This window comes from Bos mutus, chromosome 21 (genome assembly GCF_027580195.1).
Source record: "Bos mutus isolate GX-2022 chromosome 21, NWIPB_WYAK_1.1, whole genome shotgun sequence".
Taxonomy (NCBI): Eukaryota; Metazoa; Chordata; class Mammalia; order Artiodactyla; family Bovidae; genus Bos; species Bos mutus.
The window spans coordinates 57,267,680-57,498,328 of NC_091637.1; the positions used below are offsets into that span (position 1 = coordinate 57,267,680).

At 39.6% G+C, this 230,649-nt stretch overlaps 1 protein-coding gene across 3 annotated transcripts; it reads left to right on the forward strand.

The window, feature by feature from the left end:
* Nucleotides 1-8,135: 8,135 nt before the first annotated feature.
* UNC79 (unc-79 homolog, NALCN channel complex subunit) lies at nucleotides 8,136-219,886 on the forward strand. Of its 3 annotated transcripts, XM_070358461.1 has the most exons (49): nucleotides 8,136-8,238; nucleotides 17,299-17,391; nucleotides 26,311-26,366; nucleotides 27,040-27,169; nucleotides 53,946-54,010; nucleotides 59,073-59,161; nucleotides 59,781-59,821; nucleotides 62,401-62,429; nucleotides 68,854-69,083; nucleotides 70,917-71,088; nucleotides 72,717-72,947; nucleotides 89,124-89,314; nucleotides 90,007-90,130; nucleotides 90,608-90,748; nucleotides 93,233-93,454; nucleotides 95,438-95,665; nucleotides 99,634-99,775; nucleotides 105,328-105,407; nucleotides 105,492-105,640; nucleotides 109,777-109,934; nucleotides 114,223-114,404; nucleotides 116,464-116,665; nucleotides 117,308-117,487; nucleotides 118,907-118,972; nucleotides 127,361-127,647; nucleotides 131,403-131,585; nucleotides 132,163-132,325; nucleotides 134,829-134,978; nucleotides 135,561-136,778; nucleotides 144,288-144,395; nucleotides 147,991-148,107; nucleotides 150,711-150,794; nucleotides 155,316-155,418; nucleotides 157,537-157,677; nucleotides 162,757-162,795; nucleotides 167,012-167,124; nucleotides 167,213-167,298; nucleotides 168,437-168,610; nucleotides 171,280-171,348; nucleotides 175,983-176,093; nucleotides 183,860-183,964; nucleotides 192,207-192,284; nucleotides 197,871-197,960; nucleotides 200,406-200,581; nucleotides 201,768-201,954; nucleotides 203,674-203,871; nucleotides 205,696-205,773; nucleotides 217,767-217,808; nucleotides 219,436-219,886. In XM_070358461.1, the coding sequence occupies exons 1-49, from the start codon at nucleotides 8,151-8,153 to the stop codon at nucleotides 219,634-219,636; spliced, it is 7,590 nt and encodes a 2,529-aa protein (XP_070214562.1). In that variant the 5' UTR covers nucleotides 8,136-8,150; the 3' UTR covers nucleotides 219,637-219,886. The 3 variants fall into 3 exon arrangements, with proteins under 3 accessions (XP_070214562.1, XP_070214564.1, XP_070214563.1); XM_070358463.1 differs by lacking the exon at nucleotides 118,907-118,972; XM_070358462.1 differs by lacking the exons at nucleotides 118,907-118,972; nucleotides 134,829-134,978 and having other exon boundaries at nucleotides 8,151-8,238.
* Nucleotides 219,887-230,649: the final 10,763 nt, after the last annotated feature.

Genomic DNA, 230,649 nt, shown 5'->3' on the forward strand with positions numbered 1-230,649 from the left:
ATTGCTGCTACTGCTAAGTCGCTTCAGTCGTGTCCGACTCTGTGCGACCCCACAGACGGCAGCCCACCAGGCTCCCCCGTCCCTGGGATTCTCCAGGCAAGAACACTGGAGTGGGTTGCCATTTCCTTCTCCAATGCATGAAAGTGAAAAGTGGAAGTGAAGTCACTCAGTCGTGTCCGACTCATTGCAACCCTATGGACTGCAGCCTACCAGGCTCCTCCGTCCATGGGCTTTTCCAGGCAAGAGTACTGGAGTGGGTTGCCATTGCCTTCTCCGAGGAACAACATATAGACCTTCAAATGAATGATTTATAATCCACAGAGTAGCTTTAGAGCATACATAGCATGATCCAGTAAATTTTGTGCCGTGAGTAGATCTGATTCAAATGTCAGAATTCATAGTCTTATAGAAAGTTTGGGTCTCCCTGATCGCTCAGTTGGTAAAGAATCGCCTGCAATGCAGGAGACCCCAGTTCAATTCCTGGGTCGTGAAGATCTGCTGGAGAAGAGATAGGCTACCCACTCCAGTATTCTTGGGCATAGAAAGTTTATTTATTTATTTTTTGTGCTATAAATACCTCAGGGCAACTTCACATCTTTCCCCAAACTACAGAGTTCTCCTCTTGGTTTCTCTTATATTAGAAGTATATGCTTGATAATGAGGATCTCATGAGTGAAGAGGAAAGGTGAAAAGTTGTCTGCTGGGTCAAACTCTTCTGAGCAGGGCATTCTTAATTCTTAATATTCTTTTGGTTGGGTGTACAGGCCTCTGGGAAAGAATCTCAGATGGGGAAGATGGTTTTATCATTCCCAAGTTAGACAGTTTGGTTGGGGAAATTTTTTTTTTTTTTTTCTGAGTAAACTTCACAAAATATCATGAAATCACAATGCATTGTACATTTATTCATAAGCCCTTCTTAAGTTTTTCCACAAATGAAAACATTTCCTTACATTGAAACATGAATGGTAATTTAAAACTGGTTTCATGGATAACTCATCTTCAGCCATTTTTTTCTCAACCTCACCAACTTATTAAATTTAAAGGCAGTGAGAGAGAAATTGACTGCTTCAGTGCTGACCTTTTCCCTCCCTGCATATTATGAAGTTAGTGCTGCTCTCATTTGGGAACCATGCATATACAGGAAGGGAAAAATATCAATGTAGAACATCCAAAGTTGATGTGACTAGTGTTTGTTAAATTATATCAAACTTTGGAAAAATACTACTGTACATTTGAAAAAAATAATGTGTTATATTTCCCCTACCAAGGAAAAGTTTGATGAGAACAAGGTACTTAATTTGAAGTAAAGCATTAATGTATGCTGTACAACTAATTTTATTCTCTAAGGCAAAATATTATTTTTTTATGCCACTTCTGTAAGAGCCACATCTTGTAATTTTGGAAGGATGCTGGTAGTAAGCTGATTTAGGGTTGAAGTTTGGTAAATAATATTTCTGACTTATTTCCATTGTGATTTTAAGGAAATTTTCAGTGGGAAAAATCCTATAGTGTTAAAACAGATTTTTGATGAGTGGGTTTATCAAGAATTTAACATTTAAAGGTGGTACTTTTAGGAGTAATTGAGTTTTATGACGAAAATATAAAATCTAATGGAAAATCTGATGGTATTTATGGTAGATGTAGGCAGACAGGGGTAACTGGAATGTTGATATTATCCCATTGTAAAGTGTAAGACTACAGAGTAAAATACATCACACACAAAAAAGGTATATTAAATCCCTTTAAAAATGAAAAAAAATTACTCTAAATCTTAAGCTACTTATTGCTAAGAATTATAACATAACTATTCTGAAATTATTTTTATTATTATTAATTGTTTTTCCCCTGGACATTGGGTAACAGAAGACAAAGGAAATCGAGGTAAATTAGGCACATGGAAAATAAAAAGCATGTAGTCATTTTTCTTACATTGTAACATATTTTGCACTAAGAGTAAATAAAAATAAATGTAAATTTGAAATAGCAAGCATGCTTGACACTAACCAATTCTTCACACTACTGTAAAACTGTAAATGTAATAGCATTAACTAAGAACTTAGTAATGTTTGATGCACATAGAATAAGTATAAAATATGTAATGAAATATTTTAAAATTGGTATCTATTTTGATTAACATAGAAGTGTACTCTATCAAAGCACTTTGTAAGTGCAGCAGATATTATCATTACAATGTATAGCTATTGTCGTTAATGATTAAAAAGTATAGCCTAATTTAAAAAAACCTAAACATTTGGCTAAGCAGTCATTTCTTCTATGTTTAAATTAACAACTTTTCTGCTTTATTGCTTTTCCTGAAAGGTTTTTATTTAAAAATTAATGCTAAAAGAAAGCCAATTTTTTCAAAGAATTTCTTTTTATTCCCATTAAACTTTTTTTAACTTTGTAAATTATCTTTCCTTTAGTTTTTAGTGAGTTTTGTTGAATAATAACGTAAGTAGAAGCAGAAACATACACGATCTTATTGTATGATGTGCAGCTATGTGGCAGATACTGCTTGCTTAGTCTTTAGAATTTTGAAGGTAACTATTTAATAAACCACTGTTCGTATTCATAAAATAAAATGTTTCCTCCCCAACATGCAAAATTTAAAAAACACACATAAATAACCATTATCATTAGTTCACAAACATATGCTACGGACCATCTACTCTATATTATTTTATAGCTTTTCCAATGTAGTTTAGCTAACATTTTAGAAATATGTATTATTTCTAAATTCATATGCCTGTTTAAACTTCATTATCTCAAATGATACTGACAGAATGTCATGAAACAGTATCATAATATACATATAGACATTATTTTGATGCAATAAACATGTGATTTTTAAGACTTTCTTAATAAACACACATGTTTATTCTTTGCTAAAACATGTTTCTGCAAGTGCCATACCTATATTTTGCAGGTTTTTACTTACCTGATTACGACAGTCTTGCTGAAAACTTCCTTTGCTTTGAAGGCTCCTTTTAATTAGGAATAAAAGCCCTAACTCATTAAAGCCATGATTTTTCCTTCCAGGAAACCCCCTCCTTCATCAAATCAATAAACTGTAAAACATGGGTTTGGCACTGAAACATGCATTTTTATATTTTTGCTCCTTACTAACCAGATAACACATGAGATGCAATGCAACTTCCACAAAATAAATCTTAATTATTGGTATCTCTGAGCATGAAGCTGTGTGACCTGTATTAGATTGGTAGATGCTGCTGGTGTGGCAATTGCATCTTATGTGGGACATATCTGGTGTTTTATTATTTGTTTTAGAGTGTCATTTCAATGTAATGTGCTGTTCTTTGTGTCTTTGTTGTCTCTTTTTTTTCTTTGTCCCCCCAACAGCATTTTGTCCCGCACAGGGAAGAAGGAAAACCAAGATGCCTCCAATTTGACAGTGCCCATGACCATGTGTCTTTTTCCTGTGCCATTCCCACTCACCCCATCTCTAAGACCGCAGGTCAGTTCCATCAACCCTACTGTTACTCGCTCCCTCCTTTACAGCGTCCTGCGAGATGCACCCTCTGAACGTGGCCTGCAAAGTCGTGATGCTCACTTGTCAGACTACCCTTCTTTGGACTATCAAGGCCTCTACGTGACTTTGGTGACTCTCCTGGATCTAGTTCCTTTACTACAGCATGGCCAACATGGTGAGCATTTAATCAAAACTTTTGAAAATATACGTGTACGCTTATGGATACTGGAGACCCTTGCAGTTACTATAATACATTGCCTGAAAGGTCTTTGTGTGGCTAAAGCCTTTCTTACACTGAAACTTAATTATGTTTTCTATCATTTGTTCTATCATTTTTTGCTGTTTTATAGGCAGAGGGATGTTACCCAAGTGGGTCTACACTGGGGGCAATGGGCTTGAGAAGGGAGGAAAAGTATAAAAGGAACTTTCTTATTCACCCTGACCTGCTTATCAGGAGACTGGTTGAAATTATGGTTTGGGGGTTGTTTTAAAAACTAGTCCACCCCCAGAAAAATGTAAGAGGTGGAGCTTGAAGGACACGTCAAGTCTACTAACTAATTCAGTAATTTTGGGGAGCAAATCACAGAATCTCCCTGGGACTCATTTTTCCTGTCTCCTAACCCAGGAGGCTAGATATGAAGAAATCTCTAGGAACTTTTCCAAATTTAACTATCAGTGGTTTTTAGAAAATGTTGACCACATGGTACAGTGTATAGTGGTGCTGTATGCTGTGTATAGTATATGCATGCTGTGTATGGTGTATATTATACATGTATTAATGATGCTTTATGACAGAAGCCCAAGAGCATGCTTCTTTGCTTAACTCTTCCCCTTTCTGCAGTCTTTAGTCAATTTCATTAGCTTGCATGCTTACCAGATTCTTCCAACCCATAAAAAGGAGCTCAGTAGTATCTACTGCTTAAGTATTAAATATAGTAAGTCCTCTACATATGAATGGGTTATGTTCTGAGAGCACATTTGTGAGTCCAGTGTGTTCATAAGTCCAACAGAGTTAACCTGGGTACCCAACTAACACAGTCATAGCTATATAGTGCTGTACTGTAATAGGTTTATAATACTTTTCACATAGATAATACATAAAAAGCAAACACAGATATAAAGAGAGCATTTTAAATCTTATTAAACAGTACCTTGAAAAGTACAGTAGTTCAGTACCACAGCTGGCATACAGGGGCACGTTCGCATATTTGAAAATTCGTAATGTGAGAGTTTGTATGTAGGGGACTTACTGTGTGGGAGAAAAAAGGATTTTTTTTTGCAGCAAGTGAGCTTTTAATGCGTCAGTTGTCTTAACTTTAAAAGCATTGATAATTTGGTCCATGGAGGTATGATAACCAAAGTTTCACTGCACAAAAAGTTGAAATTTGGGAAATGGGTTGGTGGTGGGGGGGTTATTTTGTCTTTTAGTTATGGCTAACTTTCCTAAGAGAATTCTCAATGGTTTATTTAGTAAGATGTGTTCTTAAACAAACATTTAAAGCCTGCTTTTAGAAAAATGATGACATAATGATTATTAATTTTTTATATTTGCGATTCTATATTACAGTGAATATACAAAAATGTAGAAACTTGTGAGTTTGTTTATTGTACAATTTTGCTGCTGTTTTAAGCCTAGTCACTTTTGTTGTGATCCTACCCCAGCTGAGAACTTAGAGGTGATGTCTCTCTGAATATAATGTTCCTGGAGCTGACTGCGGTGATGGACGTGCCTGTGCTTTTCCTTTGTGACTGCCTTTCTGACCCTGGGGTGGACCTCTTGTTAGGGATCGGTGACTGAGATAAAAGCATTCTGTTTGGTATCTTACAGCCCATCTAACGGCAATTCATGTGTAAATTGTGACAATTTCAGGGAAGATGATTTATATTTTTACTCTTATATGCACAGCTATTTTGTGACCTTCCTCTTTCCTATTATCTATGGGCTGTGTTCTTATTCTGCATAACAGATCTTAGAAGGTAGAAAAAACTCACTAGACCATCCCTTAGAAAGAAAGAAAGAAAAAGTGAAGTCACTCAGTCGTGTCTGACTCTTTGCGACCCCGTGGACTGTAGCCCACAGCGCTCCTCTGTCCGTGGGATTTTCCAGGCAAGAGTACTGGAGTGGGTTGCCATTTCCTTCTCCAGAGGATCTCCCAACCCAAGGATCGAACCCAGGTCTCCCACATTGTAAGCAAGACATTTTACCATCTGAGTCACCAGCTGCTAAGTCACTTCAGTCGTGTCCGACTCTGTGTGACCCCAGAGACGGCAGCCCACCAAGCTCCCCCGTCCCTGGGATTCTCCAGGCAAGAACACTGGAGTGGGTTGCCATTTCCTTCTCCAGTGCATGAAAGTGAAAAATGAAAGTGAAGTCGCTCAGTCGTGTCCGACTCCTAGTGACCCCATGGACTGCAGCCTTCCAGGCTCCTCCGTCCATGGGATTTTCCAGGCACCAGGGAGGTTCATAAAACAGTACAACACTGCTTTGGTTGATGTGAACAGCATCAGAATTTCCAAGGAAGCTGGAAGCAGGGAATTCTGGTTCCCGAGCTGTAACTTTTGAACAAGAATGACTGAGGGGTGGGTCCTGAGGATCTGAATTTTTAAGTAGCTCTCTGGGTGACTTTTCTATGCACTGAGTTGGAGAAGCCTTGCCTTCAGGGCTGGAGGCTGTGTCCTCACGTGGGGCAGTGTAGTGTACCCAGCAGAACTGCGTTTTGTTGTGGTTCAGCTGCTTACTCTCACGTGATCTTGGGCAAACACTTCCATTTTCAGGCCTCAGCCTCCTCATATGAAAATTACTCCGGGGGGCTTCAGGCTCCTTTCCGTGCCAGTGTTCTGTACCTAGACTAAAATGCAGCTGAGGTGTCTATTGTGCACAGCTGCAATCATTTCTTAGTAAAACACTTGTGACTTTTCTGTTTCATCGGTTTGAGCCCAAGGTCGACTGACCCTCACCTCCCAGTGTGCACTGTGTCTCTCTGCTGTCAGTCGAGGGGGCAAATTAATTCTAATGATGATCAGAAATAACATCAAAATAGCACTAAGAAGCTCAGTCTGCTACCAGACAAACAAATCTAATAATTTCTTTTATAAAGGATACGAAAATGATCCAAGTTTTCATTGTCAAGACTTGGCTGATGACGTGAGATGCAGAAATCTGAAAATATATACTCATATACTCAGAGTGATGTGGTTTGGTCTACTTGCGTTCTAAAGCTAGTTATGATTTTTGAATGTCTTCTATTTTTACTCCTTGTGCAGGTAATAATAATAGTAACAATATTCATATCTGATACTTGTGGAGCACACATTGTGTGCTATGCTAGGTACTTTACGTTTTGTTCATTTAAACCTCCTAACAATCCTAATAAAGTGAGGTAGGTATTGTTCCTATCACTTACAAACGTTGATAGAAACATTACTACCAGGGGACACGTCCTTCTGTGATATTTGTAACTAAATGCACAGGGTCGGGCAGTATCAGTTTACAGCTTCCTTTCGTTGGTGTATGCTGAATCTGCCACTGTGCTGGAAGATGCCAATTACCTCATTGCCTGAGACTTCAGATGTAGGAAGATTGTTCAGTTGATGGAGCAGAAATAGCCTGGTTTTATTTCCAGCCTTGCCCTTGAGTTTTCTGAAACTTCCCATGAGAAAATAATTTAACATCTTTGTGCCACGGTTATCTTGTATAAAATGTAATGGAGGTAAGAATGCTGGAGGGATTTCAGGATTCATTATCATGTGAAAGTGCTTTTGATTTATAAAATCAGGGAGTAATATGACTGAAGATGGATAAAGTGTTGAGGAAAAGCTCATGTCATAGATACGGGTGACCTTTAAATAACTCAAGGAGTTAGAGGCACTAACCACCTTCCCTCGCCCTCACCCTGCAAACAGTAAAAAATCAGGAATTTCTGCTGCTGTCTCTGCCTCAAAAACAAAGGATTTGATAAATGACTCACCCAAGGGCAGGGACCTGAAATGGTTTGGATAGAATCAAGACTCAAATCCTAGTTCTTTGGGTTCCATTTGTTGTGATCTCTAATTGACCACAAACTTCCTCCTACACTTAGTTTAAAGATCTGTAAAATGAAGATGAAAAAATAGTCAAAAGTGTTAGCTGCTCAGTTGTGTCTGACTCTTTGTGACCCCATGGAATTGTAGGCCTCCAGGCTCCTCTGTTCATGGAATTCTTTAGGCGAGAATACTGGAGTTGGTATCCATTCCCTCCTCCAGGGGATCTTCCCGACCCAGAGTTTAAACTCAAGTCTCCTACATTGCAGGTGGATTCTTTACCATCTGAGCTACAGATAATATAATTATTGAAAAAAATCCATGTACAAAAATGGACCTAATACAGTTCAAACCCGTGTTGTTCACAAGTCAACTGTATTTATATTTTTTAATTCTATCATTTATCAAATACTGTGCAGGTGCTATACAGAACTCTTAAAGAAGGGAGTGATAGTTGCTTGCAATTTAAACCATTTCATAAAAGCTTAAAATGTAAAGTTAGCTTTTTTGTTAAATGCAGGATATTCAATGACTGATGACTTGATTTTGTTTTGCAGACCTTGGACAGTCAATCTTTTATACAACTACATGTTTGCTCCCCTTTCTCAGTGATGATATTCTGAGTACTTTGCCCTACACGATGATATCAACCTTAGCTACCTTTCCTCCGTTTCTGCACAAGGATATTATTGAATATCTTAGCACATCTTTTCTACCAATGGCTATACGTAAGTTCAGTCTTACCTAATACTAGATTATTTTTATGTGTTGTATGATGTATGAATGGAAATTGCTTTTGCTGTTTTAGGTTTGTAGATTTTCAAGATTATAATCACTGCTGTATACATGTGCTTTGACTAAAATTCAGTCACTTAGCATGAATAGTACGGTGAACATCAAAGACATGAAAAGACAATAATACCTTAGAATTATTTTATGCACATAGTTTGATCTTACAGAATAGGAAGAGAGAACGAGTCAAAGCACAGTCTACATTTCCTACATATAAATTAGAGTATTTTTTGCAACTTTAGAAAAAAAGACGGAGAAAAATGTTGTCTGGGATGTAGAAATTCTTATCTTTTGCATCTGAAGGCAGCAGGGTGTGCTGGGAGGAACAATGGATAGAGTCAGGGTATCTAGATATTCTTTAGTCTCACTTCTGTCCGTAATCTGCTCTGTGAGATCAGCAGCTCATATAGTTAAACCTCGTCTCCAGGGTGATGATAGTATCAGCTTTCCCTCACAAGAGTGTTGTGATGACATAGTGAGTCAAAGTTTATGCGAACACTATGAAAAAAGCAAAAGCTTCCAACTCATGTGCCAGGTACTATTATAACATGGATTCAATTTGAATTCTGCTTCATTTTTATAAGCTTATTTCTGCAGGCTTGTTATCCAGATGTGGTAACAGAGAGAAAAAAAAGAAGTTGGGTTGTGATTTTTATGATCAAAATCCTTCTAAAGTATTTTTTTTAAAGAAATACATGATTAATTAATCTATGTTTCAGTAGATAATCTGAAAAGATTATGGGTTTAGGAATCAAACAGATATAGATTCAAATCACAGCTGTGCTACCAACTAGCTGTATGAGCTTAGGCAAGTCACCTAACCTTTCTGTTTGCAAAGTGAGAACAGTGATAATACTGCCTCATAAGGTTGCTGTGACAATTGAGATGATTGATTGGAGCATTGGTAGGGTGCTGGCATAATGCCTAGTGTTCAATAAGTGTTGGTTTACTTCTCTCCTTCTCTCAACTCTCATTCTATAATAATGCCTGTGTTGGTCACATTCAGTTCCTAGAGATCAGTTTTTACTGTTATGCACTTAACAATTGTATTAAAGTTGTCGCTTTGTAGTAACGATTGGTAAACAAATGTACCTTTGAGCCTCATTTACTTGTTTTACACTTGAGTTTAATTTTAGCTGTGGAATTGTAATTTTCATGTCTTTAAAATAGAGTCTGACTTCTGCCTAAATTACATAGCTATTAAAAATGAGCAGACTGATTATACTGTTCAAGTAATAGAATATTTAATTCTGTTTTAGAATATTTAATTTAGTTCTCTTTTTTCATTTTGTGTAACTCTGTTGACAAAGTACTCATGGATACAGCCTTAGAATTGTAAAGTTGTATTTTTTTTAGAAGTATGTTGACAGTTAAGCTTAAGCAGAGGCTTTAAAAAGAAAAGAGTAGCAGTTGGGTCTGTATCTTTCTGAGTGTAACTCACTATATCCATCCTTCTTAGAAATAGTACTTTTGGAAGAGGTACTACATATATCAGGCCCTTGGGGTTATACTTAGGAGTGACTGAGCATGTGACAACTGGCAACTTGTTTCTTCATCCTGGATTATTAGTTTCTACTTAGAAATGTACTCTAAAACATAGCCTGTAGTCACGTTGGAATCCTCACTTATTTAAATGTGTAAGCCTTGGCAACTGAGGGAAACAAAATTATAAGTTGAATTTATAAAATCTGTGTGAAAATTGCAATTGTTAGTGAATTAGCTTGGTATTTATTTAAAGGGTAGGGACAAATCATTTCATTCTTCTTTAACTGTGAAGGAGAGGTTTAGAAAAAATGTTCCATCTCTAAGGTTATTTCTAGCTTAATTATTCTAGGTTAAATAACATCAATCTTTTTTTATGTAACAGGCATATATTCTTTCAATGCAATCGCTGATCTGGTTCATTTATTTGGTTCCTCTGGTTTTAGTCTCTTAGTTTTGACTGTTTCATTTCTTGTCACTATTCCTGAGATTCGAATGTAGCCAATCTTTGTCATCTTTAAATCTTTGAGAATAAGTTGTGGTACTTACCTTTAAAGCCAATTCTGTTAAATGATTCAGGTGTTTCTTTTGTCCTTATTTTTTCCCAGAGTAGATAAAAAGGACACAGATCCAAAGATGGAGGGAATTGGGTTCCAAATTAATCGTATCAAACTGAATCGATGTGAGAATGTGTGTCTGTTGCTTGTATCCATGTTGGTTTTATTTTGGGAAGTTGTTTCCGTGTTCAAAATTTCTGACCAGAACTAGAGGGGAGCATTTAATTTCTATGGGAATATTTTTATTTAAGGCCTGAGATAAAGGACATTGCATTTTCTGAGTACTTGATAAAGTCTTTAAGACAAAAAAGCTTTTACCTCTTTGGTACAATATTTGCAAGGTCAAATGTAGTACACGACAGTTTTTCAGGTGTTAAATGATAATATCATTAAGGACTTAGGAGATGAAACTCTGAACTCTCAAGCAGACCTAATGAGGGATTGCAGCTCTTTCAGTTGAAAAGCCCTGTATGTATATCAGTTAAATCTATTACGCCATTTTTGTCAATAAACCAAGTACTGTGCTTTTATTTTAAATAATTCCTTTGAGGTGCTGCAAAGCAAAGTGTAATTTATTATAAAACTTTCTTTGATATAACCTTTTTGTTATTGCCTTGTATATATAAAGATATATATTGGTAAATATGTATCTTATATATATATATAGTATATACAAATGTATATACATTATTGTATATATATACAATATATTATATATATATTAAGATACACTTGTTTTTATTTTATATATATTAAGATTGTATATATATTAAGATATATATATATTGTATATATATTAAGATACACTTGTTTTAATTCCATATGTGTGCAATAGGCTTTGTGTAATATACATATACATAAATATAAAGGAATTATTAAGAATGAGAAAGTTATTTGCATTTCACCATGGAAATCTCTCTTTTTCCACGAAGGTTCTGTGATTGTGCACCAAACTGAAGTTTGGATGTTGGCAGAAAAAAGGAAAAGAGGTCCCAAATGAACATTATTTGATGTAGCATACGTTATTTTAAAGCAAATAATAAAGCTGAACAGTTATATCTGTGAAAGATCCTTCTAGTGGTATCTTGGCATCCTGAACTGTAGTCTCATCTAGTTTCTTTTCCAACTTTAATTTCCTCAAAAGTCACTTACCCTTAGACAACAAAGGTTCATTTAGATCTTTGCATGGAATTAAAAGCAACTGTATGATTTAATTGAATATCTGCTTCTAAGCCTTTGGCCCTGTATCATTTTTTTGTTCTACTGCTGCTACAGAGGATGCATATTATGTTCTATGATCTTCCAAACACTAATAAGTAAATATAATAGAAAAAAACACAGTAAAATACCAGTGTAAGATATTAATGAATTTAAGTAGTATTTTATATATAAAATGTTTTATTAGCTAATGACTGTTTTTGTAAGGTAGATATTACTATACTTTTTTGTTGTTCAGTCACTACGTCATGTCCCGCTCTCTGTGACCCCATGGACTGCAGCATGCCAGGCTTCCCTGTCCTCTGCTGTCTCTGGAATTTGCTCAGACTCATGTCCTTTGAGTTGGTGATGCTATCTAACCATCTCATTTTCTGCCGTCCCTTCTTTTGCCTTCAATCTTTCCTAGCCTCAAGGTCTTTTCTAGTGAGTTGGCTCTTCACATCAGGTGGCCAAAGTATTGGAGTTTCAGCTTCAGCATCAGTCCTTCCAATGAATATTCAGGGTTGATTTCCTTCAGGATTGACTGGTTTGATCTCCATGCAGTTCAAGGGACTCTCAAGAGTCTTCTCCAACCAAAATTCAAAAGCATCAATTCTATATAATAGTATACTTTAGGAGCTTTAATATTGAATTATGAGAAATATTTTGGAATAAGAATCCAGAAGCACTGAAATGAAGTCTTTTGATTGTTGGCAGATCTCACAATCTCATCTAACTTTAGTTTCTTTAGCTGTAAATTTGTGAATAATTGTAACGTTCCTGTCTACATCACAGTGTTTGTTCTGAAGGCCGTGGCATAACATATGATAATGGCCTTTGAATGTTGTCCGATGTTATACCAGTTTATAACAGACCAAAACACACAGTCAAAGGACAGATGTGTCAAATCTCATTGCAACCCTTTCCAATATTCTGCTCAAAATTACATGGTGACATGACATTTCATCATCTTAAATATTGCTTGAAATAAGGGGCCATCTGCTGGGGCTTGGGAATTTTTCCTGAGAGTGTGTCATATAATAACAGTAATTGTTATACCAGTTTTTGATCTCATAGAACCTGACAGAACACCTCTTGTGTTGATGGGCAATCCTGTCTCTATGACTTTTTATTTATCTACCAATCTTAGCATATATTTTAATGCTGCATAGACTTCAGGGTCATGGTATCTTTTGTTGAACCCATATGACCTGACAGCACAGGTATCTTATGCTCAAACCCTGTCTCAGGGAGCACAGTTACCTCTGCGTACACAAACAGAGGCCACTTGCTAATCCAGGCAGCACAGGAAATGATTCTGTCATATAGCAGAACTGGCATCAGAATGTTTTTTTTCTTCCCAGGTGATTCCCTTCTCTGTACCCCTTAAAAAGGTAGACAGCATCCAATAACTTCTGAGCTGGTCTCCCAGCCTCTACTCTTAGCCCTCCCAGAGCCTGCTCTCCACCAAAAAGCCAGAGCTGTCCTCCAAACATGGAAATCAAATTATGTCATTTCCTTCTTGAAAACAACTAGTAGCTTCCCATCACTCCTGCAAATCAAATTCAGCGCCTCTGCCTTGCTATCTGGCCCCAGCTTATCTTACTGCTTCATCCCCTGCCTCCGCTAGCGTTTGCTCTGCTGGGCTCATATTGGCCTTGCTGCAGTTTCATAAAGGCACCAGGTTTTGCTTTTGCTCCAGGCTTTTTTCCTCTGTCTCACAAGCCCTTCTTGCAGATGGTCACATGATTTGCTTGCTCACTCCCTTCAAGTCTCAGCTCCAGTAGTACGGCTTCCCAGAGGCCCTTCTTTACCTTCAAGCTCAAACAGGACCTTCCATCATTTTCTACCTATTCCCTTGCCCTGCTTTATATTTCTTCACAGGTATTTGTTTCCTGTTCCTCTAGAATAACACAACAGAACTGTCTGCAGTCATGGAAAGGTTATTTAAAATCCTGCGCTATTCAATAGAATAGCCACTAGCCACACGTGGGAACAGAACACTTGAAATATATCTAATGAGACAGAGGAACTGCATTTTTAACTTAGCTTACTTTTTAAGATTTATTTTTTATTTATGGCTGTGCTGGGTCTTTGTTGCTGCATGTGGGCCTTCTCTAGTTGCGAAGAGCGGGGGCTACTCTTCTCTGTGGTGCGCTGGCTTCTCTTATTGCAGGGCAAGGGCCCAGGAGTTGGGGCTTGTGGACTCCAGAGCACAGGCCCAGTTGTTGTGGCTCATGGGCTTAGTTGCTGCACGGCATGTGGAATCTTCCTGGACCAGGGATCAAACCCATGTCTGCTGCGTTGGCAGGTAGATTCTTACCACTATGCCTGATTTACTTTTGATTGGTTTAAATTTAACCACATGTGGCTACTATATTGTACAGCACAATTCTAGCATTTAAGCTTCATAAAGACAAAGACTTGCCTGTCTTATACACAGCTGTGTCCCAGCGTCTAGAATAATGCCTCGTATGTAGGAGATACTGAAAAAATACTGTGTGACTAAGTGACTAGAGCATTAACTATGAAGTCAAGTGACTTAGGCCATAGTCCTAATAATTAGGTTGGTATTCTTGTGCAAAATTTGATTTCTCTTTTATAAAATGGCTTTCCGCTATACTTTTTTTTTGCGGAGAATCATATAAGAGCTATTTCTGATAATGTATTAGGAATTATAAAATGCAGGAACAGATTAAGAAATTGTTGTTGTTCATAGAAGGAGGGGATGATATAGTAATTGTTTTGGTAGTGCTAAGAGGATCAGGTCTTAAGAGGAATTGGTCTTAAGACTTAATTGTATTTCCTGAGCACAATATTGCATGTAAAATTTCCTTATTTTGATTAATTCTCTGGTTCCTTCCATTGTATGCAGCTTTGACCTTATACATCCTCATGAGGACAAGCTGCATGTCTGTTTGCGTCATGCCTTTTTAACAAGATTCAATAAATGATGTGTGTCTCTGCATGTTTATTAAATTGGAATTGTGGTGACTTTGTTCAGTCCATTAGAAGACTAAGAAATTGCAAGGCACAGTCTACTTAAAGAAGTGCTGGAGTTGGTTTCGGAGGGCTTGAGTCAGGGGAACACTCTTGGCTTTGGTGCTGACCTTTCTTGAGGGAGAGCATGGATTTGTAGGGGTTAGGAGGGACATCCAAAAGTCACCAAGCCATTTGGACTGTTCTCCAAATGAACTTCACCTAAATCATCTGAGATATTTGGGCATCTCTCCCACTGTGTCTCCAGGCACAGTGATTCTCAGCCTCCCTTAATAGTAGTTCTCATTTTTAAGAAACACTTCTAATTTAAGTTTGAAATTAATTTAAACAAAGGTGAGACACTTGTCCCCAAAGGAATGGATATAGTATACACATAATTATTTTTCCTTGCCTATGTTGAAGGCTACACTTTCTTTTGCTTTTCTCCCCTTTAACCAAAGAACCCAAGGGTGTGCAATTATTCCTCGCACATCTGGACACCTTATTAAATATTTCCTTTCTTTTTTTCCCAAGTTTTATTTATTTAAAATTTTTGGCTGCACACTGCGACATATGGTATCTTAGTTCCCCAACCAAGGAACGAACCTGCATCCCCTGCATTGGAAGGCAGAGTCTTAACCACTGAGCTGCCCCAGAAGTATATCCTTTCTTATTCTCATCCCTCTAGTAGTACTTCTCAAATGTAGCTCCAAGGTCCACTTGGTCAGAATCATTTGATGTCTTTATTAAACACAGCTTTCCTGCTTCTCAACTGAGTTAGACTCTCTAGATATGGGTCCCCTGAAGCTGAATTTGAACAAGTATTAGTATCAGCCATTCAGTCATGTCCAACTCTTTGTGGCCCTATGGACTATAGCCCTCTAGGCTCCTCTGTCCGTGGGATTCTCCAGGCAAGAATACTGGAGTGGGTTGTCATGCCCTCCTCCAGGGAATCTTCCCCCAGGGATTGGACCTGAGTCTCCTGTGTTTCAGGCAGATTCTTTACTGTCTGAGCAGGGAAGCCCAATTTGAACAAGCTCCTTGGCTAAAGTCTGAATTTGGCCCAAAGATTTTTTCCCTTGATTACTTAGTTCATCAACTTTAACATCTAAGATCAGTGAACTGATCTTCATGTCTTTGTATAAGTATTAATATTTATTTATATTGTATAACCGAGCTAATTTTTGTTCCTGATTATCACTGGCTTGGTGGGTTAGCAGCATCCCAGAAGTAAGTGATTCATAAAAACCAACTCAGGTAAATGGGACTCAATTATAGATCCATTTTATTTGTTTGTGTGTTTCTGTAAACTATTGTAATGGCCACAGTGTCCCTTGTGGTGCTCATTTTTAAAATGTAAATTAAAAGAGAATCATGTTAAATTTTTTTTTGTCTTCTTCATTATATGATAAACCTCTTTTAGTGCTTTAATACTTCTTTTATACATGTGTTTTATTATGTTACCTTATTCTTTTTGGCTGTAGGTGAGATATTATTCCTACACATTGCACTTTAATGTTTTAAAATAAGACAGATTTTAGGGCTCTCTGCTTTTTTCTTGTTGGCTGTGTTGGTGGTCTTCTGCAGTCTGTGTTGGAAGTTGAGAGTTGACTTTATGAGCGTGTTTATTCACTATCTACTGTTCTGTTTGTGCTTTCCTGACAATTTGCCACAGCAGCCCAACTATAAGGCAAGATTTCTGCTATTTCTGCAATTATCCCAGAAAAGGAATTCTATTTTCTATTTGAGTCCTTGTAAAGTTTCTCTACTGTGGGCCCTCTCTGTTACTGTGCTTAGAATAATAAAGTACACTGGAGACAACATGTTACCTCAAGTGACCTCCGTCAGAGCTAGTTCTGGATGCTTATAGAGGTTACCTGATACACTCATTAAAAAAGAGAGATTTGAAACAGTGTTGGATGTCTTTGTAAACAGGCCACTTAAAGATGTCTTGAAAGCAATGTGTAAGTGGTTATCACATGGCATTCACAATTTTACTGCTATAAGATGAATTTTGAAGAATCCAACTGACCTTGTGATTGAATACTGTGGGACAGGATAAAATGTCCAGCAACAGCATTATTCACAGATTCAAAAAGTACTTTATTTCAAACAACTCAGGTGGATATGAAAATAGTAAGCTCTGGAAAAGTAAAAGAGTGATTGTCATGGCAATTAAGCTGCTGTTGCTGAAGTTACATGTGAAGGTTTGAATAAAATTGTTTAATGATAAGTGAGAGTTGAAAATAATTTTTAAATTAATATACTATTTTTTATTATGCATGATTTAAAATTTGTGTTTGTTACTAAGTGAATATAGTGCCCATTATAAGTAGACTCTTTCAGCTGCATCTCTTAATACATTCAAGTTGTGTTAAAAAACCTTTTATTTTTACTTTCTTATTGGGATAAACTTCAACATGCATTGTATTTGGATACACAGAGGATTTTGTTTTTTCTTTCTTTTCTACCTAGATAAAAACATATTGGAAACAGAGATCACATCTAAGTAAAATTCTGATGTAACTATTGCACTACATTCTGGCATTATTCCTGCTCCTTGAAGATTCTCACTAAATATGCCTATGATAAAGACTACGGTAGTGTTTGTGTGCCAGGACAAATTTTGTGATTTCATTTATGCAAAACTTCTATTGATTTTTTCAAGTTTCTTTTCAGCTCTCTTGCCCTATGCAAAGTAGTAACAAAATATATAAATAAATATAAATATACAAATACATATGTATAAATTGTGTCTAATCAAAATAATTTTGGTTTTAGTGGGTTCCTCAAGGAGAGAAGGCGTTCCTGCCCATGTTAATCTCTCTGCATCATCCATGCTAATGATTGCAATGCAGTACACATCCAACCCAGGTAAGTGGAAATTTGGATGGATTTATTAATTCCAAGACCAGTAATTGAATAAGATATCAAATAGGCAAACTAGAAATTCTTAGATTTTCTTTTGGTGAATAGACAACTGGAGTTGTGTTAGAAAACAGATTTTAAAATTGAAATAAGTTTTACTTGCCTCTGGATGTTAGTAGTAATCTTATTGGCTAGTGATATTTTTAGAATATTGGAGAACAGTTTTAGAACACTGACTGGAAATGGCTTGAATATAAGTATATAGAAATAATTCAATGATTGAAATAAAAATAAAATAATAATAATAAAAATAAAAACAATCACCTGCAGTTCTAAGAACTACAGATGACCACTGTGAATATTTTATGAATTTGCTACTCTAATACCACACGAATATCCTTGCACGTAAATCTTTTATTATATTTGTGACTGTTTCCTTAGAGTAAGTTCATAAAAGAGGGATTAATGGGTTGAAGGGCTTGAAAAAATTTTCAATATTCCCACTAATTATGTATGAAAATACACTGTACCCTGTTATAGAGTGCTATAACATTTGTGTAGAGATGACTAGATAAAAAACAATATCTCATTTTGATTTGTGTTTCTTTGATTACTAGTAATGTTAAGCAGATTTAATCTGATATACTTTGTTTGATTTCCGTTTATTAGGGTCACTGCAGATGAACTTCAGGAAACTAACCTAAAAGAGGCTGACTATTGGAGTCACATGCTAAGACATGATCTCAATGTTTATTTTCATTAGTAGACAAATTTGGGGGCCCTGTTTTTGACCTTCTACTTAATTACATAATGAGTAATAATTGAGTTTTTGACTCAGGATGAGGAAACCAATTTTTTCTTTTCATTTCAAAATCTTAATGTTTCTTAATCTGGAATATCATCCTTCAAATATGAAATCCCTTATGATTATTATATGAGTTTAATTAAAATATATATTTGGAGGAAGTTATATCTCATATCTCTATTTGGCTTAAAGGATCCTCATAATGTCATTTATATTTATTAGAATATAATGAATCTAGTTCGTTAAAGTCTCTAGTTAATTATCTAAGTCTCTGAGAATCTAGTTAGTTAACTAAACTCTGCATCAGGCTTCGGTCCTAATTTCCACGTTGGGAGGCAGTTTAGCAGGTCGGGTAGAATCATGTGCTTTGAGGTTAAGGGTATGTGAGTTCACATCTGAGTTCAGCACAAATTGCCAGCTAGCTTAACCATGAGCAAGTTCTTCAACTTCCCTAAAACTAAGTTTTCTCACTTCCGAAATGGAAATAATTCTTCCTGCAATAACTACAAATGTTGTTGTGAGGATTTAATGGCTTAGGTCTGTGTGATGTGCTTCGTCAGCATAATGACGTGGCACATCATGGACACTGCTCAGTAAATGGAAACACGGATCTCTACAATCTGCCATTGTCTTCTTGGAGTTGAATGTTTCATTGGGAAACCACTGCTATCAAATAGTGTTACTTCTGTTATTTCTAAATCCGTGTCTTCATCTGTTCATGGGGGGACGTGTATAGCCAGCTATTCTATACTAAGAATGACATGTGGGACAGCAAGTTAATCTGGTGATGGGGGAAACGGAAGAAGTGAGGTGCTGTCCACCAGGGGGCTCTCTGTGACTAAGTGGGTAGGACATTATTATCCTTTGAACTTTTATTGGGGGAGATAGCCAGTGGAAGCTTGATCCTTGTACCTGATTGTATATCAGGAATAGAGCCGAGTTCTTGCTCAGGTACCAGGAATTCATTGCGTAACTCCTGTGTACATTCCTCTGTGCTCAGCACTGTGAAAACCACCCTGAAATGTTAGACATGGTGCTTGCTATGGAGCTTATGTCTAATTGGGAAGATTAGGCTTATTCACATAAATGATTAATTTACAATGTAAAGTAGTATGTAAAAAGTACCGAATAAATTCTATGGATACTGTTAATTCATCAGAGGAGAGAACTGTATGGGTTGAAATGATCAGGAAAGGCTTTGTGCCACTTGATCATGGGTCTTAAAATCGTATAGAATTTTGATTGACGGGGTAAGTGGGGCATTCTGGGAGAGGAGGCAGTTTAAATAAAGGGACTCTCTGGGTCTGTTCATGGATAGTCAGTGGCCTCCTGTGAACAAGGTTCGTGTAGCAAATACAAGGAGAAGAGCAGACCCTGTGGAAGAGAAAGTACCCCAGACCAGAGAAAGCAGTCATGGCTTCACACAGTTCCCAATCTAGAGGACCATTTATAAACTCAACAAGCAGTTACTGAGTATCTGCTTGGTGCAACCCCTCCTCTCTCTTTGTGAAGCCTATCATGTGGTGGAGGGAGAATATATTAACCAAATAATTACACAAGCAAGTGTCCAGTTTCGATTGTGACAAGTGCTTTGAATGATGTACATTGTGCTATGATGAGACCCTATAAAAGGGGATTTTTCTTTTATTGAAGAGATTAGGGAAAGCTTTTCTGGGAGTAAAACCTTTGGTCTGAGGACTGATGGATGAGTAGCATTAACAAGGCCTATCAGGAGTGGAGCTTTCCAGGCAGAGGGCTCTTATGTGTCAGAAGGGAAACTTGCACGCAGGTGGGACTGACAGGTCACTGTAGCTGGAGCTCAGAGTGAGGGCTGCCTGGTGTGAGACGAGACTGTAGACACCCACAGGTTAGAACACGCAGGATGCTGTGGGCTCTGGGAGTCCTGCGCTCATCCTGAGTCTAATGGGGAGGTACTGAAAGACTGAGTGTTTGTGTGTGTGTCACTGGGATTTCCCAGGTGGCCCAGTGATAAAGAATCTGCCTGCCAATGCAGGAGACGCTGGTTAAATCCCTGGCTTGCGAAGACACCCTGGAGGAGGTGATGGCAACCCACTCCAGAATTCTTGTCTGGAGAATCCCATGGGCAGAGGTGCCTGGTGGGCTACGGTCCACAGGGTCACACAAAGTCAGACATGACTGAGCGACTGAGCGTGCACGCACGTATGTGTCACCCTAGCTGCAGCTTAGAATGGAATAAAAGGAGCCAGAGTGGATACAGATTGACCCATGAGGAGGCCATTGCATTTGTCTATACATGTAAAAGCCAGGGTTGATTGAGGCCAAGAAAAGTGGATATATCTGAGAGCTATTCAGGAAGTAAAAATTGTTAGGGTTTGGTGACATATTGGATATCCCTGAGAAAGAAGACACTGGAAGAGAAAGACCAGGCTTCTAAGGGAAGATCATGAGGTCTATTTTGGACATGTTATGTTCAAGGAGTCTTTAAAATATTTGAGAGAAGATGATATACCTTGGACTAATACATTGTTGTATGTCAGTTATATCTCAATAACACTGGGGGGAAAACCTACACATAACCTCAGTAGTAATTCTCTATGTCCTAAAAAATTGGAATTGGTCAAACAGGAGATGGCAAGAGTGAACATCAACAGTTTAGGAATCAATGAACTAAAGTAGACAGGAATAGGCGACTTAATTCAGATGGCTATTATATCTACTACTGTGGGCAAGAATCCCTTAGAAGAAATGGAGTACCCCTCATTGTCAACAAAAGAGTCTGAAATGCAGTATTTGGGTACAATCTCAAAAACTACAGAATGATCTCAGTTCACTTCCAAGGAAAACCATTCAATATCACAGTAATTGAAGTCTTTGCCTCAACCACTAATGCCGAAGAAGCTGAAGTTGAACGGTTCTATGAATACTTACAAGACTTTGTAGAACTAACACCAAAAAAAGACGTCCTTTTCATCATAGGGGACTGGAATGCAAAAGAAAGAAGTCAAGAGATATCTGGAATAACAGGCAAGTTTGGCCTTGGAGTACAAAATGAAGCAGGGCAAAGGATAACAGAGTTTTACAAAGAGAATGCACTGGTCATAGCAAAAACCCTCTTCCAACAACAGAAGAGACAACTCTACACAGGGACATCACCAGATGGTCAACACCGAAATCAGACTGATTATATTCTTTGCAGCTGAAGATGGAGAAACTCTATACAGTCAGCAAAAACAAGACTGGGAGCTGACTGTGGCTCAGATCATGAACCCCTTATTGCAAAATTCAGACTTAAATTGAAGAAAGTAGGGTAAACCACTAGATCATTCAGGTATGACCTAAATCAAATCCCTGATGACTATACAGTGGAAGTGACAAATAGATTCAAGGGTTTAGATCTGATAGACAGAGTGCCAAAAGAACTATGGACGGAGGTTCATGACATTGTATAGGAGGTGGTGATCAAAACCATCCCCAAGAAAGAGAAATGCAAAAAGGCAAAATGGTTGTCTGAGGAGACCTTACAAATAGTTGAGAAAAGAAGCGAAGAGAAAGGCAAAGGAGACAAGGAAAGATATACCCATTTGAATGCAGAGTTCCAGAGAATAGCAAAGAGAGATAAAAGCCTTCCTAAAGGAACATTGTAAAGAAATAGAAGAAAACAATAGAATGGGGAGAGATCTCGTCAAGATCTCTTCAAGAAAATTAGAGATACCAAGGGAAAATTTCATGCAAATGGGCACCATAAAGGACAAAAATGGTATGGACCTAACAGAGGCAGAAGAGATTAAGAAGAGGTGGCAAGAATACACAGAAGAACTGTACAAGAAAGATCTTAATGACCTGGATAACCACAGTGGTATGATCACTCACCTAGAGCCAGACATCCTGGAGTATGAATTCAAGTGGGCCTTAGGAAGCATTACTATGAAGAAAGCTAGTGGAGGTGATGGAAATCCTTCTGAGCTATTTCAAATCCTAAAAGATGCTGGTGCTAAAGTGTTGCACTCAATATGCCAGTGAATTTGGAAACCTCAGTAGTGACCACAGGACTGGAAAAGGTCAGTTTTTATTCCAATGCCAAAGAATATTCAAACTACTATACAATTGCACTCATTTCACATACCAGCAAGGTAATGCTGAAAATCCTTCAAGCTAGGCTTCAACAGTACATGAACTGAGAACTTCCAAATGTACAAACTGGATTTAGAAAAGACAGAAGAGTTCAGTTCAATCACTCTGCCGTGTCTGTTTGTGATCCCATGAACTGCAGCACACCAGGCTTTCCAGTCCATCACCAACTCTCGGAGCTTGCATCTTTAAATTTCATTTCATGAAATTCATTAAAAATAGTTTAATTTCATGGCTGCAGTTACCATCTACAGTGGTTTTGGAGCCCAAGTCTGTCACTGTTTTCATTGTTTCCCCATCTATTTGACATGAAGTGATGGGACTGGATGCCATGATCTTAGTTTTTTGAATGTTGACTTTTAAGTCAGCTTTTCCACTCTCTTCTTTCACTTTCATCAAGAGGCTCTTTAGTTCCTCTTCATTTTTTGCCATAAGGGTGGTGTCATCTGCATATCTGAAGTTCTTGGTTTTTCTCCCAGCAATCTTGATTCCAGCTTGTGCTTAATCCTGCCTGGCATTTCAGATGATGTACTCTGCATGGAAGTTAAATAAGCAGGTGACATATACAGCCTTGACATACTCCTTTCCCAATTTGGAACCAGTCTGTTGTTCCATGTCCAGTTCTACCTGTTGCTTCTTGACCTGCATACAGGTTTCTCAGGAGGCAGGTAAGGAGGTCTGGTATTCCTGTCTAGTTAAGAATTTGCCACAGTTTGTTGTGATCCAAATAGTCAAAGGCTTTAGCATAGCCAGTTAAGCAGACTTTTTTCTGGAACTCTCTTGCTTTTTCTATGATCCAACGGATGTTGGCAATTTGATCTCTGGTTTCTCTGCCTTTTCTAAATCCAGCTTGTACATTTGTAAGTTCTTGGTTCACGTTCTGTTGAAACCTTGCTTGGAGGATTTTGGCCATTACTTTGCTAGCATGTGAATTGAGTGCAATTGTGTGGTAGTTTGAATATTCTTTGGCATTGCCCTTCTTTGGTATTGGAATGAAAACTGACCTTTTCCAGTCTTGTGGCCCCTGTTGAGTTTTCCAAACTTGCTGGCATATTGAGTGCAGAGTACATCATATGAAACGCTACACTGGATGAAGCTGAAGCTGGAATTAAGATTGTTGGGAGAAATATCAATAACCTCAGATATGCAGATGACACCATCCTTATGGAAGAAAGTGAAGAGGAATCGAAGAACCTGTTGATTAAAGTGAGAGAGGAGAGTGAAAAATCTGCCTTAAAGCTCAACATTCAAAAAACTAAGATCATTGCATCCAGTCCCCTCAGTTCTTGGAAAATAGATGGGAAAAAAAATGGAAACAGTGACAGGCTTTATTTTCTTGGACTCCAAAATCACTGCGAATGCTGACTGCAGCCATGAAATTAAAAGATGTTTTTTCTTGGAAGAAAGGTTATGACAAACCTAGACAGCATATTAAAAAGCAGAGACATCACTTTGTTGACAAAGGTCCATCTAGTCAAAGCTATGGTTTTTCCAGTAGTCATGTCCAGATGTGAGAGTTGGACCATAAAGAAGGCTGAGTGCCAAAGAAATGATGCTTTTGAACTGTGGTATTGGAGAAAACTCTTGAGAGTCCCTTGGATAGCAAGGATATAAAACCAGTCAATCCCAAAGAAAATCAACCCTGAATTCCATTGGAAGGACTGATGTTGAAGTTCCAATACTTTGGCCACCTGATGCAAAGAACCAACTCCTTGGAAAAGACCTTGATGCTGGGAAAGATTGAGAGCAGGAGGGGAAGTGGGCAACAGAGGATGAGATGGTTGGATGGCATCACTGAGTCAATTAACATGAGTTTGAGCAAACTCCAGGATATAGTGAAGGACAGGAAAGTCTGACATCCTGCAGTTCCTGAGGTTACAATGATTCGGCCATGACTGAGCAACTGAACAACAGCAAAACACAAAAATGCAAATAAATCAGCTTCCTTCAGGAAAAAAGAGGTAATAGTAATTAAGAAGTTGTATTATGAGTCTTTAACCCGTTACAGAATTCTGGGCTAGAATTAATGAACTTTGAGCCCTCATGTTCAATGCTATTATACACTGAGTTGTATATAGATGATAAGTCAAGTTGTACAGTCATATCTTCTTTTACTATGTTTCACAGATCTTGTGTTTTTTTACGAAGTTTTGTAGCGTCTCTGCATTGTCAAATGATGGTTAGCATTTTTTAGCAATGAAATATTTTTCAATTGAGGTGTGTTCATTGTTTTATTTTAGATATAATGCTATTGCATCCTTAATAGACTATTGTATATTCCAACCATAACTTTTATATGCCTGAAGAAACCAAAAAATTTTTATGATTCACATTATTGCAGTATTTGGTATGGTCTGTAATGGAACTTGTAGTATTTCTGAAGCATTGCTGTATATGAGTGTGACATTGCTCATGAGAGACATAGAATGAAAAGTGGATTTTATTTATGATCAGACCTTCAGGAACTCCAGCAGATACTGGCCCAAATGGAAGAGGAGGAGCTTGCCAAGGAGACAGAGAGCTGTTTGGCTTTTAATATAGGCTTTAAGCTATAAAAATGTTTGTTGTTACTTAATAGGAAGTCTTGGAGATAGCTGTATCAGGGGTCTGAGATGCCATCTTTGGGTTTCTCTTGAATTTCTTCTCATGTTTGCAAGATATGCCACAGTGAATATTCTTACATGCATGCATGCTCAGTCACTAAGTCGTGTTGACTCTCTACGACCCCATGGACTATAGCCGGCCAGGCTCCTCTGTCCATGGAGTTCACCAGGCAAGAATACTGCAGTGGGTTGCCATTTCCTTCTCCAGGAGATCTCCCTGACTCAAGGATCAAACCCATGTCTCCTGTAGTGCAGGAGAATTCTTTACCACTAAGCCACCCGGGAAGCCCATATTCTTAAACAACCATATCTAAAAAATGGGTTTCAAAAATATATCCAATCAAATCCTATCAAAAATAAGATCAGTCAGGATGATTAGAGAAAAGTCTCCTGGTGTGCCTCTTTCCTTTTGTCAAAGAGGAAAAATGAGTCTCAGAAGCTCCCCAGCAGATTCCATTACGTCTTGCTTGTCAGCACTGAGTCATGTGGCTTTCCCAGCTGCAACAAAATCTGGCAAATTGTCCTGCTTTGCAGTCTGTGTACTGGGAGCTGAACAAGGAAGAAAGGGTTGCTTACAGCAGTTGAGTAGCAACAGCACTGCCTGCCACAGGTAATGGGAGAGGGGCAGTCGTTAAGTCAAGGAAAGAGGGTGTTCAGCAGTGCTGAATTGATGAAGGTCGAATGATAGGTGGACTGAAAAGTCTCCATGGAGCTGAACGACTCAGAGGTCATCGGTGACTAAAGGGAGACCAGCTTCAGCGCTGTGATAAGGTTGGAAGATAGGTTAGGGAAGATATCAAATATGTATCTAACTAGGGTGAAAATATCTTTCTTCCACAAGTAAACATTGGCAAATCAAAGAAGCTTGCCGTTGTATAGCTTTTAAGGATTCCTCAACTAGATGAATTGGTGCTAAAAGACCTCTTTTCTAATCCATCAGTCTGTTCTTGCTATCTATCCAAACTTGGGCAAGATAGAAAACCAAACCTTTGTTCTCTAGCTGCAACATGGTGGTTATGAAATACATAATGTTTAAAGCTCTTAAGCTCAATACCTGGCACAAAATGAACACTCAATTAATGTGAACTTTTACTATGATTAAGCAATTTTTTTTTCTGCATCATTCTTAATTACATTAATATGTTTATATTATAAAAGTATGATTCCTAGGGAGTTTTCTTAATATTTCCTATGCTAATAAGATAAATAAAATACTTTTCAGGGATCTTGAAATAAAACTTGATAAAGTCAAAGGTTTATATGATTTTTGATAGGTATGAATACATGAAAATAAGCAATTTCTAATTTAATGATTAGAGTGAAGAGTCCTACTAATATAGTTTATTACACAGGATCTTTTGTCTGGTATTTACATTTCATGTACCAATTATATTTTCTTCCTTTCAGTGTATCATTGTCAATTATTGGAATGCCTCATGAAATATAAACAGGAAGTATGGAAAGTAAGTTTGGGGCCACGTTAAACTCATAGTCACAAATTGAATTTATATAATAGAGTAAAAGTTGTTTGCATGTTAAAACTATTGTTTAGGTCAAATTTATTGATGTCTTATTATCTTGGTGTGGTACAAATTATAATTCTTTGCTTACTGGTTAATTACTTATCATTTAGAGGAGAAATGAGACTTGAAGAGCAGAGTGACTTGACAGAAGCAGTAATTGGATATCTCTCGTTTGTGGAATTTAGCAAATACTGTACTATGTGACAGTTTTATTTAATTTGAAAGGTTTCTTGGGAAACTTTCTTCTTTCAAATAGATGTGAATTATTAAAAAATATGTTTTACGGAAATGTTTTTAAAAATGTAGTGTTTGGCAAACTGGCTTTATGCCGTTCTAAAATCTTCCCCATTATTCTGAATAGAAAAGAATTTGTTAAAAGATAGTGTACATCTGAACACTACCAGGGCTGGCTTATTTACAACACCCATGAAAATAATAAAAAGAAGATTCTAATGTGACTTAATCTGCAAAGGCCACCTAGATGATGAAGTTCCAGGGAAATTAACCACTTCAATCCCTCCACTAGAATTTTCACTGCTTTGGTAATATTGAATGAGCTACCTTTATTTTTATTTGATGATGTTGGTGAAAACATGCTTCTTGTTTTCTTTAGGATCTTTTGTATGTGATAGCCTATGGGCCTTCACAAGTGAAACCTCCAGCTGTGCAAATGCTGTTCCATTACTGGCCCAATTTAAAACCTCCAGGGGCAATAAGCGAGTACAGGGGCTTGCAGTACACAGGTAAGGGAAGACAAGCTCTGTGTGCCCCGTCTTTATTTCTCTCATGCCATATTTGGCTCGCTTACTTATTTGTTTAAATACTGTTAGATTATGTTTACTGTACCCTTAGATGGTGTTATAAATCCTTTCTGAAACTAGGTGGTATAAAAATAAATTAATTAAAATTAATTTCAAATCTTTTATGACATCATAGCAAATTGCATTAAGTTTCAGCCCCATTTGCTATACACTGGCCTCTGGTGTTACCATTGCTAATCATATTGATCACCATCAAGGTGTCAGCAATTAGTAATGCTGCAGATTGGTGCAGATTTAGCAGGGTCCCTAGCGGCTGATTCTGCTCTAGTGAGAAGACTTGGAGTGCTTTCAGCATTACAAATTCAGGCACTAAATAAAAATTAAATGACCCTGAAAGCCTAGTTGGACATAAAGAGTCAACCACTGGTGAATACTGGTATAATTAATAAACAGCAAGTAAACACTGAGTTTATTGTAAAGACATACATTTACCAAAAATGAAATAAACTAGCCTCTGTGTCGTTAATGTTTGTGTTATAAAATCAAAGAAGCAGTATATGGCTAATAACATTTCTGATGCCCGTCTACCCTCTCACCCCCACTTTATTGTATACATATTCTTATGAAAATGTAAGAGGTAGATATTTTGGCATTGCTTTTATTCAAGGTATGGTAGGACTGTACACAGATGTTATAAGAATGTACTTCTTTCTTGGCATTTGGTGATTTGAGGTGGTTCAAAGGGGATTTAACTTAATACAGATGTCTGTTTTATGTTAAAGCCTAGTGTTGATTAAAGCCAAGTGTTAGAGATATTGATGGTCCTTGGTAAGCTTATTCTATACTCGGAACAAATATTAGCCTTAGTGATAACAATGGTATTAACGGAAATGATGAAGGTAGATAGTAAGAAATTTGAAAAAATGGAAATTGGTATTATTTATGTTTTATATCATTAATAGTAGAGGATGTTTAAGTGTTGCTAAGTGGATAATTTGAGTGTAAAGGCAAGAATTTGGAAACACTCATAAAAGGTGAAATGACTGAAAAATTTGATACCAATCAGTTCTCAATATATCCCAGAAATAAACATTTATGTGATATATGAATAGGTAACTAATATCAAATGAAGCTGATTTATTTGATAAATATTTGAGAATACTACATGAAAGAGAGAGCATGTGGCAGGAACTATATATTGACAATAGAAGAAATGACACAAAACCAGACCTCATGGAACTTAATGCAGTTTAAATATGGAAATTCATTCATTTATTCAGCAAATATTTGTGGGACATCTACTACTAACCAGACATTATTCTAGGCACTGGTGGTACAGTTATTTAAAAAAAACAGGCTGAAGCATTGGCCTGGGCATTCCAATTGTGGTGGAAAGACCAGGAAACCACCTTACAGTGTAAGAAGCACAGTGCTGTGTGTCTGACTCTTTGTGACCCCATGGACTGTAGCCCACACAGGCTCCTCTGTCCATGGGGATTCTCCAGGCAAGAATACTGGAGTGGGTTGCCATGCCCTCCTCCAGGGGATCTTCCCAACCCAGGGATCAAACCCAGGTCTCCCACATTACAGGTGTATTCTTTATCATCTAAGCCACCCGAGCAAATATAGAGAGCTGTGGGAACACACAGGAAGGGCCTCTGACCTCACCCCAGTGGTGGGTTAATTTGGAGAAGGTTAAATTGTCAAGGAAGGTTCTGGAGAGTGTGACATGTAAGGTGATACCTGAAAGTTATGCACACAATAGATAGAGTCATAAGGGGAGTGAATCATGAATGGATAAAATGTGAGTTTGAAGCAGAAGAAACTTCATGGATTCAGACTTGGAGGTCAGAAACTGCACAGTTGTATTTAGGAACTGAAAAAAGTCTTATGTAGCCAGGTAGTGGAGGGACAGGAGGAGACTAGCTGGGAGCGAAGCAGAAAGCCTGATGGCCTATGAAGGAGTTTGGATTTTATCCTAGCAGCAAAGTGAAACCACGGACAGATTTTAAATGGAGAAACCACATGATGAGATTTGCCTGTTCAGAGCATCTTAGAAGCCCACAGAGTGACTGCCAGTTCCATTTACCCTGTGACTACACCCTCTTGGAAGGGCCAAGACAGCCAAAGCTGTCTCCCCGGAATAGCTCAGCCTATGCTTACTGAGACCAAAGAGACTCTTTCATCTTTTCTTGGCATTTATGAACAAGACGTTTCTGTCTACAGGCATTCATTTTTCAATCCATTCTTGTGTTCATACCCCGACACATTTCCATCCTTGCCATGTGTCCTTATGTGCTTGCTACCTGCCACCAGGGAAGCAGCTGTCTTGGAACTCCCATGCTAGTGAGGCATGGCATTCTGTGCAGGAAACCAGAGATGATGGGAAAAGTTAAATCATTCTGTTCTATGTATTACAATTTATCCAGCGCTGGCTGTTTGTCAGACATTGGTCTAGCTGCTCAGTATTTCATTTCATATTTTAGCCTGCTCTTAGCTGAACAGAATATGTGGACCAAGCACCATGTTTAGCTTTACAGACAGTTTTTTTTCAATTTATTCTCACAAAAATCTTGGGAGGTATATTTTCTTATTTTAATGTTATAGATCAAAAGTGGGACAGAGTTTAAGTAATATCACTAAACTCACACAAATAATAAAAGAGCACAGCTTGAGTTGGATCCTAGATCATCTTAATTAAAAACCTATATTTTTCTGTTCAATTCAGTTCTGTAATTAAACTTTAGCTGGAGCACTGGAAATTTTCTGCAATTCTTCCTGCAATGAAATATGCACTAAACGGTATCATCAGTATTTAGATGGCTTTACAACCTTAAATATTCTCCATAATAAAAATTATGTGGAGATAGAATTTTATGGACTCAAAGATTAAATGCTTTCTTAGGGAGCAGCAACATCGTATGTCTTCCCAGTGATGTGTTTCCTTTTTAAGACATAAATTTTATTTTTTTGTAAAAGAAAGATTTGTTTTTAGAAAAATTATAGAAATATTAAAGAGAGAAAAAAATATTACCAAGAAATGGCCATTGTTAACATTTTGGTTTATTTCCCTCCAGTTTTTGTGATGTACCTTTTAAATAAAATAGATTATAGTGTATGTAATTACATAAAGTTACCTCTCTCCTTTCATTATGATGTTTTTCAAATACAGAAAAGTTTAAAGACTAATACTATGAGCACACATATAGCCATCTAGATTTAATCATTGTTACTAATTTTAACTATCCATATGTTTATATTTAATGTATTGATTGCTTTTAAAGGATAGTAATGTGGGAATATTACAGCTCATATGAAGACCAAATAGTGAGGATTTGGTAATCTACAATGTTTGCTTCTTTTGAGTTTATTAGTACTTATCATAAACAAAAAATTACCCCAATTATTTTGGTCGTTAAATACAAGTCTTAACGATGCAAAAATTACAGGTTTCTTGGCAATGAAATAGCCATTAGATTGTTCTATAAAGCTCTGCTTCTCTGGGGAGAAAGAAACTATTTAGCAATTTTCTTGCTACAATATGCCAACTAGTACGTAATTTAGCCTTTGTTAGCAAAGGTGAGCACCAGTTATTGTGTAGTTTCCACCTGAATTACAGGACAAAAATGTGGCACAAATACATTTCTAAGACCGAGATTGTGGCAAAAGTAGATAAAGTGCTACTAACTAAAGATAGTGCTACGAGGTTAGACTTTGGCCTAGCCTACCAAATGTCTATTCTACATTAGTACAGTTGGATTTTTGAGTGGTATATAAGCTTAAAATACAAGAAAGCCTCACCAATCCTTTTATGTCATAACTTCCTCCTCATCGAGTTCTTATTTATTTTCTTATTATATTGATTTTATCTCCACATAACTTAAAATGCTTTAAACCATTTTATTGGTGCCTTATACACATATAAAGTGATACAAATTTTAAATATATATGGAGCATCTCCCACCATGTTTACTACGATGATTGCCTTTCCTTCTGTCCCATAGTTAACCACTAGCCTTGTTTCCAACATCAGAGATTATTTTTGCCTATTTGTGAACTTTATATACATGGAATGTGCACACATTTGTGTACACACGTATGTGTGTGTGATTTGTTCATGGGTTGAGCATAACTGCACGTTGTTCATTTTTTTCTATATACATCTTTTACCAAGTGTATGTACCACAGTTTATGTATCGGTTTTCCTCTTGATGGGTATTTGGGTTGTTCCCACGTTTTGGCTCTTATAAATAATGCTGCTGTGAACATTCTTCCACATATCTTTTGAGTATACACACGCATACAACTCTGTTATATACGCCTAGAGTGCAAGTACTGGATCAGAGGGTGTAAATCTATCCAGTTTTAATGGATAATAATAAAATTTTATATCCTTTAGTGCAGATCTTCCTTGTTTCTACCTTCTCTTCCTCCTTCAAGTTTTGCTAAATCTATCCAGTTTTAATGGATAATAATAAAATTTTATATCCTTTAGTGCAGATCTTTCTGCCTCGTAATTGTTGGTCTCCTCCTTGTCTCCCCCTGCTTTCCTCTTCTTCCTTCTTCTCTTCCTCCTTCAAGTTTTGCTAAGTTGAAGAGTTTGTCAAGTTAAACATACACAAACACATACCTAAGCAACTAAGATTTTGATTGATAATTGCCTTGAATCCAGATCATTTTGGGAAACCGGCCCTTTTGTAGCACTGAATCTTCCAAACCAAAACATAATATCTTTCTTCCATTACTTAGGCTTTCTTTAGTTCCCCTCAATGCTGTTTTCTGGTTTTTGTATAGATGTCTTGCCTATGACTCATGTAGTCTGTCACTAGGCATTCATTTATCTTTTGATGTTATTATCAATGATAAATCTTTTAGAAATTACATTTTATAACCCTTTTTGCTAATATGTAGATGTGCAGTTAATTCTAGTATGAAAAGGAAAGTGTTAGTCGCTCAGTCGCGTCTGACTCTTTGGGACCCCATGGACTGTAGCCTGCCAGGCTCCTCTGCCCATGGGATTTCCCGGGCAAGAATACTGGAGTGGGTTGCCATTTCCTTCTCCAGGGCATCTTCCCAACCCAGGGATCAAACCTGGATCTCCTGCACTACAGAGAGATTCTTTACTGTCTGAGCCACCAGGGTATACTGATCTTATATTTGGCCACCTTGATAAATTCACTTTTTAATTCTAATAATATATTTACAGACACTTTTTAATAAGTGCAGACACGTATTAAAAATTTTTCATGTGTAAATCTGTATTATTGTTGAATGATAACAGTTTAGGGCTTCCCAGATGGCCCTAGTGGTAAAGAACCTGGCTGCCAATGCAGGAGACACAGGTTCGATCCCTTGAGGAAGGGATGACAACCCACTCCAATGTTCTTATCTGGGGAATCCACGGACAGGAGAGCCTGGCAGGTTACGGTCCATAGGGTTACAAAGAATTGGACATGAATGAAGTGACTTAGCACAAGCACAAGAACAGTTTAATGTCTCCTTTTCAATCCTTATGTCTTTTGTGTCTCTTGCCTTGTCCTGGCTAAAACCTCCTATGCTATGCTGAGTTCTAAGTTCCTTGAGGTTTCTTCTTTGACTCATGCATCATTTAGAAGGATGATAATTTCTAATCATAAGGAGATTTTTGTAGTGAAGTTTTGTATTGATTTACAGCTTGATTCCTCTATAGTCAGACAATATACTTCATATTATCTCATTACTTTGACAATTTTAACACTTTCTTTAGGGTAAGTTTATGGTCATTTTTGTAAATGTTCCTTTGTATTTAAAAAGAACTTATGTTTAGCTATTGTTTGGTACTGTGTTCTATGTATGTCAATTAAATAAATTTTTTTATTGTATAGTTCAAATGTTCTATATCCTTATTGCATTTTTGCATATTTTTTCCATCAGTTACCAAGAGTAGAATGTTAAACTCTCCCATGATGACTGTGGATTTGTATATTCCACCTTGTAGCTGTCAATATTTGCTGTATAAATTTGGGAGCTGTATTATTAGATGCATACAAATTTAGAATACAGTATTTTCCTGGTGGGGTTTCCCTGGCAGCTCAGAGGTTAAAAAAGATTGCCAGCAATGCAGAAGACACAGGAGATGGGGGTTCGATCCCTGGATTGGGAAGGTCTCCCGGAGGAAGGTATAGCAACCCACTCTAGTATTCTTGCCTGGAGAATCCCATGGACAAGGGAGCCTGGTGGGCTACAGTCCATAGGGTCACAACGAGTTGGACATGACTGAAGCAACTGAGCACACACACACATCTTCCTGGTGAACTGAAACTTACCATTATGAAGTGCATGTCTTTATTACTAATAATGCCTTTTTGTCTGTTAAAATGTACTTTGTTTTATTCTAATATATCTACACCAGCTTTCAAGAGTGCATGTGTGGTATTTTTCGATGTTTTGTTTTCAACTTTTTAATATTTTTGTATCTCATGTGTATCTCGTAAGTAGCATATAGTTCTAGTTTTTAAACTCAGTTTTCATGATCTTTGCCTTTTAATTGAAGCACTTTGTCCACATATATGTAATATAATTACTATTTGATTTGATTTTAAATCAAATTAAGCTCCTGTCAGTTGCTTCATTTACAAATAATTTCTCCCATTCTGTAGATTTGCTTTTCATTTTGTTTATGGCTTCCTTTGTTGTGCAAATGCTTGCACATTTGATTAGGTCCTGTTTGTTTATTTATTTATTTTCCTTTCTTTTGCCTTGGCAGACAATCTAAGAAAACACTGCTACGATTTGTGTCAGAGAATATTTTGCATATGTTCTCTTCTAGGAGTTTTATGGTGTTATGTCTTATATTTAAGTCTTTTTAAAAAATAGTTCTGTATTTATTTAGCTGCGTTGGGTTTAGTTGCAGTATGTGAAATCTTTTAGTCATAGCATGCAGGATCTGTTAGTTGCAACACGAAAAATCCTTAGTTGCGACATAGGAACTCTTCACTGAAGCATGTTTGATCTAGTTCCCTGATCAGGGATCAAACCTGGGCTCCCTGCATTGGGAGCGTGGAGTCTTAGTCTCTAGGGGGACCACCAGGGAAATCTCTATATTTAAGTATTTAAACCATTTTGAGTTTATTATTTTATATGGTGTAAGTGAGTGTTCTAACTTCATTGATTTACATATGACTGTCCAGCTTTTCCAACACAACTTGAAGAGACTGTCTTTTCTCCATGGTATATTCTTGCCTCCTTCATTGAAGATTCATTGACCATTGGTGTGTGGATTTATTTTTGGGCTATGTATTCCATTCCAGTGACCTGTATGTCTTTTGTGCCAAAGCCATGCTGTTTTGATTAATGTCACTTTGTAGTATTGTCTGAAGTCTGAAAGGGTTATACCTCCAGCTTTGTTCTCTTTCCTCAGGATTACTTTGGCAATTCTGGGTCTTTTGTGGTTCTGTATAAATTTTAGGATTATTTGTTCTAGTTCTGTGAAAAAAGTCATGAGTAATTTGATAGGATTCACATTATATCTGTAAATTGTTTGGGGTAGTGTGGCCATTTTAACTGCATTAATTCTTCCAATTCAAGAGCATGGGATATCTTTCCATTTCCTTAAATCATCTTCAGTTTCCTTTATCAATGTTTTATAGTTCTCAGTGTATACATCTTAAAACCTGCTTCAGTTCAGTTCAGTCACTCAGTCATGTCCGACTTTTTGCGACCCCATGAATCGCAGCACACCAGGCCTCCCTGTCCATCACCAACTCCCGGAGTTCACTCAGACTCACGTCCATCGAGTCAGTGATGCCATCCAGCCATCTCATCCTTTGTCGTCCCCTTCTCCTCCTGCCCCCAATCCCTCCCAGCATCAGAGTCTTTTCCAATGAGTCAACTCTTTGCATGAGGTGGCCAAAGTATTCGAGTTTCAGCTTTAGCATCATTCCTTCCAAAGAACACCCAGGACTGATCTCCTTTAGAATGGACTGGTTGGATCTCCTTGCAGTCCAAGGGACTCTCAAGAGTCTTCTCCAACACCACAGTTCAAAAGCATCAATTCTTCGGCGCTCAGCTTTCATCACAGTCCAGCTCACATCCATACATGACCACAGGAAAAACCATAGCCTTGACTAGACAGACCTTTGTTGGCAAAGTAATGTCTCTGCTTTTCAATATGCTATCTAGGTTGGTCCTATCTAGGTTACTCCTTCCAAGGAGTAAGCGTCTTTTAATCTCATGGCTGCAATCACCATCTGCAGTGGGGATGCCATGATCTTCGTTTTCTGAATGTTGAGCTTTAAGCCAACTTTTTCGGTCTCCTCTTTCACTTTCATCAAGAGGCTTTTGAGTTCCTCTTCACTTTCTGCCATAAGGGTGGTGTCATTGGCATATCTGAGGTTATTGATATTTCTCCCAGAAATCTTGATTCCAGCTTGTGCTTCTTCCAGCCCAGAGTTTCTCATGATGTACTCTGCATATAAGTTAAATAAGCAGAGTGACAATATACAGCCTTGACATACTCCTTTTCCTGTTTGGAACCAGTCTGTTGTTCCATGTCCAGTTCTAACTGTTGCTTCCTGACCTACATATAAGTTTCTCAAGAGGCAGGTCAGGTGGTCTGGTATTCCCATCTCTTTCAGAATTTTCCACAGTTTATTGTGATCCACACAGTCAAAGGCTTTGGCATAGTCAAAAAAGCAGATATAGACATTTTTCTGAAACTCTCTTGCTTTTTCCATGATCCAGCGGATGTTGACAATTTGATCTCTGGTTCCTCTGCCTTTTCTAAAACCAGCTTGAACATCTGGAAGTTCATGGTTCATGTATTGCTGAAGCCTGGCTTGGAGAATTTTGAGCATTACTTTACTAGCGTGTGAGATGAGTGCAATTGTGCAGTAGTTTGAGCATTCTTTGACATTGCCTTTCTTTGGGATTGGAAGTAAATCCCAAATAAATAAAAAATAAACCTGCTTGGTTAGGTTTATTCCTAGCTATTTTTTAAAATGTGATTTAATTTTTTTTTTTTACTTTCTCCTTCTGATAGTTCATTGTTAATGTAAAGAAAGGCAAAAACTTTCTGTATAATAATCATGTATCCTGCGGTATTGCTGAATTTTTCAGTTCTAATAGTTTTTATGTGGAGTTTTTAGGGTTTTCTTTATAGAATATCATGTCATATGTATATGAAACAATTTTACCTCTTCCCTTCTGATTTGGATACCTTTTACTTTTCTCTTGTCTGATTGCTGTGGCTAGAAATTTAAATACTATGTCAAATAAAAGTGATGAGAGAGAGCATTCTTGTCTTGTTTCAGAATTTAGGGAGAAGTCTTTTAGCTTTTTATTGATGAGTATTATGGCTGTGGATTTGTCATAAGTGACTTTTATTATGTTGAGATATGTTCTTTCTATACTCACTTTGGGAACAGGTTTTATCATGAATGGAAGTTGAACTTTATCAAATGCAGTTTCTGCATCTATTGCAATAATCATGTGCTGTTTTTCTTTTGTCAATGTGATGTATCACATTGATTGCCTTGAAAGTGCTGAACCACCCTTGAGACCCTGGAATGACTCCAACTTGATAATGGTGTATAATCCTTTTTATGTGTTCTTGCATTCAGTTTGCTAATATTTTGTTGAGGATTTTTGCATCTATATTCATCAAAGATATTGGCCTATAATTTTCTTTTTTTGTAGTGTCCTTGGTTTTGGCTTCATAGAGTGACTTTGGGAGTGTTCCCTCCTCTTCAGTCTTTTGAGAGTTTGAGAAGGATAGGTATAGTTCTTTGTATGTTTGATAGAATTCCCCAGTGAAACCACTTCATCCTGGACTTTTGTTTGCAGGGAGTTTTTTTCTAAAATTATGGATTCTGTTTTACTTCTGGTGGTGTTTATTCAAATTATATTTCTTCTTGATTCAGTTTTGGCAGGCTATGTGTTTTTAGAAACTTGTCCATTTCATCTGGGTTGTCTGTTATTGGCATAAAAGTGTTCATAGTGTTTTCTCGATTTTTTGTGTGTGTGTATTTCTGTGCAATTGGTTATTATTTCTCCTCTTTCATTTCTTATTTTGTTTAGTTGAGTCCTCTTTCTTTTCTTCTTGGTGAGCCTTGCCAGAGGGTTTTTTGATTTTGTTTATACTTTCAAAAAACTAGCTCTTTGATTTTTTTCTATTTTTAAATATCTCTTTATTTCCTCTCTGATCCTTATTATTTCCTTTCTTCTGCTTACTTCAGGTTTTGTTTGTTCTTCTTTTAATTTTTTAGGTGGTATTTTAGATTGTTTATTCAGGATTTTTCTTGTTTTTTTTTTTTTTTTTTTTGAGAAAGGGCTATAGCACTATGAAATTCCCTCTTAGGACTGCTTTTGCTGCATCCCATAGATTTTTCTTCTTAAGTTTAATATTTATTTTATTGACTTTTAAAAATTGATTGAAGTATAATCAATTGACTATGTTCTGTTAATTTTTACTGTGCAACAAAGTGATTCAGTTATATATATATATATTCTTTTGTTGTATCCCATCTATTTCATGGGGTCGCAAAGAGTCGGACACAACTGAGCGACTGAACTGGACTGAACTGATTTCATATGTTTCAGTTTTCATTGTTGTTTTCCTCAGGCATTTTTAAATTTCCTCTTTGATTTCATAGTTGACTCACTGGTTTTTGAGTAGCAGATTGTTTAGTCTCCATGTAATCATTTTTTGCCTTTTCATACTGTTCATGGGGTTCTCAAGGCAAGAATACTGAAGTTTGCTATTCCCTTCTCCAGTGGACCCCGTTTTGTCAGAACTCTTCACCATGACCTGTCCATCTTGGGTGGCCCTACATGGCATGGCTCATAGTTTCATTGAGTTAGACAAGGCTGTGATCCATGTGATCAGTTTGGTTGGTTTTCTGTGATTGTGATTTTCACTCTGATGGATAAGGATAAGAGTCTTATGGAAGCTTCCTGATGGGAGAGACTGACTGTGGGGGAAACTGGGTCTTGTTCTGATGGGCGGAGCCATGCTCAGTAAATCTTTAGTCCAATTTTCATTTGATGGGCGGGGCTGTGTTCCCTCCCTGTTGTTTGGTCTGAGGCCAACTATGGTAGGGGTAATGAAGGTAATGGCGACCTCCTTCAGAAGGACTTGTGCAGGCACTGTTGTATTCAGTGCCCTGACTGTGCCGCAGGCCACTGTTGACCCACTCCTCCACCCAAGACTCCTGGACACTCACAGGCAAGTCTGGATCAGTTCTTTCTCCTGGCTCCTGGTGTGCACAAGGTTTTGTTTGTGCCTTCTAAGAGTCTGTTTCCCCAGTCCTGTGGAAGTTCTGTGATCAAATTGCACTGGTCTCAGTATATCATGGGAAATGCCGAGCTGGATGGAGCAGAAGCTGGAATCAAGATTGTTGGGAGAAATATCAATAACCTCAGATATGCAGATGACATCACCCTTATGGTAGAAAGCAAAGAGGACCTAAAGAGCCTCTTGATGAAAGTGAAAGAGGAGAGTGAAAAACCTGGCTTAAAACTAAACATTCAAAAAACGAAGATCATGGCATCTGGTCCCATCACTTCATGGCAAAATAGATGGGGAAACAATGGAAACAGTGACAGACTTAATTTTTTTGGGCTCCAAAATCATTATAGATGGTGACTGCAACCATGAAATTAAAAGATGCTTGCTCTTTGGAAGAAAAGCTATGACAAACCCGGACAGTGTATTAAAAGGAGACACGTTACTTTGCCAACAACTTTGCATCCAGTCAAAGCTATGGTTTTTCCAGTAGTCATGTATGGATGTGAGAGTTGGACTATAAAGAAAGCTGAGCACCGAAGAACTGATGCTTTTGAACTGTGGTGTTGGAGAAGACTCTTGAGAGTCCCCTGGACTGCAAGATCAAACCAGTCAATCTTAAAGGAAATCAGTCCTGAAAATTCATTGGAAGGACTGATGCTAAAGCTGAAGCTGCAATATTTTGGCCACCTGATGTGAAGAACTGACTGATTGGAAGAGACCCTGATTTTGGGAAAGATTGAAGGCAGGAGGAGAAGGGGACAACAGAGGATGAGATGGTTGGATGGCATCACCAACTCAGTGGACATGAGTTTGAGCAAGCTCCGAGAGTTGGTGATGGACAAGGAACCCTGGCTTGCTGCATCCATGGGGTTGCAAAGAGTTGACTGAGCGACTGAACTGAACTGAACTGAGTTGTTTTTTCCCTCATTTCTCTTTCTGTGGTTGGTTTCTAGTTTCATGCCAAGTTGTTGCTGTTTTGAAGATTAAGCTGCCCCCCCTTTTTTTCTTTTGAAAAAGTTTTCATTTTCTTTAATATTTGATTGAAATTTTCCTTTTTTTCCAGTTTTATTGAGAAATAACATATGTCACTATATAAGTTTATGGTGTACAGCCTGATGATTTGATTTGCATACATTGTGAAATTATTATTTTTTTTTTTTATTCTTCCAATTTTATTTTATTTTTAAACTTTACATAATTGTATTAGTTTTGCCAAATATCAAAATGAATCCGCCACAGGTATACATGTGTTCCCCATCCCGAACCCTCCTCCCTCCTCCCTCCCCATACCATTGTGAAATTATTACTGCAATAAGTCTGGTCCCCATCATCCCATATATCAACACAAAGAAGAGAAAGGAAAAAAATTTTCTCCATGTGGTGAGAACTCAGGATTTACTCTCTTAATAACTTTCCTATATATCATACAGCTGTGTTAGTTGTAATCTTCATGTTGTACCTCAACTCCTAATAATTATTTATCTTTTAACTGGAAATTTGAAGTCACAACTTTTATCCATTGATGGACTCTTACATTGCTCACATGTCCTGGTTATCATAAGTAATGGTACTGTGAGCATGGGGGTGCAGATATCCTTTCAAGTTACTATTTTCATTTCCTTTGGACATATTTCCAGAAGTGGAAGTGGTAGTTCTATTTTTAATTTTTTGAGTATTCCTTTTACTGTTTTACATAATGGCTGTACTAATTTACAATAGTACAGAAAGTTTCTGCATTTCTTATCTCTTTTCTTTTGGATGATGGCCATTCTAACAAGTGTGAGGTAGTATTTCATTGCGGTTTTTAATTTGCATTTCCCTAATGACTAGTGGTGTTGAGAATCTTTTCATGTACCTGTTGGCTTTTTGCATATCTTCTTTGGAAAATATCTATTTAGGTCCTTTGCTTATTTTTATACTGTTTTCTTCTTTTTCTTTGCTATGGAGCTGTATGAATTCTTTATATATTTTGGATGTTAACTACTTATTGCATATATGTTTTAGAAATATTTATTGCCTTCCATAGGTTGCTTTTCACTTTGTTGGTTTCTTTGGCTATGTAAAAGCTTTTCAGTTTGGTGTAGTCCCACTTACTTATTTTTGATTTTGTTGTTTATGCTTAGGTGTCATATTAAAAAAATGATAATCAAACACATGTGAAGGAGCTTTATTCTTATGTTTTCATGACTTACATTTAAGTCTTTAGTTCATTTTGAGTTAATTTTTTGTAATACAAGATAGGGGTCCAGTTTTTTTTTTTTTTAACATGTGAATATCCAGTTACTGAAGAGATTGTCTTTTCTCCATTGAGATTCCTGGCTCCCTTGTCAAATCCTAATTGACTGAATATGCTTGGGTTTAGTTTTTGGCTTTCAGTTCTGTTCCATTGGTTGTAGATCTGTTTCTATGTTGGTATCATACTATTTTGATTATTATAGCTTAAAAGTATAGCTTCAAATCAAGGAATGTGATGCCTCATGCTTTGTTCTTTCTCAGAATTTCTACGATTATTTGAGGTCTTTTGTGGTTGCTTATAAATCTTAAGAGTGTTTTTTACATCTATAAAATATGTAATTTTAATATTGATAGGAATTGCATTGAATCTATGGATGGATTTTGGTAGTATTGAAATTTTAACACTATTAACTCTTCCTCTTCATTAACATGGGATACCTTTCCATTTATTTATGTTTTCTTTGATTTCTTTCAACAATGTCTTATAGTTTTCAGACTAGATAGAGGTCTTTCACTTGCTTGGTTAAGTTTATTCCTAAGTATTTTATAATTTTTGATGCTATTGTAAATGCAGTTGGTTTATTTCTTTTTCACAAAATGCATTGTTAGTGTACAGAAATACTACTAATTTATGTATCTGTATTTTGTATCTTTCAACTTAACAGAATTCATTGATGAGATGTAAGTTTTCTTGTGTCTTCAGGATTTTCTGTTTATATTATAATGTCATCTGGAAATAGAAACAAGCTTACATCTTCCTTTCCAATTCTCATACCTTTTATTTATTTTTCTTGCCTAATTGCTGTAGCTGGAACTTTCAGTACTATGTTGAATAGGGGTGGTGAGAGTGGGTACTTTGTCTTGATCCTGAACTTAGAGGAAAAGCTTTCAACCTTCCACCATGGAGTATGATGTTAGCTGTGGACTTGATATATATGTTCTTTATTAATGATGAGATATTTTCCTGCTATGCCTGATATGTTAAGATTTTTAAAATCAAGAACGGATATTGAATTTTGTCATATGCTTTTTCTGCTTCCGTTGAGGTAATCATATGATTTTTTCTTTCACTCTGCTAATGCAATGTATCATATTTATTGATTTGTGTTTGTTGAACTATTTTTTCATCCTAGTGATAAATCCCACGTGACTTTTGTAAATGATCCTTTTCATGTGCTGCTGAATTCAGTTTGCTGGTATTTTATTGAGAATTTTTATATCTATATTCATTAGAGATATTGGCTTTCACTTTTTTAGTAGTGACCTATCTGCGGGCTCCTAAATTCCTGGTGTGTTCACCAAAGTTACCTACTCTGGCTATATTGGAAATACAGTGCATCTCTAGCAGTATGTGACCTGTAAAATCACTGTTCAGCTTTTAGCCATTAAGCCATTAAGCTTGTGTTCTCTGCTAGTCCTTGTAGAGCTTTTCTGTGAGCCCATGAAGTTTAGGATTAAGCCAAGGACCTGAGGAGCATCCTTACACAGATTTATGGGACCTGTTCTCTGGCACTCCCTGTTGTTCTTACTTTACTCAGTTTCCAGTTGCCTTAGCAATTCTTCACTGTGATGTTTCCTCTACTCACCGAAAATGCTAATTACTTATTGGGCTCCACTTCTTTTTGCTACAGTCTGGGAATATTCCCAGGCAGAAAACCAAAGTGAATGTAGAACTTAATTTGTGTGCTCTTCCTTTTTCAAAAGATTGCAATCTTGTGTTAAAATCTATACCCAGTGTCAGAAATGAGTTGCTTTATACATTTTTTTTTTTGCAGTTGAAGGATAAGTCCATACATTATTAAAATATCATGGTTGTAATTGGAAGTTTCCTTATTTCTTCAACAATGGCTTATACCATATTCTCATCTTTCTTTCTGGAATTTCAATGACGCATATGTTAGATCTTCTCTCCCATGTCGTCTATGGATATTTCTTGCATTCTCCTTTCCTATTTCATCTTTCTATGCTTCATTTGGAATCTCTTTGTCTGATATTTCTTCCTCCTCATTAGTTGTTTAGCTTCCCAAATGTAGTCTTCATTTTGTTAATTATGTTTTTAAGTTCTACAATTTTCATTTGGTGCTTTAAAAGTTCCAATTATTTGATTATAATCTCTAATTTGTCTTTCTTTATAGCATATATTAAGCATATTTATTTTAAAGTCTATTTCTGATAACTCAGTATTCTAGATCTCTGGAGGCTCTGATTCTGTTGAATTTCTTTTGCTTTCTTATCTTTTTATTTTTTGTTCTTTAAAAAATAATTGTGTGCAAGATATTAGATAGAAAAACTATAGAGTTAATTTGAGGTTTAGGATTAAATTGTATTTCTTCAGAAAGTATTTATGTTTGCTTCTGGAAGGAAACTGTAGACATTGGTAACCCAGGTCACTTTAATGAAGCTAAAAAAAAAAAAATCTACAGTAAATTCTTGAGATAATTTGAAGCTGATCTTCAGTCCCTGTGAGGGTTGGTCTATTTCTGTTTCCCTTTTACTACTAGGGTGTGACCTTTTGGGACCTCTACCCACAGCCCAGGGTGATTTTTAGGTTTCCCATTCTTTGGTGGTCAACTAGTTCCAAATTTAGTTCTCTTGTGTCAGAGAGTCTGTTGAAATTGGCTCATGTTGCAGAATTGGCAGAAAGAGAAATAGGCAAAGGAGAAAGAGTGGACTCAGATGCCAGGTCCACCTTTTGGCAATCCCTTCTTCTTTTGGATCGTGGCCCCACAATTCTCCCATAAAATTCTCTGGGTTCATTTGTTTTTGCATTTAACGGTGTCTGGTTTTCTAAGTATTCTTAGTAGGAGAGTTGGCTTAAATTGTCTATCATTTCTGGGGAAATAGAACTCAGAATTTTTTTTTCTGTATTATTTTCAGTGGTGGAATGTATATATATATTCAAGGTCAGGTATATTTAAGAGTCTTTCTATTTCATCATGAAAAAAAAACCTCTGCTTCACTGTGAAAGATATGTAAAAATTACTTCACTGTTTTCTGGCATTCACAGTTATAAGATAAGACTTAAACCAGTGATTTTGTCTGTTAGAGGAGTTACTTTTGTTGTTCTTAATTCATGGAGCCTTATCTATCTTTTTAAAAAATAGCTTTTTAAAAATATTGCTATATAAATATTTTTTAATTAATTTGTCATAGCTTTTTTCCCAAGGAGCAAGCATCTTTTAATTTCATTGCTCAGTCACCATCTGCAGTGACTGTTGAGCCCAAGAAAATAAAGCCTGTCACTGTTTCCATTTTATCCCCATCTATTCGCCATGAAGTGAGGGGACTGGATGGCATGATCTTAGTTTTTTAAATATTGTGTTTTAAGCCATGTTTTTCATTCTCCTCATTTATCTTCATCAAGAGGCTCTTTAGTTCCCCCTTGCTTTCTCCCATTAGAGTGGTGTCATCTGTATTTTTGAGGTTATTGATATGTCACCTGGCAATCTTAATTCTAGCTTGTGATTCATCCAGCCCAGCATTTTGCATGATATACTCTGCATATAAGTTAAATAAGCAAAGTGATAACATACAGCCTTGACATACTCTTATCCCAATTTTGAACCAGTCTGCTGTTCCATGTAGGTTCTAACTGTTGCTTCTTGACCTGCTTACAGGTCTCTTAGGAGGCAGGTCGGGTGGTCTGGTATTCCCATCGCTTTCAGAATGTTTCACAGTTTGCTGTGATCCACAGAGTCAAAAGTTATAGCGTAGTCAGTGAAGCAGAATAGATGTTTTTCTGGAGTTCCCTTGCTTTTTCTATGATCCAGTGGATGTCTGCAATTTGATTCCTGATTCCTCTGCATTTTCTAAATCCAGCTTGTACATCTGGAATTTCTCAGTTCACACACTGTTGAAGCCTAGTTTGAAGGATTCTGAGCATTACCTTGCTAGTATGTGAAATGAGCACAATTGTATGGTAGTTTGAACATTCTCTGGCATTGCCTTTCTTTGGGATTGGAATGAAAACTGACCTTTTCCAGTCCTGTGGCCACTGCTAACTTTTCCAAATTTGCTGGCATATTGACTGCAGCAGTTTCACAGCATCATCTCTTAGGATCTGAAATAGTTCAGCTGGAATTCCATCACCTCTACTAGCTTTGTTCATAGTAATGCTTCTTAAGGCCCACTTGACTTCACACCCCAGGATGTCTGGCTCTAGGTGAGTGACCACACCATTGTGGCTGTCTGGGTTATTAAGACCTTTTTTCTGGTGCATTTCTTCTGTGTATTTTTGCTACATCTTCTTAATCTCATTTGCTTATTTTAGGTCCTTACTGTTTCTCTTACTACTCTTCTTTATTGTGCCCATCTTTGCATGAAATATTCCCTTTGTATCTCTAATTTTCTTGAAGACATCTCTAGTCTTTCCCATTCTGTTTTTTCCCTTTATTTCTTTGCATTGTTCACTTAGGAAGGCTGTCTTATCTCTCCTTGCTATTCTTTGGAACTCTGCATTCAGATGGGTGTATCTTTCCCTCTTTGCTTTTTGTTTCTCTTTTTTTCTCAGCAATCTGTAAAGCCTCCACAAACAACCGTTTTGCCTTTTTGCATTTCTTTTTCTTGGGGTTAGTTTTGATCACTGCCTCCTGTACAATGTTACAGACCTCCATTGTTCTTCATGTACTCTATCAGATCTTGAATCTGTCACTTCCTCTGTATAATCATAAAGGATTTGATTTAGGTCATACCTGAATGGCCTAGTGATTTTTCCCTGCTTTCTTCAATTTAAGTCTGAAGTTTGCAATAAGGAGCTCTTGATCTAAGCTACAGGTCTTGTTTTTGCTGAATGCATAGGTTGGTATAGCTTCTTAGGTTAATTTTCTTTATAACCTAGTTGACTTTTACCCTGCTGCTGCTGCTGCTAAGTCGTGTCAGTTGTGTTTGACTCTGTGTGACCCCGTAGACGGAAGCCCACCAGGCTCCTTTGTGCCTGGGATTCTCCAGGCAAGAACACTGGAGTGGGTTGCCATTTCCTTCTCCAATGTATGAAAGTGAAAAGTGAAAGTGAAGTCGCTCAGTCGTGTCTGACTCTTAGCGGCCCCAAGGACTGTAGCCTAGCAGGCTCCTCCGTCCATGGGAATTTCCAGGCCAGAGTACTGGAGTGACTTTTACCCTAACTGAGCACTATTTATTGCATTGAATGAGTATTTCTAATTTTGCTATTTCATTTTTAGTTTAATTACATTTATCATATCTTTTATCTAAATAGGTTTTTGTTTCATTCTGTTAGTATCCTTAGTATCCTTAGGAAGATAGCCTTCCTAAGTGAACAATGCAAAGAAATAAAGGGAAAAAATAGAATGGGAAAGACTAGAGATATCTTCAAGAAAATTAGAGATACAAAGGGAATATTTCATGCAAATTATTTTGACTTTCTATTCCTGTTTTTATAGAGCTTTTGTGTTCTTGCTTCATGTTCGAGATGCCACACACTTTCCTAATTTGATTCAATGACTAGATGATGATCAGATAAATGTTTTCTCTCATGTTTCAGTACGCTGCTTCTTTTCCTTTGAAGTATACATTTGATTGATCCTTCATTTCTTAAAAACAATTTTATTGAGTTATAATTTTCCTTCAGTAAAATAACACATTTTAAGCATAGTTTGATAACTTTTGACAAGTGTATATACTAATGTAACCAAAGCTATAATCAACACACAGAACATTTCCATCATCCCCAGAATATCTTCAGCTTTCTTTTCAGTAAGTTCACCATAGACAACCACTGATCTGCGTTCTGTCATTGTATACTAGTTTTGCCTGTCCTAGGATTTCATATGAATGGAATCACATAGTATATACTATTTTTGTGTCTGCTTATTTCATTTAGCACAATGTTTTTATTTTATTTTTTTAATTTTATTTTTATTAATTTTATTTTATTTATTTTATTTTTAAACTTTACAATATTGTATTAGTTTTGCCAAATATTGAAATGAATCCACCACAGGTATACATGTGTTCCCCATCCTGAACCCTCCTCCCACCTCCCTCCCCATACCCTCCCTCTGGTTCGTCCCAGTGCACCAGCCCCAAGCATCCAGTATCGTGCATCGAACCTGGACTGGCGACTCGTTTCATACATAATATTATACATGTTTCAATGCAGTCTTATGGACTCTGTGGGAGAGGGAGAGGGTGGGGAGATTTGGGAGAAGCACAATGTTTTTAAAGTTTATTCATGTTGGTATATCAGTAATTCATTTTACAAAATATTGATAGTAATGCATTGTATGGCTATATCACAGTTTATCCATTGGTTTCTTGATGAACACTTTTACCTATTATGAGTAAAGCTATAAACATTCACATAAAAAAGTATTTTTTATGAAGATACATATTTATTTCTCTTGATAAATACTGGACAGTGAAAACACTGGATTGTTTGGTAAGTATATACTTAATTTTATAAGAAAAGTCCAAATCGTTTTTCAGAAGTAATTGTACCATTTTATTGGAGAAGGACATGGCAACCCACTCCAGTATTCTTGCCTGGAGAATCCCAGGGACGGGGGAGCCTGGTGGCCTGCCATCTATGGGGTCACACAGAGTTGGACATGACTGAAGCGACTTAGCAGCAGCATACTCCCTCCAGAAGTATATTGAGAGTTCTAATGCTATATTGTTATCAATACTTGGGATTGTTGGTCTTTTTGATGTTAGACATTCTGATAGCCAGGTGGTAATAACAAATTGTTGTTTCATTTCTCTGATGACTAGTGATAATGAACATCTTATTGTTCATTGGTGCTTATGGCCATTTGTATATATTTTTGTAAAGTTCTCACTGAAATCTTTTGTTCATTTTAAAATTGGATTTCCAGTCTATTAGATGTTCAAAATAGAAGACTTTTTTCAGATATATATATTATGGATGTGGTCTTTCAGTCAGGGGATTTCCTTTTCAGGTATTTCAAAGAGGAAAATTTTCAATTTAATAAATTTCAATTTATTGATTTTTCTTTTATAGTTTTTCTTTAGTTTCCCTTAAGGTTATAAGGAAATTCTCCAATGTTTTATTCTAGAAGCTTTATAGTTAAAGCCTTTATATTTAAGTACATGACCCATTTGGAATTAATTTTTGTATATGGTGGGACATAAGGGTTGACTTTTTTGTTTCAGTTCAATTTATTGAAAAACTTACTCTTTCCATATTGGATTGCAGTGACTATTTTGTTAAAAACTAATTTTGTTTAAAACTAATATGCATGAATCTATTTCATTGTTTATCTTCACACCATTATCACACTATCTTGACTAATGTAGTTTTATAGTAAATCTTGAAATTATGTAGTTTAAATCCTCTAGATTTGTTCCTTTTCAAAATTGTTTTGACTATTATAGGACCTTTACATTTTAATAGAAATATTACTCTCAGTTTGTCAATTTCTACAAAGCAATCTGGTTTGACTGGGATTACATTGAATATATTGTTTAATCTGGGGGAGAATTAACTCAGTATTGAGTCTTCTGATTCATAAATGTGGCAATTCTGGCCATTTATTTAGGTGAATAAATTAAATTAAATAAAAATTTAAATAAATAAAGAAATCTTTAATTTCTTTCAGTGATATTTACTAGTTTTCAGTGTACAGGTCCTACTGATATTTTGTTAAAGGTATTCCTCAATATTTTATATTTTGGGTGCTATTATAAGTAGTATTTTAAAATTTAATATTCTACTTGTTTATTGCCATTATATAGAGACATAATTTACTTTTGTGTATTGACTTTACATTCTTCAATCTTGCTAAATTCACTTATTTTTTGTATCTTATTTTTAAGTTTCTTAAGATTTTTTCTGTATATATGATTTGTTTTCTTGCAAATAAAGATTTTTGTTTGTTTGTTTCTAATTTGTATGTTTGCCTGCCTGCCTACCTGCCTGGTTCCCTCCTTCTCTCTCTTTCCCTTCCTTCCTTTCTTTCCCCACTTCCTTATTTTCTTTTTCTCATTACACTGGCTCTTATCTCCTGTTTAGTATTGAATAGAAGTGCTGAGCATGGATTTCTTTGTTTTTCCCCTTCATTTGTGGCAGGAAAGTGTTCAGGCTTTCACTGTTAAACATGATGTTAGCTGTAGGTTTTTCACAGATGTTTTTTATCATGTTGAGGAAGTCCCCATCTATTCGTAGTTTGTGGAGAATTTTTATTGTGAATGAATGTTAGTTTTTGTCAAATGTGATTTCTTCTATTAAATGATCATATGACTTCCCTACTTAATTCCATTAATAAGGTGAATTACATTGATTTACTTGCAGCGTTAAGCCAACCTTGCATTCCTGGGATACGTTCCACTTTTCAGCTATATTATCCTGCCAGACATACTTGCTGATTTTTTTGCTAAGTGTTCTTGCTCCTACATTTATGAGGGATATTGATCTACTTTTCTTTTGTTGTAATGTTTTCATCTAGTTTTGTTTACACAGTAATGCTGGCTTCATAAAGTAAGTTGGAAATTGTTTCCTCTTTTATTTTCTGAGTTTATGTAAGATTTGTATTATTTATTCCTTTAATAGTAAATAGTGAATCCATCTGGTAAATCCATCTGGTCTTGTGGTTTTCTTTGTGGGCAAGTTTAACATTATGAATTCAATTGAATAGAATGGGGCATTTAACTCTACTTTTTATTGAGTTGAATTTTGTAATTTCGTAACTGTGCTTTTTGTTGAATGTGAGCATTTCATCCAACTTATGTAATTTATTGGCATGTGTCTAGTATCTGCAGTGATGTCCTACCTTTCATTCCTAACATTGATAGTTTGCTTCTTTATATTTCTTAATTCATCAGTCTACCTAGGGGCTTATCAATTTTATTGAACTTTCCAAAAAAACCCCACAGCATTTGTTTTATGATTTTCTGTTGGTTTTTTGTTCTCAGTCTTATTGATATGTACTTCTATCTTTATTATTTTCTTCCTTCTACTAACATTGGATTGACTTTGTTCTTTTTGTATATTATTAAAGTATCAATTGTTTATTTTGGACATTTAAAATTTTTCAGTGCAAGAATTTAAAGGTAAAAATTTCCCTTTAAGCATTGTTTTAATTGCAGCCTACAAATTCAAAATGCTGTGGTTTCATTGTATTTCAGAAACGAATATTGTCTAATATTCCTTGTAATTTCTCTTTGATATATGGATTGATTAGAAGTAAGCTTTTTTAAGTGTACAAATATTTGGTTATATTCTAGATATCTTTTGTTATTTATTTCTAGTTTAATTCTATTGAGATCAGAGAACATAGTTTATTCTATCACTCCATTTAAATTGTTGAGGCTTACTTTATGGGTGCGAATACTGTCTTAGTAAATGCTGCCTGTGCCCTTAGTACATATCTCCTAGACACTGTGTCTGTTCCAGTTGTTGAGTGGAGAATTCTATCATTATCCATTAAGTCAGGTTGTTGAGAATGTTGTTCAAGTCTTCTATTTTTATTGATTTTTTTGGTCTGCTTGTTATGTGAATTACCGAGAGAGGATTGTTGAAATTTACAGCACTAATTATGGACTTATTTCTCCTCTAAGTTCTGTCAGTTTTGCTTGATATAATTCGAAACTCTGTCATTAGATACACTCATTTTTATGGTTGTTTTGTTATCTTGATGAATTGACATTTCCATCATTCTGAAATATCCTTCTTTGCTCCCAGTAATATTCTTTGTCTTGGAGTCTACTTGTCTGATATTTATATAGACATTCCAGCTTTATTATGATTAGCATTTGAATCATAACAGTTTTTCTCTCATCTACTTTTTTCTTTCTTTCTTTTTTTTCTTAATTCCTTATTCCTTCAAACTCAGGGGTGGCAGTTGCATCTTGCAGTTACTATTTCTATGATACCTCAGAATTCTTTTTGTTTTTTCACTAGCTACTTAACAACTTTTATTGAATTAACATTTTTTTTGTTGCTGTATAGTTGCTGTTCAATATATATATACATTTTTTGCTTCAACTACTTTTAACTTATCTCTTTTTATATTTCAAGTGTGATTCTCTTAGGCAGCGTATATTTGGGTCATGCTTTTTGAGAAATTTAAATCCTATTTGGCAATCTTTGTCTTTTAATGTGTTTATTGTTTAGGCTATTTATACTTAATGTGATTACAGATATTATTAGGCTTATGTCTGTTATCTTCTGCTAGTTTTCTATTTGCGACGTCTATTCTTTGTTCCTTTTGGATACCCTGCCTTCTTTTGGATTAGTTTTTACTGTGCCATTTTTCTCTCTTTGAATTGTTAGCTACAGCTTTTTTAAAAAAAGAATTACTCTACAATTCTTCAATTGCAATATGCACCTTTAACTTCATAGTCTACCTTCAAATAATGTTATACTAGTTTACATGTCGGAGAAGGCAATGGCACCCCACTCCAGTACTCTTGCCTGGAAAATCCCATGGATGGAGAAGCCTGGTAGGCTGCAGTCCATGGGGTCGCTGAGTCAGACACGACTGAGCAACTTCACTTTCACTTTTCACTTTCATGCATTGGAGAAGGAAATGGCAACCCACTCCAGTGTTCTTGCCTGGAGAATCCCAGGGACGGAGGAGCCTGGTGGGCTGCTGTCTATGGGGTCCCACAGAGTCGGACACGACTGAAGTGACTTAGCAGTTTACATGTAATATAAAAACCCTGTGCACTTTCATTTTCTCCTTCCTATCCTTTTAATTTCTTATCAAATATTTTGTTTTTCAGTTGTTAAGTTGTGTCCAACTCTTTGCAACCCCATGGACTGCAGCATGCCAGGCTTCTCTGTGCTTTGCTATCACCCAGAGGTTGCTCAAACTCATGTCCATTGAGTTGGTGATGCCATCCGGACATATCATCCTCTGTCACCCCCTTCTCCTCCTGCCCTCAGTTTTTCCCAGCATCAGGGTCTTTCTTAATGAGTTGGCTCTTCACATCATGTGGTCAAAGTATTGGAGCTTCAGCTTCAGCATCAGTCTTTCCAATGAATATTCGGTTTTGATTTCCTTTAAGATTGACTGGTTTGATCTCCTTGTTGTCCAAGGGACTCTCAAGAGTCTTCTCCAGTACCACAATTTGAAAGTATCAATTCTTCAGTGCTCAGCCTTCTTTATGGTCCAACTCTCACATCCATACATGACTACTGGAAAAAACATAGCTTTGCCTATACAGACTTTGTCAGCAAAGTGATGTGTCTGCATTTTAGTCCACTGTCTAGGTTTGCCATAGCTTTTCTTCCATGGAGCAAGTCTTTTAATTTCATGGCTGCAGTCACCATCTGCAATGATTTTGGAGCTGAAGAAAATAAAATATTCCACTGTTTCCACTTTTCCTCCATCTATTTGCCATGAAATGATGGGACCAGATGCCATGATCTTATTTTTTGAATGTTGAATTTTAGGCCAGCTTTTTCACTCTCCTCTTTCACTCTCATCAAGAGGCTCTTTAGTTCCTCTTCGCTTTCTGCCATTCAGTTCAGTTCAGTTGCTCAGTTGTGTTCAACTCTTTGAAACCCATGGACTGCAGCATGCCATGCTTCCCTGTCCATCACCAACTCCCGGGGCTTACTCAAACTCATGTCCATTGAGTCAGTGATGCCATCCAACCATCTCATCTTCTGCTGTCCCCTTCTCCCGCCTTCAATCTTTCCCAGCATCAGGGTCTTTTCTAATGAGCCAGTTCTTCACATCAGGTGGCCAAAGTATTGCAGCTTCAGCTTCCACATTAGTCCTTCCAATGAATATTCAGGACTGATTACCTTTATGACTGACTGGTTTGATCTCCTTGCAGTCCAAGGGACTCTCAAGAGTCTTCTCCAATGCCACAGTTCAAAAGCATCAATTCTTTGGCACTCAGCTTTCTTTATAGTCCAACTCTCACACCCATACATGACTACTGGAGAAACCGTAGCTTTGACTAGATAGACCTTTGTTGGCAAAGTAATGTCTCTGCTTTTTAATATGCTGTCTAGGTTGGTCATAGCTTTTCTTCCAAGGAGCATGGGTGAAGTCACCATCTTCATTGATTTTGGAGCCCAAGAAAATAAAGTCTGACACCGTTTCCATTGTTTCCCCATCTATTTTGCCATGAAGTGATGGGACCAGATGCCATGATCTTACTTGTCTGAATGTTGAGTTTTAAACCAGATTTTTCACTCTCCTCTTTTACCTTCATCAAGAAGCTCTTTAGTTCCTCATTGATTTCCACCATTAGAGTAGTATCATCTGTATATCTGAGGTTTAAAATATGGCAATGTAGAAAAATGTCCTACTTTCAAACATATAATCCTATTACTTTTTTATGGTGTAATATTGTTAACTAAGTGCTTTGGGCTATGGAGTATTCTGGATGAAGATAAGTAATTGTAATTCTCGTTCTGATCTGTCTCAGTTCACTTCGTTCTTGTCTTCACTCTGTGTGTATACTGTGTTGAGGAGTTGGGTATTAACAAATTAGCAGAGGTTTAGACTGTGGGTAATGTGTGAAAGTCAGTTCAATCCCTGGGTTGGGAAGATCCCCTGGAAGGCATGACAACCCACTCCGTATTCTTGCCTGGAGAATCCCATAAGACAGAGGGACCTGGTGGGCTATGGTCCATAGTGTCGCAAAGAGCTGGGCATGACTAAAGTGATTTAGCAAGTACAACATGTGAAAGAGATGCATTGCATGGGGGCAAGAAACTCATCTTTTCAGTCTCCACATTTGATGGGGATGGGGTGGGAAATGGAATGGTGACATAACCACTTATAGCAGTTATTATGAATCTGAAAACTTCTTGGCACCAAAAATCTAGGCTGTTTGGCCTAGATGCTATAGGGAAAAGAACAGGGTTTTGAGAACCAAGAGATATATGTTCTAGTTGCAGCTTGTCACTTCCTAACTCTGTGACCATAGGAACCTAACCTTTAAGATTTTAACTTACACATAAAGTGAGGTTAATAATCTGCTTTATCTATCCCACAGAGTTATTTGGAGGATCAAGTGAAGCCATAAATGTAAAAACTTCTAAAAATTTACTAGGCATATCATCATGAAATAGTATTATGGTTTTTGGGTATGCCACCTTACACTAGCTTATCTTCCCCATGGGAAAATGGATGGAGCTGTGATGTTTTTACTAAATTAGAAAATACTTCATAGATTAAAAAAAAATAATTATTTTAGAAAACCTGGTGATGGTTCTATTTAGGAAAAGGAAAAGTAGTGAAAAAAATTTTTTTAACTCATTTTTACAGGGCCCAAACACTTTCAGTGAGAAATACTCATCAGTTATGCTTTGCCTTACAGCTTGGAACCCCATCCACTGCCAGCACATCGAATGCCACAATGCAATTAACAAACCAGCTGTGAAGGTACTGTTTTATTAGACTGGGGCAATATTGTATTGTCAGTGGTCAAATTATCAGGAGCAAATTCTTAGATGAAAGGGAGATTGCATCCTTCTCTGTAAAGCAGAAGCCTGTTCTCTGTGGTAGTCTCAGATTAGTGTACTCTGCTTTGATCTGACTGTATGTTGGTGGGTTGGTTCAAGACAGAGCAATGGATAGTGGTGTCTGCAAATTTGTCTCTGAGTTCATAGCCAAGTGCCGTCGGAAACTGGCATAGTTACCAGAATAGTCCTGGTGAGACACATAGTCCTTGACTGGTTTCTATTTGGGCTAATAGACTCAAAGAGATGTACTTTGCCCTGTTTTCATGTGTTTGCTACAAATTATGAGTGGCCTAGTGTATTATTATGTGAATTCAAAGTCATAGGACAAACATAGATAAATTTGTGAAGTCTGAGCTCAATTCACAAATGCGACTTTCGTTGAAATGACTGAGAGATTGTTGGATAGCAAACACATAGAAAATTACAGTAGAAGTAAGGGAACAGTGGTTTAGAAAGGTCAAGTAACTCTCCTAAGGTCACACAGCCTGAACCAGGTACCTTGACTCTCAGCCTTATTCTTTTTCTACCACATCAAATTGGTTCTGTCCTGTTATGACCCTGAATCTTTGAAGTTGAATATTGAGAAAAATGATCACATCACTTAACAAAATTATTTATGGTATATTTGTCAGATACAACACTTGGATAGAGAGACCTATGTCTGGATTTGCAAAGGTTAATTTTTCTATTACGACAAGTGGGAATTAGGCCAAGTGACTAAAGTTCAAGTTACTTTTTAGAACCTATTGTCATTGGGGTTTGCCCCCCTTGTTCTATAGACAGGTAGATAGGTAGACTGTGAAGATTACCAAATGATAGAAAAATAATATTATCATTTTATAGAAACAGTAGAAAAGGTAAATGAGATATAAAAAGTACAAATGGAACCACAGAAATATAAATGAAATAAAATATGTTTCATATACCAAAAGTGGAGAAGGAGTGCCAGTCATCACATTATCATCTAGACATATTTTACCAACAAAGAACATCTTTGTGTTATTATGCTTTATCTTTTCCTTTGATGAAAGCAAATTGGATGAATTTATGCTTCCTGGTGTGGTAAAGAATCTGCCTGCAGTGCAGGAGACTCGGATTTGAGTCCTGCGTTGGGAAGATCCCCTGGAGAAGGGAATGGCAACCCACTCCAGTATTCTTGCCTGGAGAATCCCATGGACAGAGAACCTGGCAGGCCAAAGTCCCTGGGGTTGCAAAGAGTCGGACACGACTGAGCAACTAACACTTTCATGCTGAGAAAGAGCAGGTGAGGGTAACCCAACAAGGGCAGCACAGTCCTCTCCCAGTCTACTATGTACACCCTTCCGTGAACGTCCGTAGACGTTTGCGGTTCACAGGTACTTTCTGGTGTGAGGACATTTTGAGCTAAACCAGGTGAGTTCGAATGTTATTCACAGAGTTCAGCTTAATTCTTCACAATAATGAAACTTTCACGCTTCCCCTGGTTTCTATATCTGTCTTTTCTTCTTTCTGCCTGAGTCACAATGCTCTCTTTTGATTTACCCAGACATCAACAGAAAATCTGTCTAATTTTCCAGTTATTTTTACTTGATTTTATGTCAGGCTGCATTCTGATTAGAAATGGTTTTTGGCTTCCTTCCCACAGAAATCATCATGAATTAGAAATTCTCCCTCTCTTCTAGGCAAACAGTCCAGTCCTCTCCTCTGGACCAGCTTCACTTTTCTCACAGGCCGCTCCCTATAGCCAGTCCTCCAAAATAAGCCAAACCATTCTACCTTCTGTCATTTTCTAAATGGGGGTAAAATCCACATAGCATAATACTAACTGTTTTAAAGTGGACAGTTCAGTGGCATTTATCACATTCACAATATTATGCAACTACCACCTCTATCTAGTTCTAAGAAGTTTTTCTCATCCCCAGAAGTTTACTTTCTCAACCCCCGTTTTCCTAAAGAACTTCCTTTTGCATTTTTGCTCTACACTTCCCAGAGAGGTAATATTCTTACTGACACTTCCTGTGCTGGGGCTGGTTTTACCACAGGTCTGGCTCAGGGTTGCTCTTTCTTTATGATATGAGCGCTCCCCAAATACATGGAGATGTGAGCATAGGACAGTAGATCAAGGTACCCCAAATTCAGATGCTTATAGAATAATGTTAAATGATAAGGAAATTATGAAATTATACAGTATGATGCCTATTTAGCTTAAAAATTAGGTATAAAGATTTTATATTCACATTCACAGTCAAAACCAACTGATAATGCTCATTAAAATGTTGCTAGCAACTGCATTGAGATGGCGGATTAATGAGCTGTTTAGATTTTCTTCCTTCCTTGTCTCCATTTTCTGAAGCCTCTGCCTTGGGCATGTATTATATTTATAGACAGAAAATATCTATTTTAAAATGTAACAGATCAGTCAGATATGAACATGTTAATATGGTTGTAAACTGATCTGTTCAGAGTAGAATGGGATTGACAGTACTAGCCACAAATCTAGTTATGGGTCATGTTAATTCATTTAACATGTCAGAGGTCAACTAGCTAATCACTATTAACTATTTATAGTTATAACATCCTAGGAGTTTTTTGGGGGAAGTGGAATGAAAAAACATCTTTACCTAACAGAAGTATCAATGACACAGTAGAAATGACAGTAAATTAACTATACTGAAGAACAGGTTCATATAGGGTGCATGGGAAAACCTCAGGGAAAACGGGTTTATCTTCACAAAAAACCCAGTATCTCTATAACAGAGAGGCATGACACTAGGCAGTAATTGTTACCTAACTAAGCTTGGGTTGCCCCACCTGCATGCTGTAAAGATAAAACTACTGATACTGGGTTGTGGTGAAGGCAAGTGCAGCATTTATTGTAATGTGCTGTACAAATAGTCTGGGACAGGTAGTGCTGAAACAGCAAAGCATTTTCAAAGGCCAAGCGAGGTGAGGGAGCCGGAGGCGGTCTCAGGTTGGTCTGTGGTCTGTGGTCAGCTCGGGCAAAATTCTCCGACTGGTTGAAGGTGAGGCAACACAGTGGTGTCACAGGGGTTAACATTATCAGTCCTTAGGCACAGTATGTCTCGGGCTACATACTCATGATCATCAAATAAATTTCTTCCATTTGGTGGTGGTTTTAGTGTCTATAAAGTGTTCATCAGATACTGTTATCTGGGTAACTTCAGAGAGGAGCTACAGCAGAAGCTTGGGGGAGGTGTCTGTCTCTGGAAGGCCCCATCAGGTCCTGCTTGGTTACATAACAGTGAAAGTTGTTCAGTCATGTCCAACTCTTTGTGACCCCATGGACTATACAGTCCATGGAATTCTCCAGGCCAGAATACTGGAGTGGGGATCTTCCTTTCTCTTCTCCAGGGGATATTCTCAACCCAGGGATCAAACCCAGATTTCTCACATTGCAGGTGGATTCTTTACCAGCTGAGCCTGTAACCAGGGAAGCTTGGTTACATAATAATTTGCCAAATAGAAAAATATTATCTATTTTTTTTTTGCAATAGGTTGCAAAAAAGTAAGAACAAGAGCCGAAAGTTATGATAGATTCTAAAATGAAAGTATGTTGGAAATATAGTCTATTATATCATACTCTGCTTTTTGGTTTTACTTGGTCCCACTTGAAATATCACCTTGTGAAATATTTGGATCCCAGGTAATTACCTTACACAGGAGTCAGCAACGGCTATGGCTATGGCTCTCAGCCAAATTTGGCCTGTTTTTGCAAATAAAGTTTTATTGGAACACAGCTATGCTCATTTGCTTATTCATTGTCTCTGGCTGCTTTTATGCTACAACAGCAGGGTTGAGTAGTTGTGACAGAGAATATATGACCCACAAAACCTGAAATATTTACCCTTTGGCCATTTGCAGAAAGTTTGCCAGTCCCTGATTTGACTTGCCAAAAAGTGGTTATTCAAACGAAGCATGAATCTTACTAAGGAAAATTTTCACACTGGGCCTTTAGCACCAGGGAATATATAATTTACAGATTTTCATGGTATAATTATTTAAATTTAGAAATTCTAACTCTTGCTTCCCCAACCATTGAAACCCCTAAGTTCAGTTCACTTGTCCCTTCAAATTGGTAAAAAAAAAAGCAACAAAAACTAAAGAAAAGGCAGAGTGAACTTTTAGAATTTGTGTCCTAGGCATGTTAACTACATACTTAGCTATAGCATGGATTGATTATTTCTTGAAGGGCAGGAACAGAATTCAAAATTTCTTTGGAAAGTCATAAACATTTAGACTGATGCAAAGTACAAAATCCAGTTAGTCATCGACTATTTTGTCCATTTGATTTAAAACATCCAAGTATTTGAAATATCCTAGTGATCACTTTTAACACTTTTCATCTTTGTACTTAGGCTAATGGAAACAGCCGTAAATAATTGAACAGAATACTGCACAGTTAAACAAACTACAGATCATATGTGGACAAAAAAAAAAAAAAACAACAACACCTGAAAGTGAAAGTTGGATATCTAGATTTTAGATTCCCGAGTAAGAAAAGGGAATCACTCAATGTTAGATTTAATGCTCAATTTTCTGAATGAGGTCTATTGAGAAGCGAAATTCTCTACTGCCAGCATTTTGCTAACAGTTATGATTTTTACATCTTAATAATGCATTTTCCTTTTCCCAAAGACAGATTACTGTGTTTACCACATTAAAGAAGGAATTACTGTGTGAGTAATACAGAAGCAATTTGAACAGCCACCAAATGAGATGATATTTTTATCTTTATAGAATGAGGGTGGATTTCTTGACACTACTTGTTACTTGCATTGCAAATAACAAGAGAAATGAAAAACCACACTAGTCACATTTAAATCACCGTATTGGAAAAACAGTTTTAGGTTGAATGGGTTTTACTAAAAAATGTTTATTCTGCTTTGCTTTAGAAAATCTGTTACTGAAACATTTTTGTCCTTGATATAGGGGACGTGATAAACAGGGCAAGAGAGTTCATTCTGTCTTTTCCTGTGTTTCAGATGTGTATAGACCCCTCCTTGTCTGTAGCTTTGGGTGATAAACCACCCCCGTTGTATCTCTGTGAAGAATGCAGCCAGCGGATTGCAGGGTAGGTGCAAGAAAAGACAATCTAATAGGGCGACGCTGAGAAGAATAATCACTTCGTCTTATATTGATTATGTTACCCTCATTTCCCATTAGCCTCTTTGTTTTTTAAAGGTTAGCTTGTCAGATATTTAATATATAGCAAACCTTCATTTGAAAAGACATCAGCTTTGAAATGTTTCAGTATTTCTCTGCATGTGACAAAAGACAGCAATTCCACTTAATAAACAGCTCCAATTTTCAAATGACCCTGTTAAAAAGGCCACAGTGAAAAAGAAAAGAAAGCTGTGGTTTTCAAACGTGACGTAAAATTCATATGCTTTTTCTGTGCTTGTTAGTTTCACAGAATCACACTCAGCTTTCTACAAATCATGCTGTATTTTGGCTGACTTAATTAGCATCTGGAGAATATCATTTAAAGATAACTGAATATGATGAAATGCCTATAATTTAAAATTTAACTGGAATGCATTAAACATTTAAAAAGTTTATTAAGATAGTGCTCTTAATTACATGTCCTTTCTATTAGAAGTGTTTTAACAATAGCGTGCAGCTTATAAGCATTCATGTGGAAGGGTAACATTGCAGAAAGGCTCAAAAATGGATTTTGTTGTTCTTTATAGGGACCACAGTGAATGGCTGATTGATGTTCTTCTGCCGCAAGGTATGGTTTTCAGGAAGGATGAATAATAAGTAAATTGTGACAGATGGTACAGGTGATTTGTCTCCTTTTGTACTGTTTTTACTTTACAAAGACAGCAACCAAAGTATTATTTACTATGAATATTCATTTATATGAAGCCTTGTATCAATGTCTTGGTTGTAATATACCCATACATGAATATTAAGGGAAGAAGTATCACTTCTACCAAAATTAAGGGTAGGTGTTGGAATTGGGATTCTGTATGACCAAAGCTGAATTCTGTCTTAAGGGATTTTCTGTGTATGTAACAGGTGTTGCCAAGGATATGCTTGCTGTGCCAGGCCAGAAGGAGAATAAAGAACATCAGTGAGGAGAGCATTGAATAATGGGTCTTTCTTCTGCCACTGTTACTAGCTCTGTGTTTTAAGGGAAAATCATTCAATGATCATGAGTGTCAGTTTCTCCTTCAGTAAAATGGGGATAAATAAATACATCTGGCCCATCTCAGTGAAAAGATGAGATTGTAATGCTTGCAGTTTGTTAGAGTTCTGAAAGCTATGCTGGCAAGCTGGCAGGTCAAAGAACATTTCTCTATGTATGGGGAGGCAGATATTCCAGTCACCTAACTGCAGGCTGAAATGACCAGGAAGAAAACTCTCAGGAAAGCAGAGGAAAGATGAAAGCTGGAAAAAGCTGGGGGTATACTGAGTAGACTGAGTGACTGATCTGATCTGATCTGATACTGAGTATAGATCAGGCACACAGGAGGAGCTTGATCTATAATTCAGTGGTAGATAATAGAAGAACTTACATGAAAGAATTTATGTGTAAACACCTTATGTTAACTAAATTCAGGGTTTTTTTAAAAAACTAAAGTACTTTGCTTGATGATAATTATACACCATTTCCTTATAGTTTAACTCAATATTAGATTATCTCAACCTTAAGAAATAAATTATTTAATGAATGCTCTGCATTTGTAAAATGGATCAATAATGTCAGCTCTATATCCTTCAAAGAGATATTTAAAAAATTATATAAGAATATCTGTAAAAAGATTTGGGTTTACATAGGTAAAGATAACTTTTCCCCTCTTAAATGAGGCTACCTTGCAAGTGAACTTCCAGTGCTCTGAGGTAAAACCCATAGTCAGGTTCTAAATTATATTTTAAATACAGTTAAGTCCCCTACATACAACCCTTCCAGTTGTGAACTTTCAGAGATGCAAACATGTGTTCGCATGTTCGATCTCATAAGTTGGTTCACATGTCTGGAATGTCTGGGGTGCGTGCATCCTCCACAGGTGATTGTATTTTTGTGTACTTCATTGTATAGTACTGTATTGTATAGAGTACAGTAGTCCAGTATCTTTATTTCAAGCCCAGAATGTCTGGAAGCAAGCATGAAAGCAATGGTTATGTAGCTGATTGTGTTAGTTGGGTACCTAGGCTAACTTTGTTACACGTGATGAACAAATTGGACTTACAAATGCACTCTCAGACTGAAACGTGCTTGTATGTAGGGGACTTACTGTATAGATATGTTGCTGAATTCTGGTCATCTCCAGATGATATTCATGGGTTGAAGAAAATTGATAATAACTTTTTATTACTTATCCAGAGAGATGACCCACTAACCTCAGCTTAAGATAAATGCCAGGATATCAAACTATTAAATAACCATTAATTAAACAAAATCTGTTTTAAAAACTGAGTTGTTAATCTCATTGATTTGACATTCACTAATTCATAATTTCCAGATGGAGTTTGGGAGACATTTACTTTCGATTTTGTTAGTAAGTTGTGATATAGACTATTAACAACGGTTTAATTTATTTTTGAGCACTTACTATTTCAGGGGAAATGTTAACAGATTCTTAGAAAAATTATTTTCAAGTTTTATCAACCACTAATTTTCTTGGAGATAATTGGTATGCCTACCACAAAGAGTTTTATCCATTTATTAAACTTAATCCTGAAGTACTAAGGTAGTTTGACAGCCTTACTCCAACTGACCTATCCATGGGTTTGAAAGATATTTTCTCTTAATAAGCCTGCAGCTGGTTTTGCACTAGTTAAGGACTGATGTTAGTTGAGAGTTTGAGTCTAATTCATTTAAGTTATTAAGTTTTTTTCTATAGTTCTGATATAGCAAATCATCTCCATGGCGAAACTCTAAGTATATCACATCAACTCAGTGTCATAGCATAATGGAACAGCAGTAGACAGGGAATCCAGAGACATTTCTGGATTGATTGGTCTCTACCATTGATAGCTTGTATGATCCTGAAGAACTCCTCTAACCCTCAATTTTGTTCTCTGTCAAATGACTGGGTGAGATTAAAATTATTTGATCTGAATTCTAAGTCATATCTGAGAAGGTTGAATTATTTCTAGGAATAGGTAAAGTATTTGCGGCACACAAGCATTTTAAATCTCATTAAGAATGAGTAGATGACAATTCATGAGACAAAGGAGAAAGATGTTTTGGCCAAATCTAGAGGTTGTGTTACTAAGCTTGTTTTACTCCTCTTCGTGGCTGCCCTTATTTAAAATGGGCTCTCATTTTTTGTTGATATTTTGTGTACCTTCCCCTTACAGCTGAAATATCTGCTATATGTCAGAAGAAGGTAAGAGCAAACCATCTGTGTGGTGCGGCATGATTTGCTGTGTTTGTATGTAAATTCATTCATTGACATCTGTCTCATTTCTGCACCATGGTTTCCCAGTATGTACATGTCACTGTATTTGTGAAGGGGGAAAGGAAATTATTCAGCATGCAAGATTGCTATGTCTCGATGGCCTCTATTTCCATTTCTGCTTTTGCTTACCCATCATATGCACAGTGTTTCTGAAAAATAATATGAAATAAAAGCATATGTGTAACTCTGGGGTAGAAACCTGAATACAAAAGTGAGTGACAATGCAACTTAATTTCGGTAAATGATGATCTTGTTTGCTAAAAAATCTTTATTGTTTGCAAGTGGAGTGCAAGTGATCCAACACTTGTGTGTCAAAAACATAACCAGACCAAATATATATGGAAAATACATATTTATATGTGAGGTGAATGGTATCTCTACTTAAAGATTCTTCCTTCAAATAGCCACTGTTCGTGACACTTTCCCTGAACTATTTCCATCTTCTTTTCTTGTTCTAGTTGTTTGAGAAATACAAGAGAAGGTAGTATGATGTCATACAAAGAACTCTGGACTGGTTGATTGAGATACTTGGATTCTGGTCAGCTGTCTTCCCATCTAGCTATGAGACCATGTACATGTCATTTAAACGTTTTAGGAGTTGATTATGAGTGGATACCTTTGGAGGGCTGTTTCAGTTTTCTATTGCCATGTAATAAACTATCCTAAAGTGTATTAACTTATAACAGCAAACATTTGTTTGATCACAATTTTGTGGATCAGCAGCCCTGCCTATGCTCACCTAGATAGTTCTCTTCATAAACTCCTCTAGGCTCACTCAGGTATTTGCAGTCAGTTCGTGGGTTTGCTGGCAATTGGCTGGTCCCAGATGACTTTACTCACATGTCTAGAGCCTCAACTGGGATGGCTGGAATGGTTGGGATGACTGGGGTGTCTGGCCCTCTCTCTTTCCATTAGGTGTCTCATCTTCCAGGAGGCTAGGCTGGATTTGTTCTCAAGGTATGAGTGTTCTGAAAAAGAGAGGAGGCTGCAAGGACTTTTGAGACTGAAGCTCAGTGGTAGCACAGCATCACCTCTGCTGCATTCCATTGATCAACGCAAGTCCAGAGCACAGCCCAGTTTAAACAAGTAGGCAAATAGACTCCTCCTCTTTTAGAGAAGGAGCAGCAAGAATTTTGTGACCATATTTAATCTACCACAATTCACCTTCTGCACATAATTACTTACATTCTTTCTGTATGACAAATATTCTTACCACCTTACGAGACCTGCAGAAGTCTAACCCACTTATGGCTTCAGGCTTAACGTCCTGTGATCTGCATCTGGTCTGCTCACTGATGAAACCCTTCAGGTACAAATTTTCTTGAACCAGAGACTGGTGAATTAAAAAGCAAGTTATGTGCCCTCTACATACCCAACACAAAATGGTGAGACAGGGATAGGATGACAGCAATAGACCTCTGTTCAAAAAGAGCAAGAGCAAGCAGATAGCTGTCACTAGTCTATAGCAACTCCAGCCATGAACATGTCAGCAGTTCTTCTGTCTCCAGGGATAGCAAATGTGCCTTGATTAGGGTCTGATTTTGCTTCCTGGGAGTAGTTTCCTAATTCATTTTTGTCCTGGGATCTTGCCTCCACTCTCTAAGACATGTTTACTTTTCAATAAGAAATAGCCCATGTTGCTGAGTGACTCTCCCAGCTTGCCTCCTGCGTGCAGAAATGGGGTCTGTAGACCTCTTCTTGTGTCACACTGTGTCCCTTTTAGTCTGCGGGTGGTGCTTTTACTCGTTTGCCTTTCTTTCAAAGTTTGCGGATTTTCAGTGAATCTCATTGGAGTTCAGTGCCCTCCAAGCCACATCTGTAATTCTTTTTGAGACAGTTCCTTTTATATTGTGGGCATTTCAGTCTGCCTTAACATTATTAGAAGCTATGTTCTAGCAGAGACGCTCAACTGGGCATTACCTTATATCTTTCGGAAGTCTTAACAAAGGATCATAGTCATTCACCATACTTTTGATTTCATTTTTATCCTGAGGCTATTTACTACTTTGAGGATCTTTTACAAGCTGGAGAGACTAGGATGAGAAACAGTTTTATTTCCTAAATTGACATATCCTTGCTCTGGTGGTATACCTAACATATTTGACACCCACAATGGATCATTTTTTAACACTCTCCTCATTTATGTGACAAAATTATTTTTGGTAAAAGCTTAAAATTAGCACATTTTATTACTTATTCTTTAATAAATGTATTTTATATGAAAGTTCATTTTGAGAACTTTTATTTGGTTCATAATAGATCCGAATGTTTCAAGCTTGCTTTGGGCAAAGCTTGTGTCTTTACCTCTTTCAGTACTAGATATTTCTACATTTGAACTGTAGGTTTGAAATAAATGGCAAGATTGTATCAAATACATTGTAAATCAACTATATTACAGTAAAAAAAAAAGATTATGTCAAATAAGCATCAAGAGACAGACTTTTCTTAATTTTGTTTTTGTTATTCGATGATACCACTTGGAATTATTTATTTATGTTTAAAATTCTAAGCAGTGAGGATTTCTCTGGTGGTGCAGTGGATAAGAATGCACCTGCCAATTCAGGGGACATGGGTTTGATCCCTGGTCTGGGAAGATTCCACATGCCATGGGCAACTAAGTCCGTGTACCATAATTACTGAGCCCACATGCTGCAAGTACTGAAGCTTCTCAACAGGAGAAGCCCCTACAATGAGAAGCCCACACACTGCAACTAGAGAAAGCCTGCACAAAGCAACGAAGACCCAGTGTAGCCAATAAATAAATAAATTTATGAAAAAAAATTCCAAGCAGTGAAACAGCGTGGTTTGAGTGAACATATGAAAACATACCCAGCTGAATCTGAACTCAAGAGAAATCTCTCTGGTTTACTTTTGAAATGAATGCATGTAGCTGAGTTCACAGGGTTGAGGACTGTCTGTGGCTTGGAAATCTATTATCCCGGGTTTCCCACATTGCAGGCAGATTCTGAGCCACCTGCAAAGCCTTATTTAAACTTAGTAGGTGCTGTAGAGAAATTAACACAACGTTGTAAATCGACTATTATTGTTCAGTCGTTCAGTTGTGTCCGACTCTTTGCGACCCCATGGACTGCAGCATGCCAGGCTTCCCTGTCCTTCACCATTTCCTGGAGCTTGCTCAAACTCAGTGATGCCATTCAACCATCTCATTCTTTGTCATCCCCTTCTCCTCTTGCCTTCTGTCTTTCCCAGCATCAGGGTCTTTTCCAGTGAGTCGACTCTTTGCATCAGGTGGCCGAAGTATTGGAGCTTCAGCTTCAGCATTAGTCCTTCTAATGAATATTCAAGATTTGTTTCCTTTAGGATTGACTGGTTGGATCTCCTTGCAGTCCAAGGGACTCTCAAGAGTCTTCTCCAACACCACAGCTCAAAAGCATCCATTCTTTGGTGTTGGCCTTCTTTATTGTCCAACTCTCACTTCAACTAAAAAAAAAAATTGAAAAAACTTAGTAGGAACCATAGCAATTGTTTAGAACTTTGACCAACCAAAGGTTATTTAGGGGCAAAGTATTTTATCACTGATATTATTTAGAATTGATGGCACGTGGTATTAAAGCATGTTAGGCTGACTTTCAGTTTATATTCCAGATACTAATGTATGCAGTATATCCAGATACTACCTAAGGAATCACTCAAAATGTAGCAGCATGAAGCAACAACTGTTTAATTATGCTTTTAGATTCTGAGGGTCAGGGATTTGGGCAGGGCACAGTCCACAGCCTATCTCTGCTTGATGATATTTGGGGCCTCATCTGGGAAAACTAACAGCCTCCCAGGTGGCTCATTGGTAAAAAATCCACCTGCCAATGCGGGAGACGTGGTTTGGAAGGTCTCCTGGAGGAGGAAATGGCAACCCACTCCAGTATTTTTGCCTGGGGAATTCCCATGGACAGAGGAGCCTGGTGGACTAGAGTCCATGGAGTCACAAAGAGTGAGACACGACTTAGTGACTGAGCATGCATGCACGCGCTGGGGAGACTTGAATAGCTAGGGGCTGAAATTATCTAGTGGCATCTAGATCATATGTTAGGGCTCTGGGATGGGGTGACTTGAAGGCTGGGCTTAGCCAGCCCTGTTGAGTAGAGACTTACTGCCTCTCCATATGCCTGGGCCATGACAGAATCCTGAGAAGAGTATCCTGATGAGGAAGCTTCTGAAGAGAGAACTTTCTCAGACTGCAAGATGTCTTTTTAGAGGCAGCATGTCTTTTTAGAAATTGTCTTGGGAGTCATATGAGTATTACTCAGCCGTGTTTTCTCAGTTCAAGCTGGCACAGCTCATTTGGGTTCAAGGCACATGGAAGCCTATCTGAGGAACCAAATCCAAAGAGCCTCAACCACCACTGGACTTCATTTAATGAGACCACCTTGAACCTCCAGCCAGGAATTTGCATGTGGAAAGAATGTAAATAATTTGTGACCAGGAAATAGGATAGGAGATTGTAGGCCTTAAACATCAGGACTTTATTATAGCTAATAACTACCCACTAAACCCATCTGTTCTGTCTGTTAGTTGCTCAGTCATGTCTGATTCTTTGTGACCCCAAGGACTGTAGCCCTCCAGGCTCTTTTGTTCATGGGATTTTCCAGGCAAGAATACTGGAGTGGGTTGCCATTTCTTTCTCCACACTAAGCCCATATCCACATTCCATTGTTTATGTAACAGTGGGAATCCCAGAGGAACAAAGACTAATTACAGTCAAAAGGAAGAAATAAGCACTAACAGTGTGCTCTGACATCAACCATGTTGCTAGTGATGTGGTTTGGTTTGGTTTGGAGAAGTCCCAAACTGGTAAAGATTCATGTGCTTCCAGAATGAAACTTAGTATGTGAAAGAGAAAGAAAGAGCACAAAGCAAGAAATATACCTCACTTGGAGAAGTCAGGACTGACTTGGATATTGAAGAAGACATAGGTCTCGGTGCAGAAGAAAGACATTGTATTTTAACAAATAATTTAAAAAACATTAATAAAAGGGAAAAAAGATCATAAAAATTTAAACTTGTTTTTATGATTTATTGACCCGAGTCCTGTTCAGAAAATGAGATTTCCCAGCACTTGTATCCAAAGCCTTGTGCTAAAATCGAAGTGGAACAAGCCTTACTTTGAAATGATTTTTCCGATAAGCAATTCAACACACAGTCAATGTCTGGATGTAGGTTTTGTGCTTGCTTTCTTCTTTCTTCTGTTTCCCCAAGATATCTGTCATGGAAGGTTCTCCAATCTTCTCCAAGCCCTGAGTTCATCATGGCTTAGGGTATTATTTCTCTGGTTCCATATTTTAAAAATAATGTTATTGGATAATAGTTGATTTACAATGTTCTGTTAGTTTCATGTGGACACCCAAGTGATTCAGTTATGCATATACATATAATCATATTCTTTTTCAGTGTTTGCCATCTTAATAAGCTCTATCAAAAGGGTGAAATGCTTTCTGACACAAGCTATTGAGTATGTGGTGGTGGCATCTCTAACAGGCTTGGGCACACTTTTATGGAGAGGTCAGGGATATTTCCTGACTGCTCCTCAAGTTGCTTGATGTGGGCGTGGGCGCTGCCTTGCCCCTCTGCTTCCTGTCAGGGCAGCTCTGATAATAAACTCCCCTGAACTCTGGATCTCTCTTTTTCACTGCACCATTTTTCACACTTCATCTGTTGATTCTTTTTCTGTAGCTGATGTTCAACAGCTGCATCTGTGAATGGTTATTACTGTGCTTTGATGTCCCCGTGTTATCAACTGACACATTCTTTAGGTCTTGATAGAAAGAACGCTGGTGGGGATGGGCAGGCCAGCTTCTGGGCCATCAGCTGAGCACAGCACAGCTCCCTACCTGTCCTTGAATGCATCAAGGACAGATGAGCTGCAATAGAAATGTGGTCTTTAGGAGATGGATAAAATAATTTTGAAAGTTTATTTTAGGGTTTAAAATTGTTTGTTTCCTACCCTGATGTGCTGTGCTAGGCTTTCTCTGGACCACAGTTTTCATTTTTTTTTTCATATTTCTGCTGAAAACTGTTGAAACACTAACTTGAAATAATCTAGGAAGCCCCCCACACCCCATGCCAGATAGCTGAGGTCACTTTATAGAGGACTTTTTAACACAGTTTCATTCATATTTAGAGAGTTTCTACTACTCAACAAACAGAAACCACTTCTCACCTTAATTTTTAACTATGACTGAAATCTAATTGGCTAGAGATGAGCTGCGTTTTGGAAACTAGTGACGCTTCAGGAAAGTCCTGCCTCTTCTAGTGGCCCTAGAAATTTCTGTTCGTTCCGATGGTTAGCCCAGTTTACCTCAGTGGTGAATTTTAATTGATTTCACTCTTTTCCTAGAACTGCAGTTCCCATGTTAGAAGAGCTGTGGTCACGTGCTTTTCAGCAGGATGCTGTGGTCGTCACGGAAACAGGCCTGTTCGGTACTGCAAAAGATGCCACTCAAATCACCACAGTAACGAAGTGGGGGCCGCCTCAGAGACCCACCTCTATCAAACCTCCCCTCCACCCATCAACACCCGGGAATGTGGCGCTGAGGAGCTTGTCTGTGCCGTGGAGGCCGTGATTAGGTAACAGGGTTGTTAGTAGCTTTCCCTGAAAACTCTGCCTTCTCTCTGAGCCACCCTTTCCCCATTGAGATGTGTACATTTAATTCAACTCCAAGAGCCCTCAGCCAGACAGCTCACTTTCTACAATGCTGCAGTGATGATGTTTTAATTCACTCATTCAACAAATATTTTTATGGAATGCCAGTTATGTGCCAGGCATGTGGTAGGCACAGGAAGACAGAAGAAAGTGAAATATGGTCTCTGCCTTCAAGTTACCCATGGTGGGGGGGGTCTGTAAAAATAGAAGCACGAATTTGCCAGCCAAAGTGGTGAGCACAGTGACAACACAGAGATGGGACTCTCAGGGAATGGAGAGGAGGCGCCCGTCAGAGGGAAGGGGTGGGAGAGAGGTGTCCCAGACTTGACTGCAGCAGCGAAGGATGGGAGAACTCTAGATAATTCGGTATTGGAGTAAACCAGAAGGCTGTGGAGTCAGATGGACCAGATCCTGCAGGCAGCTGGCTTTTTCTATCACATGAAAAAAAGCGAGCTTTACAAGCGATAACTCTAGACTTGTTCTCTTTTTGCATACTATTCACTGAGACAAGATTTTTAAAGATAAAGAAACAATATTAGAATGTATGTTTTAAAGATAAGGACTAAGTCTTCTGTTTCTCTTATCCCAGTGGCCAACACATGTGGAAGTGCAATAAATGTTTGCTAAATAAAACAATGCAGAAAGTTTGGAAAGAGAAAAAAACAACCATACTCCTGTCATCACCATCAGTTTTTTTTTTTTTTTTGCATATGGTCTAGTTTTATTCAAATGCTTATTTTACTTATATAATTGCAATCACAGTGTATCCACATTCTTTTTGATATAACATTATACCATTAGCTCCTCTCCACGTTGTGTAGTTTCCACATTTATCATTTTTAGTGGGTACACTAGATTGTTTTCCTCCACCATTAGACACTTCAATTTCTTCCAGTATTTTTACTGTTATTTTTGTGTATAGTGCCAGTCCTGTATTTTTTATTTATTTAGGGTACATGACCAGATGTGGCTGACTGGATCAAAGGGTATGAATATTTTAAGGACACTTGATACATTACCAATCTGATTTTCAAAGAGTGTATGTGAATTTCATACATCATGATAGTTTTTGCTACACCCTTGCCAACATTGTGTATTATTTTTTTAATTGTCATCTTCTTAGAAAATTGAAAAAGGAATCTTTTTTGTTCACTGTCAGGTCTTTGAATTCTATTAAATGTTTTTCCATTTGAGTATCAGTTCCTCAAACTGTCCTTGATCATGCATTTGATGTCCACGTAGCTTCATATGGGACTTCCCTTGTGGCTTAGCTGGTCAAGAATCCACCTGAAACGCAGGAGACCTGGGTTCAATCCCTGGGTTGGGAAGATCCCCTGGAGAAGGAAAAGGCTACTCACTCCAATATTCTGGCCTGGAGAATTCTGTGGACTGTATAGTCCATCGGGTTGCCAAGAATCTGGCATGATGGAGTGACTTTCGCTTTCACTTTTTTCTTTCATAGCTTCATATTAGATATAGGAGAAGCATTGGCTTCTAGTGGGATGATTGTTGAACTTAAAGCAGAAGGCATCAGTTCTGGTTGATTCTTACTGATTGGAGGAAGTAGTCTCTTTGTGCCTCAGTTTATAGATCTCTGAGATGGGGATGGAGTAGAAAATAACAAGGACATGAGGTCCTTCCAATTTAAAGGAGAAATGAGTGATGCTTGAAAACTTGTGAAGTAACTGCTCTGAATAGGGTCATTATCTTGAGTGTGCTTTTGGGTAGTCTTACCTGAAATTTCTCCTCTTCCGCAGCTTGTTGAAAGAAGCCGAGTTCCATGCTGAGCAGCGGGAACATGAGCTGAATCGCCGGCGGCAGCTGGGCCTCTCCTCTTCGCATCATTCCCTGGATAATGCTGACTTTGACAATAAGGATGATGATAAGCACGACCAGCGGCTACTCAGTCAATTTGGAATATGGTTCTTAGTAAGAAAAGAAGTTAATTAATCTCTAACATCTTATGTTTTATTCCAACATTGCCCTGGTGATGAGTTTCTTCTGTTCTTTTTAGGGGAAGTAAATAGTAAACGGTGAAAAATTAACCTTTGCATTCACCACCACCAGTGTGTGTGCTCAGTCATGACCCCCAGGGACTGTAGCCCACCACTTTCTTCTATCTGTAGAATTTTCCTGGCAAGAATACTGGAGTGGATTACTGTTTCCTCCTCCAGGGAATCTTCCCGAGTCAGGGATCGAACCCCATGTCTCTCGCGTCTCCTGCACTGGCAGGCAGATTCTTTACCACTGCACCCTCTGAGAAGCCAACCTTAGCATAGGAAGTCTATACTGTAGGACAGTGACTGCACATTGGATTTACCCATGAAGGCTTTCAAAAAATGTCATTGCCCAGATTCCATCCCAGAATCTTGGGAACTTTTTAAAAAGATCCCTTGTTGATTCTAATAAATAGCCAGGTGTCAGAACCTTTTGTGCCAGATTCTAAACTGTTGGAAATGCACATTTTGACAAGAAACAAGTGGGTAAGTTGCTAGAGTATATTGTGAAATATTGGATTCAATATAATTTATAGATCATTCACCTCCCACTGATGTAATATTTTGTTTGCAAGTTCAGTTACTGTGGATCTTTTTGTTTATTTATGGCAAGTCTGTAACACAGCCAGAAAAATTATTGCCAAACCAGTGCAGGGAAGTTTGACTTCTATTGACTGAGTCAGCTGAAGTATTCACTCAAGAAAGATCAAACATATAGATGCAAAGTTCCAAGAATGCTGAAGTTGACAGTTCTGCAGAGAAGCAGACTTTTGTTTTTGCCCATTGGAGAAATAGATTAAATCTCCTTAGTGATACATCTCTTTTATGCTTTCATATATTTTTTTGCTTTGTTTTGCTTTATCAAATTTGAGTTTAATTATTGATTTTGCATGTCTCACTCCTAGAACTTATTATCTAATGACAAACTGACTACTATTATGAACTCATTGAGGCAAAGATAATGTGTTATTTATTTTTTATATTCCTGAATCCTATTTCAGTGCTTAATAAAAGATTAATGAATAAATGGTGAACAGTTTTGAAAAGTCTATAATGTGGTGAACTGAGGGGTGGTGCTCTAAGGTTTCAGAATTATTACTGCTAGAAAATTTTTAGTGAATCTGATCATTTTGGAACTGAAATATATAGAGATTATTTTTGCACTGAAGATTTATGAAATTTCACTTTGTAGACTTAACTTCAGGATGGGGAACACATGTATACCTGTGGCGGATTCATTTTGATATTTGGCAAAACTAATACAATTATGTAAAGTTTAAAAATAAAATAAAATTAAAAAAAAAGTATTTACCTGGTACAGAATATGTAATTGATTTCTTTTAGGTGAAAAAGCTTATTGGGAGGTGCAGTCTTGAGGGGAAGTTGTTGCAGTTCGTCTCTCTGTAGAGAAGAACACAGTTTCCAGGATAAGTGGTCCTCCATCATTTATATAGGACTGTCTATTTCAAATGGATTATCCGGGACATCTCTTTTTTTTTTTTTGTCTTTAAACAAACATATTATGTACTGAGGCTGAAGGAGAATCTAATCTATTTCCAGGTGAGCCTCTGCACGCCCAGTGAGAACACGCCTACGGAAAGCTTGGCCAGGCTCGTGGCCATGGTGTTCCAGTGGTTCCACTCCACAGCCTATATGATGGATGATGAAGTTGGAAGTTTGGTTGAAAAGCTGAAGCCTCAGTTTGTCACCAAGTGGTTGAAGACAGTATGTGATGTTCGCTTTGATGTCATGGTCATGTGCCTTCTTCCCAAACCAATGGAATTTGCCCGGGTAAGTGGAGGCTGTCAATTAAAAAAAAAAAAAAATTAATCAATAATTGATCTAGGAAAGAAATGGAGGGGAGAATGGATACGTGTCTATGTATGAATAAGTCCCTTTGCTGGTCACCTGAAACTATCTAACTAACTAAATTAACAACATTGTTAATTAGCTATACCCCAATAAAAAAATGAAAAGTTTATAAAAAAAAAAAAGGGGAAATATTATTTGAGCCAACCTGAGGATTATAACCCAAGAGATAGTCTTTCAGAAAGCTCTGAGGATTGTTCTGCCCTTTGGAGGCCAAAGCACAGATATGTAAAATTTTGAGACAAAGGGTTTTATGTCAAGTGATATATTATTGACAGTTAACACAATCCAGATCTACACATACTAAGTGAGTAATGCTGCTGTTGATGGGGTTGCAAAGAGTCAGACACGACTGAGCGACTGAACTGAACTGAACTGAGTGGGTCACGGGTCATCATGGCCTCTCACAAGATAAGAAGGAAAGTTATTTCCCAAGCAGTTATGACGCTTGATGCGATTAAGAAGGAACGTTATCTCCTAAGAAAGTCTGGTTAATGCAATTGCATAACATGTACTAAAGGGGAAGGAGGAGGCCTAAATGGGCAGAGAAGAATTTTTATGTTTAAAATTTTCTTGCCCTGCTATAAAATACTCATCTTTTTATCAAGACCTACAGCTTGGACCTTGTTGGAGAGGAGGACTTGGGGAGAAGCACTATTGTTACTGAAAACCTGGGTTTACTTCTCAGTGGGTGTTGAGCTGAAAGATACAACAAGGCAAAGATCAGGAGAAGGAAGGACTTCTTAATACTTGCAGCAAGTAAGGAGAACACCAGGCATCTTTCCAAGGCAGTGTCTCTCAACAGCAAAATTGGAGACCTTTTAGGCTAAGGATACATGCATATTCATGAAGGGGCTTGAGCAGAGGAGAATTCAGCATAGAACTGGGGCAAAGATGGACAGAGTCCAAGCTTTAGTTGATTAAAGTCAAGAGGGTCAGAAAAAGTCAACACCATCTTTCCTTCTGACCAGTCGGGGGTCTCGGCATGTCGTCACCATCCTCCACCTGGGTGGGGGCCCTGCTTCCTGCAGAACTCAAAAGTGTGAGGTAGATTCCCTGAGGAGGAACTAGGACTCTTTTATTGCTAGACTATTGTTTCTTGACTGATCTTCTTTATTACTGTCCTTAAAATTGTTGATTACTGAGACCTGTTCAAGGGCAAGCATTGTGAACATGCTTAGATCACAAAATGGCTTAGGTGAAAGTGGCTTCTCTTCTGTCAGGAAAACCATGCCTGGTTCTTTCTCTGGAGCCCTACCCTGTCTGCTGACACCACCTTACATACTAGTGTTATCAGTGTCTGTAGAAGAGGAATACCTCTCTTTAATTTAGTCAATAGAGCTAAATGAGTTTAGTTACTACATTTTAGCTGATATGCTGTTTTGATGTTAGTTTGAGATGGGGAAGAATGGCAAGATGAATATGTGACATATCTTTAAAAAATTTAAGGGACTATTCTTTCCTGACATTGCTGAATATTTTAACTAAGAAACAAGAAATAAAAAAAGCTTTTCCATGAGGTTGTTAGAGCTCAGCCTTTTTCTGGTTTGGGGAAAGGCTAACATTTGACTAGGAGCAGTTTCTGTGGTTTCACATATATATCTAGGGATGAATGGTCCCTGCCCTCTCATGTGGAATGCCCAAAGGACTTAAGGTGAAAGTGAAACTTGCTCAATCATGTCCAACTGTTTGCAATCTCATGGACTATACAGTCCATGGAATTTTCCAGACCCTTCTCCAGGGGATCTTTCCAACCCAGGGATCGAACCCAGGTCTCCTGCATTGCCGGCAGATTCTTTACCAGCTGAGCCAGAAAGGAACTTCCCAAATGCTCCTTTTCTTCTGGCTCTAGGACAAATTTCTCTTTGCTTGATCTCTTGCTTCTGCCTTATTGGATCACAGGTTTCAGATGCACAGCTGCTAAGACTTCGTACTATCATTCATGTCTAACCCAGCAAGATGGATATCTAGAATCAGTTTCTGCCAGTAATACATGAAATTTATTTCAAGGTATTTTCTAAGTTTTATTTTTATTTGTGACTTTTGGGTTTGCTTTCAATGAAATTTTGAGGCAGTTTTCAGTTTAAATAAGAATTTTAAGAAGAAAACATAACACATACCTTCTAGAGAGTAGGTTTTATTAGATTTCCAGAAGTCAGAGCATTCTGTGCATTTATCAAGATACACTTCTTTCTTCTTTGGTGCCACCTACTGACTTATATATAAAATCAGATTTTTGCATAATGGAAATTCCCCATTTCCTGGCATTCTTTGACTGTGTTGATATGTTTTCAATTATTGTTTCTTTTGGAATAGTAAAGAATTAGTGTGATATGATTCTGAAAAGAGCTTCCCAAGCAGCGCTAGTGGTAAAGAATGCCTGCCAGTGCAGCAGACACGGGTTTGATCCCTGGGTCAGGAAAATCGCCTGAAGAAGGAAATGGCAACCCACTCCAGTATTCTTGCCTGGAACCCCACGAATTCTGAAAAATAAGAGGAAATGATTATATTGGGAGGAAAACTTTTCCTCTTCCAACTTGGCTCCAGCAGTTGGGAGCCTGCATGTAATTGTCAAGAGACACGTTAACAAGAATTTCCAGACGTTCAAACTGGATTTAGAAAAGGCAGAGGAACCAGAGATCAAATTGCCAACATCCACTGGATCATACAAAAAGCAAGAGAGTTCCAGAAAAACATCTACTTCTTCATTGACTATGCCAAAGCCTTTGACTATGTGGATCACAACAAACTATGGAAAATTCTTAAAGAGATGGGAATACCAGACCACCTTACCTGCCTCCTGAGAAATCTGTATGCTGGTCAAAAAGCAACAGTTAGAACTAGACGTGGAACAACAGACTGGTTCCAAATTGGGAAAGGAGTAAGTCAAAGCTGTGTGTTGTCACCCTGTTTATTTAACTTATATGCAGAGTACATCATGTGAAATGCTAGACTGGATGAAGCACAAGCTGGAATCAAGATTGCCAGGAGAAATATCAATAATATCAGATATGCAAATGACACCACCCTTATGGTAGAAAGCAAAGACGACTGAAGAGCCTCTCGATGAAAGTGAAAGAGGGAAGTGAAAAAGCTGGCTTAAAAATCAACATTCAATAAACTAAGATTGTGGCATCTGGCCCCATCACTTCATGGCAAATAGATTGGGAAACAATGGAAATGGTAACAGACTTTATTTTCTTGGGCTCCAAAATCACTGCAGATGGTAGTGCAGCCATGACATTAAAAGACACTTGCTCCTTGGAATAAAAGCTATGACAAACCTAGACAGCATATTAAAAAGCAGAGACACTACTTTGCCAACAAAGGTCCATCTAGTCACAGCTATGGTTTTTCCAGTGGTCGTGTATGGATGTGAGAGTTGAAGTGTAAGGAAAGCTGAGTGCCAAAGAACTGATGCTTTTCAACTGTGGTGTTGGAGAAGACTCTCGAGAGTCCATTGGACTGCAAGGAGATCAAACCAGTCAATCATAAAGGAAATCAGTCCTGAATATTCACTGGAAGGACTGATGCTGAAGCTGAAGCTGCACTTTGGCCACCTGAATGTGAGGAACTGACTCATTGGAAAATACACCAATACTGGGAAAGATTGAAGGTAGGGGGAGAAGGGGACGACAGAGGATAAGATGGTTGGATGGCATCATTGACTTGATGGACATGAGTTTGAGCAAGCTTTGGGAGTTGGTAATGGATAGGGAAGCCTGGGATGCTGCAGTCCATGGGGTCACAAAGAATCAGACACGACTAATTGACAGAACTGACTTGTTATTAATAAGAGGAGAGACAAAGTTTATTTACATTTACACACAGAAGTACTCATTGATGGGAAACTTTTTTCAATAACCAGAGATAAAAAGTTTATATGCCAAACTTCTAGAGTGTGAGGAGCATTTGTGAGGAGGCTTGAAGGGGAAGATAGGGAAAGTTCTTTTGGGTGTTTTGATGCTAATGGAAATGGGCAGCCTTTCTCCAAGACAGCTGAATTCACAAGAACTCCTTTTGGAGGGGCTTAATAGAAGCCATATTTTCTGGAGGCTCCAGTTTAGTCACATAAAGGAAGTTCAGATGAGATTTCTCTCTGCGTCTTCTTTAGTGCAAATGTTTCCATTTAATATACTCTTTATACCAACTCTGGGGGTCTGAGTGCCTCCCCACATTTCTCCCATCTGTAACTTCCTTAGAAGTTTCGCACAAAAAGGAATCTAGGTTGACTGACTTGGAGAGAAGATTTGGGTTAGGAACTGCTAGGTAAGAGATACACAAAAGAGGAAAATAACATAAATTGGAATAAGGAAGTAGAAAACAAAGATTAGTGGTTAGAGTAGACTATAAACCTAGTTTCTACGGCCTAAGGAAAACAGTGAAGATTTCTAGATGCTGGGCTTGAAGCATCTCCAGATGATGATGAATTCATCAGTGTCACTCATGGTTATTTTCTGAAGCAGAGCCTGGAAGATGTGGGTGTTTGGTGAACGTCCCAAGTGGCCTAAACTGCTGAAGCAAGAAGTCTTTTGAAGTTTATATCAAGTTGCCTGCTTTAGCTTGCTGGGCTTTGGGACAAGACTGCCTAGAGTCTCAGTAAGGATCTGGGCAGGCAGGTTTTAGTTCTCAGAGACACCAAGTCAGAAAGGTAGGCAAAACAATTGGGAACATTAATTACTCACAAAGTGTGCAAGACAGCAGGATCCAGTTTATAAAGAGGTGAAAAATAGCTCAGTGAACAGGACTAGATCTGATAACCCGCAAGTGTGAGTATAGTTTTCTGTTGAAACAATTTCTGAATTTTCCAGTTTTGACCAAAGATAATTAAAAGTAAGATATTCTGTTCACAAAGTAAGTCTAGTCTCATTAAATTTGGCCTGATTATTTACATACAACGAAAGTGGTATTTGACCACATGGACCTTCAAGAGTTTGTTTTGCTGCAAGTTTTTTCTAGAATCTCAGATTGGACATTTAAAGGCCTTTCCACGCTGGGAAGCCAAACCAAGAATTTCTCATATTTATCTGCAGTATTTGTAGATTTGGGTGAATTTTTCTTTTTGAGATCCCTTGAATGCTCTAAGGTTTCTGGGTCTGTCAGGAAGTGACTTTTCTTATTTGCTTATAGACTGGGGACATCAAAAGTCAAGTAGCAGGCTGGTTTTTCCAAGAGGGCTTTATAAGCATGGGCTTCATAATGTCCACCACAGTTCTTTAAAGCTGTCTGGTCATATTTGATTCTTTGCCTATCTTTCTCGAGTATGACATTTTAGTCAAAGCCTTGATAGCATAACCAGTTTTTCCTATTATGTCCAGTTACAAGGAGAACAGATTTTTATTAAGCTTGTGTAAATAACTATGCATGCATGCTAAGTCTCTTCAGTCATGTTCGACTCTGTGTGATGCCAGGACTGTAGCCACCCAGGTTCCTTTGTCCATGGGATTCTCCAGACAAGAATACTGGAGTAGGGCTTCCCTAGTGGCTCAGATGGTAAAGAATCTGCCGGCAATGCAGGAGACCCAGGTTCGATCCCTGCATCAGGAAGATCCCCTGGAAGAGGAAATGGCAACCCACTCCAGTATTCTTGCCTGGAGAATCCCTTGGACAGAGGAGTCTGGCAGGCTGTGGTCAACAGGGTTGCAAAGAGTTAGAAACGACTTAGCACAGTGCATATGTATAATTGATTCACTTTGCTATACAGCAGAAACTAATACAACATTTTAAATCAACTATACTCTAATAAAAATTAATTAAAAAAGTAAAATGGCTGTGATTAAAGATCTGATGAGAGTAACTGGAATTATGATGTTAAAATTATTCCATTATTGTCTACTATCAGGCAAAGCAGCATAAAAATATAATCATGAACACAAAGGGCATATAATTTTTACAAATTGCATATAATTTCTGAAATATTTATGTTAAAAATACTTACCTATATAGATATAAACTAGAGAGGGTTAAGCATCTCTTCTTATTTGCCAATGCTTTTCATGTAGTTCAACATATCAAACAGACCTAATTAGTTTAACATCTCTTTCTACTAGGAGTGAAGAATCCTTTGAGATTTTCTGAAAGCTACCTCAGAAGCCTCAAAGTCAATTTGAGATCAAGATTTTATTTAGGATTTGATTTTGGAAAGCAAAATATCTAAAGCTGTCAAAAAATCAAAAGGTTTGGATACTCAATTAATCAGGTTGATACGTTGCTATGAAATAATACTTAGTTATCCATTCAACCAAAATGGCAATTCAAATTTCAAAAATAAATATAGAATCTAATGTGATAATTTTAAAAATTAGCTTTTTTAACATTGAAAAGACTTGGTTCTCCTAAATAATTGAGGACATGATGAAGATGTGTGCCCATCTCCCCCCTCCCTGCCTCCAACAGATCCTATACAATTTTCTATTTTCAGTCATATTTCTGCCCTTCACTTTCCTCTTTCTCACCTGGATAACCTTTATACAATCTCTAAACAACTACTTTAGGACAGAATTACTCTTTCTTTCCTTGACAAAAAACACATCCTACATTCCTCGAATATTCTGCATACAGAGGTTTTTTTCTTCATCCTTATTATTTCTAGAAGTTTCATTTATATATTGATTATAATTTTCAACACTTAATGATCTCTGTTTTTCAAAGACCAGGAGGTAAACAATTGTGAATTGCTCGTCACATACCAGCATTTTGTAGCAAAGTTTATGATTATTCTATTTTTGTTTTATACTAGTATATTTTTATGATTATACTATTATACTCAGTGCTGATAACTTCTATCATAACTTCTACTGGATATGCTTCTTCATAGTGTAATTTCTCAGCATGGCAAAATGAACATATTTATTAGCAGATCCAAATAATTTTAGCATCTCTGTAAAAATAAGAAGCCAAAAGTAGATAAAATTAAACTTATGTAGAAATGATCTGGATATTCAATGAATATCACTCATGTAACTTAATATAAATTTAATTTCAGGTTATGAAAAAGATTTTGGAAACTACTTCTAAGAAGATATGTCATAAAACACAATTACTGTTGAAATAAAGCTTGTCATAGTAATTTAATTTGATGAAAATGAAATCCGTCTTATAATTTAAACATCTAGTAAATATAATATTCCCTTATTTGACTAGTAAACCCATATAGAATAAAAACTGTGTTCATATCATACTCAGTGCTGGTAACTCAGAAGATGCAGCTGTTTTTATCAAACCAACAGTATTAAAATAGTCTTATTTATCAAAGATTTACACAAACTGTTACAGAATTCAGATTTGGCAGATCGCCATTTGTTTTTTTTTAATATAAATTTATTTATTTTAATTGGAGGTTAATTACTTCACAATATTGTATTGGTTTTGCCATACATCAACATGAATCCACCACGGGTGTACACGTGTTCCCCATCCTGAACCCCTCTCCCACCTCCCTCCCTGTACCATCCCTCTGGGTCATCTCAGTGCACCAGCAACCTGTATCACGCATCAAGCCTGGTCTCGCGATTCGTTTCACATATGATATTATACATGTTTCAGTGCCATTCTCCCAAATCATCCCACCCTGGCCCTCTCCCACAGAGTCCAAAAGACTGTTCTATACATCAGTGTCTCTTTTGCTGTCTCGCATACAGGGTTATTGTTACCATCTTTCTAAATTCCGTATATATGCGTTAGTATACTGTATTGGTGTTTTTCTTTCTGGCTTACGTCACTCTGTATAACAGGTTCCAGTTTCATCCACCTCATTAGAACTGATTCAAATTATTCTTTTTAATGGCTGAGTAATACTCCATTGTGTATATGTACCACAGCTTTCTTATCCATTTATCTGCTGATGGACATCTAGGTTGTTTCCATGTCCTGGCTATTATAAACAATGCTGCGATGAACATTGGAGTACATGTGTCTCTTTCCCTTCTGGTTTCCTCAGTGTGTATGCCCAGCAGTGGGATTGCTGGATCATAAGGCAGTTCTATTTCCAGTTTTTTAAGGAGTCTCCACACTGTTCTCCGTAGTGGCTGTACTACTTTGCATTCCCACCAACAGTGTAAGAGGGTTCCCTTTTCTCCACACCCTCTCCAGCATTTATTGCTTGTAGACTTTTGGATAGCAGCCATTCTGACTGGTGTGAAATGGTACCTCATAGTGTTTTTGATTTGCATTTCTCTGATAATGAGTGATGTTGAGCATCTTTTCATGTGTTTGTTAGCCATCTGTATGTCTTCTTTGGAGAAATGTCTGTTTAGTTCTTTGGCCCGTTTTTTGATTGGGTCATTTATTTTTCTGGAATTGAGCTGCAGGAGTTGCTTATATATTTTTGAGACTAGTTCTTTGTCAGTTGCTTCATTTGCTATTATTTTCTCCCATTCTGAAGGCTGCCTTTTCACCTTGCTAATAGTTTCCTTTGATGTGCAGAAGCTTTTAAGTTTAATTAGGTCCCATTTTTTATTTTTGCTTTTATTTCCAATATTCTGGGAGGTGGATCATAGAGGATCCTGCTGTGATGTATGTCGGAGAGTGTTTTGCCTATGTTCTCCTCTAGGAGTTTTATAGTTTCTGGTCTTACATTTAGATCTTTAATCCATTTTGAGTTTATTTTTGTGTGTGGTGTTAGAAAGTGTTCTAGTTTCATTCTCTTACAAGTGGTTGACCAGTTTTCCCAGCACCACTTGTTAAAGAGATTGTCTTTTCTCCATTGTATATTCTTGCCTCATTTGTCGAAGAAAAGGTGTCCATAGGTGTGTGGATTTATCTCTGGGCTTTCTATTTTGTTCCATTGATCTATATTTCTGTCTTTGTGCCAGTACCATACTGTCTTGATGATTGTAGCTTTGTAGTAGAGCCTGAAGTCAGGCTGGTTGATTCCTCCAGTTCCATTCTTCTTTCATTTAAAAACCAACACTAGAGAGGCAAGTGTTGGTGGAAAGGAAAAGCTGCTTTAATCAGAAAAGCCAGCAGTCTGGGGAGAAAGCAAATTCATTTCCCAATACCAAATTAGAAGATTCTGCTCAGGCATGACAGTTTTTTAAATTTAATTTTTTAATTGAAGTATAGTTGATTTATAATGTCATGCCAATCTCTGCTCTACAGCAAAGTGACTCAGTTATATACATGTGAACATTCTTTTTTTCATATTCTTTTCCATTATGGCTTATTATAAGATATTGAATATAGTTCCCTGTGTCTTAGAGTAGGACCTTGTGGTTTTTCCACCCTGTATACAGTACTTTACATCTACTATTCCCAAACCCCCTGTCCTTCTCTTCCCCACCTCCCTCTCCCTGGCAACCACAAGCCTGTTCTCTATATCTGTGAGTCCATTTCGGATTTGTAGGTAGGGTCATTTGTGCCATATTTCCACATTTGAGATTTCAGACGTGTGATGTCATATGGCGTTTGTCTTTCACTTTCTGATTTACTTCACTTAGCATGATAATCTGTAGTTGCATCCATGTTGCTGCAAATGGTCTTATTTCCTTTTTATGGCTGATTAGTATTCCATTGTGGGCTTCCCCGGTGACTCAGTCGGTAAAGAATCTTCCTGCAATGCAGGAGACCCTGATTCAATCCCTGGGTCTGAAAGATCGCCTGGAGAATGAAATGGCAACCCACTCCAGTACTGTTGCCTGGGAAATCCCATGGACAGAGGAGCCTGGCAGAGTTGGACACGACTTAGCAAGTAAACCACCACCACCAGTATTCCTTTGTATATATGTACCGCATCTTCTTTATCACCTATTGATGAATGTTTGGTTGTTTTCATGTTTTGACTATTGTGAGTAGTGCTGTTGTGAATATAGGGGTGCATATATCTTCTTGAATTACAGTTTTGTCTGAGTATATGTCCAGGAATAGGATTGCTGGACCATATGGTAATTTTATTTTTAGGTTTTTGAAAAACCTCCATACTGTTTTCCACAGTGGTTGAACCATCTTACATTCCCCCCAGCAGTGTAGGAGGGTTCCCTTTTCTTCACACCCACTCCAGCACTTGTTATTTGTAGACTTTGGATGATGGCTGTTCCGACGTGTTAGGTGGGACCAGCCATGACAGTTTTTAAAGGGAAAAAGGGGAGAGAATCTCAGTGAATGATCAAGGCAGGAGGTTGGGTTCTGCATCATTCTCCATTGGGTGCTGACTGGCTGACTTTCTCTTCAGATGGTATATTGCTTATGTGATCTGCCTGCAGGATCTGCCTTGGGGGCTGCTGGCAGTAGAAAGCTAGTCATTTTTTAACTACTTAACTCTTCATTCTTACTTCTTTTAATCTGGGAAAAGAATCAACAGGTTAGGCAAAGCACGATGTATCTTCAGGAAAGCATTAGGCCAGGAATTATGTTAAATTGCTGCGTGATCTCATTCATAAAACAAATAAGCAAACAGGAAAGGGCCAAAAAGCTGCTTACAAATCCCCACTTGTCCAACATCATTTCATATCTATGGCATTAGGGGGAAAAGTCCGTCTTCTATAACTTCTTCCTGCTAACATAGGGTTTTAGGAATATTTAATTTTATAAGCTGTTAGTTTTCCTGAATGGAGAAGGCAATGGCACCCCACTCCAGTACTCTTGCCTGTAAAATCCCATGGATGGAGGAGCCTGGTAGGCTGCAGTCCATGGGATCGCTAAGAGTCGGACATGACTGAGCGACTTCACTTTTGCTTTTCACTTTCATGCACTGGAAAAGGAAATGGCAGCCCACTCCAGTGTTCTTGCCTGGAGAATCCCAGGGATGGGGGAGCCTGGTGGGCTGCTGTCTATGGGGTCACACAGAGTCGGACACGACCGAGGCGACTTAGCAGCAGCAGCAGCAGCAGAAGCAGCAGCAGCAGCAAGAGGAGTGTTAATTGATGCATATCAGGAGGAGAAACAAATTTTTCCTATTTTATGACAAGAGGCAATAGTACAAGTTAAAGCAAGGCGTCTCTTGGGCTGAGAGCCACATTCATGTCCTTGAATGTTTGCATTTATAGAGATGATTCTCAGATCCTTGAGAAGATAGTGCTGAATGGGAGAAGGTTTAAGTCTCAGAGAGGGAGAGAAAAGATGCAAGTTTGTAAAATAACAATCTAAGGACATTTCAAGGACATGTTTGTCTATTAAAAGGTTTTGGATGGGACAAACAGATTCTTTTGGGAGCACTGAGATTTTACATGTATTTTGAGGGAGGAGATTTATGGGAGGGGGAAAAATTATTCATGTTGAGAATCTGAAATTTTTAACAGGTCCAAGTTGAGGCCTCAGTTGAGAAGAGGGCTCAAAGGAGCTTGTCTGAAGAAGCTGAGGCCTAAGGCAATTACTATTTAAGTGTTTCTTCTTAAGGGCAGGACAGTCCCTTTTCCTCGTTCTGACTTTTTATAATATCTGTAAGCATCTTGAGATGAATAGGGGAGGCTTTGGGACTGGTAAGAAAGATAGATGAGCTTTGGGATTCTTCTAGAATCACAGTTATGTTTTTTTTTAAATACTCAATAAGGCAAGGCCATTTATTTTTCATTCTTCAAAGCATTAGATGACAGCCTCAATAATAACATTAAGGAGCTGGCCTGCCCACCCAACCCCGTTACTTTGAATTAATTTCTTTTATATCAGAGACAAGATTTTCAGCTTAATTGGAAAAGACTCCTATGAACTGAGATTTGCAAATTTAGAGCTGTGTGCCTTTGTAATAGTTTTTATAAATTGTGTGACAAAGGTTTTAGACTGTATTCCCCTGAGTAGATTGTTCTATTTTAGCCAATTAAACTTCTGAGGGAAGGCCTTTATAACATCTCCTACCAGGCTCTGAATGTCAAGCTCCAACTGGGTCATTTGTAGGAGGGACATGGTAGAGGGGGATTTATGGTGGGTGTGGGTTTTAATTTTCTTTCTAAATCTGATTTCTGTTCTTGAATTATGTTAAAGGAGTCTTTTAGCTAGCTGTGACTTTTTGTGTGTGTGTGCTTCTGTCAGATTGGTCCTCCCATAGTTGATAAGAGAACATTTATTTAGGGTGAGAGCTCTCTAAAATCTTCTTAATTATAAAAACTTTTCCAAATCAAAGGATCCATTGTCTGATCACTGACAACTTAGGATCTTCATAGGTATATCTGTTTCAAAATGTGATTCAAAATCAAAAGGCCTTTGTATGACTTAAGCATAAATTAAACAGCCAAAGGGACCTCAGGAATGATGCATCCAACAATCTCAGCATTATCAGTGTTAGCTGTTCTGAGTCTAGGTACCTAACAACAACAACAATCTCAGAAATGGAGTCACTTCCTGAAAATATCTAGTCGGTCATCTAGGATGTTGGCCAATATGATGCTAAATAGATATTTGAAATTTAAATGGAATTGATTTGTTTTAATGATGTGGAATTCTAGATATGAAAATTAAATACTGAAAATTGAATTCATTTAAAGTAAGATAGTTTTGGGACAATAAATCTATGACCAAGGAGGCAAGAATATACAGTGGGGAAGAGACAGCCTGTTCAATAAATGATATTGGGAACACTGGGCAGGTACGTGCAAAAGCATCAAATTGGACTACTTTCTCATACTATATACAAAGATAAATTCACAACGGATTAAAGACTTAAATGTAAAAGCTGAAACCATAAAATGTCTAAAAGAAATCATAGGTAGTATGCTCTTTGATATCAGTCTTAGTACTAATTTTTAGATATGTCCCTGTAAGCAAGGGAAACAAAAGCAAAAATAAGCACATGGGGCTACATCAAGCTAAAAAGCTTTTGCACAGCAAAGGAAACTTTTGCAAAAGGAAGAGGCCACATACTGAATGGGAGGAGATATTTGTAAATGATATATCTGATAGAGGGTTAATATCCAAAATATACAAAGAACTCATACAACTCAACATAAGAAAATCTAATTAAAATTAACCAGAGAACTTGAATAGACATTTTTTCAAAGAAGACATACAAATGGCCAGCAGACACATGGAAAGATGCTCAAGATCACTAATGATCAGTTCAGTTCAGTTCAGTCGCTCAGTCATGTCCGACTCTTTGAGACCCCATGAATCGCAGCGTGCCAGGCCTCCCTGTTCATCACCAACTCCCGGAGTTCACTCAGACTCACATCCATCGAGTCAGTGATGCCATCCAGGCATCTCATCCTCTGTCGTCCCCTTCTCCTCCTGCCCCCAATCCCTCCCAGCATCAGAGTCTTTTCCAATGAGTCAACTCTTCAAATGAGGTGGCCAAAGTACTGGAGTTTCAGCTTTAGCATCTTTCCTTCCAAAGAAATCCCAGGGCTGATCTACTTCAGAATGGACTGGCTGGATCTCCTTGCAGTCCAAGGGACTCTCAAGAGTCTTCTCCAACACCACAGTTCAAAAGCATCAATTCTTCAGCGCTCAGCCTTCTTCACAGTCCAACTCTCACATCCATACATGACCACAGGAAAAACCATAGCCTTGACTAGATGGACCTTTGTTGGCAAAGTAATGTCTCTGCTTTTGAATATGCTATCTAGGTTGGTCATAACTTTCCTTCCAAGGAGTAAGCGTCTTTTAATTTCATCTGCAGTGATTTTGGGGTCCCCCAAAATAAAGTCTGACACTGTTTCCACTGTTTCCCCATCTATTTCCCATGAAGTGATGGGACCGGATGCCATGATCTTCGTTTTCTGAATGTTGAGCTTTAAGCCAACTTTTTCAGTCTCCACTTTCACTTTCATCAAGAGGCTTTTGAGTTCCTCTTCACTTTCTGCCATAAGGGTGGTGTCATCTGCATATCTGAGGTTATTGATATTTCTCCCGGCAATCTTGATTCCAGCTTGTGTTTCTTCCAGCCCAGCGTTTCTCATGATGTACTCAGGGAAGTACAAATCAAAAGTACAATGAGCTATCACCTTATACCTGTCAGAATGGCTGTTACCAAAAAGATGACGAATAGCAAGCACTGATGAGGGTGTGGAGAAAAGGAAACTTTTGTGCCCTGTCTATGGGAATGTGATGCATCTGCTATGGAAAACAGTATGGGGATTCCTCAAAAAACTTAAAAACAGAACTATCATATGATTCAGCAACTCCACTGTTGGCCATTTTGCCCAAAGAAAGCAAAAACACTAATTAGAATAGATATATGCACCCCTATATTAACTGCAGCATTATTTACAATATACAAGACCTGGAAGCAACCTAAGTGTCCATGGATAGATGAATGTATAAAAATGTGGTACATATGTGATGGAATATTGCTCAACCATAAAAAAGAATGAAAAAGAATGTTGCCTTTATGACAACATGGATAAGCCTACAGAGCATTATGCTAACTGAAATAAGTCAAAGAAAGACAAATACTGAATGATTTCACTTATATGTGGAGCCTAAAAAAACAAATGAATAAACATAACAAAACAGAGACAGAGTTGTAGATACAAAGAAGAAACGGTGTTTCCCAGAGGGGAGGAGGTTTGGGAGAAGAGAGAAATAGGTGAGAAGTTTAAGAGGCATAAACTTCCAGTTGCAAAATAAATGAATCACAGATATGAAATGTACAGTGTAGGGGGAATAGAGTCAGTAACTAAGTAATATCTTTATATGGTGACATGATAACTAGATTTATTGTGGTGATCATTTTGAAATGTATAGAAATATCAAATCACTATGGAAAGATGGAGGGCAGGAGGGGAAGGGGACGACGGAGGATGAGATGGTTGGATGGCATCACTGACTCAATGGACATGAGTTTGGGTGGGCTCTGGGAGTTGGTGATGGACAGGGAGGCCTTGCATGCTGCAATTCAAGGGATTGCAAAGAGTCGGACATGACTGAGCGACTGAACTGAACTGAAGTTGTATAACAGGAACTAACATGGTGCTATTGGTCAATCATCCTTCAAAAAGGAACAAACCAACTCATGGAAAAAGAGATCATATTTATGGTTACCAGAGGTGGGGGTGGTGGAAAGGGGAATTAGATAAAGGCAGTCAAAAGGTACAAAATTTCAGTTATAATACCAGGATATAATGTAAAAGCATGATAAATATAATTAACATTGCTGTTTATGTCAAAGTTAAGAGAGTACATTTTAAGAGTTCTCATCACAAGGGAAAAATACCTTTCTATTTCTTTTATTTTGTATCTACATGGGATGATGTACTTAATCACTCAGTCATGTCCAATTCTTTGTGACCCCATGGACTGTAGCCTGCCAGGCTCCTCTGTTCATGGGGATTCTCCAGCCAAGAATACTGAAGTGGGTTGCCATGCCTTCCTCCAGGGACGGAAGTTCACTATATCTACTGTAGTAATTGTTTCATGATGTATGTAAGTCAAATCAGTATGTTACAGACTTTAAACTTATACACTGCTGTATGTCAATCATAACTCAGTAAAACTGCAAGGGAAAAATAATGAAGTTTCCCCCCAAATTTGTGTTACATGGTAAAGATCTAGGACCAGTCAACCCTTTGTTACTTTGATACATGTAATAGTAATATATATTTATCTAAAATCAGAATTACAAACAGAACCTCAAGTTGTGATTTTAAGATTTTATGCCTTAGAAAATTAATATCCTATCTTAATTAGTTAAAAAAAATACCATTTTTTAAAAATTCATGGATTCAACCAGCTTTAGAACATTCTTAGGAAAAAAATTGTGACAGAATATGCAGTGTAGGAAAAAAAGAGTACTCTCTGCCACTTCATTTTCCATGAAGAAAAGTCTCCAGTACAAAGTGTACAGTAGTAGAAATCTATGTTCCTTTGAAATGCAGGTATAACTGCACATATTTGCAGGGGATTTGTCACACCTTAGAAATAAAGCTTCATTGTTCTAGGAATAAATTTTTGGAATTTTAATGCACATACGATTTGGAAAATCTGCAGTAAAATAGTTCAAGTTCAGTCTCTGGTCAGTGTTTGGATCTATTTGCAACTGTTTTCTTTTTGGAAACTAAGGGATCCTGGTGGTTTGTAGTTTTTTCACAAACCTCACTCAATATACTTGGCACAGGTTTCAGATGTAATGGATTGTGGTCTTTCTCTGTACCCATTTCATTCAGTATTTCCTTGGGTATAAATGTAACGAGTGCATTTTGTTCTTTTCCCCTGTGGCTGTGGAAATCCCATCAGGTTGGTGGATACTGGGATAAATCCTGTAGCACAGTGACTCAGCTGAAGGAAGGTCTCAACCGAATCCTCTGCCTGATCCCCTACAATGTGATCAGTCAGTCCGTGTGGGAATGCATCATGCCGGAGTGGCTGGAAGCCATCAGAACAGAAGTCCCAGATAATCAGTTAAAAGAATTCAGGGAAGTATTAAGGTGGGTAAGTAGTTTAATGAAGTCACTGTAATTATAATGATATCTAGCATTTATGAAGCATGTACTGTGTGCCAGGCACTGTGCTAAGTGTTTTATATAACCTTATAGAATTTTTACAAACCTACTGAGAAATTTGAATGTTCAAATAGAAGCTTTTGTTGTTTTTATTGTTATTCAGTCGCTCAGTTGCGTCTGATTCGGCGACCCCATGGGATTGGACATGACTGAGCGACTGAACAATAATTGCTGTAAATTGTGCCAAGATGATCTGTAATTGTTCAGAAAGGATTTTGTTCTGATGGGATAATAAATAGATATTGTTTGTTTACAAATAAAGTATATAATAAAAACATTGTTTATCTTCAAATATAATTATGATTTGGATAAAGTTGGAAAAGTACAAAGGGACATGTTTTAAGATGCTGAGAAGCAACTCTAGTTTCTTAGAAAATGCAATTCCTTCTATTAAATGCAGTGTGAATATGAACACTAATGTTATCAACAACCATAAGGATTATTCATATCTGTTCTAAGGACATAAGCTATTACAATAAAATGAAACATGCTAATAACTGTTCAGAACTCAGACTAATCTAAAATGTTTGGTTCCCCAAATAAGATATAGTTGGGAAGACAACAGTAAACCCCAATATATACCTTTGATCATTTACTTTTGTTGCTTTGCTTTCCAGCAAAATGTTTGACATTGAGCTTTGCCCTCTACCTTTTTCAATGGAAGAGATGTTTGGCTTTATTAGTTGTCGGTTCACAGGATACCCTTCCTCTGTGCAGGAACAAGCTTTACTGTGGCTTCATGTAAGTGAATCATACTTTTGATCATTTTGGGCAATAGCTTTTAGCTTATGAACTTTAGCTCCTCAGGTAGGGCAGCAGGGAGTTACTGCAAAGAATCTGTAAATCTGTATGTTTGTTAATTGCAGATTGGTTGCAGATTATACCAGTTCAGGAGAAAAGCAATGAACCAAGGCAACAAGAATGACATGGAAAGAAGGGGACAGGAGATACTTTGTTAGAAGTTTTGTTAGAAAGAACATGGCAATTTATCCAATGTGGAGGGTGGAGGAGTCGGAATATTTGATGATAGCTTTGAATTTTTAGTATGAAAAATTGAGGACAACTGCAGATAGAATAAAATTGAGGACAACTGCAGATAGAATATGTGAGGCTAATGTCCTTATGTTCAATAGGTCACTTTAGGAAAAAGTGTTAAATGTAGTTTTTTGGAGTTTTAAAGTTTATGTTTTGGGGGGACATATGCCTTTTTTTCCCCAGGTATTATCGGAGTTAGACATCATGGTTCCACTTCAGCTATTAATCAGTATGTTTTCTGATGGAGTTAATTCTGTCAAAGAACTGGCAAATCAAAGAAAATCAAGAGTCAGTGAACTGGCAGGGAACCTTGCAGCTCGAAGGGTAATTATTGCCATAATTGTCTTTGTCTTACTTGTTAAGATTTTGAAAACTCTTGTCAATTATAGTGGGCCTTAAAGTGGCATCATCATAAACTGCTCTGGAAATGCCTTTTCATCCTATCCCATCCACTCTATTAACCTTTTAAGCACATTGAATAACAGAAAACATCGATCTAAGATATATTTGATATATTCTATAATCAGTTATTGAGTTTTAATTTTCCTTTGAGTTTTTCTCCTACACATCTCTGTTAGCTACCTCTCCCCTTGATAAACCAGAACAAAGTAGCTTGTGGGGTACTACTCCTTTTTTTTTTTTTTTTTTTTCTGGTGAAGAAGAATTCTTTCCAGGTGCTGGGCAGATCAGTGCTTTACTTTGGGAATGAGGAGTTTGGATATTGTTGTTTGTGTGTTTTTTTCTACTGTGTTTTGGGAGAAAATGATCAGCTAGTGGTGACCGTGAGTGATACTGTCACTGTTAACTAACAGCCCATCTTACTGATCCCTTTGTGCCTCTGAGGATGAGAAAAGTCAGGATAGTCTGGTCTAAAGCATATGGAAGCTGTTGGATGTTTATGATAACTTTTCTATGGAGGACCTGATAAAGTTTCTGCTCTTGTACTGACAAGACCATGATCAGCTTTGGAGAGGCTGACTGTCATCTGGTGGTGGGTGAGGACTGTTCTGGGCTTCTAGTCCTGTCTAGCCTCTCCAAAACATCTTCCCTGCTGTATACCACAATCCTCTAGTCATTCTACCTGCTATCTAGGATTAGAGAACATAACAAAATCATGGGATCATAGATTGTATTTAGTGCTTTTTAAAAATTTTTACAAGTTTTTAAAAATTTAAATTTACTTTTATTTCTAAAAAGTTGTTTTAGTCTCTAATAGTCAATGACCAAGGAAAGTCATGATGCTCACAAGAGCCATTCAGAGAATTTACATCTATATGTGACATTTATGTGCGTGTCTACCCAAGTTGCTTCAGTTGTATCTCACTCTTAGTGACCCTATTGGACTGTAGCCTGTCAGGCTCCTCTGTCCATGGGATTCTCCAGGCAAGAATCAATGATATTTTATAATACCGTCATACTCATAGGATTCATGCTTTTAAAATGCTTTAAAAAAAATCATTATTTGCTCATGTACCTCATAGAAACCAGCTGCCCAATATTTATATTTTATTTCTTTCTTTGGTTACCTTTAATATTACAGTACATGATTAACACTTTATACTGTGTAGAGTATTCACATGTAATGACATCACATGTGAAGATGTGTGAGGCCTGTGTGAGGCAGTTGGAAAGAACTCATTATCCTCATTTTACAACTACTTAACCTGAGGTTCTGTGAACTGAAGCGATTTGCCATAGATAACACTATCATGATCCAGGTATTCTGATTCTTAATGGGATACTCTTTTTTTTTTTTTTTTTTACTTTTTTTTACTTTAAATATGGTGTTCAAGGAGCTTTCTGATTATTAGAGAGATTTTAAAGAGAGAAAATATGACTTGAGACTGATGTACAGGTATGTCAGTCAGGGTCCTGCTACAGAATTTATCCCAGATGTTTAACAAAGAGTCTTTTATGGATTCTTGGCCTATAGAGTTATGGGAAAGGTTAAGGGGGCAATAGGGTTGGTGAGACACCCAGAGGCCAGCAGTAGTTCACTAGGAAGCCTTTATATACCTATGGCTGAAGGAACAAGTGTTCCTGGGCCTTTTGGCAGCTGAAGTTATAGGGAAAGGCTGGCTAGAGGAACTGGAGAGGATGGAGATACTGCAGAAATGTAGCATCAGAGGAGCCAGATGGGGAGAGAAATACTCCTGCCTCTCTCTCTGCCAACTTCAGGTCTTCTGCTGGTACCTCTCATTGACTGAATCATCTGGAAGCCATCCAGCAAGAGGGCCAGAAGAGGCTCAGTTCTTGGCATCCTTGGGCATAGAACAGGGCAGAAAAGGGCAGTGAGGGCCTTTTGTGGGGGAAGAGTTGGTTCGCAAATGAAAAATAACTAGTACAATAGGCTTGATGTACTGTTGTCTCATGATAGTGTAATAATTATTATTGTCAGAGACCATTCTTCTTTTACCAGTCAATCTGAGATTCTGTGCTAATGGTTCTAAAATTGATTTGCAATGCTTTACTCTGGAAGTTGTCATTGTTCAGGTTATGGTTTTAGATAGATGCAGACAATGTAGTTGGACATGTTGGTGGGATGAAAAATATAATGGCAAAGAGGCTGCCTTCATTCTTCAGGGTGATGATGTGTCATTTACCTGACAAATAGAAAGTTTGGATGATTTTATTTCTTATTTTTATGTTTTGAGAAGATGCATGGGATTTGGAGGTAGTAATTCCATTGGCTAAGGAAGGAAATCCGTGTGACAGCTGGAAACACCTTCCACAGCATCCTCAAGTATTTTGTACAGCCATTTGAGCTTCTGTGAGCTCACTTATATGTGCTGATTTTCTTTTTTCTAGGTGAGTGTTGCCTCTGATCCTGGTCGACGAGTTCAGCACAATATGCTGAGTCCATTTCATAGTCCTTTTCAGAGTCCATTTCGGAGTCCTGTGCGTAGTCCATTTCGTAGTCCTTTCAAGAATTTTGGACACCAAGGAGGAAGGACTATTGACTTTGATTGTGAAGATGATGATATGAATCTAAATTGTTTCATCCTCATGTTTGATCTTCTCCTGAAGCAGGTAGCTGAAGCATGAACTTCCTTTAGTTCAGAGGTGAAGAATGAGGGGAAGCTCTGTATAGTGATTCTTTCTTTGTGTTGGGCATCTTCACACTTACTGAAATGATGCAGTATTACTCAGGACATTTCATAAACTTCTGTGGGGATTTTCTAAAGAGCCTGAAAAATACTTGCAATCATTGAATATCTGCAATGATGTTGACATATGAGAGTGGATATGAGTTTTAGCACTGTTAGAATTGATTCTGTTGAAAAAACTTGGTGAACAAACTGGGTAATTCTGTTTTGGGGAAGGGCAAGGTATAACTCTATAGTGATGGGCTGATTTTAATGTAAATTGATTTTTGAAGCTAATTTTAACAGAGAAGTTTAGAAAAGGCTTTGTTCATGGAACATTTCTTCTTAATTTTTTATTTTGAAATAATTTGAGACTTGCAGAAAAGTTGAAAGAATAGTACAAAAAATTCCCAATTACTTCCCCCCCAAATTCTCTGAATGTTAACACTGATCATATTTATTTCTCTTCTCTCTCTCTTAGCCTATATATGTATGTGTTAATTATAGAATTTTTAATGAACCATTTGAAAGTAAGTTGCACACAGGATATCCCTTTATCCTTAAATCCTTTAGAGTGTATTTTCTAAAAAATGGCATTCTTTTACAGAACCGCATACAGTTGTCAAAATCAGGAAATTAATATTGTTATAACACTATTATCTATTATCAAGCTTACAGAAATTATTCATTAAAATTGATATAATCATCATATCATCTTTATAGCAAAAAAAAAAAAAATGATTTTTGATTGAGGACTTAATCTAGCATCATTCATTGCAATGATTTGTCCTGGCCCTTTAGTCTTCTTTATTTCAGGACAGTTCTTCAGCCTTTATCTGTCATATTCTTGACATTTCTGAAGAGTACAGTCCAGTTATTTTATAGAATATTTCTCAACACGAGTTTGACATTTCCTTATGAATCAGTTTGGGTTCAGCACTTCTGCCAGTCATGCTACAGATTTGATTTTATGTTGTTTTCAGCGTCTGATATCAGGAGGCACATGACATGATAATGTCCCATTTCAGGTGGTAATAACTTGGTTAAAGTGATTTCTGCCAGATTTCTCTACTACAAAGTCACTACTTACCCCTTTGTAATTAGTACTAACTTAGAGAGAGCTACTTTAAGACTGATTTCCCATTTCTCATCAGGCTTTCACCTAGTTTTAGCATCCATGGGTGACTTATTTCTGAATCAATTTTTATTATGATGGTTACCAAATGATAATTTTCCAATTCCATCATTTCTTCTAATTGATTAGCTGGAATTCTACTGAAGAGGCAGGTTCTCCCTCTCTCCTATTTATATATTGATATTTATTTGTTTAATCTACTTCTGCCCAAGTATACTCATGAATTCTTATTTTGTTCAGTGAGCTAAAATCCATGACTATAATTATTTATTTTGAGACTCAAATTTGGCCAATGGGAGGCCCTTCAAATTGGCTTCTTTTGACATACACCCATCATTCTGTGAACACGTCCTTAATGTCTTGCATGTTAAAATGTTCCAGGCTCATTTTACATTTTTCCTGGAATCAGCCATTTCTCCCAGGAGTTCTGGTTCCTTTAGTGGATAAAGGTATTTAGAAACCAAGATCTGGACATTGGGTGAGGAGCAACATTTTTTAAATGTTTAACATCTCACAAAGTGATGGGTTTAAAAAAGAACCCTCTTTTAAATGTCTTACATGAATTAAAACTTAATTTCCATTACTTTGTATTGTGTATATATTCTTTTTAGGAGAGTCCATGGAAAGCAATGTATATTCATGGTCTGCAAGGTGTATTATCTTTAAATAATTTAATATTGTCAGCAATTAGTGAAAATTATCCCCAGTTAGAGTGCCAATAGAATATTGAACAAAAGGATCAAACTCCTCCTTCTTTTTTTTTTTTTTTTGGCCTTTTTTTGATATCTTCAGATGGAGTTGCAAGATGATGGGATCACAATGGGTTTTGAGCACAGCTTATCAAAGGACATTATTTCCATTATAAACAATGTCTTCCAAGCCCCCTGGGGGGGCTCCCACACCTGCCAGAAGGAAGAAAAAGCAATTGAGTGTAATTTATGTCAATCTAGTATTCTCTGCTATCAGCTTGCTTGTGAACTCCTGGAGAGACTGGCTCCCAAAGAAGAAAGCCGACTGGTGGTAAGCAGTTGAAGAAATGAGATGATCCACGAATAATAGTAGTCAAGACTACCGTAGGTGGTGGAATGAGTCTTCTCCAGTATTACCTTATGTTCCATGCTGGGTAACATGTGCAATTGTGTTAAAAGAAAGTTTCCCTGTTCCTTTCACCAACTCAGGCTCCTGGTAATTGATATGAAGTGAGGCTATCTTAAACAGAAATCTTGAGTTAGAATTCTTGAATCTTGAGTTATGGTTGTAACATTTATTCATACAGTTTTCATAAATACAATGCATTACTGGTATTCTTAATTTTCATCCTGGAAACAATTTAATATTTTAAATTAATTTTCATTGGACTAAAGTTGCTTTACAATGTTGTATTAGTTTCTACTATATAGTAAAATGAATTTTACTGGTATTCTTGAAACAATTTTATCACAATGTTTTGTTACGAAGTTTAGAGAACAGTGAATACTACAAAATGTACATATCAAATATTGAGTAGGTAGATTGGATGTAGACATGAAAATTCCTGATTTAACCTCAGTGTGTAAAACTCATTGACTCTATCAGCAACCAATAAAGCTTTCACTTCATTTTCTGCTTTTTAAGAAAATTGTTTAAATAGGGAATAGCTAATATATGCCATAAATTAGCCGCTTCATATATTAGTTATTCCCTGTTTGGGCTATTTACCATCTTAAACACACACATCACCACCCTCATACATCATAGGTAGATGAACCCGAATCATTCGAGCCAGTGTTCCACATCTTCTCTTTTTCTTCCTCTAGTGTTTGTCTAGGTAGAAAGTGACTTCATTAAAAAAAAATCTTTTGAAGTCTAGTATACATGCAGTAAAGTGTTTCTTCAGTTTTTAAATACCTTTCAGCCCACGTAACTCATTAGTCTTACTTGTCACAACGTACTATTCCTGCGATATGGTCTTATAAACTCATTGGGAATATAGTTTACATCTATTACCTACAACAGTCACAGTAATAGATGGTTTGAGAACATCATCTAACTTAATGTCTAGTCAGGAAGATGTCTAAGTAAATGAAACACCATAAGACAGAGTGATGAGCATAATGAGAGAGAGATGAATGAGGTAGTTATGAGAGAACAGAAAAGGGACGAGTCCAGGTTGGACGTGTTAGAGGTGGGCAAGGTCTTCCCAGAGGAGACGGCTTCTGAGTGCCTCTATGAAGGAAGACTGGAGTTAATGAAATGAAGGTGATAGGAAAGAAGGCCTTTGAGACCTAGGAAGCTCTCTGCTTAAATGATACAGAGGAAAGAGGATGATGATTTACTCAGAAAAGTGTGTAGGTCATTGTTGATAGAGCAGAGAGAAGGAGAGAAAAGGAGAGAAAGGCAGGGTCCATTTTATAATCACATTTATTAAAGGCTCTGTCTGCTAGACTAAGAAGTATGGATTTTATCTCAGTGATAATGGGGGAATCCTGAAGAATTTTAATTAGGGTGCTGCTATAATTTGATGAATTTGAGAAATTCTGCCAGTGGAGGAGAGAGATAAGAGGATTTGGATACCTGGAACAGGATTCTAGTCAGAAGATTAATTGGTCACTCAGGGAAGAAACAGGGCAGCCTGAACTAAGGTAGTGATGGTGGTGATGAAGAGAAGTCACGGGACTGATGGATTTTTAGAAAAGAGAATTGACAGCACTTGGTGTTTAGTTAGTGGTTTTTTTTTTTTTTTTTTTGATCTGTGCTGTGCAGCATGTAGGGTTTAGTTCCCTGACTAGGAATTGAACCTGTGTGCGCTGTGGTGAAAGTGCCGAGTCCTGACCACTGGACTGCCAGGGAAGTCCCTAGCTAGTGTTTAGAGTTGGAAAAATTGAGGATAAATCCATGTTTTGTGGTCTGGGAACAGATGATATTGCCATTAACAGAGAATTATAGGTGAGTTACTGGGTATATGCAGAAGAGTCAGTATGCACTGTATCGAATTTTATGGAAATCAGTTTGTAATTTGACTTAACATCTTGTTCATGGGTGACCTAGGAACAGGGCCCGTCTCATCAAAACTGAAGCTGGCAAGGATATTTTCAGAACCTTCCCAGACACCAATTCAGCGCTGAATTTTTTCTTCTTTTGTATCCCATCAGTATCCCTTTGTGTATCCCATCAGTCTTCACCTGCTTGCTTTGAGCTGGCAATCAAGTAATTCTTCAAATTTTTACTGGTTAAAGTGTTAAATAAAGAAGATACTTTAAAATTTTATTTATTTTTTAAAAGTTTTAAGTTTTATTTTATATTGGAGTGTAGTTGATTTACAGCATTGTTTAGTTTCAAGTGTACAGCAAAGTGGTTAAATTATGCGTATACATATAACCATTCTTCTTCAGATCCTTTCCCCACACAGGCTGTTATAGAATACTGAGTAGAGTTCCCTGTGCTATACAGTAGGTCCTTATTGATTATCTACTTTATATATATTAGTGTGTATATATTAATCCCAAACTCCCCCCAACCTTTCCCCTAAAACAGGATGATTTTAAAAGAGGATATTTGAAGGTGGAACTTCAAAGAAAGAATAAAACTGAAATAGGAGGATAATTAGAGATGGATATTTTGAATAGTAGCCATACCCAGCATGTACACTCTCTCTCTTTCTTTTCAAATCTCTCCCACTCATTTTTCAGCTTGTTATATATAGATATACAGATGTGGTGTTAGGTATATTCACATTGTTGTATAGCCAATCTTTATATTTTCATCTTACAAAACAGAAACTCTGTACCCATCAAATCAAACAATAATGCTCATTCCTCCCTCCCCTTAACTCTGGAGAATACCATTTTACTTTCTGTTTCTATGACTTTGACTCCTATAGATACCTCATATAAGTGGAATCATACAATATTTATCCTTTTATGACCAGCTTATGTCACTTAGCATAATGTCTTTGTGCCCAAGTGCTCGGTTGCATCCCACTCTCTGTGATCCCATGGACTGTAGCCCGTCAGGCTCCTCCATCCATGGGATTTCCCAGGCAAGAATACTGGAGTGGGTTGGCATTTCCTACCCCAGGGGAATCTTCCCAACCTATGCATCAAATCCGCGTCTCTTGTGTCTCCTGCATTGGCAGGTGGATTCTTTACCACTAGTGCCACCTGGGAAGCCGGGCATAATGTCCTCAAGGTCCATTCATATTGTATCGTGTGTCAGAATTTCTTTCCTTTATAAGAGTGAATAATATTCCATTGTATGTATTTGCTACATTTTGTCTATTTGTTCATCTGTTGATGAACACTTGGGTTGCTGTACCTAGCTCTCTTTAACTTGCATGTTATAGAAATGTCTTGCTCTGAAAAATGTGACTTCCCCTAGCCACCAGTATTTGTATCCAAATATGTTGATGTGAGGGTTTCCCAGGTGCTGCAGTGGTAAAGAATTTTTCTGTCAATGCAGGAGACACAAGAAATGCAGGTTCAACTGCTGAATTGACAAGATCCCCTGGAGAAGGAAATGGCAACCCACTCCAGTATTCTTGCCTGGGAAATCCCATGGACAGAGAGAGGAGCCTGGCTGGCTACAGTCCATGGGGTCACAGAGAATCAGACACGACTGAGCACACACACACATATTGATGTGAACCCCTTATTATTCTCTGCTAATTAAGTACTGTTAGTGAACAAAATGAGCATGGGTTGGAATTACTAGGTAACTGAGACAATCACAGGAATTAAAGCAGAGGTGAGAAAGCTAGCCTAGGAAGTTTAACAATGTTTTTAAGATTTTTTTTCCATACGTATTTTAAGCTAATGAAAATGTTTCGGAAAATAGCTGATCTAAATGTCTTTGAACCATTATGCCAATAACCGTTATGGAGGCAGTGCCTTTGCTCCCCCGGGGTTCAGCACAGGACCTGGGACCAGCAGGTGCTCACCTATCTTTGTTGAACTAAGAGGGACTTCACATCCCTGAAGGGCTGCTCATCCAGCTGTTTGTGTTTGTTTCAGGAGCCCACAGACAGCCTTGAAGATAGCCTCCTTTCCTCCAGACCAGAGTTTATTATAGGCCCTGAAGGTGAGGAGGAGGAGAATCCAGCGAACAAGCGTGAGGAGAACCCTGGCAACTGCCCCGAGCCCATGGAACATGCTGGTAGGTGGACTGTGGCTTACTGGGAGTGGTGGGCACATCCCACCCAGTCTGCACGAACATTCAGGACCTGGGTTGCTTAGCCTACTCTAGGCTTGGGCAAGTTCAGACTGATGCACATGAACCATTTCTCTCAAGATTATGAAGTGAACAGATCCAGGGCGTGCTTCTAGTAGAGCAGAAGTCCCTGAGCATGTTCCTGGCAACTGGAGCTTGTGAGCAACAAAACCCACCCTGTCAGGGAAGGCAGCATCTCCACACTGAATCGTGTTCTCTATGGAGAAGCAGCTGTGAACTAAGGTTGAAGAGCCAAACTCGGGGAGACAGTGAAGGACAGGGAAGCCTGGCATGCTGCAGTCCGTGGGGTCACAGTCAGACACGACTGAGTGACTAAACAACAGCAACCAAGTGGAGGGGGCCAGCGCTCTTGAGAGCTACTCAGGTCATTTGGCCAAAGCATGGTGCTTTTGGATAGAGGTGGCCAAAGCTGCGCCCCCAGGGCTTTGGCTGGGACCTTGGATGGGCTCATCATGAGCAGCTGTACAAGTCATACTCTAAGGCTACTTGGTTGGCTCTGCTCAGAGCTGGGAAGAGGGATGCCCTCATTCTAGTTTGCTTAAAGGCTCTGTGTAGGCTAATTGGGAGCAGCAAGATGGCAGGAACCAGCCCCCATGAAATCATCTCCAGCTCTTCAAACTCTGAAGGGGTTTCAGGAATTTAGGGTGTGACCTCACATCTCTCTGGCAAAGCCTGGTTTCTGGATCTGCACTGTGGCACTCTCTGAATTTATATCTTCCTGCTTCCACAATCCTGAACTGGCCCCTGGGGGACCCGCTCCCCAGAACCAAAGTTTGGGAAGCACAGGCTTTCCATCACCCCTTCAGTGAGCAGCAAACATTAAATAACTATTTTGGGGGCTCGTTTTCAGCTCATGGCGCATCTGGTCAGACCAGGGTAACTACATTGTTAGTACAGACTGCTTGGTTGGAACTCACTGCTTCAGCAGGAACTGTATAAATAGTTAGTTGAGGGGTGAATATATTGACTTCCCAGGTGGCTAAAGTGGTAGAGAATCCGCCTGCCAATGCATGAGACGTGGGCTTGATCCCTGGGTTGGAAAGATCCCCTGGAGGATGAAATGGTAACCCACGCCAGTATTCTTGCTTGGAGAATCCCAGGAACAGAGGAGCCTGGCAGGCTACAGTCCATGGGATTGCAAAGAGTCAGACAGGACTGGCACACACACAAACAAACAAAATGCTGACTCTCACTATTTAGAACCATTGACACTTAGAAAAGGGAACACCTGAGATCACCTGCTTCATTGGTTCTTAGTGTGTACTGCTGCTACTGCTAAGTTGCTTCAGTCGTGTCCAACTCTGTGTGACCCCATAGACGGCAGCCCACCAGGCTCCCCCGTCCCTGGGATTCTCCAGGCAAGAACGCTGGAGTGGGTTGCCATTTCCTTCTCCAGTGCATGAAAGTGAAGAGTGAAAGTGAAGTCGCTCAGTCGGTTCTGACTCTTAGCGACCTCATGGACTGCAGCCCACCAGGCTCCTCTGTCCATGGGATTTTCCAGGCAAGAGTACTGGAGTGGAGTGCCATTGCCTTCTCTGCTTAGCGTGTACTAGAGGTTGTAAATCTCTGTGTTTTCTTTTGACCATCCTTAATTGGGTGGCAGTTGGTGAGAAGATGTGGGCAAAGGATGAGCAGACCCAGGCTCCCACCCTGCTTCAGCCAGGGTGCTCTGTCTTGTGCTATTTCATATGTTGGAGTTCTAAGTAAGATTCTGTTTCAACAAAGGACTTCATGGAAAGAGATTTGAAACCTGCCGATCTAGGTCAGCCTTCTCACTGTGTGGATGAGGGAAGTACATCCGGGATGGTTGAGCATCTTGCTCGTGGTCATGTAGCTCGTGTTGTTCACTCCTGATTTATACTTTATGCTCAACATGATTCCAAAATGTAATGGAGCATCAGGGTCATCTGAGGAGTTGAAACACAAACACAGTGAAATGAGCTCCGCCTGCTCACCCTTGATCCTGGGTGTACCTGGGGTGGGAGACTGGAAATTGGTAACCCGAACATTGTGCAACTAGTTAGTGGCAGGGATGAGACTAGAACCTACGTCTCTGGGTTTATTTAGATTTACTAATTATTTGCCAAGGCTGAGGCCCAAGCCATGTTTCTATCAGGAATTAATGCCTAAGGAAAGCATGGATTTCACTTATTATTTTTTTCTCTGAAAGCCACATGGTGGATTTAGTCTTTTAAAAAAAAATAATTATTTTAATTGGAGGGTAGTTACTTTACAATATCGTGGTGGTTTTTGCCATACATCGACATGAATCAGCCATGGGTATCCATGTGTCCCACCACCCTGAACCCTGCTCCCATCACCCTCCCTATGCCATCCGGTGTCCCAGAGCATCAGCTTTGAGTGCTCTGCATCATGCATCAAACTTGTACTGGTCATCTATTTTACATATGGTAATATTCATGTTTCAGTGCTATTCTCTCATATAGTCCCACCCTTGCCTTCTTCCGCATAGGCTAAAAGTCTGTTCTTTACATCTGTATCTCTTTTGTTGGGTTGCCTATAGGGTCGTCGTTACCATCTTTCTAAATTCCATGTATGTGCATTAATATGCTGTATTGATGTTTCTCTTTCTGACTTATTTCACTCTGTATAATAGGCTCCAGTTTCATCCACCTCATTAGAACTAACTCAAATGTGTTCTTTTTTTAAAATAGCTGAGTAATATTCCATTGTGTATATGTACCACAACTTCCTTATCCATTTGTCTGCTGATGGACATCTAGGTTGCTTCCATGTCCTAACTGTTGTAAACAGTGCTGTGATGAACACTGGGGTACATGTGTCTCTTTCAACTCTGTTTTCCTTGGTGTGTGTGCCCAGCAGTGGGATTCTTGGGTAGTATGGGCAGTTCTATTTCTACTTCCAGTTTTTAAAAGAATCTCCACACTGTTCTCCATAGTGGCTGTACTAGTTTGCATTCCCACCAACAGTGTAAGAAGGTTCCTTTTTCTCCACACCCTCTCCGGCATTTATTGTTTGTAGACTTTGTGATGGCAGCCATTTTGACCGGCATGAGATGGTACCTCATTGTGATTTTGATTTGCATTTCTCTGATAATGAGTGATGTTGAGCATCTTTTCATGTGTTTGTTAGCCATTTGTATGTCTTATTTGGAGAAATGTCTGTTTAGTTCTTTGGCCCATTTTTTTATTGGGTCATTTATTTTTCTACAGTTGAGCTGCAGGAGCTGCTTGTATATTTTGGAGATTAATTCTTTGTCAGTTGCTTCATTTGCTATTATGTTCTCCCATTCTGAAGGCTGCCTTTTCACCTTGCTTATAGTTTCCTTCATTGTACAAAAGCTTTTAAGTTTAATTAGGTCCCATTTGTTTATTTTTGTTTTTATTTCCATTACTCTGGGAAGTGTAATCTTGCTGTGATTTATGTCCAAGTATTCTGCCTATGTTTTCCTCTAAGAGTTTTATAGTTTCTGGTCTTACATTTAGATCTTTAATCCATTTTGAGTTTATTTTTGTGTATGGTGTTAGATAGTGTTCTAGTTTCATTCTTTTACAGGTAGTTGACCAGTTTTCCCAGCACCACTTGCTAAAGATACTGTCTTTTCTTCATTGTATATTTTTGCCTCCTTTGTCAAAGATAAGGTGTCCATAGGTGTGTGGATTTATCTCTGAGCTTTCTGTTTTGTTCCATTGATCTATATTTCTGTCTTTGTGCCAGTACCACACTGTCTTGATGATTGTTAGTACAGTCTTAAGTCTGGTAGGTTGATGGATTTCACTTACGATCTAATAACCTGTGCTCTTTCTGTGTAAATAGATTTTTTTAACTCAACATAGTGCACAAATCAATTAATTGCCATTTGAATAATGGTTAAAATCAAGCAATTGATTTTTATAAATTATACTTCCCCTTGTGCTTAATTGTTTATAAGCTCCACTTACCTAAACATTTGCTCTATTCACCTCCCCTAAACACTGCTTCAGGCTCTGGTCACAGTTTCTGGTCTATTTTTCCTCTCTTACTCTCTGCTGTTTGCAGGACACAGTTATAACTTGTCTCCTCAGGGAGGAGGAATTGTTTCCCAAGACCCGCCTTCCCTGCTGCCGAGCACCCTGGTCCTGCTTCTGCTTTGTGGGTCTTCAGATGGGGTTCTTGAGCTCTTCTGTCAGAGATTAGCGGAACGCTCTATTGATATATGTTCAGTGGTTTCCTCCTCTTTCTAGAATATTTCCTGTTTCCTGTTTTGTGGCCTGGCACCTATTTCTTACAGTAGTCAGATATGTTCTCCATTAAAAATACTAAAAAAAATTTTTATGCTAGACAAAGATGGTTTGACTCCCAGTGGCTATCCTAGGAATTGCCAAAACTTATAATAGTGATTTGAAAACATTTTACACTAGTTTCTACATTTGAGAATTAACTTGTGAATTCTTTTCTCTGACATGCCTCACTTACAATATACCTTCCTCAAGTCACCCCCCTACCCCCAACTATAGAGGCAAAGGTCTTTTTAGAGATCTTCACAAGAAGATAAAACCATGAATAGTTCTCACTTAAATATTCTCAAGTCTTTAAAAGTATCCTTTTTTTTTTGGTGCAAGAGTAAGTCCTGTGCATGTGTGAAAAGGATACATGTGAATCCTGGGGTAAATCCTTAGGTGTTAATACAACTTGCGTATGTCTCTTTGAAAGTGAAAAAGAAAGTAAAAGTGTTAGTTGCTCAGTCGCTCAGTCATGTCTGACTGTTTCTGACCCCAAGGACTGTGTAGCCCATCAGGTCCTCTGTCCATGAAATTCTGCAGGAAGAATTCCAGAATGGGTAGCCATTCCCTTCTCCAGGGGATCTTCCTGACCCAGGAATCAAACCCTGCCTGCACTACAAGCAGATTCTTTACCATCTGAGCTACCAGGGAAGCCCACATCTCTCTTTAATACCTGCATTCCCTAGTGGCTCAGATGGTAAAGAATCTGCCTTCAATGCAGGAGACCCAGGTTTGATCCCTGGGTTAGGAAGATCTCCTGGAGAAGGAAATGGCAATCCACTCCAGTGTTCTTGCCTGGGAAATTCCATGGAGAGGAGCCTGGCGGGCTACAGTCCATGGGGTTGTAAAGAGTCAGACATGACTGAACAATTAACATTTTCACACTATACTATCTCCCTTTCAAATAGGAAGGCAAACCTAGCCAAGCCCTAGGCCCCTCCAGGTATCAGTGGAACTAGGTGCCCACAGGAGCATAGGGCTGGGCTGGGGTTGCTTCAGGGAATGAAAGATATCTGAATACACAGTGGGAGTTGGAAGCTGAGGATCCTAAATCTAGCTTTCCCTCACTTGCATTATGGAAAGGATATACGCTTACTTGGAGAGCAAAGAAACACTTTACATGAATATTTTTAATATATTCTATATTTACTTCTCTTCATTTTATGGTCTTGATAATTCATGAATGATGGGGAAAAGAGTTGTGCTAACTTGTGTGTAATTATTTCTTCCTAGCAATAAAGAATGATACTGAAAGAAAGTTTTGCCACCAGCAGCTTCCAGTAACGTTGAGACTAATATACACCATTTTCCAGGTATGTTTTTTGAGATATTTGAATATTTTATTTGGTAGCATTGCCATTTGCGATAACTCAGTAAACATGTGATTCTTTGCATAGGAAATGGCTAAGTTTGAAGAGCCAGACATTCTTTTTAATATGCTCAATTGCCTGAAGATCCTCTGTCTACATGGAGAGTGTTTATACATTGCTAGAAAAGATCATCCTCAATTTTTAGCCTATATTCAGGATCATATGCTGATTGCAAGGTATGTCTTTCCTAATAGTGTTTTTGTCTGTTTCTATTTTAGATTTCATCTGTGAAAATCAGTGTTAGAATAAGACTTATCAATTCATTGGGTTCTTTCTCTTAGTCAGGACAGACTAATTTGCCTATAGGAACTACTTACATTTCTTTTATAGAGTCTAATTTTTTAAGTATATCAACATGAGGAATAGTAATTTGCTAGATACTGTAGAAGTAGAAAAGGCAAAATAAGGATTATTTTATGCCTTTTAATTGTTAGATGACTTAAGAATACAGTGTATGCTAGAAAAATGTCAATTGGTATAAGTTAATAGATACCAAGTACAACTAAGACTCAACATCTTACTTGAAGTAGTACTGCTAATAAGCATCTAAATCTCTCCATATATTGTCTGAAAAGTTATTTTTTAGACATTCCTGAAGCATTTTGAGAAAAATAATAAAATATTGTCCTAGATTTACTAATTATTTTCTTCCTGACAACCTTAAAATAACTGTTACAGTGTTCTTGGAAATAAGTCAAAAAATATAATTCTCATTTAATATGTAAGCAAATGAGATAATTGAAAAACAAAAGTGTGGTTCAGGTTAACTTGGCTTCCCAGATGGCTCAGTGGTAAGGAATCCACCTGCCAGTGCAGGAGACGCAGGTTGGATCCCTGGATCGAGAAGATCCCCTGGAGAAGGAAATGGCAGCCTACTCCAGTATTTCTGCCTGGAGAATCTCATGGGCAGAGAAGCCTGGAGGGCTACAGTCCAGAGGGTCGCACAGAGTTGGACATGACTTAAGTGACTTAGAATGGAAAGCAAAGCTGGAGGTTGGGACGCAAGAGTGAAAGGCCTTTGAAAATAGAGGCTTTGTTGTTGTTTGAAGTCATGTCTGACTCTTTTGCGACCGCATGGACTGTAGCCTGCCAGGCTCCTTTGCCTATGAAATTTTCCAGGCAAGAATACTCAAGTGGGTTGCCATTCCCTTCTCCAGGGGATCTTCCTGCACTGTGTCTCCTGCACTGGTAGCTGGATTCTTTGCCACTGATCCACCAGGGAAGCCCAATGTTTACATTTGTTGATCTAGTTATAATAATATAGACATGTCACAGTGGCTCAAAGAATCTGCCTGTAATGTGGGAGACCGTGTTCAATCCCTGAGTCGGGAAGAAGGGAATGGCAACCCACTCCAGTATTCTTGCCTGGTGAATCCCCATGGACTGAGGAGCCTGGCAGGGGGTTGCAAAGAGTCGGACATGACTGACTACACTACTACTACTTACTTAATGGTATTTGGAGATCTTTGGAAGATTTTGAAACAATGAACAGGGTCAGAATTGTACTTTCATAGCATGAGTATGAAGAAAAGGGGCTTCCCTGGTAGCTCAGCTCATAAAGAATCCACCTGTAATGCAGGACACCCTGGTTTAACTTCTGGGTCAGGAAGATCCCCTGGAGAAGGGACAGGCTATTCTTGGGCTTCCCTGGTGGCTCAGACGGTAAAGAATCCACCTGCAATGCAGGAGACCTGGGTTCGATCTCTGGGTTGCGATGATCCCTTGGAGGAGGGCATGGCAACCCACTCCAGTATACTTGCCTGTAGAATCCCATGGACAGAGGAGCCTGGTAGGCTACAGTCCATGGGGTCACAAAGAGTCAGATGTGACTGAGTGACTAAGCACAGCACAGCACATGAAGAAAAGAGATCACTGGGGACCATCTGCATTTGAGGGTGTGCAAAGAGCTTGCAAAGGCTTTGGGAATGTTAAGATATAATACAGAACTTCCTACTGAAAAGTTTGTTTGAAGAGGAGGGAATGATCAGACATTTAGAGGGGAAAAGAAGTGGATGTCAAGTGTGTTTTGAATAAAGACATTTGGAACATTTATGGTCCATAGAAAGAAGTAGAGGAAAGGGAGTAGTTGGTGGAGCCAAGTCCTGGAAGGCAGGCACATGAGATCAAGAACAAGGGTGGGGAGAAAGAGGAGGGATGCCTTTTCCTTTGAAAGGAGATGCATTTGCAGGAAAAGGAAAAGTGTCAAGGGGATCATAACAAGTAACTAGAACCTTAAGAATAGTACATGCTGATGTCTTCCTCTGAGAGGGAAGGGGCGATAAAGATTGAGTTGGGAGTTTGAAGAATATGGAAAAAGTGTGGAACAGGTTACATAAGGGAAGCAGTAAGGCATCAGCAAGAAATCATCAAAGAAACACTAGCCTTGGGGCCTTGCCGAGGTGAGCTGGCACCTAACTGTGATGCGCCAGGCATGTAGGAATTTGTGGATTTTTTTCACCAGTACTCTGGGGCCTGAAAGTGGATAAAAGTAGGCAATGGGTTTATTCAGGAGTGGGAATTAGTGCTTTGATTATGGTGGAAGGTCAGAGGGATGAGGAATTCCAGAGGATCAAAATGGTTGACTCTGGGATCCCGTCTAAAACTGGAGGCAAGCGAAGCCAAAAGAGGTTTGACATTTGGGGGAAGAGTATAGAAAAGAGGGAAAAATAGCCTAAGTCAGGATCAGAGGTGGGAACTGAATGTTCTCAGCCTTCCTGAGGGGAGGTCAGTGACTCACCCAATAGAGTAAGATAAAGGCCACCGTGACTGAGGAAGAGGTGGACCTGTGAGACCATGGCTGGATTCACTAGAGACATTGGCAGAGGCTTGGATGAGGAGGAAGTCTAGCAGGGACCACATTCAGCAGGGAAGGGAGAGGGGACAGGGCCCTGTAAGTAGATGGCATGGGTTTCAATAGAAAGAGGTTGGTAAGAGAAGGCCTGGAGGAAGCCATGGGAACCAAGGATTGTGTGGAGCTAGTGAAGACTAGGATGAAGACTCATAGAGAGGTTAAGGGGAAATTGTGTTACCAGCAAGATGTCAGGTTTCAGCTAAGATGGAGGGGGAAATATACTAGTTTCCTAGGCTGCCCTAAGAAATGACTACGAACTGAGTGGCAAAAAACTTTATAGTCTTGCTTGGAAGTCAAATGTCATGTTGATTCTGGTATTAACTTTAGAGCCAAAGAGGAAACAAAACAGAATAAACCAAAGTGAAAACAAACAAAAGCCATACTTCAGATAACTGAATAAAAAATTTGAAAATATTATTACTAAAAATATGCATTCAGAATTATTCTGGCATGTATTGTTAGGGACTTTGCTTTAACTTACTAAGGTGTGTTTTTGAGCAGTATTGGTCTGATTTTAGGAATGGCAAGTATTCCTAAGGTGTTACCAGGGATGCCTCCCCCTTTCTGTTTATTTTCCCTCTCTCGTCTCCCACCCCTCTCTCCCTCCCTGCACATTGCTTAGCCTTGTTCCCTCTGTGCTGGCTTTCAGCAGGCTGCCCCTGTGAGGTGGGACAGGGTGGCCAGCAGCTCTAGAGCCACATCTCACTTTATTCTTGAGATTTCAGAGTACATACCAAAGCCTGGAAAAGGATGCCAGCATTCCCGTGCTTGGTCACATGCCCACCCCTGGACTAATCACTCTATTCATTACATTGAAGTATTCTGATCAGTCTGGGCTTTGTGTTCACTCTTGGGATAGAGAAGATGGGGGAACTTGATTAACAACCCTGCCAGTTGGTACAGAGGCTGTTCTTAATAGGAAGAGAGTTGTTTGCTAGAATAAGAATAAAAGGATGCTAGGCAAACAAAACCAATAAAATTCTCCAGATGTTCACTATAAGAGCATTTTCAAAAATCACTTATCACCTCATCATCTTAACATAACTAATATCAGTTATTATTTAACAGTTATTGTCCATTTATGTACCTGGATTTATAATATACAGTTTAAAACTTTATGTTAACATACAATGTTAACCGGTAGCGTTTTTCTGTGTTCTTATATATAAGTAATTTCTTTAAAAAAAATTAACATAGGAAAGGGCTTCCCTGGCAGTTCAGTGATTAAGGCTCCACCTTAATGCGGGGGGTTGAGGGTTCGATCCCTGGTTGGGGAATTAAGGTCCTACATGCCACAGAATGCAGCCAAACATTTAAAAAGAATTAACATAGAAAAAGAGTGTATCAGAGCATCCCTACCAGCCATCTGTTAACGACACTTCCCATAAATTAAGATAATAAGATTTATTTCTAGAAAGTTTGTTGTAACTGTAACCACTTTGCTTTTTCTTGATTCCCCAGCCTGTGGAGAGTCGTCAAATCTGAATTCTCCCAGCTGTCTTCGTTGGCAGTTCCTCTCCTTCTTCACGCTTTGTCACTTCCTCATGGTGCTGACATCTTTTGGACAATCATAAATGGCAATTTCAACAGCAAAGACTGGAAGATGAGGTTTGAAGCAGGTACCTCTGTATTAGCTTAAAAATTCTCTCTGGTTCACCAGGTAAACCAGATGTCCAGTCATGATATCTCTTTCCGGCCCTTCCTTTTCCTCCCTTCTTTTTAGAAGGTGTTGTCCTGCTTGCTAATGTTCTTTGTTGGCTCTACTTAATTGAGCTTCCTTGATAATAGAATTTTTCAGGATGGTCCTTAGGTAGGTTGACCCTGTCTAGGTTTGTCTAAGATAGTCCCAGTGAATGCCTGTTGTCCAGAAGTGCTTATTAATTGTACCCCTGTTTACTCTCAAAGGGGTTCTGGTGTGAATGGTAGTCAGCCTAATGGGTTACTTGCAGTGGAATACCTGGAAATGTTCGCTTAAAATGCAGATTACTGGGCCTCATCCTAGACCTACTGCATCAGAATTTTAGGAGGTGAGGCCAGAAATCTATATTTCTAACAAGTTCTCTCCAGGTAATTCAGTGAAGTTTGAGAAGCTCTGCTGTTGTACTCTTGCCATTGAAACATCAGGGACCAAGTCTGCAGTGATGCTTGTAATTCCTAGTGCTTAGAATGGCAGGTTCCTAGAGGAACAGGGTATGGAACGAACCTGAGTGTGTCTTAGTCTTATATCTGCTGGCCTCATTGTCACTCTAATCTGCTGGTACTCCCACTCTCAAGGGGTAGCAAGCAGGGTTGGCACACCACAGTGTGCCTGATCAGAATGGTTCGGTATATTTTCAGTTCAGTTCAGTTCAGTCGCTCAGTCGTGTCTGACTCTTTGCTACCCCATGAATCGCAGCACACCAGGCCTGCCTGTCCATCACCAGCTCCCGGAGTTCACTCAGACTCACGTCCATCGAGTCAGTGATGCCATCCAGCCATCTCATCCTCCGTTGTCCCCTTCTCCTCCTGCCCCCAATCCCTCCCAGCATCAGAGTCTTTTCCAATGAGTCAACTCTTCACATGAGGTGGCCAAAGTACTGGAGTTTCAGCTTCAGCATCATTCCTTCCAAAGAAATCCCAGGGCTGATCTCCTTCAGAATGGACTGGTTGGATCTCCTTGCAGTCCAAGGGACTCTCAAGAGTCTTCTCCAACACCACAGTTCAAAAGCATCAATTCTTTGGCACTCAGCTTTCTTCACAGTCCAACTCTCACATCCATACATGACCACTGGAAAAACCATAGCCTTAACTAGATGGACCTTTGTTGGCAAAGTAATGTCTCTGCTTTTGAATATGCTATCTAGGTTGGTCATAACTTTCCTTCCAAGGAGTAAGCGTCTTTTAATTTCACGGCTGCAGTCACCATCTGCAGTATATTTTAGTGTCTCAGAAATTTTGCAGAGAAATGGAAGCTCCATCAGGTGAGTTAATTATTATACCTTGAGTTTAGTTCCCTAACATCTGATCCCCTCAAGGAGTTCTTGCTTTTAATGTCCCATGAATCCCAGGGCTGGTTTATTTATGTGACAGCACAGGATGTTGTATGAAATTAGAGTAAAACTTTCTAGCAAAAGACTACATGGTATTGACAACATTTATAGACATTTGAATACAAATAAAGCAGATAAATATCTGATTATATTGCTTTTCTACTCAAAAAGTTTTAATAGGTCTTTAGATGCCTAGAGAATAAATTTCAGAGTCCTTAAACAGACATTCAAAGATTCCCATGGTCTAACTGCAAGTGTTTGCAGCCTTATTTCTCACTTTTCTTTCTACATATACCATTGCTATTTCTCCATTGCTTTTTGCTTTTCTTCATCCATGTGTTGACCATTCTGTGCTCTCCTTCTGAAGTCCTCTTCCATTCAAGTTCAGTTCAGTTCAGTCACTCAGTTGCGTCTGACTCTTTGTGACCTGATGACTGCAGCATGCCAGGCTTCTCTGTGCATTGCCAATTCCTGAAGCTTGCTCAAACTTGTGTCCATAGAGTCGGTGATGCCATCCAACCACCTATCTCATCCTCTGTCATTCTCTTTTCTTCCTGCCATCAATCTTTCCCAACATCAGGGTCTTTTCTAATGAATCTTTCTTCCATTCCAGGTCCCATTCAAATGCCACCTCCATTTCATGAGTCTTCAAATGCCCCCATTGAGTTTCACTTTCTCTATTCGTTCAGTGGAAAGTCATTTCTTTATCCTCTAATCTCCTGTAGCGTTTTATTTCTACCTCGTTAATGGCAGTTCTAGCCTTTTACATTACATTTCTGTTATAATTGTACTTGTGTTATCTCTTTTAGTTGACTTGACTTTGAAGTCGAGATCTGAGACTCATTCACATAATTAGTCTACTTGAGAAACCATAACAGAATACCATAGACTGGGTGGCTTAAACAACAGAAATTTATTTCTCATCATTCTGGAGGCTGGGAAGTTCAAGATCAAGGCTCCAGCTTATTGGGTTCCTTTGTGAGGGTTCTGTTCTTGTCTTGTAGATGACTGCCTTCTTGCTATATCTTTACATGGTGGAGAGAGAGAGAACTCTGGTCTCCCTTCTTTTTATTATAAGTTCACCAGTCCCATAATAGGGAGCCTACCCTCATGATGTCATCTAAACCTAATTACCTCCCAAGGTCCCACCTCCAAATGCCACTACATTGGGAATTAAGACTCCAATATCAATTTTTGGAGGGGACACAAACATTCAGTCCGAAACAGTTCATTTTTCCATTTACTTCCATCTCCCCCAAGTACTTAGAATGATCTCTTTTGTCTTAGAATGAGCTCTTCAGTCGCTCAGTTATGTCTGACTCTTTGCAACCCCATGGACTGCAGTACACCAGGCTTCCCTGTCCATCACCAACTCCCAGAGCCTACTCAAACTCGTGTCCATTGAGTTGGTGATGCTATCTAACCATCTCATCCTCTGTCATCCCCTTCTCCTCCTGCCTTCAAGCTTTCCCAGTTTTAGAGTCTTTTCTAATGAGTTGGCTCTTTGCAGGTGGCCAAAGTATTGGAGCTTCAGCTTCAGCATCAGTCCTTCCAATGAATATTCAAGACTGATTTCCTTTAGGATGGACTGGTTTGTTCTCCTTGCCGTCCAAGGGACTCTGAAGAGTTTTCTCCAATACCACAATTCAAAAGTATCAATTCTTTGGCGCTCAGCCTTCTTTATGGTCCAACTTTCAGATCTGTACATGACTACTGGAAAAACCATAGCTTTGGCTATGTGGACCTTTGTCTACAAAGTAATGTCTCTGCTTTTTATATATAAAATATTTATAGGTATATTTTATATAACAAACGTAGAATGATCTTAGTTTTATATATACATATATATATAAAATAAATGAATTTATGAATTTATTGAATAAGTACTATATGTACTAGGTACTATGGGAGTAACAAAAATAGTATGTGAACAGATTCCTGCTCTTAAGAGGCTCCTAATTTAATTGATGTGACCAAATATAAACATGTAAGAGGTTAAGAAACTATAAAGGTACAGATATAATTCAAGATCACAACAAGAAATATGTCATATAGCTATATATGAACACACAAATGCCATAGGTAAGTGAGTTGTAATTTTGCAGGTGTTCATGGGATGCAAAGGACATTCTAGAAAGTCAGAGTGACTTTACAGATCAGTAGAATTTCAGCAGCAAACTCTTTAAGGATGATAGAGTGTCAAAAAGTGGAAAAGAATAGAAGGAATATTCTTTCTAGGCTGCTGGAACAGCTTAAATAAAGACCTGAAATGTCTTTGCATGGAACTATATTGCTTTACTAGCTACTATAACTTTTATAAAGCTATGTTTAAAGAGTGGCTGGAATAATTCAACATAGATTTGCAGAATAATTAGAACGCTATCAAGTAAGGGTGCATCTATTTCATGGAAGAAATATGTGGCTTCTGTAGCCCCAGGAAGTGGTTGTCATATCACTTCATGACATGCTAAGAACCTAGAGCTAGCCCTGGCGGGCACGTCCCGCCTCCCTGTGTGGTCTGCAGAGCCTCTGTAGAACATGTCTGCAGAATCTCTGTAGAATGGACAAGGAAATGAACATAGAGGCATTTTGAAGAGTTTGAAATATGATTGGAAGTTCAACAAAAGTAGAGAGCATTAAAGAAAAAACACCCAGAACTAAATCAAGGCTGCCTGGCAGAAAACCACTGCACTGAGTAGAAATGCTCTCTGCCACACAGATAAAGCAGAACACTCAAGAAGGGTGGCATTGAAATTTCCTCTTGGTGTTTAAGATCTGTATGAGGGCACCCCGAACTAACTTTATCCTCTGTGGATTCATTTCTCAGACTGTCTAAATAAATGTCATTTTTTGTTGTTGTGTGCCTTTGATATTGCAGTGGAAAAAGTGGCTGTAATTTGTAGATTTCTGGATATTCACTCAGTGACCAAAAACCACCTACTGAAATACTCCCTGGCACACGCCTTCTGCTGCTTCCTGACAGCTGTGGAGGACGTCAACCCAGCTGTGGCTACGAGGGCCGGTCTCCTGCTTGACACCATAAAGAGGCCAGCACTGCAGGTGATGTTCCTGCCCTGTGATGGGCATTGTCTGCTCCGCATATGGCACTCTGCTCTTCTGTACCAACTCACTGAGTCATTTGTCACATAACACACACAAAATGCTGCTGCTGCTGATAACACCAGAAATTTTTTTTTCTGCTCAGAGAAGGACTTTGAGAGATATTTACTCATTGGTGACAACTTTACTTCTCAATATAATATCAATACAACTTCATAATAACTACTTTATTCCATCCTTGTATAGCACATTATCCTTTCTTAAGTGATATCCTGCATTTTTCCCTTTGATTCTTATAAACCCCTGTGATAACTGAAAGATAAACTAGTCATTATCATGGCCATTGAATCCAGGGAATGAACCTGAGGTCACTGTCCTGGGTCATAACTGTAGACTTCTTGATTGTCATGAAGCTTTGCAACTTAACATTTCACATTTTGTGTGCTAACATTCTGTGCACTGTATATTTTTCCACATTCTGTAGTATTAAAAGTTTCAGTGCTGTATTCCTGCATGTCCCTCTCCAAATTCTCAAAGAACATGTGTCTAAGGAAGTCTTTACTAGTCTCAGCTTCCAGTTTCGACACTGGAAATTTTTTAATTGGGAACAACATCCTAGAACCACAACATGTTAACAGACCTCTTGTTTTCTTTGTTGATTCTTTCTTTTCAGTTTTTGTCCCCATGCTGCTATCATTTCTGCCAGATGCAGTATTGTATAATTTTTTGTATGTGGCAGACTTTTAAGCTAGGTTGGTTTATTTTCTACCATTCAACTGACTCCAGAGTGGGAAGAAGTGAAAAGTGAAAGTGTTAGTTGCTCAGTCATGTCTGACTTTTTGCAACCCCATGAACTGCAGATTGCTAGGCTCCTCTGTCCATGGGATTTTCCAGACAAGAATACTGGAGTGGGTTGCCATTTCCTTCCCCAGGAGTCTTCCTGGTCCAGGGATCGAACCCAGGTTCCTGCATTGCAGGGAGACTCTTTACCACCTGAACTGCCTGGGAAGCCCCAGGGTGGGAAGTTCTTGTCATTAAAGCTAGATGCTAAGAGAAATCAGATGAATGATAATATAGATCAGAGCAAAATAAGAGAAGGTAAATATGCTGCTGAAACAAAATGCCACAAATTAACATCTGAGAGACATGAAATGTGAGACCTGGAGAGAATTGTTTATCCTGTTTGGTACCTTTATTTTATACTTGAAGAAATGAAGTCTCAGAGAGATAATGTGGCTTTTCAAAGAACACAGAGTGAATTCAGGGGAGAACCAAGTTTAGACCCTCCAAAGTCCTGTTCTGCTGTTTTTCCACATTAGCATATTGTTATTATTAAAAGTAACAATAATGGGAAGAACCAAAATTTGTGAAACATATATTGTATTTCCAGGGCAATGTATTATAAGTGTTCCATCATGTATTACCTCATTTAATCCTCACAATAACCTCTTGTGTGTTCCAAATTTACAGATAGAGAAGTTGAGAGTTAGAAAGGTTAAGTAACTTTTTCAGAGTTACATGGCTAGTAAGTGGAAGTGCATCTTCTTTTTGGTAGGAAAAAAAGTGTGGGAGAGCAATTTCTCCTAATCATTGAATATTCCTTAAATTTTGACTTAGAAATTTGAGCTACATGTATATTATTGATTTTTCCTGATACATTGTATAATAACCACTTAATCCATATATCCTCAAACCAATTTTTTTTTAATGCCCATAGTGTCTACTAAGAGAATCATACTTCCAAAACTACATTTTAGAATACACATAGACAGTAGACGGTGAAAGTCGTTTATAGTATTGAGTATTCGGAGTAAGTGGTCATTATACAATGTATCAGAAAAATCAGTAATATACATGTAGCTCAGATTTCTGAGTCAAAATTCAAGAGATATTCAATGATTAGATGAACCTTCTCTCCCACATTTTCCCCCTACCAAAAACCCAATCCAAGAAGATTTCAACTGAATCATTCCCCGTTGTAAGTGTGTATTGAGGAGGCTGCCTTATTTCACTGTGCTTAGTGTATGTACATCTGACTTTTTTTTAACCTTTTCTCCAGGGTCTGTGTCTTTGTCTTGACTTCCAGTTTGATACTGTGGTTAAAGATCGACCCACAATATTGAGCAAGCTTTTACTCTTACATTTTCTCAAGCAAGATATTCCTGCTTTGAGTTGGGAGTTCTTTGTCAACAGATTTGAAACGCTTTCTTTGGAAGCTCAGCTACATTTGGATTGTAACAAAGAATTTCCTTTTCCTACAAGTAAGCAAAACAAAGAACTTGCTTTAAAAGTCAGTTCCTATTCCTGTGCTTGCTGGATAAGCTGGATTCTCTGCATGTAGTTTCATTTCCCATTATGGAAACTACCTTGACTTCATATACTCAGTTCATCAAATGTTTATCGAATATCTACTGTTGTAGTCTGCAGGTTAATTATTTTCTGGCACTTCAACATCAAAATTCTCATTTATTTGAGGACCAATGAGAACCATTTGTGACTCTGTGTTCCTTAAATATTATTCAATCATCTGTTTATGTTTGTGAACAACTTTGTGAGATTTATTTGTACTTTGTAAATTTACACTTCCTTGCTTAGTAATTAGTTACCTGCAGCTCTAAATAGATGGAGGAAAGACTTTGGTCACTCGACTATTTATCCAGTGATAAAATTAGATAGTTTAACCCTACAATTTAAACAGAAAAATGATAAGTGATAGTTGAAACAGGTAATAGTTACATTTTTTAAAATATAAATCTTATCATAGAGGGAGACAGATGAATGAGAAGTGTATCCATGGAAATGATTTTTAATATTGAAAATATATGCATATGGATTGTTTCAGAATAGTTGTATATAACTTAGCTAGTTAAGGAAAATGATCGCCTCTAATTCCTTTTGCAAAGCTATCACTGCTGTGAGGACCAATGTCGCTAACCTCAGTGATGCCGCGTTGTGGAAGATCAAGAGGGCTCGTTTTGCAAGGAACCGCCAGAAAAGCGTGCGTTCCCTCCGAGACAGCGTGAAAGGACCCGCGGAATCCAAGAGGGCGCTCTCCCTCCCCGAGACCCTAACCTCCAAAATCCGTTGAGTATCTTCTTCCATCCTCCCTTTAAATCTGTTTGATGTCTTTCTGAGGCTGACCTGTCTTGTTGAATGTTCAGAGAGTAATGTACTTAGCAAACTGAGCTCCTTCAGTTGCATTGACCTTCACGTTCCCTAGAGGGTCCCCCCAGGTGTATCGGTGCCCTGGATGGCTTTTCCCGGCTGCTGGTGAAGCAAAGCCCTGATCCAGCAGTGGGTTGTTTTGAGACTTAGAAGGCAGCAAATCCACTGATGCATGGCATGAAATGCAGAAGAAGCATTTGTTCCTGAGCCCTAGAATATGAAGGTTTCCACCACTAGTATTGTAACCTAAGAGCTTCCTGGATGAAACTCTGACAAGACCCAGGGCAACTAAGAGGGGAGAGTGGAAATTTGGAATGCATGACAAAGGCAGCCAGCAGACTCCCAGAAACCAATAACAATGGTGTTTTCAAAAAAAGAAAAAATCAGGCTGAGGAGAAGTTGAATTTCTGCCCTACTTCACTAGATAATTTATAAATAAAAATAAACATCATTGCCATCTAAAAAAAAAAAAGCCATATATTATTGTTTTCCAAAGGTCTTTCTTTATAGAGCAGTTTTAAAGAAGACAAAAAATTATCAAATAACTAGATGAACTGTAACGATTAGCAATGGCTCACGAATGACAAATAATTAAAAATCATAACTGTCATCATATTAGTGAATGAGTGCATTAAATGTAACATTTATGAAATGATTTAATTTTTAAATAACTGTCGTGAAGTTAATAGCACCATAAAACATATTTTTTTATCCTGTCAGAAGCTGAAATGTTTGCTTTTTCATTGGCATTTCTTAGAAGACAGCTTTATGTGACATAACCATTTTTAATCATAAATATGATTTTATTTTGTTTATTGCATTTTCTCTATTTTATGACAAGCTATGGAAATGTGGTATTTTGAACTTTGGAAGAGTCATTGAAAGCCCTTTAAGCAATCAATAACTCAGCTTTTCAGGGAGCAAAGATAATAAGAGATGGCCATTTAAGAATAACCTCTAGCAGTATCAGGACCAGGTGAAACTGCATCAGATCCTAGAAAACAGTACTTAAGTAAATTACAATTTCTATATGAATTTCCCAGCTCTTTTATTTAACTAATCAGTTTGGGACCTAAAGTTTATTTATTGATATTTCTTGTTCATTGATTCACATGACGATTTTTGAAGGATAAGAATTGAAGCCACATTGAAGGATGTTCTTTAGATTCAAAGAAAACCACAAAACTTTTAGGACTAAACCTCTTGTCTGTGATGTTAATTACAAATAAGAAAGCACAACTTGCTCCTGCTATCCAATGCAGTTAGCGCTGAGTATGTTTTCTAGGCTCAAGTTGTTTTTAATGCTTATTTAAATAGAGTTGTTGTTGATTTTTAAGCTGTGAGGTTGACCAGGCATGAGCAGTCTGCTCCAGCTCTCGGTGGGACACCCGAACAGACGCCAGGTGGGTACTTCTGACGTTGAAGGGCCGTGTGCAAGTGTCTATCACAGGTGGACAAGGTAAAAAATGAGGTGTCTCTAACTGGACCTGATTGATGTAATTATGATTGGAAAGCTCCAAGGGTTTCACCCCAGACACTCAAGTGTGTGAGTCCCTGACATGGCAATTCTTTCAATTTTCAAATTGGCAGATGACTTTTAATCCTGTTAACTTATGGTCCAGTAAGAAGCATCCTGTTACCCAAGGGGTGTGCACTTTTTCCCCCGAGAGCCAATATGAATAGAATGATGCATAGCACTTATATTTGTATGTGTTTTTACACATAGAAATATTACTTTCATATATATCTGCTCTAGGAAAAACATTTCATTTACATTTTAAAAGGTTATACATTTAAGCCACCATCATTCACTCATCCCCTTAGCCATTTCTGATTCTTTGCAACTCTCACATGCATTTCTATCTCTCAGAGAAAGGAGGATTTCCATTCTTTAGAGGATCATATTCAGCTTGGTAGAGGGTAACTAACTATCTTTTGATATTTTGATAGATAGTTTATCATAAAGTATCTTTAGGGTTGAAGGGATGCTGGCAAAGCTACTACAGACCGAATGTTATCTACACACTTAATTCTGTGCTTGTTGGGAAAATTGTGGAGATTCTGAGTACCTGCCTGTTTGTCCAAAACAAACCTGGTTAACTGCCACCTATGTATCATGCTATACAATGTCTGGTTTTTCATCTAAGAATAGTTTTAAAATAAACTTTTCAGAATGGTACCGATACTCTCAGAAGGAAAATTTCAAGTAAGAAGACATTCAAGAATGTGTTCTAAAGGGACTTCCCTGGTGATCTAGTGGTTAAGAAACCACCTGCCAGTGCAGGGGACATGGGTTTGATCTCTGGTCTGGAGAGATCCCACATGTGGCGGGGTAGCTCACCCTGTGTGCCGCAACTCCTGAAGCCCGTGCATTCTAGAGCCGGGGCTAACGCAGCACGAGGAGCCACCACGGCGAGAAGCCTGCCCGTCACAGTGAAGAGTAGCTCCCGCTCACTGCAACTAGAGAAAGCCCTTGCCTAGCAATGAAGACCCATTGCAGCCAGAAAATAAATAAATAAATTTATTTAAAAAATAATCTGCTAGAAAGAGAACCAGTGAGGGGTGGGAGAGGAGGAGAAGAGAGAGAGCCCCTAATATTAGGAATGCAAATGGCAGATGTTCGTCAAAGTGTATTTTCTCTTGTAAAACTCATGAGATAAAAGGGACAGCAGACATGTCTCAGAGTCCCTCTACTTTGTTTTTTTGTTTTGTTTTGGGCTGTGGTGGGTCTTCATTGCAGTGCATGGGCTGTTCGTTGTGGAGCACGGGCTTTAGAGCGCACAGGCTCTTTAGCTGAGGTGCTCCGGCTCAATTGCCCCACATCATGTGGAATCTTTCTTCCCTGACCATGGATGGAACCTTCATCCCCTGCATTGGAAGGCAAATTCTTAATCACTGGATCACCAGGAAGTCCCCCTCTCTCTACTTTGTTTTAGCATCACTCAGGCCTCAACTGTTCGGAGGTTTTTGTTTTTTTTATTTAAAGAATAAAAATAAGAATTTCTGACCCTGTGTGTCATTAAAAATATGAAAATCACTCCTTTCCTCTTCAGTTAACTCTTTTTGAGATTGGTTCTTATGGAATTTCATAAATTATCTTTATCTCACCATATCTTTTCATCTTAAGGCTTAGTTGAAAAGCTAGTCTTTATTATTACCCATTTAAACAATCCTATCTGGAGAAGGAAATGGCAACCCACTCCAGTGTTCTTGCCTAGAGAATCCCGTGGACAGAGGAGCCTGGGGGCTGCTGTCCATAGGGTCGCACAGAGTCGGACATGACTAAAGTGACTTAGCATGCATGCATGCAAACAATCCTATCATAGGAGTCCTCTCACATGTCTTTGGAAAAGCATATACATATGTATCTTGAAGTTAAGCTTTTAGGTGTCTAATTGTCCCACCAAAAGTGATCAGATGGAAAAAGGGCAGATGACAGCATTGTTTAAATTAAATAAAAAGCTGAGGCTTCTAGAGAGGTAATTATATGACACCACCATAAGCAAAACTTGCTTAGATTTGGAAACAGATGGCTCAGCTTTTAAGGCAATTTGAAACTAGTTTTTCATTTTTGCATTATTATTTACTGAACACTGAGTGTTTTACCCTGGAAGCAAAAACACGCCAGGATAATCATAAGATTGTACAGGGTGGTTTAAGATAGTAATTAAATAGAAACCAAAGACCTTGCTGTTTAAGGAAGATACTTTTGTTTGGAATAAGTAATGAGCGCCTCTGTGCAAGACCTCTTATTGATTAGGCCCGAAATAAGGCAGATGTCCTTTAATTATGCAGCAAGACTTAATTTTAGTTGATATTTAGGTCGAAACTTTTGGCACTGGATATACAGTTTATGACTCTCTAATCTTAGCCTTTATATATTGCCCAGAGCAAATTTTTCAACAGAAACATGCTTGTAAAGAGGGGAAACTCTGCAAGGCTACCAAAGAGTTGTGTTATTCTGTTGACTTTTTTTATGAGTTAATAATTTTATTTTATTTTTAATTGGAGGATAATTGCTTTACAAATTTGTATTGTTTTTTGCTGTACAGTAACATGAGTCAGTCATAAGTATATATATATTTATCTCAAAGACCTCTGTGCATATAAGTAAAATTCATAGACTGTCATAGCTGAAACATTAGAGATATGTTAACATTCTCATTTTCCAGAAGAGGAAACTGAGGCTTCCAGAAAGGAACAGGTTTCACAAACTTGTTGATGACAGATCTGGATCTCAAGCCCGCATGTCTTGATCTGTCTTGCAAGACACGTATGGTAGTGCTAGCAGGAAGGAGCTCAGCACCTTCATTTAATCCTAACTGATGAAATACACAATTTCACCTGCTAATCCGAAGTTGGTGTAATTATAAATTATATATAAGCTGTTTTTTCACTGATGCTTTGAGAATTGGGAATTCTTTGTTTTTGGTGATTCAGAACACCTTTTGAATAGTAATTGAATATAATGCAGCAGTTACATAATTGGACAATACTGAAATGGTATCAACCCCATGGGAAACTTAATCATATCTTGTTCCCATCCCCTGGAATGAGTAATTAAATAATAGTAGGTATATAATGTTAATAATAAAAACAGCAAGAATGTTTATATATGTAGCGTACCTCTTTATAAAGAGTGTTTTTAATGCAAATTATCTAATTTCAATTTCACAACAATTCTGCATATGCATAAAGTATTTTTTCCACTTTATATACAGACAGGAAAACTGAGGGCATGAAGGGCTAAGTAATTCTGCTTGCCTAATTTGCTCAAGGTCACATGTAACTAATTAGTTAGAGACTTGAGTCCAGGAGACTTGATCTGCTTTTCTTTCCACTAAAGCTACCTCTCAATGAGTTCGTCTACGGGTATTCCTGTCTTAGGGGACGCGAGGACACCAGTCTTGTCAGGGAGCTGACCTGGGCATTCAAGCCCGCTACAGTGTGATGTAAGCCCATGGGTGTCCAGACCAAAGGATCTTCCTGAATAAGAGTCACAAATCGGTCTGAAGAGCCAATCTAATCCCTAAAGGGACATGGATACTTGCAATTCTACTCCAACCTAAAGAGAAATCTTAAGCTCTCTTGGTCTGAATTTATATCAACAAGAGAATGTACTTAATACTGGGAATAATAAGTAAAGCTCTCGTGCATTCCTGCCTCCCTCTTAGTGTTCAGCCTAGAATTCCAATGAACTTCTCTTGAGGCTCTTTCTTTTTTTTCTAGAGGTGGCTAACAGTTCATGTTTTCACTAACTTGCAAAATTGGAATCTTCTCGACCCAGGGATCAAACCCGGGTCTCTTGCATTAGAATTTAATTGTTTATATAGGAATTCCCTTGTCTGAAATGATAGTTTTGGAAATGAGAGTTTCTATTGAACAAAGCATTACTGGGCACTTGCTGTACTAGGAGGAATGTAGAGATACATCAGAAATTTTTATACTGTCCACTTGCTTATAGTCAAGTAAGAGAGATGAAGTGTGACCATAAGTGAGCTCTCATCTCCAGAGAAAGTGATTGTACTACAGGTTCATTCATGTCAACTGCGGTGGGAGGAGAGCTGGACGTAACAGGGAAGGTCTCGTGGGCAGGTGACTTCTCAGTCAGGCTGAGACAGGTGGGTAGGAGGTAAATCATAGTGATAGATGTGGGAGAGAGGCAGGGATGGGAAGCATATGCGGCTTTGCAGTCAGCATCTGGCCCCATCTTTCCAGCCCTTCTGTGGCTTTGTGCATACACAACAGAACTGCTGTGAATGAAGCCTCAAGTCGAATGAATGAGCTAGGGAGATCAGTGAGGTAGTGTCGTTAGAACTGCCAACACGGTGCAGACTCATTTATAGCGCTCGCTCGTTGGTTTCTCTGGACCGAATGCAGAATAAGCTCGTGGAAGCCTCCTTCCACCACCTAATTGCCATTTGTTGGTTTGTCACTTGCTGGAGGGGTCAGTGAGTTGACCTCCACAGAGGAATGTTCTCTATTTCCTTACCTACTTCTTTGCTCTTTGGGGACTTCATCCATTTTTCTCCCGTGTAGAAAAGATCTGAAATATTTACTTAAATTCAGGGCACTTAAACATTTACAAGTAATGAACATCTACTATGTGTCAATCACTGCCCCCTATTCTGTGAGAGGCGTAAAATTTGGATAAGACATATTACTTACCTTTGAGGAGTCTTTATTCTTCCCTCCTTTCTTGTTTTTAGAGATTTATAGAATTTAGGGGTCACAGTTGCTGAGAGGAGGGTGGGCATATTAATAAGAATGGCTCCTGGGGGCCACATTCATGGGATAACGTTGGGGGTGGGGGTGGAGGGCCACCTTGCAAGGTGAATAGAGCACCATGAGAGAGGGCACCAAGGTGCCAGAGGCTGGCTCCATTCTGAGGTCCAGAAGCAGCCCAGTGTTTATGTAAGGATGCCGAGCTTCTGGGATGGAGCAGCAGGAGATGTCTGGAAAAGCAGATCCTGATCCTGCCTGGTTTCAGATCTTCTAAGTAAATAAAATTGTATTCTACTGTGGCATTTCAATCAGTTGCGCCTCTCTGTGGACAGATTGTGATGGACCCAGTCCATGTTAAAGTTAGGCTAGGAATCATTCTGCCTCTACGGCAGTAAAGATGTTTACATTTTTCTTTGCAAAAAGGAGAAAATCAAATCTCTTAACATGTTCAATGTCTATAGTTAAAACAGATTTAAGAACTTCATAGACTAGAATTCAAAAGTAAACATGTTCATCGTCACACTTTGGAGAAAATATTATAGGCTTTTAGTTTTAAAATGGAAATTTTATATCCTTTATAGATAACTAAACCAGTAATTTTATCTTTATCAATAAAGAAAGTTTCAGCTTTCCTAACCTCATTTTTCTTAGGGGTTTGATTAAGGTAACTTTTCTTAATGAAGAGTGGTGGCAATCACATTCTTACAGTCCTTTAAAAGAAAGACAGTATGCAAAGTGCAGACTTTCGAAGCCCTCACTTGGAGGAGTGAGTTATTGGAACTAAAAGAGATTTTTTTTCACTTTATGAGAAAGGTTCCATTAACCAGTTCTTTTGTCAATACAGTTAATGGTTTGTTAAAGATCACTCACTGCTCAGGGAAAGCAAAAAGCCACAACCTTAAAGCTGAGCACTGCAGATCAATGAAGATCAATCTAAAATGAAGATAGGGCCTTTGTGAAATGATACTTAGTCACTGGGAAAATATGGTTTGATTTGAAACGCTAAGGTGACACACTTTGAAAATGATTATCTACTTGCAGTGGGGCGAAGAGATTTGAAATATTTAAAGTTGAAGTCTGATGGTTTATTTTCTATACTCAAGGTGATAGAAGGAAATGGGGAGCCCATGTCCTAGCTGAGCCTTGTCTGGAGCTCCCTTTCTTCTGTTTGAATTCCCTGGACTCTCAGGGCTAGACAGCAAAGGTGCATCTCCTTCTTGAATGCTCCTCAGTTCTGTTTTTAACTTTGGGGCTTTGGAGTCTAGCCAGTCTGGACTTGGAGGTGGCCGAGCAGAACTGAGTGATATCATACTCTCCTAAACCTTGCCCCCCAGAGCTACGATGAATTGAGGAATGAACTTATAGCATCATAACAGCCATCACCTGCTGCTACAATGGCATTGAACCCTGCAGGGCGCCTAGAGTCTCACACTTGTCAGGTTTTGGCCCAAACTTGCCCAAAGCAATAACCTCCTTCTAGTTATAAAGTAATAATACTCTGAAGAAAAAGAAAATCAAGATTGAATATTTTTCAATGCTGAAAAGATAGTTCTCTAAACTTTTAAAATGAGAATTTGGTCTGATCTTCTATTTCAAACATTTAATTATAATATACATCAGTGCTTTATATTCATGACCTTTCATGAAATAGGATGTTCCACGTGAATTGATTTTTTTTTTTCTGGTGGCTCATGCCTGCCTAATGAATAATGATATTAACAACTGACTATTCCTGCATGTGAAACAGCATCATAAACAAATCTTTAGGTTTTATTTGAATAATTTTTTGATAAAAAAGTCTCTAAAGTACACTGCACATATTTATTCCTTCATGAACAGACTATGAGACAGAAAATGTTGTTAATGTTCAAGGGTTATAGTGAAGTTTGTTAGGTGATTTCCCCTATATTAGACGTTCTTAGACTTGGCTGATTCTGTGACCTTTTCACTCACTGCCAAGATCCCATCTTAGGGCATCACTTTTGAGCAGATCAACATTCTGATCATCTGGGGAAGACTAGACAACCAAGCACATAAACTGTAGTATGTGCAGTTTCAAACTAGTAAATTTGGAATTTGACAGAGAAAGTGTTTAGGCTCCAGACAACTAATTTCTGTGGTCCCCAGAAAACATTCCTTCTATCTTGTTTCTCTTGGTTGGTCCTGGAAGACAGATTTTTGACAGATCAGTTGAGGAATTAAAGAATATGACTGACTATCTAGCTGTTTGTTGTATCCTGCATGCTGTAATTTAAATGGATAAAATCAGTTTGCTGTATAATGATTTGTAACCAAAGCTTGTCATCATTTAGAATGTTTTCTCTCAGAATGAGAGATGAGAATGATGTGTGCTCGTCTAACCCACCAGGCAAAAGCTTTGTTTCCAATTCAGAAATTCTCATGTCAAAGGAAGGAGAAGGATGCAGAGAGTATTTTGAATAAGGCCCCAAATATAAATATAGGAAAGCAGATCTCATTTTTCCTTCCCTCAAAGTCCTAAACTAAAGGGCAGAAAACAAGGGGAGACAGGGTATAATTTCTGACTTTAAGAAATAACTGAGAAAGTCCATGTCAGGGACCTGTTCAGACGTGATTATTTGTTAGGTTAAAAGTAAGTTAGGGGCTGAGGTATTTTTTCTTTGCATGTGAATTTCAGCTCACCTTCATGTGGCGTGTTTCTGTTTTTAAAAGTTCATGCTTCTTTCTTTCTGTCTGTGCCCTCCCACCCCTTGTGTGCTTCTCATTACATACAGCAGGAATTATCATTTGCTATTTCTAATTTTGAATGTATAATTCAAAGAGTACACACTGCTGTTATCTCAGAATTTGGAGAAGGAAACTTTTTTTTTTTGCCTCAGCTGATTTTTGAACATAACTGAATGGAGATAATAATTTAAACAAGGTAACCCAATGGATGTTTTAGTTGCTCAGCAGATTTAATGAATATTATTTTGTGGTTATTCTTACCTATTTATTTTACAAAGCTGGAAGGAAAATGTCTCTTTATTAAGGTAAAACTTTGCCAAGGTATTTAAAAGTTCTCTAAATGTAAATTGCGTGTAGGTATTTGTCTTGCTGTCAGAAGATAACTTTGCTTTCTACTGCCATGTTTTTATTTGCATTCCCTTATTCTTCCCAGGTAGCACTGGTGATAAAGAACCTGCCTGCCAAAGCAGGAGATATTAAGAGACCCAGGTTCGATCCCCGGGTGGGGAAGATCCCCACGAGGAGGGCATGGCAACCCACTCCAGCATTCTTGCCTGGAGAATCCCATGGACAGAGGAGCCTGGTGGGCTACAGTCCATGGGATCGCACAGAGTCCAACACGACTGAAGCGACTTAGCACACATGCATTCTTCCCAAATTGGTTGTTGATACAACAACATAACTTCCATCCTGGGAGCAGTGCTTTGCTTAGTAGGCCATATTATGTCTGAGTTTGTCTAGAACAGACCTTTAAATATTTAGAGGCAGCAGACAAAGTGGTGCTTGATCGATAAGTGAAATTTGACTGTAAACTTACTTGTGGGGGAGCCACCCACTGATGGCCTTTCTTGTACCGACAGGACAACAGTCCCCTGAGAATGACAACACCATCAAGGACCTGCTCCCCGAAGACGCTGGAATCGACCACCAGACAGTGCACCAGCTGATCACAGTGCTCATGAAGTTCATGGCCAAGGACGAGAGCAGCGCCGAGTCGGACATCAGCAGCGCCAAGGCCTTCAACACGGTCAAGCGGCACCTCTACGTCTTACTCGGCTACGACCAGCAGGAAGGCTGCTTCATGATCGCGCCTCAGAAAATGCGCCTGTCAACTTGCTTTAATGCATTTATTGCAGGGATTGCCCAGGTAAGTGGAAGCTTTCACGAGTCATGCCGTTAGGCTTTTAGTCCAAACGCGTCATTAAATTCCATTTAGCCAACACTGGTTGAGCGTAAAGCTTTGCGCAAGTTACTTTACTGTGTCAGTCATTCAGTTGTGTCTGACTCTTTTGTGACCTGTGGGCTGCAGCCCAGCCAGGCTCCTCTGTCTATAGTAGCCATTTACTTCTCCAGGGGAATCTTCCCAACCCAGGGATTGAACCTGTGTCTCCTGCATTGCAGATGGATTCTTTACCTTCTGAGCCACCAGGGAAGCCAGGGGTGTATAGAAGACATCAGCAGCCTGATAACATAAAGGGAGTTGGGGATTTACGGGGGTGGGGAGGGGAGTATACATAAAACCTAGCACTTAAGAATTAAAAAAAAAAATTATTTATTTATTCTTGGCTGCATTGCTGTACGCAGGACCTCTCAAAAAAAATTATTTATTTATTCTTGGCTGCATTGCTGTACGCAGGACCTCTCTAGTTGTGGTGAGCCAGGCTGCTGTTTGTTGCAGTGCACGGCTTTCTCATGTTGGTGGCCTCTCTTGTTGCGGGCACAGGCTTGAGTGTAGGCTCAGTAGTTGTGGCACACAGGCTTAGCCACTCCATGACACGTGAGATCATCCTGGGCCAGGGATCGAACCTGTGTCCCCTGAATTGGCAGACAGAGTCTTAACCACTAGACCACCAGGGAAGTCCAAAACTTAGCATTTCAGTCATTTTTCAACTGTAGTATTCAGTTGCAGTAAGTATATTCACATTCTTATGTAACCATCACCACTTTCATCTCTAAAACTTTTTCATCATCCTAAACTGAAACTCTATTAAATAGTAAAGGAGTGTGGAATTTTTGTTTGTAGGTTTTTTTTTTCCAATCCTTTCCTTTTTTTGGTTTCAAGTGGAGACTTGAGTTAATCATTCAATTTACTTCATATCATATTATCATCATTGGCATTTTTCATGTTTCTTTGCTACTCCTAACTGCTGTGTTATATACCATGATGTATATTTCTCATGAGTTAACTATCCATTCCCTCAGTAATGGACACTCATATTGCTCCCGACTCCTCACCCTTTCACACAGATCAGCAGTAACCATTCTGTACAGTCAAGTGTTAGTTGCTCAGTTGTGTCCAACTCTGCAACCCCATGGACTGTAGCCCACCAGGCTCCTCTGTCCATGGAATTCTCCAGGCAAGAATACTGGAGTGGGTAGCCATTCCCTTCCCGACCCAGGGATCGAACTGGGGTCTCCTGCATTGCAGGCAGATTCTTTACTGTCTGAGCCATCAGGGAAACCCCAACCATTCTGTACATGCAGCCTTATTCAACAATGTGAGAATTCTTTTGGGATATGGATCCAGGAGCAGAATTAATAGACCATCGATGTACATGGACTTCCCGGGGTGGCTCAGAAGGTAAAGAATCTGTCTGCAATGCAGGAGACCCAGGCTCAATGCCTGGGCATCCCTCAGATGCTCTGGAGAAGGGAATGGCTACCCATTCCAGTAGTGTTTCCTGGAGAATCCCATGGACAGAGGAATCTGGAGGGCTCTAGTCCATGGGTCACAAAGAGTCAGACATGACTGAGTGCCTTTCACACTTTAGGTGTATATATATGCCTAATTTGACCAGTGCTACAAATCTAAATTTCCAAAATGGCTGCCCTAATCTGCAAAGAGTGTAGAACTTGGGGCTAGAGAGAAATGGATATGAATTTCAGCTCTGCCACTGTTATTAAAACTGTTACGGCCTTAAGCATCCTTGCTTCTTTGCTCATTGTAATAGATTTTTGGGGAAAGACTAGAGACAACATACTGAAAATCACCTTCATCAGTGCCTGTCGCATGGAAAGAACTCATGATCATAGCTGTTACCATTTAGCTCAAACAGATCGTTGATATAGTGAACACGGAGAAGCAATGTGGGAGCAATTTGCATGTCTCCTGCTGGTGCTGATAACTAGATGAATCATCACTAATACTCACCTGTCTGTGATAGAGACAGAAGATGCCACTTCAGATAGCAAACTTCACTACCCTTCCTCCCTCACTTCTCTCTTTCTATGTTCACATTATGTATATTTATTTTCAAACTATAAGCAAAAAAATTAAAATGTAAATCTCCAGGAAACCCATCACAAAATCAGTTACTGACATTTTGGTATATGTTGATGGCTCTAGGTTTACATACATTCCTATATACACGCATACATACATAGGTATGTACATGTATGGTTAGCTTTCAGTTTACCATCTGTGTGATAAGTAGGATAAAAATCTAGGCTGCCCTCCCCTAGCACATTCTGTAACTCATGTTTCAAGGTCATTAGTAGTGGCAGTGTTAGTCACTAAGTCATGTCTGACTCTTTGTGACCCCATGGACTGTAGCCTGTTGGGTTCCTTGTCCATGAAATTCTCCAGGTAAGAATACTAGAGAGGCTAGCCATTCCCTTCTCCAAGGGAACTTCCCAATCCAAGGATTGAGCCCAGGTCTCCTGCTTCGCAGGCAGATTCTTTACCATGTGAGCTACAGAGAAGCTCTAATAAAAGCTGTGTGCTTTTTCCTGCTTCTGAATACATGTTGCTGTATTGCTCTTGTCCTCAACTATGTGTATATGTGCACATATTTTTTATAATAATGGGATCATTTATACATACTGATATATATATATATATATGTGCCTGAATGTGTGCATGTATATGCATATATATGTATATACATACTTATGTCTGGGCTTCCCTGGTGGCTCAGTTGGTAAAGAATCTCCTGCAATGCAGGAGACCTGGGTTTGATCCCTGGGTCAAAAAGATCCCCTGGAGAAGGAAATTGCAACCCACTCCAGTATACTTGCCTGGGAAGTTCCATGTCTCTTTTAAGCCTAAAATTTGTTATGAAGCTCATATCATGTAAATAAATTTGTACGGTATTCCATTTAATGTCTATAGAGTATTCTGTTGTTATATAAACAATCTTTTGTTTTACTAATTCCATATTGTTGAATATGGAGGTCATTTGCAATTTGGAGTGGCTATAATGCTGGGTATCTTTATGCATACATCTGGAAATGCCTGTCTGATTTATTTCCTTAGGATATGTTTAATTGCTATTTAAAGGCTATGTGCTTTTTCCTGCTTCTGAATACATGTTGCTAAACTGCTCTCCTGAAAAATTTGAGAAATACTCTAGCCAGTGGTGTCTGAGAATGCCTGTTTCCTCACATAATTACCAACTCTACATGCTTTCATTGATTCTAGGTAATAGTTTAATATGACTTCCCAGGTGGCCTAGTGGTAAAGAATCCACCTGTGCGCTGGGTTGGGAAGATCCCCTGCAGGAGAGCACGGCAACCTGCTCCAGTATTCTTGCCTGGAAAATCCCATGGATGGAGGAGCCTGACTGGCTACAGTTCATGGACTCTCAAAGAGTTGGACACGACTGAAGCGACTTAGCATGCACACAACATAGGACATTTTCAAAGAGGAAGTTTATTTTCAGCATATAATTAAGTAGATAAATAATTAGACAATTAAGTAGATAAAATGAAGTTACAAGTTTTTAAATTTCTTGTGAGGTTGGACTTTTGTCCCTTTATGGGTACTGGCCATTATTAATAATATTTTGTGAGATACATGGTAAATATTTTGCTCATGTTTTGATGGTTCAGTTTTCCTTTTGGCTTATAAATGTTCTTTGTAGTTGTCTTTTCTTCAGTTGTTACCTTTCTTTCCTGTTTCAGGTCATGGACTATAACATTAATTTGGGAAAACACCTTCTTCCCTTGGTGGTTCAGGTGCTCAAATACTGCTCTTGTCCTCAACTCCGGCATTATTTCCAACAGCCACCTCGTTGTTCCCTCTGGTCTCTAAAGCCTCACATCCGGCAGATGTGGCTGAAGGCCTTGCTTGTCATTCTTTACAAGGTGAGTTGCTGTAGTCAATCTTTTTTTGGGTGGAACAATTCTTTTAGAGAGAACATTTAAGAGATCTAAGCTCAAAATTTTGTAAGATAGTAATTTGACCTTCAGTAATTTGACCTTTGGAAGATTCACGATATACAATTAGTATTCAGAAGTGAAGAACTTTTGGAAGGAAAATAGAAATGTAGACCATGCCAGTATATACTCTAAAACGTTTAAAGCCAAATACGATGAACATGGATCCATAATCTCTGTCTATGCTCAGAACCTCATATTTTATCTATGTATTAAGTACTACATCAGAAAACAAGAAAACTATTTAAAATTGTACTCCTACATTATGTTTATGCCAGCTCATTTTCTTAAAATAAATTAAAACTTACAAACTGGCATGCATTGCCATCCATAATTTGGTGGAAGAGGGTGGGGATACAATCCCTTGTTCAAATAAGACCATGGTAAGAATTGACGTTTCTGCTTACCCAGAAGAGACTGAGAAAAATAGCTAGCAAGATCAAGTGGAAAAACTTACCCTTGAAAATAACTGTTTATATTTTTCTCCCTCCATTTCATTGAGCAGTATCCATACCGAGACTGTGATATCAGCAAGGTCCTTCTGCATCTGATTCACATAACAGTCAATACACTCAATGCACAGTATCATAGCTGCAAGCCCCATGCCACGGCAGGACCTCTGTACAGTGACAACAGTAACATAAGCAGATACAGCGAAAAGGAAAAAGGTACTTTACATATCTCAATCCTATCCCAAACTCAGCTTGCATACGTAATACATTTCTGGACAATGTTTTCCTTAGACCGTAGAGGAGCACCCCAGGTACTATTCTGGAGTTAAAAAAAAAAATGACCTACTGCTTCATTAATTCTCCACATTTCCCATGAATGTTGTTGCTTTCCTTTTTAAAATGAGCACTCAAGAGAAATAATCGATATGCTTCTAAATCTCCTTTCATGAGAAATCATGTTTTGCAAAAAAAAAAAAAAAAAAATTGTCTGCTGTCTGGTTAAGGAGACTTTGTAAGCCTTTTCCTTCATGTTGGAAACATCTTGCTTTGGGCTGTGGAATGATTCTTGGTTGGTACTCAGTGGTGCCATGATCCTGTCCAACTCTGGTTTGCTTCTGACCTTGAGATGAGATTTGAATGGAGTCTAAATGTGTTGAAGTGGTCTTTCTTAGCCTCCTTATTCAATAAGAATTAAAGGCAAATGAAATCAAATATTTTGCATAGGTTTAAATTATTTCTAGTATCAATACTTTTTTGTATTGATAGCTTTTCTACAAAGGAGGCAGCAGAATGAAACTTTAGCTAGAGTAAACTTCCAGCCTGGATATTTTCAGGTGAGAACTGCAGAGCCAAGATGTGTGTTTTTTGTGTCTGTTTCAGGGTGACTAGACTCATGAACGATGACATCATCTCATCCAGTCCTGCGAGAAAGCCAAGTGCCCCATGACTCTTAGTAGTGTTCATAGATTCCTTTTTGGTAGAACTGCTCTGCAGATGTCTGAATAGGATGGATTGGAGCCAGTGTTCTATTGTTCATTTATTACCAAAAAGTTCAAGACTCTAGGTTGGCCAGAGATGGGACTGAGAGAAAGTTCTTTAAGTTCTGATACCATTCAGATCCTTCCTGAAGAATATCTTGTCTACCATCTTAGGTCCTAGTTTCTGGGAAATTGGACAGACTCAGTTAAACTATAAATGTCATCAGTGTGGGCTCAGTACCTGGACCAATCCCAGATGAACATTTCTGGGTGAGAGGAGCCATGCTGAAGTCTTCCTGTCACTCTCATTCAATTCATTTTGAGAATTATCATTGATACAAAGTTATGTAAGGGAAGTTGCATAACTCTTGCTCCAAAAAAGCTGTATTTTTCAAAGGAGAGTATTTTAAAAAACGAAATAAATAAAACAGAATGTTGTATTGACAGGCTTCCTCATCATTGCAGAAGTTCACTGGGAGTTTTGTATCCATTTTGATCATTAACGCTTTTTTTTTTTTTCATTTGACCCAAAAGATTATTTTGATTACTTTGTCCAGCATCTGCTGTTCAAATTTCATTTACTTATAGAATCTTGTGTTTTAAGACAGAATCGGTCCTTAAAACTTAACTCTAAGCTTGTACTCCCCTTATACTCAGAGAATTAAATAATCACAATCACACCTGAACCTCATTTTCTCATACATGTAGATGTAAATATAGGCCAAACACCGTGATTTCAATGATGTTGAACTTGAATAGTAGGTTAATTCCATTCCCTGTGGTGTTAACGCGTTTTTGCAGCCTTTTCTCTTGCTATTTTGTACATGGCTTTGACCTTTTCAAAGGATGAAAGAAGAAAATTTATTAAGGGAATTTTGTGGGTTGCAATATAACAACATTTTCCTCATTAATGTGTTTTGGGGTTTCTCTTTGATTTAAAAGTGGCCAAAAGCGGGTAGAAAAGGACACAGATACAAGCTTGCTAGGACTCCAAGTGACCAGTTTGTTTATGGAGCCTCAGGACCGTAACAGTCAAAGATTCTTTCTGGGATTCATAAAAGCGCCCACGGCAAACTCGAGAAGAGTCTTACTTTAGTGGGGAGATGTTATTTTCTGTTTTCTTTTTCCTTTGTTTACTCTTTCAGTCCATAATCATTTGTGGAGCTTTTGAGATGACCAGCGGCTTTTCTAAGCTTTTTCTGTGTGTCATGTGTTTCATTTTCAAGTGTAGAGTACAGTATTTTGCATTCACAAAGTATAAGGTGCATGTACTGTTAGGCTGTGTCTATGCCAGTTCTCAGATCCCAGGAAGGCATGTATTTGTGGAAGGGGCAAGATCTACTCATTGTGTTTAATTTTCTTTTGCCAAATTAGCCTGAAAATTCACCCAAAGCAGGCACGTTTCAGGAGTGTCCCAGATTCCTGACATGTATTGGTTATCTGGTTGTTAAGTGCATTGAAAAAGCTCCCCATGAAGGCTCTATCGGAATATTGAGATGCCTCTTTTGAAAATGCTGCCCTTTGTGACATGGAAATTGAGGGGCAAACTTATAACAGTTTGTTCTGCTCAACTTCTGAATAATTTGACACCTGAATTAAATGCCCAGCTGGGCTAGACTTGGGCTGGTGTAGGAACCACCCCAGACTGTGTTCCATGATGCTTTCGTTGAAATGCTTGTGTAGACACAGCCTAAGAGAGAATAACCTCTTAAGTGTAATTTTGACTTTCTCTCCCCAATTAGAAGAAGATAGTGTTTTTGATGAATCTGATATTCATGATACACCTACTGGACCCTGCAATAAAGAGTCTCAAACTTTTTTTGCAAGATTGAAAAGGATAGGCGGCAGCAAAATGGTGAAATATCAGCCGGTTGAGATGAATGTTCAGAGAAGTATGAATTTTTTCCTCTTAGTAATTTTATGCAGAAATGTTGTACTCTACCATTTGTTTGGGGTGAAATCTTAATTTTATTATGTTACTACACATTTTAATACTGTTGATTTTATATATATGTATGCATAACCAGTATATATATATACACACTTATATATATACGTGAATTGACAGATACATCATTAACGTCATGATTGTCTTAGAGGGCCATTGCTTGATTTGATTTGTTGCGAAATGTTTGCTTCCCTTCCACACAATTTGAATACAGTTTTCTAGACTGACCTCAGCCAAAAGCGATCCCCTCTCCAGCACACAAATGAATAGAGCTGAGGGATTATCCTGAAGCCTGATTTTGGAAATAAGATCTTAAACTGCCATTTGGGGGTTCTCTCATTCCAAAGTTTTCTGGTTTTTGAAATTAGAATGAACCTGATGAAAACTTGGCCAGAAAGTCAGTTTTCCCTTTTGGTGGAGCTGGGGTTCTGATTATTATTGATGCCAATTGTATGCCCAAGTATGAGGGGAAAAGAAAGTTGAAATCTCCAAGTAAAATAGTACTAGCTTTTTCTGTTTTAATCAGGTGAAATAGAGCTTGCTGAATATAGAGACACGAGTGCATTACAAGACAACATCCTACACTGTGTGAGAGAAGAAAGCATTCAGAAAAAAAAGCTGCGCTCTCTAAAACAAAAATCTCTTGATATAGGAAATGCAGACTCCCTCTTATTTACGTTAGACGAGCACCGTAGGAAGTCCTGCATAGACCGCTGTGACATAGACAAGCCTTCTGCCCACGCTGCTTATTTTATGCAAAGACAGCACGACCACGGACGATCTAGACAGAATTCTGCCACGAGGCCCGACAGTGCCGACATCCCCGAGAACCTAGCTGTGGAAGGTTTCCAAGAATCTCGGAGGCCGGTGATACCAGAAGTTAGGTTAAATTGCATGGAGGCATTTGAGGTGAAAGTTGATTCCCCAATAAAGCCTGCCCCCAAAGAGGATTTAGATCTGATTGACTTGTCCTCAGATTCAACATCTGGGCCTGAGAAACGCTCTATGCTCTCAACGTCGGATAGCGACTCTCTTGTGTTTGAACCTCTTCCCCCTCTGCGAATAGTAGAGAGTGATGAAGAGGAGACCATGGACCAAGGGAATGAGGGTGCCTCTGGTCAGAATGCTGCCTCTTCTCCCTCTGTCCCCAGACACCCCTCTGTCCTCAGCCTCAGTACAACGCCCCTCGTGCAAGTAAGCGTGGAGGATTGTTCCAAAGACTTTTCTTCTAAGGACTCAGGAAATAACCAGTCCGCGGGTGACAAGGACGCCTCTCTCATAGCTCTGGAAGACCCCACAGACTCTGAAGAGTTAGTCAAGTCTGAGGAGCTGCAAGAGTTTTCCTGTGGCAGCCCACTCACGCTGAAGCAAAAACGAGACCTCCTTCAGAAGTCATTTGCCCTCCCCGAGACGTCTCTGGATGATAACGCTGAGCCCAGCACTGAGGAGGAGAAGCCTGGTGGGCTGATGCCAAGTTCAGGGGCAAAAACTGTCCTCCTCAAGGTCCCTGAAGATTCGGAGAACCCAATGGAGGGTGAGAAGCCCGACGCCATCGCTGAATCAGACACAGAACAGAACCCCGAGAGGAAGGCAGAGGAGGAGGGAGCTGAGGAGTCGGAATTTAAGATTCAGATTGTCCCCCGGCAGAGGAAACAGAGGAAGATTGCGGTCAGTGCCATCCAGAGAGAGTACCTTGACATTTCCTTCAACATTCTAGACAAACTGGGTGATCAGAAAGATCCAGGTGAGCTCCTCCTTCTTTCTCCCAGCCTATGTTCAAGTGTGTGCTTCTTACTTGTGAGGGTCTTGGCACTGAGTATGCATCAGACTCTCAGCCTTAAAATGTCAGGGGATGACGGTATCATTGCTTCATTATCACTCTGAACCCTTCCTGCTTACTGCAGTGTGTTAGATTCAGATGTGGTTCTGTTGGCTCCATAAATGTTTTGATATTGGTTGTTCCTCAACTCTACAATTAATTCTTGATCACCCTTGACAACAAGAGGCAATGAATTAATATTCATTAATATTAATGAATTAATATCAAGACATTCCAAATACCATTTTTGTTTTCCTCAAACAACAAAAGGCATTAATTGAACTCTTTTTGCTTTCTTTATTTCCTTGCTATATACTTCAGTGAATTATGATACAGACCAAAGGAGGAACAAACAGGAAGGGGTAAAATAAAGTAAAGAGTACTTGGGATGATTGAGAACTGATTGTATAATCATTTAGGGTCTATAGCTGATTACATATTCTAACCAAATATCAGCAGCCTGGCATGGTGTACCCTTGGGAACCAAAATGAGCCCAGTTACATACCAGTCTAATCCACGGTCACCAATTGATGGTGAAGCTGCCAGAGAACAAGAACTTCCTGCCTCAAATGCCATGACTTGTGTTTCCTTGGAGGCACTGATTCTAAGAGGGATTAACTTGAAAAAGTGACAAGCTGCTAGTCCACCTCATCCTAAAACACAGTCCTCTGCTCTGTTATCATAATACTGATCAGAATGTTTCTTAATTTCTCAGCTCATATCTTCAAAAAAAAATAGAATGGGAATCTTCAGAAAAAATAGGAATCAGGCTGGGATGATTATTTTAGTAGATTCATAGACTGAAAGACATTGGGCGCTGACAAAACTCTTGGGGACTTCTCATCACCCCACATTTCCTACAAGAGGACACTGACACTGAGGAGGTGATATGCCCTGCTCTGGGTCATACATCACTTCTCTCTCTACTCCACAGTAAAAGCAGCTCCCAAGAGAGTAGGCTCGGCCTTTTTATTTGCTCCAGGCATTTCCGGAGGTTTCCAGCAGTTCTCTGCCTCATAAGGCAGAGCTGTGTAATCTCAAAGGTGCCCTGTAAAAATCTGTTGAATGAACATGAATGTAGTTGGAAAAGGTCATGCTCCAGTAAGGCAGCAGGGGAAGATAAAGATTCTCATGATAACAAGAAAGTTTAAGAGTGTTGCTAAGGAAACTGGGACACCTTTTTATTATTTGGAGCCAAGAAAATTTTTGCATGTAGATGGAGGAAAGCATTGACCTATTATAGAAACTATGGAGGTCTATAGAGGGATATATAAGGAACCTTATAATCTCAGAGAAGGCAATGGCAACCCACTCCAGTACTCTTGCCTGGAAAATCCCATGGACGGAGGAGCCTGGTGGGCTGCCGTCTATGGGGTCACACAGAGTTGGACACGACTGAAGCGACTTAGCAGCAGTAGCAGCAGCAGCATAAGGTCTATGAGGGCATGGCAACCCACTCCAGTATTTTTGCCTGGAGAATCCCCAAGGACAGAGGAGCCTGGCGGGCTACAGTCCGTGGGGTCTCAAAGAGTTGGACACAACTGAGTGATTAAACACATAAGGTCTATAGATGGGTATATAAGAAACCATTTAAGGTCTATAGGGTGGGTATATAAGCAACTATATGAGGTCTCCCCGGTGGGTGTATATGATATATAGGTTGTATATAGGTTGCCTTATGTGTGTTTGTATATGTCTGTGTGTTGCCTTCTTTATTCATCCTTAGGTCAGATTGTTCCCCAGGCTGCCAGGGAGGAGATTGGTATTATATTAATATATTTGTCACCAGAATAAGAAGGAAAGTATCTGACAATTACGATGACATGTGTTTAGAGTTTTCATAGTATAGATTATACTATCATAATAATTTTATATCTGTATAGTGTCGCACGTGCCACAGACATACAGATCACCCCTTCCTTGCTGGGGGTTGGAAGGAGGCTCACGCGCTCAGAGTAAGACTCAGGCTCCCCCAGACCGTCTTGCGGCTATCAGTGGTAGCAAGGGAGACCAGACTCCACAGCCTTCCCGTTGCAAATCCCCTTGAGGCTATGGTTCTCATGGCATTGTGTACTTTCCGTCTCTTCGTGTCAGTCCCTGCAAGAAGCCCCAGATCTCCCTTTTCTCTCTCACTCCAGTTTCCACGAGGCCTTGCGCATGTCCTGTCCAGCACCTTTCTCCCATCTTATCCCAGCTCCTGAAACTTTTCCTCCATCAGAAATGCATCGTGCTTCATGAGCAAAATCCATTGTATGCTCTCTCCACTGTTTCCTTTACCTTCCTAGTCAAATGAAAGTCCAGCTCTTCCCTGAAGATACTATGTCCTTAGGCTAGGGCCAAGGTGTGGACACCTTCCTTGCTCATCGTTTCCCCTTTCAGACTATTTCCACGGGGTCTCTAAAAACACTCAGCTCTGAATCTTACATTATTTACCCCTGACTTTCTCATTGATTGACAATTTTAACACTGGGCTCATTTTTACTCTTTCCTAAACTCTTCCTGTCTTAATTCTTGTTGATTTCAGTATTAGTACAGATACTACAGAGTCTTAGTACAGTGTCTGCTGCCACTCTGGCTTCTCAGCTCCTTGAATTCATCTTCTCCAGAGACTGTTTTTCATCTCCCACTGTTGCTCATTCACTCATTCCCATGATCATATCACGGAACTTGTTATTATCAGTCGCTGCAGACTGTCCATGATGTCAGTCCAATGTCTCCCGTTCTCTGATTGTCATTTCCTCTCTCTGGATAGCACTGTATCGATCCTATTACCTTTCACTATCCCTCCCCTACTTCATGTCTTTTCTTCTCGAGTTGATTATTATAATCCCTTCCTGCCTCCATCATCCCTGACCTTTGCTTTTTTCAGACTTGCTTGGCTAAACACAACCCTTGTCAAATCTGTCTTTCCATCTACCAGCACCTATCAGATGAGTGTGACTGGAGAAAAGCATGGAACAGTATTGACTGATCTCATTTTAAATTCATGACTACAAGCATCAACTAGGTCCTTCAAGCTGCTCGGCAATCGCACCGTGTATCCCCCGTCCATTTGCCTTTCCATCCTCCTGACTATTTCATAGCTACTTTTCCTTTCAAGCTTTCCATGTCTCTTCCTATGACCTAATCAGGAGAGATTTCCACATCTTCCTCTGCCATTATCTGCCTCCCTTCTGTCGTCTGCACTCATACACCTGGCCTTCCTAGCTATAGGTGAACTGTGTTTTGGTCTGAAGTCAGCCTTTCCGCGTGTGGACGCAATTCCATCTCTCTTACTTACTCAAGAACGTAGGCCTGGAAAGTCTCCCCTGTTGCTCTTCCCCTAATTTTTTCTAAGATACATTTGACTTGAGAATTACAAACACCATTTAATTTATCTCTCTTAATAAAAACTCCTGATCCCAGTTCTCCCAATTGTTATTTCATTTTGCTTTCTCCCTTTTAGCAAAACTTTCCCCCTCTTTTTTACTGAAGTAAAATTGATACACAATATTATATTAATTTCAGGTGTACAACATAGCAATTTGACATTTACACAGTACTTTACAAAATGATCACCATGATAAGTTTAGTTACCATCTGTCACCATTTACAGTAAAACAATATTGTTGACTATATTCCCTATTCTGTATATTATCCAGTAACTCATTTTATCACTGAAGTCTGTGCCTCTTAATCCTCTTTACTTATTTTGTCCATACCTCCAACCCCTCCTCTCTGGCAACCACCAGTTTGTTCCCTGTATCTGTGAACCTGTTTCTGTTTTATTTGTTCATTTGTTTTGTTTTTAAGAGTCCATATACAGGTGAAATCATATAGTATTTGTCTTTCTCTGTCTGATTTACTTCACTTAGCATAATACTCTCTGAGTCAGCGAGAGTGAAAGTTGCTCAGTCGTGTCCGACTCTTTGCAACCCCATGGACTGTAGCCCTCCAGGCGCCTCTGTCCATGGAATTCTTCAGGCAAGAATACTGGAGTGCATTGCCATTTATTTCTCCAGGGGATCTGCCCCACCCAGGGATTGAACCCCAGTCTCCTGCATTGTAGGCAGACTGTTTACCATCTGAGCCCCCAGGGAAGTCCCATAATACCCTCTAGGTTTTAGCAATACTTTTAAAGGAGTTATCTATAATATCACTATCTCCAGTTTAATTCCTACGAAGCTTCCAGAGTTCAGTCACATGTCACTTGTCAAGGTCGCCTGTGGCCTCCACTGCTAAATCCAATGGTCGGTTCTTAGATTTTAACTTCTGACTCAGTAGTTCACAAAGTTTCTCACGCTCATTTCACTTGGCTTTTGGATACACATTCTCTTGGTTTTCTGCATATTCAGTGGTCGTTCCTTCTCAATCTGTTTTTTCGATTCCTCCTTATCACCCTGATGAGGGAATCGCCTAGGGTCTTTGTCCTTGGTCCTTTTCTCAGTTCTGTCTACACTGGTATTGGTGATCTCATCTAGTGGTGGCAATCTCATCTAGTCTTATGGTTTTCCATATTTTCTGTATGCTGAGACAACTCCATTAGATACCTGCTGCTGGAATAACGCTGCGCAACAAATAATCATACAAATACCGGCAACATTTAACAATAAGCATTTCTTCAATTCAAGGATCAGCTAACCTAAGCCGGACTGGGTGGCCAGCCTCCTCCTGGGACCCTTGAAGGCTGAAAATATTTTTCTTATGGTAATGCAAGAGGCTTGAGAGCAAGCCCAATTGCATAAGAGCTCTCTAAACCTTTGATTGTATTATCCCTGCACACATTCCATGAGTCAAAGAAAATCATCTGGAAGGACCAAAGTCAAGAGGAGAAATATATTCTGCCTCTTCAATGAGAGGAACTTCTAAGTTACAGGGCAGAGGTCATTGACTCAGAGAAGAGTGAAGAATTGGGGCCGTATCTGCCAAATATTGCATGAGACATACTCATACTCAAAAACTGATCTAAAATTAAATTTTAACTGGGTGTCCTCTCTTATCTGGCCACCTTAATCTACCTTGTAAAGTCTACCCAGAATCTAGCCCTTTCTCACTGTCTCCCCTGCTTCCGCCTTGGTCTGAGCCAGTAGCATCTCTTATCAGGATCAATTGCTATAGCTTCCTAACTGGGCTCCTGCCTTCTTCCCTTATTTCCTTCGTATCTTCTCAACACAGCAACCACAGCGATCCTTAAAAACATGAAATCTCATGTTTTCACTCTGTTTTTGCAGAGTAAAAAGTAATTTTTTTACCTTTACTCTGCTTAAAATCCTCCATTGGCTCTCATTTCTATCATAGTAGAAGTCCTTTAAATGGCTGGAATCTTGTGTGCCTAATTCTCATTAGTTCTCTGACTTCATTTTTGCATGATTCTCTCCATATTTCTTCTATTCAGCCCCAGTGGCTCCTGCCATTTATTGAACATTCCTTTTATTTTGCTGTGTGTGTATGTGCTCAATTGTGTCCAAATCTTTGTGAGCCCATGGACTGTAGCCTGCCAGGCTCCTCTGTGCATGGAATTTTCCAGGCAAGAATACTTGAGTGGGTTGCCATTTCCTTCTCCAGGGGATCTTCCTGATCCAGGGATTGAATCCGTATCTCTTATATCTTTGCATCAGCAGGCAGGTTCTTCACCCCTGTGCCACCTGGGAAGCTACTCTTACTATTATTATTTATGGCATGGTAGCAGCAAATATCGGAGAAGGCAATGGCACCCCACTCCAGTACTCCTGCCTGGAAAATCCCATGGATGGAGGAGCCTGGAAGGCTGCAGTCCATGGGGTCACTGAGGGTCAGACATGACTGAGCAACTTCACTTTCACTTTTCACTTTCATGCACTGGAGAAGGAAATGGCAACCCATTCCAGTGTTCTTGCTTGGAGAATCCCAGGGACGGGGGAGCCTGGTGGGCTGCCGTCTATGGGGTCACACAGAGTCGGACACGACTGAAGCGACTTAGCAGCAGCAGCAGCAGCAAATATAAAACAGAGATAAATAAAAGTAAGAGAGGTAATTGTGCTTGTTTTTAACTAGTGGTTTGTGGAGAATACCTAGGAGAAAAACCATAACCTAATCTTCAATATCTTAATGACTAAGGAATTTAAAATGAGTAGTAATTTTATACTTTATTAGGAGAGTTTGGGAAACATTGTAACAATTATACTTTTTTGTTATCAAGAAATTTCTTATCTGACAATCATATCTATTCAGAAAGACCTCTGAGAATGAAAAATAGAGGTTCCTAAATCAATGCTTAAAAGCCTTTCTCCTCAGCCCCACCTAGGATGTATTTTACTTTCATTTCCGACAGTTTAATACTCACCCAATTGAACAGCGTCTGCATGCTTACATTGTATGTGTGTGTGAATGTATGGTGACTTGCTCTGGGGCAAGAACAAACAATTGATAATATATTGCAGAGGAGGAGACAGTTGTCATGAAGCTTATGAATTTGAGGTCTTTTAGGGTGGACATGTTGTAATCATGGAAACCCTAGTGGTAATTCCAGACTGCTCATTGAGTTCAATATATAAAGAGTATTGCTTAAGATGGCAAGGAGGCTTATAAAGAATTTTAGGCATTTGCTGTCAAAAGCTATTGAACTTTTCAAAAACTCAAAGAATCATCTTCGCCTAGAATAATGTGGGGCAGCTTGTTTCTCATTATGCACAGATGAAAAAGACAGTATTATTTTGCAGAAAATATTTCAGGTTAGATGCATTTGTCAACAGCAGAAACAAATGATGCAGTCTGTTTCTTGCTCAACTAGTAAAATAGAATATAATAAAATTTTATTTTATTTGCTAACAAAATAGAAAAATCTGAGTTACTAGTAAGTAACTATTCCGACTTAGGTACAGTCCCTGTTCCTAAATTATGGTTTAGCAGAGGTTATGGACAGGTAGACACTTGCATTTTAGTGTGTTAATTTTGGTAAAGGTTAGGACAGGGTACTCTGGGATTACATAAGAGGGTCACATGATCCAGTTTTTTGTTTGAATGTGGGGGTGGGGATCCTGGTTGCCCTTTTGGAGGAGGAATTACTGTACAAATTGAGATGTAAGTGATAAGTAGGAAACTGCCAGACGAAGGTGAAGCGGTAGCATGAAACAGGTGGATTGCCTGTAAGTGTCTTTGGGATTTGTATGAAAAGAAATCCAGTTCTTGAAAGGTGCAGGAATATGTGATGTGAGCGTGCCAAGCCCTAGCTTTGTGACAGTGCTGTTGTTAATCTCTGAGAGGCGTATTGACACATGCAGAGTGTAACGTGGAAACGACTCTCCGTGGAACTTTGAAGCCAGTGTGTATGAGGTTCCAGAAAAATCATCAGTAGGGCCAGAAAGTGTGTAATGATTTCAGTGGGAGTATTGGGCAAGAGGGGAGAATATATGGAAAAGGTTCCCAACTTGCTTTTAATCAGTGTCCTGAATCCTAAATAATGTTTTTGTTGGTAGATCCTGCTACTAAAGGACTTTCAACTTTGGAAATGCCACGAGAATCCTCGTCTGCCCCTACCCTGGAAGCAGGTGTGCCAGAGACGGGCAGCCATTCCTCCATATCAAGTAAGGTTTCCTCTGATGATCGTTTTGCCTGTGCATCGATTGTAGACCATGATCTGCCGCCTTGCTTTCAATTTCACAGTCTTGGTGTTGTTTTTTCCTTTAATGTTCGTGTTAGCTTCCTAGGTAATGCCGTGTTGTGTGTTCTCAGAGACTATGAGACAGAGGCCCACTTTTGTCAGCATCTCAAGGGTTTGATAAATCAGTATAGTCAGTGATAGGCCGAGAATCCTAATTTGTTATGGAATAATCACTGCATGTCATAATTCAGTAGAATAAGTGTTATATATGACTGGATTAGACACAAAACATGGAACTGGTTTTGGGACAAGTGAAAAACACCATCTGTGACAGAATTTTTACATGAAACACCTTTGTTTAATTTGAATCACCTCCGTCATTGACAAAAATTTTCTCTGAGTTGTCATCAAATAAATGTATCCGATATATCATGATTCCAAAGTTATTTCTGAATGTAGCCCTCTAGGATCAGAAAATTAAATTGGCATGAAACCTTACTGGATCTATAGGAGGCAACTATTTTGAAGCTGCCCTGTGTTATTGGGTCCTAGATTTTCCCCATGAGGAGCTTGAATTCTATTGAAGTTTGAAAATAAGGGTGTCCACCTGGCTCAGTGGAGTCCATTAAGAGATTTCAGCACGAGAAATTCTCAGAGATACAAAGATACAAACAGACCTGAATTTCCATAGACCCTTGTCACATGCGCTGGTATATTTTATGTTCCATGTGGATGCTGCCTCAAGGCTGGTGAATTTTCATTTGACCATCTTTGGAAATAAAGATGATCTTGAAAACCAGATAAAGATCTTAAATGTGGGACTGGTAGTATGGAACAACATCATCTTCATCATTCATTTATTCATGCTTTCATTCATTCAGCAACTATTTATTAAGAGTTTGCTGAGTGCCAGGCATGATGCTTGCCACTGGTGATCAAAGGTGAATAAATAAGATATAACTTGTTCTTCAAGCATTTACAGATATAAATAGTAATAATAGCTACCAATTACCGTGTTCCAGGCACTGTGCTGAATGGTTTATACACATTGTTAGTCTATTAAGTCCTCCCTTTGGTACTGTATGACAGTATTGACCCAGTTTTATAGACTAGGAAACAGAGGTTCAGAGAGGCTAAGTGACTTGTCTAAATTTGCACAGCTATTAAGTGATAGAGATAAGAATTGATGCTAGATTTGTTTGATTTTTCAAGTTCATGGCATTTTTTAGTATGGAACACAGCTTAGAGCTTCCCTGATGGCTTAGTCAGTAAATAATCCGTCTGCAATGCAGGAGACCTGGTTTTTCCTGGGTCAGGAAGATCCCCTGGGGAAGGAAATGGCAACCCACTCCAGTATTCTTGCCTGGGAAATCCCATGGACAGAGGAGCCTGGTGGGCTACGGTCCATGGGGTCCTAAAGAGTTGGACACAACTTAGTGACTAAACCATCACCACCGCTGCCTTAGAATAATTTAAATTCAGTTATAATAGAGATTATAGAAATTCTAAGAAAGTGTTTCCAAGTACCATTTATTTTCCCTTTTGATAGCAAAGACAAATGGCTCATTCTGAACCTGATTGTTCTTATTTATCACAAAAAAATCTGTTTTAAAGCATCATAACATGCCCATTTTTAAGTCCACATACTAAAATCATGAACATGTATCTTCTCTTCCTAATTTTGAGAGTCATCTAAAAAGAGATAGTGAATTACATAGTTAGAATTCCAAGTTGAGTACGATTGAGCGGGATGACTAACTGAGTTTGACTTCAGTGCTAGCTAAATGTATCGCAAAATAAATGTGTCAAATAAGTCATGACCCAAAATCATGATTGAATCTAGCCCTTTGGGATTTAGCATAATGCATCATTAGATTTCCACCTTTGTCCTCCTCTCCATTAAAAGCGCGTGTTGGATACACACCAGCTTTTGATGGTGTGTTCTTAGAGGACAATGCCAGGTGCTTTACATACTGTGCTGAACATTAAGAATTTTTACTCTCAGGGAATTCTTCTGTCTTTAAAAACAACTGATAATTGGAGAAATTGTTCTATCACTAGAGGTTTTTAATCGTTCTTTGATTTTGTCTGATAGATGCTAATTTTTAAATTTGGTAAATCTTCTCAAAGATTTCCACTTTTGAATTTTACATGAAATTTGTTAAATTTTCTGAAACATTGCTGCCTTTGAATTTTACCTGAAGCTGCAGTTTCAAGTGAATCATGAAGCTGTAAAATTTACCAATCACAAGAATCAGATTTTTCATATTACTTTGCATAGTCATTTCCATGAATTCAGTTAACATGGAGTCCAAGACATGAGAATTCCCATCACACCTCTCTTTTGCTCAGTTTATCAGCTGATTATTTTGTAGCTAAACATGCCATAACCACCATTAATGAAGCAGCATGCTAATTACATTAAAAATGTCATAATTGAGTTCACATCACACCAAGTTGCTGTCTTGGTCCCATGACTGGGAAACCTGTATATAACATGTAAGGCTTTCTAAGGGCCATACAGACTTCTTGGTTTCTACCATCCTCTTCTAGACCATATACATGTTAGAGATTCCGTTTCTGAAATTGTCCTTATAAGAAAGTAAATAACCCCAAATTCTCAAATAGCTAGTTGTTTGGGATCATGTAGATAAGGCCTGTCAGATATACCCTTCCTTTCTCACTGGGTCGCTGACAGGTATTGGTGGGACCACTCGAAGAGGAAAAGAAGGGTAGGAGACAAATTGCTTTCTCAGTCAGCAGTCTATTGGCAGAAGTGCTTTTCACTGTTTTTCTGGTTAGAAAATGCTTAATGTACTTGACATATCAATCATGGGATACCTGCCAATGCCTAATTGCAAGATAAAAATGTTACCACTATTTCATTTAAAACAAAGACGCATACTAGACTATGCTTGTGGAATGTTATTGGATTCACATTTTTCAAACAGTAAGCAGAGGCTTATATAGAGATTGAAAACAGCATTGATTTTGGAGACGACACGTTTTGATTTTATGACCACTTCATTAACTTGTTGGTTCCAAATAACAATTTCATTTCCTTTTTTCTCTCTAAAAATTGGGGTTGATATGTGTCATCCTACTCCAAAATATACATGTACAAATACACACACACACACACACACACACACACACACTCACACAGGACCTCAGGGGGATATCAGGAGACTGAAACCATGTATGCACAAGTTCCATTAAAGAAAGTTAAGCTATAAATTATTTACAGAAGTAGTAGTATCTGTCTTGAATCTTTTGGGGAACAAGAAAGAGTATATAAATGAAGTAAATGAAAATATTACACTGTTGTAACTGGGGTAAATATTTACAGGCTACAGATGAGTGCTCATAGCCACTCTTTCTTTCTTTATTGAGTAAAGAAAGGCACCAAGAATAGCATAGTGCCTTAGTTTTTCATCTGAACTGAAGCATACAACTTACTAAATGATTATAAATAGCAGATGAAGGTTCAATTAAGATTCTGTATGGCTGTGTAGAGCCTTTGTGTGCTGTGCAAATTTATTCCCCTTAGTAATCATCTCCTAATTTCCTCCATATAGCTCAGTATAGGCAGATGAAAAGGGGATCCCTGGGAGCTCTGACAATGAGCCAGTTAATGAAGCGACAGCTGGAACATCAGTCTAGCGCCCCCCATAACATCAGCAACTGGGACACTGGTGGGTCAAGCTTTTCTTCTTGTTTTACCTCTCAGATTAGGGAATGCCACTTTCTCTGTGTCCCCTCTGCTTCCTTGGGAAGGAATAGATTTTCTCTTGTATTCTGTGGTTCAAACATTTTTTTTTTAAACCTAAGGTGATTAATAAGTCTATTTAAGCTTTCTGAGTGTTTAAGAGCCACAGGTTCTTCCATCTAAGCTGGTCCAACTCTTTTATTTTTTTCCTCTAAGACTCAGATTCCAGATAATTTTAGGCCATTTCTTTGGGGGTTAAATGATGTAAATGCATAAAGGAGGGTATGGAACTATGATTTCATGTTGCAAATTAGAAAACAAAACACGATTATCAATATTCTCTGTTTTATAAGTGATGATGTATCAAAAATAAGGGACTATTGATAGTAATGATAACAGTCATAACCAACGTCAGCTTAGTGACGTGATGATCTGCGGGTAGGTCTGGGAATATGAGCTCTGTGTTTTAGTTAGCAGGGTCACCATGTTGCAGCCGCACACCCTCATGCTCATACGATGGAACTGCCTCTAACCTCAATTTTAAAGTAAGAATTGACTGCCATGACATGTCTATTTTAAACATGATCACCTTGCATTTTCTAAACTTTGTTACCACGTCCTGCACATGTACTACTTCCTCGAGCCAGTAGTACTGCCGCAATTTTGCTCTTTTGAGTGCGTGCCTTTCCTTTTTTCCTTATTTTAATTAAATGGGTCATTTGATTACAAGATTATATTTGTGAAAGCTTATCACAAGATGCACACACTATGAAAATATCAGGATTTACTAGTGTGATATGCTCTGGGGGCCAACACTTGGATAGGACTATTTTCAAATCTTAGTATTTTCTGGCTACAGTTATGTGAAATTATTTTAATAGCCTTCCTTATGACCAAGAATTGCAATGTCCACAAGACCAAAATATTAAGATACTGTTAATTTCTCATAGCCATAATATCTACATAGAGATTTCATCTTATTTCCCCCCACTATTCTTTAAAAAAAAGAGAGAGAGGACTAATCTGGATTACTAACTCTTACACACCATACCCAATCTTATTTAACAGACAATTTCAACTCTCCTGGCCTTTCTAAGGTTCTTAACATTTGAAAGGTATAGTGTTTTATCTTCCTTTTAGTGATGAGTGGTAATGAATAATGAAATGACCAAAAGCCAGTGGTTTAAGGGAGACAAGGAGAAAGACACTGAATAACCAGCTTTGAAAGTTTCCTGGGTTTGGGTGAAGCTTTTTTTGTTCACACCAGAGAGGACCTTGTTTCTCTCTTTACTGAGCTGATGCTGTGTCAGGAGCTGACAATGGAAATATTTATTCTGTTCATTCTCTGATAACTAAACACCCATCTTTTGTTAGGTGCACCTGAGGCCCTGGAGATTTTTTTTTATTATGCTATTACTGTTCTCTGTAACAAGCTCAGCCTAAGCTAACCATTGTAGATTCTGACTACAATTACAGCCTGGAGTGGTCGACTCTGTAGAGTTATAAAAAGGCAAATAGATCTCAAATTCTGTTCCAAATTTTAATCTAGAAAAAAATCTACATGATGCCAAATAACCCATTTAACTGAATTTTTCACTTTTCAACAAAACTGCAGCCTTGTTCATATCATTCTGATTTCTCATTTAATATTTGCCATTGACATGCTGTATGAATTTCTTTCATCTGAGTTTTCCTGAGCTTGTTTTCCATCCTCCAAGTTGATTTGCTAGTCACCAAGTCCTCCTGGAGCTTCATCTCAATATTCTCGCTTTTATTAGTATCATAAAAAGTTCTCCCCAAATCCAAGACCAGAGGAGAGTCAATGAGTGTGGAGTTTCATGTTAGGTGGCATGTCACTGTATACCACATACAGTGTCATGTTGATTCAGTGACTTGCTAGTCTCCAAAAGAATGCATCTGGTCCTGCAGACACGCTGAGAAAGGCAGCCTAAAGCCTGGGTCATGATCAACTTACAGCAGCATGCACCTGCTCATTCACAGAGTACCTGCCACTTCTCCACCCATGCACATCTGATGGCTTGCTTCTTTGCCTCATCCTTCACCTCAAACAAATGTTCCTGGAGTGCTGCTCCTCCATCTGCCCCTGTCCCCTTATTCCTGTTCCTCAGCCCTCAGTCAGATGCCTCGCATTTCCTTGCTACCAGTTCCACATGTTTTCTGGATGATCTGTCTGGTCATTGTTGCAAATGATCATTATATTTTTATTGATTTGCATAAAACATTGTTTTCATGGCTGTGACATTGGCCTTTCATTTTTTTTTTTTCATTTCATATCAAGAGATATGGGACTTGAGCTTTTGGGGAGTGGAGATTAGAGAATCTGGACTTTGGAGGGATGGTTTCAGATGCTCTCCTGCTTTCAGCTCCATTTCATGCACCTGAATGGCAGGTTTATAGGGAAAGCCCAGGCAACCCTGTGCTAAGATGTAGAATGTTTCCTATAAATGTTAATAAGCAACATTATCAATCACCAAAGATGGCCCCAAGAGATTACTGGTTAAATTCATTGTATTGTGAATTGTGTGCAGTTGACCACATCGAAGACTGAAATGTTCTATTCATCCACAGAACAGATACAGCCCGGGAAGCGCCAATGTAATGTGCCGATGTGCCTAAATCCTGACCTGGAGGGACAGCCGTTGAGAATGAGAGGTGAGCTGTGTCACAAACCTGACTATAAGAGTGAAAGGAACTGTATATGTCAGTCATCTAGTCAGCCAGCAGGGGCTGAAATCTCTTCTTCAGCAGCTCCATGAAGAGGACTCAACCTTTGCTCAAAGTCTTCCACGACTTAGGAGTGTGTATGACATCCTATCGTTGAACATGACTGACAAAAATCTCTTCTTGATAGTGAAGTTTTAAACCTTGGGGCCACACAAAGCAAGTCTAGACTTTCTCATTTAACTTTTCAGACATTTGAAGAGAGCCTCCAGTTGCTTATTTCCTATCCTTTCTAGACCACACAGCTCTGGGTCCTTTGGCGTTCCTCCTAATACATATTAGTTTTCCATAGTATCCTGTATCTACTTCTCTGACCATGTTCATCTTATTTATATTCCTTCTAGATTATTGAGTTAATAGATGGACAGCTTCTTTTCATCTATCTGAAACCGAGCAAAATGAACACTTGACTTTATGCTAATTGGAGGAGCAAGCTGAGAATAAATCTATGCTAAGATAATCAGAATATTTAAAAAAAAACTTTTGGCCATGCTGCAAGGCATGTGGGATCTTAGTTCCTTGACTAGGGATCAAGCCTGTACTCCCTGTATTGGAAGCATGGCATCTTAACCACTAGATCGCCAGAGAAGTCCAGAATATGTATTTTTAAAATTCATCCTATGTCTAGTTAATTGTTACTTTTGCTCTTTTTTTCTTTAAATTTAGAAGGCAGGATAACCTATCATGGGTGAAAACCAGAAAGCAAAAAAGAATTATGACCACATGTCTTAATTAGTCCCATAAATCAAGCAGACCTATTGTTTTGGACCATATCCCTTTTGATTCTCCTTAGGAATGAATGAGGAGACACTTAACTCCAGCTTTGGATAAGATTTATTTGGCAATGGCACCCCACTCCAGTACTCTTGCCTGGAAAATCCCGTGGATGGAGGAGCCTGGTAGGCTTCAGTCCATGGGGTTGTGAAGAGTCAGACACAACTGAGCGACTTCACTTTTACTTTTCACTTTCATGCATTGGAGAAGGAAATGGCAACCCACTCCAGTGTTCTTGCCTGGAGAATCCCAGGGACAGCAGATCCTAGTGGGCTGCCGTCTATGGGGTCGCACAGAGTCGGACACGACTGAAGCTGCTTAGCAGCAGCAGCAGTTGTATCCCTTGTATCCAACGAGATGAGACTTCTCATTCATGGGCCTAGGGAAACCTTTAAAAATTTTTTTTTCAATTGGTGGAAAATTGCTTTACCATGTTGTGTTGGTTTCTGCCATACAACAACATGAATCACTCATAAATATGTGTATATATATATATATATACCCATATATCCCCTTCTTCTTGAGTCTCCCTCCCCTCCCCTCCCCTCATCCCCCCTCTCTAGGTCATCACACATCCCTGAGTTACACAGCAGGTTGCCACTAGCCATCTATTTACACGTGATAGTGTGTATATGGCAATGCTGCTTTCTCAGTTCACCCGCCACCTTCCCCTTCTGTGTCCACAAGTCTGTTCTCTGCCAGGTTCACTGGTACATTTTTCTAGATCCCATGTATATGTGTTACTGTATGATACTTGTTTTCCTCTTTCTGACTTACTTCACTCTGTATAAGAGGCTCTAGGTTCATCCTCCTCACTACAACGGACTCAAATTCGTCCTCTTTTATGGCTGAGTAATATTCCATAGTATATATGTGTCACATCTTCTTTATCCCTTCATCTGTCAACGGACATCTAGGTTGCTTCCATGTCCTGGCTGTATTGTAAATGTTGCTGCAAAGAACACTGGGGTACATGTGTCTCTTAGAATTATGATTTCCTTAGGGTATATGCCCAGTAGTGGGATTGCTGGGTCATATGGTAGATTTATTCCTGTGTTTTTTAAGGAATCTCCATACTGTTTTCCATAATGGGAAAAAATAATTGCAAATGAAGCAATTGACAAAGGATTAATCTCTAATATATATAAACAGCTCATGCAGCTCAGTATCAGAAATAATCTGATCAAAAAATGGGCAGAATACCTAAACAGACATTTCTCCAAAGATGACATCCAGCTGGCCAATAAACACATAAAAAGATGCCCAGTGTCACTAATTATTAGAAAAATGCAAATCAAAACTACAATGAAGTATTGCCTCATACCAGTCAGAATGGCCATCATTGAGAAAAATCTATGAACGATAAATGTTGGAGGGGATGTGGAGAAAAGGGAAAGCTTTTATGAGCAGAAGCCAGGGATGTTGAACAAACTCTCGTGCTTGGCCATGGCTTAGGGGCACAGTCAGTAGAAGCACAAGTGGAGTGAGGTAATGAGAACAAAGAAAGTCTGTTTCTTGGTGAACTGAAAAATCCGCTGATAAATAGGGGGCTGAGGTGTGCATGTGCTTTGAGACACACCAACACCTTTATACTTTCTCCAAGACTCCCAAAGGGACTTTTGTCAAAATGTCAACTTTGAAGCTAGGCTTTGGAGGAGGTCTCCTCTCTATCTCTCTCTCTTTTTTTGAGGTCTTTTTTAAAATGTTTTCTTTATTATGGTAAAAGTCACATAATATAAAACATACTATTTTAACCATATTTAACTGCATGCACTCACACTGTTGTACAGCCCTCACCATCACTCGTCTCCTGAAATGAGACTCTGTCCCCAGTAAACACTGACTCTCCATGCCTCTTACCCCAGCCCTGGTCCCTGGCATCTACTAATGTACTTTCTGACTCTATGAACTTGACGATTCTAGGTATCTTATATAAGTAGGACCAAACGGCACTTGTCTGCACCTAGTGTATATTGGAATGCATTTTTAATGCATGTCCTACAAACATATAGTAGGAGGTTTCCTCTTCATTCAAGTTTCTAACAACCTTCTATGTCTGTTCCTTAATTCCATGTAGGGTGCACTTTGGATATTGAGTAGATGGACAGTGGTGGTAGTATCAGAAGTGTTGCTAACAACTGGGGATAATGGGACTCCCTTTAATAATGCAGACTTCGTTGTGACTCGGTTATGACAAAAAGAAGCTGAGCTCAATGGCTTCATTTTTGCACTGCCCACCTGCAAACATTACTCTTTGCTGCCTTACCATAAGCAGTATTTAGAAATCCATTGATTCAGTTCATGTTGCCATATAGGGGCCAATATCTCATAACCTATCTGCCTTTATAAATGACTGTCATAAATATTGCATTGTACATTCGTTGTTGACATATGGAAAAATAAATTCACGATGCTATTGTCAAAAATATCTGTTCCTTGGCATTTGTATTGGGTAATGATTGGTGTGAAACCTCCCAAATGACTTTGCTTCCCTCTCTTTTTTTTGACTTGCATTGTGGTTTCTGTGTAAGTAATAGCAGTTGGCAAGAATCTTTTGAAACCCTTGACTCAGAGTTGTTTTTTCTTTTTTAAAATCAATTTCTTATGTTTCTAGTAAGACTGCATATATATCACCACGTATCTTGGGGGCTGAGTTTTCCCACTTTTAGCACAGACATTTTGGTACCTGGTAGATGCGGAGTGTCAGTGTTCAGGAAATGTGGAGTGCTGGATTTGAACCTTCTGTGTTTTGGTTTCTTGAAGCAACTTCATTCTATTTACCTAACTGTTTTAATAATCAATCACATCTTCTTTTATCTTGGCCCAGTTCTTGCCTTTTCTATCATTAATCAGTTTATACTTTTGCTAGTAATAACTATGTTGCTTTCATTCAAAGCATCATCCTTATGAAAAAACTGAAGACCTTTGTTAATGATACAATTGGGTACACTTAGGAAAGTCTGTTAGATCAGAGAGAGCTGATAAATACAGTAGCAAAATTCAGATTCCATTTTGGATCTTCAGAAGTGACATAAAGATATTTTCAGATAATTTCCTTTGCCACTGGGGTCCGAAGGTCTCCTTATGAACAGATTCTGTAGCCTTTGATCAGGCGAGGGAGTCTGTATGAAGCATCTTGACTCTTCAAAGGCTTTGATATTATTTTTTTTTCTCCCTCAGGTTCAAGCACCTTGCCCATTTGGTGAAGTTTCCAAAAAATTTTATGTTGCTTCCTTTAGATAACAATCCTCTGAATCATTTGTTGTTGTTCAGTTGCTCAGTCATGTCCGACCCTTTACGACCCCATGGACTGCAGCACACCAGGCTCCTCTGTCCATGGATTCTCCAGGAGAGAATACTGGAGTGGATTGCCATTTCCTCCTCCAGGGGATCTTCCTGCCCCAAAGATCAAACCCACGTCTCTTATGTCTCCTGCATTGGCAGGCAGGTTCTTTACCACCAGCACCACCTGGAAAACCCTTAAAATGATATAAGCCAAAACAAATCACAGTCTTTCTTGAATGTGTTTCACTCTTGATGGTTTTTCACAATGAAATTGGGCTGTGCCTGTTACATCCTGTGAAGGGGATCTTGGCAGGATTTCTAAGAGGGGAGTAGTGCTTTTCCAGGCTCTGAGCAACATGCATTTATTCACCAGTTGTCTTACTGTTTATCCAGGGGCCACGAAATCCAGCCTGCTGTCAGCACCCAGCATCGTGAGTATGTTCGTGCCTGCGCCTGAAGAATTCACAGATGAGCAGCCGACGGTGATGACAGACAAGTAAACTCACAGTTATTTTCTTCACTGTTTACAGGATTTGAGAGTTGGCTCTCCACGGGTGTGAGAAAATATCAGAGGAGCATACTATGCTTTTAAGTCATAATTTGTTCTTCAAATGGCTGTAGCCGTGAGTGTTGTTATTTTAGAAATGCAGCATTGTATGAGCAGCTTTCGTTTATGCCAAGGCATTTTTTTTTTTTTTTTTTTCTGTTTGGATTTATGCAAGTGATGTCCACTTACTGATTATTCCTAGCAACAACTTCACACCAATAAAATCCCCCAACCAGAGATTCTAAATTGTTAGGGTGGGACTAAGTTTGAGGCTTGATTCTTTTTCCCATCCTGCTGGCAAGATCCATTCTCTGAATCTCAGATTGGCTATGTTGCCTCTTGTTTGTCTGCCTTCACTATCCCAAGATTTCTTACGGAATCCAAATGCTTTAGCTTATTGTAAAAGGCCCTTCAGGTTATGAATGTATGGACTTAACCACCGGAACTCTTTCTCTCCTCCACAAATTCATGGGTGCCCTTCTCTCTGTACTTTCTCTGCCTGGTGAACTCCTGCTCATACATCAAAATCCAGCTTAAGGCAAAGTTTCTCTAATTTCACAAGGCAAAATGCATCATGCAATTCTCCAGGTTTCCATAGTATTTGATATATCTCTCTATTCTACCACTTGGCACACTATATTTTAATTGTTTAGTTGTTTGTACACATGTTTTGTAATAGACTGTGAGTTCCTTAGCGACTTGGACTCCTTCCTCTGTATTTTGTAGTCTGAGCTCCCTTTACATTGCCTGGCATATAAATGTTGTTCAGTAAGTATGATAAAGAATAAGACGTGTAGGATTTCAAGCTTGGAGAGATCTCTCTTGGGCTGAGGAGGCTTCCTGGTAAAGGTGAGCCAAGTGACAAATTGAGTAAGTTTGTGATAAAAAGGGAGGAAGGTGAGGTTGGAGGAGGTGCGTGAGGATCCTTGCGGCTGGTCATAGCTGGCTATCATTACAGTAGAAGGGAAAGGCCTATCTCGAACAGCTGCCTTAGAATGTCCACATGGGGAGCACCTACTTGGTTGTGGAGGGCTCTTCTTAGCTCCTTCTTTGGTATAATTTCCTCCGTTTTGTGTCCTCCTCCAAGTCTCAATCTTTCCTAGTTGTCTTCCCGGTTGCCTTTGTTGGGGGAACTCGATTCACTGGGTTCCATAATAGCTTATGGAAAAACGCGAACAAACTTTTGGGCCAATCTGATATCTATTTTTTAGTTACAAAAGTGAACTTTGTATTTTAAAAAAGTCACTTTGTAAGGATGACATATATATATTTATACACACACATTCATGCACATACACACGTATTTTAGAAAGTTTTCAGATAGAAAGTCACAGTAGCAATCGTAGTTCTGCTCCCTTTGCTTTTCCTAGTAGACTTCCCTTCACTTTATAAAGCTGCCCAGCCGCAGCTGAAAAAAAGAGCTCTGCTTTCATTGAGATGAAATTAACTGAACCTACCTTAGATAGTGTGAAGAGCAACAAGTTGGAAGTTCCTTAAGAGCAAGGGCCATTGTGTTTTTATAGACTATACTCAGTAGGTGGTGAGTTCATAAAACTGATCTGAGTGAGGTTTTCTATAGGGTTCTATTGACTATTCTTTCACTCACAAATAGGACATTTTTAGATCTGAAAGTTTAGGAAGGCTTCTATTTGTGTCTAGACATTTTTCACTTTTAATTTCAACCAATGAAAAAAAATCTGCTTATTGATTATCCCTGGAAATAATTTCACATATATAAAATCCCTCAACCAGAAACCTCAAATTATTAGTCCAATTGGTACTTCTTGTAAAATGAATCAATATTGCTTGTATAGACCAGATAGCTATGAGTTGAAAGACCATTTTCAGTGATCAGAGGAAACTTCACGGTCTCTTCTGTGTGTGCTACTTCTGTGTCTAAGGTGAGACTAGTGTTTGAGTGTCCTATTTATTATTAAAAAGGGACCACTGACCTCCTTTTGGGGATTTTTCCAACTCTCACCAAAAAAAAAAAAAAAAGGCTATACGCGCTTATATCTTGAAACCATTGTCAGCTCTCATGGAAAGCACTCCTCCGTTTCTTTGCAGATGCCATGACTGTGGGGCCATTCTTGAAGAGTACGATGAGGAAACCCTGGGGCTGGCCATTGTGGTCCTGTCCACGTTCATCCACTTAAGCCCAGACTTGGCAGCCCCCTTGTTGCTGGACATCATGCAGTCTGTGGGAAGGTGAATGTCAGCTTCTGTTTTGATTGGTAGAAAGGAGCCTTAGTCTATTAACCTTGTCAGTTCAAGGTGAAACATTCTGTAACCTTACAGATGCTTAATATCTGTGGGATCAACTCAGACTAATTTCACAAACCAAAGGGAGCAAATTTTTGGTTGAATTCTACAGCCATGCAGGGTCACAAGTCACAGTATCAGAGTGGAGCCAGAGGAAACTGCACTGAGAAGACTCTACTGGTTCCTTGTTCCCTGTTACTATGTGAGCCAGTGTGTGTCACAGCACTCACAACTGTGAATTCCTCACACTAAACACGTTGTAACTTTTAGATATTATTACCTCTCTCTGTCTGTTTTAAGATGGGTTTTCCAGGCACTTTGTAATCTGGGGGTGGCTCACTTCATTATGCAACTTGGGGCACTGTCCTATGAAGGGATAAATGGAAGTATAGCAGTTTTATACTTCTGACTCGGAAAAAGGAAGGAGGCACACATTTGGGGAATAGAGCCTTCAGCCTGACTGATTAAAACTTAGCTGCTCAGAGAATTTTCATATAAAGAAAATTCCATTTAGTACATAGGACATTAGAAGAAAAGTGTTATATTTCATGGAAGTAGAGTTCAAACTCAGTAACAAAGTGTAGTTCTAGCATACACAATGCACAGGAGAGGACTGTACTAGATTCCACGTGAATGTACTGGGGCTTCCTTGGTAGTTGAGCAGTAAGAACACCTGCTGTAATGCAGGACATGTGGCAGGAGTCAAGGGTTCAATCCCTGGCTTGGAAGATCCTCTGGAAAAGGAAATGGTAACCCACTTCAGTATTCTTGCCTGGAGAATCCCATGGACAGAGAAGCCTTTTGGGCTATAGTCCATGGGGTCAACAGGAGTCAGACATGACTTAGTGCCGAAACAGCAGCAAATGAATATCGTGTGCAGCCTGTGCTAGCAGAGAGCAAGGTCTCTAGGCTGCAGGCATCACACCCGCCTAACTCTTGCCTTTAAGCGCTTTGTGGCTTAGTTGTTGAAGAGGACCGTGATGTGTGGCAAAACTGAGTAGCCATAAAAGATGGGAGATCATTAAGAGCTGTGCTGAGTGTGTGTGCTGAGTGCTATGGGAGTTCAGGATGGAAATGATTTCTTAGGGAAAAGTCTCTATGAAGGAGGTTAGAGAAAAAACTGGATTCTACAGATTCCTGGTATTTTTTTAAATAAAAGCTTTTAAAAATGTCTGGGTCTTTGTTGCTGCATGCAGGCTTTCTCTGGTTGCAGCTTGAGGGCTTCTCATTGTGGTGGCTTCTCTGGTTGCAGAGCACAGACTCTAGGGCAGAGGCTCAGTATTTGTGGGACATGGGTGGAGTTGCCCCACGGCAGGTGGTTGTATTCTAAGACCACGAATCGAACCCATGTCTCCTGCATTGTAAGACAGACTCTCAACTACTGGACCACAAGGGAAACCTCAAATTCCTGGTATTTGATGGAGGAAAGAGAATAAATATTAATGGAGCTAAAATTTAATGTTTCTAATGAAAAAAAAAAAAAAGATGATTTCAAGTTAAACAGGGAAGCGTTAAAATCCCCTTAGATGTGTATATTTTGTGCTGTGCTTAGTCACTCAGTTGTGTCCAACTCTTTGCAACCCCATGGACTATAACCCACCAGGCTCCTCTGCCATGGGGGTTCTCTAGGCAAGAATAGTGGAGTGGGTTGCCATGCCCTCCAGGGGATCTTCCCAGCCAGGAACTGAACCATGAGCCACGAGGGAAGCCCAAGAATACTCAAGTGGGTAGCCTATCCCTTCTCCAGGGGATCTTCCCAACCCAGGAATCAAACCAGAGTCTCCTGCATTGCAGCGGAGTTTTTACTAGCTAAGCTACCAGGGAATACCTTAAGAGTATATAATCAGAGATGGGGTAACTATTCCACCTCTAATACTTAGAAATAGCCAATGTGTGAAGTAAGTGATGAACACAGAGAGATAAGAAAAGATGAATTATTTCATTTAAGCCCTTGACTTTACCTAATCATAATAAACATGGAATAAATGTTATACCAGCTATGAGTAAGACTTGTGAAATTGGAAGTTTTTATTAATGCAAATGCATAATTCCTATTATTAATACTTTTCAGTTTTAGAACAGACAGAATTATTGCTCTGGTCTTCTACTATCTCCTTGAAATAGATGATCTGTTATTATAATAGATACATAGAGGGGTTTTTATTTTGTTTTTGTTTGTTTTAACATAAGAGAGAATAAACTGTGTTCAAGCATTGGCAACTGTTAGGATAGAAACACACAAACTTTGAAGAAAACAGTGCAGATATATTTTTAGATACTTAAGTGTACAAATGGTGGTCCAGTGGTTAATCATGCACTTCACTGCAAGGGGCATGTCTTCCATCACTGTTTGGGGAACTAAGGTCCCACATGCTTCAGGGCACGGCCAAAAACACCCCAAGCCAAAACAAAAAAAGTAAATCTCTACCTCCTTTGGACAGACAAGCAAGAGACAGAGAGAGCGTTAAAGCAAGCTGCCATGATTCTTAGCAGCTAGAACTACTGATAAAGCAGATTGAGTAGTCACCTGGTTTAGGGGTTCCTCAGTTCAGTTCAGTTCAGTAGCTCAGTCATGTCCGACTCTTTGCGACCCCATGAATCGCAGCACGCCAGGCCTCCCTGTCCATCACCAACTCCCGGAGTTCACTCAGACTCACATCCTTCGAGTCAGTGATGACATCCAGCCGTCTCATCCTCTGTCGTCCCCTTCTCCTCCTGCCCCCAATCCCTCCCAGCATCAGACTGCTGCTGCTGTTGCTAAGTCACTTCAGTCGTGTCCGACTCTGTGCGACCCCATAGCCAGCAGCCCACAAGGCTCCCCCGTCCCTGGGATTCTCCAGGCAAGAACACTGGAGTGGGTTGCCATTTCCTTCTCCAATGCATGAAACTGAAAAGTGAAACTGAAGTCGCTCAGTCGTGTCCGACTCTTAGCGACCCCATGGACTGCAGTTTACTGAGCTCCTCTGTCCATGGGATTTTCCAGGCAAGAGTACTGAAGTGGGGTGCCATTGCCTTCTCCACATCAGACTAGCATGACTCAATTCCGAATGAGGTAATGTGGATTTATGAACACTTAATTTATTTATTTTAGTCCCACAGGAACTATTTCCAGCATGTTCTAAGAGTGTGTGTATTCAGCACATCCATTTTATTTTATTTTATTTTTAAACTTTACAATATTGTATTGGCACATCCATTTTATCACACAAGACTTTCTATATGATTTCATTTTTTTGCTCTCTACTTAGATCCCTCTTAATTTACTCACCCCTTTTTCTAGATGCAGCCTTCAAGATCACGTTGACTGCACCCTTCTTTACTATTTATTTCATTTGCCAGTGCTTACCTACTCACTGTAGTGTCATTAGTGTGAAAGAGCCAACTGGGAATGGTGTCTGGTGTTACTGGTGCTGGACCCTCTGTTCCTTTCCAAATGCAGTCTGAATGCGATTCATTGTTACGGTGTTAAATAAAATTTTAGCATTATCCATGTTTGTTTCTTCAATATCTTACTGATCAAGACATGTTTTACTAAACCCATCAATTTAGTACACTCTTTTTCTTTCTATACATCTAGAGTATTTCCATTTATATGGAACCATATAATTGGGACTTCCCAGGAGAAGGCAATGGCAACCCACTCCAGTACTCTTGCCTGGAAAATCCCATGGATGGAGGAGCCTGGTGGGCTGCAGTCCATGGGGTCGCTAGGAGTAGGACACGACTGAGTGACTTCACTTTCACTTTTCACTTTCATGCATTGGAGAAGGAAATGGCAACCCACTCCAGTGTTCTTGCCTGGAGAATCCCAGGGACGGGGGAGCCTTGTGGGCTGCCGTCTCTGGGGTCGCACAGAGTCAGACACGACTGAAGCGACTTAGCAGCAGCGCAGCAGGTGGTGCTAGTGGTAAAGAACCCATCTGCTAATACAGGAGACATAAAAGACTCAGGTTTGATCCCTGGGTGGGGAAGATCCCCTGGTGGAGGGCATGGCCACCCACTCCAGTATTCTTGCCTGGAGAATCCCACGGACAGAGGCAGGCTATTTATCTGTAGGGTCACAAAGAGTCGGACACAATTGAAGCAACTTAGCATATTGATTACTTAACCTAAAAAATTTCTCTTCCCAAGATGTCATTTCAACTTAACAGTTAGCTGACAAATTCCTTTATTACACATTTTACTATCTTCTAGAGGTTTTTACAGTTTGTGGCTTATTTGTGATTAGGTTTCAGAAGTTGTATACAAAGCAATGAATTGTTTCAATTAATTCTTATTAGAGAATAGTTGCTTTACAGTGTTGAGTTAGTTTCTGCTCTACAGCCAAGTGAATCAGTTATACAAAGAAATGAATTTTGAGTCGAGTTAAAATGGGGATAGGGCTTCCGTCATAGCCCAGTTGGTAAAGAGTCCACCTGCAAGCAGGAGACCCCAGTTGATTCGTGGGTCCGGAAGATCCACTGCCAAAAGGATAGGTACCCACTCCAGGATTCTTGTGCTTGCCCTGTGGCTCAGCGGGTAAAGAATCTGCCTGCAATGTGGGAGACCTGGGTTCAATCCCTGAGTTGGGAAGATCCCCTGGGGAAGGGAAAGGCTACCCACTCCAGTATTCTGGCCTGGAGAATTCCATGGACTGTATAATCCATGGGGTCCCAAAGAGTGGGACACGACTGAGCAACTTTCACTTTCAGTATAGGGGTGGACTAGGTCAAATACTGTTCTGACATCTGTTAGATTTGGTTGCAAAGAACATGCTTGTAGATTGGCTGGGTGATAGTCAACTAACTCAACTGTATGCCTCACCACGGAAATATCTAATTTGATGTAGAAAGCAGAGTTCAGAAACTGGAGTAAGCTGAACCTGGAGACTGACCCCTGAATGGGTCTTCTGTCCCTGCTCAAGGGAATTGTCAATGGTTTTACATGCCCCCCATCTAAGTGGGAGCTGCAGTGGGGCATACAGTACTCTTGCATTTCATCATGAAAGCATGACACTCATGTGACTCTGTTTACTTTACTCCCTAGATTGGCCTCCAGCATGACTTTTTCTAATCAAGCAGAAAGGTAAGCTCCTTCAGTGAGGCAAAGCTCACTTTCCTTTTGTCCCTGTGCACGTTCATCCATTTCTAAAACACAAGTGTGATTACCATGAGACGAATATTGTTACGTTCGGTTGCAACTCCAGAGAGCACACATTCATTTTGCATTCACACCTTCATTTATTCACTCATTTTAGTCAACAAATACTTTTAAGTCCACTCTGTATCAGGCAGCGTGCTAGATACTTAGGTTTCTACTGGGGGCAAAACTGACATGATTCCTGCCTTTGAGGGGCTTAAAGTCTGTCTGAGAGGCAAACATGAATTAAATATTTGCATGAGTTTGTGATTGTAAGCTGCTAAATGCTATGAACAGAAAGAATATTAAGGCTTGTATGTGCCTGTGTGCGTGCATGCTAAGTTGCTTCAGTCGTGCGTGTCCGACACTTTGCAACCCTATATCCATAAGGTAGCCCACCAGGCTCCTGTGTCCATGGGATTCTCCAGGCGAGAATACTGGAGTAAGTTGCCATGCCCTCCTCCAGGGGATCTTCCCACCCAGGGATCAAACCTGCTTCCTTGATATCACGTCTCCTGAATTGGCAGGCAGGTTCTTTACCACTAAAAGTGAAAGTTGCTCAGTCATGTCCAGCTCTTTGCAACTCCATGGACCATACAGTCCATGGAATTCTTCAGGCCAGAATACTGGAGTCAGTAGCCTATCCCTTCTCCAGCAGATCTTCCTGACCCAGGGATCGAACTGGTGTCTCCTGCATTGCAGGTGGATTCTTTACCGGCTGAGCTACCAGGGGAACCCAAATTCCTTACCATTAGTGCTACCTATGCTATGCTAAGTCGCTTCAGTCGTGTCCGACTCTGCGCGACCCCAGAGACGGCAGCCCACCAGGCTCCCCTGTCCCTGGGATTCTCCAGGCAAGAACACTGGAGTGGGCTGCCATTTCCTTCTCCAATGTATGAAAGTGAAAAGTGAAAGTGAAGTCGCTCAGTCGTGTCCGACTCTTAGCGACCCCATGGACTGCAGCCCACCAGGCTCCTCTGTCCATGGGATTTTCCAAGCCAGAGTGCTACCTATTCAGCAACTATTTATAGAGTGACTGCTGGCAACTGAGGATACCCTAGTGAACAAAAGAGCAAATCCTGGCTCTCGTGAAACTTAGATTCTAGTTGAGGAGGCAGACAATGAGCTAATTAACAACAACAAAAAACCCCTGATAATTTAATATCATTTAGTACTAAATTCTATGAAAAATAATCAAGAAAGCCCAGGAGATGGAGAGGGGTGGAGGTGGTATTTTAGCTATAGTAGCTTTTCTGAGCAAATGATATTTAAACAAAACATAAGATAGTAGGAGAGTGCTCCACACAGCAATTTATCAAAAAAATGTTCCTGGTGGAGGAAGCAGCACATGCATACGCCCACATATCCCAAGGGCTTCCCAGGTAGCTCAGTGGTAAAGAATTCTCCTGCCAATGCAGGCTGTTCAGGGGACGCATTTTTGATCCCTGGTTTGGGAAGATTCCCTGGAATAGGAAATGGCAACCCCACTCTAGTATTCTTGCCCAGAGAATCCCATGGACAGAGGAACCTGACAGGCTACAGTCCATGGGGTCGCAAAGAGCTGGACACGACTCAGCGACTGAACAACAGCAAAACTTCCAGGTTCTTGGTCTTTTTCACTGATCCGTACATTACACCGTCACCACGCTGTGCTGGTCACTGTAGCTGTAGAGTAAGTCGTGAAGTCAGATGGTGTGAATCTTCCAACTTTGGTCGTCCTTTTCAAGATTAGTTTGGATATTCTAGATTCTTTATGTTTCCATATAAATTTTAGAATAAGCTTTTCAATCCAGGGAGAAAAAGCCTGCTAGGACTGTCTTCAAACTATAAGTCAATCTGAGGATAAATGCCCCTATAAAAATATTATCTTTTAATTCATAAACATAGTATATACTTTCATTTCATTTAGTCTTTGTTTCTGTCAGCAGTGTTTTGTGGCTTTCACTGTAGAGATCTTGCATAACTTCTGTTAAATTTACTACCAGGAATATTTTTTTTAAAGCCAGTGTAAACAGAATTTAAAAAGTTTTCTTATTTTCTTACTTTCTGCTGCTGATATACAAATATACTATTTTTTTTAACATTGTACTGTAATAAACTAAATTCACTTAGTTGTAATAGCTGCTTTTTAGATTCCTTGAAATGTAAACATACTTGTATGTAAAAAATCATGTCATCTGTAAATAGCGACAGTTTTACCCCTTTCTGATTTTTTATACCTTTTTTTGTTATCCTATTGCAATGACTAGGACCTCCAGTACAATAATAAAGATGTGATTGAGCATCCTTGCCTTGTTCCTAATCTGACAAGAAAAACATTTGTTATCTCACAATTAATTGTGTTTACTATAGGTTTTCATAAGTGCTCTTACCCAGACAGGATGATTCCTCCTATTTCTAGTTATTTCTAGTTTTTTTCTGAGAATTTTTTTTATCATGAATTTATGTTGAATTTTGCCAAAGGCACTTAAATAATGGTATGTGTTTTGCACTTTTTTCTTTAAGATATTAAATTCCATTAACTGAGTTTTGAATATCAAGTCATTCTTACATTCTTGGGGTAAATTATTTGGTCATGGTCAATCGTTCTTCTTATGCATGTACAGTTGGATTCAATGTCCATGAAGACTATTGGTTTGTCCTTTTTCTTTTTATTTCTTTTATGTTCCTTCTTGGTTTTCGTTCTGTTTTATTTTGTTTTGTTTGTAATGCTTTATGTGATTTTAGCTTTAGGGCTTTGCTAGCCTCATAAAATAAACTGGGAAGGGTTCCTTCCTCTAATTTTTGAAAGAGTTTGTGAAAACTTGGTGTCATTTCTTCCTGAAGAATGTTTCTGACCTACAAGTTTGAACCAGCATATCAGGGTAGACAGGCAGAAAGAACAATTTAAGTAAGAGGGACTTTTTATGAGTTATCTGTCTGGGCTCTTTGATTTCCTCTTTCTTCCTTTCAGCCACTCAGCCAGAATCACCTCTGGAAATGTCCTTTCTGATACTTTGTGAGATTTTTAATGTTTTAATCTCATTTATTTATTTATTTTTGGTCACACCATACAGCATGTGGGGCTTCCCCAGTGGCTCAGATAGTAAAGAATCTGCCTGCAATGCAGGAGACAGGGGTTCGATTCCTGGGTCAGGGAGATCCCTTGGAGAAGGAAATGGCTACCCACTCCAGTATTTTTGCCTGGAGAATCCTATGGATGGAGGAACCTGGTGGACTACAGCCCATGGGATCGCAAAGAGTTGGACATGACCGAGCAATTAGCATGTGCAGCATGTGAAATCGGAGTTTCCTGGCCAGGGGTTGAACCCGTGCTCCCTGCAGTGGAAGAGAGGAGTCTTAACTCCTGGACTTTCAGGGAAGTCCCTTTTCTGATACTTTGGTCTAAAGGGAAAGGGCACATAATCATCTCTTGGCTCCCTGTTTTGACATGCAGAGGTGGTGTAGAGGGTAAAGGGGAAAACTGGATATATCAAAGTCCTAACCTTTTTACAAGTATCAGTTCAGAGGCCCCAAGAAAATGTGCCTGCTCTTCCAATAGGAATGAACATCTCTCTCCCTGCATTCTTCCTTGGAGGTGCTCACTCTCATAGCCAATGCCACTTTATGGGAGAATCTTACTGATAATCCTCATCCTGAATTCTAGTCCTGTCTCTGCGACCCTCTGGACTTGTAACCTTTGTTGTTGTTGTTTAGCCACCAAGTCATGTCCAGTTCTTTGTGACCCCATGGACTCCAGGCTCCTCTGTCCTCCACTCTCTCCTGGAGTTTGCTCAAATTGGTGTCCACTGAGTCAGTGATGCTAGCTAACCATCTCATCCTCTGCCACCCTTCCATCTTTTGCCTTCCATCTTTTCCAGCATCAGGGTCTTTGCAGGTCACCTTTTCTCTCTGGACCTGGGAACCCGCATCCAGCCATTCCAGCGGGGTGGCTGGAATTAGTCTGAGACCAACTCTGGCATTACCTGGTTCCTTCTTTCTAAAAGCTTATTGTTAATAGTGATTCCATGTGACTAGAATATTTCATTTCATTAATGCAAGTGACAATGAGTTATTCCATAAGAGGACGGTTGTGCATGTGAATAAATACGTAAATAAGTATCTGAACTCATGCTCGATGCTCCAAGATTCCTTGTTCTTTTCTCTCTCTGCTCAACCTCAGCATGATGGTCCCTGGCAATGCAGCTGGGGTGGCCAAGCAGTTCCTGCGCTGTATCTTCCATCAGCTGGCTCCCAATGGCATCTTCCCACAGCTGTTCCAGAGCACCATCAAAGGTAATTCATCCACGGGGGAGGCTGACACCACAGACATGGCTAGTTGCTGAAACGTGAACACTGCTAAATCTGACCATTGACTTTCCAGATGGGACTTTTTTACGGACCTTGGCCACATCTCTGATGGACTTCAACGAGCTGAGCTCTATTGCTGCTCTCAGCCAGCTCTTGGAGGTAGGTTTGCCTTGTCGACACTCTAAGCCCTTGTTGAAATCGCTTCTGAGAAAGAAATTCAAAGTCATTTAATTTAAATATTAAAAATTTAAATGTTAAATTAGATGCTGAATAATTTAATATGTAAAAGCTTAAAAGATAAAAATGACCAATGTATAGAAAGTCAGTTGGACACTGCTGTTTAGTGTGGATGTACTTAAAGCTTCTGGACCCCTCCACTAAGGGGTGGATGCCAGCCTCTGAGCACTCACTTTCAGCTTCCAAAATGTGTGGTGGATAAAGCCATGTGCACTACATTATGTGACTTTAGATTCATATTTCAGCTTCACAGCTTTGTTTATCTCAGGATCTGGGTTCAAAGTCTGCCTATTTTCTGTATCTCAAGACCTGAAGTCAGTTCTCACCTCCACAGCTTATTCATTGTATCACGTAACTTGGAGTCTGTCTCTCTTCCTCCACTTATTAACTCTTTTAGTTAACTTGGATGGTTGGCGGCTTGCCTTGGGGACTTTGCTGTTCCTATAATGTGTGTGTTACTTACTCAGTCATGTCCGACTCTTTGTGACCCCATGGACTATAGCTCTCCAAGCTCCTCTGTCCTGGGAACTTTCCAGGCAAGGATACTGGAGTGGGTTGCCATTCCCTTCTCCAGGGGATTTTCCCAACCCTGGGATTGAATCTGGGTCTCCTGCATTGCAGGCAGATTCTTTACTGTCTGAGCCACCAGGGAAGTTTTTTAAGAAAATGGGTAAGTTTCCTGAAATTCAAATTTGGAGTAAGAGGAACAGCCATGGAGAGTTTGTGTGTGTGTTAATTACTGCTGGTAGAGATACTAGCAAGCATCATTCACTCTGTCTTCTGAACACCTGACCATGCCAATTGTAGATCCTGGGAAGATATTTCCAGTTTCCTGCTCATGTTTTACCTTTCCTCACTGAGTCAAAAATCACAATTACCCCTACCCCCAAGTTTCTGTAGATTAGTCCATTTTTCTCTGTACTCCTGCCGGGTACAAAGCTTACACACAACACGTTTTTAACGTGAGTATATGATTTTTTAAAAACTGATCTTCCCCAAACAGCTGTCTGAATTCCCACACCATTTCAGCAGTTGATTGCCTATGCTTTTGTGTTTTTAGGGTCTAAATAACAAAAAGAATTTACCAGCAGGGGGTGCTATGATACGCTGTTTGGAAAACATTGCCACCTTCATGGAAGCTCTGCCCATGGATGCTCCCAGTAGCCTCTGGACCACGATCAGCAATCAGTTTCAGACATTTTTTGCCAAGCTGCCTTGTGTTTTACCTCTGAAGGTAAGCTGAACCCTGGATTTCATTTCAAATCACTTCCTTACTGTTTGCAGGCCACCTGGCCTAGGCAGATTTAATGTTTTGTAAAGGGCTAGAAGGAATCTTTGTTAGCCACAGAGTAGAAAGTGTTATTGAGATTTTCTCTCCAAATGTTGCAGTATTGACAGTAATATTCAGTCATTCTGACTTAGTGATTTCATGTTTCCAGTTGATGAAAAAATAAAAAGTTCAGGAAGACATTAGTAGATTGTGTTTATCTAGAAAACGTTCTCAAATGGATATTAAATAAATTTGTAAGTAAATAGTTTCATAAGAAAGGAGACCAGACATATAATGTCAAGCTTCAATTTTAGAGAATTGTCTAAAATTTTGTGTTTGTGAATAAAGTACTTGCAAGACCAAGATGACATTTCTGTTTGACGGCTTTATGCTCGTCCCCACCGTCACTCCCTACCCAAGGCCATGCCACCCTCCAAGAATACCACACAATTATCTAGCCGGAAATCTGGTAGCCTAAGGAACATTTTCAACATGAGCCCATTCAATGGAAACACAGAATTGTATACTGTTAAAACTGGAAGAGACCTATAAACACCATCCTGTTTAATACTCCCATTTTCCAGACGGAGAACTGCGAATTCAGAGAGATAGAGGCAGTGGAAAGATCAGAACTCAAGTCTCTGACTAGTGTCCTCTCCACTAGTGGGATCTTGGAGTCACTCTCAGACAAGAGTGATTTGAAGGCATTCAGGTCTCCATCGCAGGGAGAAAAGAGGCGGCTGGTGGTGACCACTGTTGTGTCTTTGAACCTCATGGGTTCCACAAGCTTTTTGTGCTTTATCCAGATCACAGAATGAAAATACTCAACTCACAACAAAATAAATCACTTGTTGATCTGCCAAGTGAAGTTACATGTTGGCAGCACCACTTTTGAAATGAGTATTACATACATGTAACATTTTTTTTTTTTTAAATCCAACCATCTCTGATAATACATTTTTCTTAACTGGCAGATTTGGAAAATATGACCTTCAATAATGTCTGTAGGGATGATAATTCAGGGACCCTTAGCTTGGTGTGTTCTGCTTTCTGAGTCTGAAATTACTGTGAAAAGCAGGATTACTGAGATCTTTAGCATCTCTCATGTTCTCTGATCCTCGTCTATCCAGAATCTGAAGTAGTTGAATAGATCCAGGCAAAGGATGTTTATAGCTACTGTACAGATACACTTAGGAATACAAGTGTATGCATTTTAACAAGACCACATGGATCCTCTCTAGGACTAGAGAGCCAGTCAGGGCCATTCATTGCTTAAGAGCCGCACACTAGTAGAGAAGGGGTGAGGGGCGGGCATGGCAAATTTGTAAGCCTAATTTATAGCAGTCAGCCCTGTCCAAAAGGAGCCTGACTACAAGGTAAACGAGTAGAGTGGAGTGAGATGAGAAGGAGAATTGAGATTCTTGAGAACTAGAAAGCACATCCTTTCTAACGGGATCAGCTGCTACTGGGTTCCGATCAGTTATTATTTGAGAATGCCTTCCTTGTGTTGCTCATCTGCCCACGTTTTCCAGGATATTTCCTGACTTCCTTCATAGGTCACGATGGGGACCTGATGAGCAGCTGGTTTTCAGCCCCTGGTCTAAAGTAATGTAAATGTCACATCAACTCCTATGGGTACTGAGAAGATTAAATAGAGCAATGGTTTTCTTAGAAGGTTCTTGTGAAAGGCTTTCAGAATTTATCTAAAAACTCACTCTGCTGGATTCTATCTGGGCACTTCCTCTGACCATCCTGTTTTGTATTTAATTTCTGGGGAAAAGATTAAGCCATTGAGAGACTTTCTGTAGTTTGTTCTCATCAATTTAGAGAAGTGGATTTCAAACTTCAGTGTGTATCATGGTCCCTGACAGACTTGCTAAAGTCTAATTCCTGGGCCTTATTCTGAGAACTTTCAGTTCAGTAGGGTTGTGACCTGAGCATTTGCATTCCAACTGGTTTCCAGGTAATACAGATGCTGCTAGTCCACACATCTCATTTGAAGAACCACTGACTTTGTTTATACTATCTTAAAGAGGTTAATATTCTACACAACTGCAGAGATCTGCTGTTGCAATATCATTAACCATGTTAAATAATATCATTGCTTATTCTTGCTGTAACATTTTCCCCCTAATCCAAAAACATATTATTTAAAAAGTACATTTTGATGTGAAATCATGCCAAAATACAATGCTACTTGATTTGTGAGGCATGGTTTTCCTTTGTAGAAATTTTACTGCTTTCCCCCAGGCTTTTGTTATGTCTTTTACTATCAGAGAAAGGACAGATTAAACATTCTTTATTTGGATTAATAACTCTAATGATTTTAAATTGATCTAAATAGGTTTTTTATTTCAACATGGCCTTTCACAAATTACTTCTTTAGAACTGGGCACATTTAATATCAATTAATATTATTTAATTGTTTAACTGTTTAATGAATGGCTTAATTAAATTTTTTAAAGCTAAGAATTCTTTTTTTTTCCAAACATGAATGTATGACATGGAAACCTGTAAGAAGGCAGATATATTTCAGATGTTTTTCCTAACATAAATTTGCTTGGAGAAAATATATGAAGCAGAAGATGTATTAAGAAGAGTACTGACTTTTGTTTTTTTGTATCGGTTCACAGTGTTCTTTAGACTCCAGTTTGAGAATTATGATTTGCCTCTTGAAGATACCCTCTACCAATGCCACAAGGGTATGTATGTTTCAGAAAAACATAGCTAGTTGGTTATGCAGTTATTTTTTTAATTGCTTTCTATTGGAGTATAGTTGCTTTACAAGATTGTGTTCGTTTCTGCTACACAGCAAAGTGAATCAGCTATGCGTATACGTATATCCCCTCTTTTCTGGATTTCCTTTCCAATTAGGTCACCATAGCGCATTGAGTCCTGGAGAAGGAAATGGCAGCCCACTCCAGTATTCTTGCCTGAAGAATCCTGTGGATGGAGGAGCCTGGTGGGCTGCTGTCCATAGGGCTGTACAGAGTCGGACACGACTGAGACGACTTAGCATGCATGCATGCATTGGAGAAGGAAATGGCAACCCACTCCAGTATTCTTGCCTGGAGAATCCCAGGGACGGAGGAGCCTGGTGGGCTGCCGCCTATGGGGTCGCACAGAGTCAGACACGACTGAAGCGACTTAGCAGCAGCAGCAGCACATTGAGTCCAGTTCCCTGAGCTATGCAGTAGGTTCTCATTAGTTATCTATTTTATACATAGTATCAAAGGTATCAATATCCCAATCTCCCAATTCATCCCCACTCTCCATTCCCCCTTGGTATTCAGTTGTTTTTTAACCCCACAACCACAGGCATGTAATGATACTGAAGAGATAGTTATCACATACTAAATGCTTCACTTTCAACCTTTTGAAAGTGCCTAATATGAAAAAACTCGAATAGATCACAATATCATCGGTTCTCTTAGTCCTGGGCCACGTCCGGCTGTTCATCCCCAGTACCATGATCTAGATGATCCTTCCAAACACAGATCTCTTTGCATGGGTTCCTTGCTTAAAATCCTTGATAGCTTCTCCCTTCTTTTACGATAATGTCCTGATTCCTTAATGGAGCATGCAAAAAGGCACTTCATTAACTTGCAAGCCCACCTTTCCAGTTTAGTCTTTGGCTAAAGGAGATCAGTCCTGGGTGTTCATTGGAAGGACTGATGTTGAAGCTGAAACTCCAATACTTTGGCCACCTAATGCAAAGAGCTGATTCATTTGAAAAGACCCTGATGCTGGGAAAGATTGAGGGCAGGAGGAGAAGGGGATGACAGAGGATGAGACGGTTGGATAGCATCACCGACTCAATGGACATGGGTTTGGGTGAACTCCAGGAGTTGGTGATGGACAGGGAAGCCTGGCGTGCTGTGGTTCATAGGGTTGCAGAGAGTCGGACACGACTGAGTGACGGAACTGAACTAAACTGAACTTGTCCCATCTGCGTGCTCCCTGTGTACTTTCAGAAGCACTATTATCATCACCATCAAAACAACAACTACTGTTGGTTGAGCACTGACCATATGGCAGACATTGTGCTAATTGCTATACATTTACCATCTTATTTAATTTCATACTTCCTTGCCTTTGCTTAGGCTATTTCCTTTGCCTGAAATGCTTTATACCCTTATTGGAGACTAAACTCCTTCTCATTCTTCAAGATGAGAATTTGAATTCCATTCCAATTTTAAAATGGAAAGCTCAGGGCTTCACTTATAGCTCAGTTGGTAAAGAATCCACCTACAATGCAGGAGATCCTGGGGTGGGAAGATCTGCTAAAGAAGGAATAGGCAACCCACTCCAGTATTCGTGGGCTTCCCTTGTGGTTCAGCTGGTAAAGAATCTGCGTGCAATGCAGGAGACCTGAGTTTGATCCCTGAGTTAGGAAGATCCCCTGGAGAAGGGAAAGGCTACCCACTCCAGTTGGCCTGGAGAATTCCATGGAGTATACAGTCCATGGGGTTGCAAAAAGTTGGACACAACTGAGCAACTTTTGCTTTCACCAGTTTTAAAAAGGCTCACATTCCCTATAGCAGCTTTGTTAGATCCACACTCTGTCAGATCCACAGTACCTGATAGAGCTCTCTGTATTAGCAGCTATCCTGTCGTCTCCTCGGTGAACCTGTGAGCTTTACAAAGTCCAGCACTATGTCTTATTCACTTTTGTATTCCTGACTACATTTCCAGGCTGCGTTATACGCAGTAATGCAATAGTTTGTATTGCAATGGATCGTAGTTACTAGAAGTACCAAGTAGTTACTGCTGCTGCTGCTGCTGCTGCTAAGTCACTTCAGTCGTGTCCGACTCTGTGCGACCCCATAGATGGCAGCCCACCAGGCTCCCCCATCCCTGGGATTCTCCAGGCAAGAACACTGGAGTGGGTTGCCATTTCCTTCTCCAATACATGAAAAGGAAAAGGGAAAGTGAAGTCGCTCAGTTGTGTCCGACTCTTAGCAGCCCCATGGACTGCAGCCTACCAGACTCCTCCGTCCATGGGATTTTCCAGGCAAGAGTACTGGAGTGGGTTGCCAGTGTGTACCAAGAAGACACATCCCTTGTAACTTTTTACCTTGACTTTGCTTGCATAGACTCATGGAAAACTGCAAAGATATTATTTAGTCTAGTCTGTTCATATAGAGATAAGGAAATAGGATCAGAGAAATGAAGTGTCTTGACCAAGGTCACATAGCTGGTTAATGGACGATTTGAGACTTGAATCTAGGTTCTTGATTTCAAGTTTTTTTGTCTGTAGTACTGTACTGCCCCATTACCATGCTGCTTTACTAGATAAAAGAGCAAGTTTCTATATAGGTTCAATCCAGGTTTCTTCTTTTGTTTTAACCAGTAAGGATGAATTATGTATCAACACAGACATATTTCTCTCCCCAGTCATCCATTATTAGTGTTTCAAGGCAACAACATTTATACAGAGCAAAGAATACTGAATCAATAGTACTATTTTAAAGAGTGTCTTTAAGATTTTCTGTATGGAACGTACTACATGGTTCCTTTGGGTAATATAGATAGCCAACATAATTCCTATCCTCAGGGGCAGCTAATATGTGATGAATTCATTTTTGTATCCATAAGGGAAAGGGCCCCAAAATGCACAAAATCTTTGATATGGTCATTCTTTTCCTCAGAATCTATTTTAAAGAAGCAAATGCAAATTTCATGCAAAATTGTATTTATTGAGATCTTTTTATATAATAAAATCTGACTTGTGGCCATTAAGATGGATCTATATGAAGAATTAAATAACATTGGAAATTTCAGATATTACTATCTTAACAAAATGTATTATTATGTCTGTGCAAGATTTCAACTGAGTAAACTGGTGTGTAAAGAAGAAGAGAAATATATCAAAATGTTATGATGGGAATATGGAGGACTTATTTCCTTATCTTTACTTTTCTACAAATGCCCCTTTTACACACTGAACATGTGTTACTTTTATAATCCAAACAGTTAGGACCATAGAGGTTGAGAATTAGCAGAAATCGCAGCATGAAGTCCTTTGGAGTCCAGTTAAAATCCTGTCTTCCCTATAGAGCAGTTCTCTCTCTGGAAGATTGCCCCCGAATTTGAGTTTGAATTCCATTCAATAGCTGTATGGCCTTAGGCAAGTTACTTGCCTACTTAACTGTCTCAGCAGCAGAATGGGGATATTAAAGCTTCAGAGATGTGCTGATCACAACTAACAGTGATGAGAGGCTTACTGTTGCCACGTGCTTTACATGCATCATCTTCTTTAATTCTCACAGAAATACTGAGATGGAGGTCATTGTTATCCTCATTTTACATGGGAGAAAATAAAGTCTAGAGATGTTAAATCACATGTTCAAAGTCACAGAGAGCTAAAGTTTGCTCTCTGTGTAAAATTCTAGAGTGTGTGTCATTAATTATTATAATATATTGTCTCCCCAGGATTTTTTATAAGAATTTTATAAATGATGAGATAAATGATATAAAAGCATCTAACTCTGCCTGATACTTAGTAGGTACTCAGGAAATGTTTCCAAATGACTTAAGAAAGCATATTGATCTATAACTGACTCTTTATGTGTCAGATTCAGAAGGGAAAGTAAAAAATGACAATGCTTTCCTCATAAACATTGGTAGGAATCTGGGTCCTGATGAGTTTTATTAAGCTAATAGCCCTTTGGTACTTACGTGCAAGGGTGGTTTTTGCTGCTTAACTGAGATGACAGATTTCTAGAGGAGTTAGGTCTGATAAGCTAGGGCTTCCCTGACAACTCAGATGGTAGAGAATCTGCCAACAGAGCTGAAGACCGTGGTTCAATCCCTGGGTCAGGAAGAAGCCCTGGAGAAGGGAATGGCTACCCACTCCAGTATTCTTGCCTGGAGAATCCCATGAACAGAGGAGCCTGGCAGGCTACAATCCATGGGGTCACAAAGAGTTGGACATGACTGAGCAACTTTCATTTCACTTTGCTTAGGTCTAATTAACTCATAAATGCCTAAAGATTCAGAGAAATAGAATGAGAGATCCTCACACAGACATCAGAGTCTTGATTGCTTGGGGGTGGGTATGAGGATAAGATTAGTGTTAGGTTGGTTTATAAGTGATGCCACTTGGAAAGATGGATTTTTTTGAGCAATAAAATGATTAAATGATGTTCTTTGAGCTACTGATTGAAGATTCAGTTCTTGTTAGACCAACCAGTTTGCTATAGTAGCCACCTGGCAACAGATTTTAAATTAAAGAATGATCCCCATTACTTAAAGTGTCATTAGACTTTAATTACTTTTTTTTTTTCCATAAAAGAAGCAGCAATAGATTTTTTTGGCCCTAATCTCATTGCAGAGTTTGTTGGAACCATTTTCAAAACTGCTCAGTTTTGTGATTCAGAATGCCGTCTTCACGTTGGCCTACCTGGTGGAGGTGTGCGGCTTGTGTTACCGAGCTTTCACTAAGGTAAGGTTGCATGTTTGTGTGTGTCGTGGGAAACTGAAAACTAGTAGAAACATATTCTTTCTAATCAGTATCAAATCCCTCTTAGGTGAGTTGCCTCAATATAGCTTAAAATGAATAATTCTACTGAGGTCTGATAAAAATCATTAGAAGCAAACACTTTATACATACAAATATATAACCTATATGTTAAACATGCAAATTTGGAGAACTGAGGGTCAGATGGCTTACAGGAGAAGAGGTATTTTGAATGAAATGAAGTAATGGTCTAAATGACCTCTGATGTCTTTTTCAAGTTCACCATTCCATGATTAGTGGGCAAGTCATCAGCACATATCAGTTTTATACCCAAAGTAGAAAACTATCAGCTTGTTATTTGTAAAAGCCAGTCGAGAGCTCCTTAATTCTCATCATTTGTCTGTCTCCCCAGTTCTGGGTTCTTGGTCTCTGAGATTGTAATCTTGTCTTTTGTCATCTTGCTTTGATAATGGTTTCTCTATTGCATTATCCTTGGTATCCCCTGCCCCACTACTGAGGAAGTGGAAAAGTACTGCTTGCCCAATGCATATAGCAGCCTTGCTGGTGCTGGAAAAGCAGAGGGCAGGGCAAAGAGAGCGTGTCTGTCCTTAGAACAAAGTGTCAATTTTACTTCTCTGACTTCCAAATTATCCAACTTTATTTTCAGTGGGGTTTCTGTGTCTGCTGTTTCCTCTTAAACATTCAGAATACTCCTTTATTCATGTTGTCCACTTCTACAGGCCCTTTATTTTCTCATAAAAATCTAATTGTATATCAAGATTTCATTCTATTTAAAATACTCGTCTCCTTTCTTACCATCGTGTGTCCATTCCGCCATGTTAAGTGTTTTGTGATAATCTTCTGTTTAATCTTTCTGACTATAAACTATTTATTACTCTGCCTGGAGCAATATGTTTTCTAACTACCGAAATAATCAGGATTTTTTTCTTCTTTCAAATTCTCCCAGAAAAATAGCTTCTTTTTATTTTTTTTTCACTTAAGAAAATAGATCTGTAAGACAGCACCAAATACAGTGAAAAGATATTCTATATTTAGAAGTCACTTTATTTCTTAATTTTCTTTATGTTTGATTTGTTTAAATTACATATAGATATTTAGAGAAAGAACTGTAATGAGTTTGTACTTTCTGTGTTGTGTACTATAAGTACTGATTACAGCAGACCTTCCACTATTTTGAATTCAAGATATTCTTGGTTTTGAATATTCATTTTGCATTTTATCCCCTCAAAATCTGTCATAACTTCAGTGGCTAGTCATCTATCCTTCCTTATTCTGCAACTCAAATGACTGTTAGTTATAGAGCTTTCATCTAGGGTGTTCCCACCTTCTTCATAGATAATGAGAAGCTATAAGAAATAGTTAAAGAAATAGCAGTATCTAATTGAGTCTTTTCCCTTATTTAATCAAAAGAAAAGGGATGGAAAGGTAAGCACTTTGGAGACTTTTCTATTAAGCATTCAGGCAGTCTTAATAACTTGACAGCTGTCCCACCTAAAATTCTGGAAGTGCTGGATGAAATGTAATAAACATTATTTTAAATATATAGCTAATTTTATCAGCATGAAAGGGGCAAAAATGAAGAGGGAATTGAGAACCAGGATGATAAGTACATAAACTGATATTGTAGTAGTCCTGGGTTGGGGAAATTGACAGTCTTGGTAAACTTGGTGGCTTGAGTCTTTTGTTTTTAATTGAAGTATAGTTGATGTTGGGCTTCCCTGGTGACTCAGTGGTAAATAATCTGCCTGTCAATGCAAGAGACTTGGGTTTGATCCCTGGGTCAGGAAGATCCCCTGGAGAAGAAAACAGCAAACCACTCCAGTATTCTTGCCTGAGAAATCCCATGGACAGAGGAGCCTGGCAGGCTGCAGTCCATGGGATTGCAAAGAGTTGGGTATAACTTGGCAACTAAACAATAGCGTAGTTGATATACAATATTATATGAATTACAAGTATATGGAGAAGGCAATGGCACCCCACTCCAGTACTCTTGCCTGGAAAATCCCATGGACGGAAGAGCCTGGTGGGCTGCAGTCCATGGGGTCGCTAAGAGTCGGACACGACTGAGTGACTTCACTTTCACTTTTCACTTTCATGCATTGGAGAAGCAAATGGCAACCCACTCCAGTGTTCTTGCCTGGAGAATCCCAGGGATGGGGGAGCCTGGTGGGCTGCCGTCTTGGGGTTGCACAGAGTCGGACACAACTGAAGTGACTTAGCAGCAGCAATATAGTGATTTATAATTTATAAGGGTCATATTCCATATATATAGTTATTATTTTAAAAATTGGCTATATTCCCTGTGTTGTACAATATGTCCCTTTAGCTTATTTTGCACTTAATAGCTTGTACCTCTTAGTTCCCTGCCCTCTTCCCTCTCTCCATTGGTAACCATTGGTTTGTTCTCTATATATGTGAATCTGTTTCTTTTTTATTATATTCTTTAGTGGCTTGAATTTTAAAGCCCACACAGAGAAAGTAAATTGCATCTTGGGGCTATCCTAGGTTGGGAGTTAGAGCTGAGTTGTCCTCAGCAGAAAGTCAAAACCCATGAAAGGTTATATGTTTGATAAAAGACATATATCTTTTGGAAAGAATGTATTCTTATATGGAGGTGATGAAGAATGGGATCTGTCTGAGCCTGAGAACTGAAACATCTATAGTTTCCTTTGAGAATGAGTAAACATGAGCCTATTTTTGAATATGTTTAGAGTTTGAATTTGTAATACCTACATGTCCTATGAACTCCTAAACTGGAAAGTCAAATTAATTGGTGCTGGGCACATAATAGCATTGGAGTGTCTGGCAGAAGCAGCTCAGAATCAATCCTCAAACCTCTCTGGAGGGATGTGCCTTCAACCTAGGCCCAATAGGATTCTTATAATTAAAATCCTGATGAACATGAGATCACAATCTAAAATTACAAAATACATGAAGAAATAATTCACAATGAGATACTTTAGTATAGTTAATAAAAAGCAAGATTATTCCCCTTAAGAACTACCATATTAGAACTATATAATAAAGAAAATAAAAACATATGCTTTTTTTTTCCTAATGAGAAAATATTTATTATCTTCTTTTTAAAAATATTTTCTCATTAGGAAAATAAAAGCTATCTGGTTCTTTATTCTTTAGTAATTATATATTTTCCCATGTTTGCAATTCATCCTTTATATGCTTCTCATTCAGCATATGTTTTAATTGGCTATACTTCATCACTTTTTTAGACAAGGAAGCTAAACCTTAAAAAGGAAACGTAACTTTCCCTCATAAACATGGGTAGTAAAGTGATGGAGTTACTTTTCAAACCCAGTCAGTGGGTCTTTTTTCTAAAACTTCTTATTTTGTATTGAGGTATAGCCAGTTAACAACGTTGTAAGTTTCAGGTTAGCAGCAAAGGGATTCAGCCATACCTATACATGTATCCATTCTCCCCCAAGCTCTCCTCCCATCCTAACACTGAGCAGAGTTCCTGTGCTATACAGCAGGTCCTTTGCTGGTTACTCGTTCAGAATATGCAGCGTGTACATGTCCATCCCGAACCCTAACTATCCTTCCCCCAGCAACTGTAAATTTGTTCTCTAAGTCTGTGAGTCTGTTTCTGTTTTGTAAGAACCAGATAGACTGGAACAAAGTAAAAATTCTAGAAATGAAATAGTCGTTGACATTAAAAAACAAAAACAAAAGAAAAAAAAAGCCTCAGTGGACAGTCAGAGAGCAAATTAGACTTAACCAAAAAGGGATTTGGTGGAATGGAAAATAGATCTGAAGAAATTATATAGCATGCAGCAAAGAGAGATCTGGAGAAGGGAATGGCAACCCACTCCAGTACTCTTGCCTGGAGAATCTCCAGGGACAGTGGAGCCTGGTGGGCTACAGTCCATGGGGTTGCAAAGACTGGGACATGACTGTGCAACTAACACTTTTGGCTTCACAAGTGGTTCAGACAGTCAGGAATCTGCCTGCAAGGCAGGAGACCTAGGTTCCATCCCTGGGTCGGGAAGATCCCCTGAAGAAGGGAATGGCAACCCACTCCAGTATTCTTGCTTGGAGAATCCCTTGACAGGCTACAGTCCATGGAGTCACAAAGTTGGACACAACTGAGCTACTAATACTTATCTATACTTTTATATCAAGAGAGATAGAGAGCTGAAGAATATAAAGGGACAATCTAGTTCGTACATTTGAAATCTTGGAAAATAAGGAAAACTTTCTAGAAAATTGTAATATATAACAATAAAAAAAAAGATAGCTAGACTTACATAACGGAAAATTTGCTTTGGTGGTTGAAAACCATTCCATTAAAAAAATATATTTGTTTATGTATTTGGTTGTGCTGGGTCTTAGCTGGGGCACATGGGATTTTTAGTTGTGGCATATGGGATCTAGTTCCCTGACCAGGGATCAAACCCAGCTCCCCTGTACTGGAACACAGTGTCTTAACCACTGGATCACCAGGGAAGTCCCAAGCCATTCCAATTTTAAAGACAACTTCTGTTAAACATTTGAGATTGAGCTCTACTTTATGCAAACTAATACGGAGAATAGGAAAAGGGGAACAATTCCCAACATATTTTATGAGGCCAGTAGAACCTCAGTACCAATCAGACAAGGGCAATAGGAGAAAGGAAAATTATAGGTCAGTTATACTTCAAAGATGCAAAAATTCTCAATGAATAATCCCAAGTTAATGCATTAAAAATAAAGCCTCACATTCAGCCACAAAAAAGAATGAAATTTTGCCATTTGCAGCAACATGGATGGGCTTGGAGGGCATTATGTTAAGTAAAGAAAGTCAGACAGAGAAAGACAAATACTGTACAGTATCACTTATATGTGGAATCTAAAAATATAACAAAAAAGAAGTAGACTCACAGATACAGAGAACAAACTAGGGTTATAGTTGGGAGAAGAAAGTGAGGAGAGACTACATAGTGGTAGGGGATTAAAAAGACAAACTATTACGTATAAAATAAACTATAAGGATATATTATTGCACAACATGGGGAATATGTGTAATATTTTATGATAACTATAAATGGAGTGAAAATGTTAATTGCTCAGTCGTATCCAACTCTTTGCGACCCCATGGACTGTAGACCACCCACCAGGCATCTCCATCCGTGGAATTCTCCAGGCAAGAATACTGGAGTGGGTAGCCATTCCCTTCTCCAAGGGATCTTCCCGACCCAGGGATCAAAGCCCTGCCTCCTGCATTGCAGGTGGATTCTTTACTGTGTGAGCCACCAGGGAAGCCCATAAATGGAAATGGCTACCCACTCCAGTATTCTTACCTGGAGGATTCCATGGACAGAGGAGCCTGGTGGGCTATAGTCCATAGGATTGCAAAGAGTCAGATACGACTGAAGTGACTTAGAAGCAGCAGCAGGAGATAGAAAAGAAGCATTCTATATAATTCAGCATCCTTTTATGATAAATCTTGTCAAACTAGGAGCAGAAGGGAACTTCCTTAACTTATAATGGGTGTCTGCCAGAAACCTCTAGGAAATATTATACTTATGGTAAAATGCCAACAATAGTCCTTTTAAAGTCACAAGTAAGACAAGAATGACCATTATCATGGCTTCTCTTTGTTATGGTACTGGAGGCCCTTCAGTAAGACAGGAAGAATAAATCAACGTATAAGGATTAGGAAGAAAAAGGTTCTAACTTTTCATAGACGATGTGATTACAAATGAACTGAAGAGAGCTTATCTATAGACACCTTTTTATAACTTTTATAAGAGAGTTCAGCAAGGATGCTGGATACAAATGAATACTCAGAAATCATCTACCTTTAATATTCAGCTATCAATACAAATGATTATGATATACTTTAAAATATCATTTATTGTGGCAACAAAGATCAAATCTAACCAAAATATGCAAGAACTTTTTGGAGGTAACCAGAACATTTTATTAGCACTAGATAAATGGAAACAGATCTCATGTTCATGAATGAGGACCCAGCATAAGAAAGACTACTAATTCTCACAAAATAACCTATAAATTTAGTGTAATTCCAATAAAAATCCTTGACTTTCCCTCCTGTTCAGGAGGGACTAGATAATTTGAATCTATCCTCCCACTTAATTTTAAAAGTTTCTTTAAAATATTTTCTGAAAACTTTTAAAAATCATCAAAATACTAGCCAGACATAGAAGAATTACTAAGCTAAGGTCTGAGAGAACACAGAAATGTGGAGATGTAAGCCTGGCACTGAAGACCTTTTTTGCCCTGGGAGTGTTTGGCTATCTGAAGGATGTGACAATTCTGAAAGATCCAGGAGGCAAGGAGAAGAAAGTCAGAATCTAAGAACTTCCAAGATTGGGGACTCTGTCTGATTCTGCACTGCCCTTACCTTCTCATCAGGACCACAAAACAAAGACAATCTAGAAGTAAGCTTGTCCTCACATGGACATAGATCCATGTCAAGACCTTTGGTGGCCCAAGATAAAATATTTCCAGGCTTGTTATGTGTCTTAAGGTAATACCCTGGACCACGAGTGCCTCCCGTACCTGGTGAAAAGCAAACAGAAAGCTTTTTGGAGGAAGATAGCATTCGAGGCCTCAGATTATTTCTAAAAATAATTTTAAAACAAAGCATGCAACATGCAAAGGTAACCAAACAAATGAGGGGGCAGGACACCATAAATGAGAATGAGTAGAAAGAAAAGACAATGGATTCAGACCACAGGGTCTCCAGGAAGTTAGCGATGATCAGGAAAGGACACATGGGGGACTTTTAAGGTGCTTGTGATGTGCTGTTGACCTGGGCGATGATTTCATTTGTGTTCAATCTGTACTAATCCATCTGTTAGCTTATATGTTATGTACTTTTCCACGTGTGCTATATTTGACAATTTTTAAAGGCTTACAAAATGGAAGATATTCTATCGTTCCATTATTGAGGACAGATCAATGAATTTTGGTGTGTTCATACAATAAAATATCATTAAGCTATTTAGTTAAACGAATGAGAATTATGTGTATCAATAGGGACTAATTTCAAAAATGTAATGTGGTAGAAAAATTGTAAGTTTCGGAAAGATACACACTGTAGGAAATTAAAAAACATGCAAAAATAATATTAAACATTACAATGGTGGCATACATATGTAGTAAAGGTGTTAAAATATACAAGAAGTAATAAGCGCCAGATACAAAATAGTGGCTATTTCAAGGAGGGAGAAAGAAAAGAGAGACCTGTGTAGATAGTAGCTTCAACTATTTCTGTGATGCTTGACTTATGATGAAAAATGTTAAAAGATGGATAATAGGTACAAGATATATTCCATCTATTTTTCTGTATGCTCGAAATGGTCCACTTAAAAAGTAAGTTTCTTTAGAGAGGATATGAGACCCTTTCAACAGTGTTAAATGTTTCTAAATTATTTTCTATTGAAAAAATTCTAGATTTTTTAGTTTCTACATTCTTGGACATATCCTCTACGAGTAAGAATCAAATCCTATAGTTTCAGTATTTAAGAGATAGCCAATCTTTTTCTTATCCATTAAATTATGTGTTCTCAGTGCTTCACTAAACTCATTACAAACACAAAAATGCCTTTTTTCATTTTGAGTTTATTTCTTCAGGACAATTCATTATGCATTTTTAAGCAGTGTTTTTTATTTCTGATCTGTGAATCTTTTGGAAGCTCTTTTGAGAGAGATCTCTTTTAATTGAATTTTCAGAAGTCACTTACCTTCTTTTTTGTTTTATTTAGGAGCGGGATAAATTCTACTTGTCTCGTAGTGTTGTTCTAGAACTCCTGCAGGCCCTGAAGCTTAAATCTCCTTTACCAGATACAAACCTCCTTCTACTTGTCCAGGTAGGCTAATGCCTCATTTATAACACTTTGCATGAAATTCACTCAACGTTTAGAAAATTTAAGGAAGGTAGGGGGAATATGCATAAATTAAATGTCTCTGCCCAGAAATGAGAAATACCTTATATTAGCCATCATCTATCTGTTATTATGTACTTGGCACTTCCACTGGCTAAGAAAAGACCCCCAAAAAGGGTATTTATTTTGTTCTTACTGTGGAACTAGTTCTGTGAGAGACATAAGAAGAAGAATGAAACAATAATTGTCCTCAAGAAATTTATAGTCCAGGAGGTTGGAGGGATAGACCATTAATGGCTACTAGAGTTGAGGTGGGTCTAATGAAGTCAAAAATGGGAGAAGAGGCTAAGATCTGATTGCAGTGTACTATGAGTACAGGTGGGTCGCCAAATCTCTGAAGCAGAAGGGAAAGTGAGGGTGGGCCAAGCAAGATGTGGGCAAATGGCAGGACAGACTGAGTCCAACCAGGGAGGGAGGTGGGTGTGAAGAACCAACACCCACAGGAACACTGAGGCAGGTTGTGGGGGGAGTTTGAACACATACCAGGCCGGCTTGAGAGAACTTGCAAAGATGCATGCTTTTGGTTGAGGGGCTCCAGCGCTCATCCTTGGCATCCTTAGCTCAACGTCTTGGGTGAGACTATGATTAGTGCCATGAGTGAGAATGAGAGGGAGGTAGATAAAGTCCTAGGGGAAGCTGGAGCAGGAGGCATCGTGTCTTGCTTTGTATGAAATTAAGGAAGACTTCGTGAAGAAAGTGGCATTTGGCCGTTGAACTGGGTCACAAAGGGCTGGTGGGTGCAGGCAAAACTCTTGGCCTGGGCTGGAGTTCAACACCAGGGCTGACTGTCTTCCAGCAGTAAAGAGAGGCTTCAGCGGAAAGGTGGTATAATTTAGGAAGAACATCATAAGGATGGGATTGAGAAACGGGCTGGCCAGGCCAGGGGTGTCAGTCCATGATCTGTCCCAGGTAACCTGAGACCCTGTCTCTTACCCCAAAGGTTCAGGCTCGTTAAGGTTCAGGCTCGTTGAGCTACAGCTGGGGTCAGGGTCACATTCAGACTGCCTTTGTGCAAAGTCCCCAGGAACTGGTCAGAGCTGTTTCAGTTCTCCCTGCTGGGCATTGTCACCAGCCCCTGAGTCTGAACCTACAAGGTTGAGGTTAAATGACTGAAGGAAAATAGGAGCTTGATGTCAAGGAACTGGACAGATTTCCCTGAATCTTAGGTACCTTGGGTGCAATTTAGAAAGATGGGAGAAAAGGGAATATTAATAGAGCACCTATTATGTGCCAGACAATATGCTGGGGCTTTATATACCCCCCTCACTTAATCCTTACAACCATGTAAGGAATTGGTTTTGTATCACAGATGAGGAGACTGAGGCTCAGAGATCACACAAGATCACCCAGCTGGCATAAATAGCATAAACATCTGACCACAGGGTCTAGTCAGCAATTAATAATCCAGTAGTCACATATGGATGTGAGAGTTGGACCATAAAGAAGGCTGAGCACTGAATTAATGCTTTCAAATTGTGGTGCTGGAGAAGACTCTTGAGAGTCCCTTGGACAATAAGGAGATCAAACCAGTCAATCCTAGAGGAAATCAACCCTGAATATTCATTGGAAGGAGTGATGCTGAAGCTGAAGCTCCAATAACTTTGGCCAGCTGATGCTAATCACTGACTCATTGAAAAGACCCTAATGCTGGGAAAGATTGAAGCCAGGAGAAAAGGGAGACAGAGGATGAGATGCTTGGATGGCATCACCAACACAATGGACATGAGTTTGAGCAAACTCTGGGAGATAGTGAAGGACAGGGAAGCCTGACCTGCTGCAGTCCATGGGGTCACAAAGAGTTCAACATGACTTAGCGACTGAACAACAATGACAACAGGGTCTAATCAGTGTAGAGCCCAGCCTAGTTAGGCTCTGTCCACCCCCTGCCTGGATTACCATAATGGCGCTTAGCTTTTTGCACTGTCTTCACTTCTCTCTACATCAATCCAGTCTTCTAACCTATGGCTGCCTAGAGGAATTTTGCTAAAGCTCTGCTTTTCATCAGATCACTCTGTGCATTGAAAACCTCCAGTGACCCTGAAGTACCTGAATCATCAAGGTCTTCCATCATCTGGCCATATTTGATTATTCAGCATTATTTCCCATTACAAATGCTTACTGACCATCTGTCTTGGGCTAGGTTCTGGGGATATAGAGATAGAAAGGCATAGGCACTATCCAGATAACATGCTAACCAATACACTGAAAGTCCGTAAAGTATACGAACTACTGCAGAGGAGGGAGTGGCCAGCTCAGGCCACTCAGGGTGGGAGGTGGAGGAAGGCTCATTTAGCCGTTACGAGCCCTGATCTGGCCCAGGGGCTGGAAAAACAGAGATGAAGAAGTCATGGCCTCTTCTGGGAGTTTCCTGTCTGATAGGTGAAGTTGCATCTAAATAAAAACTCTTTGACATAGTGCAATGGGTACTGTAGCAGTTTTGTGTACTGAGTAAGGAAGTGGTGCAGGAAAGGGACTGTGTGTTTTTGAAAGATGTGCAGAAGTTTGGGGGTTTACCTGGGAGAAGAGGAGGAACACCTTTGTCATTAATCATTTAATATCTGCTAACTGGTCCCTCTCCCCCACACACACCCCCCACCTCATTCTACTAATCCTTGAGATAAAAAGTGAATTTTTCTCAAAGGTTCGAAATTTAATAAAAAAGTGGGTGTTCTTTCAGTGAAGAAGGGTCTTTAAAGAGCTTTCCCAGGCACTATGATGCTTTCAGAGAAGGGTGATGGCTAGAAAGTGACAGCCGTGGATGCTGGTATGACATGGTTGGAGTGAAATGGCTCCATTGTACCAAGATGTTGGACAGCCCGAGAGGAGACAGAAGCTGCGCTCAACCAGGAAATATGTGTTTCCCCAAGGAGAGACAGGCCTGAGTCTCTTCCAGTGGGTTGTCATTGACAAGTCCTGCCTACTCCCTCATCAACAGCAACACCACTTTTGAGTACAAGCTACTTGGATGCAAACTGACCACAAAGGTTAATTGGATCAACACTGGTTTGGACGAGAGGGCAGGGGAACTAGGCTTAGTGAAATAGCCCATGAGAGATTTAGGGCCAGCAGGGTGACTGTCTGGAAGTTACTTGCTTCTGATTGCGTTCAGGTTGGGGACCTGCCCCCTTAAAGCAGCCTCGGTTCCCAGGCCCTGGAGGTGAGATCCTGTGGGCATCAGAGGCTGTTCTTCTGAGTGCTCTCAGTTTTAAGCAGCGCAGACCTGTGTAGCTGATCTTGGGTGCTGGCACCTCGCTCTGTGACTGCAGCTGGGGACTGGGCTTTTCTGAGAAGTACGTTAGCTGGCCATAATAAGCACTTGTCACAAGATAGCAAAAGACTGACAGTTTAAATTGCTCAGGACTTAAGGAAACCATGAAAACAGTGATTATTGCATCACAGCTAGGGGAGTAAATAACAAAAAACAAATTATCTTTAGGAAGAAAGAAGGCAAGAAAAGTAAACCCTTCTGTGTATTTTGGATTCTCTCATGCCATTTCAAATGCGTACATTTTCGTCTTTAAAAACAAATACATATTTGTCATTGAGTCATTACGTTAAATTTCAAAAATAAAATTGTAAAATTATTTAGATCAGAGAGATATCTGGGAGGATGTTTTAATATCACACCCATGAGAAACAGCCTTGTGAATAATATCTCAGCCTTTTCCACCAAAAAGTATTAAACACCATGTCATTCTGAAGTAATGTATCCTTGTTATATAAACTCTCAGAATGAAAACCATTTTAATTACTGAGAGAAAAAAAAGTGAGGCATACCTTAAGCAAGAAAAAACAGAAATAGTTCCCTTTCTCCCCTGTTCAGTTCAGTTCAGTTCAGTCACTCAGTCGTGTCCGACTCTTTGCAACCCCATGAATCGCAGCACGCCAGGCCTCCCTGTCCATCACCAACTCCCGGAGTTCACTCAGATTCACGTCCATTGAGTCAGTGATGCCATCCAACCGTCTCATCCTCTGTCATTCCCTTCTCCTCCTGCCCCCAATCCCTCCCAGCACATGGAGAAAAGGCCTCTGTGGGGTCACTCATGGAATGATGGAAAAGCATCTTTTGTCTTTCTACAGGAAATGGTGCGCCTTTCTGTAGGGTTTCCCTGTTCCTTTTTCTCTTGCCCTTGACAGATGTTCAAGTAGATAGCAGAGGTGACAGCCTGTTCTTTGGTGCTGCTGCTGCTGCTGCTGCTAAGTCGCATCAGTCGTGTCCGACTCTATGCGACCCCATAGATGGCAGCCCACTAGGCTCCGCTGTCCCTGGGATTCTCCAGGCAAGAACACTGGAGTGGGTTGCCATTTCCTTCTCCAATGCATGAAAGTAAGAAGTGAAAGTGAAGTCGCTCAGTTGTGTCCGACTCTTAGCGACCCCATGGACTGCAGCCCCCCAGGCTCCTCGTCCATGGGATTTTCCAGGCAAGAGTACTGGAGTGGGGTGCTATTGTTCTCTGGTAGTTTCTTTTAAACCAGAGACTTTAGCATGGAGTCAGAGAGAAGCTTTCCCCTTTTCTGATGGGCAATGTCGGTTCCTGGCACCTGGAAGATCAGATTCACGGTACAGACAGAAAAATGTGTCTGGGGCAGACGGTCTTTTCCTTCTTGGATATCATGACCAGCATCTCAGGGCACTGGAGGTGACTGTTTAACTGAAAATGCAACTTGGAAAAAGAAAAGAAAGTAACAGCTGGAAGGAAAAAGTCCTCTGGTGGGAAGGGGGAAGGGGAGGAATACATTAGAAGTTTAGGATTGACATGTACACACTGCTAAATTTAAAATAGATAACCAACAAGGACCTACTGTATAACACAGGAAACTCCACTCAATATTCTGTAGTAACCTAAACAGGAAAAGAATTGGAAAAAGAATAGATAGAAAGTCACCTTGCTGTACACCTGAAACTAACATAAGATTGTTAATCCACTGTACTTCAAGATAAATTTTTTATAAAAAGAATGATAAGTCTTAAAGGTAAAGAAAAAGTCCCCTGGTGATCCATCATGAGTGGCCTGTGTCGCATTAGTGAGAAGATTCAGTTGGTCAAACCTTGAATTTATCATTCATTCTTTAACCCCACAGGGGACCTCTGGGATAGTCCCTCTACTACTCCTCTGATTAATAATTTAGTAGACAGATGGGTTCACAGAGAGGGGGCTGTTTATAATTCTTTTCATGGGTAAACCGTACTTTTGTTACTTACCAAACACTCCGGCAGTAAGAGTGTCCCTTCAAAGGATAGTGGAACACTTGCCCAAGGGATGCAAGGCTATTCAAGTTCTAAACACTTCAAGGCAGAGACAGGTACCAATCTCGTTTCCGATTTCTAGAACTCTTCCTAGAAGCCTGACACCTTGGGAAATCTCCCAGCCTGCTATATTATATTTGCCCAGCCATCACTTCCGTTATTTATTTTAACTTGCATATAAAATCGTGCATATTCAGTTGCTTCAGTTGTGTCCAAGTTTTTGCAACCCCACGGGCCATAGCCCACCAGGCTCCTCTGTCCATGGGATATTCTCAGCAAGGATACTGGATTCTTTACCCTGAGCCACCTGCCATGCAGGAGACACAGGAGACGCAGGTTGGATCTCTGGGAAGATCCCCCCTGGAGGAGGAAATGGCAACCCACTCCACTATTCTTGCCAGGGAAATCCCATGGACTACGGTCCAAAGGGTCACAGAGGTGGATCCCTGGATTGGGAAGATCCCCTGCAGAAGGGAATGGCTACCCACTCCAACAGAATTGCCTGAGAATTCCATGGACAGAGGAGCCTGGCAGGCTACAGTCCATGGGGTCACATGACTGAGCATCTGTCACTTTCACTTAAATATTCAAGTGGATATTTATTTGAAAGGAAAAAGAATCATGGAGACAGGAAAGAATTCTCCAAACAATCTTCTATTGTTGAACATCAGGGCAGTGTTCTCCTTTTACACTTTGTCCAGATGCCCTGTCTTGTTTTAATTCAGATCTGTTGATGTTTTTGCTTTCACTTAGAACATTCTCTCTTCTGATGGTGTGCTATAGAAATTTTACATGGAATAGGATGTTATTATTGTTCTCAAGATGGATTTGAGTTTTCATAATAGAGTAACTCATTGAAAGCCACCATAAAATCTATATAAGCTCAAATCGAAAAGAATTTTCTCAGTTCTTATTATGTGTCAAGAGTAGACATTCTGCTGAAGTGCATGGAACACTCCCACAATGTGGGGCATACCTGCATATTCAAGCTGTGAGAAACCATGTGGGTGAAAGGTTTTCTTTTAAAGATAGCTTAGTTGTGGGCTGGAGGACAAAGAAACAGCAGAGCTATGGTTGTTTTTAATTCCCAGTTACTACTTACGTGGGGTTATTAGTATTAGTTGAGTTAGTAATAATCTGATCACTCTCTGGGGTGAGAGGTGGAGATACTATTTTGAGGATCATTTTGATAATGATTTTAGTAATTACACTTAATGGGTATTGTGGGTTTTTTTGTATTCTTTTGTATTCATTCAGGAGTGCATTTTTCAGTGGCATATTTCTGTCTTAAAGGATAGAATTCTTCCTTCTATAGCCATCAGCCTTTTCCCCTCTGATTTAAGTTACATCTTTATATTTTGAACCACTCTCTAAAATCATAATGGAGTTTTTCAGTTGGCAGCTATATAAAATGAAGATGGAAAGTTTATTAAGATTTTAGTTGTACATCTTATGTAAAATTACACTGGATGAAAAGGCATTCATAAAAAATAATAGATGATTTTCAAGGCTTATATACTTTTATGCCTTTTAATACCCCAGACTCTCTGAGACACCTCTGTAATTTTAGAATTTTTTTTTTATTAATCCTGACTTCTAAAATTAGCTATTAGCTCTCACAGATCAGATATTTGAATTTGGCCTCAAATATTTTAAAAATTAATTTTTATTGGAGTCTAGTTGCTTTACAATGTCATATTAGTTTCTACTGTATAGCAAAATGAGTCAGATATATGTACACATATATCCCCTCCCTTCTGGACTTCCTTTCCATTCAGGTCACCACAGTGCATTAAGTAGAGTTCACTGTGCTATACGTAGATTCTCAATAATTATCTGTTTTATACACAATATGAATAGTGTATATATGTCAATCCCAATCTCCAGATTCCTCCCACCACCTCTCTTTTCAACAGAGGATGAGATGTTTGAATGGCATCACTGACTCAATGGACGTGAGTTTTAACAAACTCCAGGAGACGGTGAAGGACAGGGAAACCTGGTGTGCTGCAGTCCATGAGGTTGCAGAGTCGGACACAACTGAGCAGCTGAACAACAACAAAACCGTTAATAAATAGTTGGGCATTGCATTCACTGGGGAAGCACCTGTAAAAATCTGTAATGAAGTATATTAAATTGTAATTTGGCAAATCCATCCTCGCCATGAACTTGAGTCATCCCTGATTAACCATTTCATTTCACAAGCCATATTTTTTAAGAATTAATTTATTTATTGCTGAGCCCCTCTGAGGTGTCAGTCAGGGAGCTAACGCCAGAGGTGAAGTGCGTCCAGTCTGTGGTCTCAAAGAGCTTGTAACCGGTTGAAAAATAGACGTGTAGATCATTGCAACCTGAGGTGACGACTGTGGCAGAGGGAATGTGTGAAAGTTTTATGTGGGGACAGAGCAGAAGTCAGGGGTCATTATCAGCACAGAGGGCAGGTGTGAAGGAGGTGGGACGAGAAAGACCAGATACTGAGGGATCTTGGAGGGCAATAAACAGGTGTAATATTCACTCTGAGGTTGATTGTTTTTCTGTTTTCATCGTGATATGACATAATGATAGAAGTCCGGAAAATCCACGGAAGTTCAGAAACTGTCAAAAAGTGCCAGAGAATAAATAACATGACTTCAGGGTAAATCTGACTATATTGATAGCTTTCCTTCCTTCCTTGACTGAATGTGTACCATTTCAGTGTTACACTACTGTCGGTAAAATGAGAATCTCTGTGTTAATCCCAGTACTATGACTCTGAATTTCTGATAGGAGTGAACTTTCATGACTAGCAAGTCCCATATATCCAGAGCAGATTGTCACTAAAGTAAAAACTAGTGAATCTAAGCCAAGTTAATAAAGTTACAAATTACTATTACGGTCCAAGTGCTCTTAAAAATAATTATCCTTTCAATTTCTTATTAGTTTATTTGTGCAGATGCTGGAACCAAACTAGCTGAGTCAACAATCCTGAGCAAGCAGATGATCGCCTCTGTACCTGGAGTAAGTCCTGAATGAATGAATTATCTACACTTTCCATTTCTTTTCATTTCCTAATTTGGCAAAGAGGCGTTTTTGACCTGTGTCCTGGTTCTCTTTTGATGGAACAAACACTGTAAAAATTGAAAACATTAGCTTCTTGTTTAAAAGAAAATTTAAATTAATCTCTGGTGAAAATTTAAATTAATCTCTGCCCCTGGAAACTTTTAATTCTAGGAAACAGGAATAAAAATTGAAGCATCCAGTTAAGGAAAGAAATTATCAGACATACAAAATAGATTTAATTAAAGTTCAGTCTTTCCCAAGTCAATTTTCTTATATTCGCTCCCGTTAGCCAATTTGATTTAACTACTGCCAGAAAGAAAGAAGCATTGTAATACTTTGTTTTCCTTTATTATATTTCCTCTGAAAATTTAAAAAACTTCTGTTATCATTAACTAGTGAACTATTTGGTGAAATATGTTAAGATTCTCATAGATGGGACTGGATATCAGAAACCACAATAACTTATTAAAGCAAGGTTATTTCAACAAACTGAGAAACTGCAGAGATTTAAATTGTTAGTGGAAAAAAGTCATTTAAATTTTCAACAAAAAAAATTGAATAAGATAAAGGGTCACATAATCTTCTGCCCTAAAATAAGAATTCTATTGTTTTAGGAAAATTTCCCATGTTTTGATCTACTTCAGTATCATAGTTTGCTTATTCTCATATTGTTGGATATTTATATATTGGATTGGCTGAAAAGTTCATTTGAGTTTTTCCGTAAGATGTTATGGAAAAACCTGAATAAACTTTTTGGCCAACCCAATACTTTCTAGTTCTTTGCTAGTCTAGAATAACATAGTATATAGCATATATACAAAGATCCTCTTCACATTTATTTTGAATGATATTCTTGGATAAATTCCTTCATCAGTGAGCAAGAATATCTTCATAGTACATGTTCACAAGAGGTTTTTATTAATTTATATTTGTAAGTATACTAGTTTTGCACATCGAACACTAAAGATTACTTCAATTCTTTTTTGATGTGGAGAAATATTATGAGAGAGGAAAAATAACATTCAACTCAGAGATAATTTTACTGCTAACATATTAATTCTTTCATCTTTTTCTGCATATATTTGTTTAAACATAGTTGAAACCATAGTTGAAATCAGACCCAGCTTTGGCTTCATATGTCTTAAGCATTTTCCCTAAAGTGATACTAGCTCATATGAATGCGCCATATAACAATAGTTGATAATACAGGTTTTGATTCACAACAGAGTTTGAGAACTGACATTTACTAGCTGTGTGATCAAGAAAGTCATTTAATCCATGATTCTTTGGTTTATGCTATCTGTAGAACGGGCTATCACAGGGCCTAAGTTCTAGGTTGAGGATTGAATGGGATAATGCATGTAAAGTGCATTAACAAGGTGACAAGCATAAGTAGGTGCTGTGTGAGCATCAACGATTGAAAATAATATCAATGGAGGTGGGGGCAGGACTGTCATGTTTAAGGGCACAAACTTACAATGAGCGGTAGATAAGTCCTAGAGCTATAATGCAAGTACAGTGAATATAGACTACAATGTAGTATTATAATAATCAAACTTGCCAAAAAACGAAAAATTATTCCTACCAAGTGGAAAAGATAATTAAGTAATGTGATACAGTGCTAATTATCACAACAAAGGCAATCATATTACAGTATGTAGGTGAATCAAATTGACATATTGTACACCTTAAATTTATACATAGTTATGTGTCAAATATTTTTCAATAAAAAATAAAACACACCTAAAAGTTTAAAAAGTATTATTAATAAGCACTATGTATTATTGGATATTTTAGTTATTTTCAATATTCTACAATTATAACTAATGTGTAATAAACATCTTTGTGCTTAAATCTTTGCTCATATTTTAGACTATTTTTTATAATAGATTTCTGATAGTAGAATTAATAGACCTTGGGGTTTTTTAAGGGTTCTTGGTAATAGTTGGGGCAATGCAAGATGCTATGAGATACAACCCCAGTTCTTAGCGACTTAGCTCAAAAAAGTTTATTGTTTGCCCATGTGAAGTTTTAAAGGGTGTCCTGATTAGTAAAGGGAGGAGGACTTTCACATGAACGCACAGAGGTCGGGTTTCTTCGGTCACGTGCTGTCCCCTGTAATCAGCTGGTGGTTGGGGAAAGAGGAGAGCTTGTAGCACATGGAAGGTTTCCATGGATCAGGTCTAAAAGTGGTACACATTTTTCCTACTCATGTTTCATTGGCTAGAACTCAGTCACATGGCCACACCTGACTGCAAAGGAGGATGGGAAATGTGGTCTAGTGCATCCTAGGGAAGAAGAAAAATGGTTCTGTGGGTAGCTGGCCAGTCTCTGCCCAGGAGTCACTGGTTTCCTCATTTAATTGTCTAAACTTCAATATTTGCTACCTATGTGGTAGCTAAAAAATAACATCCCTAATGTATAAAAGTTTTATTGAAATCAAGTAAAAGTCAAATATTCCAAAACAATAAAATAGCAAGTTATAGATCTACATATAGAACCCTTTCCAATGACCAATAAGCCACTCACAATAAATCTTTTACCCTGACTAGCAATCAGTGAACTGTAAATTAATGTAAAGTATAAAATATTTAAAATATAAAAATTAAAACCATCTGGCATATCAACAAGCTTTTCCTAACAGTGAAACTCACTGATGATGAAGTAAAACAAGCATTCTTATAAGATCCTGGTGGTAGTCAGTCTTGCTGAAGAATGCTGTGACAATCTATCTCTAGGTACGTGTTTGAGAAAATAAATACAGAATTATCTATAAGTACATAAAGCAGCATTTAAAATAGCAAAAATATAGAAACAAAATTAATGTGCAACATTAGGATATTATTTAAATAAAATAAGGTACATCTTCCCTGTTTGCTAAGTAGTAAGGAATCTGCCTGCAATTCAGGAGACACAGGTTGGAATCCCTGGGTTGGGAAGATGCCCTGGAGAAGGGATAACAACCCACCTCAATATTCTTGCCTGGGAAATCCCACAGAGGAGCCTGGAGGGCTGCAGTCCATGGGATTGCCAAAGAGTTGGACATGACTTGATGACTGAACAAAGTAACAGCCCATCTATAAGATGGACTATTATGTGGACCAAATCACATTTAAGAATATTTCATTGGAAAACATTTATGATGGATTTAATTTAAAAGCATATTAGAAAAAATAATCTCAATCTTATAAAAACATTATATGTGTGTATGTTATATGCACTAAAAATATTTGGAAGGAATTATGGCAGTGACAAATTCAGAGGTGGAGAGCAGGAATTAGGATTATGGCTATTTTTCTTAATTTATGTTTTCCAAGTTTTCTGTATTGAACACGTATTATCTTTATAATTCAAGAAAGGTAACTATTACGGACATTTTTCTTTTTCTTAATTTATATTTTCCAAGATTTCTGCATTGAATGTGTGTTATCTTTATAATTCAAGAAATGTAACTTTAAAATCAGATACAAGTTTTGAGGAAAAATTGGATACGAATCACTTCAATTCATGTTTTTGAGATTAGAGTTTGTTTTCAACTAGTTTATCATCAGCTTTCCCATTGAAATAAATGTAGGTCTTCTGAAACAAGCTGAGCTTGTCTCTATTTTTTTTTTATTTTTAAAATAACGTGCTAAGATTATACCTATGTTTTGCAAAGTAAAAAAATTATGTGGTTTATTTTATAAATGGCTCACTGAAGTTATCCTGGCTAGAAAGTATATTGTAAGACTTTTATTAGATATAGTTACTCTAGAGCAAAAGTAACTGGCAATAGTAAATTCTTTCCTCTCACATTTTTGAAATTCAAAGGTAAAAGACAAATATTGAATAATGCTCCAAGTAATTATTTTCTGTGACATTTGCCTAGTTGAAATGGTATAAAATATTGCCTATGAAAGAAACAAATCCCTTTCAGGAAATTCAGGAGCAGAGTATATGCTCTTATTTGCATGACATGTGAAAGGTCAGAGAAAATGGAATAAATCGGGGGGAGAAGTCCTTTCTTGCACTCAGGGATTAATATTGCCAAAGCAGGAGCACAATAACCTTTTATAACTCCTTCACTTGATTTAAATTAAAAGAAGAAAACCTTAGAATATATGAAATGCTTGGAAAACACTCTGGCAGAGCTGCCAGTGACCTTATTTTACTGTTTGTTACCCTGTCAGAGGAACTGACAGGCGTAACATTCTAGAAGAGATAGAGGGTGATACAGTTCAGTGCTGTGCAGATTTACATGAATATGGGAAAATGAGAGCCACTGGGTGAGCTAGTTAAGTATATAATGTTTCAGATTTTCTTAAAGAGACTAAGAAAGGCCTTAGCATGGTATTCGGATGGCTTCAAAGAGGGCCTGCTTTTGATCCACATGATATCCAGTCTTATGTATGGGTTCTCTGGTACAGCTTTGATGTAGCAGCCTGGCTGTCCATTTTCCTTTTCTGTGCGTGTAATCCTAAATTCACTGCCTTGCCCTGAGAGAGCAGGTTTATTCCATTTAATAACCTGAAACAGAGTTTTTTTTTTTTTTTTTTTTAAGATTTCTCAAACACTCTGCTAGAAGTGGGGAAGAATGATCAGTTTGTTTCTTTCTCTAATTTTCCCTAGCAAGAATTTAACAATAATACATTCATCTACTTAATAGTGTACCTGCTATCTATAAGAAGCTGAAAGTGCTTGAACATAAGAATTTTTAGTCTTTCAGCAGACACAATATTTGTTTGTGTCCTTTTTTTGCTTTTGACAGAGAAAGATATCTAAGATTATGGTGGTAGAATTTAGTGGTACATATTTTACATGTATCTGAGATTCCCTAGAGTGATTAGGTGTTACTGCTGTTTTAAGGTGAAGGCAATGGCACCCCACTCCAGTACTCTTGCCTGGAAAATCCCTTGGACGGAGGAGCCTGGTGGGCTGCAGTCCATGGGGTCGCTGAGGGTTGGACACGACTGAGCGACTTCACTTTCACTTTTCACATTCATGCATTGGAGAAGGAAATGGCAACCCACTCCAGTGTTCTTGCCTGGAGAATCTCAGGGATGGGGGAGCCTGGTGGGCTGCCGTCTATGGGGTCACACAGAGTCGGACACGACTGAAGTGACTCAGCAGCAGCAGCAGCAGCGTGTTGTAAAGACTGATATCAGTGGCTTCGCACAGGCTGTCTTTATATATCAGCCAGTTAACAAACAAGCAAACAGAAATCAGTTAAATCACCCAGTGGAAAAAAAGCACGTAAACCCTGTCTCCCATAGGCTACCCCTACTTATTTGCTGCTGCTGCTAAGCCGCTTCAGTCGTGTCCGACTCCGTGCGACCCCATAGACGGCAGCCCACCTCTCCACCACAAATCTTTTTATTAATTGTTGTCCAAAGTGGGGGCAGTCAGAGAATATGGCTGAGAGTAACAGAGTGAGTCAGAGATCCAGAGAGTGAAACAACTCATTAGCAGACAGCGGGAAATCAGAGTCAGACAATCACTGCAGTCGGGACTACAGAGCTGGCGTGACTCAGAGCGCGCGCCCAGCGGTATCCTCGTGTGTTTCAGTGCGGGACGGCGGCCATGGAGTGCATGCGGCAGTACATCAGCGACGTGCTGGACTTCGTGGCAGACATGCACACGCTGACCAAGCTGAAGGTAAGAGGGCTGCATGCCCTCATCTCTCAGGGGGGCGAGATGGAGAGGCATTCGTAGGGAATCTGAGCAGCCAGATGGAAATTTATCCTCACCTGGAGAGGTAGCAATGGCAGTGTTGAACGAGCCCATGTCCTGGGACTCTGAAGAACCAAGTTTGTCTCTGCAAATAGGGGATGGAGAAAGGAAAGGAGATTTCCACAGTGGTGTCAGTTCTGTGCATACCTTTGTTTTTGCCCCATTTATTCAATTCTTCCCAGGCCCCGTATTGTAAAATATTCCCATTTTATGAATGTAGACACTGAGGCCTGAAGTGGGGCAGTCTTTTGCTCAAGGTCACACTTCTGGTAACTGATGGAAACAGAGGTGACCTGAGACTGTGGGGACCTCCTCCAATCCAGCCTCTTTTCACTGGACCACCCAGTGTCATTTAATTACCTTGAGCCTTAGTTTCCTCATTCGCAAAAGAAGACCAATGAACCCACCTAAATAAACCTAGCTTTGTTGACCACTACAAGATTTGGTGTGAAATAATGCATGTGTTCTTGCCTGGAGAATCCCAGGGACAAAGGAGCCTGGAGGGCTGCCGTCTATGGTGTCGCCCAGAGTCGGACACGACTGAAGTGACTCAGCAGCAGCAATGCATGTGAAGAGACTTCTGTAAACTTTAGTTTGTAGGAAATGTGTACACATTATGCAAACATAAGCTGTTTATGGTTTTTATCTGTATCAAAGCTATCTCCTTCTAGAAAATAATTAAAGACAAAGCAACATTTAATTTGCATAGGGACAAAATCCTAGTGAGGTTGTTGAGGTTATTGATTGCTTTGCATGGTGGAATGAATTGCTGATGCCAGTCAACGTCCTTGCTGTGAATCAGCTAGGCAGCTAAAAGACTGATACTCTGAGAGATTTGAGGAAGACCCAGGAAAAAGAGCAGAAGAAGATCCAAACATGGGCCAGTGAGCAGCCAGGTTGCAGTCTGGCACTAAATGTGGCTTTTTGAGAAATAGGAGCTGGTTGCCCCAGAAGTTTATCAGCTAAAACTACAGTCCTTTCAGCACCCAGCTCAGTTTCCAGACTGCTCAGATGATCCAAATGTTTCTTGCGGGTAGGGATAGGTGGAGACCGAAATAAAAATTTAAATTGACCATTTCTCACGATATCCAAATCCAGTCATTTCTGAGTAAGCGTCCCTAATGTTTGGTCATGCATGGGTTACTGATTGCTAAACCTGGCTGCTCACACTGAGACAGTTTTGATGTCTGAAGAGGAAATATTATCTAAACAGTTTTATAGTCACCTTGAAAATACAGAGAAAAATATTAAGAAGGACCCATGATGACCAAATGGTTGGGGACTTCTGACCTAATCCAACGCTCTGAATTTATATATTAGGGAAACAGATCAGAAAAGTCAAGTGGCAAGTGGCTTATCTAAAGTCATGCGAGTTTAGGACAGAACTGGGTCTAGAACTTACGTCTCATCTCCCAGTTCAGTGCTCTTTCCACTAAGCCACACTGAGCAATGAAATTTTTCTGAATTAATTCACCAATATGTCTTGAGTAACATGCCTGACATCATTCTAGACATTTAAGGATGTGATGATGACCAAAAGCAGACGACAGCGGCTGCTCTCATTACTTTATAGTCTGACAGTGATGGCCAGTTTTAATGAGAATTTCATACAAACTAAAGTGAAATTGTGACTTTCACAATTGCTATGAAAAAGGGGTAGACAGTGGCATGAGAGCTTCTAATAGGGTGAAATGACCTAGCCAGGGAAGTTAGAAAGGCTCATAGCGGAGGTCAGGCTTCCCAAGTGGCTCAGTAGTAAAGAATCCGCCTGCTAATACACGAGATGCAGGAGACGCGAATTCAATCCCTGGGTTGGGAACATCCCCTGGAGAAGGAAAAGGCTATCCACTCCAGTATTCTTGCCTGGAAAATCCCATGGACAGAGGAGCCTGGCAGGCTATAGAGTCCATGGGCTCGAAAAGAGTCAGACATGACTGAGCAACTGAGCACGCACGCATACAGAGGAGGTCAAGGAAGGCTTCCTTGAGGAGGTGACATCAGAGTTAAAATCTGAGTAATGAATAGATTAACTAGGTAAAGAGAGGCAGAAACAATATTTCAGGTGGAGAAAACAGCATGAGTGAAGGAAGGCCAGTGATGGTGGGGAGCATGGAGAGCCAGTGAAGCTGGACCACAAGGGTGAAGGGATAAGGTGCAGAGGTCTGTAGTGTCTAGACTGTCTCAGGTTGTTTAGGCCATGATAAGAATTTTTTCCCTCTTTGTCACGAAACCCCTAAAGAAGTTCAAATCAGTTGTAGCTTGGGAGTGATGATAGAAGGTGTGGATACAACAATCTGATCTTTTTTAAAGTGTCCTGAAATGTCCCCGAGTACTTTGCCAAAGTCACAAAAACACCACTTGGTTTTGTAGAGCCACATGAAGACATGTTCCCAGCCTCTGCATGAAGATACCTTCGGTGGACATCTCAAAGTGGGGCTGGCTCAGATTGCAGCCATGGAAATCTCCCGGGGCAACCACAGAGACAACAAAGCTGTGATCCGCTATCTGCCTTGGCTCTATCATCCCCCTTCTGCAATGCAGCAAGGGTAAGACCCTTATTATTCTGGCAACGAGGCCGGAAACACCCCTGAGCTTCCTGGGGCTCAGTAAGAGCTGTTGAATGCACTGAAGATCTAGAGGATAAATATGATTGGTTGGAAAGATAGGCTTTGAAACCAATTTCCATACTTATTTGACGACCCGACAGCATTTTTTGAACACAAGTACTTCATGACATACGGGCTTCCCAGGTGGCTCAGTGGTGAAGAATCTACCTGCCAGTGTAGGAGACACAGGAGACTCAGGTTAGATCCCTGGATCGAGAAGATCGCCTAGAGAGAGAAATGGCAACCTGCTCCAGTATTCTTGCCTGGGAAATTCCACAGACAGGGGAGCCTGGAGGACTACAGTCCATTGGGTTGCAAAGAATCAGACACACTTATCGACTGAGCACATTGACATGCTGCCAATAAAACTTGTGCTATACAAAAGCCTCAGTCCTTTTGATGGGTGTTGAAAACTTGGAGCTTAGAACTACCACTTCAACTCGTGATTTCCACTAGTTAAGTACATTGATAGGTATTTATTTTAGTGCTTACATTGCTTCTGCCTTCAATGAGCTTAGATTGTAGCTGGAACAGAATCTACAGCAGAGATGAAATAGAGTGTAAGGAAGTGTGAGAACCTGACCCTGCCGAAGGGAGGCCGAGAAGAGAGAGGTGCCCATGGACTAGTTCATTTGAGAACTCAGAGCAGGCTTGGCCTGCCATCTTGCATGAGCAGCTTCCAGGCTAGAGGAAAGGTTTGAAGGTGGGATGGAGGGAGGGGGAGGGGGATGGAGGAGGGGGAGAACAGGAAAATGGGTGGCTGTGTGTTTTAGCTCCTCTTCTATTCCTCCCCTTCTGGTGGGTATATCGAGAACTCTCTAACGAGAAGAAAGGAAAGAATTTAGAAAGAGAAACTAATCAGAAAGGCAGCCAGATTTATGGCAGAATGATATTTAATCCTGTGTCACCAAAGGCTGCTCTTTGCTCGAGAAGCTGAGCTCCAGGATTTAGAGTGGGAAAGAAGAAAAAAGATCTATCACTTCGTTGGCACTTCGTTGCTTTGGTGTTTTATTTTAGGTAATTGCCTGCAAGGCCACACTTTTACACCCCTCTTTCAGTGTTTGTTGAGCAGCCAATGAAACAGAAAGCCCCAAAACATCTCTAACACTTCCTTCCTCCCTAATAGACCGAAAGAATTCATCGAGTGTGTCTCCCACATCCGGCTCTTGTCCTGGCTGCTTCTGGGTGCCCTCACCCATAATGCGGTGTGTCCCAATGCCTCCTCTCCCTGCCTGCCCATACCTCTGGATGCAGGTTCCCATATTGCAGACCATCTTATTGTTATCCTGATTGGATTTCCAGAGCAATCAAAGGTAAGTGATTTCTGCAAGATTAAAGCCATACGCATCAAGATTGCTAATGGAAACCCTTATCGGCCAATTACATTTCTTCTGAGAAGGAAATGCACCTTATCACTTGCCCTCCTGTGGATGCTAGGAAGGCAACTTTGTGCTAATGCCTTATTTAAAGTTGTTTAAATTCCCAGACTATCTTCTCTTCCCCCTAAGTTGTTTTTCGGTTTACTTTTATGAAGATAAATTATAGAGGTAAGCAAGAGTTAGCTTCCTAGGCATTGCTGTCTCAAAATAATGAAGAGAAATAAAAGGCTCGAAATATAATAAAACTTCCGTGATCAGTTTTTATAAACAAATATGAAGTGGAGGGAAATTTATTCTCTAATTTTTCATGCACTGTCTTTTCAACTCAAATCTCTAGAGATATATGAAGATACAAAATGAAAATAAGGCCAGTTGGGAACTCACTAAATTATATATGGGAATCACTTACACAGAAGGAACTTATAAATTGTAGAGACGGGTGGTGTGCTTAAGGGAATAAAGTAAATCCAAGGCTTAGCATCAATCATGAGCCTGTACAAGCAAACCAGACACATTAGTACTGCTCAGCTGTGAGGAGTCTAAGTCCCCTCACAGAGCCTAGGCCAGTTCTAGGAGCTCATAGTGGTTTTGGGAACAGCTGGGATTTAGGCTAGCTAGGGCAAGCTTCACCAGCAATAGATTTTTTTTTTTTTTATTCTGCAATAAAATAGAGCACCCATCCAAATTACCTGAATGATGTTTACAAGAGGAAGTAGGCAGTCGGTTCCTAATATTTCAACCCAATCTGTGTTTGATTCCCAATGATGGTACTTTGTAATTCTGTGACACTGAAAAGTTACTTAACCTGTCTGAGCTCCAGGTTTTCAGCTGTAAAATAGATGAGATGGTGTGAGAATTATGAAGGTAAACTGTGAATCTTTAGCACAGTGTTTGGGACACTGTAGTTGCTCACTCGATCAGTACTTACTGCTAGTTAGGAATCCTGTCTCTACTGCTGCTGCTACTGCTGTCATTTCTACGTAGTATAATTCTTAAGCCCTGGATAGTGCATCATTATATGTCACCTCATTTACTCCAAGCTACAGCACTCTGAGGGGGGTACCATTACCCCCATCTCACAGAGGGGCAGACATCCTAAAATGGTGGAATGATTGTTCTTGCTAATCTAGTTTAGGGAGAGGAATGTCACTTTCATTAAAGGGCAAGAGGGTGGGGGTGGGGGTTTCCCTGGTGGCCCGGTGGTAAAGAATCTGCCTGCAATGCAGGAGATACAAGTTTGATCCCTGGTTCAGAAAGATCCCCTGGAGAAGGAAATGGCAACCCAGTCCAATATTCTTGCCTGGAGAAGACACAGGAGCCTGGTGGGGCCGTGGGGTGGTTGGACACAACTGAGTGGCTAAACCACCACCACCACCAAGGAGGTGGGCAGATTTATTCTGCAAACCAAGGTGCCTTCTCTCTGAAAAGATGCCTGGTCTCTAAGCGCCCTCCCACTGACTGAGTGAAGAGCAGACTATTTGAAGGTGATGAATCATGAGTTTGTATCTTGGAGACAGCTCCGCCAGCCTCGGATCGCTCAAATCGCATGTACTTTGGCTGTGCCCCTTCGAAGGCCAAAGCCACGCGGGGAGAGCTCCGTGGAGTGCCACAGCCCGCTAGAACGTAACGGTTCCCTGTTTGCTTCCTTTGCAGACCTCCGTGCTGCACATGTGCTCTCTTTTCCACGCGTTTATCTTTGCTCAGCTCTGGACCGTGTATTGTGAACAAAGTGCTGTAGCTACGAATGTCCAAAGTCAGAATGAATTCAGCTTCACAGCGATCCTGACAGCGCTAGAATTCTGGAGTAGGGTGACCCCCAGCATCCTTCAGCTGATGGCCCATAACAAAGTGGTGAGTTCACAGATGGGTTTCCCCTCTTGGATAGAATCTCAAAACGTGTAAGCCACTCTTAGTCCTCACAGTACATGCTTTTTAAAGACCTCAGTTGTAATAATACGTAAATGGATTGGTGAATTTCTATGTGAAAAACAGGATATTCTACATGCATAAAAATTTTGATGAAAAACAAAGCAAACAAGTAAATTCAGTTAAAACAGTGTTTTCTCTGCCTAGTGGCAAAGGAAATGTGTGTGAAACTTCTACCTTTACAAGGTGTCTTGTTCTATAAAGTCAGAGAGTTAGGAAGGGGTTTTATATTATTTTTGGATTCTAAGGCAGTTTGGGGAAACTGTGGTCAATTAGGTGCAGACTGACTGTATGTGTTAATTCCATTTAGGGCAAAAAATCTGAAAAGAGTTTCACCTTTTTGAGTTGCCCTTCAAGGACCTAGGCTCCTTAGTCTTCAAACCCAGTTGCATTGTCATGCAGATGGTTTACCTTGTTGGAAAAGATCTGAGGTATGGCTAGCATGGGCCCATGTCATTGAACAAGCTTGGCTTAGTCCAGTAGAGATAAAATTGGAGGGTATATGGGAGGAATTTCCAAAGGAGTCCTCTAGTTCAGTTTGCTGCTTTGGAGGAGGATTCTTAGCTGGGAAGGCACCATCCAGTCTTGGTTATGGGCACTTCATCAGTAGAATTCTTATCTGTGAAGGGCGGAGGGCCTGGAAGAACACCATAATGATGATCCCACTGTGCCCAGAAACCCAACAGTTCACTGTCCACAAAGGCATTCTGGAATAGTTTTTGATTGATTGAATAATTAGTCTCAGAAACATTATCTTTTAGTTATCATTGGAAAGGGGAATATCTTTTACTTTCAGTGAAGCACTTTCTTTAGAGAAGCAGATATTATTAAGCAGTTGTGTATGGTGGGAGGTGTTTTAATTCAGCTGAAAGGAAATTTATGTGAAAACTTTAGGGTGTGCAAACAGTTCTGACCACCACATAGATAATTAGGTTTATTAGATGGCAGAGTTTGGGACTGAAGAAGCACATGGAGGTCAAGTTTTCTATTCTGCTATTTTACAGACAATGAAACTGAGACCTTAAATTTAAACTAGAGATTCAGGGTTTCCTTCTATTGTCACTAGTTTTTTCTTGGTATTGTTAATACCTCTCCTCTAAATCTCTTTTAATATTCACATGCTGGAAATGGATGTGTTACAGGTGAATCTTGTACAAATCTTGTTACAAATGAATTTGAATTAATTTTAAAGTCCAAAAATTTGGTTAAACCATATAAGCCAGTCTGGTAAAATCTCCCCTGGAGTGTTTAAAATCTAGCCATAGGGTTCTCTGATGAGGGATTATCATTTCTATTGTGTTTTTGAACTGTTGTAAATATGGCTGCCTTGTTCCGTGGAGAACAAAGCCTCAAACACAGATGGTGCAATAAATTAAACAACCTCTCCAAGTGGCGAAACTGGTGAAAGCATCAAGATGGAGAAAAGGACCTATGCCCAGAGTTCTGCAGTTGGAAATGAAGGAAGCAGAGGCCATTTATCCTCTGGTGTGAATCGCAGCATGGTACAGATTAGTGAGGTCAATATCTGAATTCCGTTGGCAGCCCGAGTTAGATGAGCAAGGCATGACAATTGCAAAACCTCTGCAGCTTATAAAATCCAGTTTCTGGCTGAAGTTTTAGAGATGAATATATACCATTCCTTGTGATCCTCTCTGATTGTTGCGCAGAAAGTCCTCATGGGCACAGGGCATGGGTTTTTCTGTGGCTGCAGACTGGGAATGGAATTGATTTTCATATTTGTTGTTTCAGATGGTAGAAATGGTGTGTCTCCATGTGATTAGTTTAATGGAGGCATTGCAAGAATGCAATTCAACAATTTTTGTCAAGGTAGGAAATTCTTATGATTTTTATAGACCTTTACTTGCTTCTAAAAACAAATGTGGATTTATCTTGAATGTACCTTCTGAAGAGGAAAATAAAACTGATTTAATTTTCACATTCAAAGTTGAGGCTGGAGGAATCATATAACAACCTTCACCAAATAGTTGTTGTATAATTTTTGCTCTTTCTTCACCACTGTGACCAACCGTAGCTGGGTTAGATATGTTGCACCATGATTGCTTGCCGCACAAGTAATTAAAATATTACCAAAAATGTTGATCTGGAAATGACCCTGGAGTCATATAAATTGTTTGGTGGAGCCTCATCTTGCAAGATATCCAGAAAACCAAGGAAAATAGTCTGTCATTGTTTGACTTGTTAGCTGATGCTTTTCTCAAAGATAAATTAATTTAGTTTCTAATATTACTATTCTAAATCATTGTACAGTGTATGTAAGTAATTCAAGTATTTGTTATTTATCCAGGAACATCAGAAACATCCTAGTGTGATAAAAAGATAAAAGAGCAAAGGAGAATGTGGTTTCTTGCTTGCTTTCTCTTCTATTTCCCTTCTTTCTCCTTTCCATCTCTATCTCATTGGTTCTTTGTCCTTCCTCTTCTTGTACCACTTTTTGGCCTTCCATTTCTATATTCCATTATCTCAGGCACCATCACCACCACCCTCACCCCCCACCATGGAGTGCATCGGCTTGGAACCTTTTAACTTCCTATTTTCGCTCTTTGGTTGACTCCCTTCAATTAAGGACACTTGTCAAGTTAGCTCACACAGAGCTGTGAATTAACTGGATTATCTAAGTGAATCCTAGAGTCCCTAAATGCAATCAGTGTATCCTTATAAGACGGATACACAGAAAAGAGATGAAAAGTGGGACCATGACTTGGGATGATGTAGCCAAAGCCAAGGAGGGCCTGGGGCCACCAGCAGCTGGAAGGTACATGGGACAGAATCACCTGTAGGGTCTCTGGTTAGAGCATCACCCAGCAACCACCTGGATTTTAGACTTCTGGTTTCCAGAACAGTGAGATTAAAAATTGCTGTTCTTGTAAGCCATCCAGTTTGTGGTGATTTATTATAGAGCCCTAGGAAACTAAGATCCTAACTCTGCTTCCCTGAACTTCCTTTTTCAAACAAGATGCATGAGCAGCACATTTTTAGGGAAAACTTGACTGTTACCAGAAAACTGCAAGGTGGTTGGTTCAAATGGAATAGATACGGCTTATCTAGCTTAACAGTCCATAGCAAACGTCAACATTATAAGAGAAACTATATGACTGACACTTGGGTGATCATACCTGATTTTAGTTTTTACAGCTTTATTAAAGTATAATTTATAGACTGAACAGTATACACATTTAAAATGTACAATTTGGTATCTTTATATCACATATATGATGCCCGTGAAACCGTCACCAAGTCAAGGTAATAAATGTAGTCCTCACTCTCTGAAGTTTTCTCTTACACATTTATTAGTCTCTGTTCCGCCACTTCCTAGACCCCCATCTCCTCATCCCCAGGTACCTTCTAATCTGCTTTCTGTCATAATAGCTTAGTTTCATACTCTAGAATTTCATATAAATAGATTTATGTAGTAGTTAAGCTTCTTTCTCCTTCTTTCATGCAGAATAATTATATTGCAATTAATCCATGTTACATGTATCAGTAGATTGTTTATTTTATGTCTGAGTAGTATCCATTATATGGATATAACACATTTCATTTATCCATTCATCAGTTAATGGACATCTGAGCTGTTTCCAAAAGTTTGAGGCTATTAAAAATAAGGCTTACTCAGTACGTAAGTCTTTGTGTAGCCATAGGCTTTCGTGTGTGTTGGATAAATACCGAGGAGCTGAATTGCTGGGCTGTATGATATGTGTGTAACTTTTAAAGAGATTGGCAGACTGTTTTCCCAAAGTGATTGTACCCTGTTCCATTCACACCAGCAGTAGGCATCCAGTACCTGTACATCTTCATCAACACTTAATGTAGTTCATCTTTAATTTTAGTCATTCTAAGAACTGTGCAGTGGTGTCTGATCATGGTTTTAAATTGCATTTTCCTATTGGCAAATGATCCGTGATATCTTTTTGTGTGCTTATTTGCTATCCATACATCTGCATGGTAAAATGTCTTTTAAAATTATTTGCCCATTTTAAAAAAATTAAGTTGGTTTTTTTTTTCTTCGTATTGTTCGGATACAAGTCCTTTATCAGATATGTCATTTGGAATGATTTTTTTCTGTGTTTGTCTTTTCATTGTCTTCACAGTGACTTTTGAAGAGCAGAAGGTCCTAATTTTGATGAAGTACCATTTATCAAATTTTTCTTTCATTAATTATGCTTTTGGTGGTGTATTTAAGAAAACCTTTGCCTAATCAAAGACAGAGTTTTGTTTGTGTTTTCTTCTAGGTATTATATATGTTTTCTTCTAGGTGTAAGTTTGTATTTATGATCCATTTTGAGTTAACTTTTGTATATGTGTGGTTTGGATTGATGTACTTTTTATGTGTGTAGATATCCAGTTATTTCAAGATTGTTAAAAATTCTATCCATTGGATTACATTTGCACTCTTGTCAAAAATCAACTGACCATTTATATGTATGGTTCTATTTCTGGATACTCAATTCAGTTCTATTGATCTGTTTGTCCTTCTTTGACTACACTGTCTAGGTTATTATAGCTTTCTAATGTGCCTTGAAATCATGTAGTGTTAGTCCTCTAAATTGGTACATCTATTTCAAAGTTGTTTTGGCTATTCTAGGTCTGTTGCATTTCTAGATACATTTTAAAATCAACTTGTCAATTATTACACAAAGCCTCCTGGGAATGTGGGTTGCATTGAATGTATAGATCACTTGAAGGAGAATTGAGATATTAGCAATATTGAGTTTTCCAGTCTATGAACACAGTATATCATTCTATTTATGTCTGCATTGACTTTTCTCAGCAATATTTTATAATTTTACATATATGGACCTAGAGTATTTTGTTGAATTTATCCCTAAGTGTGTTATCCCTAGTAGTTCAGATAGTAAAGCATCTGCCTGCAATGCAGGAGACCTGGGTTTGATCCCTGGGTCGGGAAGATCCCTTGGAGAAGGAAATGGCAACCCACTCCAGTGTTCTTGCCTGGAGAATCCCATGCACAGAAGAGCCTGGTGAGCTATAATCCATGGGGTCACAAAGAGCCAGACATGACTGAGCGACTAAAACACACACACACGTGTGTAATAATTTTATAGTCTTATAAATAATGTTTTTTGCATTTTAATTTTTATTTTATTGTTACTATTTAGAAATATAACTGATTTATACCTTATATCCTGCAACCTATTAAACTCATCTATTAGTTCTGGTAAACTCATCTATTAGTTTTCTTGCAGATTTCATCAGATTTTCTATTTAGACAATTTTGTCATGTGCAAATAGAAGCAGTTTTCTTTTATTCTTTTGGATTTTTATAGTTTTAATTTCTTTTTCTTTTCCCTCTGCTCTGGCTAAATCCTTTAGTAAAAGTTGAATAGAAGCCATGATAATTGAAAACCTTGTCTTGTTCCTAATCTTAGGAAGAAAGCATTCATTAAATATAAATGTTAGCTGTTAGTTTTTCATAGATACCTTTGTCAGATTGAGCAAGTATCTCTTCTCTTCCTAGTCTGCTAAGAGCTTTTGTCAGGAATAGATGTAGGCTTTGTCAAATGCTTTCTCTATGTTTATTGAGATGGTCATTAAATTTTTCTTTTTTGACTGTTTCAGGGATTGAGTTTTTGAATGTTAAACCAACATTCCTGGGACCAATTCCTGGGACAAACCATTTGGTCTTGATGTATTGTTCTGTTATATATTACTGAATTCTATTTGCTAACTCTTTAAAATAATTTTTTGCATCAGGGTTTATGAGGGATACTGGACTGTAATTTTCTTTCCTTGTAATAACTATATTTTGATTTTGACATCAGGGTAATGATGGCCTTATAGCATAAATTGGAAAGTATTCCTTTTCTATTTTCTGGAAAAGTTTATACAGATTTGGTGTTATTTTTTTCCCTTAAGTATTTGGTCATATTCATCAATGGAACTGCCTGGGCTTGGAATTGTCTTTGCAGCAGGGTGTTAAACTTCAATTTCTTTAACAAATATAGGGCTGTTTAAGTTATCTGCTTATTTGTGAGTGGTCTTTGACAGTATGTGCCTATCAAAGAATTTGTCCATTTCATCAAAATAGTTGATGTTATTGGCATGAACTTACTCAGAATATTCTCTTATTATACTTTTAATATTTGTAGGATCTGTTGTTTGCCATCTCTTTCATTTCTGGTAATGGTGATTTGTGATCTCATTTTTTTTTTCTAGTTAGTCTGAATAAAGGTTTATTAATTTTAGTGAGCTTTGGATTTAAAACAGTGACAACAGTAATCAGCTCTTGGTTAGTTTTCACTGATATTCTCTATAGTTTTTGTTTCATGGATTTCTGTTTTTGTCATTTTCTTTCTTCTATTAGCTTTAAATTTCACTTGCTCTTCTTTTTCTTATCTCTTAAGTCAGTAGTAGAATTCACTGATTTGAGATTTTTATTCTTTTATAACAAGAGATTACTGCTATGAATTTCCATCTAACCACTGGTTTAACTACATCCTACAATTTGGTAGTTGTGTTCTCATTTTTGTTCAGTTCAAAATACTTTTTATCTTCCCTTTTGCTTTCTTTTCGGATCCATTGCTTATTTAGAGGTATATAATTTAGTTTTTAAATGAGTAAGGCTTTTCTAGAGATTTTCTGTTCTGGAGTTTTTTAGTTTAATTACATTGTGATCAGGGAACATAGTTTGTATAATCTGACTCGTTTTAAACGCTTTGAGGCTTGTTTTGTGGCCCAGGATGTTGTCTATCTCAGTAGGTGCTTTGTGTTCACTAGAAAAAAATATGTCTTCTACTGTTGTTGAACACACTTTCCTTTGTCAGTTGGTTCAAGCTTCTTGAGAATGCTGTTCAATTTCTTTTTCATGTCTTTTGTTCTTTTTCTATCTGCTTAGTCTATCAATTATTGAGAAAGGGGTATTGAAATATCTCCCTAATTTATCTTTTCAAATCTACCAGTTTTTGTTTCACATATTACACAGCTATTATTAGGTGTGTAAATGTTTAGGATTATTTTATCTTAGTGAATTGAACTTATGAAATAGTTTTCTTTATCTTAGTAATATCTTTGGTAATAGTAGAGGCAGTCTGATTTTCTTCTGATGAGTGTTAGGACAGTGTATTTTTTTCTATCCTTTAACCTATTTGTGTCTTTATAGTTAAAGTATGTTTCTTATAGGCAGCATAGGGTGTTGCACTTTTTAAAAATCCAATCTGACATCTCTTTTAATTAGGTTTTTTTAAACCATTTTTACTTAATGTGTTTTGTGATATTATTTGGCTTAAAATATCTTGTTATTTGTTTTCTATATTTTCCGTGTGTTCTTTGTCCTTTATTCCCTCTTATTTGACCTTCTTTTTGACTGATTTTTTATGATTACATTTTGGATATAATTTCCTCTTTTTGGTCTAGTTTCTTAAGGGGAAAGCTGAGGTCACTAATTTGAATACCTTTTTCTATCCGGTTGTCCGTGTTTAGTGCTCTAAGTTTCCTCCTAAGTACTGCTTTAGCTGCATTCCTCTGAATTTTTATATATTCTTACCTTCCTTCAGTTCAAAATAGTTTCTAATTTCCCTTTTGACATCTTTGATCCATGGATTATTTAAATGTGTTTTTCAGTTATCCTATTGCTTATCTGTCTTAGTTGCTGTTGTTTTAGTGGTTGACTTAGAGTTAACAGACTACATTTTAAACAACCCAATCTACCTTCAAATAATAATATACCACTTCATATATATAATGAGCATGTACACCAGTACAGTTCCATTTTCAGTCTTTGTGCTGTTATTGTCATCCATTGTACTCCTACATATGTTATAAAGCAAACCATAATTGTTTTTTGCTCGAAACAGTTACCTCTTAAAGCAATTTAAAATTTGTTTTATATTTATTTGTATTTGTGATAATTACCATATTTGCACTTTTCAGTTTTATTTATTCCTTTCTATAGAATTAAACTTCCATCTTCCTTCTGCCCAAATGACTTTCTTTACTACTTCTTATGTAGTTCTGCTGAAGCTTAATTCCTCCAACTTTTCTATATCTGAGTAAGTCTTTACTTTGCCTTCATTTTTGAAAGTATTTTCACTGGTTCTTGAGTTTAGGTGAAAGGTTTTTTTCCTAGTATTTCAAAGATGCTATTCATCTACTGTCTTCTTGCTTCCATTATTTCTGAAAAGAAATCTTTGTCATTCTTATATATTTTTTTCTATATATAATATGTCTTTTTTCTTGGGCTGCTTTAAAAAATTTTTTTCCTTTACCATTGTTGCTAAGCAACTTGAAGATGATATGCCTTGGTGTAGCTTTCTTCATGTTTCTTGAGCTTGCGTTTGTTCAGTTTGAAAAAGTATCAGCTATTGTGTCTGTAAGATTTTCTTCTAAAGCTCTATTCAGCATGCTCAGTATTTCCTCTACCTTCCTGACTGTATTGAATATAGTTATAATAACTCTTTTAAGGTCCTTATTTGCCAGTTCTATTGTCTGTGTCACTTGGGGGTCTTTTCCAGTTGCCTGAGTTTTCTTCTCATTGTGGGACCCATTTCCCTGCTTCTTACTATGTCTGGTAATTTCTTATTGGATTCTTGACATTTCAAATTTGACTTTTGGGATGCTATTTTTTATTTCTATAAATATTTTTTTCAAATTCCTATAAGTATTCTTGAGTATATTCTATGATATAGTTAAATTACTTAGAAAGAGTTCTATCCCTTTGAGACTTGATGTTAAGCTTTGTTCAGTGGGACTGGGGCAGCAGTTTGTATAGGGCTACCATTTCTTCACTGTTCAGGTAATATCCTTTTGAGTACTCGGTGTTCTAATGATTTGCAAGAACAGAAATCTAATGATTTCCATTTGCAAGTGGAAATTTAATGATTTCCGCTCTAACTAGTGGAAACACAAACTATTGCTATATGATTACCAGGGATTTTTCCCTCTAATCTTTTGAGGTTATTTTTTCTTCAGCCTTGAATAGTTTTCTCACATGTATATACTGGTGAGTATTCAGCTGAAGACTCAAGGGAAACCCTTCACAGATCTTCAGAGAATTAGTTTGTGCACTCTCTCTGTCTTTCTCTCTCTCTCTGAACAGCTCTCTCCTTTCCACTGCTCTGCCTTAAACAAACTTTAGCTCCCTTGGCCTTCCTAGTTTCCGAGCTCCATTTTCTCACCTCATGAAGACTGCCAGACTGCCTAGGTTGCTCCTCCCTGTGCTACCGCCTAAAAATACTTTCTAGGCAGTGAGTTAGGATAATTGAAGGGCTCTCCTTGTTTGTCTTCTCTCCCTCAGTGTTCACTATCCTGCATTGTTGACAATTAATGTCTGAAAACCATTGTTTCATATCCTTCACCTGGAATTTTAATTTTGTTTTAGACAGGAGTGTAAATCTGGTCTTTGTTACTCCACCTTGGCTGAAAGTGGAAGTTACATGACTAATTTTATTATGAGGACTGGAACAAGCAAGGAATGAAATGAATATAATCCAACAGAATTAGAAATCTTCAATGTATCCCATAGCATAAACTAAGATAAGAGGAAGACTATTACTTTTATTTTGGTGAAAAACAACCTATTTTTTAAAAACGTCCTTTGTTTTTCCAGATATTGTTTCTGGAGAACAACAACAAAAAAACCCAACCGATTTTATTATAACATTACAGAGCCCAGAATAAATTATATCTAATTCTTACTGACAGCTTTGTAGGAGCCACTAGCAAAAGGGTACTGAAATGAATCATATTCAATAAAGTCAATTAGCATTCCTGAAATAGGATGACTGCTGGGTTGTATAATGTTGTCCTTCACAATGAACTTTAACCTGATGCTTTCAGTCAGGCGATTCATAAATAACAGATCTGAAGGCCCTGTGCAAGTATGTTTAGAATCTTATGGTCATGTGTTACATCAATGGGGAAATAAGAGAGACACTTCTAAAATCAGCCTCAGTGTCCCCCTTGATTCCCTCATACAGACCCTTAGCCCCAGGGGCAGCCCTGAGAAAGACATCCACCGAGCAGCAGAGGACTCAGTGTTCCCTGGTTCTTAGTCCCTCAGGATTCTTAACAAGAGAGGTTAGTTCAGGTATTCCCCAAATATCAAGAGGCATGCGAGCTTGCTTCCATATTAAACGGGTCAAAAGACAATAAAAGTCTATAGGCATTAAGGCCCTCAGGGTTTGTTTTTGCCCTGCAGATATTAGGGAGGAGGCGGTTAGACTTATTTATTCCTGTTCAGGATGTCCACACGAGCCAGTCCTCTTATATGCCAGAGAGCACAGCCTTATCTGGCACCAACCTTTGTAATCCCACAATTTTATTATGAGGATTGAGGGCGGGGGAGACAAGCGAGTGTGTTATTTTCTGAAAGTTTGATCACAGCTATCAGAAGTCCAATCATAACTTCTGGGACACACCATACTTCATTTCTAAACACAGTAGTTACATTACAGACAGAGACTTAAATGGCTGCAATATAAATACTGTGTTTAGGAATAAACATCAGTGAAGTCAAATTAGCAAGTTGTATGTATCTATAGAAGGTTGACGGCTTCCCTGTGGCTCAGATGGTAAAGAATCTGCCTGCAATGCAGGGGACCCAGGTTCAATCCCTGGATCAGGAAGATTCCTGGAGAAGGGAATGGCAGCCCACTCCAGTATTCTTCCCTGGAGAATCCCTTGGACAGAGGAGCCTGGCAGGCTATGGTGTTGTGAAGAGTTGTGGTGTTGTGAAGAGTTGTGGTGTTGTGAAGAGTCCATGGTGTTGTGAAGAGTTGGACATGACTGAGTGAGTGACACTTCTGCTTTCATAGAAGGTTGAAAGCAGAAAAACAGCCAGATTCAGCCTTAGGAAAAGAAGCACAGAGAAGAAACATGATTTATCACTTCGCCGTTTATTTTTTAATGATTTGATGAATTAGATGAGACTAGCAACTATAGCCATGACTAGAGAATAGAGAGGGCATTGAAATGCTATCCCCCATCCCAGCAGGCTCTCCTCTCGGTTCTCTTGTTTTCTTCATTGCCTTGCTGTTCTCAACTTGGCCCAGGCTAACTTTTAACCTTGTCCTCAATCCAAAGAACAAACTAGTCCTCAGACCCTCACAGGTTGTCTCTGCGGACAGCATCCTTCTCCATCTCAGAAGCCACACAGGTCTTCCCTGGACCATGGGGGCTGCCTTCACACTGGGCCCTGGGCTCCATTCTCCATGTCCTTCCTCTGGTCTCTAGACTGCTGCCACAGTGAGCTTGCTAGAGCACAGTTCTTCTTGTGGTGAATGAGGCTTTCTTCATCAGAAATTGTATTGAATTTGAAATAAGATCTAAACCTCCTTATGTGGCATCCCATATCATCTGTGGGTAGATGTTGAGAGGCCCCAACTTGCTCTTCCAGACTTCTTTTTCATGGCTCTCTCCTAAGAACCTCACTCTTCAGCATCTCGTGAATCCCATTGCCTCCTCACCTCTTGGCATTCTCCTGCCTCTGGGCTTTGCTTCCCTCGTATCTGTTTGCTAGGCTGCTGGGTACTACAGATTGGAAGACTTAAGTAACAGAAATATACTGTCTCATGGTTCTGGAGACAAGAAGTTGTGAGATCAAGGCGATGCCAGGGCTGATTCCTTCCAAGGCTGTGAGGGAGCATCTGTCCCGGCCTCTCCCCTGGCTCCTGGGGATTCGCTAGCCATCTTTCCTTGGCTTGTAGATCTCTGCTTCATCTTCACATGGCATTCTCCCTGTGTGTGTGTGTCTTTGTCCAGATTTCCCCCTTTCAATAAGAATACTAGTCATAATCAGAGAAGGAGAAATATTGTATGACATTCCTTATATTGGAATCTTAAAAGAAATGATACAAATGAACTAACATCCAAAACAAAAAGAGACTCACAGATTTAGAGAATGAACTTATGGTTGCCCAGGGAATGGGTGGGACAGAGGGATAGTTAGGGTGTTTGGGATGGACATGTACACACTGCTATATTTTGAATGGATAACCAACAAGTATCTACGGTAGAGCACAGGGAACTCTGCTCAGTGTTATGTGGCAGCCTCGACGGGAAGGGAGTTTGGGGGAGAATGGATCTATGTATGGCTGAGTTCCTTTGCTGTTCACCTGAAACTATCACAACATTGTTAATCGGCTAAAGTTTTTTTAAAAAATGAGATGTGTAAAAAAGAATACTAGTCATATTGAATTAGTATTCACCCCTACTCCAGAATGACCTCATCTTAACTCACAGCATCTTCAATGACCCCGTTTCCAAATAAGGCTGTATGCGCTAAGGCTACAACTGCTTCACGAGAGGACACAATTCAGTCCACATCAACTCTGCTCTATTGGAGGAGGGTCAGAAGAAGCATGGAGTGAAATGATATGATGCATTTGAGCTCATTTCAAGGTCTGAGCAGTCCTGAAATAAACTAGTATTTCCAAATTTATTAGATCATCACCTTCCTTTCCCACTGAACTAGAGTTCTGTGGAACACGCTTTGGGAACCATTGTGTTCTGTCTCTGACTTCAGGATTTATGAAGCCACCAATGTTGACTTGTGTTCAGAAGAGCTGAAGTGTGGTGAGAGACCAAAGCAGAGGAGAGCCGCTGCTGGAGGCACTCAGGCGGGGCACCTATGCCCTCCTAGGAAGGGCCTCAGGGCAAATCAGAGACAGTGAAGGGGCGCGGAGGGTGCGCCAGATGCCTGGGGTTTGAGAGTCTCACTCTCGGCCAGAGCAGGGGCCTACTGCTCGCCTGCCAAAGAACCCACGCTGTTGAAACCCCTGCCCCAGCTCACCTTTGCTGTGTTTCACAAGTCAGAGCCAGGCAACCTCAGGGCTTGTCTTTTTCTATCACTAAAGCATTTTAACTGCTTCTCAGTGATATTTTTTATTTTTGGAATATAATTGCTTTACAATGCTGTGTTAGTTTCTGCTGTACAATAATGTGAATCAGCTATAAGTACCCATATATCCCCTCCCTCTTGGGCCTACTTCCCACCCACCCCCCACCCCTGCCACCTCTAGGTCATCACAGAGCACCGAGCTGAGCTTTCTATGCTATACAGCAGCTTCACACTAGCCATCTATTTTACACATGGTAGTGTATGGAAGGATTTCCCTGGTGGCACAGCAGTAAGAAATCCACCTGCCAAGCAGAGGACCCACGGTTCCATCCCTGGGTCGGGAAGATCCCCTGGAGAAGGAAATGGCAACCCACTCCAGTATTGTTGCCTAGGAAATCCCATGGATGGAGGAGCCTGGCAGAGGAGTCCATGGTGTCACAAACAGTCAGATATGACTTAGCAACTGAGCATGAGTATATGAAAACAGAAATGTAGATCCATGGAACAAGATAGAAAGCCCAGAGGGAAACCCACGGACCGATGGTCACCTTATCTTTGACAAACGAGGCAGGAATACACAATGGCATGAAGTAAGCCAGTGATATTTTCTTAACAACCATAGGCAGACAGCATCACCATGCTACTTGTAGACACAGTTCTAAACATCCCAAGGAGGAAATGCTATTTCAAGAGAATGAGGATTTAATTAAATAAATACACATTTAATTTCCCATGCTTGGTAGCTTTCAAGAGACAATCAGTCATTTACTCTAAAGTGTGTGGTTCAGGCACTCATGGGGCGCTTATTAACCTCCAAATGCCACCAGCTCAGCGGGATTTGGCCTCAGAGAGACAGTTGTCTGATAGCAGTAACTTTGCAGCTAGGGCCCACATCCTTCTGTGATGTTAAAGGGATTCTGTGCGCTCGCTCTGCCTCGCAGTAAGCACGGCTTATGTGGGAGAATGCAGAACAGTCATAACGGACCTTCTGTGTCTCTCCATACAGCTCATACCTATGTGGTTGCCAATGATTCAGTCAAATATCAAGGTAAGTCACCCCTGGGTGGCCTGGAAGCTCACTTCCCTCCACAGAGGCTCATTACATTCATAGGGCTCCACCATGCTCCAGTCACTACCTGTTCGTGGTCCCTGGGGGTAGTAATGCAGGAGACCCTGTGGCCGAGGTAAGGGGCGTGTGGCCGAGGTGATGGCAAGAGCCGATAGCCTACTACTCATCGCTGATGAAGGGAGAGGGGGAGGATCCCAGAGCTGGACCAGGCTCCGTTACTGACTAGATAGAATACAGCTGAGAAGCGACTCTGCCCTCAGGGGATACCCTTGGGATCTGGTCCCAGGCATGTCCAGTGCTATTTCCTGGCCGCCAAGCTTGACTTTTGTGATGGGAAGAATTATACTAAGAAAAGATAGCACTGAGTGAATGATAGAATTGAACAAGAGGAGACTCGCCCACGCCTCTGCTATTTTACATGAGAGGAAACCTAGGATGAGAAAGAAGAATAATTTGGACAGGGCTGCCAGCCAGGAAGCAGAAGACTGAATGTATGTCTCACTGCCAGGCCTCACCTTGAGTGACGCATTGTTACTGTGGGGCTGGACATACTCTGTGGCTGGGAATGCAGTTACTGGGGCCTAGCATTAAGATGGTGGCACTAACCACCACTCCATCCAAAACTGGGTCCTGTCTAACAGGCCCTAGGAGTATCACAGGAGAAGATGGAAGTCTTTTTGCTGGATCTCCTCTTAGAGTTGGGATGGGATGCTCATGGAAGCAAAGAAAATGACTTCAGGGGGCCCAGACCCCAAGGGAGAAATATAGCTGCCAGCCGTAACCATAGGCTTTGAATCCTGGTTCATGGCATTGCTGCTGTTGGTGGCCATCAGTAAGCCCAATGGCTTTGCTGAAAACCTCATTGGAACACTAGCTTCTATTGTGAAAACTGCTTAGACTTCCACCCCGAGGCATTCTGCACTGCCCTCCTCCCTGCATGGTGGTCATCTGTGGCAATTTGACATGGCACAGAGTGCTGAGAGGAGGCCAGCAGAACTTGATGAAAGGCTAGGAAAGAGCAGAAAAGCTTACAACCCAGCTTCTTCCAGTGCACGAACCTGAGAAGAGAAAGACTATAATCAGGATTAAAATGTCCCAAGCACTTACTGTGTGCCAAGTTCTGTTCTGATCCCTGTTAACTCATTTATCCTTACAAAAAACCCATCAGATGAGTGTTACGAGCCCTACTTTGTCCATGAGCAAATCCAAACACAGATCGTAAACTTCATTCCCTAAGTTGTTTACAGAGGAGGAGCCAGGATTTGAATCCAGGGAGCCTGGGAGCAAAGCCTGAATGACAGGTGCTCATAGTGAACAGCTCCTGGGGTGTCAGCCCATACGCTGAGGTTGCAGTGCATGAGTCTAGATGGGAAAGGCATCATTTGGGTAGATTTGGGCCAGGTGGGCCCTAAGGACATGGTACCAGCCCACATCCCTTGCCCTGAGCGCTGCCACAGTTGAGAGCCGGCCTTCTTCAGGCCAGTCAGTCCCCATGCCACATCGAAGTTCCACCTGCAGAAGAAGTCCAGGCCAGCACTCCCTGGGTGGATGGGGAACCTTAGGAGGGAAGAAACTAAAGTGCCCGTTCTTGCCCCTTTCTTGACAGCACTTATCTGCGGGACTCCAGCTTCGCCTCCAGGCCATCCAGAACAACGTGAACCACCACAGCCTCAGGACGCTGCCGGGCTCCGCCCAGAGCAGTGCCGGCCTGGCCGCGCTGCGTAAGTGGCTGCAGTGCACCCAGTTCAAAATGGCGCAGGTGGAGATCCAGTCCTCAGAAGCAGCCTCTCAATTTTATCCTCTATGAGCGGACTCCACGGCTCTCAGTGTCAACACTCTGGTTTAGCAATAATGGGTTTCAAAACAAAACAATTCGATCCAAGCAGGTTGGGGAACATATTGGTACTGTACATTCTCTTTCTAGTTTAGTAAAAAGACGTGCAAAGGCCGGAGAGGGCCACAATGACGCTTTCTTGCTACACATTTCTGATGACTCCTTGGGCTATCTGATTAAGTGTTTCCTTACATTATTTTTTAAAAAACCAAATCATTTTTCTTTAACTAACTTCTATTTTTTTTAAGAAAAAAAAAAAAAATAGACTGGTGGGTACTCACAGAAAAGTTGTATAAGTCCCCCTGTTGCTATTTTTGATGATAGAGAATAAATAGGGTTTTTGAAACCTTTGTAGTGTTTTTTCTTAAAATCCACTCTTGGCAATGCAATAAAAAAAAAAAAAAAAACAAAACAAAACCGTCACCATAAGCCAGTGACACTTGACTGAAGCTTTTTTGTCATTATCCTGGGAAAAGTGGCAGCTTGCAAGGACCATTACAAAGTGCACTTAGAAATTAGGTGGTTAACCTGTGCCAATTGTTTTCTTTGTTTTCTAATGTCATTTTCCAGGACTGTCCAGTACGTTTTGATTATTTTTAAAACTAGGTTTTTCAGCTCATTCGTTCTAGGCTGTACTTTCTTGTATGCTTTATGACGACCACTTTAGTTTTGTGAGTAATAAATTTTATTCTTTTGTTAATACTTGTATACAATTCAATTTAAAACTGTAGACTGCATCCTGGACCATACGACTCCCCACGCTGGCACAGAACACTGCACCTGGAGCTACATTTCATAAATCAGAATTTTAATAGTGTAAGAGCACCAAGATTTATTAGCACTGATACTTAGCGTCTGACTGTGCATTTACAAATGATATTTCTCTTCTCTATCCCTGTAATGCACTGACTAAAAGAAGACTTAATACACATTTAAGCTGTATATTGACATGCTATTAAATGCATTTTTTATTATCTTTGTGAGCCTGGGGTTTTTTAAAATCAGTTTATAGAGCTAGGGTTTAGTTCCTGACAACCATTTCTTCTAAACTTTTAAAATGTATAACTTCTTTTAACAGTAAGTACAATTTTAAGAGGAGAAGGCTTTCTTTAACATCATTTGGTGAGAGGAATACCCAATTTATTTGAAGTCCCTTCTCTTTGAGGAACTTTGAGGGCTTGAAACTTTTTTTTTTTTACACTGGTTATGAAGAAGTTTCTCTTTTCTTCTGGGAAGTCTGATGTCTTAATGCTTCTCAGCAGGAAACAAGTCCTCAAATATTTAAGTATTTTGCAGGAGTTCTGGAAAGATAGGGTATTAGATCTCCATTCTTATGAAAACTTATGGGGAACAAATAGGCCCCTAGAATAAGTATATAGAAATGATTATTCTTCATATTTTGCTAACGAACTCTTGGAAAAGGCCTTTTCTCTGTCCCAGTCGTGCTTGGTTATGCTTCTGTGCACATTATGTCTTGTATTATGAAAAGCCGTGCATGTACTTATCTTATGTGTAAACTGTGACAGCTTTGAGGATGTGTCCTGTCTAAATCCCTAGGGTTTGGCATGTAGTAAGTATTTAATTAATGTCTAGTGAATTGAATGGATTTGATTAAGCAGCAGGTCTTTCTTGAGCTACCCAGTGGGCTCAGCAAGGGCTAAATTGTGATTTTCTAATTTTTATGCAAGGATTCCTAGAGGGGGTTACAGAAACAGGCCAGAGCAGGAGGCCCTGGCTGCTTTCCCTGGGGTTTAACTAACTTCCTATCTGGGCTCAGCTGTAGACCCAGCTCTTTAGCAGTCCTGAGCCCATGCTGCCACAGGCAGCCAGGATCTTGGTGGCCCAGTCCTCCCAGAGTCATCCATGGCTACTTCTCCAACTCCATTTCCTTGAGTGAACTGCCTCGATTTCCCTTATATTCACACCCCGCTACGAGGGCTGGGGATGACTCCTTAACTCAGCCCTCTTAACTGGGTCCCTCTATACTTCCTGCTCTCCAGACCTATTTCCTTCACACCAGTTAAAACCTGGTGACTTGGTCCCACTTTGGCAGGTCTCCTTCCTTGCCCCTTAGAACCGTGTGACTGACCCGAATACTGTCTCTGCTGGGACCCTGCCGCTTCTCCGGCTGATAGAGACCAGCAAGTTTCTCTGGCTTACACTCCCTCCTTCCCACTTCATTACCCAGAATCCCCATCTTTTTTTGTTATGTCCTTCTTGTTAATCTCTCCAGCAAGTGGGGCTCAGGTACTTGGAAGAAAAAAGCCAGGAAAAGAAAGGACAGATGGAAGTTTAGCAGGATTTGGTCCTTACAAGGAGAAGGAGAAGCCATTCACCTCGGTCAGGAGTCAGACAACTACAGCCCACACCTGTTTTTGTAAAAAATCTAATGAAACACAACCACACCAGCCATTTGCATATTGTCTATGGCTGTGTTTGTGCTAGTACAACAGCAGAACTGAAGGATCGTGACAGAGAATGTATGGTCCTGAAAGCCTAAAATATTTACCATCTGACCCCTTTACAGAAAGTCTCCTGATCCCTGGCCTAGGTGAACGCCACCGAGGAGCACTGAGTTGAACCCTTGCATGGGCGTATTTTCCCTAAAGCCTCAGGGTTTTTGAAATTATATTATTAGTGTTTCCTCATCTGTGAAATGTGGACAATGACACATTCTACCTCATGGGGTTGTTGAGATGATGAAATAAAAGGATGCAAGGAGAGAGCTTAGAGCGATGCCTGGCACGTGGTAAGCACTCAATGAAAAGTTATGTGTTATTGTTTTTTGTTCTCATGTTAAAGCCTGGAGAAGTAAGCCTACTTGTCCAAGGTCTTACTGCTAGTAAGAGGCAGAACTAGAACTTGACCCCAGGTTGCCAGACCCCAAGGATTGTGCTCTCAACCACTGCCCATATTGAGTCCTGTGACCCCACACTCCAGCCCAGGGTGATGCCTCTGACAGCAGCACAGACGTCAGAGAGACTCCAGTCCCAATTTGGCCAGTGCTGAATATTGGCTTGGAGAAGGGCCGGAAGTCGATTGTTTCCCTTCCCTCACTGAATCCTACTCATTCCAAAGTGTGAGCAGCACACTCTGAGATTCCCAAGGGTGGAATGGGCCAACATCTGCAAATGCATAGATTCTGTGATTGTTTGCCATGGGCATGCCTCTTACTAGTTGGGTAACCTTGGACGAGTTACTAAGCCTCTCTGGACCTCTGTTTTGCTTTATTTGTAAAATGGAGCCGTCTACCATGGAAAGTGCAAATGAACGGAGGACTGAGGTGGTGGTTGGGAGACTGTGCCAAACTCTATGGACCTCCAAGAAGACCTGTGCCACCTTATGAAGACCACACGAGGGGACAGCTCACAGCTGCAGGCTCATTTGGGTTTTCCTTCAGCCCGTCCCTCAGAATCTAGACCTACAAGACCCACAGGAGCTGAAATGCGCCCATTAACCAAGGATGCCCAGTCTTCATTGTATACCATCTTTACAAGCGTGTTGTTCTGCCTGCAATGGGATATTTTCAGCAACTCTCTTCCCCAAGAGTCTCATCTGAGGCCAAGGGATAGCAGCATCTTCGTCTTCATTTCCAAGCAACAACAGGCCAATCAGATTGGATTGGCCTGGAGAAGATGTGTTATGCACCAGACTCTTTTGTGAGCTTGGACTCAAGGGCTTCTGGCATTAATTGGACAATGTAGATCATTTAATATACCTCTTTAATAGAATTAATGTGCAAATATGTATTTGGGGCATATTGGGTGTTTTAACAGTAATGATCTTAAGGAGCATGAAGGGAGCAATTGGAACACAGTGAAATAGAACCAAGCTAGAAGGCAATGGCACCCCACTCCAGTACTCTTGCCTGGAAATCCCATGGATGGAGGAGCCTGGTAGGCTGCAGTCCATGGGGTCGCAAAGAGTCAGACACAACTGAGCGACTTCCCTTTCACTTTTCACTTTCATGCATTGGAGAAGGAAATGGCAACTCACTCCAGTGTTCTTGCCTGGAGAATCCCAGGGATGGGGGAGCCTGGTGGGCTGCCGTCTATGGGGTCACACAGAGTCGGACACGACTGAAGTGACTTAGCAGTAGCAGTAGTATGTTTTTATGAGAGTTGAACCTTTTGGGAGAAAAAGGGTTACTAGAAAGAGGCTGGTCAGTCAGTTCCTTTCACTGACAGCAGTGAGCCTCTTGTGAAGGGAATTCCAGAGAAACCACAAAAGTTACCATTTATTGAGCATCAGCTAGGTCCTAAGCACTTCACATACATTATCTTTACTCCTCTTAGCCCTTTCCTCCCCATGAGATAGGTGTTATTATTATTCCCAGTTTGCAGGTAAGGCAGTGGAGGCCCAGAAGTTAAATAACTCACCCAAGTCATGCTACATACACACTGCATACATCAAGTCACACTACTGCAGCTGGCAGCAGTCGCGTAAGGAGCAAAATGCCATCTGACTTCAAGTCAGAACTTCATTCAGTAAATGTTTCCTCTTTCCCCCTCCCTGCCCTACCCCCTTTTTATGGTTCTGGGCTCTTGGCTAAAATGTGCCAAGAGCATGGGGAATACAAATCTGAGGGCTTTTTCTGAGGCAGCTCAGTCTTGTCAGTGTCTCTGTTTATTATTAATCATCTATAATAAATTTCTATCAAGCCCGTGTCACTTCATCTGACAAGGCATTTTCTCCTTGGGAATTCATTTGAAAGAATTGCAGCTCACAAATTAAGTCACAGTTTCCCACTTAATAAAATAGTTTTATGACAATAAAATTTTATGAATTACAGACTGTGATGATTAGATTAGGGGTCTATTAAGCATTTACTTAGCCCTATGGAGACGTGCCCCTAATTCAAACAATCATAGGGACCCTCTGTGAGGGCTTACTACATGTTAGGCACTTTAGATACAGTAATCTCATTTAGTCTTCTCAACAATGGCGTAAGGCAGGCACTTCTATTATTACATATTACAGACGAGGAAATTGAGGTCTGGAAAGACAATATTTGTGGGAGTCACTCAGTAAAAGGGAGAGCAAAATTTGAATCCAGATATATTTGCCTCCAAAAACGTGGCTCTTTCTACTACGTAATCCTGGTAGGTAAGTGATAGGTAGACCCTTTGCTATTCGCCAAGTTAACCTAGAACTATATAGACCAGAATTCCCCAGCCTGCTGGTTAAACTTGGCCCACAGCAGATTTTCTTCGATGAGCTTGAACTTGCATTTCTTCTTTTGGTTTGAACACTTCCAATAGAGCGTGCAGGCTTTGCTTTTGTGCCTTTCCCACTGCGGACCTCTGCCTCCCAAACAGGAAGCCTCTCAGCCAAAACCCTGTAGCCTCTGGCTTGGGGCATCACTCATTCATCTGCTCCCCCCTGCAGGCCTGTGAGTTGCCTAGACCCTCTCATTTCGTGGGGGTGGGATTGTCACAGAGTCACTCAGCAAGGCAGTGGCCAAGCAGGACTTGAGGCCATGCTTTTAGCCCCTCAGGGGCCCTACCTCTCCCTAGCATCAGTGCCCCCATCTACATAACTATGGCCTGCCACCCTGCCTCTACACACCCCAGCCCGTCAGTTCGACCTCATTTCAGGTCAGGGCTGGTCTCTCCAAGGTGAGTCCCCTGGCAGCAGCTCATCTCTGAAGGGTGCACGGGACATTGGCGGAAGGCACGGATTTGGTGGAACAAAGAACTGGCTTTTTCATCATGCAGTCCAGACAGGCCCCCACCCGCAGGCCAGTGGAGAGGGAGCCTCCTGGGGCTGCCTGGCAGACGCCCTGATTTCCGCTCCTTCAAGTGGCCACTTGGAAAAGAAAGGAACCAGCAAGTAATCAGGCGTGAAGGACAGAAACCCTCCAGGTGAGGACAATCCCGCTGCTCAGGTGGAGGTGCAGTGGGGGTGGTGGAGAGGGGAGGGCTCCAAAGAGGCGGATCGGGCCAAGTTCAGACCACAGGGTGTGTGCCCAGAGCTTTCAGCTCAGAGAGCTCACTGCTGCGGGGCTAAGGGCTGGGAGCGGATGGCGAGGAACACAGGCTCTGCAGCCAGGTCAGTCAGGGACGTTCCCGACCACTGGCTCTCTGACCACCAGCGTGTCACTCCATCTTGCTAAGACTCCATTTCATCAGCTCAAAATGCAGATGGTAATGATGTCTGTCAAGTACTTAGTACAGAGAGGGAATCATAGAACAGGAAGTGCTAAACTTAAAGGCCAGGCTCCTAGGAATGCCAGGCTCTGGGCTAGGCAGCTGACACTCAGGCAGCCATTTCTTCTTCCAACTGCAATGTTGTGTGACAGCTGGTGTTTTGCTGAAATGAAATCACAGCTTGCAATGGGCATTTGGCTCCATCTTTGGGATGTGGCATTCCTACGCTGCTGGGTTGCATGTATGACTCAAGGCTTCCCACATTTCTCTGTCTGAATGAGCAACTGGGAAATCCTCGCCCAGATGGTGCATTGCCTCATCATTTGTGTGAACACATCCTTGTGTTTGTCAGGGGGATAATATTTTGAAAATAATAAATGGATATGTCTTTTGTTCTTCTCCAGGAAACCATGTTCCCAGCCTAGCTCCGGGGCTGGCATGGGGTGGGAGGAGGTTCAGACCACACAGCTTGAGGGAACGAAGAGTCTGCCTTTTCTGGACCCTAGTGAACTGTTGGCTGAAGGCAAAGGGAGACAGATGTAAGGCAGGGCTGAGAGGCCAGCTGGGCATGTCTGCAGCTTCCCTCTTTGGGGTGAGAATGGTATGCCCAGATGGAAATGTACCAGGGAGCCCATGACATGGTGGCACACAGCCTCCAGGAGAAGAGCCTGCAGCCCTGGGGTGGGGAGGGGCTGTGAATAGAAGCCTGCACCCCATCTCCAGCAGCCTCTCCTGGCTTGCCTAGGAGTGCAGATTCCAGAGTTCTGGTGGCTAGGCTGAGAGAGCAGGAAGATGGGCAGAGCTGTGGTTGGGAGAAGGAACCTGCTGCAGCGTGGACAGTGGCAGCGGAAGGCGTGGCCACCCTCAGAGACCGGAAGGGCCCAGGCAGAGCCCTGTAGTCACCTCTCCTGGAAGCAACCTGGGCCGGCCACGAGACCTGCCAGGACCCCAAAGATACCACGTGGTCTGAACCTGACTCTACCTGCACCAGAGAGCACAGACCCCCACTCAGAACCCACCTGGGTGCCTCCTGGAGGGGACCAGGCCTGAGGAGACAGTTCTCAGTCTGAGTACCTACACCAAAGAGACGGAGTCATCCAAAAGAGACCAGTTACACTGGAGGAGGCCCAAACACCAACAGTTTGCAAATTCAGGTTTTCCTATTCCCTCAACCGCTCCCCTCCATATTCAATGAGGTGGGGTCTCTGAACAGTTATATGGAATAAAATGCTATATTCTCTTCTTGATGCTACGTGTTCAGTGTTAAATGTGTAACCCATAATTAAATAATCAATTAATTAATTCTACAAATATTTCTGGTGCCAATCACTTCGGGAGTCTGGAGATTTGACAATGACTAAGACCCTAAAGGGCTTCCCTGGTGGCTCAGCTGGTAAAGAATCTGCCTGCAGTGCGGAAGACCTGGGTTCAACCTCTGGGTTGGGAAGATCCCCTGGAGAAGGGAAAGGCTACCCATTCCAGTAGTCTGGCCTAGAGAATTCCATGGACTGTATAGTCCATGGGGTCGCAAAGAGTCAAACATGACTGAGCGACTTTCATTTCCACTTTTCCACTTTAACTTTCAAGACCCAAAAGTAGAGTAGGCCCCTGTCCTCACACACCTTACTTTATATGGGAGGGGAACGACAGGAGATGCATACACTTATCAACAAGTGTCCTTAGCTGGTAACAAAAGTGAAAGTGAGAATCTCTCAGTCGTGTTCAACTCTTTGCGACCCCATGGGCTATACAGTCCATGGAATTCTCCAGGCCACAATCCTGGAGTGGTTAGCCGGTCCCTTCTCCAGGGGATCTTCCCAATCCAGGGATCGAACCCAGGTCTCCTGTATTGTTGGTGGATTCTTTACCAACTGAGCCATCAGGGAACCCTTAGCTGGTGAGATGCACCATATTAAAAATAAACTAAGGTGACATTTAGAGAGGACTAGGGGTAGTTGACGAGAACCACAGCTGATAATCGGAGAGAGAGTGGCTGCAAAGACCTCAAATGGCGAGGGGCTGGCATATGTGAGGGGCTCAGAGAGGACAGGGTGACCAAGGGGAAGGAGGGCCTGGGAGAAAGGGTGACAGGGGTGTGGGTACAGGAGAAGCAGAGGCTTTGTGAGCAAGTGTAAGGAGTGTGGCTTTTGAGTGTGAAAAATGTCAAGGGCAGGATTTTAACTCATGTATGTATGTTTTGTAAGAACCCTTCTGGCTTTTGTGGGAAGGATCCTGGGGGCAGCAGTGTAGAAGCAGAGCATCCAGGCAGGGGTTTTCTCTGTGGTCCAGGTGAGAAGTGGTGGTGGCTTGGATGGGGGCAGTGGGGGCTGAGTTAGGCAGACAGATTTAAGTGTTTTGGAGACCAGGTTGATAGGACTTGCTGCTTATTGTGTGCGTGCATGAGTGCTAAGTCACTTCAGTCATGTTTGACTCTTTGCAACCCTATGGACAGGGGCCCTCCAGGCTCCTCTGTCTGTGGGATTCTCCAGGCAAGAATACTGGAGTGGGTTGCCATTCCTTCTCCAGGGCATCTTCCCGGCCCAGGGATCTAACCTGCATCTCTTACATCTGCTGCATTGGCAGGTGGGTTCTTTACCATTAGCGCCACCTGGGAAGACCTGCTGGCTTATGGGCCACTGGCAGATGTTCATCCCTGAGAACATGTCCCATTTGAAAGGCAAGGAGGAATAAAGGCCGATTGTCAGGGTTTGGGCAGAGAAACAGTGGTGGTGGAAGAGGCCAGGTGTGGAGGTGAGGACGATGGGGTGAAGAGAGGTCGTGGGCGAGAGCCAGGAATCCTTCTGGGCTTGACAAGATGCCCCAGGACAACAAGTGTGCAGTGGGGTGCCCTCAGGTCTGGGGATGATGGGGGCGTGGTATGCATTTGAGGGGAGGTGAAGGTGGGACGGGATGAGCTCCCTGAAAGGGTGTGGCAGACAGATGAGAGGGATTCCCCAGAGAGGCCCAGCCGGGGGGAGGCAAGCCAGCCATGGCACCTGGCCAACTTCTTTTCTCATCACCCTCGTCAACTAAAATGGTGCTGTTTGTCATCGCTGGGCAGTGAACATGACTGTGGGCCTGAAATCTCATGTGCTCATTCCTAGGATCCACACATGCTTATTATACTTATTTTTAGTTTGACATAAAAATGAAATAGAAAATTAAGTTCTCACAGAGAACATATGAACCCCTGATAATATATCTCACTTGAAAGGCTGAGGGCAAAGCTCCAGGCAAAAAGTCAGTGGCGTGAAGCCAGTCCCCTGGAATTCCATAGGACAAGGACCCCCTACTCGTCAGCCCTCCTCCTTGAGGACAGGTTCAGAGCGGCCTCACTGGAGATCATCTGTGTGGTGGGCTATGTTGTCACCATCCTCTGGAGCCCTTGTCTTCCTGGGTAGATACTGGTCTGGGCTCACGTCAAGTACATCACGTCAGGATGTACTCTGACATCCCCCGACCTGCATGACCACCATCAGAGAGCCTCTTTCCTTGCGGGGGCTGGGGGGGGGTGGGGTTGCCCGACTCCCTTTTAATAATTGGGTTATTTTCATGTATTGGTGAATCTGAAAAGGAGGACATTTTTGAAAAAATTAAGGGGTGTCAGGAGGGGACATGAAGAGCAACAAACCAAATTTTGTGCTTGCTTCTGATTTCTAATGGTGGAGACAACAAGTCACTTCTTTGCTCTGGGAGGATTTCCTGATGGCCCCTCTTAGCTGGCAGGCAGTACACTACCTCTGAGAAGGGTGGCTTGTGTTTGCCTTGACCAAAAGCAAAGGAGCGCGCTTGCCCTCAGCAAGCTCTGAAGAGGAGAGGGATTAAGCCTGGACCCCCTCCCTTTTGGGGCTCACCATTCTCTGTTGGCCTCAGATGGCCCTGGCTGTGGTTAGCCAATAGGAAACGACCCCCTACCCCTTGAGGAAACCTCCTGGAAGAAATAGGGGTGTGGCATGAGTGCAGGAGCACTGGGCTGAGGTCAAAGGCCAAGGGCTTCTGTCACGGGAGCGACTGAATGAGCACGTTGCAGCCTTGTCAGTGGTGACCATGCCCACCAGAGGGCTACAGGATGAGAACCCAGTGCAAGCTCACAGGGGCGGAGTTCTGCTTCCTGTCCCTGAGCAGCCATCCCAGGAAGACCCTCTTGATGCCACCCAGTCATCCACAGAGAGCCATCAAGTGTGAGGTCCACAGTCAGGCACTTGGGCTCCAAGGGTGCCTCGAGCCACCGCTCCCCACAGCGAGCACTGGAACGGGCCTAGTGGGGAGGAGCAGGCTATGTGTTTCTGGCCAAGGGGAGGCGGGAGGACCAGGGTTGCCATTCACATTGTTCTGGGAAGCCCTGCAGGCCCCTCTGTTTTCCAGGAACCCTCGCTACTCCCGGGGGGGCCTAGTAAGGATGGCCCACCTTTGGCAGAGGGGCTTCCCAAGTCTGTGGCCCACATGACTGAGGCGAGACCTCCTTGAAGGGTGAGAGAGGAGGGACCATTTGTGTATCAGGCCCATCTCTGGGTCCTTCTCTGGGGTTGAGGGCACCCTTAGAGCCCAGGTACCAGTATTAAATGGCAGAAAGTGAAGAGGAACTAAAGAGCTTCTTGATGAGGGTAAATGAGGAGAGTGAAAAAACTGGCTTAAAACTCAACATTCAAAAAGCTAAGATCATGGCATTCGGTCCCATCACTTCAAGCAAATAGAAGGGAAAAAAAGTGGAAGTAGTGACAGATTTTCTTTTCTTGGGCTCCAAAATCATGGTGATGGTGACTCTAGCCATAAAATTAAAAGACACTTGCTCCTTGGAAGGAAAGTTAGGACAGACCCAGTGAAAGTGTTAATCACT

Excerpts from the sequence above, each read along its gene's own strand:
- UNC79 (XM_070358461.1), top strand. The coding sequence starts at position 8,151 with ATGATATCAACCTTAGCTACCTTTCCTCCGTTTCTGCACAAGGATATT. Across the intron at positions 134,979-135,560 it reads TGAGATGAATGTTCAGAGAA|GTGAAATAGAGCTTGCTGAA; the intron begins GTATGAATTTTT and ends TGTTTTAATCAG. Across the intron at positions 200,582-201,767 it reads CCTTCTGCAATGCAGCAAGG|ACCGAAAGAATTCATCGAGT; the intron begins GTAAGACCCTTA and ends CCTCCCTAATAG.